This window comes from Podarcis tiliguerta (genome assembly GCF_965153285.1).
Source record: "Podarcis tiliguerta genome assembly, chromosome: 13".
In the NCBI taxonomy this organism is placed as follows: Eukaryota; Metazoa; Chordata; class Lepidosauria; order Squamata; family Lacertidae; genus Podarcis; species Podarcis tiliguerta.
The window spans coordinates 27,199,747-27,458,862 of NC_139546.1; the positions used below are offsets into that span (position 1 = coordinate 27,199,747).

A 259,116-nucleotide genomic window follows, 5' to 3' on the forward strand; every position below is an offset into this window, starting at 1 on the left:
GTAGGCCTAAAGCCTGTTCTGAGAAAGATGGGCTAGACAATTTGAAATGAAATCCAGGCAAGTAGCTCTCTGGACTATGGCCCAAGTCACTTTAAAGGCTCATCCACTCTTAGAAATAATCACTGAATGTACATTATCTGAATGTTACAGCCTACTAGGGCCTTCAGTTTCCTTCTTTGCCTGAAACATTCCTACAGTTATTTTAACAGTTACTCACTGCAGAGGTGGAGAACCTGTGGCCCACCAGATGATATTGGACTCTCATTAGCCTCAATTTCAAGGTCCACTGCCCCCTTATACTCTATAGCTGTGTTTCCCAAATTTGGGTATCTGTTTTGAACTACAATTCCTATCATCCCTAACCACTGGTCCTGCTAGCTAGGGATGGTGGGAGTTGTAGTCCAAAAACAGCCAGAGACACAAGTTTTGGAAATGCTGCTCTACACTACTTTCATTAACAGCAAATGGCTCTTTCATTCTTCATGCCTCTTTCAGTGTGACCAGATGCCAGAGTTCTCCCTTTATGATAACTGGAAACCAAAGTGTGCCGTGAATGGGTGTGTGAAAGAAAATGGAACTGGGAGAGAACAGATACCTAGGATGGCAGCCATTTTGAGATCAGCTGTGGAAATAATGACAGTCTTAAAAGAGAGGTTTGTTCACCGCTTGGCTCCTGTGGCATCAATTTTATTATCATATTGGATTCAAAGCAACGTTTACATAAATTAAATGCCACAGCTTCTCCAAACTGTGGACTCAGGCAAAAGAAGCAGCTAGGACATGGGTAGGCAAACAGGCTGGGGGCTGGATCTGGCCCAATCACCTAAATCCGGCCCACGGACGGTCCAGGAATCAGCGTGTTTTTACATGAGTAGAATGTGTGCTTTTATTTAAAATGCATCTCTGGGTTATTTGTGGGGCAGAGGTGTAGGAAGGGGGGCGGAGGGGGTGGACCGCCCCGAGTGCCACTCTGGGAGGGGTGACAAGATGGCCCATGCCTCCCCCCCAGCTGTAGAGCAACCGAGGGTGTGCGCAGTCCATATGGGCACTGCTTGCACAGCGTCCGTACAGGAGGGTCCCTCTGCCACTGGTGGGGCATAGGAATTCATTTTTCCCCCTTCAAAATATAGTCAGCCCCCCACAAGGTCTGAGGAACAGTGCACTGGCCCCCTGCTGAAAAAGTTTGCTGACCCCTGAGCTAGGAGAACTATAGCTTCCAGAGCAATGACACTGAGGAGCAGGGGCTATTGCTGATGCAGGAAAATTGGGAGCAGAGCAGTGGAGAATCTTGGTGTCTCAACTTTCATTGGCATGCTGTTCGACACCAAAATACAGCCCCCCCAACTGTTGACCATTGGACTTCATGGTTACGGCACCTGCTGCAGCACCCCAGAAGCTCCACACCCAGTGCCACCAAACAAGTCATGCTCTCCTAGAGCCACCTTTGAGCAGAGCCACTTTTAAAACATACGAAGAGTCTTGTTGCATGAGACCAAAGTCCACCCCTCTGTTTCCCAAAGTGACCAACCAGATGCCTACAGGAGAATTACAAGCAGGGAATGAGGGCAATAGCCCCCTCCCCATGTTGTTCCCTATCATCGCCACATCTTGTGGAAGCAAATTTCAAAGTTTTAATTATGTGGTGTGTGAAGATGTGTTCCCTTGTGCCTGTCCTGATTCTTCCACTGTACAGCATAAACTTATATACCTCTTTTATGGTCCGTCCCCCTTATTTGCCTTCTTTTCCAGACTAGTTAGCTCCAAACATTGTAAGGTCTTGTAGGAACGTTTGCTCGAACCGCCTGCCTCCTATTATGTTGGTTGCTTTCTCATTCCTTGCTTGACCTGGTGGTCAGGGATGATAGTTGATGCAGCCCAATAGCATACCCTCCATCATTTATCCGATGAAAATAGGGACATCACATTCTATTATTACTACTACTACTACTATCCTGCCCATTTGACTGGGTTCCCCGGCCACTTCCAACATATGTAAAAGCATAATAAAGCATGAAACATTTTTTTAAAACTTCCCTATACAAGGCTGCCTTCAGATGTCTTCTAAAGGTTGTATTGTTACTTATCTCCTTGGCTTGGGGGTTGCATAACTCCCATACCCTCCAACATTTATCTGATGAAAATAGGGACGTCCTAAGGGAAAGCGGGACATTCTGGGATCAAATCAGAAACCGGGGCGGTTTCTGTAAATCCAGGACTGTCCCTGGAAGACAGGGACACTTGAAGGGTCTGCAATAGTAGCAGCGCATTTTAACACCATAGAGCTGCATTTCACACGTTGGAGACTAGGCTAAATGCATGCTGCTGCTCCATACTGAAAGTTTAACAATGCCTAGCATGCAAGCTTGAGGCCTAGGTGTAAACTACTATCAGTGCCAGAATTCAGCCCTGGAACAAGTAGGGTTATAATCAAAAGGGTGTGTCTAAGAATGAGTACAATACCTTCTCTCTCCCCTCCCCCCGGCCCCTTTTGAATAGTCACACATTACAGTTTAAATTCAAGCATTTTGGTATTATTACATTTATTTATATTCCTCCTCTTTCCCTGGCAAGGACTAAAAAATGGCATACAACTAAAACAGAAACAGGAGTCTATTTTCCTTGTATACTCAACCCCTTCCCACTAGTCTTAGAATCTGAGCACTTGGGAGATGGTGGGCAAATCCTATTTGGGCCTGTTTTACTCAACTAGTTTTGAACAGCTACTGTTGGGTAGTGATGGTGGTGGTTTCAAATTAAGCAAGGAACGGAAGAGCAGACAACTGTGACTGAGGTTGATAGGAGCCAGAGTGTCCAACAACTTGCGGAAGGCCACAGGTTCCCCTCCGCTGTGAGGATTTCAGCAAGATAAATGCATATGATGTGGCTTGAATATTAAATGATGACTCTAAATGCTAGGTAGGGGTAGTAACCTCACTCCATGGACTACTGCCTGAGTACATAAGCCCTATGCCAATGTGAAGGCTCTTAGCCACATGCTGGCTGCATTTACAGTAGCCTGTGTTGCACTGATTTGAAACAGGCTGTTGTTTATTAAGTTAGTGATAAGCTGCAGGCAGGGGGACAATGATAACATATTGTAGGGAAATGGAAATTGTAGGGAAATGGAAAAGCCCCTTGGGTGGGGGCAACTAAAATCAGGGAATCTGCTGGGGGGAGGGGCACTTTATCCTTTCCCTACCTGATTCTTTGCCAGTTCCAAAACCCCTCCTCCAGCAGCTCTGTCTGTTAAAAGCTTTTAATGCACTGGCAAAGCTATCGAGGGATATTAGAGCAGAGAAACAGTCATTGCCTTCACACACCAAACCACTACATCCACTACCTTACCGAAGATCATTTCCGTTTTCCTCATCTAAAACCAGCAAGCTATCATTACATGCACTTGCACACAGCAAGTAGTTTGGGCATCGTTGCTCATTGTTATGCATTTTATGTTGCACTAGTGTCAAGCTACATGCACACACATATATTTAGCTTCGAGAGATCCAGAGGAAGTGGTCTGAGGAATTCCAGCTCTAGCAATATATGAACATTTATTTAAAGGCATCTCCAAAGGCAATTTACTAGGTAAACAACTTCTAAATAATCCTGTTTAGGATTGGTTCACATAGAGTAGCTGCAATTAGAAAGGAAGCCTTTTGTGTGCCAAAGTTGTGAACATGTTGGAATGTTGGAAGGAGGAAGATTGACACATTCCATGATGCTCCGTTTAGAATGATGCTCTTTAGAAGAAAACTAAACTGGGGCTGCCTAGCAACCATTGCCAGGCAGAACAACCTCCCTGCTTTCAGAGCATCATTGCCACCAGTATATCTGTGGGAGAGGAGACCCAAACTGGAAATAAGCAGGAGTTTGAAGGTCAGAAGAAGGAAGGAAATCTTTATATTGGAAAAAGGTGTGTTTTGGTGACACCAATGAGGAGGAGTGGTGGCTGGATAGAGCTGAAGGGTAATCTAAACCAACAGCGGGGTGTAACTGTGAGAGTATATGGTCACCAGGACTGTCAGGCACCAAAGTTTAGCCTTATTGGTTGGCACTGGGCAAATCTTTGTACATATTAGCCTTTATAAGACTCTGTTGGGTTATGAAAGATTACCCATTGGGCACTGCTTTTACTGGCTAAAATTAGCCATAAAAGCTCCAAACAGCCCACTTCATTGTTGGTTTGGAACGGAGGCTTAGTTTATCATGTTCCTGTACTACATGAAGACTTCCCTTCCAGACCTTGACAAAGGCCCCACACCAAAACGTGGGGCCACCACACTTGACCAGCTATGAATATTCTGCCAGTAAGAAGATGCAAAGCAGCAGACAGGTAGGAGGAGGACTTGACTGTTCCATAACTGGAGCAAGGCCCTCTTAAACTGCCATCTTCACAACTGTATGGTTCTGCCCTGTACACAATGCAAAGGACTAAATATCCTACTGTAATTCTTGATTTTTATTTCTATGCCTATGTTGTTCTGGTAATTTTTCAGAGAAGCAACACATGACAATCACCCCTTTAAAATAAAACAAGAAAAGTTGGTTTCTGATTGTTAGAAAAACGTTTTGTACCCTAAGTAATTTTCAAAAGCCGCATATTATTTTTTCTGTGACAGCACACAAAATCTGTGGGCTTGGAGAAAGCAGTCTAACCTGTCAATATTAGCACACTTAAATTTTCTACAGTTACAAATTCTTCAAGATGACGAAAACCAAGTTCTACAGAACCTGATTTCCGACATGTTATTATCAGGACTGTTATAGTCCACCCACCCAAAGAGAGAAATGACACTCTATAAAGACATTATGGACTGGCATTTTTCAATGTGGAGCTTGGATTTCAGAAGCTTGACCCTTAAACTGGCACCCATCCAAATGCGTGTGCTGTTGGGGAGATGGAGCTAGAGGTTGGAGCTGTGTGGGCACTCAATTTGGGGTGGGGAGAGAAAGAATAGGAGACATGCCAAGACACAAGCTTGTAAAGAGAAATCCCTCTCATCCTGCCATTGCTTGCTATGGGGCACTATCCCCCCCCATCTTTTCCTACTTTAGGGATTCCAGAGTTGAAAGTCTGAAAATAATGTCCGAGCCCCGCAGTGGTGAGTGACTCCCTCTCTGCGCAAACAGCTCTCTGACCTGCTCAGAGGTGCTTTGAAACAATATTGATAATGCTTATGATGTGTCCCTGCGTTGATTTAGCCCAGGCACTGAAGGCGAGTGGCCAGAGCGCTGCGTCCCTTCGGCCAGTCCGTGGCACCCGAGCGACAAGGTAGCCGCCGCCAGCAGCAAACAGCAGCAGCACCAGCTCCTCGCGCACAACCTTGAATGACGAGAGATAGAGAGAGGGAGGGAGAGGCGGGCGAGAGGGGGAAGCAGGAGGAGCAGGAGGCCGCGCCGATTGGCCTCTCCGCGCCGCTCCGAGCTCCCGCATTGGGCGCTTTGGCTCACCCGCCTCCCTCTCCCCTGTCCTCCGGCAGGTCCCGCCCCCTTGCCGGAGCCAACAAGCTAGGTTGCGCGCCTATTGCAAAAGGTGCCTCTCCGCCTCCCCCCCCCCCCACAACCCGCCTTTCCCTTCCCTTATTGCTGCTGCCGCCGCCGCCGCCGCCGCCAATGTTGGTGCTGCCGCCGCCGCCGCTGCCGCTGCGGAGAAGGAGGTGGACGTGCTAGGCCGGAGCGCCCTGCCCACTGCCGCCGTCCCTGTGTCCCCTTCCTCCTGCCGGGGGCCTTGCGCTGAGCTGGGGCCCGGCGGGGAGGGGGCATGGCTGCTTCGCCTGGGGCCCGGCAGGCCGCCTGGGGGGCAGGCACGGGCAATCGGGGAAGGGGGACCCGGTGGTGAGGGGACTCCTCCTCCTCCTCTTCCTGCCTGCCTGCCTGTGCGTGGGGTAAGTCCATGGGGTGGGGTGGGATGCTGCTTGTCTCCAGCCCCTCTCCTTGCAAATCCCTCTGTGTGTGCCTATGTGGGGGTGCTGTGGGAGGAGTTAGGGGTGCGCAGAGAGGAAAGGGTGGGGTGGAGGAAGGAGGGGGGTGTTGGAGAGGTTGGGGAGGGTAAACAAGTGTGGGGCGCTGGGAGCAAAAGGAAGGGGTTCGGGGTTTTATTTTTATTTTTTTGGAGGGGGATTAAGGTGCGCCTTGTTAGTTTGCATGGCTTTAAACGGAAATTAAGATGACTCCATGGAGGAGCAGTTGTTAAACAGGATGGCTCAACAGAGTCTTTATTTCTTCTCGTCCCCAAATGTTCACATTCAGTGTATCTCTGTCAGGGAGCAAAACAATAGCGAGGGCTGTTGCATCCATGCCTTTCCCAGAAGCATCTGGCTGGATGCAGGGTGCTGGGCTGGACAGACCTTTGACCTGATCCAGCGGGACACTTTTTCTCTCTCTTCCCCTCCGCATGCTCTCTCAGAAAGGATTAGGGAAATTCCTGATAGATGAGATCTGCTGAGAGCCAGTGTGGGGCAGTGGTTGGGCTGTTAGACCAGTGAGACCCAGGTTCGAATCTACCCCTCAGCCGTGAAACTTGCCGCCGGGTGACCTTGGGCCTGCCACCCTCCCTTAACACAGTTGTTGTGCAGATAAAAGGGGAGAAAGAGAAGCATGTGTGCTGCCCTAAGCTCCTTGAAAGATGTAGGAGGCATAAGTTATAAATTGTAATAATCCAGCTAACTATACTTTGACCCATACCTCCATGTCCATTGGCAACGTATCCCTGGATACCAGATGCTGGGGGGCATCCGATGGGCGAGGGCTGCTGCCCTCATGCCCTGCTTGTAAGCTTCATGGATATCTGCCCAGCTGCTGCTGGATTTCAGGTACCAGTGCTCTGGTATGGCAGTCGTTCAGCAAGCAGAGAAGAGGAGGATGTTAAAGTGAGTCTGGGTTTTTCTGGGGGAGGAAAGCGAGTCAGCTATGGGATGTGGCTGGCAAGTCGACTTGTGGGATGCAGTGCTTAAAGTGGGTTTGAGGGGCTAGCAAGTGAAATAAGCAGTTAAGTTATGTTGCAGAGGGGAGAAAGGTGTGGTGGTATTCAGGGTGGGGCAGGGGAAGAGAAAGATTGGGAAAGCAGCTATAATTCTTAAGGAAGGGATTAGAAAGTAAATAAGTGGGGCGGGAGAGGAAGTTAATGAGAATGCAGCAATTAAATAGGGTGTGGGGGATATTGAGTTTGAAACAGTGGGGTTGACAACATTGGGGTTGAAGGAAGGAGACTGGGCAGAGAAGTGATATGCTTTGGCAGGGGTCAGGCCCAGGTCCTTTTTGGGGTGTGTGGGTGTGCTGAAGATAGGATTAAAAGTTTAAGATGAACTGGCCATGATAGGAGGAGACTCCCGGGGGAAACGTAGTAGCAGGAGTAAAGATGTGAGTTCATGGTAGAATCATAGAGTTGGAAGGGACCCCATGGATCACCTAGCCCAATCCCCTGCATTGCAGGAACTGCAGCTAAAGAGTTCCTGACCAATGGCCATTCAACCTCTGCTTTAAAATCTGCATTGAAGGAGAGCCCGGCACTTTCCAAGGTAGTCTGTGCTGCTGCCTTACTGGTAGGTAAAAAGAGGCAGGAAAAGAGGGGTATGCTTTGGTTCCTGTGTGATGTAAAGGCAGTGAGAGACCTAGAATGTGGGCTTGATCTAAAGCACTGTTTCCCAAACTTGTGTATCTGGCTGTTTTTGGACTACAACTCCCATCATCCCTAGCTAGCAGGGCCAGTGGCCAGGGATGATGGGAATTGTAGTCCACAAAAACAGAGTTGGGAAACTCTGGTCTAAAATGACAGCTCTTATAGTTTGGACAAGCTGGCCCACAAAATACCGTTGTCTTGACTGTCTTCAGAAACTCTTTCAGATGGGCTGAGTCTTCACCAGGTGCATGTAAAAATGTGTGTGTGTGTGTGTTGGAACGTGCCCACCCCACCACTAACTCAGTTGTTTTGCCAGGTATGATTTCAAGCAGATCTCACTCCCAGAACCTGTTTCCAGAATATGGGAAGTAATAAGCACAAAAGGGTGCCTCTGAGCAGACCTAGAGTGCATTACTTTGACTGGGTGTTTTTTAAGTACACATTTAGCTTATTACTATTATTTTATAATATATATATAGCAAAGGGCAAATAATATACCAAAGAAAATAACAGAAAGCACTCATATTGTACACAACACAAATTCCAGCAGGAAGAAAGAAACTATATTGCCCTTGCTGTGTTGAGTAATTGTAGCCTGCCCACCTCATGTGTCGGGGATTAGGATATCCAGGTGAGAGAGAATTTTGTTCTGCGGTGGGGATTTGTGCCTGAGCCCTTCACTACCACCAAAATGCTTCTGGGTCTGTGTCATGCTCCCAAATTATACCCTGCTTAAGGGAGTGGGAAAGAACGGCAGTTTCCTAATGAAACAGTCACTTTGTTTAATCACGTTGTGTAGACACAACTTTTCAGGATCAGAATTGGTCATGGGTTCTGTGGTTTAGACCAACCTATTTCCGACCGTGGCCCACTTGCGACCTTGTTTCATTCCTGTGCCCCTCCTCATGGGTGTAGCCGGGGGGCAGGGAGGCAGCAACCCCCTCCAAATAAGTAAAAATCAATACAAATATGAGGTTCTGCCCCCCCCAAAAGTCCTGGCTACACCCATGGCCCCCAGCCTACTGGTAGAAAGGTAGCTGTTTAAATGTTTTGTTTGTAAATAGAACAGGTTTTGTTTATAATTTTTTATAAGTTATACAAAATACAATTATACGTAAAATGATAGCAACATAATAAAATATTGTTGAAGCAGAAAAACAGAATCAAGGAACAGGAAGGGACCCCAAGAGTCATCTTTCTAGTGCACCCCCCTGCAATGTGGGAAACTCAGCTGAAGCATCCATGACAGATGGCCATCCAACCTCTGCTTAGAAACCTTCAAAGGAGGAGAGTCTGGAACCGCCATCTTCCATGTATTATAAAAAGTAAACAACAGTTATTTTACACATAATGGGAAAGCTACTGAGGTCAGTCCTCACTGTCCTGGTGCAAAGAGATCCTGTCTTCCGGAGGAGTCCTGGCTGCCTAGATAAAACACTACAGCGCCCCCCCCTTTACCAGGGAGTAAGACCCACTGAACTCAGTGCGACTTTCTTCTGAGTAGACACTTAGGTATTTACTTGATGCAAGTCAGCAGCACCAGGCGGCCCTGCTCAGCTAGGCGCTGGGGTGGATTTCACCCTGTGGTTTGCAGAGCTGGGCCAACACTGCCGATGGGCCCTGCGCCTCATAGCAACATCCGAAGACTCTGACCTGCTAGGCGCTGGAGTGGATTGCACCTTGCAACTTGCAGAGTCGGGCCCAGGCTGCCACCGGGCCCAAAACTGGTGGCAGCAACAAGCAGCTCCTGCTCGGCCAGCCTTACCCATTGCCACCACACCACCGCACTTGCCTGTTCTGGAGGCTCTGGATTGTGAGCCCTTCTGGTCAAAACGGGAGCCTCAGCAATCGCCCTCTCCTGCCGGAAACAAACCAGGATTGCTGCAAGAAAATGCACATGGCAAATAGGAATATTAGGCCCTGGTGGGCCGCCTCCTTACCCCCTTTTGATTGGCCAAGCAGATAGCCAGCCAATCAGGATTTTTTTAAAATAAAAAAAGGATCCCCCCCCCTTTTCACTTCTCTTTGTGGCCCCCTAACCTTGTGCTGTGGTCCCCAATTTACACGTTTTCCACCCATGGCCCCCATGGAATATTCTGAGCCCCCTCCAGGGGGCCACATGTCCCCCGATTAGGAAACACTGACTTAGAGAAACTTTTCCCAGTCTTGGTTCCCCAGGTGCTGGACTACAACTCCCATCATCCCTGACCGTTGGTCCTGTTGTCTAGGGATGATGGGAGTTGTAGTCCAACAACATCTGAGGACCCAAGTTCGGGAAGGGCTGCTCTCAAGGGTTTAAGTTAAGGGAGGCATAAATAGGACTCTTCTGACAGTGAATTCCAAATTGGGAGTATGCGGTGCACTGGGGTTGATGTGGTGGCATGCGTGCAGAGTGAAGCAAAATGGTGGGGGAAGGGTATCAAGGTGAGAGGAGAAACAGCTTTGCAGAATGGGTGGGAGTGCTGGGTCAGGGAGCAGAGGAAGACCTGTGTGATGGGGCTTGAGAATTGGCTGAGAGGCCTGGTGGAGGAGAAAGTTATGTGAGGTTCAGGGGAAGCTGTACGAAATAGGCGAGCCAGCCTCACAGCTAAGGTTTGGAGTGGGCTATGGTATGTCAGGGACGCGGGTGGCATTGTGGGTTAAACCACAGAGCCTATGGCTTGCCAATCAGAAGGTTGGTGGTTCGAATCCCTGCAACGGGGTGAGCTCCCGTTGCTCGGTCCTTGCTCCCGCCCACCTAGCAGTTTGAAAGCACATCAAAGTACAAGTAGATAAATAGGTACCGCTCTGGCGGGAAGGTAAACGGCGTTTCCGTGCGCTGCTCTGGTTCGCCAGAAGCGGCTTAGTCATGCTGACCACATGACCCGGAAGCTGCACGCTGGCTCCCTCAGCCAATAAAGCGAGATGAGCGCTGCAACCCCAGAGTCGGTCACGACTGGACCTAATGGTCAGGGGTCCCTTTACCTTTACCTTATGGTATGTCAAGACATGTATAAAATTGATAGCCAATGAAAACTGATAAAAACCCCTATTAATTGCTTCCTTCCTTCCTTGCAAGCCCTCAAAGGTTATGGGCTGAGGTTGAGGGGCTGAAGTGGTCGGTGAGAACTGTTCTTCTAGGTCTCCAATTCCTTATATTGCTGTGCTTCCTGCTGATGGTTCCCCTAAAAAAAAGTCCCTTTCCTGTTGGGACCAACTCCCCCTTTGGCTTCTGGTCTAGACAGGGTGGGGGGTATCCTTCTGATTCCAGATGGCTGGCTGCAGGGAGGCACTGGAGGAAAGGAGGCTCCCATAGTGTCTGGATTTTGTTTGCCCATTGTTAGGCTAATGAAGCCTGTGTCTGGTGTCGAAGTAGCCCTTCTCCCAACAATAGGGGGCTAGGAAGAGCCCCAAGTTATTGGCAGGCCCTGCAAGCTGGTCCATTCTTTGTCAGCTAGCTTCCCCCACCCTCACTGTATTACGCCACACCTTCCATATCTGGCTTTCCCTTCGGTGGCGGATGGCAGTCTCTGGTCCTTGCTTCAATAGGGAATATGGCAAGAGAGGAAGACGAGTGAGATGTGATTTAAAGAGCGGGACTATGGTACCAGTCTACTTGCCTCTTTAGGTATCCCAGCTGAAGATGGCCACTTGAGAAGAGGTTACTTCTACACCCCTAGTTAGATTTGGTATTTGAAAGGGGATATAGGTTTGCATGCATTTTACATGTGCATGCAGCAATTTGTCTGTCTGTCTGTCTGTCTGTCTTATATCCTGCCATTACTCCCAAAGAGCTCAGAGCAGCAAACACGTCATGTGTGCGTGCGTGTGTAAACATTCTCTCTAGCACTGATTTCAGGGTTGCCACTATCTTCTGCCGATCAAATGCCTCGGTAAATTGGAATGTTTTAAAATTCCTTCTGAGAGTCTGGTTTCCTTTTTAGTTATGACTGCAGCATTGATAAAAAGATTGCAAACTTTCAGATGTCAAGACCCCTAAAAAAAGGAAAAGGAGAAGTGCCAGACTCAGAAAAGAGTAAAATTACACACACACATTTTTCAGTTCTTGATTTTGTTCATGTTGGTGTCAAATTTCTAGGTGCCTGGCACAGCTAGGAGATTCATTCTCATTCTCTCTCTCTCAACACACCTATAAATACTATATAACAAAATATCAGCCTGAGTACAAGGATAGAACAAATTGAAAAGCCCCCCCCCCCCTTTGGACCAGATAGTCTTTAAAATATAGGAAATAAACTTTTGAGCTGCACAGATTCCTTCTTCAGGTTTGGATATTTCAGAGCAGCTTTTTTTGTCTGTGTCACTAATACATAGATTCTCTTCCCCCACCTCCGAAATGAGCCAGCAGTGTGGCGGCTCCATCTTCCAAGCACTCTTCCCTTTCCATGGTTGCCTCCCTGTATTCATTTTACCGACACAGGCTGTGGCTTTCCTTGTGGGCCTGGACATTCTCGGCAGGAGAGGGTGAGTCAGCAGGAACTTCTGGATCCTGGAAATGGCCGTGGGTCCAACACACAGGGAGAATTGCTGTGATTTGGACGGACTGTTGCTCTCATTGATGGGGACTTTTGCCTGCATCCTCTTAATGAACCCTTTCGAAGACCGGTCCCTTCTCCTGTCTTGTCTTTTGTAGAAGGAGGAGGGGCTTGGTGATGGATCAGGGAGGTGACTGGGAAGGCAGTGGCCCAGGAATGGAGTCTTGACTATTTTCAGATTTCTGTTTTTCCCTCCTTCTTGGTCCTCCCTGCATTGGGTAGACAGCATTGCTTTAATCTGTCAGTTTTCTCCTTTGCATGCATTTGTCTTGTATGTCACAATCTCTTAACGGTACCAGCCTTTTTTGATACAAAGAACACAGGCAGCTTGGGGATGGTGTCAGCCAGTTTGCTTTCTGCTTTGTGTAGGACCCCTGTCCATTGGAGGCGCTGGGAGATGTGCTTTCTTTTCTCCCTCATATGCTCTTCTCTTCTCTCCCCCTCCTTTGCATTGCGAGATCAGTTCATAGCTGCAGCTAGGGATGCAGTGTTGAGGGGATTGTGGAGGCTGCAACTTAGTGAAGCTTTCGTGGGCAAGATTTGGTGAGTGGGATTTACTCCCACTTAAGACAACTGTTTTTGGAGGCAGAGATTAGACAGTCTAGCTCAAACCAGGACCAGGGGAATAAGTGTCCCTCTATTGTTTGGTGGCAAAGCCGTCTGCTCATGACTCACTACAGGCTGGTGGTGCAAGCTGACTTGGGGATAATCCTGGGTTGAGGTAGCAGGTGCTGTGTGCTAAACCATTAAGTTGGATTTTGTGTCCTTAGGAATCATGCTGATTTGCATAACTTTATTTTCTCATTCTTGCCACTTGGCATAACTTATTCTGGCTTTGCTAGTCATGGAGGGTGCAAAGACCCCGAAACCCCATCCCCAAGCACTGAATCTTACTAATCGTGCTCTTTGCTGCTGAGATTTCAGCAGGCATTGTTGCTATCAAGACACATAACCACAAGGGCTAGAAGCCTCTCTAGCGATAGGTTGCTTGTTAAAATAAAATAAAATTTAAAATGTGAAACTGATATTCTCGGCCATATTCAGAACTATATTCTGTGTTCTCTGCCTTGTCTCTGCTCCTCCAGAATCACAGCCCTGCTCTCTTTAATCTGTTTCAACTCAGTCTTTGGATTTATTGCCAGGTTTTGTGCATGTCCCAGTTCTGTGGTAGGAGAAGCAATTGTGGAATTTGATGCTCGCTATGTGCAGCATCTTGAAAATCTCAGCTTTTCATGTCATCTTAAAAAAAACCAAAAAACACCAAACCCTCTAGCATTTATGACGGTAGATGCAAGCTTGAAAGTGTGTGTTCAGTGCCTGGTGAAGAAGCCAGAGAAGCGACTGAGGAGCAGATTCAGTTCTAGATGGGTAACGCTATGCGGTACATCAAAAACAACCGGGTGTCATGGACTGGCTAGAAAGAGAGGAGTGGTGGGAGGCACCATTTGGGGAACCCCAAAGGGATGAAAGTTCAGAACCAGGGGATTGGTGGTGGGGCGACGGGAGGGAGGTGGTGGTCAGAGGGAGAAGACTGTGGGGAGGAGGTGTCGGAAACTAAAGAGGTAACAGGGTTTAGTGAGCAGGAAGAGTCTTATAGCAGAAAGAAGTCCAGAATCAGAAGCAGCAGAGGAGGGAGGCCAAGAAGCAGAGATGAGTCAGGCTGGTGAAGAAACCAGAGTGTGTTCCCCTCCTGCTGCAAGAAGCTCCCCTCCTCACTCGTCTCCCAGAACCAGGGGAGGTGTGAAGCAGGAGAAGCAAAGACAGGCATACCGGCGTAGTCTCAGATTGCTTGGGAAGGACCTGGGAAAGGAGGAGACATACGCAGCTGTGGGAAGGTGGGGACCTTCAGTCTCCACAGCTGACTCATAGGGGCAAGACCTACCGAGAAACGTCGCTGTGCTCATTAGTTCTTGTACTCCTGAGCAGACTCTGCTTCTTCTAATAAAGAGTTAACTTCATGTGTTGTGTTGCTGGCTCGGTCCTGACATCAGGCCTTGTAGTAGCTTAAATAAAGGTAAAGGTACCCCTGACCAGTCACGGACGACTCTGGGGTTGTGCGCTCATCTCGCTCTATAGGCCGAGGGAGCTGGCGTTTGTCTGGAGACAGCTTCCGGGTCATGTGGCCAGCATGACTAAACCGCTTCTGGCGAACCAGAGCAGCGCACGGAGACGCCGTTACCTAACCCAATATACAGTGGTACCTTGGTTTAAGAACAGCTTAGTTTATGAACAACTTGGATTAAGAATGCTGCAAACCAGAACTAGGTGTTTTGGTTTGTGAACTTTGCCTTAGAAGCAGAACATGTTCCGCTTTCTGTTGAGTGTGTTCCATTTGTAAATTGAGTCCCCCGCTGCTATGGGAAAGCACGCCTTGGTTTCAGAATGCTTTGGTTTAAGAACGGACTTCAGAATGGATTAACAAGGTAGCTTCAGGCAAGCCACTCTCTCTCTCAGCCCCAGTCCCTAATCTGCAGTGTGCGGGTGGTAAGTGTTGACTTGCCTTGCAGAGCTCTTGTATGGGTTGCAAGAAGATTAGATGCTTGAAGAGTTTGGGCATTATATGACCACTTAAATGCTCTTATTGGAAAGGAGAGGGGAATGCAGCAAAAGAGCCAGGGATTGGAAGCAGTCCAGTCACAATGCAGAAGGTTATTGTGGCACAGGGAGCTGGATATGGTGAGTGCTGCTGGCTGCCAGGGAAAGGGGGGAGAGAGAATGGTACACACATAACAAATTGAGTCACACCATGGTGTGGCTGGAGGTTGTGTGGTGGCATGTGGTTATGATATACCCAGTGTCCCTCCTGGAACCATGGGAGGAGCTGCAGCAGCCTTGCAGGTAAGGAGGTTGCGAGGCAAAGGGGGACAAGGGCATCAGGCAGACACTGCAAAGGGGGGAAGAAACTTTACAAACCAGGTCAGAAAGCTATGACCATCTCTATTATTTAGATTTGTTCCTTGCCTCTTCGAACAAACCGGCTTAACAGTGGCTCTGTTTTGTTCCTATTTCTAGAGTCAGGCTGTTGTTAAACAGTTCTACATGATATAGGTGGGGTTTTTAAGCTCCCAGATGGAAAATGGGAAAAGAGTTCCTTTTATAATATGCATATACTATAATATATGCTTATAATATGCTTATATAATATACTTGCTAGCAAATTATTGCTTGGCAGGGGGTTGGACTCGATGGCCCGTGTGGTCTCTTCCAACTCTATGATTCTATGATTCTATGAATCTGCTTACCGAGGCTGCAATGTTTAGTTGGTGGTTGCATTAGATTAATCAATTAAACTTTTTTGACAATTTCAGAGGTGCCCTCAACCAGGCAGTAGATGATGATGATGGTGGTGGTGGTGGTGGTGGTGGTGGTGATGATGATGATGATAATAATAATAATAATAATAATAATGTGGCTTACATAAACTACAGAAGGCAGGTGCCATCTTCAAAGAAGCATTCTCCATTCTCTTTCAAACAAAAGGGAATACACTGAGAATGGTGTCTGCTGCACCAGCTAAAAGCATTGTTTCTTTTTAATATATAGGTGCTTCTAAATTAATATATACCGTATTTTTCGCTCTATAACACGCACCAGACCATAACACGCACGTAGTTTTTAGAGGAGGAAAACAAGAAAAAAAAATATTCTAAACGAAACAGTGGATGTATTATTTTTGTGGTTCATGCTGTGGCCACAGACTTGTGACAGTGGGGTTTTTAAGCTCCCAGAGCTTAAACCCCACAGATCTGACAATGAGTTTGGAGTAGCCCAATGCAAAAATCCTGAGGATCCATGTGGATCCATGCTTTGTAACCACGTTTTTGCACCACTGCGACCCCAGGCAACAGTGGGTGCGTGATTTTTTTGGTGCAAGATGTAGCCATGGACATGCTATGTGATCTGATGGTGAATTTGGGGTGACCCAGTGCAAAAATCCTGAGGATCCATGTGGATCCGTGCTTTGTAACCTCGTTTTAAGTGGGGAGGGAAGGAAAAGCACTCAAGGGACAAGGAGCATGCATGGGGTGTGTGGAGAAGGATGCTGCTAATAATGCTATTCAGCGAGCTGAGTGGGGAGGAGAGAGGGACAGAGAGCCTGCTTGCTTTTAAGGAGCCAACCAGACAGGAGCCGCTTACCTCTCCTCTCCCGCTTTGCTCCTTTAAAGCAAGCAGGCTCTCTGTCCCTCTCTCCTCCCCACTCAGCGGCTCTTCTCCCGCTTTGCTGTTTCAAAGCGAGCCACAGAGGAGGGAAGGAAGGGGAACCATGGATCCTCTGCTCACGAGTGCAGCAGATCCCCCCCGCCACCCGTAGGCATTCGCTCCATTACACACACAGACATATCCCCTTACTTTCTAGGAGGAAAAAAGTGAGTGTTATGGTGCAAAAAATACGGTAGTTGTTTAGAATTCACATCACTGTCCTCTTTTCCAACCCACAAGCGCATCCTCCGGCTTGAATGGAGATTGCAGCCTGACCACTGAATCCTGTCTTGTCTTCGCAGGAGGATCCCTTCCCATTTCAGCCTGGCCTCTGCTATGTTGCGTTCTCCGCATCTTCTCCAATAGCTTTTGCAAATGAAAATGGAGGAAATGACTTTGTCGGGCCTGGATAACAGCAAGTTGGAGGTAAGTTGCCTCCCTTGAGGCTGAAAGGCTTCTTACAAGGATTTGAAGGGAGCAGTGCCATCAAAGGCAGGCAGAAATTGATGGGTTCGTGAAAAGCCTGAGGTGGAGGACCTGTTCTCCTAGGTACAGAAGTTCATGCCAGTGTGGTGTAGTGGTTAAGAGCGGTAGACTTGTAATCTGGTGAACTGGGTTCGCTTCCCCGCTCTTCCACATGCAGCTGCTGGGTGCCCTTGGGCTAGTCACACTTCTCTGAAGTCTCTCAGCCCCACTCACCTCACAGAGTGTTTGTTGTGGGGGAGGAAGGGAAAGGAGATTGTTAGCCGCTTTGAGACTCCTTCGGGTAGTGATAAAGCGGGATATCAAATCCAAATCCAAACTCTTCATGCAAGCCAGGACTTTAGCCCCAGAGCCTTTCCATCATGAGAGTTGCTGGAAGGATATTAGAAATTGGGATTCCTCCTCCCCTTTTAATAAAGAGACTTCATCCTTTGTATTGATTGTGTGTTGGAAGCACAACCTATTCTGACATCTATTAGGAATATTGATTCATTTTACACGGTCACAGCCTTGCTGCCATTTCTTTTGACTTTGGTGTCCCGGGAATTTAGAATGAGGCTGCACTCACTCTTGTTTCTGTGGGTTACCTCTGAGTAGACTTAACTAGGATTGTATTGCAGTGTAGGCAATTCTGGGTGACCTTTTACGACTGGTTCAAATGACTTGTGTGTTCTGGGGTGTCGAAGTGCAAGCCACTTGCATTTCCTGTCCAACACCTTCCCCTCCGCTTTAAAAAACAGCCATGAAGAACGATTGAAGTCTTCCAGGCAGTGTTTGGATTGTAGGTGCTTCTTGCCTTCTTGAGAACAGAGTTGGGGAGTGAGGGGGGACATGGCTAGTGGAAATCCTCTTAGCAGGATGCAGCAATGTACATTAATTTGGCTTGATAGCTTGGTTGGTAGAGCCTGAAACTCTTAATCCCAGAGTCGTGGGTTTGAGCCCCACACTGGGTGAAAGATCCCTGCATTTCAGGGGGTTGGGCTAGATGACCCTTGTGGCCCCTTCCAACTCTACAATTCCAGAGTGTTTTCTGGGGGCTGAACTCTGGACTGGGATCAGATTCTGAGGCTTAAACCATGGGCAATGGATGCTGCTCCTAGTTCAACCTTGCTCTTGTTCTCTATGGCTCTCACTGGTCTTGGTCTTGGTCTTCTTGCTTCCTAGGCTGTGGCTCATGATATCTATACAGACTTGATTGAGGATGCCTGCCTGGGCTTGTGCTTTGAGGTCCACCGGGCTGTCAAATGTGGCTATTTCTTTTTGGATGACACAGATCCTGAGAGCATGAAGGACTTTGGTAAGTATGTGTTGCAGCCAATCATTCCTCCACCCCCACCCCTTGCCCCTTACCAGAAATCCAGCATAGATTTTTAAAGGGTGCTTCTTTGTTTGGATGCCTTGAGTCTAATCCATGGGTAGGCAAACTAAGGCCCAAGGGCCGGATCTGGCCCAATCGCCTTCTCAATCCGGCCCATGGATTTTTACATGAGTACAATGTGTGCTTTTATTTAAAATGCATCTCTGGGTTATATGTGGGGCATAGGAATTCATTCATTCCCCCCCCCCCCCATATAGTCCGCCCCCCCCAAGGTCTGAGGGACAGTGGACCGGCCCCCTGTGAAAAAGTTTGCTGACCCCTGACTCTAATCCAATTCCATGATTAAATTTCTGCTCATGCATATATTTGATACCATCACAGCTGCCAAAGGTTCATTTTCCATTTTTTAAAGTTACTTCTTTCTCTCTCTCCCCCGCCTTCTAAAGTGAGTGATTTAAGAAGCCACTCATAATGGTGGGCTGCAGAATTTTATGCTTGGGGAAAGGGAGGGTGGTTTAATCCAGACCACAGCGTGGCACATACAAAGAGCAGGGGAACTGCAGAACGGTGCCTGCAGAACGAATTGCTACAGAGGCAATACGTTCCGTGCTGCAAGGAACTTGCATGAAGGGAGCTTGGTGGCAGGATGAGCTTAAAGTCGCCTGGGAAATCTTTTGCTCGAGACTGCAGGATTTAAGAAGAGGGGATCAAAGTGGTTAGGTGAATTAGTGGGGTTCCCCAGCTGGTGCCCCCCCCCACTCCTTTGGATTCAGCTAGTCCCTCCCACTTGAGAAACCATCTCCCATTTCTTCCCTACTCCCAGAAATTGTAGATCAGCCGGGACTGGATATCTTTGGCCAGGTCTACAACCAGTGGAAGAACAAGGAATGTGTTTGCCCAAACTGCAGCCGAAGCATTGCCGCCTCCCGCTTCGCCCCACACTTGGAGAAGTGCCTTGGCATGGGCCGGAACAGCAGCCGCATTGCCAATAGGAGGTGAGGTCTAAGAATCGAAGCCTTGCCGGAAAACCAAACCTCTCAAAATGGTGTTTTGGGTGGCAAAGGTTGTGAGAAGGCCGAGGGTAGGATTTCTGGAAGAAGGAACAAATGCCAAAAATGGGTGAACTTTTGGCTTCTGGTTCATACCAGGTTGTGCATCTCCTGCGCTTAAAACAATGTTTTGATGTCTTTGCCGTGCTGAACTTAAATTCTGCACCGCTAAGCAGCTTACGTGGCATGGCTGGAAAATACAGCCCAGATCAACGCTAGCAAATGCCTGGTCTGGTCTGGAGTCGTAGCTAAGAGCGGGTTCGAATCTTGCCTCTGCCCCTGACCTTCCCAAGTCCAAATGGCCTTGGTAAAGCTGCTGTTTTCTGTCCTGACCCTTCTTTTCTTCTTCTCCCCATCCCCGGTCTTCCATATGGGGATCATTACACAGAATTCAGAGGGATATTGAAAGGGAGTACTGAGGGGTTTTGTGTGAATTGCTATAAACACTCAAAAAGTGTTATAATTGCAATGGCATATTTAAGAACCTGCCGCTGGTGACAAATCAGAAGAAAGTGTGTCTTTGGCCTTCCTTGACTCTGCTTGCTCCATTACACTGTAATTAAAATTCCCTTTTTCGGCAAGAACCCCCTTGCCATGTTGGCATGGGTGTGGGAGCAGTTTCTGGGGCCACGTGCTCAGTTCATGTAGATATTTGCCAGCCTTGCTTGGGGGCTTCACCTCTTTGTGGGATCTGGGAATGTGTCATGGACTACAGCCTTGTGCCTGCGCTTTGCAGAGGAAGACAGTGGTGGGAACACAGGCATTCCTGTTAGTTAACGAGTTGGCCTTCAGACGTGGCCATGTAACTTTCAGGGGAAGTTAATCACCATTAAGTGTCATCTTTGCCATTCAAAACTGCTGCTCAGACTTTTCCTCCTCCCACCGCAAAGCTGTCTAGCTCACTTTCTTTTTTCCTCTTCCTGTTCCTTTTGCTATAGGATAGCAAGCAGTAACAACATGAACAAATCCGAGAGTGACCAAGAAGACAACGACGATATAAATGATAATGACTGGTCATACGGATCCGAGAAGAAAGGTAAGACAAGGAAGGGGTTTGGCGGCATATTATTTATTCTGTTTATAAATAGCATATTCTGTACTGTTTAATGGCTTACAACAATAAAACCTCAAAGGAAAGGGTGTTCAAATAATATGGATAAACCAAGCCGTAACTAGACGAAAACGGGAATGATTTACAGATGGAACAAAAGAAATTCCTTTAGGTGGGCAGCTAAGGCTTTAGAGGAGGGACCGGTCTAACAGATGCAGATGTTGCTGAACCACTACTCCTGCTATCCATGACAATGGACCATGTTAGGGCTGATGGGAGTTGAAGTCTAGCAACATCTGGATGGCCACAGGTTCCCCATAGGCATCTCTGGCCTGTGGGAGCATGTAGCCCAGTTCAAAAGTTGTCCATTTGCATCAGGTGTTTGGCTTTATAAAGAAAGCAGAGAATGGGGGAAATAGCCTGGAAACACTAGACAGAACTGGGTTTGTTCTTTTTTTTTCCAGATTGGTAGGCCAAGGCTTTATCATGTTGAGGAACATCATCATTTGACTTAGAATATCATTGTGCAGCATTCTGTCTACAGTGTTTCCCAAACTTGAGGTCTCCAGCTGCTTTTGGACTACAACGCACATCATCTCTAGCTAGCAGGACTGGTGGTCAGTTATGACGGGAATTATATTCCAGAAACAGATGGAGACCCAAGTTTGGGAAACGCTGGAAGGTTTTGCGGAAAGCATTTGTCAGAACTGGCCCTTGAGCTAACAGAGACTGTGCTTTGTTCTTGGGGTGTTTTGTTAAAATAGTCTTGTCTCTTTTCCTTCCTAGCAAAAAAGAGAAAATCAGATAAGGTAAGACCATCCTTATGCATACTGGCGCAGTTAAATGAGATGTACCTTTTCTAACTTTTTTTTTTGCAAAGAGTGGTCAGTACAGGAGAAAACTTGAAAGACACACATCCCTTATGCATATGAACAGACCTGCTGGTTTCCCTCAACTTTCTCGATCTTAATCTATATATTGCTTGCCGAATCTTGGGAGGGTTGGGGGAGGCTGTTGATGGAGAGGGCTGCATCCTTTGGAATGGCCTGGTGGTAGATTTTACTCACACTTGTTCTGATTGGCAGCTTCTCAGGAGGATCCCCTCCAGCAGCTTGTTGAGTGATTCTGGTCCCCAACTCTGTTGCACAAAGATCCTGTAAATATACTTCTGTGTACCTGGATGCTTCTTTTTAATTTTTTACTGCTAGACAGCGCACCTGCTCTGTTGGTTATGGCAAGGAGTGCTCGGCTTTTGGGGCTTGATAACTTTGGCCATTTGACCACTGCCTTCCTCTGATGTAACTTTTCTTTTCCTTTTTTTAAAAAAATAAATTTTATTAGGGTTTATAGAGAAAAATACATAATTTAATATCAAACATATTTCCCCCTCTTTTTTTTTTTTTTGTCCAAAGCAAGCCTTTAAATACAGTATAAACATAAAGAGAAGGGGGGGGGGGGAGAGAGAAAGAATAAAGAAATAGAAATGGAAAAGAGGTTAAAAGAGAGAGAGAGAGAGAAATAAAATTAGGAAGGTAAGGGACTTCTGATTTTTCATCTCGGCTATATATAAACAAAATTCACTTCACCCACTCCAATATAATACCCAGCAAAGCCACTTTCCATAAACAAATATTATCTTCAATCATCTAATCCAAATGTCATTATTTCTTGTTCTTTTTCACTCCAAAAGCCTACGGGAGTTTTCCAATCTTTTAACAAATGTTAGCAACGACTTTTCCCTGATTAAACATGTCTGTTTTACCATCTCCACTAAGTCCGTTAGTTTTAACAGCCATTCTTCTGTTGCTGGTAACAATGGGTCCTTCCATCTTTCTACATATAAAAGTCTCGGAGCCGTAATCGTATATTGAAGCAAAGTTCCATAGTCCCCTCTGATGACATTTTTCAAAGTTAGCAGTAAGGTTTTTTTTTATTTAAAAAATGACCCTTTGCTGCTCTTCCTCTTTTGTTTCAGAATCCCAACTCGCCCCGACGATCCAAGTCCCTGAAACATAAAAATGGTGAGTGCATTATGTGTGTTGGTTCTCTTCGCTCATTCCCTCCTTACACACCATAGCAGCATTTCCTGGGCTCCTTAAGCATACTTCTCTGTGTTAATTAAAATCTGGCATCCAAGTAGATTGGGGTTGACAGGGAAAGGCGTAGTACGGATAGCCTTTAAATTGGTCTGACGGGTAGGGAGAGCTTTTTTAAAACACACACACACACAAAATTTGGAAGCTTTAAATGGGGCCTAATGGCTATCTGGGATGATGATTGTGTGTGTAGCAGTTCTTTAGACCAGATGCAGATGGAGCCAATGGAAAGAGGGTGTTGCAAAAAATACTTGGGAACAGGCGTTATGCAGGACAGCTCTGAAACCACAATGCAGAATGGGGAACATGCTCGGAGATGCATGATAGCTCAGTTGGTAGAACATGAGACTCCTAATCTTAGAGTCGTGAGTTTGAGCCTCACATTGGGTGAAATATTCCTGTGTTGCAGGGAGTTGGACTGGGTGACCTTTGCAGTCCCTTCCAACTGTATGATCCTATGACACTCAGCCTATCCCTCAACTCAACTTGCCCCTGCATTCCTTCCTAATAAGCCCTCAGTGCTGCCGGGAGAGTGAAATGGGGAGGGGGGAACTTTATGGCCTTCAAGATGTCACTGTACTCTGACACCCACCAGCCACAGCTCGCATGGCCAATGGTCAGTTATGTTGAGAATTGTAGACCAGCAACACCTGGCAGTTGATAGTTTCTGCACCCTTGGAACAAAGTGAGCTTTTTACCTGCGCTGGATGCATATTAGGTTGTGCTTGTGTGTGTGTGTGTTACTATACAAAGATAAAATATACCAGGCATGTCCAACCAGTCAACAGCTTTGCTGAAGTCTCCCCCAAAAAAGCTCAACAAGTTTGGTCAATCCAATGGGTTGTTTTTTTATAGTGCGAGTAGATTGCAGTCTCTTGAGAGTTGGACGTGCCTGAAATATACAAATGAAATTCATGGTTTTGCAACTCAAGTTCTTGTTTTGTGCATTTCCTAAGGTGCATTTCACTATTAATATGCATCCTCTTTTCTTATTTTTCTTTCCCCCCTTCCCTAGGGGAACTGAGTGGTAACTCGGACCCATTTAAGGTGAGTTTAGCTTGTCTCTGTAGCTCTCAACTTCTTGTGTCCTGCTTCAGAGGACTTCAGGAAGACCATAGAGCTGTTCTGCGTAGCTGTCCACTGGGGTCTGAGTGGACTTTCAAGGGCCGCAGTATGGGAGCCACTGTGAATAGAGAATGCCCTTGGAGAATTGGGCCCCAAAAGCAATCGCTCTTATTTGTGTAACCTCTAAAGTGCCTTGGCCTGTGTGTATTCTGTTCCAATAGTATAACAACTCTGCTGGAATCAACTATGAAACGCTGGGCCCTGAGGAGCTCCGTACTTTGCTCACTACGGTGAGTACCAGAGTTTCCTTCTGCCTCTTGCTCTCGTGCACCATCAGCTGCAAGGGTTGCCTGTTAACTATGACTTCTTTGCAATTGGTCGTTGACTGCAATAAAATGACCTGCTTACTATGGCTTCCTACCAGAACCTCTTTTGTGAGCATCCAAGTCAGTGATAGCCGGAGGGCTCGTAACATCTCTTAGCTAAGTCCCACGGTGTGTTCGGTGGATAGATTAGCTATTTGCAACAAAATACTACCTTTAATATTTATTTAGCCCCAGCTCACTTGTTTGTTGGGGTGCACGGAACAGGGAACAGCAGAGGAGGTGGCGACACAGGCAAGGCTCTGTGGGGTTAGGTTTTGAAGCACAAGGTCAGCCTGGATAGCTCAGTTGGTTTAGAGCACAGGGCTGATAAGCAGGTTGCAGGTTCAGGCCCTGTATGGGACAGTGCATATTCCTGCATTGCAGGGGGTTGAACTAGATGATCCTCAGGGTCCCTTCCAACTCTTAAAAGTCTGTGAAGGTTGCCGGAAAGGCCTTGACTAGCAACGTGGAGATGACAGTGGCTGACGCAGGTGTGAAAGAAAGCTGTGTGCGCAGGAATATATATTGATGCACTCTGTGAGCTGCTGCCTGGGGGCCTTGGTGTGGGTCCTCTCAGGTTTCCTTGTTTTTACCCCATGGAATGGTATCGAGCTTGCCAGGGATCATGGCTTTACTCTCTTACCTTTCCCCCTACTCTGAGTGGGAATGTTCCTCCACGTCTGTCTTCTCCAACTCCCAAGTAGGGTTGTTCATAGCTTCCTTAAGACCCGGCTCTGCCCCTTCCATACCTCACAGGGCCGCCTCATGAGAGTTCCCTTGCTTCCAGGTAGGCCATATTGGCTCACCCGTCTCCACATTCCCAATAACTTTCCATCCTCCCTCAGCCCCGCTTGGAGCCACTGTCACTTTTGTCTTTATCCCGGCAATCCTCATGGCATTTCTGAGATCTCTACTTTCATTTAGGGTGCTGCTCCTCAATCTCTGGTGGCAAAAATTGTTCTTACAACCCCCTCCCCCCGTATACTTTTCAGAATGTGTAAAAGTAAGAATCACCTTCCATCAGAGCTCCCTTCCCACCCCCCAATACATATGCGTGAGACACTGTTTTGAGGGCCACCTTGATTTGGAAAGGCCAGAGTGACAACATAAGCAGAGATGAAACAGGTGGCCTCCTCTGAGAGGTGGGCACGTTTGGTTTGCAGGGAAGAGCTAATAAAATCCCTATTCCCCAGTTCTATTATACCACACAGTTAGAGCATTAGTGATATCATGCTTGGCTGAAAGGGGCCAGCCCACTTCTGTCATACTTGGTGGACTTTGATTTGTTCGCTGCTGCATGCTTTTCATTTGTTGACGCCGTATATTTCCTTCTCCGTAGCAATGTGGGGTGATATCTGAGCACACCAAGAAGATGTGTACACGGTGAGAGCAGCCCTTCCTTCTACTTTCTTGAGCCCCATAACCTCTTTCCGTTCCTCTGCCGGTGCAACCGTTCCCAGGTCACAAGGAGAGTGGGAGGTATTCACGACTGCCTGCTTGGGGTGGCTGGGTGGAAGTCCAGGTTAACTGCGATGGATCTGAAAGAACACCCACACCATGATCCGTTCGCTGCCGTTGACTCAGAATTTACGCTCGGGGCCAAAACATGTCCTGAAAGCCGGGGGGGGGGGTGTATTTCACGTTGGATTAGCTGCCTGCACAGGCCGAAGGTGGAAGTGGGAACCTTCCCGACTCTTCAATCTACCCTTGCAACTTGCTGCTTCTGGTTTGCCTGTCCCAACGCACTGCCTGCTGGTCATTTATCAGTAGCTTAAAAGGCAACTAGCTCTTAATGAGTTTGCGGAAGTTTCTTTGCCAGCTTGCTTGGAAGAGACTGGGATTGGCCGCTGAGACCATATAACACCGGTCCTGAAAGACCTACATTGGCTCCCAGTACATTTCTGAGCACAATTTGAAGTGTTGCTGCTGACCTTTAAAGCCCTTAACGGCCTCGGGCCAGTATACCTGAAGGAGCGTCTCCACCCACATCGTTCAACCTGGACACTGAGTTCCAGCTCTGAGGGCCTTATGGTGGTTCCCTCACTGCGAGAAGTGAGGTTACAGGGAACCAGACAGAGGGCCTTCTCGGGAGTGGCGTCTGCCCTGTGGAAGGCCCTCCCATCAGATGTCAAGGAAATAAACAATTATCTGAATTTTAGAAGACATCTGAAGGCAGCCCTGTTTAGGGAAGTTTTAATGTTTGATGTTTTATCGCTTTATTATTTTTAATAATAATATTCTGTTGGGTGCCACCCACAGTGGCTAGGGAAACCCAGCCAGATGGGTGGGGCATAAATAATAAAATTATTATGATTATTATTATTAGTCACCACACATGGCCCAGCAAACAGTTGCTTACAAACCTGCCTTAGTCGTTGTCATAGGACAGAGTCAGACCACTGGGAGCTGTGCAGGAACTGCTGAAAATCTCACTGTATGATTCCTGTAACCAGCAAATTAAGCCCAGTGTTACCACCACCACCCAGTTTCCCCAGAATTATGACTGGCTATGGAAGGATGTTGGCATTGGGCTTGACTGCCTGTCGGGGTGATGGATAACTTCCTCCCCAGATGGCAATGGGTGCCATGTGTTCAGTTGCCAAGTGCCCACTGTAGCGCTTGCTGGTCTGCCGTTTATGCTCCCAGTTGGTGGTTAATTGGGCTCAATGGTATCCATTTAAGCCCAGTGCTGGTGTGCTGCTTCTGATACCTTAACCCTGGTGAAGAGACTGGGAGTTGTCCACCAGTTTGTGTTTCCAACCTCCTTCTACCATGAAAGTTTTGCCTTCGCTTCTCTTGTCAGCCTGAACACTAATGGGTTGGCAAATGTTGGAGTAAGACATAGTTGTATACTACGGCTAAAACCTTATCGGAGAAGAGAGGAAAATCTGAATATCATACAGGAGTGTACAGATCCACAGACCTATGCAGTTGACAGGCAGTTGACATGGTCCGCATGTGTAGCTTTCTGTGCTCAGTGTAGAGTATCCAGGATTGTGTGCACCCCATGCTTTTTATATTTAAAAAGTCCATTCAAATTCTGTGATAAAAATTGGGCAGCTTGTATAAATTATGAAATTAAGCTCTGTGGCTTTTTCTTTATTTTTTAAATTTTTTTATTTTTGCATAACACTGGTGGGAAACCTATTATCCTCCAGACACTGGACTCCAGCTCCCATCAGCCCCAATCAACATGACCAGTGGTCAGGGTTTATAGAAGAAAAAACATCTGAGAGGCCACAGATTCTCCACTTCCGTCACACAGCCATGGAGAGGTTGTGGAAGCCCCATGTCTTTATGAGTAGAAATCCTGGTCAGCATCCTCACTCTGGCTTCTGAGGCTTCAACTGAGATTGCCCCACACTTGCAAGCCTCTTGTTTTGCAGCCGTGAGAGCTACCAACTTGCTTTTAATGAAATACAGCTGAGGTCCAGAAAGTCACTGAAATCAGTGCCCACTTCCCAAATTTGAAATGTTCAAAATACACAGTTCTGGGTTTATTACTGGACCAAGGGGCCTATCTTTTTTTAAGGGATGCTCCTGGTTGTGTGTTTCAGCACCCAAATGAGCCCTTCATATGGCTGGCTTAGTTACTCCATTTCCGGAATAGTGCAAACATTCTTTACGGCAGTCCAAAGACCCACAGAAACAGTTTTGGAAGCGAAATACCGCAGGAACAAAGGGAAAAGATTCCAAGGCAGTCACTGTGCTTTATCCATTTCTGGAATGAATAGCAATCCGTTTAGGAACAGGAAAACCTGTGTTTCTCAGCTTGTGCCTCATCCCTGACTTTCCCCCTTTTCCTGCAGGTCTTTGCGCTGCCCCCAACACACGGATGAACAGCGGAGGTCAGTCAGAGTCTACCTCCTGGGACCCTCTGCGTAAGTGTGATGGGATGGAGGCAGGGCAGGTGTGGTATAGGGAACCCCCCCCCTCCCAAAAAAGTGTCATGTGATTAACACTTAAGTTCAACTGGAAGGACTCTGGAGAAGGACTGTGCTTGCTTTTTAAAGAAAAGCTGAATTCTTCAATGGACATAAATTGAGCATCTTTCTGTAGCTGATTAGCATAATTCTGCATAGGTGGTCAAGGAGAGGCGGCAGGACTGGGAGAAACCTTCCTTGGCTATCCTGCTCTCTTTCGGTCGTAGTTTTGCAGCTGCGAAGCTTGCAGGTGTTTTTTGTCTCCTTTCTTAGTAAACCCACACTCAGTGCAGCGTTTTGTGTTCCTTTGAAACCGCAGAATTCATTTTGTCATGCCTGGAATTTGCTGCCTGGATGGAAGCTAACCTGATCCAGCAGCAGCTCTCGCAAACATGTCTCCTCCTTCATTGGCTACTGTGCTTCAATACGCAGCATGCATTGAGAGCACCCAAATTCTGCATACATTACTCACCTGAATGACCCTTGCATGCATGCATGCTCTCTCTCTCTCTCTCTCTCTCTCTCTCTCTCTCTCTCTCTCTCTCTCTTCCTCTCTGGCGTAACTTCCCTTCTGTTTGCACATGAGTGGAAAGCCAAGAAGTTGCCCTGAAGCCTTACCATCAGCAAGTCATCCTCAGCCTCTAGCCACTCAAGCTTCTGTGATTCCACCCCACGCTGCCCACACATATTACAACTTGCTTTCTCAGTCAGCTAGACAATTTTGTTTTAATGCACTGCACAACATTAGATCACATCCCCGTTACTCTGTATCAGTTAATAACTAGGGACCCTCCAGTCCACGATCATTATTGCAAATTTAAAAATTTCCATTTTACCTGTAAAAGTTGGACCTGATGGGGACGAGCCCTGTGTCAGTCCTAATCTTGGTATGACAACTTTGTTAAGAGTCTTGAAGTGTAAATCAGAAGATTTTGGTCTAGTTCAAGGATTGGGAACCTTTAGGGTCCTCTAGATATCACTAGATTCCTACCTCCTATCAGTCTCAGTGAGCGTGGACTGTGGTCAGGGACAGTGAAAATGGTGGTCCAACAACATCTGGAGGTCCACAGCTTCCCCATGCCTGGTCTAGTCTGTTTCCAGGTGTGACCAGTCAGGTGACCCTGGGGACAAAAAAATTCACTCCCATAGTACCTGGTATTCAGAAAATATACTGCTCTTACACATGGAGGTTCCATTTGGCTATAAGGGTTAAAAGCCATCTATAAGATCCATTAGCCATGAACTCATTCTAATCCTTAAAAAAAAAAGGAAAGCCATCTAAGATAGCTATCTCCTTGAAGTCACACCCATAATGATGCAGTACTTCTGTCTGCAGCCAATAATTAGGGGGCCTGGAATGCTAACGTTGGGAGTTATCTCATCTGCAAAGTGAACGTTTTGCAAAGGTTTTGCAGAATCCTTTCTCTGGAGAAGGCAGTCAGATTGGATGTGAAGGCAAGGAGGAGGAGTGGAGTGTTTTGCTTTGTGACGCTGCCTTGTTTCCTTTTTACTCTCCACGTGGCTTTAAAACCTCAGCTGAGAAGCTGCAGCAGCAGCAGCTGCTGGAGGGCGAGTCACCTTGCTCCTTCAACCCTTCTCATACATCTGCCCCTTTTCCTAGCTCACTTCCCGAGGCAGAAGGAAGTGTGGAGAACGACAGTTTTGACGTGGCGGAAAGTCAAGCCCTCATGAATAGACTGCAGTGGGACGGATCTTCAGATATCTCGCCTTCTGACTCGGCTTCATCGAAAGCAAGTAAGAATCGGACGGGGTGCCCAGTTAGAGCACGGCATAAGTTGGTGATGGACTGGGCTGCCATTAGTGCTGGGATGGCATGTTCTTTGTGCCTTTTCTAAAACAATCTTCCCCAAGAACCTTTTACAGTGGTATATCGGGTTACGAACTTAATTCGTTCCGGAGGTCCGTTCTTAACCTGAAACCGTTCTTAACCTGAGACGTGCTTTCACAAATGGGGCCTCCCGTGCTGCCACATGATTTTTGTTCTCATCCTGGGGCAAAGTTCTTAACCCAAGGTACTTCTTCCGGGTTAGCGGAGTCTGTAACCTGAAGCATATGTAACCTGAAACGTATGTAACCCGAGGTACCACTGTACAAAGTGTTGTCAACAGAGGAAAGTGTCTATGAAACATACCAGAGGCTTAACGGGCACTTGCCTTCTTCTCCACCTCAGGTACAAACAACTCAGAGTCCCGGAAAACCAAAAAGAAGAAACCGCACATGAGCCTGGTAGGAGGTGCTCCAGGAATGAGCTCCAGCAAGAAGAAACTGAAGCCGAAGCAGCTTGCACCTCCCACCCCCAGCCTTTACGACGACATCAATTGAATAATGCTGGGACGAGGATAAAGAAAACAGGGAGGTGGGGAGATGCCCCGGAACCCCGTCCGACCAAGTTCGCGGGAAAGGAGCAGGACTGTCTCCTCTCAGGCACACCTTTTTATGAACTGTGAAGAGAGTTGGCTGCATGTCTCCCTTTTCCTCCCAAGCCTCCAGCACACATTGCACAGCCCTTTGTGTCCACTGGATGTGAGAACGAAAGGACCGGACTGCTTTTGGTGCAGTGGGCACCCACCTCTTCCGGGGAAAAGCGGGGGGGGGGGGGGTGTTTTGAGGCGGGGCCTTGAAGATGAGTGACTCCGTCAGCCAGGGAGTCGCTGTTCTCTTTCCTCCCCCACCCCACCCCCGTCCCCGTTTCAACACGTCTATTTATTGTGATGTTAGTGGATGTTCAATCATGACTATATATACGGTGGCATTGTATCACTTCGCAACCCTGGAGACTGACTGGGCGGGGTGGGGTGGGGTCGGCCTGCAGCCTTTTGGGCCTGGTTTGCAAGAGAATTAAAGGGTCTCTGGGGGGAAATGGAGAATGTCTGTTGCGCTTCAGTGCCTGCCCTCCCTTCTCGAGAGCCTCTGCTCCAAAACGGAGCCTCCTTTCCATCGTGCGAAGGGGGCACCAGATCATGAACCTGCCTCTGAGCTGCTGCGGCGGCGCTCCGTTGTTCAAAAGGCTGTCTCCGTGGCTGCTGTATCCCTCTTGCTCCCCCCAAGCAGGAATAATGCTCTTGCCGCAGAGAGCAGTCCTCAGACATCTGCACAACCTGAGCAAACTGGGATGGAGGCCGAAGAGAGGTTTGGTCTTGTGTTGCTGCTGTCACTACTGCCAAACGGTGTCTGCTTCCCTGCCAAATGGCATTTCCAAGACTGTGTATGAAGCAACATGATGAATGGCTTTGATGATGTGGGCAGTCTCTCCCGGCGATGCATGTCAGGAAGCTGGCGCAGCTGTTTGCTTCCTAACTCTTCCTATACTGGGCACAAACCTACGTTTTGCCCAACCCTGGTGAGCCAATACCATAAGATTTGCAATGCTTTAGACATACTCCGTATGCAGGTATGAATCTCCGTACAGCCCTAAAAATTGGCTGTAAATTTAGAATAGTTGGTTGTTGCTTTTTTTAATTAAAAAAAAAATGGCTCTGCTGTTTAACATCCCCCAGAAGATGTTAATGAAGGTCAAGCACAGGAGGGGCAGCGCTGCCTTCCCTACTGTGGCCTGTGTGGGTCTGTAAATCTAAACAAAACCTTGCTGGAGTATTAGAGCCAATCTAAGTGTGCCTGGGTGGGGCAGTAGAAGAGATGGGAGGGAGGTTGAATACTCTTAAGTGAGTACTTCCACCGCTCTCTCCCCATCTACATAAACCTCCCTTCCACCTCAATCCTGGCCTGAATTCTATTCCTTCTGTAAGCAGGTGCAGTTTTTAAAACGCCAGAAATCATGGTGGTCCTAGATGGAAACTTGAAATTGCAAAGTTGATTCTGGAAGGTGGAGTGTTGCTGGTTTTCATTGTGTCTCTGTGCTTCTCTCTTTTCCGGAATTTTGACAAGACTTAGAAAAGGGCATGTGCTGCCCAATAAGTTTTGTGCAAGCCCGGTCCTTCCACCCCCAGCTTCTGAACATGCTTAAAGGGAATTTCTCGTGTATTCTTCTTCCCTTTCCTCTATTCCAGAGAATGCAAATATGTGTGTGTTGGGGGGGGGGGGGAGAGACTAAGATTTTCCTCCCATAACTCTGTTCTGTTGCAGCTACGCACATGCCTGCTTCAGCACAGCGATGTCTGCTGCTGATGCTGGTTTTTCAGGACTGAGCCTTTCGAACCTTTTCCTCCATTCTCACAGCAGCTGAAAAAGCCAGTTGGGTTGCAGATGAAAGTCCGCCTTTGCCACGGCTAAAATTCATGGGCTCAGTTCTGTAAGGAGAGGCTTCTCTGAGTAATCACTTACTACAGTCCCGAAACAGAAAACTTTTCAGATGTTCAGCTGTTTGGAGGGTCTCCGAAGAGCCTTATGTCTTCTTGCTTCCTCCTTAGTTTCTCACACTTTTCCTGCCTGTGAGGGCCCAAATTGTGGCAGCTGTGTTTCCCTACATTGCAGCATGAATGCTGAATCTGCAGTCACTGAACAGGAGTGTGTGACTGATGATGTTCAGCATGTCTGGAAGTAGAGGTAGCCTACTCAGCAAGTTAACGCCATTTTTAGTTTTCTCTCTCTTTCCCCACCCCTTGCTCCTCTTCACTTTGCTTCCCTAGGCAAAAGGTACAAGGTATGCAAGGACTATTCAAAGGATGAGGCAAGTTTTTGCCCCACATGGAGCAAGAACTCCATGTTATTTAAAGGTAAATAACATGACTTGGAGCTCTACCAGCTGAATTGTACAGTTCTTTTGTCTTGAAGGGATGGATCCTGCACCACAACCAACCTTTTTTTTTATTTTAAAGGTCACCTGTTTTCTTCTATGGCAGTCTGCACTCCCCCATCATTAGAAACCAATGCTTCATGTTGTGCTTTAGCAAATGTTTTTGAAAACATGACTTGACAGCCTGTGCTATGCAGGCAGTGATCAGCCTTGCACCCGCTTCTGACTTAATTAGTTGAACCGAATCATATCTTTCCAGGGAGAAATAGGAAGGAAGAAGAAGAGGTAGACTTTTATTCAAACCAGGATCAGTTACCTTCTCTATGCCTGGCAACCAGTTGCTACCCCATTAAAATTATGTACCTGTAAAACTGAAGCGGCGCAAAAGTGGCCAGATTGAGGGAAAGGGAAGACCCCTGCTCAGCCTCCATGGTTGCAACTGAACCCTTTGGGATCATGTTGCAGATAACCTAGGAAGTGTAGCATCTGGGGAATTTTGAACGTTAACTGAGGGAGGGGTAGGGTGGGGGAAGACCTAGGTCTTTTTATATGTGGCTCTGTATCTGCACTTGCACCCTTTAATTTTTTTAAGGTAGGCCTGTTTCACTTGAAGAAGAAAAAAAACAAACCCGTGTATTCTATCATGAGTGGACTGTTGAGAGGTTTTTAATTTGTTGATGATGATGTACAAACTGCACCTATGTGATATCTTTGAACATGTGCAGAAATCATTGGAGTAAGTACTGTACTGTGGTCTCTGAATTATTTTTTAAAACTTGTTTTGTGTATGTAATCTCAGCTTGTACAGGTAGGTAGCTAGATTTTTTTTAAAAAAAACAACCCTGTCAAATCTGTATTTTTTTTCTGCCCATCCATGGATTGCGGAATGCCTGTGTAAATAAACTGCAACTCTGCTTGGTATTTGAGCCACAGGCTGTTCTTTGTTGTTTAGTCAATTAGTCTTGTCCGACTCTTCGTGACCCCATGGACCAGAGCACACCAGTCTTCCACTGCCTCCTGGAGTTTCGGCAAATTCATGTTGGTTGCTTCGAGAACACTGTCCAACCATCTCGTCCTCTGTTGTGCCCTTCTGCTTGTGCCCTCAATCTTACCCAACATCAGTTTTTTCCAGAGAGTCTTCTCTTCTAATGAGGTGGCCAAAGTATTTGAGCCTCAGCTTCAGGATCTGTCCTTCCACTGAGCACTCACGGTTGATTTCAGAATGGATAGGTTTGATCTTTTTGCAGTCCATGGCTGTCCTTAGTTCTGTTAAATTGTTGCTTTCAATGCCTACTCAATCCTCATCTTGAGAGTAGTGTTGAATCAGATCTTCTGTTGAAACCAGAGGGCTTTTTGCATTTACAAAAATGCAATTTTGGACAGCACCTGAAAGACTTGAGTGTGAGTGTGTGAGTCTAAAATAATCTAATTGTCAAAAGGCAGGCATAAGCACATTGTGAACTCTCAAGAAGCTACAGAGCAACAGCTTTGCAGGGTTGGGGAAGAGATGAGTGCGCCTCAAAGCTCCTGCTCCCTCTCAAAAGCTAGAGTAAATCGCAGGAGCAAGCATGTATGTGCTAACTCAGAGTGCTGTCCAACTCCCAGAATGTTTAGCTTTTCTTGAAACAAAATTTGGAGTCTACATAGAGCACACAATCTTGCTGTAAGGCTAGTAGTTCTGGTTGGGTGTTGCAAGATTACTCCCATTATCTCTGAGTGCTGGCCATGCTAGCTGGGACTGATAGGAAGCAAGCAGGTAGAGAACCACAAGTTAGGCACCCCTGTTTTAGACTGTAGATCAGGGATGTCCATCCAACAGGTCGATCACAATCTATCGATCAATTGTGGGGCGTCCCTGGTCGATCCTGGTCCCCCAAAAACAAAACAACTTTGCTGAAGCCTCTCCCCCCCCCAAAAAAAAGCTCAACAACTTTGGTCAAGCCAATGGGTAGATCACTGCCATTTTTTTATAGTGGGAGTAGATAGCAGTCTTTTGGGAGTTGGACATGCCTGGTGTAGATCATGTAGCAAAGCTGTTCTGAATTTGGTGGTGTGAAAAGCCTATATATGAAGAGTACAGTGGTACCTCGCAAGACGAATGCCTCGGAAGACGAAAAACTCGCAAGACGAAAGAGTTTTTCGTTTTCTGAGTTGCTTCGCAAGATGGATTTCCCTATGGGCTTGCTTCACAAGACGAAACGTCTTGCGCCTTTTTTTTTTAAACCGCCAATGCATTCCTATGGGAAACAGTCAATACACAGTGGTGCTTCGCAAGACGAAAAAATTCACAAGATGAAAAAACTCGCAGAACGAATTAATTTCATCTTGCGAGACACCACTGTATATAAAATTTGGGTATGAAAACTTCCCAGCTCCAGCAAAAGCCCTTTTAAGCAAGTAAATAACTGGGCATACATATGTAGAACACCAAAGACTGGGGGGGGGGGGGGCAGGGGGAAGAGTCCAACCTCCCCCAATTTACAAAAAGCTTCCCTGCCTAGTCATTTAGAGGCAATGCTTAATTGTCACAGGTAGTTACTCAGATGCCTGTTTTTATTTTCCTTCCTTATTTTCCTTCATCTTAAAGCAGATTTGAACAAACTCCACAGAAGAAAACACAACGACATAAAATCTGCATGGATTTTTATAATACATTTCACACAGTGGATGTCAAGCGCAGGTTTAACTTAAAAGAATGATTTCTGACAACTTTTAATAAATGCCTTGATTTTAAAAGCTAGATCAGTGGTACAAATACTAGAGATTGATTCTGAGGAGTGGGAAATTACTTGGCACTGATAATTACCATCGGAAATATCTGAAGTTGGTTATTCAGTTCCAACTGTTAGGTTAGCAACCATGAGGCCTGAAATTTAATTAGCTCCCCCAACTCCCTCCACTTAAGAGACAAGTTGTGGGATTTAAAATACTTTAGCAAGCTCAAAGAGAAGTCGCCTACAACCTAGCGGAGAGGGGTGTAATGATTACATTTACCAGTCCTGGTCTTTTATGTCTTCGATGTCAAATCATCACCTCTGACACAGAAGACAAGGGAAATTCAGCTTGCTTGTCTTCTATTTGAAGCCCTCTCTGCCAATGACAGTGAATTCCAAGGAGATACATGTGGTTTCAATACTTGTAATTCAACCTGGTTAACCCCCAAGTGCTGCCAATATTCTTCCTGTAGACAGTTAAGAGGCAAACCATGCAAGCGTCTTGGTTACTAATGGCATTCTGGATCATAATCCTTGCAGAGTGTGCACATGCAAATGGCCCTCTTTGGAGAGGGCTCTTCTTTTCTACAGCACAGGGGTAGTGTGAGCATCTCGACGGAGTCCGTACAGTAAGAAGTGGGCAGGTGTCTTCAGAACATAGTTCAAGGTGCATGTATCTTGGCAAGGTGGGAGGGGAGAAGGCAGGTGTCTCACTAGTTCACAGTGCGTCACTGTGTAACTACCATGTAATTAGTGGCGGTGAAATGGAGAGAAGCATGAGCCCAAAGATCATTCCATTCATGCTTTCCAAAGCAGTAGCAGCAGCAAACTAAACAGGCAAATGCTTAGGTGGAGAGCCCCTTTCCTCTATTGCGGGGCTCAGAAGTCTTAAGAGCATAAGGGACAGGAACTGTACTTCAGTACAAATGGGTTCTCTACGATAATCATCACCAAGTTCCAAGTCCTAGTAGCTGTGGAGGAGAATGTGGCAGCCAAATCTCTCTTTGAGGCCTGGAAGCCGGACGACAGCAAGGCAATGCTTCTGACAGCTGAAAGGATTCTATCCTGAGAGTAGGGGGAGATCAGAGCAAACACCTGTGGCCCTGCTCTCTTCTATACTTGTATCGTTCCCCTCTTCTAGAATCACTCTTCAAAGATACCCAAATGCTGTAGCGATAGAAAATGTAGAAATTAAGTACAATTTTTCAACTCAAAGGTTTTGTGGAGCTCTAACCTCCATCAGCGGGGAATTCTGGATAAGAGCTTCATATGTCCCTCACAGGGTATGAATGAGTGGAAGTATGAAACAGAGAGCACTCAAGATTTGGCAGCTAAGGCCACTCCCTCCTTCCCCATGGCTGCTCATCGTCCATACATCCCGAAAACAAGGAAACTAAAAAAGACAGTCGCCCCAACCAAGGAAATGGTGGCCGGGGCTGTGAATAACTGCCGGTAGTTGATACGGAAATACCAGATGACCGCCAGCATCACCACAAAAATGGGAATCATCAGGTTGCCCATGCTCAAAGTGATACCGCCAGCTTCCGATGGTGCAACCACTGGGTCAGGCATGGCGGAGGTAGCAGTCTGAGAAAGATGACAGTGGATTACGCAATTGTCCAGGATATTGAGAGAGCGAAGAGTCCGTGCCTGGTCCTGGAGAAGCTGGCCCTGGTATATAAACTTCATCTGATTCTCCCGGCCTGGGAAGTACTTGCTTTGGAGAGAAAAACAAGGAAATGAACATCTAGGTCAAAGAGAGAGGGAGGGAGGGAATACTGATGGGACTGCTTTTAAATGGGTGTTCTGGCAGAGACTGAGGAGAGTTGTAGTACAAAATACCTGCAGGGCATCCCAACCACTTTGTAGGCTAATAAACTACACGCAACTCTTGCCATTGTCCTACCCACCCACCCACCTGCAAAGCTTTCTTTGAAGCTTTCCCACTCTTTGGAAACATTTTTTGTTCATCTCCCACCCCCACCTTCAAATGCGTAGTGCTGTTTTTTAAAGGTCAGGTGAAAGATTCAGCTCAGCAGACTGCTGTGCAACATGCTTCATGCCATTCAAAGTGAATAGGGTTCATCTGCTAGCGCTGCTCACAGCTGCATATAATGCATTGGTTCCTTATAATCAGTATGCCAGAACCACCCTCCACTAGTCTCCTTTGGACAGAACTTCTTTATGTGCAAAACTAAAACTTATTTCACAATACTGAATAAAGTATACAAAAAAATGTCAGCCATAAGTATCCAAGACAGCATTTACCTGCATGATCCTCTACATTATTCTTTCTCATTGTATTGTGTCATCCATATTACAGTAGAATCATAGAACTGTAGAGATGGAAGGGACCCTAAGGGTCATCTAGTCCAACCCCCTGCAGTGCAGGAATATGAACTAAAGCATTCACGACAGATGGCGATATGATCTCTGTTTAAAACCCCGCCATGAAGGAAAATCCACAACCTCCCGAGGGAGTCCGTTCCACTGTCGGAGAGCTCTTACGTCAGAAAACTATTCCTGATGTTTAGTTGGAATCTTCTTTCTTGTAACTTGAGCTAAAGGTATTTTTATGCACATTTTAATGATCAGTGACTAAAGATTTTGAGATGTTGCATCCTGTTTATCAAACCTTTTCTTATCAATGGTTTGAACACATGTATAGATGATGTACTTGTGCAAGTATTTATTTTGGCTTTCAGTTGTTTAGTATTGTTGACAACATATGAGACAAACCATTTTACTTACTTGCTTCAACTGCAAATAAACCAGGTTGCATGTTACTCACTGTTAATATGTGGACACAACACTTTGGACGTGCATATTTGATTCATATTCAACACCACTCACCTCTTGAGGATGCCAATGGTGTCTTCTGGCTTCACAATGGCCACCTCCTCTGTGTCATTGAGGAATTTGAGGCGCACCTTGATAAATCCTGGGTTTGGTTCACTCTCCTCCATGACAGGCACAGCTTGTGGAACTCTCTGGTTCTCTTGGGAATCAGCAGCAATAGAAAAGGTCCTTTGGGACAGGCCCTGAATGTCCAACAGACGGTCTAAGGTCGCATCTGAGCTACTGCTGCTGTCTCCTTGCTCAACTGCGGGACCTGCATCAGAAGCAGGGCCCTCTTCTGCCTTCTCTTCAGCCCCTTCTGCAGCACCTTGGGGCTCCGACTGTTCTGACACCGAGTTCCCCACGTAGCGTTCGATGGGGCTCAAGTGGATCACTGCTGAATCTCCAGTAGCCACAACCGTTCCCAGAAGATGGCTGCCACCATCCGCCACATATGTGGATAGCCAGGCCAGGACCAAGGCCATGATAAGGACCACGACGCCAGCCACAACAGTGACTTCATCCCCCACACCTTCAATGATGGTCACTTCAAGGGGCTCCATCTCTTAGCTTTAGAGAACGGGGGAGCAACAAGGATAGCAGTTCTGGCCTTGACAGCAGAGGGAAATTCAGATGGCATCTGATTAGGATTTCAGTCCCATGTCTCACTGCAGTTTTTAATTAAGGAGAAAGAGAGAGAGTGGTTTTTACCCCTGGTTTTACCCACTGTTTTCAGTTTTCCTGTTTCTCTGAATGTTACATAAAGTAGGCATCAAAGTCAGAGAGGCACAATTCATAGTTCTCAACCTAGTCCTGTGAGATTTAGCCCCTACCTCAGGCATGACCTCAAGGAGCCTTGGGCAAGTTGCAATCTCAGCCTCAGTTCTCCAGTGGTAAAATGGGAATGAAAGGGTGTTGCAAGGATAAACAAGACAATGTACAAAATGCTTTACAATCTGTACAAAGATGGATTGACGATATATACTTAGTGAGAAAGAGGATCTAGAAAACAGAGCAGTTAACATTTCATGCTGGTGCACACTATCTTTCCAACAAATCATCAGATTTCTGAAGACCTATGTTTCTTTGTATTCCAACAAATCTTTTTTTAATTTACCAGCTTTGTACATGTTATCAGGAGTAAGATATCAAGCAGCCAAAATTTATATGACTTAAGGGCATATTTATAGGGACTAGGTTTATTTCTTACTTACTTACTAAGTGGGATTTAGATCTAATATTTGTAATAGAAGCCAAAACTTGTAGGCTGAAGCCTTCGTTATCCTACTAGATTGTAACCTAAGACCTTCACATCCTCTTGCCTGCTAGCCTCCCTGTCCAATATTAAAAAATAAAACTGCCTCCAGGTTAAGAGAAGTTTCCATTTGCAGAACCAGTTTGTGACGCAGAACTATGTCTTCATGGAAGCGCCTGGGGAAGATTAGTTCACAGAAGTACATTACATTGCTCTGTGCGGGTTGTACTGGTTTTCAATAGATTTTCAGCCCAATTCAAGGCAGTACTTTTGATCTATAATGTCTTAAAATGTCAATACAGTGAAGAAAGCAGATTACTTGGGGAAAAGAGACAGCTATGACTGAGTATGCTTTCCTCAGTCTCGGTTTTGTTACTGACCTTATAATAGCAACCCAATGCACAGAAACTAAGCAAGTGAAGCAATTCCCACTACTTATCTCCATGCCAGAAAAAAATATATTTAATTTCCTCTTGTCCAGTTGATGTTAAAAGGGGCGGGAGGTGGGGAGTGGCAGAGATATACTCCCCTCTATCTCATTAGGATTTTTAAGATTGATCCAGACCACCCCCTTATCCAATGATGGGAAAAATACATGTGACAGGCAAGAATTAGCCTCCTGCCATTGACTTTGATGGCCTGATGGGGAAGTAGCCACAGTAAACAAAAAACTGGGGCACATTAAGTTTCCACTGATAAGGGAGGGAGCAAGGAACCAACGACTTGGCATGACATAAGCACTCCATATAGTCCTCCTATTTGCACGATATAGCACAGGTGATTTCCATGTCCTCCTTGGCCCCCAAGGAAGTGTATGCTAGCTGAGAGCTTTTATGTTTTGCCCAAGTGCCTCAACCTGCCTTTTGCTGGGTTCCTGCTTCTCCCTTCTACGAAGCCTTCAAGGAGCCTGTCCTCAGCTCCTGTCTTTTAGCCTTGCTCTGATCTTCCCCATCACCTTTGATCCAGTCCCAAGTTTCAGCAAGATTCGTCTCCCGGGTATTAACTTCTATGGGCATTGCCCCTGCCCGATGCCCCCCCCCCCCAAGGTTTCCTTCTCCATTCCGTTCTGCCTCTTAGGCTTCTCCATGAGCTTTGCTTCCCAAAGTTAAAAACAAAACAAACAGCCCACTAGGCGGGGGGGGGGGGTGCTTGGGGGGAGGGACGTGAAGCCTCGCCAGTGCAAAGGGAAGCAGCTTCGGGGCCGCGCGAGGTGACAGAAAGGAGGCAGGGCGAGGAGGAAGCGGGGCCAAAAAGCAGCGTGAAAACGAAAAGAAAAGGTCCCGGGGCAGAGGAAACGCTGCCCGAAAGAGGGGCGGAAAGTTCCGACATTTCCGCGGGCAGGAAAGCGCAGGCAAGGGCGGAGAGGCGCCGAGGGGAAGGCGGTCCGGCCGAAAGGGCAGCAGCAGCAGCAGAGCGGGGAGCGGGCAGCGCTCGCAACCGGGAGGCGCCGAGGGACTTCCCGGGGGGGAGAAGCGGAAGGACCCGCTTCACAGGGGTCTCGGCCCCGGAGCGTCAAGCTGGGGGCCCGCCGGGAACCTGTCACTCACCTGCCCGAGAGCCCTTTCTTCCCCAGAGGAAACGGTTACGTCACTAACGCCCGCTGCTCACGTCACTTCGAGGCGCGCGGGGTTGCCAGGATGGAAGGCCGCGGTTGCTATAGCAGCGGCTGTGGAAGGGAATGGGTGACGTGTATATTTCGCGTCCAAGGGGTACATTTATCGTTTTATATACTGTACTATCTAGCTATGAGATGTTGTTTTTCGCCAAAAGCGTGAGAGGGGATGCCTTTCGTTTTCCAGTGAACAGAACAAACAGCACCATATAATTTGATATATATGCGCATGTCCGCGTAGTTTTTATCCTGCCCACCCCCACATCTTTCCACCCAAGGGGGGAAATCGGAGAAATCGGGGTTTTTAACTGCAATGTTAAGAGATCGCACTGCAAGGCTGTTTCAGGTCACTCTTTGCTGGGCGCAGTCCACCAGCTTCCCTGCCCAGCCTCCACGCGTAAGAGGATAATAGAGGAACTTTATTAGTAGGGGGAGGTTTCCGAAATGTTATCAGAACATTAAAATTTGTCCCCCCCCCAACACGAGAGCAGCTGTTAGGGCCCATTAGACACTTGTAACACTGTCCGCTTCTTCTGGCACACCCTGGTCCCATTCCACATAAAAACTCACAAATCGTGAAAGAAAAGTTTCTGTATTAACTCTGAAGTTAGGTTTCCTACATTTCTGAAATTACGCAGTGAGGTTATACTCTTCTGACAGTAGAAAGAAATAAGGTATATTTATTTAACTTACAGTAATTATTTCTAAATGTGTATATATACATATATATATATAAGCATATGCAAATTCTCCTTTTGATGGTAGGCCACCCTGTTCATGGGAGTCTGTTGCTGCAACTCCAGGCATTTTTAGATGATGGCCGTTGTCGGGGGGGGGGGGGGGCTTGCATTTCAGTCTGGTTTTTGGCCTCAGTTTGGTACTGAAACATCTTGGTTGCCCTGATGGAAACAGAGATAGAGAGACAAGGGGGGGGAGTTCAGCTCTGTTAACTCTCCTAAAACTTTTGACAGTCTTTGATATTATCAGTCCTACTATCCTAGTGGTTCCCAGTTGGGGATCCTTGGACCTCAAGGGGTGCACGTACCACACACACACACACACACACACACACACACCGGTTTGTGGCACCATTTGCATAATAAAAACCACCATAGATATATCAAATTTTTCAAAAGTAGGGGGTCCATGGCTTGGCTAAGTCTGCAGTACTTAGCTAATTTGGAACTCCCGTCCTGGAATGAATATTAGGGCATAGTGGCAGGGGGCATGCACACTAGAACATGTTGCAACAGTTCCCTTTCTAGGTTGATGGCCACTTCTATTGTTGACGGCAACAATCCTCCAGGAGTTATGCTATGGCGTTCCACATGGCTCCATTTCGAACCTCTCACTGCTTAACATCTGCATTAAGCCACTGAGCAAAGTTATATTGGTATCCAGAGCAAGGTATCCTCCATCTGCTGCAGAAGCAATATATCTCCTTTTCATTGTATTCATTAAAAGACTTTGCCCAAGGAAGGGCACATGCATCTCACGGTTGCGTGCCTTCTCGTGAGCTTTTCCAGCAGGGTATTATGTGGCACTGTCTTTTGAAATAGGCTCTTCTCTTATTTTTATTCTGTTTTTGATTGTATTGTCATTCAGTATTTTTTATTGTTTAAAAGTTTGCTTTGATAGCTGCCTTTAATATATTTTAATACAAAATAGTTGATTAAAAGAGGCAGGTTATATAAATAGATAGGCAGGTTAATAACAATGATGACTACGACAAGGTGTTGCGGGCAGGAGCTGGAACATTGCAGCAAGAGATTTTGTTACACTGCTAGATACAAAGGGGCATCTTTGACTAACATTTTGATAAGAGAAAACAGATAAAAGCAGACACAAGCTAAATAAAGGAAATAATCAGTTTAATACTAATCAGTATTAGTGCAGTCAAAGATTATATGGTGAAAGGGCCTAACAGTACATCGTGGGGCAATTGTCAGCCATTTTCAGACCTAAACATAAATATAAATGTGTTAAAATATAATTAAAATAATTTAGATTTAAAGTGTCAGGTGCCCAAGTGCTCATGCAGACCCCAGGTTCTAGGGTGATCCTTGACCACTTCAAGATGAGAGAGCAGGTGGCTGCTGAATATACCAATCCCAGACAATTTTACATTTCACCACAACCTTATTAATCGTGCTTAACGAGCAGCCTCTTAAATTTGGAGAAATGGCCACTTGGAAAAATAAGTAGGTCATTCTGAATTTTTGACTTCTATCTTCTTGAGGCCAGTGTATAAATTCCTCATCACTGGAGATAGCCCTCCAGTGGGAGATGCAGGTAGTCTTGCAGAGAAGATGGCAGTTTCAACTGAGCAATGCCCTGATGGCATTGCGGCCCCAACTGCTTCCGCACAGCACAACGGGCCAGATGTTGCAGAGGGCGAGGCTGATTCACCAGGTAGATGGCTGAATCGTAGAACACCTGATGCTCCTGTCAAAATGCAAAGAAAAGTAAAATGAGGCATTGAACACACACACCACAGCAGCAGGCTGGTCCATGGAGGTGAATTGGGTACTGCCCCACCAACTGCAGTCTGCCCTCAGGCACTTCCCACCAGCCTGCCTTTTTGCTTACAACCAGCCTAGGGAAGTGGTCCTGGCAGTCAACTCCCTCCTCCTTAGTCTCGGTGTTGTCACTATAGAAGTCAGCAGCGAGGAGGAAAGGCGCAAACCTAGAATTAGTTGGCTCTGCCTGTTGTTAGCCCTGGGTCCACTCTGTGTTGGCCTCTCTGCCTTCTGAGTCTTAAGACACATCAGCCTCCACTGACCACCACGAACATAATCCTCTCATTCTTCTCCCTGAGCCTTGGCTGAGGCCAATAGGAACTGCAATAACTGGAGGGCCACAGGTTCTCTGTCTCTGTAGTAGCAGAAGCAACCAGGCAGGCATGCCATACAAAATCATATTATCCTATAGGGCATACAGGGTGAGCTCCTGTTGCTCTGTCCCAGCTCCTGCCTACCTAGCAGTTCGAAAGCACGCCAGTGCAAGTGGATAAATAGATTTTGCAGGACCAAACAGCAAGCCTTGTGATTGCATAAGTGTGTGTATATGTGTTTGTTTTTGTGTTGCATTACATTCGATTGGAGGAATTTACCTGCCACACTTCAAGAGGCACAGAATCCACCCAAGAATCACAGGGTGGGATCCGGTCATAGGAATTTAGAACAACTTCCATAGCCTGAGGTGACAAGGCACAAAATTTTAGCATCTGAAGGCAAAATTACCAAGGAGAGAGAGAGAGAGAGAGAGAGAGAGAGAGAGAGGGAGAGAGAGAGAGAGAGAGAGAAAGAACACATGTGTGAGCGTACTGGAAAGAAAAGAAGAAGTAGATTCCGTTATTTATTTAGAAATATATATATAAACTGCTTAATGGAAAAACTTGCTTTAAGCAAGGTACATAAAATAATATAATTATCAATCCCGCACAGATAAAATCAGAGCAATCTCCTATGCTACATCCCTTGGAAGTCTTCAGCCAGAACTCCTGTATTATCACAGTGCCTAAAAATAATTTTAATTCAGTATTAAGAAAGAAAAAGAAAAGGAAACAGAAAGATTCCAGTTAGGACTTCTGAGTATTTCCAGGGAATTTCCCTTGGCAAAGGAAGGCAGAAGAGAGATACATTCTAGCTCTTATAAACTTGAAAGGATGAAATCCAAAAGACCAAGAGGGTGCATATATCAGAGACCAAGATTTCAAGGGCTCAGTAAAATAATTAAGCACAGTATATGTAATCCTGGGTATCTTGTAGTACACATTTTTAAAAGAAATGTTTAGAATACATATGGCTGTGGGAAACTGTTTAGGAACATGCTGGCAAAACCTGGTGGAAATCTCAGGAAAAAAGACAAGTGGGGGTTGCAGAGCATGACTTCCAATAACCAGGAAGTGGGACATCAGACTCCTGCACAACCCCTGGTTCCACTCCTACTCCCAGGGACCCCTTCTTCCATCTCCAGGCCCCACCAAGCCTTGATTCTCTCATATCATCCCTTTCCTTCTATTTACAGACATGACTTACGGAGCTGTAGTCCAGAACATCTGGAGGGCACCAGGTTGGCCAAGGCTGCCACAGGCAAATGTTCTCCTCCCCACCGCCTAAGGACCAATCCAAACCATGTTGCTGCCTAACCAAGGACTAAATACTCCTACTCACTTTGTTTCCCACATACTGAATGGTAGGTGAATTTACTACTGCGCTGACAATAGGAGAGAGGATCCTCCATCATACAAGAGGACAACAAGGTAACTTAAGGGGCGCAAGGCAGACCACACCCTACAAACAACTCTGCCGTCCAGCACCTCTTTGCTATCCCAAAGCTGCTTAATGTTGTGGCCAGCCTTGCCTTCTCCTATTGGGTTGAATGTACAAAAAGGTTCCCCAATACCAAGGTCAGCCAGCAGCTTATAGAGGTGGCGACCCTTACCTTGGGATTGATAGAAGCAGCACCATGGTCGAGCAAGGTGGCTATAAGCCTCTCAGGTTGCCCCTCCAGGTAATCTTCCACTGCTTGCAGGGCACAATCCACAGGTGTGTAGCCGGCACAGTTTCTAACGTTGACCTGTGCCCCGTGCTGCAGCAGAAGCTCCACAATGCGGATGTGGCAGTTGCTGCAGGCGTTGTGCAGGGGCGTGTGGTTCTTCCGGCCAGCTATCCGGACGTCGGCCCCACCTTCCAGCAGCCGCTTCACCACCCGGTAGTAGCGGCCAGCCTCCTCAGGCCTGTCTGCACTGGCGCAGGCTGTGTTGAGGGCTGTCTCTCCCTCTCGGTTCCTGTGGGCAACCTTTGCTCCATAGCAGAGGTAGAGCTTCGCGTGGTCGTCCAGGCCGTGCTTTGCAGCCACGTGCAATGGAGAAGCACGGTGGTCTCTTGTATTTTGGTTGACCAGAGCTCCGTACTCCAGGAGCAGCTGGGCACACCTGGAAAGCACAAGGAGTAGCTGTGGGGAATTTGGCAACCATCACACGATCCAACCCATGGTGGGTGCAGGAAGCTTGCACAATATTTATCTGGGGAAGCAGCAGTGAACACAGTCTTCTGCCACTCTGTTGTTGTTGTTTTTGTTTTAAAAGAATCAGGACCCATATAGGACATGAGCCTGCAACTGGAAGTGAAGGGGCTAGAGAGACCCTTTTGGCCTAAGTGTGTCCATAACAATGGCTTCTCCCCCCCAGTTAGATATGCTTGCAAACGATATGGCCTACTTAGCATGACCCATTTAGCTGCCCACAAGGTGCTTTTAGAAGCAAAAGTCAAGTTGTCCACTTGCAACAGACCTTGTGGTTGGGAAATTCCTGGTAGTGTCTGGGAGAGTGACAGGACTCTGGGAATCGAACTCCAAGACCAACAGGAAGACTGAAGGCAAGGTATTCTGTTGAAGCACATGATCACGCGTCCTTCACGTTTAACAATGTACCAGGACTTTATAAATATGTGTTGTGGACTTTTCAGAGTTGTGGAGAGTTGGGTATTAACCTAATCTGTGCCTTCTGCCATGGCTTTCCACCCTGGTGTGTTCATTGGCTACATTCACCCCGGCTCAACTGGACACTTCTCATTAACAGAAGAATCCAGCTTTCTCAGGAAGCGTGGCTGGAGAAGGGTGCCAGTGATTGGGGTTCCACTGCCCTGCAAAGATGCTCTCCACCCCCATGACTAGTAGGACCAGAAAACAGTAGGGATCAGAGTAAACAAAGGCAATTATGCAAAACAAGATGAAACTCGGTGGTTCTTGCTTCAGAATCTGAATTGCCCATGGATTGTAATATTTAACAACATGCTTTGCATAATCTATTGAGGTAGTACAATCTACCGTACATTTAATTTCGCATGGGAGAAAGGCACTTTTGCAATTGAATTAAGGAGCCCCCTGCCAAGTCCACCAGGAAGGCTAATTGTTAGTTTCATAGAGGCTAATCGTTAGTCCTATTTGGCTAATTACTTTGCCGCTATTCTGCTGTCGCCTTATTGCTGCAACACTTCAACCCACAAACACACACCCCTTCCCAATTTCCCAGACATACGGCAAAGACTCCTGAGTGGTGCAGAGATGCAGAGGAGCCAGTCCGTCCTCCGAAAGAAGGTTGGGGTTTGCGCTGTAGCTCAGGAGCAGGCGGGTGCACTCTGCGCGGTGGTTGGCACAGCTTTCATGAATGGCGGCTTTCCCACCAACGACAGCATCAACCTCAGCCCCTTGCAAGAGCAGGTGCTTCACACAATCCTGGTAGCCTCTGGCCGCTGTGATGCACAATGGAGAAGTGTGCTTCTTCTGGGGGGTCAGCACCCACAGCCCTGCAGAAGATTATTGGGCAGGAGGATCAAAAACTGAGAAGCGGCAGGTTAATACTGCCATTTAAATGCATTTGCAATAGGTTCAGGGCAAACAAACAGAAAATCCTTCCCACAGCGCATAATTAGGCTGCCACAAAATCTGACAATAGAACTATCAGCCATGATAGCCAATGAGCGAAACAAATACCTTAATAAATATTTAGAAGCACAGAATTCTATGATTCTCTGGTGATGGGAGCAAACAGCACAGTACGACTTTCTCCATCGTTCTCCCCTGGGGAGCTTTCCCAAAGCAATAGCCTCATGGTAGACCAGCTCTTGAATTTAAGCACCAGCCTGGGTAACCGTTAGTGATCAGAAATTCCATGCAAGCGAGTGAGCATGAAATAATACTGCTGTTTGCCCTGAAACTACTTAAATCTGGGCAATGTGTTGCAGGTTGTGGATTAACGTGGGCCTCTGAGGAAGTCTGAGGAAGTTCAAGGCTATTGCTCTTAAAAGTGTCGCAACTTGTTGACGGCAGAGAGAAAATAGCAAACATTTTCTGCCAAAGTTCCTACTGGTTCCATGTCAAAATACCTATGTTGCAATAAAAGCAATGTGACAGAAGGCTCCGCTTACAAAGAATACCACTTTTCATAAGGGGATTCCAAACTAACCACTTTTACTGAAGTGGCCACATTTTTGTGATTACAACAAAATTTCTGGCTATTCACTTTTCCTGTTTTTTTTTAATTAGTGGGCATTTAAAGGGCAGTGAAACTGTTTTCAGGACAGTGAGTGCATGCAGATTATTCGTTTTATATACCTCTATCATGTCCTTTTTCATCTCCCCACGCCCTTCTAAGCTAAAAAGAAATCCTAATAACAGACCCTGCAATGCTGAATCTTTCCCCAGTGGGACCAAAATTCCTGTGCTCCAACTTGTCGTCCTGCCAGAACCCAAGCCTTGAAAAGTCTCCCACCCCCACAGAACTGAGTCAAAATCTAAAAGGCCAGTCACCAATCCAAGTGACAACCCCTATGGACAACCCCTTCTTACCCATTTCGGCAGACCACACCAGCTCCTCACTGAGGGTCTCCACAATCAAGTTGGCAGTAGATTCATCCTTAAAAATGCTCCGGACTCTTGGAAGGTCTCCTGTGTACAGGGCATTGTGAACAGCAGGATCCCGACAATACTGTGGGCGTCGGGCAAGTTTGGGGAGTGCAGAGAGGCTCCCAAAACTAGGCTGGTACCTCTGACTCACAGACTGGCGAGACGCAGCCCTCCGCCGGTCTTCCCATTCCAGCATTTCTCGCTGCAGACGCAGGGAGCGAAGGGTGGAAGAAGTGAACGTGAAAGTTTCCTTCGACATTCTTCCACACGAGAAGAAAAGGCAGCCAAAGTTTCTCCACGCAGGCCTAATTCATCTACCCCCAACCTGTAAGCTGCTCCCAGATTCAATTTTAAAAGGTATGGTTACGATGCGGTGTCACCAATGGGCAAATCTGTTTATTGGACAAACACCCAAGCTTTGCTGTGTCTATAAATAGAAAGGAATAGTCATCATGACAGCAAAAATACTCTCAGTCTCTCTGCAGTGTCAATTTTCCTTTCTGGATCTCCGTGCAATTAACTTGTTGGTGGATCCGTAGAAGAAAGCTGAGAAGAGTACAGTGATAAAGGAACAAAATGAGAATGGCAATCACCAAGTTTTAAGTATTTAAGCCTTCCTCCCTAGCCCCCCCAAGTTATCTTGTAAGCAAAGTCTGCTGTCTGAAAAATAAATATTAATATGGGAGGGGAAAATTCAGAGCACACTGGAAAGGGGGATTCTACCCTCTGTGGTCTAAACCTCTGAGCCTAGGGCTTGCCGATCAGAAGGTTGGCGGTTTGAATCCTTGCGATGGGGTGAGTTCCTGTTCCTTGGTCCCAGCTCCTGCCAACCTAGCAGTCTGAAAGCATGTCAAAAGTGCAAGTAGATAAATAGGTACCGCTTCGGTGGGAAGGTAAACGGCACTTCCGTGCGCTGCTGTGGTTTTGCCAGAAGCGGCTTAGTCATGCTGGCCACATGACCCAGAAAAACAGTCTGCGGACAAACACCGGCTCCCTCGTCCAGTAAAGCGAGATGAGTGCCGCAACCCCAGAGTTGTTTGCGACTGGACTTAACTGTCAGGGGTCCTTTACCTTTTTACAGCTGTTTAAAGTGGTATGATACTGCTTTAAATGTGTAGTGTAGTTGCTGCCAAAGACATGACGAGTCCGCTATCCAAGGATTTGTTTTACAAATTGCCACCTGCCTTCTGCTTATACCATGGGAAAGTAATGTTGCCACTTCACTGAATTTCATTGCCCATCCATTACGGCTCTCTTCCTTGTTGCTTCCTTTAGCTGTGCAATCCAGCTTTTATTGTTTAAAACTCCCACCTCTAACCATTGGCTATGCTAGCTGATGCTGGTTAGAATCTGGAGGGCCACAAGCTCACTATCCTGATTTTGGGTCTGTCTGCTTGCCAATACAGAGGCAGTCTTTGATAATTTGGTGCCCCCAAACAGATCTTCTGAATTATGGATCTTCTCAATTTTGCACCCCCTTCGGCTCGGCACTGTGTGTGGGAATTGCCCTCACCGCCCTAAATCCAGCACCGGCCTATTTGGAACCTCTACCACCAACCTATGAAGATTCTCATGTGTATAACGGGCAGCTGAGCATATGGCATTTGAATGCTAGAACTCGCCCCATAACACTGTTCTAACGATTTGCAAACCTTATCCCAATTTGAGTTGGCTGGGTACCAACATGAGCACAAAGAGGACAATGTCCTGTCCCCAGGAAACTTGCCAAGAGTCGGAGATGGTTGCTGCCTGCTTTCTTTCTGGCATTTGCTAAAGATGTTCCTGTTTGCCAAAGCCTTCGATGTAGCAGTTAGAAAGCACTTTGCTGTATTCTTTTACGTTTATTATTCATGGCACCATTTTTATCTTTTGTACACCACTTTTGATATTCACAATCATTAGCAGTATCTTAAGTGTTTTAAATAAAAATAAATAGGGTGACATTCGGTCAGCTTTTCTTGAAGCTTGTGCGCAAACAGTAGTTAGTGTACATTTTTTCTTCTTCCATTGTATCATTTCCTGATCTGTACTTGTTATTTTATGCACAGAGGTTTTCCTCTTTTTATTTGTGATTAACTGAAATATCTGTTTGAAAAAAGACTCCAGGGGCTGTGTTTTTCCCCTCCAACCAATCTGACAGTGAGTTGTTCTCTGCATGCCACGGTATTATAGTTCTATAAGCGTAGTTAAAAACCTAATCTTGCAGGGGATGACGGCAGCAATGACACACATTTCTTATTATACACTAATGAGACCATCTCTGAAAAGTTCTTGTGGACAACCAGTTCCAACACACCAGTTTTTGTCATTTGAATAAATTTATGAAATTTGGTCACATACATTGACGCAACTGGTCAAACTACCACAACATTGACTGCAGCACTTTATGGGAAGAAAAAGGCATTCCATTTTTGCTGTTTCTGGTTCTTTATTGCCAGCATTCTGTTTTGCTCTAAATTTCCCAAGGAGACAAACAAGAAAAGCTGGGTTTATCCAGCTTCAATATCTCAGACCCACATTATCCATGTAGTATATGGAGGTGATTGTATGTATCCAGGAAGCTCTATATGAACAGGGGATGCTCCTCACTTCAATATGTAGAAAAGTGCAATCAGGCAATGGGTATACGACGTCAACTCTGAAAATTGAGAGGTAGCGGGGATGGGAGGCTTGTGGTCCTCCAGTCCAAGAGCTTCCATCCATTAGCCAATCAATGACCATTTGCCAAGGGGGCTGGGGCTGATGGGAAGTGGAGTCCAACAACTGGAGGATCACAGACTCCCCATCCCTGCTTGTGTGAAGTAACCAGTGCGCATATAAGTGCCTCAGTACTAGGAATTGCTGCTACGACATCCAGAGTTCAAATTGGCATGAGCTACCTGGCAGAGAAGGTTACTTGCCTTTCTGGAGCCAGATCTCTAAGTTAATATGTATAAAACATATTATGCACACACTCCCTTTAAAACCCACAATCAAAATGTCAATCGCAAAGGAATAAAAGGTAAGGATTAAAGAAAAAGATACAACACGCAAACATCTTTTTTGCAAGGTTCTATTGGCAAAAGTCAACTTCACACATTTTGCTGACTGCTTCCATCCACATAAGATTATTTACAAGATTATTTGCATGTTGCCTCTGACATGGTTTGTGACAGAGTACCGAAGCAGGCATCAGGAGAGATAGTGTTTCAAATCGGAAGGGAACGACAGCTGCTTAACGTGCTAAACGACCGTTCTGGCTGGTTTAAACATCCAGGCAAAGCGCCGTGCAGGCAGAAGTAGGTCTGGAATAAGGTGTGATGCTGGGTGTGCACTGCCAGATACCTTGTTGCTTGGAAGGCTGTGCCTTTGAACAAATGGCAGGCTGCAGTAAAATTAGTAGCAGGAGCTTAATGTCCAATGCTATTCCTGCTGGGGCTCCCGTTTCTGTCCAATTCCATCAGATTTGTTATCTGTCTTATGAAGGAGCTTCTTTCCTCCAATCGCAACCAATGTTGATAAAGATGCTGAAGGCAAAAATCTCAAAGATATGTGCAAGGGAGTCAGACTCACTGGGCAAAAAAAATCTCTGCAGGGCTCAGGACAATAGCCATGGTTCTATGACAGCAGGTCCCCTTACTTGAGCATCAGTGAGCAGTCATAGATTGCTTTGGGCATCAAAGTTGGAGAAAAAGTCATCGGGTAGTTCTCCAAGAAGCTGGTCCAGGTCATCTGCATAAGAAGCATGAAAAGTTATTCAGGCTGCAGAACAGGAACTAAATCACCCCAGCACCCCATGCATGGGTTCCTATTTGCACATGAGATTCTCCAAAGATCAGGGGCTGCCCCATTCTCTTCAGCCCATGGGAAAGCTGTGCCCCTGGGAATAAAGGGAGAGGAAAGAAAATATTGCAGACTCATTTAGACTCAGTGAGCAAGGCTCTGGTCAGGGCTTAGTCCAGTCTATGCTTCAGACACATAGTGCAAACACAACATTTCACAACCAGTGAAGAATTCATATTCTGATAATCTCTGCACCATCCCCACTTTTTTGGGGTGGGGTGGGGCTCAATTATTGTCGTTATATATATAAAGCAAACAGTACCAGGGTGGGTAGAATTATCACTGGTTCAGATGAAATGGCCCCATCTATGCAGTATCTCTGCCAACCTGCATTCTAAGCAAATATAGCCCAGTAGCACCATTGTTTTAGCCGAGGCCCAACATGCTTATGTTCCTACTCAGCTGTGAATATCCTAGGAAGCGCCTCTTTCCACGGCCAAACATTTTCTACTTTGCATCTGTGTTTCATACATTTGACCTGCTTCTATGTTTCAGGTTTTCCAAAGTATTTGGAGTTTTCTGGGAAGGAACCGGGGTGAGTGGGCAGGAATGCAGGTAGACAGCAGTAGTCATGAGGAAGGGCAAAGGAGCAGCACAGAGGCATGCAGTTTCACCCCTTGGCAGCACAAAAAACTCTGGTCAATCTCTCTCTGCTTTCTAAGCTGTGGCCAGATGCTGTTTATCAAAGTTCTCCCCGGGCAAGGAGGGCTAGCTTGCCCGTTTTTCAAAAGGTATTTTCAGTCCCCGGGATGCCAAGTACCTTATTCTATCCTTGAACAACATATCCGCTTTTGCTGCACACTCTCAAATCAGCGGGTGGGATGCAGTGCTCTATGTGTGGCCACTGAATGGTCACACACAGGGCTCTGCATGCCATCTGCTGATCCAAAAGTCATTAAGTGCTTGGGGAGCAGCGGGGAGGTTGGCAACATGTAGTCCTGTAAGCTGCATCTGGCTCAGTAGGACTTTTCTGTAGTCCATCTTGCTGGTTATCTTTCCTGATCATTGGCCATGCTGGCTAGAACTGAAGGGAACCCAACAACAAATGGAGAGCCACAGGTTCTCCATCCCTGACGCAGTCCACACTTCCTATTTTCCTCGTTCTGGAGGAGGCAGCGGGGAAAGAGAGACAGAAAGGCATTATCAGTCCATTGCTACTTAAGAGTTCTATTTACCCAAATCAGTTGTTTCAGCCTTTGGGGATGGAAGGTGCAAAACTGATTTGCCTGCTCCAGAGACCCCTGGAATTGATGTCAATGATGACCCTTTATCTAATGCCGATACGCGCTGATAGCGGTCCTCATCCATCTCATGTCCTCCTTTGTTCCTGTTGTCTGTTGTAGTCATGGCAACGGGGGCGTTGGTGGGAGGATCCTGCTGGAATTCCGGCGCAGCCTGCACTTGCAAGGTTCCAAGAGGCCACAGAGAATGTTTGAGTTTAGCATCCTTCATACTTTTATCACCAAGCATCCCAGTAATTAAGAACAAGTGCTTCCATACACTTTTTTTTAAAAGTATCCAGAGTACACACAGCCACTCCTATATCCTAGCAATTGTGCGAAGGAGAGCCTGCTCCTTACCTGTGTTGGCTCCGTCTGCATTCCTCCCTCAATCTCTTGGCATAACTGAGGGGTCTTCTCATTGCTGAATCCCGGAGGATATATCTTCACCAAATTACTGGGTGTCACATTGAGGTAGTGGTTGCGATAGGATGGGGAGAACACACCCACCTGTGAAACCCAACGTAGGTATCAATACTGCCTATGGTACACGGCACAATTGACTATACTTTAAAAAATAAAAATAAATACAACAATAGAGGGGCAGATGTTTCATCGCTGGGAAGGGGTAGTTCACAACCAAAGAATGAAATATACAACCCAACTTCTAAAAACAAGGAGGGAGATAATACTATTTAATTGGTGTCCTGGACCAGCTCATCTGAATACAAGAGGTTTGAATAAAAGCGACGCATACAATCTCCAGAAGTAAGATGGACTAAGTGAGTCTCTAGAGCAAAGAATTCTAAGACACCTTTCTACATATTCTCATGGACCTCATTTAGAGCACCCAGATAATAGCAAAGAAAGCTCTCTGGGAGTAGAAGGAGGAACATTCCACCATCCAATGGACAATCTGTGGTAGATGGTTCCTGACTTGTCAGTTCTGCTTTCAACTGACATTGGTTGCATCTATTTGACACAAAGCTAGAAGGGGTAACTTGTTTTTGTTAACTTGTGTTAATCTGGAGGTGATAACTGCACCAGCAGGGGCACAAACAAGCAGAACTATCGCTCAAAAATGTCTCTGGATCCCCTGTAGCAGAAGGTCTTAAATACCAGCTATTCGTTATAATTTTTTTGCATGGAAATGAAAGCTCACCCAGCCCTTGATTTCTTGTTTTCTAGTACCTGCTTTAGCAGAAGCACTGAACCAGCCTTAAATTCACTTTGTTTCTCCTCCAGCAACAGGCGATGTATTGTGCCTTGCATTTCTCCTGCATGACAGAAGGCCAAACCAATCAGGTACAGGAGCACTAAATATACAGTGAAGTCAAAGAGGAAACACACAAGTGTCACACACCAATAGCTCTCACTGCCCTTTATACAGGAACACAGAGATGGGAGGGAGAGCCCAGCGAAGGAAGGGTCCCAAGCACTCAACACCAGCCACATAATTTGCCAGTGACCTGGAGCAAAGAACAATTGGTCCCAGGCAAATGCACATATCAGCCCCACCTAGGCTTAGGACTTCTAAGGACAACTTCAGTGTTGCTTGTTTATTCCTTGTGATGGTCAAATGAAAACATATCCTAGGAAGTCAAGAATGTGGTTGTGTAGGGAGTGGCAACTAAAACAAACTATACAGGAGAGGCTTGCAGTGAATGTTTATGCATGAGAGTTAAGAAGCAAACCATCCCAAATGGCCTACTTTATTTTTTTAATGCCCTGTTAGTATTACCTGGTAGCATAGAGCACCAAGGTTTCAAACTATGCCCACAAAAAATTGGTGCCAAAATGTCAGTCTGGAACCTCCATGTGCATTTGTGGGACTAGCTCAACTGAGAACTTGCCTCAATATTTGCTGGACTGCTTGTCCCCTGGCTGATGTTGGATTTAAATCGGGTGAGGAACCTTTGTCCCTCCAGATGTTGCTCAACTACATCTCCCATCAGCCCCAGCCGGCATGGCCAATGGTTAGGGATGATGGGAGTGGGAGTTCAGCAACATCTGGAGAGCCCGAGGGTACCACTGGGAGTCAAAGCTGAAAAATGAACAAAAAGACTACTGCCAATATAAATTGTAATTGGAAATGCCAAGGATTAAATTGTGTTTGTATTTTTTTGTTTCGTTTGTGTTTTTGTTTGGTGCAAGTTGCTTTTTACCCAGTCTTCTTTTTTTGTTATTGTCCATGCAAATATGTTTTACATACGTATTTCCAATAGCAAAGGGAAAAAAGCTTAATTAATATTTGAGCAGTCCATTGAAAACGAACTCCCTCCAGCCATTGCCTTTCTTCTTGCTTCACTTCTGGCTTGAGAAGCCAGCCTGTCTAGGCAATTCTCCCTCCCAATACCTATTCACAAATTTTGTTTAGGCACCTAAAACATTTTACTTAAGAATTTGAAACATTTGTCCAATTCTTTGCTGGCTCCAAAGAAGGGTTTTTTTGGGGGGAAAACCCCATGTCACAACTATCCAGTCCCTTTCCCTCAATCTAATGAAAAGACAGCACTCTCCCTCTCCATCCTTCACCATCAACACAAGGGGTCAGCAAAACACACAGATTTGCTCAGGGCTATATACAAGCTCCATTGTTAGGCTAGTGGAAGCCCGTGCAACAATTCCCAGTAGCACAATGTGCCTAAAGGACTGCACCATATTTAGTCAGAGTCAATTCAAACACCCAGAAATGAGTCAGACGGTGGCCATTAACAAACAAGGTTTGCCCAGACACCACAGGCAAAGCAGAAACGCCCCACCGATAATGCATGCAGAAGAAGTAAGTCACGACACTGAACTCTTTTCATCCTTACCAGTAGGGTCTTTGAGCACGGCGCCCGCGTCAACGTTGGTCTGCATTACCGACTTAATCATCACGGCCATGTTAGGAACCTTGTTCTTTGGGAGCTGCTTCAGGGCTGCCTGCATGAAAGAGAATGAGCAAGGGAAACGCACTATTTGTGGGAAGTCAGGGTGGCAAATCTGAGACAGGATTGTATTCACTTTTGAGATTTGAGAAAAGGTGCCTGATCGCCAGAGCAGCAAAGGGTATGGAAGAGGCCTTCTAATATATCTTTCTTCCTGCCCTTTGTTGTACGGGGACACACAGCGAAAGGACAGCTGGCCAAAGAGGCCTCGTAGCTCGCTTCCTGATGGCTCAAGGTTGGAGGAGAGGACGACAGCTGAACGTCAAGCAACCACCCACACCTCATTTATCACTTGATGCGCAGCAGGAAGAGAGACAGGAGGGAGAGGCATGTGGGAGTTGCCTAGCAACCCACCATGTTTACCTTCTTACCAGACTAGGCCTGCTCCGGGGGTCTAGTGCGTGTCGGGGGTGTGTGCATGGCAAGCAGTGTATGTCCCGGGGCGTGTGCAGTGAACGTCCTGGGGGTTGCCACAATGGCACCCCCCCCGATGGCACCCGGGGCGGATTGCCCCACCCCACCCCACCTTCGTTCACCAGTGCATGCAAACCTGGTGCAAGAGGTCCTACCAGAGGTGTGGACAGTTATTCCCAGCTGTGTGGAGCAGATGTTGGCCTTCCCTGAGCTGAATTTAGAGTGAATACTAGTCACCAACACTTCCAAGGTGTTATGGAGGAACTTCTGTATGTATGTTCTTTTGAAAATATGTTTATATGTATACTGTACCCTTGCAGATGGATAACAGTATATATCCCATCCAGATTACTGATAAGGTTATCCATGGCTCCAGTAATATTGCAATACAGCCTTGCTTCCAGGCCCAACCATTTTATCATCTTTGGCGTTTGCACTTCAAGAGGAGATTCTTCTTCAAGTGAAGTGGAAGTTTCCCACCTGCAAAACCAAACTCAGCCTTTACCTTACGAAGCACCATAACAACGCTGTATGTCCTAAGGAAGCAGGACGGATCTCTCTCGTCCAATCCCAGCTCCGTTTTCATGGCAGCCCAAGGGCCTCTTCCAAATTCGTCTTCTATTGGCTGCTGGGAAGGAGGCATCTCCTAGAGTCGAACACACAATTCCAGGTTAAAGCTTACTTTTCACCTTACCTTTGGGGAAAGCACTTAGTCATTTGGAGACAACATTATCCATGGGAGCTGTTTTGCTCTACTGGGTGCAGGTCATATTGCTTATGCTCCTTCCTCTGCTCACTCCAGAATCTCCTCCTCGCCACCTCACCCTCTCTCACACACATTAAAACATATAAAAGAATAGTTAGAAGAAACATCTCTATTGAAGCAGAACGAGAAAGGGTCTCCACGACCTGACGTATGAAAAACTTGCCGTAGTCCAAGACATGCAAGGGCTGGTTTGGGTTACTCAGTACATGCCCAGAGGCATCTTTTGAAACTACCTGAACCCTTCCCTGACAGGGCTTGTTAAATGTTGTTTCCAGGACTGCTCTGGCTCATGAGGTGAGGTTCTGCAATTCATCATCCTTAATATTGACCTTATCAGTACAATGAGAATAACCAAGTGACGCTTGGAAGTACTAGACTAAAGATTTCAAGATTTTCCATGGATGAGTTAGGTTTTTTTTTGAAATACAAAGAAGGGATGGAAACTTGCAGTTTTCTCCTGTAAAGGTCATTCTTCACAGCTGCTTCAGAGTTGGGTTTTAAAAAAATTAATAGCCAGTAATTTTTACTAATTTACTAATTTTTACTAACCAATTTTTACTAGAACTACAGTGTTTGGAGGGGTGAGGTTTAACTATTCCCTTCCTGCGCTTGAGCCTGATTAAAGTTACCCGCCCCCAGCTTGGCTAGCAATGCCCTGTGGCACCAATGGGAACGACCATCACCATTAATACAGTAGTTACACGGTAAGGAACTCTTTATTGGCATCAGGACTGCGAAAGGCAGGGGCTAAATCTCCCATTCCCATGAAGTTTGGTTCCAATGAAATTCATATCCCATTAAATGAAAAGACACCCAACAGGGTTTGTAATCGTGCGCTTAGCATCACAGCTGGGTTCTCAGAGGCAATGCAGAATTTCCAGTCCCCATCTGCAGCATGACTTCTTCTATTAAGAAAGGGAAGAGTAGAACAATGAATTACCTCCGTCCGCAGCTTTGCTAGAGCCCCATGAGTTGGTGTCTGTGGAGTTGTAATGAGAATCTCTTCTAAGTTTTTTCCATCAGGCTTTTTTAGGGAACAAGGAAAGGAAGAAAATCTAATGAACACAAATTCTTGCCAGAGTTATGGACTCACCTTAAAGTAAGATATCAAAAGGTAGGTAGATCCCTCCCTCCCACCCAGCTGCATTTAAAAAAAATGAAAGCTGAGATTCTCAGGGTGCTGAATGTGGTAGTCTGGGCCCAATTCTGTACTCCCAAGGCAGTTACACAACCCTACCTAAACACTTTAAAGCCCTAAACGGCCTCGGCCCAGTATACCTGAAGGAGCGTCTCCACCCCCATCGTTCTACCCGGACACTGAGGTCCAGCACCGAGGGCCTTCTGGCGGCTCCCTCACTGCGAGAAGTGAGGTTACGTGGAACCAGGCAGAGGGCTTTCTCGATAGTGGTGCCCACCCTGTGGAACGCCCTCCCATCAGATGTCAAGGAAATAAACAACTATCTGACTTTTAGGAGACACCTGAAGGCAGTCCTGTTTAGGGAAGTTTTTAATGTTTGATATTGTATTATGTTTTTAATATTCTGTTGGGAGCTGCCCATAGTGGCTGGGGAAACCCAGCCAGATGGGCTGGGTATAAATAATAAATTATTATTTATTATTATTACTTATACTGTAGAAACCATTGGCACAGACTAAAATTATTAGCTTGACTTCCTGTCCTCCCTGAGTCAAAGCTATGTCCCAAATCAGGAGAGAATGTACAAGTTTTCTTTCTATATTCAATTTCCCTTCAGTCCCAGTCAGAGGTCACTTTTTAGTGATTTTTGGATGCGGAATATTTCAGCAAAAATATTTAACTGAGGTTTCAATTTAATATTTTATCCTTTTTCTATATTATTAATTTCATTAGCATTGTTTTTCTAAGCCACCACAGAGCATTTGTATCAGCAAAGCAGAGCAAAAAAAGTTATTTCACCTGCAGGCACCCCAAGAAGCATTCAGTGAATCCATATAGGGAGATAATTAGTAATCCCCATCAGTAGGATAACCATATAGCAGCCATTTTGGAGCAGAGAAAACTTAGGGAGGATGGCAGCTTTTATGCCCCTTTTGTGACATAGCAACTGTGGATGGAGTGGAGGAAAAAAGGTAATAATATTTCACAACACACATATACCGTATTTTTCTGTGTATAACATTCCCCGTGTGTAACATGCCCCCTATTTTGGGGGACTCAAATTTATGAAAATGGGGGAAGATGACCCCTGTGTATAAGACGACCCCTGTTTTTAAACATTAAGGTAAAGGGACCCCTAGCCGTTAGGTCCAGCCGCGGACGACTCTGGGGTTGCGACGCTCAAATTGCTTTACTGGCCGAGGGAGCCGGCATACAGCTTCTGGGTCATGTGGCCAGCATGACTAAGCCTCTTCTGGTGAACCAGAGCAGCACACAGAAACGCCGTTTACCTTCCTGCCAGAGCGGTACCTATTTATCTACTTGCACTTTGACATGCTTTCGAACTGCTAGGTTGGCAGGAACAGGGACCGAGCAACAGGAGCTCACCCCATCACAGGGATTCGAAAAGCCGACCTTCTGATCGGCAAGCCCTAGGCTCTGTGGTTTAAACACTATTTTAGAGTAAAAAACCTAGTCTTATACATGGAAAAGTACGGTACTTCCAAAGCATCCTCACTCCTTTGTACATACAGCAGGGGTGGCTAACCTGTGACTCTCCAGATGCTGCTGAACTGCACCACCCCTCAGCCTCAGGCAACATGGCCAATGGTTAGAGCCAAAGGTAGCTGTAGTTACTAGCTGGACAGCCATACACTCCCCATCCCCAACATAAAGATTGCCCTATTATCATGCTGGTCCTCTTACTTGATGTGGCAGAATGCCAGCAGGTCCCGGGAAGCGCCGCGTCTTAGCCCGCAAAGGAACTTGGGTAACTGGCTCTGGCATCTTGTTGGCTGCTGTGACCAAACGGACAAGGTGATTGGTGACCACAGGTGACTGGAGGTTTCCGGGAACTTTAGGGTTGGCAGGTGAAGTCTCCATAGAGGTTGCTGGGGGACCATATGCAGAAAGCAGCTGAGCACCAGAAGTGGCCGTTCTGGACACAGAGCAGCTCTGATTGGGCATCCATGGCTTGTGCGGCCTTGTTGGGGTACTTGCTGACTGAAAAGTAGAGCAGGGTCTAACCAGAGGCAAGCATGGGCTGTTGGATGTGGCAGCGGGTTTTTGCAGAGATGCCTGGAAAGGCCTGAGCACCTGGCAGCTGGAGTTTGAAAGGGCACATGTGTTGCTACTTAACCCTAGGCGAGACTGAGACAAGGAAGCGTCCACGGCAGGAGGCCTCAAAGGCAACTTTGGAGAAGTCTCTGCCGGCTGGAGATGGCTGATGACCTCTACCACAGGTTGTTTCCAAGTCTTTTCCAACTTTGAGGTCTCTGACCCAAAAGAGTCAGTCAATGCCAATGAATCAACCACTCGTGGTTTCTTCGCTGTTGCTACACTATTATCTCGCATTTGCTCCCAGGACATACAGTTGGACCTGAAGGACCCCGGATACGACTGTGTATCAGACTCTTCCAGATCCATGCATGCAGCCAATACAAGCTCGTTGTCAATTTCCTCATTGCAGGGGGCACCCCCAGTGGGGAGCTTAGCTGGAGGCTGCTTCACAAACCTGAACCTTGTGTTTGAAGTGCCGCTCGATTTACATTCAGTTGCAGTGGGTGCCAGGTCCTTCTGAACTGTGAAGCTGGTCGCCAGAGGAGTCTTCTGGTTGCTTTTGACATTACCTTCTCCAAACCTTAGCCTGGAGCAGTTTTGCACCTGCAAGACTGGGGACATGGTCACCCTTGGCCCCTCAGAGACCGCAATGGTGGTGCTGGGGGCTCTCAACCCAGTTGAGAGGGGTCTAAGACATCTTGAGCTATCTGTAGGTGGATCCAGGGCTTGCTTCTCCACATCATTCACAGCTGACAGAAAATCCTACCAAGAACAGAGAAACAGAATGCTTGTCATGAGGTGCCATCCCTCAGCTTTGTACTACATGAACATTGTGAGCCTGAGAGCCCATGAGGGCTTAAGGGCATCTTTTGTTTGCCATTTGGCCAACAGAGTTCTTCCATCCAAAGTCACATGTCCATCTGAAGTCGTCCAAAGTACACTTCAGCCAATAAGTAGAAACCTTTGCCCTCTCCACCACACCCAGATTCACAAATATTCTCTTACCTCATCTTCAAAGTCTGCCTCCACAGCAAATAGCTTCTGTAGACCACAGGCCTGTTGGGTGAGGGGGAGAAATAATAACTTTAAAAAATTATTCTATACTACCTGAACTTATACTACCTGAATTATTCTAGCTACATGCAGTTTTTGTTCCAGCACAAGTCTGAGTGGGGTTTGTTGTTGTTTTGGTACACCACTTTAAGTGTCTCTTTCGGCTGAAAAAAGGAGAATCCAAGCATTCTAAACAAATAAATACATAACAGGCTTGCCCTTTTTTTAAACCTGACCACCTTCCACCCACAAGGAAGAGTTTTGAGATATTCAAAAGACTGCCTGATAACTTTTAACGTTTTTTATTACTATATCTTGCATTGTGTTAAAAACAATGTTTCCCGGGGTTTGAGGGGAGTGTAATAGCCTCGTCAGTCTGCTGCAGCAAACACAAGAGAGTCCTGTGGCACTTTACAGGCCAACCCCCTTATTATGGGCTACAACGTCATGGGCTACAGTCCTGCTGCATGGGCTGTGGCTATGTGTTTCTAAGGCGTTTGTCCTCCCTCTGGACTGCCCTCCTCCCCAGTCCCTCCTGTCCCTCTATTACCATCGTGGAGGCAGAAGAACCAAGACTCCAGGGTTAATACGGTGTGAAGAAACAAGGACGACGCAGGGATGCAGCGAGAGAGGGAAGTCCAGCATCCAGGCCCGCACCTCCGCTCACCGAGCTCTGCATTCGAACTGGCCGCCTCAAAGATGACGAGCCGCCCAGCCCCCGCCCTTCTTCATTGCACCTGCGCAATAGCTCGTTCTCTTCCTGCCCACAAAAGGGCAATCGCTTCGTTTCCTTGACTACGCAAGCGTCTAGGGCTTTCGCCCACTCAGCCCCCGCCCGGTCGCCATAATGCGGCGCTCTTCTACTACGTAAGCGGGGGCTGAGTGGGCGAAAGCTCTAGGCGGTTGCGTAGCCAAGGAAACGAAGAGTTTGCCCTTTTGTGGGCAGGGAGACAACGTAAGCGTAGTAGAGCGCCTGTTCTCGTTTTAGGCAAGGAGGGGATCGTCAACGTTTTTTGGCCGCTTGTTAAAATAACCTCGTTTGTCTTTAGCGCGCAGGCGCCAAGCTTCCGCGGCTCGTGTCCGTTCTCTGTCAGAGGGGGAAAGCGTGTTTCTCCCCACACGGACGTAAATAAGACCGTTGGGAAGAGGTCGAGCTCGTTTCTAAAAGTTACCTTTAGTGTTAAGCAGTTTGGACTCTATGTCGTCAGATTACGCTTTAACGTGGGCCAAGGTGTATTTTAAATATCAAAATGCAGCTCTGGAGCACGTGAAGCACTGTGCCTCGGAGCATATCAAAAGTTTTTTTTCTTTCACTGAGTAGCACGTACTTCTTTGGCGATCACTCGTAGCCAGTAAGATTGTCTTCCATGAACACGGTTTTAACAGTGAGTCCGTAAGTGACTGTGGAGGCCAATGCTGGATCCACACACCCTTCCACAGTGGGAATATAGGTTTCCGGACGGGGTTGATCACGGTGAGGGTTTGCCAAGTGTGCCTTCCTCTTAGCGCGTTTCTCCTTTTCATCCTGAGTTCGAGCGTCTTCAAAGCCCATGACACCTTTGGTAAAGGCTGTTCTCCATTTGGAGCGCTTGCAGGCCAGTGTTTCCCAGTTGTCGGTGTTTATACTACATTTTTTTAGATTTGCCTCGAAGAGAGTATTTGAACCTCTCTTGTTGACCACCAAAATTACGCTTGCCATTTTAAAGTTCGGAATAGAATAGTTGCTTTGGAAGATGGTAATCAGGCATCCCCTCTTTTCTTCCCAACCCTATACAGTGGTACCTCAGTTTACGAACTTAATCCATTCCAGAAGTCCGTTCTTAAACCAAGGTGCGCTTTTCCTAGCAAGGCCTTCCGCCACTGGTGCCCTTCCACCGTTCAGATTCCGTTCTTAGACCGAGGTAAAGTTCTCAAACCAATACACTATTTCCGGTTTTGCGGAGTTTGTAAACCAAATTGTTCTTAAACCGGACTGTTCTTAAATCGAGGTACTGTGCTGCATATAACACCAATGTCTCACAACAAATGTAACTGAAGAACCTGAAGAAAGAGACAATGCATGTGCTTTTGAAAACGAGGGGAAATTATTATTTTTTTAAAGAAGAAAAGGAGTGTGTGGCAGCCCCCAGTATTTAAAGAGCCCCCACCCCTATTACATCATTAGAACCAGAACATAAACCTATGAACCTATAAAAAGAGCAGGAAAAAAAAATCAATGTTTGGTCCAGATCCTAGGTACTGCACCCTCACTAAAGGAGACTGTATGGATGATTCACTAAATGATTGTAGGATGACGTGTGTACCTGAGCTTATGGTCTCAGATTCTCTTTATCTTATATGCTGCTTTATTACAAAAATGACAACTAGACTACTGATCCTAAACTGAATAGTTAGTTGCCCAACCAGCTCCTCCAGAACCCACTGCTCTCAACTCACTCTCAACTGCCTCACATTCAAACTCCCTTTCAAATCCTCATCCAGTCATCACTCACCACCAGAATTCCACACTCTCCCTTTCCCTCTCCTTCCCTCCTTAACATTCCCATAATAATTCTGATATAATTACCTTAATAACCCTATTACATTCAATATTTTATACAAGCGGGGCTCCCTATAACCATACTGTTAGAAGCATTTGCGCTTCCCATTCCTGGTTCCTAGGAAATGGGGGTGAGCAAACTGCAGGTTCTCCATCCATGTTCTAAAAACCAGAGGTCTTCCCCCAAATGATCCTGGGAATTGCAGTTTTGTAGGTCTGTGAGAGGGAAGTCACAATGGCACAAATCATTTCAGTGGAAGTCATATGCTTTAAAGGCACATTGGGTGCTCTTGAAAACATAGCATCATAGAATTGTAGAGCTGGAAAGGACCCGAGGGTCATCTAGTCCAACCCCCTGCAATGCAGGAATCTCAACTAGATGATCCATGGCCGATGGCCATCCAAGCGCTGCTTAAAAACCTCCAAGGAAGGAGAGTCACTGCTTCAGGCCCTAAGGGCCTCTGGAGCAGGAGAAAGCAAGCTTGCTCTGTCCTCCATGTGACAGCCCTTTAGACTTTAGTTATTGAAAGGGCTTCATGGTGTGGATCTCATCCCAGTGTTATGAGAGTGTAAGCAACACATTTCCCTCTCTCCTTTCTCCACTCCATGCAGAACTGCAATGGTAACCAGAAGGCTAGAGTTTGGAGCCCAGCCAGGACTGGCTGTGGGCAGGATCCTTGCATTGCCAGGGGTTGGGCTAGATGACCCTTGGGATCCCTTCCAACCCTGCCATGCTATGATTCTATCAAGCAACTAAAGGAACAAAAAGATGCTTCTGAAACATTTGGAAATCATAGGAACACTCTCCCCACCAGTGGCTTCTATCTTTCTTAGGAAATAGGCAGGCCAGAACAAGGAGGGAAAGGCTCAGAGTTCAGGTAGGTGCAAATGCCAATTGAATGCCCTATACTATAGGAATGCTTCCTTCCCATGTCCCCCACCCTCATGCGCCAGACTGCTGCTAGCATGGCTGGGAGCCAGGCGCCTGCTGATTGCTCCGTTTTCTTTGCAGGGAGGGAGCTGTTCCCCAACATATACTTTGGTCTGGCCAAATCCCTGGAGAGACATGACGACCCTCAGGTATTGGGGCAGAGGGAAGGAAGGAGTCCCTGTGAAACACGTTTGGGGATTCTGTGGCTTCCAACAAGTGCTTTTCAGAAGCATTGCTCTCTCCAACAGGGGAGGCTGAGCCATAGCCATAACAGTTAGTTGCCTTTGATAGGCAATTGTCTCACCCTCTTTGAAAGCCATCCCATCCAAGATGCTCTTGTGGTGCATCTGATTCTCCTATGCTTCCTTGCTCCTGCAAGGAGATGACTATTGTGAGATCCTTTGGTTAGCATCTGTCTGGGCTGGAAAATATGAAAGAATCAGAGGACTGGTGAGCTTCCCTTGAAGCACAACTGATCAAAGGCAGGCAGATCTGTTAGCATCTTGATAAAGATGCTCAAAAGACAAAGGATCTTATAATACCCCATTAGTGTCTCAGAAAAAGCTCCCAAGCTGATGGAGAAGAGAGCAGTTAAGTGGTCAGTGGGGCTCCAGGTTGCCGCTTCTGGATCCCACCACAGCCCTTCCAAGTTGCCAAAGAAATCAATGTCACAACAGTTTTTCCCCTCGCACCTCCTCTCCATGATCCCTCGTGGGGCCTTCTCAGACATATGCTGTGTCTGAGCCAGCAGATCCCACCAAACCAAGTAATCAAGGACCCAGTCAGAAAAGGAGTGTGTGCAGTCATACCAGAAATAAGCAAAATACCGCATTTTTCTGTGTATAAGACTAGGGTTTTTAACCAAAAAATGATATTTAAAATTGGGGCTCGTCTTATACACAGGTAGTCCTGAGGGGTGTTTTCTTAATTTGGAGTCCCCAAAAATACATGGGGCATCTTATAGATGGGGACGTCTTATACACGGAAAAATACGGTAACTAAACAGGTACTAGAAGTCACCCCAGAACTGGCCCTACTGAACATCTTCCAAGATAACAATGCCCACTCACACTAGAAAGAGCTCATAACCCACTGACAGCATACAATTTGATATGACTAACTTAACCCAACAACCCCCCTCACCCACTCAGAAACAAATCCCACTGCAGCCAGCCAAAGATGATCAACCACACCCTAGGCCACCCCAACCTCTCTCACCACCAAAGAAACATAGCAAGTGAATAGAAAGAGAACTTCCCCAGGTGATGCTGACAGAAAAACCCCAAGCATACGCTAAATAAAAGAACTTAAGCTTTGCCACCCCAGTCCCTCTCTCCTGCTCTACTGCATCCATACAACATGACCAGTCCAACAAAGTTGATGTTGAAGAATCATTGCTTCGACAATGGTGATCTTTGCTTCTTCCAGTACACTTGGCATTAGTTTGCCTGTCTTCCCAAGGGATGTGTAAATTTTTTTGGAGACATCGTTGATGGAATCTTTCGTGGAGTTGGAGATGACGTTTATAAGTGGTTCCTGTTTCACAAGCGTACAATAAGGTTGGTAGTAGAGAAAAGTGAAGAAAAGAACCTCCACTTGAACTAAAGGATAGGCATATTGTGAGGTGGGGGTGGGCTTTGAACATCCAGGTTGGCTTTGAAGCTATTTTTGTAATGGAGCCTAATTTGAATAGTAGAGTGCTTGGTATCTGGTGGGCGGGGCTTGTGTGTTTTGCTGCAGAATCAGCCTTCAGTGTGTGTTCCGTTAAGAGTGTCAGTTAAGAGGGACCAACTGCCTCTTCTTGTTTCTTGCCTCAGACTTGCCCCATGTTGTTGTATTTAGTTTCTCTCATTGTGTTATTTTGTTACAGTTTTCTTTATTATCAAAGCTTAGTTCACATTTACATGAGCCACTAATTTTGCTCAAAGAAAAAGAAACTCTGCTGAAGAATGCTGGAATATCCTAAACTTGGGTGAGTGAGGGGATATTCCCAGTTTGCCAGGAGGATTGATTTTGTTAATCATCCGCCCCCCCCTCCACAACAATGTTAGCCCCTGCCCTTTTAGGACGGACGTGAGAGCTGACAATCATAGAAATCATTTGTAAAATCTATTAGTGTAGTCTGGCTGCGGTAGGGCAGCAGCATGCCCTGATCACTTTCTAAATAAAAGGTTGCAACAGAAAGTTAATGCATTTTTAAACTCATATAGCGCTTACTAACAGTTCGTCATCATTTTGGAAAATTGTGACAGGTGAGGTGCTGCAGGGTTCTGTCCTGGGCCCATTCAATGACTTGGATGAAGGAATTGAGAGGATGCTCATCAAATTTGCAGATGGCACCAAACTGGGAGGGGAATCTAATGCTGCAGAAGGCAGAATCAGGATTCACTAATGATGATATTAACAGATTGGAGAGCTTGGTCATTTTTTAGAGTCCTGATCTCTGAGCACACATTTTTGGTCATTTTTCAGCTGCTAACCCCTGGTCACTTTTTTTTTTTTGTTATTTTTCAGAGTTCTGACCCATGGGTCACATTTTTGGTCATTTTTGGAGACCTGATCTGGTTATGCTTTCAGTCATTTTTTGGCATCCTGACCCACATACCACATTTTTGCTCAAATACCGTAATATCTTAGCAGCAAATCTGCTAATTTTAGCAGCAAACCAGCACTCTGAAGCAGGACACTTGTGATAGTGTTTAGGGATAGGAGAAGACATTTCCCCAAATCCCATCTGGCTCAAACCTTACTCCAATGTGCTCAAGAGCATTGGCAGAGGTCATCATACCAGCCAACCAAAGCACCTGTAGTACTTACCTCTTTGGTTCAGGGATCTGTCCCCTCCTACCTTCCTCTCTCCCTATATTTTGCTCTCCACTGCCACATTGGAACCATCAATTCAACATTTCCTAACTTAAATGCTTTCAAAAACTTATTTGCTAGACATTCTGATCCAGTTTCTTTCAATACTCCTTTTCTGAAAGGAAATTTTAAAAATTGAATAGATCCTGGCAGGGCCATCTTAAGTATATCTGGCACCGTGGTGCAAAGATCCCTCTGCCCCGTTTCCCAGAGTTGCCGACCTTTTTATAGCGCTGCCGGCAGCTTTGCGGGGTTGGAGGAGACGGGCAGCGGCTGGAGGGCGGCTCCTCTGGCGGGGAAGAGGCGGAGGCTCTGGGCATGGTGCTGCTTTAGCGAGGCAGGCGAAGGCAGCGAGCTGATGCCAGGAGGTGCCGCGTCCAGCCTCCAGCTCTTCCTTGGCGCCCTCCAGAACTTGGCGCCTTGGCGCCCTGCGCCACTTGCCTCTATGGGCAAGACGCCCCTGGATCCTAGATCTCTACGAAAAAGGTCAGCTTGATCTTCAATGTAAACCCATGAGTTCCTTCTCCAGACATTGAAATAAATTACTCATCAATATTTTTTTAATCTCACAATTTGTGTAGATTCTGGAAGTTCAGAGTTTGTTGGAGCTGACAATGCAGTGTTTTTCATTTTTTAATCAATTGCTCAACTAAAGATACACAGATACCTCAAGGCCAATTGAAAGAGGCCATTAGAAGAGGGGTTACGGAAGATAATAAGTTTCTATACAACTGCACTGTAAGATCCAAATAATAATTTCTGAAGAATGCATGACACATATGCCCAGCTTCAATGCACACTACAATCCTGATCTGAACTAGGGAATATCACTCCTTTTATATGCAATGGGAGGATTTTTAAAAAAAGACATTTTCTTGATTGTTAAAGCCAGATCAATTTTGTTTTGCTTAAATAAATTCCATTTTACTTTTGAATTACCTGATTGACCTATGATCAACCCATCCATGCTCCTCCTTTGCCTATAAGCTCTTAGAAGCCTTCCCATAAATATATGGGTCCTGTTCTGTTTTTCAGTAGGAGGTTTTAATAAGATATTCCTCTGGTGTCTATTTAAATGCTGGAGTAGAGTAGTGACACTTCAACAATGTATTATTGTGGGAGAGGCGCTATGCAGCCCAGGAAGGCACTAGAGTGTAGAGCTGTGGATTAAAGAATAACTCTGAATATTTAGCTTGCCATAGCGGTATTCTTTGCATACTCCACCTCGTGGTAGGTACCACTAAATAGCCACTTGATATTCTGGCATATTTATGCCATGGAAATAAAGGAATGGAAAATGTCCATGCCTGCTATTGTGACAAATGAGCTTGGGGTGGGCTAAATCAAATGAAAAACCAAAACTGGAGCTCCATACAGCGGTGAACACTGAAGTTTCACTCAACTAACATTTTTAATCCATTATATTTAATTCTGAATAATATATCACACAACTGTCCTAATTTGTTTGTTGAGAGAAAGGAAATAAAATGATCCATGTTTATTTGTAAGACATGTTCATTTGTCCACCACATCAACAGTATTAACATCTCACTGGAGGAAAGCATGATGGCAGAAATTGCAGGTCTTGGAATATGTTAGAATTTCCTCTTTATTAACTGCTCCTTACTGTTCAAATAGGGCCTCAGCACAATAATGTAGCATTTGGGAGCAAAGATGGAACCCAGCAGGCCAGAACTAGAGGCCAAGATGGAGAAGATCTCCACAGCCACCATGTATTTTCCTTTGGTACTCAAGTAAACTGGAACAAAGGATATCCAGACACTACAAAACACTAACATGCTGAAGGTTATAAATTTGGTCTCATTAAAGCTGTCTGGCAGTTTCCTAGCTAAAAATGCCACAACAAAGCTGACCACAGCCAGGAAGCCCATGTAACCAAGGACACAGTAAAACATGGCGACGGACCCTTCATTACATTCCAGTATCATTTCTCCCACCATGGAGTGCATGTCAAGATGGGGGAATGAGGGAGAGGTTATCAGCCATACAGTGCAAATACCTGCTTGGATAAGAGAACAAGAAAACACAATGGCGCCTGCCAGTCTTTTCCCCACCCATTTCCTCATTATGGATCCTGGTTTAGTGGCCATGAAGGCCAGAACCACGGTGATGGTTTTGGCTAGCACACAAGAAACGGTCACTGTGAAGATGACAGCAAAAGCAACTTGTCGGAGAAGGCAGATCACTCTTTCTGGTGGGCTGAGGAAGAGCAAAGGGCAGAGAAAGCAGAGCAGGAGGGAAGTGAGGAGAGCGTAGGTGAGATCCCGATTGTTGGCTCTGACGATTGGCGTGTCCTGGTTTTTAATAAAGACGGCTAGAACCAACACTGTGAGCAGAGAGAGAGAAAGAGCCAAAGAAGCCAAGCTCATCCCTAGATGCTCTTTTATAGACAGGAAGATTATTGCCTTTGGAATGCATTGTGACTGGCCTTTGTCTGGATATCGATCTTCACTACATCTGTCGCAATTGTCCATGTCTGGAAAAAGAAGAGATGCAGGTTCTGGGTGTGCCAGACAGAAACTGTCTATGACATCCTAACATTAAACTGGAGTATCAAAAGGTTTCCTAGACAGAACAAATACACCATGACCTTTGGACCAGAAATCAGCATAATTTGCTGGGTTGTCTGCCTGTGTTATGCTAACTTCCCAGGGGCCATCATCTGTTGTATAGATTTCTGCAGAGACCATGATGTTTGACGATTTAAGAACATTTATAGTGAAGTGGCTCCTTCAGACATATATTCAATCTCCCATGCATTAAGCATAAAGTGGTAGATACATTTAGGGCAGAGTTCTATCAACTGCTTGATTGCAAGCTTCTCTTCTATTACCCCACCCTCTCCCATATCAGGCTATCCAGATGTTTAGGTCCCCATCAGAGACCCTCCTCCTTATGTCTCCTCTGAAAGAGGTTTGGAAGGTGGCATCAGGGGAAAGGGGCTTTTCAATGGTATCCCTCATTTATGGAATGCTCTCCCCAGAGAGATTCACTTGGGGCCAACTTTGACATGACTTCGGTGCTAAGCAAAAACATTTTTGTTTCCCCAGGCATTTGAATGTTGATGTCATTGTTCTTGGGATTGAGTTGAAGGTGTAGATTATTTTGTAGTGATGAAGTCACGGTTGTGGGAGAAGACACTTGTAGGTTGGGTATGCTTTATGTGCTCACCAGTTTGCCTTATTGTTTGTTAACTATGGAATTTGTATGCTTTTATATTTCCTATGCGCTATTTTAAATTGTTAATTCACCCAAGAAATCTTCTTAAAAGGTGATTCATACATTGAATAATTAAGAATAGTAAGTCCCATCCAAATGCACTGGATGCATTCATGTGTAAGTTATCTTACAGACCCATCCTCAGTTATCTCCTGCTGCATAACACACCAGAAAATGAGGGCGAAATTTCAATTTATGAAAAAGTTTAGATGAACTGTAGAAATACTGCCAAAAGAGACCAACACCATTCAAAGTCAGTGGTAACCTCTGATTGATCATCGATAGGAGTCCCATGCAGATCACATCACTAGGGTGGGGAAAGATGGCTTCTAACTTAGAATCAGAAGGAATATCATAAAAAGATACTAGTTGGGTTTCTGAGTGTTGCTGCAATATGAAAATTTATACAATTATTACCATTGAAAGCCTCAAGCTTCCGAGCTTCAGCTATTATAGAAAGAACAATGGCATCAATGATTGGTTCATTTTTTGCTGAAACCATCTCCTTATGTATGTTACAATGTGCACTATCTTTGAAGTATTTCTTGTCTCTTACCCTTCTGGGATGAAATCTTGCCTTGAGGGCATGGAGAACAATCATAGCAGCAGAATTTCTCCCCCTCCTTCTTTTTCTTGCTGGAGCCAGGAGGGCAATTTGGGTTACATGTAGAAAGGGGTGGAACCTGTCCATTTGAATAAACACACGAATAGTTTATCACCGAGAATAAAATAATAGATGTAAACTCAAGGTGTGTTGGGTGGGGTTTTTTTTGAGAAACTTGTTTCAGGTTTTTTGGGTGATTGAGGTTTGATTGACTGATTGATTTCAAGCAGTTAAATGGTTGGAATACATTGGCTACATTCCTATCAAATACTGTATGGATATAAAGTACGGTAGCTTGTACATGATGAGGTTTTAGACAGGATTAAGGGTTGCTGATGGTCTCCATTGCCAATGGGACAAAACACAGATTTTTAGTAATGCAGCGGCAAAATTGTGTACTTTTTCATAAAAATACTAATTTTACATCATTTGTAGCCTAATGCATACTAATCACTTTATGATATAGAGGCATGTGATGTTGCATGTTGCATGCACAGCCAGTTGAACACATAGTGGCTTATAACAGTGTTATGCTTTTTTAATATAAGCATTAAATTTACAGATTTATAGACTAATACATAGGGATAATTTTCATATATGGAAACATGGTGTTCTAGGCTTCCATAATTACGGGTTCAGGATTTGAGTTATGCAAGAAGTGCACCAAGACTGCTATCCATTTGCTCTGTTTTATCAGTGGTGCAATAATATTCAATTTCCCTATAGAGCCTGGAAATCGCAGTTGTGCCTCACCTGCTTAAAGCTTCTGTGCCACACCATTTTTTCATCATCAACTGAAAATTCCTTGCCTGTGGGAGCCTCCAAATCTATTTTTCCAAACTTGACTCTCAGGAAGGAGTGATTTGGAAAAATGACAAAATTGGTAATATCGAATCCGTTCTTTAATTCCAGACTCTCACCAAAAGACACTGTTTCTCCCACGCTGTTGTTAAATGAGACACTCCTAAGAAAGGGGTGGAGCTGAGTAGAAAGAGGAACAGAAGGACAGGAACAATTGATTAAAACTCGAACACCTCTCAGATCTTTTCCACACACAATTATTTCCAGGGGAGGGAACTTGTTAGATTGAAGCTTTTGTTGGCAGTTGAAAGATGAATGAGAAAATAAACAAGTGCTAGTCTCCAAACCCAAGCATCTCTGGGTAGGGATGCAAGTGACTTTTTCCTGGAACGCAGGAAAGTCACAGTAAGTGTGAACAATACTGAATTTGATGTTCTTAAAGATCCTATTTAGTATAGGGTAGCTTCCTATAAAGGCACTGTTCTATATGCCCCTGAGTTGTCATTCCTCTGCTTATATCAATAGAGCTGAGTCTCAAGAAAGATATTACCTGCCAAGGCAGCAGATTTGGAAGCACCCACCTCCCTTTGTCTTCCATAGTTCTGCGTTTGTACCTGGTTCGGAAAATGGCATGTAAAGCATGTGCTACAACATACACTGCATTGTAGATGCTGTAGCTGTGGCCAGTCATGCTCGTCTCAAAGCCAGATGAAGGGAGACCTTCAAGCTTCTCCTTTCCAGTGCAGATTTTATTAACCTGCTTCTTTGTCTTAGAACTTGGAAGTGAACATCTGAATGCTCGTTCCCAGAACAACTTGAGAAAAATGTCTTCATTGGTCCCCAGAGGATTTAAGAGCTGAAGAAATGTTCTGAATCCTTGAACCTCTTTTGAATGAACCCTAAAGGAGATGGAACCGTGGAAGGCTTCCATACTTAAGGTCATTTGGTAGAAGAATTCTGTAAACTCCAGCTGAGCAGTCATTATCCACACCTTTCCTACTGGTCTATTTGCGCCATTTGCTATTTTACCTATGATGAGCATTGTTCGTAAACAAAGCATGGACTTGGTTTCTCCAAAGACAACAACAGCACTGGCTTTGCTCTCCGCAATAACTTTGTAGATTTGGAGCCACTTGAAACTTAAAGAAAATAAAATTCTCCAATATGTATTTTTTGGAGTTCTCTCTGAGAAAGCAAAGCAGATGCCTCTCTGGGAAAGCAGAAGTTGCATGGATTGCAAAAATCTCTCCCCGCTCTCTCCCTCTATAGCGATAAACCCAACCCACGTCCATCCAAAGTGCAGAAGCAACTGAGCAATGCCAGTGTATTGATGGGCTTCGTTTGGAACCATCCGGTAGAAGGGAGTAGACTGGACTTGATCACTGTCTTCTGGAGCAAAGGAGCCATAACTGAGCTAAAAAGAAATAAGGAAGCATATTATGTCAATGTAATAGAGGGAATTGCTACATGCATCTGCAGTGAAAGGGCAATTGCGATTGGGATTCACCTCTCCTGCTAGATCAAAGTGTCCAGGATGGAGCAAGTTGATTTGATGGCATCACTGCAAAATCAGTGCATCTCGAATGCAAAGATATTCCTGAGGGTGTCATCAGCCTCAGCCTTTGTAAGAGTGGAGTGTGGTCCTAGCATAGTGGATTTGTGGCTTGTGAAATATTTCATGTAACCAAGAATGTTTACTGGAGATTTGTTAAGAGTGCTAGAATTGTAGCTCTGTAACAGGTCTCCTAAGAATTCTCAGCATGCTTAACAAGCTACAGTTCTCAGGATTCTGAGTGTTAAGGTGGAATAATAGTGCTTTAACTGTATAGTGTAGATGTGATCTTTGTCTCTCAGAACCGGAAAACTTTTCTGGGTAGAAAAGGAAAATGCAAATGACTCATGAAGTTACCTGTATCTTACCTGTGGAGTCTTGTAAACACCCAGGATGGCTGCCATATGGAGAGAGGTTTCAAAGTCAAGTCCCCCAATGACAGCCAACAGACTTTTCTGAGTGTCGCACTTGTAGTTGGGAACAAATTTCTGCTGTGTGAATAGAAGCTCCAGAGTTGCCCGATAGGTCATCCTTTCAATGTAATAACTATCGTAGATGTGAAATCCCAAGGTGACATTTGGCAAGATCTCAGGATTCTCATTGATCTCCTTGACAGCAAATACCAGTGCCAGAATATGCTGGTAGTTCTTTGGCACAACCCTGCAATGAGAGTTACTTGATATTGAGTTACCAGGTATGCTAGGCATTGTGTGACATAGAGATGGGTGAATCTGTCTGTTTGGGTTTCTCTCCATTTCTCTCCCCCCCCCCCCCCAAATCTTAAATTCTGTTTTCAATCGCATATAGGATATATGTTCCTGATTCAAACCAATACTCAATTTTTGGCAGGCAAAGATATAAATATGGGTGGATCTGTCAGTTTTTATTTCTCTCTGTTTCTCATTTTTCCAATCTTAAGTTTACATTCTGATATCAGTTTGTGATTTTCAAAAAAAAAAAAAAAGGCACCAGCATTTTAGTGCAAATTTCTCCTAATATTTATATTTTTGTATGCAGTTCTGCCCAGTGTAAACATTTTTGCAAAGTGATGTCTGCAGATATAATACATTTTTAAATGTTATTTCACTAAAATATGCATTGTTATGTACACTTTACCCTAGTATGCATTACTTGACTGAGAACTGCACTGCAAAATTTGGAAAAGGCATAGCTGGGTTCTGGTTTGAATATTGTTCATCTTTAAATGAGAGCAGAATGGAATTTCCCCACCACCACCCTTAATTCTCTCACTCATGCACAGATATCCATCTCTCTCTGCTTCAAACTGCATTAAAGAGTATTTGTCTTCATTTCTGTGTAAACAGGGTTAAAAGGTAAAGGGACCCTTGACAATTAAGCCCAGTTGTGAACGACTCTGAGGTTGCGGTGCTCATCTCGCTTTAAAGGCTGAGGGAGCCGGTGTTTGTCCGCTTCCGTAGACAGTTTTTCAGGGTCATGTGGCCAGCATGACTAAGCCGCTTCTGGCGAAACCAGAGCAGCGCACGGAAACACCAGTAAACAGGGTTAGGATCTGGATATTAATGAGCATCAAATAAAGTCCTTACAATACATTAAGTAATTGCCGGAAGGTGTGGTATTTCTTGAAGTCTTCCCAGTTAAGAGAAGGAAAGAGATGAGAAGTAAGTCCACCAATGATCAGGTCACCTGGCTGATAATACTTGTGCGGAATATGGAATGGGTCACTGATGGTGCACGTACTGATCATTTCCCCATTACATATCATCCATGGAAGCAACAAGAGCACTAGCATCACAAAAAATATCATGCTCATCTTCCTTCTAGACAGAGAGCCTTGTATTCCATTTACAACATTGGTCTACGGATCAGTCACAAAGCAGGTTATCTTGAATGGCGCTACATGCTACCTAAGCAAGAGATTAATTCCTGGGAGCTTGGTTACAAAATCAAGAAAAGATCTGAGATTAGACTTACAGAATCTGGCTTTCCCCTCTTACTTGAAATGCCAGAGACAGTGGGGGTTGCGTTTGCATTTAGATATCTAGTAGTGGTCTCTGGAAATGCACTGGGGCCACATGAAAAACACATTCAGTCATCTTGAGATTGATAATTATAGGGGAGTTAATGATCGTTTATCCAACCCGAAGCAGCAGGTGTGTTGGAAGAAAGGGGGGGGGGTGTTACTTCTCATATCTTAACCATAATAAGTAGTTGTTGCTTCATTGTGGAACAGCTGATGTGCATGGAGAATATGCTGTAATGGGACAAACAAAAGGATAAACCCTGGGCCTTGGGACTGAGTCAGGGTGGAAGTATGTCTGCCTGATAGGGATAGGTGAATCTCTCCATTATGATTTCGCTCCATTTCTCATTTTTTTGTAATCTTAAATTCAGTTTTCAGGAGCATATAGGATATATGCTCCTAATTCCAATCAATTCTCATTCTTGGCCAAAACTTTTAAGGAACGCTTACAATTTGCCACAGGGGATAGAATAATTTCAGGATATCTTAATGCCATCTTCCATAAAACTTTAGAGAAACATACATCTCCCTTAGGTTCCTGTCTAGGAAAGAAGAACACAGATAGCTTTCCTGTAGGAATGTTTCTTTCACCCAACCCTGCAATGAGAGTTACTTGAACTGCACTGCAAAATTTTGAGAACTCCAGATTTCAATTGATGGCTGTTTTGGTTCACATATTGTTTTGCTGGTGAGAAGTTTCATCTTTAAATGAGAATTGAATCAAATTTCTCCCTATATGTTAGTATATGAATCATTAAATGAGCATTCAAATGTTTAGCACATGTGATGAAGGGGAAGCAGAAGTCTTAAAAAAATCTGTTCACTGATACAAAAAGATGGGAGTGTTACTTATGATAATGCAAGAATAAATTCCTTGTTTGGGAATTTATCATTACTAAAAACTCAATAGGTTGATGAAACCTTGAGGTGAGGACATATCTAATGTAAAATGTATGAGTGGGACACATTGGACCAAAATGAACAGAGATATTTTGAAGGAAGAGATTTATCAGACTGTTAACACGTTGAAATAACAAAATGTTTGGACTGGATAGCTTTGTAAGTTCTTTCTACAAAAAAAGAAAAGAAAAAGGGATCTGCTGGTTGGGTTAGTGGATTAAGGAACAAGTCTACAGTTCTGAAGTTAGCTTGCTGTAGCAGGGTTTTTCTATATTTGTCTGCCAGATGTTAGGTACCACTAAATGATATCCTGCCATTTTTGTGCCTTGCAGATGGATGAGGGGAAAATGCCAATGTCTGCTAATGTGACACATGAACTTGGGGTCGGATAAATCAAATGGAGAACCAAAACTGGAAGTCCAAATGCCCCTGCCAAAATATATTACTGGAGAACCCGAAGAGATTCACTCAGCTAACATTTTTTAATCCATTATCTTTTATTTTGGGCAATGTGTCACACAAATGTTCTCTGATTTGTTGATAGAACTGAAGAAAATGACAATTATGATCCATGCTAATTTGTAAGTTATGTCCATTTGCCCACCACCACATTACCACCTCATTACCACCTCAATAGAGAAGAACATTATGGCAGAAATTGCAGACTCTGCAATACTTTAGAATATTTATTTATTGATTGGATTTACAGTGGATCTCACACAATAATGTAGCATTTGCAAACAAACATGTAACCTAGTAAGCCAGTACTGGAAGCCACAGTGGAGAAGATCTCCACAGCCACTTGGTACTCAGGAACAAAGGATAGCCAAACACTTCAGAATATCACCAAAATGGTCATTTTTTGATTTTTTGATTTGGTGTCCTCACCCTCAGGTTATGTTTTCGTTCCTTTTTTGGAGTTCTGACCCATATGTCATCATTTTGCTAATCTTTCAAGTCTAAATCTGCTGGTCACATTTTTCTTCAACTTTCAAGTTCTGATGCACAAGTTACATTTTCACTCATTTTGGGGGGGAGTCCATCATGTTTTTTGTTCAAAATGCTACAATACATCTAAAAAGAGTGATAATGTTCAGGATAACAGCTGCCCTGGAACAGGAAACATGTGATGGTCTTTAAGGGTAGGAGAGGAAACTCATCCCACCTTTCCCATCTACCTCAAATCTTACCCCAACATGCTAGTGTTGCATGTATCTCCAAATCTTGCCGTATCTCCAGATTCGGAGATTTGTGTACAGCTATTAACCAAATGAAAAACAACACAGCCAGCAGACCTGATGGGATACCTGCCAAAGTCTTCAAAGTGGGCAGAATTGAGCTTAGCCAACAACTTCACAAGCTCATCAAAAAAATCTGGCAGAAGAGATCCCAGGAAATTTAGGGATGCCAAAATTATCAATCTTTTTTAAAAAAGCTGATAGAACGGATTGTGGAAATTATTGAGGCATCTCTTTCTTGGCCACAGCCAGCAAAATTATTGTAAGGATCTTAGCAAACCGTCTCCTAACTATATCTGAGGACACACTTCCTGGATCCCAAAATGGTTTTCAATGTTCTAGGGGGACAGTGGATATGAATAATAATAATAATAATAATAATAATAATAATAATAATAATATATTATTTGTACCCCGCCCATCTGGCTGGGTTTCCCCAGCCACTCTGGGCGGCTTCCATAGAAACCAAAAATACACTAAAATATCACAGATTAAAAACTTCCCTGCCTTAAGATGTCTTCTGAATGTCAGGTGGTTATTTATTGCTTTGACATCTGATGTGAGGGCGTTCCACAGGGCGGGAGCCACTACTGAGAAGGCCCTCTGCCTGGTTCCCTGTAGCTTTGCTTCTCGCAATGAGGGAACCGCCAGAAGGCCCTCGGCGCTGGACCTCAGTGTCCGGGCAGAACGATGGGGGTGAAGATGCTCCTTCAGGTATATATATCCTTCAGATATATATGAATTTCACTGCTTGACAGCTTCAAGAAAAATGCAGAGAGCAAAATCAACCCTTGTATATGGCGTTTATCTACCTGACTAAGGCCTTCGATACTGTAAATTGTACTGCCCTGTGGACCGTCCTTCTGAAAAACAGCTGCCCAGATAAATTTGTGAACATCCTTTGGCTCCTCCACGATAACATGTTGGAAACAATCACAGATAACAATGGCTCTCAAAGTCAACCATTCACAGTGGGATCAGACATTAAACAGGGATGTGTTATCACCCCAACTCTATTGATTATCTTCATCTCCAACTGGAGAACATCCTTTACCAAGGGTGTCATGGACTTTGAATAAGCACGAGCTCAGGGCAAAAAGGAGAAACAGCAAGAGTAAGGCATATTTGACAAACCCTCACTGTGATCAACTCCTGCCAGGAAACCTATGTCCCCGCTGTGGAAGGACTTGTGGATCCAGAATTGGCCTCCAGTCACATATGGACTCACTGTTAAGACTGTGTTCATGGAAGACAATCTTTCTTGCGAAGAGTGATTAAAGAAGGAGGAGGAGGAGGGCTCAGGATTGGCACTGTTTACCAGGCTGAAACTGCTTTATGACCATATAGCTGAAGATGGTATAGTGTGAGAAGGAGAGCATTCTAATTTCACAATTTTCACATCTAGGATAATTTAGATTGCCAGGATCAAGGAAACCACTTTTTTCTCTCCCTATATTTCCCTGTCCACTGCCACATTGCAACCGTCGGTGCAACATCCCATAACTTAAATGTTTTCAAAGACTTAATTGCTGGGATCAGACCTTCTGGTCTAGTTTCTTTCAATACTCCTCTTCCCTGGGAAGGAAGTGGAAGCTGATATTTTTAAAACTGAAGAAATCCTGCATTTCTACCAAAAAGGGCAGTTTGACCTTTAGTAGTAAACCCAAAAGTTCCTTCCATAGCAGCGAGGCACACTAATATAATTGTGGGGGCTGGGCACCCACAAAGTCAATGAGAAAACCCGGCAGGTGTCAGTGGCACTGCCTCTGAGAGAGAAGTTCAGCTCCATCCTCTGCAGCCAGCTAGCAAGGCATCCTTTCCCCGGGGTGTGTGGGTCGGTGTGTTGGATCCTGCCTTCAGAGAGGAGAAAGAGGGACCGCCATGCGGACGAACGATGTCACGCACACGCCTGTACATATCCGTGTGATGTCGCACATCCACGTTGCAGCGGCAGGCACCCTCAATCCTCAGGACAAGATGGCATCCTTGGTTTCTTCTCCATATACAGTCATAGCTCATGTTACGTTTGCTTCAGGTTGCAACCCGGAAGTACCGGAAAGGGTTACTTCTGGGTTTCGCCACTTGCACATGCGCAAAATGACATCACGTGCATGCGCAGAAGCGGCAGATCATGACCCGCGCACACGCAGTTGCGTTCTTTTCAGGTTGTGAACGGGCCTCCGGAACGGATCCCGTTCTCAACCAGAAGTACCACTATATTGAGATGGGTTACATGAGAATATTTTTATCTCACCACTGTTTAACTTCTGGAAGTTCAGAGTTTGTTGAAGCTGACAATGCAGTTTTTCATTTTTAATCACAGACTCAACACACCTCAAGTCTGATTGAAAGAGGCCCGTTAGAAGAGGCCATACTCAAGACAATGAGTTTGTACACCACTGAAACTATAATACCCCCACCATAAAGTCTGAAGAACGCATGGCATATTTGTTCAGTTCCATTAGAGTGGGGGAGAAATAAAAAAGCTAGAATATATCCAAAGACTACAAAATAACATGCTGAAGGTGATAAATTTGGCATCATTGAAGTTGTAAACATATTTTCCCCTAGCAAAAACTGCAGTAAAAAATCTGAACATGGCCAAGAAGCCCATGTAGCCATAACAATATTCTTGTCTGTGACCCTTTACATAAAGGGGGGGGGGGAAATGCAAGAGTAGGGATAGGGACCTTCTGGAGGTCAATGAATACTAAATAGGTAGGAGTCACAAAATAAAAAGAATAATTATTTTTCAAAGTTTTTATTTATACTTTTCAAGTTTATACATTTCACTAGTTTTACAATCAATTTAACATTTCAAAGTTTGACTTCCTTTCCCCTCTTTCTGCAGTTCCTTAAATTTATGTTTTAATGTCTTCTGCATATCCAAATTCATTTAATTTGCCCATTTAATTATCTACTTTAAATATATACTCTTATGAAACTGCAGGTTATTACAATAATCCTGCTAATGTTTTTATCTGTTTGCAATTTATCTGTAAATATTCAATAATTTCTACTCTTTTATAAAAAGTCTGTTATCTTGGTTTCTTATTCTCGCGTTAAGTTTCTCCATTTCTGCATATTCCATAGGTAGAGGGACTCATGCGAAATTGGTAGATAGGAACTTGCTATCTAACTTTAATAACTGTCACTTGAGTCTGCTTCTTTCTCCCTTCCCCTCTTTTTGTGTCATGCTTGTGAACTTTTGGGCAAAAGCTGCCTTGTCTAAGTGGACAGAACCGCTTAAAAAGCAAACCGGCCCACTGACAGTTGGCCCCCAGGCTCGCGCGCCTCCTGCCGGGGTGCTTTGGGGGGCTTGTGATTGGCCCACGGGGCGACGGTACCCGCTTTTTCATGCGCACGCAATCCGTTATGCTCTTTTTTTCTTTAAGAACCCGCATTTGATCTGAAGGGGGCGGCCTTTGATTGGCTGTAATGACTGAGGGTGGGGTTGGGAGGAGGGAGGCGGGAGGTTAGGTTGCGCCAGGCTGCCCGGAAGCAACACAAGCGCCTAGAAAGGCGAGAGGGTGATTGGTCAGGTGGGGGGTGATACGTAGGAGCTGCAATCTCGCTCCCTAGAGATAGGAAAAGGTGAGAAAAGCGCGCAGCCTGAACTTCCTGTAATGCACAAGACGCAACCCCTAGGTTTTCCTACCCTCGGGCAAAGACGCCTAGGAATGCAGACTAAAATGCTTTTCATGAAAGCGTTGTGATTTCTTGCGTTGGCTCTTTGCTCTACGGGGAAAGCGATCCTCGCATTCTGAACGCCTGAGCGAATGAAATTCGAGAGCGGAAATGGCCGGCGCCGAGGGGGCTGTCTTCACTTTTTCCTATCTCTAGGTCTTCGCTTGCTCGCGCACCTATTCTCGCGAGAAGGTGCTGAGATTCCCCCTGTCAGCTTCGAAGCCGCGACGGCGGTGCCCCGAGCAATGGGAGTGGGGAGGTGAGGAGAGAAACCAACAAAATAAAAATTAGTGACCCCCTCACCCGACTTCTCCGCCGCGAGCCCTTCCTCTGCGTCTCCGTTCTCGGCGGTGGGCAGAGGGGCATTTGGGCCGCTTTTCCTCCTTTCCCGGTGGGGGGGGGGGAGGAGGGAGAGAGAGAGAGAGATGGAGACCTGCTGTGGCCCCGCCTCTTTTGCTCTGCATATCCCCCCCAGTCATTTCAAACTCTGGAATGTCCCTTTCCTTGCGGGGGGGGGGCGGCGGGAGGCGCCTCATGACATTCCCTCCCCCATCCCTTTGGGATGGTCCTCAGTTCCTGCCACTCAAACGTTCTACCCATTTCATTCCAGATTAGCTAATCCGGAATAATGGGCGTAATTGGCAAAAAAAACCCCACAAACCTTTCCTTGCCCTCCGCCGGCCCCCAATTACTGATGCACGTTAGGACTTCCACGGTCGGGTGGGTGAAAGCGTGTGAATGTAAGGGCGTCGCCAGTCTGTTTTCAGCTGCCTGTGGGGTAGTATTAAAAGGGTCAGACTAGGACCTTGGGGTGTGTGTGGGGGGGGTTGTGTGGGGTGGGAATCCTGGCTTCATTCCCCCACTATTTGGCTCTGAAGCTGGTTAGGGTGACCTTGAACTAGCCACCCACCTCACTGTGTTGTTGTGAGGGTTGAAGTGAGTGGCGAAAGTGGAAGAGCACCGGAGGCATGAACCCCCAGGGGGATGGATGGGATACAGGTTTTAAAAATAAATAACCCCTTAGGAGATCAGCAGCTGAATGGCTGTGAGATGTAGGAAACCATCTGTCTAGGCCTCTCTCTGTTTCACTTAAGAGTAGTGTTTTCTCGTTCCTATCTCGTACCGCTATATTTTCTCAGCACCAGCTTTTGCTCTCCGTTTTCCTATTTGTATCCTTGTCTGAATTCCGGTGCTGTTGGGCACCATCTTGCCTCTAGTGCAACCTAAGTGATATCTGCAACATCCAAATGTGAGCCAACTTGGCTGTGAGGGAAGAAAATTCAGCCCTAGCATCATAAAATGAAATGCCGTGCAAATGAAAATAATGCCTAAGCTAAAAGGTGGAGGGTTAAGATCTCTGAGAGCTTACCGGTATACTTCAGCTACCATGTTACATTGGATCTATTTAGGTCAGCATTCTGATGCAGCATTGGCCAAGTAGATCCTCTGGAATGCCCCACCCTTCCCAGCAGTGGATGAAGGCAACTCTCATTCCCTCTTGCTTTGTGTCAATATCTGGTAACTGGAAACCTTCAGTTTCAAAAGTCGAAGGGTATGGCCACATATACAATGGGTGGATAATCTAAAACTAACAGCGGGAAGCAAACAACAGAAAATGCTGAAGAGAACTTGGAAGAGGTGTACATCCAAAGATGGATGTAAGAGGCTGTGGAAGAGTAATTTCCACTTATAGCTGTTGATGGTCTTCTCCGTGAACATGTTCAATGCTTTTTTCTTTTTTAAGTACTAAGTTATCACATCTGGGTATTGAATTCACTGCATTAATCTGCTGTGTGCAGAAGTACGTTCCTTTCCCTGTCCTTGGCCTACTGCCAAATCAGTTTTATTGGGTAACCCTGTTCTAGTATCCTTTTCCCATCAGCACTCATAATTTTATATTGTTTTGTGCAATAGAGTTTTCTCTTTGCTTCAGATTCCCAGTTTGGTTTTTGAGCATTTTGGTTTGATGCTTTGATTGTCTCCCCCCACAACCCCAAACCTTGACAAGAGATTCAGTAATCTCTGACGAGAGCTTCAGTAATCTCCCAAAGGATACATGGCTTTGCACAGCCTTATGTCAATTCCTGAAGATGGTTGCTCTGCTTTTAGAGCTGTCCAAACCCTAAGTGTATTTACTTAAATGGTTTCTGGGATATTGCTTTATAAGGATGTTATGTGCTGCCTTGCTGTTTCTGCTGTTCTACAATGAGAGATACAGAGGCCCAGAAAATATGAAGGGGCTTCCCCCCCCCCCGTTATTTCTGATACCTTGAAAAATAATTGAAACAGATGCAAACAGAGAGTAGGTGCTCATCAAGTATAACAAAAGGAAGAGCCTGCATGACTTGAGAGTCAGCTTGTGTGTATTCCATGCCAGACTGAAAAACTTACTGTGTTCCTGTGCAAGGGATCCTGCTTCTTCAGAATCTTAGATGTCTTGTGAAGGTGGGCTTTAAGCTTTGTCTGCAATGCTGGTGAAATCTCATAAACCAGGTGGATTTCCAGTAGTTATATTGTGGGGTGGGACTTCCCTTCCCTATATAGCTCCTTGTCTTGTTTGTTTGTTCAGTCGTTTAGTCGTGTTCGACTCTTCTTGACCCCATGGACCACAGCACGCCAGGGACGCCTTGTCTTAACCTCTGCCTAAAAAACAAAAACTAGCAGATTATGCAAATAAATTGTGCTGATTAGAATAATTTATACGGTTTATAGAATTCAGATGCTTTTGGCAACAAATTATGATAACTTGTTGCAGAACTTTGGGACTTTCTTAGCACACTTAGTCAGCTCTTGGGGCTTCTGAATACCCAGCATGCCCCTTCCTCTTAAAATACAAATATAATAGCTTCTATAGCTTACCCTGAGTCTTCAGGATAGTGTGGGTTTTAAAGTTCCTCTCTTTTCTTATAGATGCCCCGCCACTGTTCTGCCACTGGCTGCTGCACCCGTGACACTCCTGAGACACGCAACCGAGGCATTTCCTTCCATCGGTGAGAGTTGATGCTTTTCTGGGCCCACCCAATCTCCCTTTCAAAATGCTGTCCATTTTGAATTGAGGGCTGGGTGGTACTAGTCTGCAGGAATATCACGTTGGGAATATTAGTATTTCTTCTTATATTTCTGTCCCACTCTTCCTTGAGGAGCTCATGGCAGAAAATAAAGTGTGTGTGTGTGTGGCCATTGATCCAAAGTTAGAACTGTCACAAGGCAGAGGAAAGCCTAAGAAAACCTACCAGATTCCTGCTGTCACTCCTTTGACTAGTTGAAGATCTTTCCATTACAGTGGTACCTTGGTTCTCAAACTTAATCCGTTCCGGAAGTCTGTTCCAAAAGCAAAGTGTGCTTTCCCATAGAAAGTAATGCAAAACAGATTAATCTGTTCCATACTTTTAAAAACAACCCCTAAAACAGCAATTTAACATGACTTTTACTATCTAACAAGACCATGGATCCATAAAATGAAAGCAATAATCAATGTACTATACTATAAAATAAATAAGACAGTATTGTAGATGATAAAAATTAAAATTAGGTTTTTTTCTTACCTGCACTGATGACAGTCATTGCTTGGATGGCGGGCTTTTATCCACTTCCGCAGTCACACAGTCAATCAATCAGGAGCTGAACTGGGTTCCATACAGTAACAAAAACAAATTAACTGAAAAAGCCTAAAAAACAAAAATGCAAAATACATAGCAAAAACAAAAGCACCAAACTTTATCCATTCCGGAAGTCTGTTTGATTTCCGAAATGTTCGAAAACCAAGGCGCAACTTCTGATTGGTGCAGGTGCCCCAGAAACAATAGCCGACAGCCACACCAGACATTCAGCTTCCAAAAAATATTCAAAAATCGGAACACTTACTTCAGGGTTTTCGGCGTTTGAGTACCAAGGTGTTTGAGAACCAAGGTACCACTGTATTTCCCTGTTATCATTTCTGGAGTTCACAGTACCTTTTTACGGTACCTTAAGCAGATTTCACACAAACAGAAGCTGTAATATGCATACTTCTTTTTTAAAGTAACAATCCTGTCCTGCCCTCTCCCTCACCAAAAAAGGCGTTCAAGATAGGGGTTTGTTGGCATGAAATGTGAACGGGAAGGGCAAGTTGCAGGGTGGCTTCACAAAAAACTATGGAATATTTTACCTAGCTACACTTACTTTCCTTTTGCACTGCAGTGATACTGTTGGCTGAACAGCCTTAATCTCTGGAAATAGTAATGTAGATATCCTTGTAGTGTCTCCTAGCATTAAAGGGCTAGAATGATGCTGTAGTTCTTTTTCCAGCCTGGGAAAGAGTCTTATGTTAGCCAAGGATCTGGAGTCCCAAGGGATCAGTCAGACTCAGTTTGACACTAAGCTACTCACCCAGAGCAATTGTTATTCTATGCAATCAAATCATACTCTTGCTCAATGATGCACTAAGTCCACATGACAGGGAAGTTCCTGGGATGACATTTTCAGACAAATGTCCTTGTGCCTGGGAAGAAGGCCTCCATTGTTTTGCTGCACTCTGCTACTCATCCTTGCCTGACTCATCTCCTGTGTGTGCTCCTAGACTTCCAAAGGACAACCCCCGGCGAGCGATGTGGTTGGAGAATTGTCGGAGGAAGGACATGAGCGGCCAGGGTCTGTGGGACCCTGCTTCCAAGTATGTTTACTTTTGCTCCAAGCACTTTGAGAAGAGTTGCTTCGAACTGGTGGGCACCAGGTAGGTCACTGGAATATGAAAGGGCATGAACAGTTAAGCAGAATTAAAACAGGTGGATACGGTTACAATTGGACAATGTCTTAGATTATACATTTGCCATTGGCAAAGGTGCTGCTTGCAGAGGGGGTGGAGAAGGGAGCTAGAAATGACTTAAAGGCCAGCGGGGTGGGGGGAACAATTGTTGAAGGCCAGAAAGCTGTCATGGAAGACCCGCTCTGTGGTTTATTCAGGGGTGACCAGCTTTCAATTTAAATACTTTTTTGGGGGGTGAGGGCAGAATCCAATGTGTGCAGATGCCGAAAAGATAAACCTAGACATACCCAAGTCACCAAGACCTGTTAGATCAGTTTGATAAAGTAATGAAGGTGTGTGAGGATCTTAAGTAGTATGTATTGAGACGAGCCTCTTCCTGAGTCCTTAAGTATCACTGAGAGCAAATAGTAGTAGGCAATAATGGTCTGACTCATTATAAAGCAATTTTATATCTTCTTAGGAGAATAAGCAAGTGGGAGTGCTGTATTGTGGAAGTCACGCTGGATTATCTCCATTGAGATTTGTGGGGAGAAATCCAAATTTAAGCAGCATGTGTTACAAAGTTCATTCTGTTTATTTGGGACTCTGCACATGCAGTTGCACGTGCAGAGATCTAGAGGGAAAACATTGCAATGCAGAAATATAACTGGCTAACTGCAGGTGCAGCTAGTCCCTCCCAGAACCCAGCAGCTCCCCAAAAAGAGATGCCTTGCTGCAAGGTCTATAGTTCAGATGACCTTCCAGAGAAGGATGCTTGCCTGTCTGAAGCCAGAGATGGCTTATGAGTGTTGATGCTCCTTTTTGCAGTGGCTACCATCGGCTCAAAGAGGGTGCTGTTCCCACAATATTTGAACTTCACGCCAAACTGCGCCAAAAATCAAAGCTAGGCAACTCAAAACTTGCGAAACGTCAGCAGAAGCAGAGGTGAGTACTGCCCTTCTGGCTTCTCTTGCCATGCTCTGCGGAAGGTCTTCCCTCCCTTCCTGTACCATCCTATGAATGTTAATTATGTTTAGTGGGCCTTGCTTCTTCGGAAGTGTGCACACAGAATTGCTGCCTTACTGCAGGGGTAGGGAAGCTGCCGCCCTCCAGTTGAAGTTGAACCACAGTTATTGCTCCATGCTGGCATGCTTGGGTTATTTCGGGAAGCGTCTGGAAGAAGGCCATGTCCAATTTTGTCCTCCTCTGCTTGTCACTACACCTGTGATAAAAGTGTGGCAGATCTTCCCCACTCGGTTCCTGTCTGACCAGGGTTCTCTTCCTTGCCTACAGCTGCAGCCCTTGCCTGGAGGGGGAGTCGAGTCCTTTGTGCATGGACATCTCCTGCTTCCCTGCACAAGAGCTGCCAAGCCCTGGGGCTGCTCCCACCAGCGGCGAGCCTCGAAGCCAGCCTGACCTCCCGGGGCCAGCGTCAGAGAGCCTGGCCACCCTGTCAGACATTCCCCTGGAACAGTCACCCGCTGCTACTGGCCAGGAAGAAGCTTCTCCTTCTCCCGCCCTCCCGGAGCCAGTGGGGGATTCATCCCACCCCGTTTCCCTCTCTCTCTACATGTTGCGCCTGCCTCCCCCAGCTGGGGCTTACATCCAGAACGAGCACAGCTACCAGGTAGGCAGTGCCTTGCTGTGGAAGCGGCGAGCGGAGGCGGCCCTCGATGCTCTGGGGAAGGCGCAGCGGCAGCTCCAGGCCTGCCGGCGCCGAGAACAGCGACTCCGCCTTCGGATCTGCGAGCTTCAGCGCGAGCGGCGGCCGCACAGCGCTGAGGCACATCGACGGCTCAAGGAGCACCTGCAGGTCTTTGAACTGCAGCTCCTCAATGACCTTGAGTAACTTTGGGGCGGGCCAAAACTGACCTTTCCCTGTTTGGTGCACTCTCAGCTTCAGGCTGTGTGGTGGTCCCTGCGGCTAAGCTATGCGCCAGAACTCTGGGTCTTCCAGTCTAGCTGGCCGGTTGGCACTTGCCGCCTTCCCTATCACCATTCGCATATAATCTGTACCTGTAAATAAATACTGTTTTGTATGATGGATGCTTCCTACTCGTCTGAAAGACACCTTTTACATACAGCAGCTTTGCAACAGCTGTCAACCTGCGGCCTTCAGCATGGTGTTGCCTGAGGCCTAGGAAGGATCATACAGTTTCTAGCAGGTTTTGGCTCAGCCTTGCTCACAAGGAGATTGAATTAGGGGGTGTATGGGATAAAGGTTGCCCTGTTTTCTGATGGATTATAGGTTTACAAGGATCTTAAGATCCTGTGGGCCAAGGCATCCTCATCCCACTGAGGCTCATCCATAAAATATACATGGCGGAGTGATGTGCATCAGCAGGAGAAGAGCAAACTCGCCATGCTGGAGACGGCACTATCTTTTGAGGAACAGTTCAGTAAAACCACTCAGATGGTTTTAAGTAAGCGAGCCAAAAGCTTAAGTGAAGTCTGGGCTGCTAGACTTGCTGCGAAGCAAAACCTGTCCGCCTATCAGCTGAGTTAGGCCTGGTGTATGTAAGAAAAGGACAGAAGCACTAAGACAGGAGCAATAAATACCATTTGTTGGGCGTTTCTCATGTGCACTCATAAACACAACCATCTGTGCTCTTCAAATAGCCTTTTGCAAAAATGTTTTATTCATATTCATGGGTGAATATGAGTCTTATTACTGATAATTGAAACCTGCTCTCGGAGCCTTTTTCAGCTCAAAGAGTGGAGTGAAAACAGTTTAAAAATGCACATTGGTGGCATGCAGAAGGCTGCTTACCTGTAAGACTCTCTTGTTAGACTGCGGCAACTGTCTTCAGCTGGAACCAAAATGATTTCTATAGTTTGCAATGGTTGCAGGTTATTTCACTTTGTGCTGGCACCCATCAAGGACTCAGCTGCCTGAACAGAACCACTTACATGCCTATCATGACTATCACAACCCGTAAAGGTGCGTGGAACAAGGATGTGGCTCCTCAGAAATATTCCTGGCCTCTCTCCTGAATGTTCAGCTGTTTTTTTAAATAAAAAAAACTAAGTCTCTAGTCCTTTTTCCTGGAAAGCACCCAGACAGACTTTTGTCCAGTTGCTCTCTAAAAATAAAATTGCTGTTGCCTTCTGTTGTTTTCTGGCTAATGAATGAAAAGGCACCAGAATAACTGATGAGCTCTAAGCCCTTATTTAATTTTTTTGTACTTTTTATTTGTATTTAACACTATGAAACAAAATAAATATACTGGGCTACTCCAACTGATATTCTGGTTGTCCTGAATAAAATGTCCGGCTACAGAATAGCTGCAATGATCTACCATAAAATGTGGAGAACTCAGCCAGTGGAAGAGAATTACATGCCCATTTCTTCCAGGTTTTGGGGTCCCACAGAGATGCCTTGTCTGAGAACCTCCAAAATCCTGTTGCTGGGTTTATTTTTTAAACCAGGGATGGGGAACCTGTGCCACTCCAGCTATTTTCAACATAGCCAGTGGTCAAACACCCTTCCATGCGCAGTTCATGAAGCAGAAAGAGTTTCAAACTTTAAACACTTCCTGAAGACCCATCTCTTTAAGCTGGCATTCCCAGGCTCATCAGATTCACCATGTTCTATTATTTATTGATATTTAACTGAATGCTTTATTGATAGCTTTTCTGTTTTTACTCATGTATTACTTTGTGTTTTTGGTTTTAAATGTTGTACATACATTTTTATTTTTCTTACCTTACTATGCTTTATGTAAACCACTTAGGTATATTACATATTAAGTGGCATATAAATCTTATTGATGATGATAGTAGCAGCCACATGTTCCCTATTCCTGCTTTAAACAGTGCTATATAAAGCTGTTACATAGCCTAATTCTAGAGTAAAGCACAAGACACAGTTCTAAAGAGACATGGGATAAAATATGAATGGGAAATATACAGGAATCCTTCCTTTCTGTATTCTGTATTCTTTCTGTATTTCTGTATTCAATACTACGCACCTTGAGAAAATGAAGATGTCCTGGTGCCGAAATGCCATCAAGAGACAATGAGTGAAGTGAACCTGCTCCTCATCCCTTCAACCTCAACTGCACCTTAGCAATAAGATGCAGGGATAACCTGACTAATCACCATAGGCAACATGACCAGTCACCAGAGACTGGCTTTGTGACCTCATCTATCCATTGTGACCTCATATTCATAGGCTGTGGCTGTGACTGCCTGGGAAATCCCACCCCCAGTTTACTTATAACTGCAGAAAAGACTTGTATCTGTTAGCTCCCAGCTCTACAGTACTTTGGGTTACCTGCTAAACTTACGTTTTAGCAAACTGGCATGCGCTGTGTCGTGGTCCTATAACAGAAGCGCATGTCTACAGCAGGCACCAAAGCTAAACAAGCTACAATCATCAGAGCGAAACACGTAATTCGTATGGATGCCAGTGGCAGAATTAAACCCAATCTTAAATACCACTAAAATCAATGGAAATTTAAAGTGGTCAACTTTAGCTGACTCATACCCATTAAGTCTAAAAAGCTGAGCTCACTGTTAGTGTGTAGACCTATGGGCCAAGCTACACATGACAAGATGTCACTTGAAGATATATAAATCTCCCGCTCCCCCCCCTTTTTTAAAACTGGCTGCTGGATAGTCTAGTTGAGCTTGTGGTGCACTGGGAAGTGGGATTTAACTTGCCCCCCCCCCCCCCAGTACTATAGCCCTGTTGAAAATCACCTCCCCCCCCCCCAAAAGCTATTGCATTGGGATGGGAGCTTCCCTCCCTTTCCAAAAGGCAGTTGGCATTTTTGTTGAGACCACGGAATGAGAGGAAAAGGCTACCCCCTCCATCCCTCCCCACCTCCTTGTGCTGCTATACTGAACAAGAAACTCGATGCCTATAGTGAACAGGAATGGGACCACACGAGGGCAGCATAAGCACAGGAAAGGAGCCTGTAACTGGAGAAGGACGAGGGTGGGATTTCTTTAATGGAGGAGAACTGGGATTCCCAGCATGCAACAATTGGATAGCTTTATCTTTCAAATCCCAAGCTATTGAGAAGAGTGGCGGAAAATGTCAGACCAAAGGGGAGGTGCACCAAAGAAACAGGTATGGACCCCTAAAGCTTTTGCCAGGATCCCTGCTCTATTCAGAAGTTAATTAAATTTCTAACACACTTTACCAGGGCGCTAAGAAAATAACAAGCCCCGGCTCCCAGTATTCAGATACCTTCCTGTCTCATTTCTTTGGCAGAGTGGATCATAGACTTACCAAACTGAACATCAGCAAAGCAGAATAACATGAAGAAAATGAATGTGCATATGTGTGTGTGTGGGGTGTGTGTGTTAGATTTCAAAAAAATATATAAGACCCCCGCTCCTATTACTTTTAACAGTAGTTTAATCGGCTGGCATTAACAGCTGACAAACCCCCAGGCCATGAAAAGCTTCCCTTATTGATCTCTGCAGATGGAGCTCCTGTTAAAGTTACTCAAGGATTATTTCCTCTTAAGCAGCTGGCTATCTAATGTATGCTTGTTTTCCTATAGAGCCAGAGCAGATCGTTTTTTGAGAAAGGTTTCTAACCTTTTTTTAGCTATAAACTTTGAAGGAAGCAACAGTGTTCAAAGTCTCCGCGGCACAAGCAAGCTATGACGACACTTTCAACTTTGGGAGGGGGGGCAGAATTGAGTTTTACCTTCCCTGGAACTTTCACTTTCATTTGCTGTGCCATGCCAAAGAGGACAACCGCAGCGAGGAAGGATCGGTGAGTTTTCCCCCAAAGTCTGAACCTTCCCTCAAATTAAATGTTGAGCCTGGGCTGTTGACTTGAAATGGGCCTTCCTTCTTGTTCTGTACATACCGGTACATGTCTCTTTTGTCCTCTTGTCGTCGCTGATCAACAGGTTTGGCTGGGTTTACAGAATAATAAACAAACCTGAGCCAGGGCTGCGGAAGCAGGGTGATATACTGTTTATAATATGCAATATATATACCTGTGTCAGGTGGAAGTGGGATGGGCACCCACAGCACAACTTCTGCACTAGAAAATAAATTTGTTGTGCTTACCTGGGAGAAAAAACCCCATTGAATTCAATATAATTTACTCCTGAATACGGACAGACATAGTTCCTGCAAAGTTCTTTTCTTGCTTTTGCTGTAATTATCACAGCTTCCCCTCTAACTTTTTGTCAAACAGACTTTGGAACTTGACCTGAATGTACCCAATATGCACACATAATGGAGTACTCTGTGGTATATTTGATGCTCACAGAGCATGAAAAGGCAGAACATCACTTCTACAGAGCTCTGCGGAGATAGAGCATATTTGTTTTGTAACAAAAGGAAAACTGAGCAGAATGGGGCCAATCTATTTTTATTATGTGACTTCTACCTATTTAGCATTCATTTTGGGGTGAGGTGGGGCTCACCTTTATTTAGAGGCAGGTAGGTGATTTTTGCAACCACTGGTTCCCCTTGACATTATGTTTTTTCCCCAGAAACTTGTCCCTCTTACCGTATTGTTGGATGAACATTTTAGGAATGTGATATTGTTTGTTGTTTTATTCTTTTTAGTGGCTTTTAATTGGTTTTCCCTGTTTGCATTTTGTCATTAAGTTGCTTATACTGTATACTATAATACTACTACTACTACTACTAATAATAATAATAATAAATGGGTTGAGGAGACTCCTTTTATGAAACTGAAATCGTTCTGTAAAATTATTGTGCATCCTTCAGCTCACAGCTCATGACACTTTGCAGAAACTGGTCAGCCCCGTCTTTGCTTCTTCAGTCCAATCAGAAGAGAATTGACTCACCTTCCTTCTCCTAGAGACCATTTTTCCTCCTTCCGTAAACCGTTGACTGGGAGGGGCCAAGATGTCCAACAGTGTCTGCTGCAAATTGGTGGACTACTTGGATGAGCTCACAGAGGAGGAATTCAAGAGGTTTAAGATGCACCTTGAAGACTACCCCCTGGAGCAAGGCTACAAGCCGATCCGGCACTGTAAGACTGAGAAGGCCGACCTCACTGAAATAGCACGGCTCATGGTCAGGGCCTACGAGGAGGCGAAAGCATTGCAGATGACAGTCAACATCCTCGACCGAATAAATAGAAAGGATCTGTCGGCAAAAGTCAAACAAGAGATGCCAGCGTGTAAGTAAACAAAGGAGCCCCACCATTCCAGGCTTCGTACGTCTCTTGTCCAATTTGCTGTGAATTCTGCGCTTCATCCGTGTATTAAACATGCTTGAGAAATGCCCATAGGCTTTGCCCACGGAATCCTGGGAACTGCAGTTCAACCATCACAGAGCTACGAACTATGGCTCCCATAATTCTTTGGGCGGAATCCGTGTTTAAATGTATGGTGTGGTTGTGAGCACCAAACGGCCTTCACTCGTCTGCTGTGTGCCTGGGTAGGCAACAATGGATGGCCATCTGTCATGGATGCTTTAGCTGAGATTCCTGCATTGCAGGAGGGTTGGACTAGATGACCAGGCGGGTCCCTCCCAACTCTACGAATCTGTGATTCTAAGATGAAAACCCGTCTCTCCAATGCAGCAGTAAAGGGCCAGCAACGGTCCTTGAAGGGCCTCATACTTGCCGTGGAGCCCTTGTCCTCCACGCCTGGTGAGCTCACCACTGTCCCTGATACCTCAAACTCATGCTTTGTTCCCTTGCCTCCCTGGCAGCAGAGATTCTCCCTTCCTTGCCCATGGCGACATCACTGGGACTGCCACTACCTCAGTGCAGCTGACTAGGGCTTAGTGAGTAGCAGTGGCTGCCTGGCCCAACCTCCTGTGTTTAAAAAGGCGGCCACATGCTATTTCCTGCTCCATATTGTATGATGGAGCCTCGCAGTTGCAGGAAGCTGTACAGTGGTGCCTCGGGTTACAGACGCCGCTAACCCAGAAATAGTACCTCGGGTTAAGAACTTTGCTTCAGAATGAGAATAGAAATCGTGCGGTGGCAGCAGGAGGCCCCATTACCTAAAGTGGTGCCTCAGGTTAAGAACAGTTTCAGGTTAAGAACGGACCTCCAGAACAAATTAAGTTCTTAACCCGAGGTACCACTGTACTAGCCTTGTGAAAAAGTCCAAGCACATATGGAGGCTTAGCCAATGGGCAGCTACATACCACCATATTTGTTATGTGCTTTTGGGGGGCTGTGGGCCCTGGCAGATCCAAGACTATGCCAGGTGTGACACTGGGCCTCCAGCAGTTTCTTATTGTGATATTTCTATGTGACTGCGGCCCTCCGATGATGGGTGCAACTCTGCCCACAGAACAGCCTCAGGCTTTACACTGCACATTTCTATTCCATGAGCCCTATGTCAATGATGCAAAGTCTGGAGGAGGCCTGACTATTGCAAAACTATGCAGACCCTGATCCTATTTGCATCAGTTTATTGATGGGACTTCCGCAAAGGGACACTGTTCTTGTGCATGCAGTGTAAGAGGAGCAAAAAGGGGATGGGAAATCTTCTTTCTTTTATTTACTTATTTTTAACAAGAGCGTCCTTTTTTTAAAACAACAACAGTTTTTCTGCAGCCTACGAAAACAGCGGCCTCGACCAGGGAAGAAAAAAGAAAACGGGAAGAAAGGTTGCTGTCCAGTATTACTGACAAGTTTTGCGGGACTCAAAAGAAAGGTTAGTTTATGGGAACAAATAGAAGAAGACGCCTTCTGGAATGGTAATTTTGAAGATAATGTGCAATTTTAAGTTATACTTACCATATTATAATTATCAAGGCCTTTTTCTTCTTCTTACCAGCAATGATATAGTTATGAATATGAGTTTGTAATTATCATAATTGCATCATAAAAATATACCTGTAATATTTCTAGGAAGGCTTTCCTGGGTTCAACCTGAAACTATGCCCAAATCTACAAAGTTGTTTTTTGTTTTGTTTTTGGAACTTATCCTAGGAAGGAAAATAGTACATGTTTTTTTTCTGGTTAGCAAAGGTACCATTAAATAACATTCACTGTTCCTAAAATGTTCTCCACCTTGAGATGTCTGTGCTCTGGAAACTGTTACCACTAAAGCAGGAGAACAGGTAAGGGGAACAGTTGGCCCTCCGGGTATTGCTGAACTACAACTCCCATCAGCCTCAGGAAGCACAGCCAATGACCAGGGATGATGGTAGTTGTAGTTCAGCAACATCTGGAAGGCCAAAGGTTCTCAACCCCTAGAGTAGAAAGTCATTTCTTCAGCTGGTAAGGTTGTTTGCAAACTAATCTCCGTCTCTGTTTTTAGTGGAAGTCACACTGGATCCCAAGACAGCCTTCCCTACCCTCATCCTTTCTGAAGATCGGAAAAGTGTGTACCTGGGCAGGCAGGCCCAGGTTCTTCCTGACAACCCTGAGCGCTTCAATTTTTCGCCATGTGTCCTCGGAGCAGAAGGCATCACCTCTGGGACTATGGAATGGGTGGTAGAGGTGGGCAAGGCCAAAGCATGGGCCATCGGGGCAGTCCGGGAATCCATAGGGAGAAAATGGTACCAATGCATCAGAGTTACTGAGGGGTTTTGGGCACTGCAGCTGATTGAGGGAGAATACATGGCCTCTACCTCTCCTTCCACTGTCCTTCCACTGTGGAAATCCCCGCGACGGATCAAGATACTCCTGGAGTACGATTTTGAAATCCTCTCCTTTTATGACGCCGACTCCATGGAACTTATCTATACTTTCAACTATCCTTTCTCTGAGAGGATGTTTCCCTTTTTCCAGGTCTGGGATACTGAGATCCCCCTGAAAATCTCATAAGGGCACATTTTTAAGATGACTTAGGCTGCAATCCTGCACTATGGCTGTGTACACATTCCTGTTTGCTCCGCAACCAGTGTGCTTTCATCACTGGCTTGGTAGCAGTGTGTACACAACATTAGTTACAATCCATATGTGGTTTCTTAGGAAATAATCACAATTTGATGCGTTTCCCGCCAAACCTGCCTGGATTCAAATTGAGGAATCAGGACAACCTAGTAATGTGTACACAGCCTTAGATGTGGCAAGAAACAGTGAATCCACCAACCAATTATGAAATTGAGCCAGTAATTTAAGGAGAGATGAGTTGGTGAAATGGCCCCTCAGCTGGTTCCTGGTACCGACCAAAGAGGAATGGCTATGTAAATTATGTGAATATTTGGAACTGGCCAAATTGACGGATGTAGTAAGACTAAAGCCAATGAATACAGTCAAGAAAGAATGGAAGTGCTTGAATGATTATTTAGAAAGACAAGGTTCTAATGTAAAAATTTGGCTGTGTCTAGAATGACCTCATGAATGGAAAAGGGGAAACATACTTATATACATATCTATATATTAAGATGAAAATAATACTGAAATACAGATAAAATATGAAATGTGAAAGGAAGTGTTGTGAGAGTGATGGAAGTCTTATTACTATTATTATTTTGTAAAATAATGTTTATTGTATTGAAATATTATACTTTTTTATTTTTTTACTGTCTACCTTTCTTTGCTCCCCACTTTTCTTCATTTTTCTTTCTTTCTCTTTATATTATTCTTTATGTATGGCTTGGTATTGATGTCTTTACTTTGCAATAAAAAGTCTTATCAAAATCAAGAAAAGAAAAGAAATGGCCCCTCACACAAATTTATTTCTTTGGCGTGTTTACTTGAGATTAAGTCCTATGGAGCTTGGTGGGTCTCCTAAGTTTTTGATGAATATGCTTACATTGTTCATTCCTCCACCCCAAAGAATGGCATGGGTTGCCTTTTAAGCCTCTGCATCTGCTGTCAAATTATAATAAAAAAAACATTGAGGGGGTTTGTAAGACATTCCACTATGAAAAGAGAAGAAATCCAAATGTGTAAAATGTTCTTTTTGTTGTTTTTATGCTTCAGGTTTAAAAATAGGGTTATGTGGAACAGCACACTGTGATTTTATATTTTCCACAAGTCTGATTAAATCTGCCTTTTCTTTGGAGGGATATTTAACATTGCATCTCTCGAAGAAAAGGACAGTGCTTAGAGGCACAGTCTGCTCGCTCAGTAAAGGTTTGTGGTTTTCTGTACATATTCATTTGCAGCCCACTACAACGGTGGCCCCCGGTGAGTGGCAAAGGAGGCAGCCATTTTGAGTTTCTCAAAATTCGAAAAACCACCTCAGAAAGCGGCTTTGTGTGAAAAACAAATGGCAGCTGATGCGATTCTCTTCCTCTCAAAATAACGTCACCTCAGCTAACAACAAAGAAGCTATATTTTGGTGTCAGGATGGGTGACATGACTGAGAAGTGGTCCTTGTCAGTGTTGGTGCAGCACAACTACTTGGGAGTAAGTCCCATTCAACTTGGTGAGATTTGCCTCTGACAATTTGCTGTATTTCTCTCATATATTCTCCACCCCAGTGCATTATACTTGCAAAAGAGGGTAACTTATGGGTATATTTGCTCCACCACTCGTTAGCACACACTGGAGATTCCAATGCACCTTTGCACTTCCAATATCGGCTTGTGGTTTCAGTACTCTCAAATGCAAACTTCAGCAACACCTCATCTCTCATGGGAGAAAAAGCAGCTGCTTTGCTCCTAACGATATGTGTGAATGGACTGAGTCCACTGAGAGGACTGAAGTGGCACACAACAGTTATTTTGGATTGGTTAATATCCAAAATATTCTATAGGTATCAAGCTTCTAGTTCAGCATAAGGCTACCATCTCTTCTTGACTTTAATATATATAAATGGCCACTTTTGAGAGGGCGGGCAGGGGGAATTAGAAAACATTTTGGCAACACAGCAGAGGACTTGGAGTAAGCAGAATCTTGCCTCAGTAGGAGAAGTGGCCTATGTCCAGGTAGGTAGGTTGTCAAGGTAACAATGGAATGCCTCCTTTGTGACATTCCTTGTTGATGATTTAAAAGTATGGAATCGAGAGGTGTCCAATGAAGGAGTTAGGATAGGTAGCAAGAGCCTGTGAGAGAGAGGGCAAAGAGGAGATATAGATAAGATACCTTGGGGGCGTATTTATTGTTTGCATTCCCCTTTAGCTTACCTAGTACATAAGATGTTACACGCAAGCAGCACCAACCTCAACATGTTTCCCCTGCAAATTTGGATTAACCTGATAATCTGCTAAATGGGGCAAAATCAAACTCCAAACCACTCCTCTTGGGGTTGCAGGTGAATTGTTTTGAGGTGGCAGGATCACTCAACACTTTCAGTGACTCTCCTTTTCATGCCCATTACTTCCTCAATGCTTTTGTTTCTTTTTTGGCAATGTTAAATGTTCATCTTGTATCAAAACAATGTTTCCTCCTAGAGTCAGTTTCTATACAAGTCCATTGTGTGGAATAATTAAGTGATTAAGCAAATTGCATGTCTCCGTCTGCTCTGCCACCTTACTGGACGTATACAAATTCACAAATGGATCAATGCCTTTCAGAAACGATATTTTCCCCTCTTGCTCTAGCCAGGGCTCCTTTGACTTCCTTGTTCCTTAGGCTGTAGATTATAGGGTTGAGCATCGGAGTAACGACTGCATAGAAGAAAGCCAGCATCTTGTCCTGGTTGGGTGAAGTGTTGGATCTGGGGCTCATGTAAGCAAAGATTGCTGTGCCATAGCAGAGGGCAACTACGGTGAGGTGAGAGGTACATGTGGAGAAGGCTCTCTGACGACCTCCTGAAGACTGGATACGTAGGATAGCACAGATTATATAGATGTAGGAAAGTGTGACCACAATACAGGGGATCACCAGCACAATGGACCCTGTCACCAGAAACAGAATCTCATTGATGGAAGTGTCTGAACATGCAATCTTGATAACAGCCAGGACTTCACAGGCAAAGTGATTGATGATGTTGGAGCTGCAGAAGTGAAGGCGCACAGTGAACACTGTATGCAGGAGAGCGTTGAGAAATCCAGCTGTCCAGGATGCTAGCACCAACTGTGTACACACTGTCCTGCTCATGATGACCTTGTAATGTAACGGATGACAGACAGCCACATATCGGTCATAAGCCATGGCTGCCAAGAGGATAAATTCAATGCTTCCGAAGGCGAATGAGAGATAGAGCTGAGCCATGCACCTGTTGTAGGAGATGGTCTTGTAGCTGGTCAGGAAATGGATCAACAACTGAGGCACCACACTTGTTGTGTAGCAGATGTCCAGGAAGGACAGATAGCTCAGGAAGAAGTACATGGGTGTGCTGAGCCGTGGGTCTATGTGGATGGCCACGATGATGAGTGTGTTACCTGTCAGGGTGATGAGGTACATGAAAAGGACCACTGCAAAGAGGTAAAGGTTGGTGTCTTGATCTTTGGAAAATCCCAGAAACACAAACTCCAGGGCAGTTGTTTGATTGTATTGCTCCATCACACACACAATGCTTGAGCTAAGAGAATGAAATCAGGATTGAAATGGGAAGTTTTGGAACAGGGATGGTTTTACACCTAACATACGGAACTTGTCACCCTCCAGATGTTGTGGGACTCCTGTCCCCATCAGCCACAGCCAGCAAGGTCAATGGTCACGGATGGTGGGAGTTGTAATCCAATAACATCTAGAACAGGGGTCAGCAACGTTTTCCAGCCATGGGCTGGTCCACCGTCCCTCAGACCACATCGGGGGCCGGACTATATTTTGGAAGAAAAAAGAAGAACGAATTCCTATGCCCCACAAATAACCCAGAAATGTATTTTAAATAAAAGCACACATTCTACTCATGTAAAAAAACCAGGCAGGCCCCACAAATAAGCCAGAGATGCATTTTAAATAAAAGGACACATTCTACTCATGTAAAAACACACTGATTCCCAGACCATCCGCGGACCAGATTGAGAAGGGGATTGGGCCACACCCGGCCCACGGGCCTTAGGTTCTGATCTAGAAGTTTCGGGTTCCTGATCTAGAAGTTTCGGGTTCCCCATCCCTGCTTAATACCTTGCAACTCTCAATGAATACAGGCATGATGTATTAAGTACAGTAGGGACAGGTTGGGGGGGGACGACCCTCCTTTTCAGGATAAATGTAACTTCCCATCTCATGTGAAAAACTGATTCTGCAAGATTCTTGGCCTGAACTGGACAGAGAACAACTGTGAAGGGCATCCACTGGCTTAATGTTGTGATTTTGTGTGTGTATCAGACAGGAGACAGCATTAAGCTTGGTAATACAAATCTGTGCAGGTCCCATTGTGAAGCTGGGGTTGCTTCTTTTTGGAAGGGTCGCTTTTGGACAGGTCAAGAAAATAAGAGAAAATAAAAGAAGGGAAGTTACCAAAGACTTTTTTCCTTCTATGATAGAGGATTGCAATATGATAGATGTTTGGAAACTGAGACATCCATTAGATAAGCAAGTTACATATTTTTCAGAACCAAATCAACTGGCTTCAAGAAGTGACTATGTGTGGCTATCCAGTGAACTAACACCTAGAGTTACAAAAATAGAAATACAACCAAAGATACTTTTGGATCACAATGCAATTAAGTGTGAAATAAAATAATTAGAGGAAAAGACTTTTCGATGGAGATTAAATGAAAATTTGTTAGAAGATGAAAAAATAAATGAGAAGGCTCAGATGATGCTAACAGAGTATTTTGTAAATAACTGTAATAAAGAAACCCAAATGAATGTTGTTTGGGACGCTAGTAAAGCTGTTATGCGAGGTTTCTTTATACAACAAAACAGCATCAGAAAAATTTTTAGAGAGAAAGGGAAAAAGAAGATTTTAAATCAGATTATAGAAAATGAAAAAAGCTAATAAAAAACCGGAAAGATGGAAAAATTAATCAGAACATTAAGATGTTACAAAGCCAATTTGCAATGATAATTAATCAAGAAGTGGAATGGGTTATAAAAAGAATGAGACCGAAGAATTTTGAATATGCCAATAAATCAGGTAAATGGTTGGCATGGCAAATTAAAAAAAGAACAGCTCAAAGCACAATAAATAAAATAATATTGGATGGAAAAGAAGTAGAAAATCCGAAAGAAATCAGAAAAGGATTTGTTAATTTTTATAAACAATTGTATTAAAAAAAAAACTGGAAAAGAAGATAGAGGAATTCTTGAAACAGAAAGGAGTGCAACAAATTCCGACAGAAAAGAAAGAATGGTTAAATGGAATAATAGAGGAAGAAGAAATTAAAGATGCAATAAAGCAACTAAAAAGTGGAAAAGCACCAGGACCGGATGGATTCATAGCATAATATTATAAAGAATGAAAGCACACCCTACTTGTACCAATGAAAGAAGTGATGAATAATATATTAGATAAAGGAGAAATACCAGAAACATGGAAAGAAGCATATATTACATTAATACCAAAACCAGACTTTGATTTATTACAAGTGAAGAATTATAGGCCAATTTCGCTGTTAAATAATGATTACAAATTATTTGCAAGTATATTAGCAAATAGGCTGAAAAAAGTAATGAATGAGATAATACATAAAGATCAAGCAGGTTTTCTTCCTGGTCATCAGATGAAAGATAATATAAGGAATATTGTGAACATACTTGAATATCTGACAGCAAGGAATCATAAACAAGCGATGTTAATGTTTGCAGATGTGGAAAAGGCCTTTGATAATATATCTTGGGAATTTATGATAAAGAACTTGGAATTAATGGACACTGGACAATCATTTATGAAAGGTATAAAAGTGATATACTCTGATCAAAAAGCAAAACTGATAGTAAATAATATAATAACTGAAAATATTGAAATTATGAAAGGTACACAACAAGGGTGTCCGTTTTCACCACTACTATTCATATCAGTACTGGAAGTCTTCCTAAGGGCAATAAGAGAAAATGAGAAAATAAAAGGAATTTCAGTTGGCTGGAAAGATCATAAAGTAAAAGCCTTTGCAGATGACTTGGTACTAACTATAGAAGAACCATTAAACAATGCCAAAGAGGTTACTAAAGAAATAGAACAATTTGGACAACTAGCAGGTTTTAAATTAAACAAAAGAAAGACTAAAACATTAGTTAAAAATACGAAACAAGACTTGGTGGATATGTTGCAGCAGCAGATTGGTATAGAAGCAGTTAAAAAAGTTAAGTATTTAGGAATTTGATTAACCACAAAGAATATACGTAGATTTATTTCAAAATAATTATACACAGGTGTGGAATGGAATTAAGAGAGACCTGGAAGTATGGGGAAGGATGAAATTGTCATTTTGGGGAAGGATTTCGGCTATAAAAATAAATGTGCTACCAAAGATATTATTTTTATTTCAATCAATTCCAATTTCAATCAATTCCAATTAAAGGGACAGCAATCTTTAAACAATGGCAAAAAGCAATTTCAAGATATGTCTGGCAGGGGAAGAAACCGAGAATACAATATAAATTGTTAACAGATGCTAAAGAAAGAGGGGGCTTCGCCCTGCCAGACTTGAAGTTGTATTAGGAAGCAGCTTGCCTCTCTTGGTTAAAGGAATGGATGTTGCTAAAAAAAACAGACTTGTTGGATTTGGAATGTTATGACAATCGATTTGGCTGGCATGCATATTTATGGTGTAACAAAACAAAAATCCATAAAGGATTTGGTAATCATATATTTTGAAGATCTTTATATGAAGTATAGGACAGGTATAAAAAATTATTAGAACGTAAAACACCATGGTGGTTATCTTCATTGGAAGCAATGAGTGTGAAAAAGATAAATATGAGTAAAAATTCGGTTACCTATGAGAAATTGTTGGTGGGGAAAGGAAGTAAATGGAAAATGAAACCTTATGAGGAGGTTAAAGAGTATGTAAATGATTGGTTGCACTATCACCAAGTCAATGAAATGTATAAACAGGATTTAAAGGAAAATGGATTTGATGATAAGAAAACAAAATTTGAAATAGAAATATTAAACAATGAATGTAAAATAATGTCTAAAATGTATAAAATACTGCTGAAATGGCACCTGAAAGACGAGGAAGTGAAATTGGTGATGATACACTGGGCAAAAGATTTTGGATACAACATACAGCTTAAAGAATGGGAGAGGTTGTGGAAAGAAAGAATAAAATTTACAGCTTATAATGCCTTGAAAGAAAATATGATGAAAATGATGTATAGATGGTATATTACACCTGTGAAATTAGCCAAGATGTATTGGATAAATAATAAATGTTGGAAATGCAAAGAAAAAGAAGGAACATTTTATCATGTGTGGTGGGAATGTAAGAAAGTAAAAAAACCTCTGGGAAATGATATATAATGAGATGGAAAGGATGTTGAAATATACATTTTTTTAAAAACTAGAAGCATTTTTACTTGGCACTATAGGTGAGGATATTAATAGACAGGATGTAAAATTGTTCTTATATGCAACAACAGCGGCAAGAGTATTGTTGGCTCAGAAATGGAAGCAAGAAGAAATACTGACGAAAGAAGAATGGCAGACAAAATTAAAGGACTACGCAGAATTGGATAAAATGACAGGAAGGATTCGAAACCTGCAGGACCGGAGATTTACAGAAGATTGGAAGAAATATACAAACTATTTGAAGAGCAACTGTAATCAACAAATTACGCTAGTAGGATTAGAAGAAGTTTTGTAAGGAGAAATATATGAAATATTGCAAAGAAGAGAAAGAAGAGAGACATTAGTTATGAGATTTAAATGTAATAGTGAATGTAAGAAATGTATATTATGAGAAAAGACTGGGAAATTTTCAGATGTGATTGATGGAAGTCAAAAAAATTGTATAAGATTTAATAATTGTTGAAAATGATATGTTAAAAAACTAATAAAAAATAGTTTTTAAAAAGAGAGCTGTCAGAGGACTGCCATCAAGCGAGGGGAGGGAGGCAGGAATGTATAGGCAGCCTCCCCCTTTGCTGAACAGCAGCACCTCCTCAGAGATTGGTGAAGGTGAAGCCTCAGGAGAAACGGATGAAGGGGAGGGGGGCGAAGCAAAGGCTCACACAGGCTCAGGTGAGCCCCAGCACCGCTCCCAGGCAAACAGAAAGGGAGATTGAAGTGCGGCTTCTGTTGCATAGTTTTCGCCAAGGAATTAAACGTAAGGAAAAGAGGGGCGGGGGGGTTGCCTGGGCTTTGGTGCTGGAGGGGAAACCGGAAGAAACCACTCTCGGAATCTGCTAGCGATTGAAGCAGACATGGATTTTGGACTTCTGCACTGTACCTAGTTTTTGTACCCAATAAAACCTGCAAAAGGCAGGTCAGGGTCCTGGCTGTTTACTTCGGGAGCAACCATACTCATTCCTGACAAGAGCAAATAATTATAAACAGGCCATTTGTTAGCACCTAAAGTTGATTGTTAACAACTGATCTTGAAATTTCTAGGAGTAAATTAAAATAAACCAATATCCTCAAGTAGTAGAGGCAAAGCTGTGAAATTCTTCACAAGCATTGCAAAAACTGACTTGGGAGTTATAACTATGCAACGGCAATTCACAAAGTTTCACAAAAATGCAATTGGCTGGATCTAGATTTAGCCATATTTAACTCCCATTGAAATCAAGATGTTTGCTTTATTTTAAAAGATTTATATACATGCCTTCATCAGAATTTCCAGGGCAGTTTTAAAAAATAAGACAGTGTTATTTTTCTTTATAAAACAGGAATTATATACTGCTTAATTATTTTTAAAAAAACCCTAAGCAGTTTACAAAGAAAATGACAATGATTTATAAATCAAATGTTTAAAACAAGGCAACCTAAACATTTTTCAAAATATAAGTTGTTATGTACTGAGTTGAATAGGATCGAAACTGCAGCAGTCTGATTGGTCCTAGAACAATAGGATCCAAATCACAGCAGTCTGATTGGTCCTAGAACAATGCAGCAGTCTGATTGGTTGGCAGGAACCACCCAATCATGCTCCAGATATAAGTGAATCCACAACCTGATTGGCTTACAGTAGAATTCCAGAATTAGCCAATCATGTGCAGCCCATTGTGTAAATAATGTATATAAGCAGATACTTTGAGGGGACTTCATTCATTCCTCCTCACCACTATGAGCTGAATAAAGAGCATGAAATCACTTTGCGACTCTGAGTATATTTCACTGGCGACGAAGGTGGGATCCCGCTGAGCTGACTGCCACACACCGCACCGCAGCACCGCCACCTGCCGCACCGCTGCCTCGCACTGTGTATCTAGGCTTCAGCTCCGGGACACAAGGAACTCAGAATGGCAACCAACAGCAGCTTCTCGCCGTTCAACCCAGCATCTGGAGACTGGGAAGCGTACGCCTCTCGTTTCACCTTCCTCCTAGAAGCCAAAGGGGTCACCGATGAAGAAGACGCCAAGAAGAGGGCAATATTCTTCAGCGTCTGTGGAGAGGAGACGTTTGAAATCGCCCGGGCTCTCCTTGCGCCTGAAGACGTCGCTACAGTTCCATACAAAACAATAATGGAACAGCTGAAGGGGCACTTTTCGCCACAGCCCTCAGTGGTGGCTCGTCGAAATGCCTTCTACGCAAAGCGGCAAGCCCCTGGGGAAACCATAACTGGGTTTGTGACCTCTCTCCGCCAAGCCGCCCGGTTCTGCAACTTCTCAGAGCTGGAGAACATGCTTCGTGACCGCCTCGTCGGTGGCCTGAGGGATGAGAAGCTGCAACGACGCCTCTACGCTAAGAAGAACCTAACGTTCCAGGTCGCTCTGGAGGAGGCCCTGGCAACGGAAGCTGCTGAGAAGTCGACGCAAGAGGCACGGCCGAGCCAGCCGTCCCAACCGAGGGTCCACCACGAAGACCTCACCGACGACTCAGGATCCAACAGGGAGGAGGTGCACCGAGTACAGCAGCGCACTCAAGCAGCCCACATACCACAGCTGCCTCGACGAGAAGGAGGGAACTGCGCAAGCTGTGGAGAAAGTCACGAGAGGAGGACCTGCCGTTTCCGCAACGCAGAGTGCAGGCAGTGCAGAAAATTGGGACACATCGCCCGGGTGTGTCGGGCTCGGCCCACCCGACGCCAGGCATCAGATGACCAATCCAAGAGCCCCAGGTCCCGGGGCCCAACGCACCAAGGCAACTCAACGGAGCTCACGGACTTCCAGGTATACCAGTTGCCCCACCCCAACGTAGAGAAAATTTATGTAGAGGTACAGATAGAGGGGGCCCCATGCCGCATGGAGCTTGACACGGGTTCAAATCTATCCATAATCTCGGCAAGGACCTTAAGGAAACTGTGTCCTACTGGGGGTCCCAAACTCAGGCCGGCCCCATTCACCCTCCGGGACTTCCAGAAACGTAAGGTCCCCACAATGGGGGTGGGGACCTTCAGGGTGCAATACCGAGGGCGGACGCGGCAACTGGACTTGCTTGTGGTCAAGGGCCCCTACATTAGCTTACTGGGATTGGCATGGTTTGGACCACTGGGGCTAGCCGTCACCGGGGTGAACAACACGAGCTTACAAGTGGACGTGGACGCCATATGCAAGGAATTTCCGGGGGTTTTTGATGGGAAATTGGGACAGTATACGGGCCCCCCCATTGCTCTACAGCTTGACCCTGCAGTACGACCAGTCAGGCTCAAGGCCCGCCGGGTCCCGTTCGCCCTGAAACCCCGTATAGACGAGGAATTGGACCGGCTCGTGGAGCAAGGAGTGCTGGAGCCGGTGCCTAATGCCCCCTGGGAAACCCCAATCGTCACACCCGTCAAGCCTAATGGTTCGGTCCGCATCTGCGCAGACTACAAATGTACCATAAACAAGGCCCTCACGGCCCATGCATACCCAGTGCCAGTGGTCAGCCATGTCCTTGCCACCCTGGCTGGGTCGAAAATTTTTGGCAAGCTGGACTTGGCCCAAGCATATCAACAGCTGCCAGTAGATGAGGCCACAGCAGAGGCACAGACGATTGTGACGCACAGAGGAGCGTTCAGGGTAAAGCGGCTGCAATTCGGTGTCAGTGTGGCACCAGGCATATTCCAGAACCTAATGGACTCTCTCCTTAAAGGAATTCCTGGCGTCACCCCCTTCTTCGATGATGTGTTGATTGCCGGGCCCACACCAGAGGAGTTTGAGGACCGTCTCCGCACCGTTCTGCACCGTTTCCAGACGGCGGGTCTCAAGGTGAAGCAGGAAAAATGTCTACTAGGAGTGCCTCAGGTGGACTTTCTGGGATTTATGGTGGACGCAGAAGGGGTCCACCCGACTGGGGACAAGGTACGGGCCATTTGTGATGCCCCAGCGCCCAAGAACAAGACTGAACTTCAGGCCTTCTTGGGACTATTGAACTTTTACCATTCCTTCCTTCCCCACAAAGCGGCAGTAGCAGAGCCCCTACACAGACTTCTGGACAAGCGGGCCCCTTGGGTGTGGGGCCAGCGCCAGGAGGCTGCATTCCAGGCAGTCAAGGACTTGCTTGTCTCAAACTCGGTCTTGGCACACTTCGACGAGAGGCTGCCGGTGGTGCTAGCATGCGACGCCTCACCCTATGGCATTGGCGCTGTCCTGGGACACCAACTCCCGGATGGAAGAGAGGTACCAGTAGCATACTTTTCCCAGACACTCAGCGCAACCGAACGGAACTACTCACAAATAGACAAGGAGGGGCTGGCAATTGTGAAGGGAGTAAAAAAATTCCATGATTTCTTGTACGGGCGGCCCTTCACCGTGGTGACTGACCACAAGCCGTTGCTTGGCTTGTTTGCCCCCGAAAAGCAGACCCCCCAAGTGCTGTCTCCTCGCGTCCTCAGGTGGTCAATTTTCCTTGCCAGCTACCAGTATGCACTGATTCACCGACCTGGGAAGGCGATGGGCCATGCGGACGCCCTCAGCAGGCTACCACTACCGGAAACAGGCCCCGACCCAGCACCTGCACAAGAGGTTATGAGCCTGGAGCTGCTTCCCGACCGCCCCATTCAGGCACAAGAAGTTGCACACCATTCCATGAAAGACAGGGTCATCTCCCGGGTCCTGGACTGGGTGTGGAGGGGATGGCCCAGCAACAGCCCTGGGCCAGAATTCGCTGGCTACACAACCCGCAAACATGAACTGTCGGCCCACAAGGGGTGCCTGTTATGGGGAAGCAGGGTCGTTGTTCCCCAGCCCCTCCGCAAAAGGGTCCTCACAGCCCTACACGAGACACACCCAGGGGTAGTAAGAATGAAGGCCCTGGCCAGGAGTTATGTGTGGTGGCCGGGGATTGACGGAGAGATAGAGGCCTGGGTCAAACACTGCCAGGCCTGCCAAGAATCCCGCCCAGATCCCCCAAGGGCCCCAGTCCAGTCCTGGGAGTCCGCCCGAGCACCATGGTCACGCCTGCATGTGGACTTCGCTGGCCCCTTTCAGGGGAAAACATTCTTCATAGTGGTGGACTCCTACACCAAATGGCTGGAAGTCGCACTGGTACCGTCCACTTCTACATCCGCAGCCATCCGGATACTACGCAGGCTGTTTGCAACCCACGGGCTCCCTGACACTCTCGTCTCAGACAACGGGACTGCATTCACGTCAGGAGAATTCCAAACCTTCACAGCGCAGAACGCCATCCGCCACATCCGTTCGGCGCCATTCCACCCTGCCACCAATGGCCAAGCAGAACGCATGGTGCGGACCACCAAGGACACCCTTCGCCGCATGACGCAAGGGGATTGGGAGTACCGCCTTGCCACATTCCTCCTAGCACAGCACAGCACCCCCAGCTCAACGACTGGCCGGAGCCCCGCTGAACTACTAATGGGTCGGCGCCTTGCAATCAGATTGGACCGCCTTCACCCCGATAGAGCTCAGGATGAGGTAGTGGTGGGGGAAGGCAGGAACCCCCGGACCTTCGAGGCCCAGGACCCAGTGTACGCAAAGAATTTTGGGGCAGGCCCAGCATGGGTACCCGCCACAGTCACCAGGGTCACTGGCCCCGTGTCATACGAGGTGCTAACGGATGGGGGGCAATGCTGGCGCCGCCACTGCGACCAGATACGGCGACGATTCCCAGGAGAAAACCAGGAGGAGGAAAGGTCAGAGGAGTCCCAAGGGAACAGAGCGGCAGTGAGGCCCATAGAGCAGGAGGGGCCAGCAGGAGAGGCAGAATCAGTAAATACAGAGAGGACCCGCGAGGCCGAAAGGACACCGGAACCAGAACCACGACTGAGTGAGCCGGTTGCGCCAGACCAAACAGGCCCATCACAGCCAGCATCCTTGGAACACGAGCCAGAACTTGAACCCCGGACCAGGGAACACCACAGGCCGCAACGCACACGTAGGCCGCCGGCGTACCTCGAGGACTATGAATGTGACCTCCCGGGCAGGACTGGAACTTAGAGGGGAGGGGTGTTATGTACTGAGTTGAATAGGATCGAAACTGCAGCAGTCTGATTGGTCCTAGAACAATAGGATCCAAATCACAGCAGTCTGATTGGTCCTAGAACAATGCAGCAGTCTGATTGGTTGGCAGGAACCACCCAATCATGCTCCAGATATAAGTGAATCCACAACCTGATTGGCTTACAGTAGAATTCCAGAATTAGCCAATCATGTGCAGCCCATTGTGTAAATAATGTATATAAGCAGATACTTTGAGGGGACTTCATTCATTCCTCCTCACCACTATGAGCTGAATAAAGAGCATGAAATCACTTTGCGACTCTGAGTATATTTCACAAGTAAAACCAGCAGTTATAAAAAAAATACATATTAAAATAAAATGACTGTGGGCCTTGGCAGGTGCCCAACAAAGCGTCCTGCTCTCAGAATTAGCTCTCAAAATTAGGAGCATTTGCACCATGAGAGACTCTTCTATTTGTCCTTCCAAGCTAAAAACATAAAGAGAAAAAATAATTCTTAAAACCCCCCTGCAAAACTGATGTTTTCTAAATTGGATCCCATCTCTTCCATGCATCTTACCTCCACTGCTGTGTAATCTTCCTGCAAAAAATAAGAAAATGTATAGTCATGGGAAACGTTTAAGAACTTTGGATAAAAGTTACTTAAGTTCAGGTTGTCATGTTCGAGCTATATTGGGCCCTTCCTATTCCCCACTGAGCAATTATCTACGAAGCATCTTGGGTTTTAAAAGTTAGAAACCACAGCAGCCTTAGCCCCTGAAGACATTGTGCTACCTTGTGGGATCTTACTTATTCATTCCTTTATTTGGTTTATCTTTTAAACTTTTACATAAACTGTTAAATATCCTTTTACATACACAGTTTATGATGCATATGTAAACATTTCATTGGGTTGGATCCAGATTATGTTACTCCTGTGTTATGGAACATTCCCATACATGTCTACTCAGTAGTTAGCCCCACTGAATTCAAGTTAGTCCTAGGAAATAACTAATCCAGATTAACTAATAACTGAATAATTCAAAATTAATTACACCTGAAAGTACCTTATAATTTCCTGGCGAACTGAACAAGAATTAAATTCCTTTAGCAGTGGAAGTTTGGGCAATTTTTAATTCAATGCAATGTAAGTTTAATTTGTTAAAACTTAAGAAAATTTCATCGGATTTAGCTCTGTGTTTGATTGTGACCATTGTATTTACCATTTAATACGGCCTTGGCCCTGTATACCTGAAGGAGCGTCTCCAGCCCCATCGTTCAGTTCACTGATGTCCAGCTCCAATGGCATTCTGGTGGTTCCTTCACTGTGAGAAATGAGGTTAGAGGGAGGGCCTTCTCGGTAGTGGTGCCTGCCCTGTGGAACACCCTCCCATCAGATGTCAAGGAAATAAACAACTCTCTGACTTTTAGAAGACATCTGAAGGCAGCCCTGTATCAGGAAAATTTTAATGTCTGATGCTTTACAATTCTTTATATATGCTGTAAGCTGCCTAGAGAAACCCAGCCAGATGGGTGGGGTATTATTATTATTATTATTATTATTATTATTACTATTATCTCTCTGAAAAGTGATTATTTTTAAGCTTAAAGATCATAATTGTTCGGGGAAACAAATAAAACCATTGTTCACATTACGCTGCATGTATGTGTGTGTGTATTGATGCTTTCTTGATATTCTTAAGTATATTTTGTACTTTAGCAGAACAGCTTGCAAAATTCTGAAGCCTGAAAAAAAACCTGCCAAGGACCACATGGATGAATTGTGAATTGAACTGGAGCAGGATTAGTTCCTTTTTGGAGGGGGTGAACTTGAACTGGAATGAATTCCTTTTTTGGAGGGGAGAATGGGAACGGGAAAACATTCATTTTAGAAATTAACTTTCCAAGCACTGGTTCAAAGTATGACTCAATCAGGATTCTTCAGCATGTGGGTCTTTTGGGGGGGAGCAGTTGGGGTTGTTTTTCCCTATGTCCATGCAGAGGTGGAGCTAGCTGCTCCGGCACCTGGAGTGACACATGTGCTGTGCACCCGGGGCGGGGCAAGAGTCCCGGGGGGTGCTGCAGTGGCGAGCATCCCAGGAGGGTGGCGGGGTGGCGTTGTCATCCCCCCTCAGGGATGACACCCGGGGCGGACCGCACTCACCACACACCCCTTCCTCCACCAGTGTGTCCGTGTGTCGTTTTTGCATTGCTACTTCAGCGCCAAAGGGAAATACATGGTGACTGTGGAGATCTTCTCCACCTTAGTCTCCAACATTGCCATTACTGGGCTTCGTTTTTCTTCCCAAATGCTATATTATCGTTATGAGACTGGATGTAAACACCAGGCAGCTACTGAGAGGTAAAGAATGCTTCTGAGCACAATTCAAAGTGTTGATGTTGACCTTTAAAGCCCTAAACGGCCTTGGCCCAGTATACCTGAAGGAGCGTCTCCACCTCCATCATTCAGCCCAGACACTGAGGTCCACCTCTGAGGGCCTTCTGGTGGTTCCCTCACTGCAAGAAGCAAAGCTACAGGGAACCAGGCAGAGGGCCTTCTCAGAAGTGGCGCCCTCCCTGTGGAATGCCCTCCCATCAGATGTCAAGGAAATAAACAACTCTCTGACTTTTAGAAGACATCTGAAGGCAGCCCTGTTCAGGGAAGTTTTTAATGTGTAACATTTTAATGTATTTTTAATCTTTGTTGGAAGCCGTCCAGAGTGGCTGGGGAAACCCAGCCAGATGGGCGGGGTACAATTATTATTATTATTATTATTATTCACAAAATAATTGCAAGGTATTGTTTAAAATTTAGTTTTGTTTGTATTGTTACAAGTTAAGGTCATTCACAATGTTGCTTGTCCACTGCAACATTAGCTAAGTCCTCTCTTCCAAAAAAAAATATCTCGCTCTTAGGCCACCTCCATAGCTTTAATGTCAAGATTGTGTCATGAATTCTGCTCATATTGATCCAGAGCAGAACTCCAATGTATAGTTAGCAGAGTAAAAAAGACATAGCACTTTGCAGGATTCCCCCAAAATAGACCACAGGCAATTAATATTCCATCCAGCAGAGTTTTACTACTGCTACTGAAGGTAAATGCACCTAATGGTCACAACTCCATACATTCAGGATTGGCACTGTTGATAAGAAATCCAGTTGCAGCAGACTTAACCTAAACTTACAACAACTTATAATAAGACTAAAACCTTAACACTAAGCATACTATGTACAGAACACCACACCAGAAGGAAAGAGAAAGATAGAAAGCGAAACTCAGGCTCTTTCTGGCCTTTTATTATAGTCAGCATGGCCATGAGTGGAAGAGATAATAGAATCCGTTTAAGCCAGCTGTTCAGCTTCTCTGAAGGAAGAACCCAAACATCAGGAACCTTCTGCTTGTTTCTAGGCAGAATAGAAACTTACGTGTCAGCTAGAAACTTCCAGCTTGCACCAGTTTGTATCACACAGGGAAGCTTCCAGAACCCTCCTGAATCAATTAGAATAGGAAAGATCTTTACACATTAAATCAATACTTTCTTCTCCAAAAGATACACACTGACAGGTTGAAGATGCTTTTAAGACTTTGCATAAAATGGCTTCTAGAGCACATCTTTCAAATCTAGTTAGATCTCTTACGGAAAAATTAACTAGAAAAAGCACTTGTTGAAATTGTGCCTTCTGGTACCTACTGCATTAATAAAGCAACATCCAATTGTTTAGCACAGTTGTACATCATATTAGTTTTCAAAGTATGCCAAAATACAATAACGCTTTGTGTTCGTTTATGGCTTTAGCATTTTAATCCTCTGTTTATTGGTGATGGCATGTATTCATTTTGATTCTTGAGTCTGGATTCTAACTTCTCTTGGTTAAAACAATAAACCAACTTATTCCTTTAGTGAAATAATAGTTGTATTTATACCATGTTGAAATGTGTTAAGTATGAAAAGCAGTTGTGATTGTGAGTTTATGTACCACTGGAAACATAATAGCAACCTGAAGCAACTGCTTGAGAAACAAAATGAATTAAAAAATAATAATAAAATAAAAAATGCACAGTGATTGAGGAAGACAATAATTATAGTTTTCTATAACTTGGGGTTGTCTTAAGCTAAGTTCTCCTCAGAGTAGACTGATTGAAAATAATGTACCTAGATTAATGATCGGCATTCATTTCAATAGGTCTATTCTGAAAATGATTAATATTGGTCACAACCTATGGTACCCAATGGGCATGATCAGAACCTTAACAAAAATGACATAATGGCTGAGAAGGTCTTTCCCAGAATGCCACTAGAACTTGTGTCATTCTGGGGCACTGGAGATAGTGGTGGGAAGCCACATACCCTACCCCAAGATAAAGCAGAACTTGATTTGATTCTGAATGAATAAAAATGGATGAAAATCCCTACTGTTATACTTTTTAAGAGGATGACTCCAATATTAGGTTTCCAATATAGCTGAAAATATACCCCTTCTCGGCTGCTCTGTGTCCTCCTCTTCATTTCTCAGTGTATTTTCTTTAAATAGTTTTTCAGTATTACAACAAACATACAAGTTTAATTAAAGAAGAAAGAAAGAAAACAAACCTACAATTTGATTCTATTTCCTCTCTTTGGCTCCTTACATTTTAACTTTACTGCTACATATCCAAATTAATTCCTTATTTATTTGTTTTTCTCCTAAAATTCTATTTCATTTATATCTTAACTGCTCAATTTATGCTAAGCCTGCTATTGTTTTAAGTTGTTCACAATAATTTTTCAAATAGTCCACAAATTTTCCCATTCTTTACTGAATATATTTTTTCTTCCTTGTGCCTTATGTGAGTTTAGCCATCCCTGCATAGTCCATCAATTTCATCTGCCAATCCTCCTTGGTTAGGACTGTTTCGTATTTCCATCTTTGTGCATAAATAAGGCATTTGCAAACTCGGTCCTGCAGATGTTTTTGGCCTACAACTTCCATGATCCCTAGTTAGCAGGACCAGTGGTCAAGGATGATGGGAATTGTAGTCCCAAAACATCTGGAGGGCCGTGTTTGCTTGTGCCTGGCATAAATTGTCTGGGCAGCTGTTGTTGCATACATAAACAGTTTTTTTTCCTGATCTTTGGGGACATTTGTCACTGAGGAGAAAGAAAAAACTTTTTAATTGCTAATGTGCAAGTGCTCCCTAATGAACTACAGTACAGAGTGGATTATCTCCCTGTGGATAAGATGGCAATCCTGGAAAGTGACCAAGTTAGAGAATGTTGTTATCTAAACCTTCAATGAATCAGGAGTTTTTCGTGAGTTGTGAAAACTACTGCAAACATGTCCTGTTCCTGGCTGCAGTTTCTCTCTACCCTCACCCTAGATGGAGACAATGCATTTTTTAAATTTCATTGATCTATGGGATAGTTGTGGACTTATTTAAAATGTCTAAACTATGGCACACAGTATCCTATTCTCTAATATTTGTAGGTAATTTGCATGTCTTTCATTTTTCACAAGTGAGGGAAAATTTGTGAACGGGTGCCAAAAACTCTGGAAGATTAAGGCATTGCTATGGTGAGTTGCTGTCTTTCCTTTTCCTTCTAGGCATGTTAAATGAGAATTTAGGACAGAACCAGTTATAACTTTGTCTCCTGTAATAATATTATAAATGTCTTGATAGATCAGACTAGCGGTCCATCTCGTCCGATACGCTTTGTTTCAAACAATGGTCGCCCATCATGGACCTGCTCCCTGATGCCACCATGAAACTGATGGCATTTCCCTTGCCTTGTAATTTGTCCTCAGCATGTGCTATACAGAGTCATACCTCCTCTGCATGTTGATGTTTCATTTTTATCTATCCTGGCTTATAGTTGGGGATACTTTGATCCACGGGGGGGGGGGGGGAGGGTTCTAATGTAATTCCCTTTTATTTTATTTTTTTATCTATAGTTTTTATTAGATTTTTCTAATTTACATTTCAAAATATTTATTTAAACAACCTTAAATCAATGACTTCCCTTCTTCTCTTTATGTGGTTCATTTTGCATACTGTACATCCCTGCATATTTTAAATGAACTAAACCATTCAGCAATCCATTGTTACACCATCAAAACTTGTTTACACTGTTGAATTTATCTTAATGCTACCAGCGTTTTTAAATGTACACAATTTTCACCCATATAATCAGGAAACAGTTTCAGTCTTCTTTCAAGGAATATTCTTCTTGTTCTCTTATTTTCTAATTCCCTTTAAAGTAGTCTAACGGTCATTGTGTCAACTTGTGTCAATAAAATTAAACACGTTAATTATGTTTTTCATGGTGGTGAGGTGTTAGAGGACTTCCTTTTCTTTGTTGTAAATATACTGAGTTCAATCTGAATTCAAGTTGCAATCCTAATTCTATCTGATCAGACAGAAGTAAATTGCTGGAGTAGTGCAGTCTGACTAAGTTGCATTTTCCAGACTTCTGCTCGCATTATGATTAATATAAGTTCCGTGGATTTCAGTGCTAGTTTCAGTGGTATGTATGTATGGGCTGATGATACTGAGAGCTACCCACAGTGGGCTACATAAAAAAAACACAATAAGTGTATGTACTCGTGTGTGTGTGTGTGTTTTTGTGTATATATATATATATATATATGCAGGTTTTGGTGTCCTCGGGTGTCTTCCCGTGTAAAAGTTGGGGTGTCTAGGCGACGTTTCGACGAGGTCTCACTCGTCATCTTCAGGCTGGTGCTTTCGGCTTCTTGTTACTGGAACAGAGCAGGATCTCAGTGTTTGAGTTCCTATAAATACTGTTGAGGAGGTGTGGTGTATAGCCTCCAATGTTCTGGGCAGAGAGGATGTTCTGCCCAGAACATTGGAGGCTATACACCACACCTCCTCAACAGTATTTATAGGAACTCAAACACTGAGATCCTGCTCTGTTCCAGTAACAAGAAGCCGAAAGCACCAGCCTGAAGATGACGAGTGAGACCTCGTCGAAACGTCGCCTAGACACCCCAACTTTTACACGGGAAGACACCCGAGGACACCAAAACCTGCATTCCTGTACCCGTGAAAATCTACGAAAGCATATATATATATATATATATATATGTGTGTGTGTGTGTGTGTAATGGGTCTACTATAAGCATGACTAAATCTGGTTGTTTTGTTGAGTGGGAGGTGGTGGGTTTTTTTGATGCTGCCTCTCATTTTGTGTCTCCTACACAATCACTCATTGCATAGCTTCTGCCTTCTCAATCTCTTAATGAAATTTGATGGCTTCCAAGACTCATTCCCCACTCCCTGACTTCTTCAACTCCCACTCCTGGCAGTTTTTAGTTTGCTTCTAATATTGTGGGGTTTTTCTGATTCTTATTTTCCTCATTATTGCTTAGCAGTCTTGAGGCTTCAGCAATAATACAAGATGTAAGCCTCTATATAAATTAACGCAAAACTATTGGGTCAGGTGAGGCTATTTACTTCCAATCTGTTTTCCTGTTTCAGTTCAAGGTAAGCCCTTAGAGGGAGATAACATGGGCAGAAGAGAGAATGAGACTACCACGACCGAATTCATCCTGCTGGGCCTCTCTAGTAACCCTCAGATCAAGATCGCCCTCTTTGGCCTCTTTCTCCTCATCTACCTCATCACTGTGGTGGGCAACGGTCTCCTCCTGCTGCTTGCTGTGGTGGACCCCCGCCTGCACACCCCCATGTACTTCTTCCTTGGCAACCTGTCTTTCCTTGACATCTGCTATACTACCAGCAGCATCCCCCAGATGTTGGCTCATTGCCTGTCAGCCAAGACCACCATTTCCCATTCTGGCTGTTACGCCCAAATGTACATCTCCCTCTTCTTGGGGATGACAGAATGCCTCCTGCTGGCGATGATGTCCTACGACCGCTGGGTGGCTGTTTGCAACCCCCTGCGCTATAATATCATCATGAGCAATAAGGTTTGCATTGCTATGGCAACCATTTCATGGGGCAGCTCCTTCCTCCTGATCCTGGTACCTTCTGTCACCTCACAGCCCTCTCTATGTGGGCATAATGTTATCAACCACTTTTCGTGTGAGGTCCAGGCTATGCTCAAGCTGGCCTGCTCAGACACTAGTGGAAACCAGGTGACAATGTTTGCCACCAGTATCCTTACTCTGCTTCTTCCCTTTGGCTTCATCTTGGTCACCTACGCCCGTATTATCACCACCGTGTTGAAAATGCAATCCACAGAGAACAGGACCAAGGCCTTCTCAACCTGTAGTTCACATCTCATGGTGGTCACCATATTCTATGGAACAGCCATGTCAATGTACTTACAGCCTCAGACCAAGACATCCTCAGATCTAGACAAATACATTGCCATATTCTATGGCACCATCACACCCATGTTGAATCCACTGATCTATAGCTTAAGGAACAAGGATGTGAAACAAGCTTTCCGGAAAGTGACAGGGAGGAAGAGAGACCTCTGATACCTATCAGCCCCCTCCCTTTAATATCAGAAATGCTGGCCTTTTCTTTTGATGTATATTTTTGTATAGGCACACATTGGTACTGGTCCCCGCAAGTGTCTTTTCAACTAATACTTTTGTGTCTAGAAAAACCTATAATTTGTCACCTAAAGTCTTGCAAAATAGGAAAGCGAGGTTTATGGATAGTGAAATAATGAAACACAAACATTTCTGATGTCGAGCACTGACTTTTGAGCTTGGGAATTCAGCTATTGTGGAATTCTGAAATTTTGACCTGGAGAAATGTAGTAACAGCATGAAGAACCTGAGCAAACAAATTCTAGAAGGGAACCTGTTTTAGTCTGCTACAACAAAAACATCAAAGACTCCTGTGGCACTTTAGCTAATTTCTTCTTAGGTTTCCATATATTCCTTCATTTTCAGATGTCTGATGATATGGGCTAAAGTCCATTAAAGATTATGCCACAGGTTTGCACTTCCTTGGCCCATGTCCACGCACTTTCCATTTTTTGTCCCTCCACATTCCCCAGGAAAACCCAGTCTCTACTGCTGAACTGGAATAAACAGCAATTCGGGTTTTCCACAAATTGCCACTTGCTCCAATTCAGTGTCAAAGAGCGGGTTTTCAGGGGGAAAGTGGTGGGGCAAAAATAAATACCGTATTTTTTGCTCTATATGACTCACTTTTTCCCTCCTAAAAATTAAGGGGAAATGTGTGTTGGTCTTATGGAGCAAATGCAGGCTGCACAGGCTATCCCAGAAGGTAGAACAGCAATAGGTTTCGCTGCTTTCACTGTGCAGTGATCCCTCTTGTTGTTCTGGCTTCTGAGATTCAGAATATTTTTTTTCTTGTTTTCCTCCTCCAAAAACTAGGTGCGTCTTATGGTCTGGTGCGTCTTATAGAGAGAAAAATACGGTAAATGCTTCGACATGGACTGGAAAGCCCAAATCTGTGCCTAGAAATGCAGCACAAAGGCAAGTGTTATGGAAACAGAATTGTCTCAATTCAGCAGCTCCCTCAGAATCACAGAATTGTAGAGTTGGAAGGGACTCTGAGGATCATCTAGTCCAACCCCCTACAACGCAGGAATAGGCAGCGCTCCCATAGGGGGATCAAACCTGCAACTTTGGCGTCATCAGCACCATGATCTAACCAACTCAGCTGTGCAACTTCCACAAGCAGAAGGTCCAGAATAGAGCTATGGGTGAGCCGGAGTTCATGTCCCACCCAACTTTGCATGCAATGCCATTTCCTGATGTTGAAATGAAGATGGCATCCCTGGCTTATGTGCTGCCCTGCGCAACCTAAAGATCTGGAACTGGGAAGCAAGATTTTGAAATCCTGGCATGAAATCAAAACAAAACATGTTTTGAAATGTGTGGAACCAGTTGTGCACAGTGAAGTTTATTTGGTTTTCAATATCTTAAATAAAAATGTTGCACGTCTCTGCAAATGTGTCAGTCTCTCCTTTTCCCTCTGAGCTCTTTTTGCCATGTGAGCAGAGAGAACCAATATGTAAACCAGGCACAGGCAAACTTGGCCCTCCAGATGTTTTTGACCTACAACTCCCATAATCCCTAGCTAGCAGGACCAGTGGTCAGGCATGATGGGAATTGTAGTCCCAAAACATCTGGAGGGCCGGGTTTGCCTGTGCTTGGCATAAATCATCTGGGCAGCTGTTGTTGCATACACAAACAATTTTTTCCTGATCTTTGGGTACATTTGTCACTGAGGAGAAAGAAAAAACTTTTTAATTGCTAATGTGCAAATGCTCCCTAATGAACTACAGTACAGAGTGGATTATCTCCCTGTGGATAAGATGACAATCCTGGAAAATGACCAAGTTAGAGAATGTTGTTATCTAAACCTTCAATGAATCTGGGGTTTTTCGTGAGTTGTGAAAACTACAACAAACATGTCCTGTTCCTGGCTGCAGCTTCTCTCTCCTCCCAGCCTAGATGGAGACAATGCATCTTTTTAATTTCATTGATTTGTGGGATAGTTGTGGACTTATTTAAAATGCCCAAACTATGGCACACACTATCCTATTCTCTAATATTTATAGGTAATTTGCATGTCTTTCATTTTTCACAATTGAGGGAAAATTTGTGAGCGGGTGCCAAAAGCTCTGGAAGATTAAGGCATTGCTATGGTGAGTTGCTGTCTTTCCTTTTCCTTCTAAGGATGTTAAATGAGAATTTAGGACAAGATCAGTTATTACTTTGTCTCCTGTAATAATATAATAAATGTCTTGATAGATCAGACTAGCGGTCCATCTCGTCCGATACTCTTTGTTTTAAACAATGGTCGCCCATCATGGACCTGCTCCCTGATGCCACCATGAAACTGATGGCATTTCCCTTGCCTTGTAATTTGTCCTCAGCATGTGCTATACAGAGTCATACCTTCTCTGCATGTTGATGTTTCATTTTTATCTATCCTGGCTTATAGTAGGGGATACTTTGATCCACTGTGGGATTTATTTTTCTAATTCCCTTTTATTTTATTTATTTTTTGTATAGTTTTTATTAGATTTTTCATTTCAAAATATTCATTTAGACAACCTCAAATCATTGACTTCCCTTCTTCTCTTTCTGTGGTTCATTTTGCATAGCATACATCCCTGCATATTTTAAATGAACTAAACCATTCAGTAATCCATTGTTACACCATCAAAATTGGTTTACGCTGTTGAATTTATCTTAATGCTACCAGCGTTTTTAAATGTACCCAATTTTCACCCATATAATCAGGAAACAGTTTCCAGTCTTCTTTCAATGAATATTCTGCTTGTTCTCTTATTTTCTAACTCCCTTTAAAGTTGTCTAATGGCTATTGTGTCGCCTTGTGACAATAAAATTATACACATTAATTATGTTTTTCGTGGTGGTGGGATGTTAGAGGACTTCCTTTCCTTTGTTGTAAATATATTGAGTTCAATCTGAATTCAAGGTGTAATCCTAATTCTATCTGATCAGACAGAAGTAAATCGCTGGAGAAGTGCAGTCTGACTAAGTTGCATTTTCCAGACTTCTGCTCGCATTATGACTTCTGCTCACATAATTATGACTTCTGCTCATATTATTATAAGTTCCATGGATTTCAGTGCTAGTTTCAGAGGTATGTATGCATGGGCTGATGATACTGTGAGCTGCCCTCAGCGGACTACATTAAAAAACAACAACAGTAAATGTATGGGATGTGTGTGTGTGTGGTTGTGTATAAAATGGGTCTACTATAAGCATGACTAAATCTGGATTGTTTTGTTGAGTGGGTGGTGGTGGGGTTTTTTGATGCCGCCTCTCATTTTGTGTCTCCTACACAATTACTCATTGTATCCCTTCTGCCCTTCTCAAGCTTTTAATGAAATTTGATGGCTTCCAAGACCCATTCCCCACTCCCTAATTTCTTCAACTCCCGCTCCTTGCAGTTTTTCGTTTCCCAGACCTAATGGTCAGGGGTCCTTTTACCTTACTATAAGCATGACTAAATCTGGATTGTTTTGTTGAGTGGGTGGTGGTGGGTTTTTTTGATGCTGCCTCACACTTTTGTGTCTCCTACACAATTACTCATCCCATCCCTTCTGCCCTTCTCAAGCTTTTAATGAAATTTGATGGCTTCCAAGACCCATTCCCCACTCCCTGACTTCTTCAACTCCCCCACCTTACAGTTTTTAGTTTGCTTCTAATATTGTGAGGGGTTTTCCTTATTCTTATTCTTATTTTCCTCATTATTGCTTAGCAGCCTTGAGGCTTCAGCAATAATACAAGATGTAAACCTCTATATAAATCAATGCAACACTTTTGGGTTAGGTGAGGCTATTTACTTCCAATCTGTTTTCCTGTTTCTGTCCCAGGTAAGCCCTTAGAGGAAATAACATGGGCAGAAGACAGAATGAGACTACCACGACCGAATTCATCCTGCTGGGCCTCTCTAGTAACCCTCAGATGAAGATCGCACTCTTTGGCCTCTTTCTCCTCATCTACCTCATCACTGTGGTGGGCAACGGTCTCCTCCTGCTGCTTGCTGTGGTGGACCCCCGCCTGCACACTCCCATGTACTTCTTCCTTGGCAACCTGTCTTTCCTTGACATCTGCTATACTACCAGCACCATCCCCCAGATGTTGGCTCATTTCCTGTCAGCCAAGACCACCATTTCCCATTCTGGCTGTTACGCCCAAATGTACATCTCCCTCTTCTTGGGAATGACAGAATGCTTCCTGCTGGCGATGATGTCCTACGACCGCTGGGTGGCTGTTTGCAACCCCCTGCGCTATAATATCATAATGAGCAATACTGTTTGCATTGCTATGGCAACCATTTCATGGGGTAGCTCCTTCCTGCTGATCCTGGTACCTTCTCTCACCTCACAGGCCTCTCTATGTGGGCATAATGTTATCAACCACATCACATGTGAGGTCCAGGCTATGCTCAAGTTGGCCTGCTCAAATACTAGTGGAAACCAGGTGTCAATGTTTGCCACCAGTATCCTTACTCTGCTTCTTCCCTTTGGCTTCATCTTGGTCACCTACGCCCGTATTATCACCACCGTGTTGAAAATGAAATCCACAGAGAACAGGGCCAAGGCCTTCTCAACCTGTAGTTCACATCTCATGGTGGTCACCATATTCTATGGAACAGCCATGTCAATGTACTTACAGCCTCAAACCAAGACATCCTCAGAGCTAGACAAATACGTTTCCTTATTCTATGGCACCGTCACACCCATGTTGAATCCACTGATCTATAGCTTAAGGAACAAGGATGTGAAACAAGCTTTCCGGAAAGTGACAGGGAGGAAGAGAGACCTCTGATACCTATCAGCCCCCTCCCTTTAATATCAGAAATGCTGGCCTTTTCTTTTGATGTATATTTTTGTATAGGCGCACATTTGTACTGGTCCCCGCAAGTGTCTTTTCAACTAATACTTTTGTGTCTAGAAAAACCTATAATTTGTCACCTAAAGTCTTGCAAAATAGGAAAGTGAGGTTTATGGATAGTGAAATAATGAAACACAAATATTTCTGAGGTCGAGCACTGACTTTTGAGCTTGGGAATTCAGCTGTTATGGAATTCTGAATGTTTGCCCTTGAGAAATGTAGTCACAGCATGAAGGACCTGAGCAAACAAATTCCAGAAGGGAACCTGTTTTAGTCTGCCACAACAAAAACATCAAAGACTCCTGTGGCAGTTTAGCTAATTTCTTCTTAGGTTTCCATATATTCCTTCATTTTCAGATGTCCGATGATATGGGCTAAAGTCCATTAAAGATTATGCCACAGGTCTGCACTTCCCTGGCCCGTGTCCACACACTTTCCATTTTTTGTCCCTACACATCCCCCAGGAAAACCCAGCCTCTACTGCTGAATTGGAACAAACAGCAATTCAGGTTTTCCACAAATTGTCATTTGCTCCAGTTCAGTGGCAAAGAGTGGGTTTTCATGGGGAAAGTGGTGGGGCAAAAATAAATACATGCTTGGACATGGACTGCAAAGCCCAATTCTGTGCCTGGAAATACAGCACAAAGGTAAGTGTTATGGAAACACAATTGTCTCAATTCAGCAGCTCCCTCAGAATCACAGAATTGTAGAAGTCGAAGGGACTCTGAGGACCATCTAGTCCAACCCCCTACAACACAGGAATAGGCAGCGCTTCCATAGGGGGATCAAGCCTGCAACCTTGGCGTCATCAGCACCACGATCTAACCAACTCAGCTGTGCAACCTCCACAAGCAGAAGGTCCAGAATAGAGCTATGGGTGAGCCGGAGCACATGTCCCACCCAACTTTGCATGCAATGCCATTTCCTGATGTTGAAATGAAGATGGCATCCCTGGCTTATGTGCTGCCCTGTGTAACCTAAAGATCTGGGACTGGGAAGCAAGATTTTGAAATCCTGGCATGAAATCAAAACATGCTTTGAAATGTGTGGAACCATTTGTGCACAGTCATGTTTATTTGGTTTTCAATATCTTAAATAAAAATGTTGCACGTCTCTGCAAATGTGTCAGTCTCTCCTTTTCCCTCTGAGCTCTTTTTGCCATGTGAACAGAGAGAACCAAAATGTATACCAGGCACAGGCAAACCTGGCCCTCCAGATGTTTTTGACCTACAACTCCCATGATCCCTAGCTAGCAGGACCAGTGGTCAGGCATGATGGGAATTGTAGTCCCAAAACATCTGGAGGGCCGAGTTTGCCTGTCCTTGGCATAAATCATCTGGGCAGCTGTTGTTGCAGACATAAACAGTTTTTTCCTGATCTTTGGGTACATTTGTCCCTGAGGAGAAAGAAAAAACTTTTTAATTGCTAATGTGCAAGTGCTCCCTATGAACTACAGTACAGAGTGGATTATCTCCCTGTGGATAAGATGACAATCCTGGAAAGTGACCAAGTTAGAGAATGTTGTTATCTAAACCTTCAATGAATCAGGAGTTTTTCGTCAGTTGTGAAAACTACCGCAAACATGTCCTGTTCCTGGCTGCAGTTTCTCTCTCCCCCCAGCCTAGATGGAGGCAATGCATCTTTTTAATTTCATTGATTTGTGGGATAGTTGTGGACTTATTTAAAATGCCCAAACTATGGCACACACTATCCTATTCTCTAATATTTGTAGGTAATTTGCATGTCTTTCATTTTTCACAATTGAGGGAAAATCTGTGAACGGGTGCCAAAAGCTCTGGAAGATTAAGGCATTGCTATGGTGAGTTGCTGTCTTTCCTTTTCCTTCTAAGGATGTTAAATGAGAATTTAGGACAAGATCAGTTATTACTTTGTCTCCTGTAATAATATAATAAATGTCTTGATAGATCAGACTAGTGGTCCATCTCGTCCGATACTCTTTGTTTCAAACAATGGTCGCCCATCATGGACCTGCTCCCTGATGCCGCCATGAAACTGATGGCATTTCCCTTGCCTTGTAATTTGTCCTCAGCATGTGGTATACAGAGTCATACCTTCTCTGCATGTTTTTGTTCATTTTTATCTATCCTGGCTTAAAGTTGGGGATACTTTGATCCACTGTGGGATTTATTTTTCTAATTCCCCTTTATTTTATTTATTTTTTGTATAGTTTTTATTAGATTTTTCATTTCAAAATATTCATTTAGACAACCTTAAATCAATGACTTCCCTTCTTCTCTTTTTGTGGTTCATTTTGCATACTGTACATCCCTGCATATTTTAAATGAACTATACCATTCAGTAATCCATTGTTACACCATCAAAATTGGTTTACACTGTTGAATTTATCTTAATGCTACCACGTTTTTAAATGTACACAATTATCACCCATATAATCAGTTTACAGTTTCCAGTCTTCTTTCAATGAATATTCTGCTTGTTGTCTTATTTTCTAACTCCCTTTAAAGTTGTCTAATGGCCATTGTGTCGCCTTGTGACAATAAAATTAGGTATACATGTTAATTATGTTTTTCATGGTGGTGGGATGTTAGAGGACTTCCTTTCCCTTGATGTAAATATATTGAGTTCAATCTGAATTCAAGTTGTAATACTAATTCTATCTGATCAGACAGAAGTAAATCGCTGGAGAAGTGCAGTCTGACTAAGTTGCATTTTCCAGACTTCTGCTGACATTATGATTAATATACGTTCCATGGATTTTGGTGCTAGTTTCAAAGGTATGTATCTATGGGCTGATGATACAATGAGCTACCCACAGTGGGCTACATTAAAAAACACAATAATTGTATATACTGTATGTATGTGTATGTATGTGTATATATATATATATATATATTTGCTTTCGTAGATTTTCACGGGTACAGGAATGCAGGTTTTGGTGTCCTCGGGTGTCTTCCCGTGTAAAAGTTGGGGTGTCTAGGCGACGTTTCGACGAGGTCTCACTCGTCATCTTCAGAAGATGACGAGTGAGACCTCGTCGAAACGTCGCCTAGACACCCCAACTTTTACACGGGAAGACACCCGAGGACACCAAAACCTGCATATATATATATATATATATATGTCTACTATAAGCATAGGGACACGGGTGGCGCTGTGGGTTAAACCACAGAGCCTAGGATTTGTTGATCAGAACATCGGCGGTTCGAATCCCCGTAAGGGGGTGAGTCCCCGTTGCTCGGTCCCTGCTCCTGCCAACCTAGCAGTTTGAACGCACGTCAAAGAGCAAGTAGATAAATAGGTACCGCTCCGGCGGAAAGGTAAACGGCGTTTGGCATTTCCGTACGCTGCTCTGGTTCTCCAGAAGCGGCTTAGTCATGCAGGCCACATGACCTGGAAGCTGTACGCCGGCTCCCTTGGCCAATAAAGTGAGATGAGCACCGCAACCCCAGAGTCTGTCACGACTGGACCTAATGGTCAGGGATCCTTTTACCTTACTATAAGCATGACTAAATCTGGATTGTTTTGTTGAGTGGGTGGTGGTGGGTTTTTTTGATGCTGCCTCACACTTTTGTGTCTCCTACACAATTACTCATTGCATCCCTTCTGCCCTTCTCAAGCGTTTAATGAAATTTGATGGCTTCATAGACTCATTCCCCTCTTCCCACTCCCTAACCTCTTCAACTCCCACTCCTTGCAGTTTTAGTTTGCTTCTAATATTATGGGGGGTTTTCCTTATTCTTATTCTTAGTTTCCTCATTATTGCTTAGCAGCCTTGAGGCTTCAGCAATAATACAAGATGTAAGCCTCAATATAAATGAATGCAACACTCTTGGGTCAGGTGAGGCTATTTACTTCAATCTCTTTTCCTGTTTCAGTTCCAGCTAAGCCCTTAGAGGGAGATAACATGGGCAGAAGAGAGAATGAGACTACCACGACCGAATTCATCCTGCTGGGCCTCTCTAGTAACCCTCAGACGAAGATCGCCCTCTTTGGCCTCTTTCTCCTCATCTACCTCATCACTGTGGTGGGCAACGGTCTCCTCCTGCTGCTTGCTGTGGTGGACCCCCGCCTGCACACCCCCATGTACTTCTTCCTTGGCAACCTGTCTTTCCTTGACATCTGCTATACTACCAGCACCATCCCCCAGATGTTGGCTCATTGCCTGTCAGCCAAGACCACCATTTCCCATTCTGGCTGTTACGCCCAAATGTACATCTCCCTCTTCTTGGGGATGACAGAATGCCTCCTGCTGGCGATGATGTCCTACGACCGCTGGGTGGCTGTTTGCAACCCCCTGCGCTATAATATCATCATGAGCAATAAGGTTTGCATTGCTATGGCAACCATTTCATGGGGCAGCTCCTTCCTGCTGGTCCTGGTACCTTCTCTCACCTCACAGGCCTCTCTATGTGGGCATAATGTTATCAACCACTTTCTGTGTGAGGTCCAGGCTATGCTCAAATTGGCCTGCTCAGATACTAGTGGAAACCAGGTGTCAATGTTTGCCACCAGCATCCTTACTCTGCTTCTTCCCTTTGGCTTCATCTTGGTCACCTATGCCCGTATTATCACCACCGTGTTGAAAATGCAATCCACAGAGAACAGGGCCAAGGCCTTCTCAACTTGTAGTTCACATCTCATGGTGGTCACCATATTCTATGGAACAGCCATGTCAATGTACTTACAGCCTCAGACCAAAACATCCTCAGATCTAGACAAATACATTGCCATATTCTATGTCACCATCACACCCATGTTGAATCCACTGATCTATAGCTTAAGGAATAAGGATGTGAAACAAGCTTTCAGGAAAGTGACAGGGAGGAAGAGAGGCCTCTGATACCTACCAGCCCCCTCCCTTTAATATCAGAAATGCTGGCCTTTTCTTTTTTCTTTTTTCCTGTTTTATTAAATTTGCTTAGGTAGCCTTTTCTTTTGATGTATATTTTTGTATAGGTGCACATTTGTACTGGTCCACGCAAGTGTCTTTTCAACTAATACTTTTGTGTCTAGAAAAACCTATAATTTGTCACCTAAAGTCTTGCAAAATAAGGGAGCGAGGTTTATGGATAGTGAAATAACAAAACACAAATATTTCTGATGTCGAGCGCTGACTTTTGAGCTTGGGAATTCAGCTGTTGTGGAATTTTGAATGTTTGCCCTGGAGAAATGTAGTAACAGCATGAAGGACCTGAGCAAACAAATTCCAGAAGATAACCTGTTTTAGTCTGCCACAACAAAAACATCAAAGACTGATGGGCTAAATGATATGGGCTAAAGTCCATTAAAGATTATGCCACAGGTCTGCACTTCCCTGGCCCGTGTCCACACACTTTCCATTTTTTGTCCCTCCACATTCCCCAGGAAAACCCAGCCTCTACTGCTGAATTGGAACAAACAGCAATTCAGGTTTTCCACAAATTGCCATTTGCTCCAATTCAGTGGCAAAGAGTGGGTTTTCATGGGGAAAGTGGTGGGGCAAAAATAAATACATGCTTGGACATGGACAGGAAAGCCCAAATCTGTGCTTGAAAATGTAGCACAAATGCAAGTGTTATGGAAACGGAATTGTCTCAATTCAGCAGCTCCCTCAGAATCACAGAATTGTAGAAGTCGAAGGGACTCTGATGACCATCTAGTGCAACCCCCTACAATACACGAATAGGCAGCGCTCCTATAGCAGGATCAAACCAACAACCTTGGCGTCATCAGCACCACGATCTAACCAACTGAGCTGTGCAACCTCCACAAGCAGAAGGTCCAGAATAGAGCTATGGGTGACATGTCCCACCCAACTTTGCATGCAATGCCATTTCCTGATGTTGAAATGAAGATGGCATCCCTGGCTTATGTGCCACCCTGTGTAACCTAAAGATCTGGAACTGGGAAGCAAGATTTTGAAATCCTGGCATGAAATCAAAACATGTTTTGAAATGTGTGGAACCATTTGTGCACACAAATTTGGTTTTCAATATCTTAAATAAAAATGTTGCACGTCTCTGCAAATGTGTCAGTCTCTCCTTTTCCCTCTGAGCTCTTTTTGCCATGTGAGCAGAGAGAACCAAAATGTAAACCAGGCATAGGCAAACTCAGCCCTCAAGATGTTTTTGACCTACAACTCCCATGATCCCTAGCTAGCAGGACCAGTGGTCAGGCATGATGGGAATTGTAGTCCCAAAACATCTGGAGGGCCGGGTTTGCCTGTGCTTGGCATAAATCATCTGGGCAACTGTTGTTGCATACATAAACAGTTTTTTCCTGATCTTTGGGTACATTTGTCACTGAGGAGAAAGAAAAAACTTTTTAATTGCTAATGTGCAAGTGCTCCCTAATGAACTACAGTACAGAGTGGATTATCTCCCTGTGGATGAGATGACAATCCTGGAAAGTGACCAAGTTAGAGAATGTTGTTATCTAAACCTTCAATGAATCTGGGGTTTTTCGTGAGTTGTGAAAACTACTGCAAACATGTCCTGTTCCTGGCTGCAGCTTCTCTCTCCTCCCAGCCTAGATGGAGGCAATGCATTTTTTAAATTTCATTGATCTATGGGATAGTTGTGGACTTATTTAAAATGCCTAAACTATGGCACACAGTATCCTATTCTCTAATATTTGTAGGTAATTTGCATGTCTTTCATTTTTCACAAGTGAGGGAAAATTTGTGGACGGGTGCCAAAAACTCTGGAAGATTAAGGCATTGCTATGGTGAGTTACTATCTTTCCTTTTCCTTCTAAGGAAGTTAAATGAGAATTTAGGACAGAACCAGTTATAACTTTGTCTCCTGTAATAATATAAAACATGTCTTGATAGATCAGGCCAATGGTCCATCTCGTCTGATACTCTTTGTTTCAAACAATGGTCGCCTGTCATGGACCTGCTCCCTGATACGACCTGGTGCCACTGGGAAGTTCAAACACATGCCATGAAACTGATGGCATTTCCCTTGCCTTGTAATTTGTCCTCAGCATCTGGTATACAGAGTCATACCTCCTCTGCATGTTGATGTTTTATTTTTATCTATCCTGGCTTACAGTTGGGGATACTTTGATCCACTGTGGGATTTTTTTTTCTAATTCCCTTTTATTTTATTTTATCATGTATAGTTTTTATTAGATTTTTCTAATTTACATTTCAAAATATTTATTTAAACAACCTTAAATCAATGACTTCCCTTCTTCTCTTTTTGTGGTTCATTTTGCATACTGTACATCCCTGCATATTTTAAATGAACTAAACCATTCAGTAATCCATTATTACACCATCAAAACTTGTTTACACTGTTGAATTTATCTTAATGCTACCAGCGTTTTTAAATGTACACAATTTTCACCCATATAATCAGGAAACAGTTTCCAGTCTTCTTTCAATGAATATTCTTCTTGTTCTCTTATTTTCTAACTCCCTTTAAAGTTGTCTAATGGCCATTGTGTCGCCTTGTGACAATAAAATTATACATGTTAATTATTTTACACTGGCCAGACTAAATACGTTACCGTCAGCTGTTCTTGAAGGTAGATATCAAAAAATTCCATTTGAGAACCGGCTCTGCCCCTGTGGAGCTGGCTATGTAGAGACGGCGTCACACGTTCTCTTGTCTTGCTCCCTATATAAAGATCTCAGGGACGAGACCATCACGCCGCTCCTATCTGCCATCCCCGGCCACTCTTGCGAAGCCAAATTGTGCTCACTTCTAGCCGACCAGAACAGCTCGACAACAGAGAAGGTTGCCAAATTTATCGAGAGAGCAATGAGACTGAGAGCTGGTATCTGAATGATATCAGTGTGGTCACCCGGATTCCTCGTCTGGGTTTTTATGATTATTATCATTATGTTTTATTATTATTATTTTATTACTTGCCAAGTTTTAAGTACTGAGATTATTAATTTACCTAGGGTTTTAATAGGTCACAAGATTTTAACTATATTTGTAATGTACTTCTGTTGGTGTTTGTCTTTTGATGCTATGGCCTGTTGGCTATGCAAATAAAGTTTTATTCATTCATTCATTCATACATGTTAATTATGTTTTTCGTGGTGGTGGGGTGTTAGAGGACTTCCTTTCCTTTGTTGTAAATATATTGAATTCAGTCTGAATTCAAGTTGCAATCCTAATGCTATCTGATCTGACAGAAGTAAATCGCTGGAGAAGTGCAGTCTGACTAAGTTGCATTTTCCAGACTTCTGCTGACATTATGATTAATATAAGTTCCATGGATTTTGGTGCTAGTTTCAGAGGTATGTATGTATGGGCTGATGATACAATGAGCTACCCACAGTGGGCTACATTAAAAAACACAATAATTGTATGTACTGTGTGTGTGTGAAAAGGATCTAGGAGTCTTGGTTGACCACAAACTTAACATGAGCCAACAGTGTGACGCGGCAGCTAAAAAAGCCAATGCAATTCTGGGCTGCATCAATAGGAGTATAGCATCTAGATCAAGGGAAGTTATAGTGCCACTGTATTCTGCTCTGGTCAGACCTCACCTGGAGTACTGTGTCCAGTTCTGGGCACCACAGTTCAAGAAGGACACTGACAAACTAGAACGTGTACAGAGGAGGGCAACCAAAATGGTCAAAGGCCTGGAAACAATGCCTTATGAGGATCGGCTAAGGGAGCTGGGCATGTTTAGCCTGGAGAAGAGGAGGTTAAGGGGTGATATGATAGCCATGTTCAAATATATAAAAGGATGTCACATAGAGGAGGGAGAAAGGTTGTTTTCTGCTGCTCCAGAGAAGCGGACACGGAGCAATGGATACAAACTACAAGAAAGAAGATTCCACCTAAACATTAGGAAGAACTTCCTGACAGTAAGAGCTGTTCGACAGTGGAATTTGCTGCCAAGGAGTGTGGTGGAGTCTCCTTCTTTGGAGGTCTTTAAGCAGAGGCTTGACAACCATATGTCAGGAGTGCTCTGATGGTGTTTCCTGCTTGGCAGGGGGTTGGACTCGATGACCCTTGTGGTCTCTTCCAACTCTATGATTCTATGATTCTATGATTCTATGTGTGTGTGTGTTTGTGTGTGTGTTGGGTGTACTACAAGCATGACTAAATCTGGATTGTTTTGTTGAGTGGAGGAGGAGGAGGAGGAGTTTGGATTTGATATCCCACTTTATCACTACCCAAAGGAGTCTCAAAGTGACTAATATTCTCCTTTCCCTTCCTCCCCCACAACAAACACTCTGTGAGGTGCGTGGGGCTGAGAGACTTCAGAGAAGTGTGACTAGCCCAAGGTCACCCAGTAGCTGCATGTGGAGGAGCGGAGACGTGAACCGGGTCCCCAGATTACGAATCTACCACTCTTAACCACTACACCACACTGGCTCTTGAGTGGGTGGTGGTGGGTTTTTTTGATGCTGCCTCTCACTTTTGTGTCTCCTACGCAATTACTCATTGCATCCCTTCTGCCCTTCTCAAGCCTTTAATGAAATTTGATGGCTTCCAAGACTCATTCCCCTCTTCCCACTCCCTAACTTCTTCAGCTCCCGCTCCTTGCAGTTTTTAGTTTCCTTCTAATATTGTTGGGGTTTTCCTGATTCTTATTTTCCTCATTATTGCTTAGCAGCCTTGGGGCTTCAGCAATAATGCAAGATGTAAGCCTCAATATAAATTAATGCAACACTCTTGGGTCAGGTGAGGCTATTTACTTCCAATCTGTTTTCCTGTTTCCGTCCCAGGTAAGCCCTTAGAGGAAATAACATGGGCAGAAGAGAGAATGAGACTACCACGACCGAATTCATCCTGCTGGGCCTCTCTAGTAACCCTCAGACGAAGATTGCCCTCTTTGTCCTCTTTCTCCTCATCTACCTCATCACTGTGGTGGGCAACGGTCTCCTCCTGCTGCTTGCTGTGGTGGACCCCCGCCTGCACACCCCCATGTACTTCTTCCTTGGCAACCTGTCTTTCCTTGACATCTGCTATACTACCAGCACCATCCCCCAGATGTTGGCTCATTGCCTGTCAGCCAAGACCACCATTTCCCATTCTGGCTGTTACGCCCAAATGTACATCTCCCTCTTCTTGGGGACGACAGAATGCCTCCTGCTGGCGATGATGTCCTACGACCGCTGGGTGGCTGTTTGCAACCCCCTGCGCTATAATATCATCATGAGCAATAAGGTTTGCATTGCTATGGCAACCATTTCATGGGGCAGCTCCTTCCTCCTGATCCTGGTACCTTCTGTCACCTCACAGCCCTCTCTATGTGGGCATAATGTTATCAACCACTTTCTGTGTGAGGTCCAGGCTATGCTCAAGTTGGCCTGCTCAGACACTAGTGGAAACCAGGTGTCAATGTTTGCCAGCAGCATCCTTACTCTGCTTCTTCCCTTCGGCTTCATCTTGGTCACCTATGCCCGTATTATCACCACGGTATTGAAAATGCAATCCACAGAGAACAGGACCAAGGCCTTCTCAACCTGTAGTTCACATCTCATGGTGGTCACCATATTCTATGGAACAGCCATGTCAATGTACTTACAGCCTCAAACCAAGACATCCTCAGATCTAGACAAATACATTGCCATATTCTATGGCACCATCACACCCATGTTGAATCCACTGATCTATAGCTTAAGGAATAAGGATGTGAAACAAGCTTTCAGGAAAGTGACAGGGAGGAAGAGAGGCCTCTGATACCTACCAACCCCCTCCCTTTAATATCAGAAATGCTGGCCTTTTTTTTCTGTTTTATTAAATTTGCTTAGGTGGCCTTTTCTTTTGATGTATATTTTTGTATAGGTGCACATTTGTACTGGTCCACGCAAGTGTCTTTTCAACTAATACTTTTGTGTCTAGAAAAACCTATAATTTTTCACCTAAAGTCTTGCAAAATAAGGGAGCGAGGTTTATGGATAGTGAAATAATGAAACACAAACATTTCTGATGTCGAGCGCTGACTTTTGAGCTTGGGAATTCAGCTGTTGTGGAATTTTGAATGTTTTTCCCTGGAGAAATGTAGTCACAGCATGAAGGACCTGAGCAAACAAATTCCAGAAGGGAACCTGTTTTAGTCAGCCACAGCAAAAACATCAAAGACTCCTGTGGCACTTTAAAGACTAGCTTATTTCTTCTTAGGTTTCCTTATATTCCTTCATTTTCAGATATCTGATGATATGGCCTAAAGTCCATTAAAGATTATGCCACAGGTCTGCACTTCCTTGGCCCGTATCCACACACTTTCCATTTTTTGTCCCTCCACATTCCCCAGGAAAACCCAGTCTCTACTGCTGAATTGGAACAAACAGCAATTTGGGTTTTCCACGAATTGCCACTTGCTCCAATTCAGTGGCAGAGAGTGGGTTTTCATGGGGAAAGTGGTGGGGCAAAAATAAATACATGCTTGGACATGGACTGGAAAGCCCAAATCTGTGCTTCGAAATGCAGCACAAAGGCAAGTGTTATGGAAACACAATTGTCTCAATTCAGCAGCTCCCTCAGAATCACAGAATTGTAGAAGTCGAAGGGACTCTGAGGACCATCTAGTCCAACCCCCTACAATGCACGAATAGGCAGTGGTCCCATAGGGGGATCAAACCTGCAACCTTGGTATCATCCGCACCACTATCTAACCAACTGAGCTGTGCAACCTCCACAAGCAGAAGGTCCAGAATAGAGCTATGGGTGACATGTCCCACCCAACTTTGCATGCAATGCCATTTCCTGATGTTGAAATGAAGATGGCATCCCTGGCTTATGTGCTGCCCTGTGTAACCTAAAGATCTGGAACTGGGAAGTAAGATTTTGAAATCCTGGCATGAAATCAAAACATTTTTTGAAATGTGTGGAACCAGTTGTGCACAGTGAAGTTTATTTGGTTTTCAATATCTTAAATAAAAATGTTGCATGTCTCTGCAAATGTGCCAGTCTCTCCTTTTCCCTCTGAGCTCTTTTTGCCATGTGAGCAGAGAGAACCAAAATGTAAACCAGGCATAGGCAAACTTGGCCCGCCAGATGTTTTTGATCTACAACTCCCATAATCCCTAGCTAGCAGGACCAGTGGTCAGGGATGATGGGACCTGTAGTCCCAAAACATCTGGAGGGCCGAGTTTGCCTATGCCTGGTGTAAACTCTTCCTAGGAGAAAAGTCTACCCTCCCAGTAACCTTTTCCTTGGGAACTGGAAAGGGAAATATTACCATTTCCCTCTCTTGTGCACACATACGCATATAAAGGAAGAAAGACATTTGAGTTTAACAAGGGATTTCTCTGTGTAAGAATATTTGAAAGGTCCCACAGACTTTTATTCTAATGCTTCACTCACTTGCTGCACAATTCTGTGTTTTTAAACTCTGCTGCAGGCTCTCTCTTGCTGGAGCGTATGTTTAGCCCCGCACTTTAGATCTAGGGAGCAAGCCAATTCTCCCACATGGAAGGTTTATATCTATTTTTCTCCCCACAAAACGGGAGTCAGGTTGTCTGATATGGCCTGCTCAAAGCAGCTTATGCCCAGATGCCGATCAGATTCACATCTGTTTATCTTCCACAATGTTGCGGAATAGTCTGATGCTTTCAAGCCATTCATTGGGTAACACCAGTGGCAATGATTTTCAAAGTGGATCTGATGCAGGAACAGTGAACTGTGATGGACTTTTGGAGTACTGAAGTTGTGCCTCCACCTATGCTCATCCTGTCTATCTGTAAATAAATGCAAATATTACAAAATGGCAATAAGCCTCCTTTCAAAGGAAACCAAACTCAAGTAAGTGCTATTGCACATGAAGAAATGTAACAGTACAGTCTGTATCCTGTGCAGTCTGCTTTATTGTGTTTTTAATATTTTGGGGGGAGCTGCCCAGAGTGGCTGGGGCAACCTAGTCAGATGGCCGGCATATAAATATTATTATTATTATTATTCACTGTAAGAATAGGCTGTACTGGGCTGATCTTGAAGTCTTCTGGGTCCAATCAAGGAACATAATGCTCAAGGGGGACAGAACTTCTTATAGCAAGTAAACAATTCTCTAAGAGTACCAATTCCTTTGAGTTATTCAATCCCAAGGGCATTGAGATATGTTTGTTTTCAGATCTGCAGCAAATACACTGGGATATTTTTTTAAATGCTTTGTGTATTCAAAGAACTAAGATATACATGGGCTTATTCATGGGGTGTGATTACAAGAAATGGGCGTTTACTGGAGATAATACAAAAGAGACCCTTCTGTACTGGTAAATATATTTATGGTCCTTAATGCAACTTATTTCCCGGCTCCCTGTCCATCTGTTGGTCTACCTAGCTATTCATCTCTTGTTCTCACTCTCTGGCTTTGCATCTTCATTTTGTTGTCACTGCTTAGGATGGAGCTCAGTCTAACCACATCCCAAGGGCACCATGTTGGCTACCTCTGTAATGCAACATACTTTTGTGTTTTGAGGTGAGACTCTAGAATGTTTTGTGGGTTGTTAGGATGATCTAGGGCTGGGAGAAACTCTGACCAGGAATCCTTGAGTGCTGCTGTCTGTGTGACAATAGTGAGCTCTGTGGCCCACTGGCCAGTCTCAGTAGAAGGCAGATTCATATGTTCCTATGTACCTGTCAGAGTAAATACTTTACTAACATGGGCCATTGACCTCACTCAACTTAAAGCAGCTTCAAGCAAGCCTGAGTCTATAAATCTGAAGGCAATTGAAGCCAGGCAAGTCAATGGGGCAAAGATCACATAGAATTGTTTTAACTAAATTGGTTTGCAGACTCAAAAACCATTGCAACCTTGAATTCAGAGTAGCTGAAAATCACACAGGAAGATTCATCTGGAACAGTGATTGCCAGCATCTCTCTTGCTGTCAATTGCCTTGCTTCACTGGTCTTCCAACAAATTTAGTTTAGCATTGTCTTCTCTGATTTTGCTGTGATTGTAGCATCTATAAACACCAAGCAGAGGAAATGGATAGGGGAAAGGCTGGGAAATTTTTTATATTCCTCTTTGATCCCTTAGGCAACTTTACTGTTGCCCACCAAGAACGATAGCCCTCTTCCAAAACTCTGACATGAGTCCACTGACTAAACAGGGCACTGTGGAATGTATTGACTTCACAGCTTGTTCCTCAGCTTTCCTCCCATCTCTATCTTGGAAAAAAGAAAAGAAAACCCATGAACGTTGCTAGTACTCAAAATTCAAGTGCCTGCGATTGGGTGGGGAATGGAGCTCATTCCCATCCAGTTTGCAAGCATTTCCCCACCTGAAGCAGTGCTTACTCACTACAAGAAATGCTTTTATTTTTTAAAATGGCTGCTGATAAAACTGGGCTATCCCAGTTCCCCTCAGAAAAACCCTTTGAGGCAGCTTAGGCTGAAAGACTGCCTACGGTCATTGTTGCTAAACTTCATGGTCAAACAAATATTTGAGCCAAGGTCCCAGGTGTCCAATATGACACATCCTGCATCTAAGAGAGTTGTGTTATGTTAACCCTATCCCTGTTACATTATTACATAAATATCTGTATTTACAGGGGCAGAATCTACTTTCTCATAGCATTCTACACCCGAAACAGTCAACAACATCCAGATGTTTCTGGACTAGAACTCCTACCATTCCTGACCACTGCCCGTGTTGGCTGAGGCCGATGGGCGTTGTAGTCTAGAAACGTCAGGAGGGCACCACATTGGCTTTCCTAGCCCTGCACTGTGGGATTCATGCAGCTTTGTCAATAGAGCAGAAGTATGAAGTGAAGCAGAGACTGCAAAGCTAACAGAGAAAGCAAAGGATGAGAAATCTCTGCTGTGATGCACACTGGTGAGGCAGCAGCAGTTGAAGTGAGGTTTAGGAAGGAGAGAGAAGAGGAAGTCACTAACAAACCAGTAGAGATGGCAGAGCAGCTTGCCTCAACCAGGCTTGCCCCACATCTGCAGATGTCATGGGACTCCAACTCCCATCAGACCCAGCCAGCATGGCCGATGGTCATGGAAGATGGGAGCTATAATCCAGCAACATCTTCAGGGCATCTAGTGGACAAAGGCTGGGCTTGAATCACAAACTGCAAAAGAAGAAAAAGAGGGAAAGAAAGAAACAGATGCTGAAGGTGCAAGGGAGAGTCAGAGAGACAGAAATGAATAATCAGGTATCTTATAGATCAGGAAACAAATAGGAAGGAAAGGGCAGATTACATAGAATCAGAATTGTAGAGTCAGAAGGGACCACGTGGGTCATCTAGTCCAACTCCCTGCAATACAGGATTATTATTTTTTGCCCAAGGTGGGGCTCAATCCCAAGACGAAGAGATTAAGAGTCTCATGCTCTACCCCTTGAGCTATCCCAGCACTTGCTGTAACTCATGGTGTGCTTGGGAGATCACAGATGAAATAAATACAACCAAGTGAATGGGGCTTTGTGTGTGCTGGGAATAAGCATGATTTTCAGTTATGGGTGTGGTCCTTCCGTTTGGTCTTCTAAATCTCTCCCACATTTCAGGTACAGGAGGTGAGGCAGATGGGAAACCAAACCGCGACAACATCATTTGTGTTCCTGGGCTTCTCCAGCTTCCCGGAACCCCAAGCCCTGTTCTTCCTCCTGTTTCTGACCATGTATATCACCACCTTGCTGGGCAATGCTCTTATCCTGGTGACCGCAGGGCTAGATTCTGGTCTTCGTACGCCCATGTACTATTTCATCCAGCACCTGTCGTTCCTGGACATTTGCTATTCCTCCGTCACTCTGCCCCACATGCTCAAGAATCTGTTGACGGAGACAAAGACCATCTCTATCCTGGGCTGCCTGGCTCAGCTTTACTTCTTGGTGACTTTTGTAGGGGTTGAGTGCCTCCTCCTGGCCGTGATGGCGTATGACCGATACGTCGCCATCTGCCACCCACTTACGTACACCATCTTCATGAACAGGAAGCTGTGTACCCGGCTGGTGGCAGCCTCCTGGGCCTGCGGCTTCCTCAATTCAGTCCTGCACACGGCCATGACCGCTCTCCTGCCCTTCTGTGCCTCTCACAACCTGGACCATTTGTTCTGCGACGTCCCCCAGCTACTCAAGCTGTCTTGCGCGGACACATTCCCCAACCAAATCACCTTGCTGGCAGTCACCCTGCTGCTCGGCGTCAGTCCTTTCCTTTGCATTGTGGTTTCCTACGTCCACATCGTGGCGGCCATCTTGAGAATCCGTACCAACCGAGGCCGCCGCAAGGCATTCTCCACCTGCACTTCGCACCTCATGGTGGTCACTTTATTCTATGTCACCTGCATGTTCAATTATAACAGGCCCAGTGCCAGCCGTTCTGTATATTTTGACACCTTGGCAACTGTGCTCTACAACGTTGTGACGCCAATGCTCAACCCTATCATATATTGCCTGAGGAACAAAGAAGTCAAGGATGCCATGAGGCGTTTACTGCACCCCAAGACACCGTCCTCTTTCTAGCACCAGCTATTAGCCAAAATTCCTGATTTTGGAGACAACTATACAGTATATGCTTGCTGTAGACACACACACAGGGGCTCCAACTTCGGAACAAGCAAGTAGGTGGGCCACTGGCATGATCCAACAAGGATATTCTTGTGCGGTTATGGTTCAGGGGACTCCTGTCTACCAGCCTTCAGGTTCAGTCGTCTCTTGCGTCACCAACATTACCTACCCTCCAACATTTCTCCAAGAAAAATAGGAGAACGTTGATGAAAATAGGAACGTCTTATCAGTGTCAGTTGGGAACTCAGGCTTCCTTCCTAGCTGATGACTCTGTAGTCTCCGACTTGCTGTCTTTGTCACTGCTGGACTCCAGGACTCCATGATGCCATATGCCAATGTGTGTATTATAATAATAATTTTATTATCTGTACCCTGCCCATCTGACTGGGTTGCCCCAGCCACTTTGGGTGGCGCCCAACACATATAAAAACATAATAAAACATTACACATTAAAAGGCTTCCTTATATAGGGCTGGGAATCAGTGCTTGCTTAGGATAAGGGTGGAATGCCATCCTAATTCTCTTCAGGAAGAGGTTCCTTTTCAGGTGGATGTAACACTTCAGACCTAACCTTGCCACACCCACACCAAAGTCATCCCACTTCCTCCCAAACCACCCTTTTGTTCTTTTACATTGAACAATGTCCTTAGTGACAAGTCAGATGTGAATAGAGCCCAACAAAAAGACTTAAGTAGTGTGTGGTTGGAGGACATTGGTGGAAGATTAATTGGCCTTGATAACTGGCTGCATGCAAGATGGGGCTTACATGTTACCTGCAGTTACTGATCCCTGGCAGCATCCCTGGGTGGCCTCAATGACCAGACACCTTTTTTGCAGAACCTTCTTGGTTATAGCTCCCTAGTAATGGAACTTCCTCCAAGGAGGCAGTGGTTTCCACATACAGTGGTACCTTGGTTTATTGACTTAATCCATTCCGGAAGTCCGTTCTTAAACCAAAGCGTTCTTAAACCAAGGCGTGCTTTCCCATAGCAGTGGGGGACTCAATTTACAAATGCAACACACTCAACATGTTCTGCTTCCAAGGCAAAGTTCACAAACCAAAACACCTACTTCCAGGTTTGCAGCATTCTTAATCCAAGTTGTTCATAAACTAAGCTGGTCTTAAATGAAGGTACCACTGTAATTAGGTTTTGGGTTGTCTCACCCCTCACATACCCAACTTTGGAATTCAAGAACCCGCCTTTTCCCCCTCAAGTCTTTAGATTGCTTGATTAAACGGAAAACAAATGCATGGCTAGCCAGTGTGTGGTACTTGGACCAGAGAAACCCGAGTTCCAATCCCCACACTACCATTACGCTCACAGAACTATCCTGAGCGAGTCATTCCAAGGACCATTAACACCTAAAGAGGGCTACATTCTGAGGAATCATTCGCCTTAAAAACTGTGATTTGGAGTGCGGAATTAAAGCAACTCCTGTCCTTCCTCCAGCTAGTTGTGTTTCAGTCACCATGGTGCCTGAGACGGCTTAATCAGAGCCCTACCCTAGAGCAGGAGGAAGGGGCAGTGTGTTTCAATACCTTCGTTAACTTGTCTGTTATTTTTTCACAAGGAAGCTGTTGTTGTTTGTTTGTACATTTGGGGCCAGATGTCTTGCTCTTGTGGGGAGGTAGTATTACGAGTTTTAGGGTGGGGGCGAAGCAGGTTGTATGTGCACTTAACATTCATCTTTATGGCAGCAACATGTTAATTCAACTTGTGCAAATGGTATGAACTGTAATGATTTTTTAAAAACAGAAAAATGCAAAATATGGAATTTTAGGAATGAAGGGAAGGGGATCTGGCTTCATTAACCTGAGCTTTACTCAACGAGTGTAGATGGCGTACACACAAATGAAACGCGTGAGTGTAACCAAGGCAATTATATTTACAAAATAAATGCAAAACACACTGAAATGCAAAGTCCAGATCTCAGCATTCAGTATTTCCTGCCAGGTAATGTGAGATCGCATTGCGCACCTCCTCGCCTCCCGACTCGCTGCTGGTTTCGTAGGAATGGCAGTCCTCGTTATATGCTGCCAACAGTACGTGCTCAGAGATGTCCACACCTTCGGGAACGGCGTGCCCCTTGGTCTCACAAATATTGTGCAGCACGACACACGCGGTGACCACCGCCAAAACGTTCTCCTCTGCCACTGGCAGCCTCGCCGTGAGGCAACGCCACCTTGCCTTGAGCCTGCCAAAGGCCTGCTGGACCACGCTGTGGCAGTGGTTGAAGGTCCTATTGTAGATGGTCTTCCTCTGGTCCAAGGGGCCTCCGTAGGGCTTCATGAGCCACTTCCGCATAGGGTAGGTGCTATGGGCGAGTATTAGAGGTGGGATCTCCACACCTTGCATGTTGATAGTTGGGTTCCCCGGGACAAAGGTGCCCTCGTCCATAGCCTGGCACAGTGCAGATTTGCGGAAGATCTGCACGTCGTCGTGTTTCTTCCCGCTCCATCCCACTTCGATGTTAGTAAAACGGCCAGTGTGGTCAGTTGTCCCTTGAAGAAGAATGGAACAGAAGTTCTTTGGCTTGTTGCACTCGTCTCCCGGACCCGTGGCAGCTATTATGGACAGATGCGTCAAGTCCATCGCGCCAACGCAGTGAGGGAATCCCATCTTTCTGAAACCATCCATGATCTGTAAGCGGCAACAAAGAAGTAGTAAATTCAAAAATGGTTGTTTTGTGGTTGTGCCAACAATTTCACCCCAAAAATGTCCACACAGCACACCCATCATGTCCAAAAAAAGTCACAGTAATATGGCATAGTAGCAAGCTGTGTAAGTATTTTTTTACTAATTTTGCATTGCAAGTGCAAAACAGAAAAACACTGTTCAGGAAACAGGTACATTCCATATAAACTACAATGCAAATATATGTGAGTTTCTGCCCCGTGTCCCCAAATTATTCCGTTCCACTGCAGCAATCCATGCAGTTTCAAACAATTCAGTCGTTTTGTATGGGAAATCTCTTCCACATAATATAAAGCATGGCAGGTCACCAATAGGATTTCAGCAAGTGGTATTCTGACACTGCGCAACTGTTATGTTTTTATGCTTATATTAGTTTTATTAATGTATATTGAAGTTTTATCTGTATAACTATATTATCTGTAAGCTGCCTTGAGTCCCAGTCTGAGGAAAAACTGGGGTGGTGGTGGTGATGATGATGATAGTAAGCTGCCTAGGGAAGATTTTATATCTGGGCAGGTGGGATGAAAATGTCAAAGAAAGCAAGCAACATTTTGCTACACTGACTACTACATAAGTGCCCACAGATACAATGGCAATTGCCCCATATAGTTATAGGTAAAAAGTTAGACAGATGGCAAGAATAATATCAATTAGCATATGTTCTTACACTGTCAATGTTATTCTTGCCATCTGTCCAACTTTTTACCTATAACTATAAACATACGTTTAAAGAAGATTGGAAAACGTTTATTGAATACAGTGGTGTCTCGCAAGACGAAAAGAATCCGTTCCGCGAGTCTCTTCGTCTTGCAGTTTTTTTTGTCTTGCGAAGCAAGCCCATTAGCGGCTTAGCGGATTAGTGCTATTAGCGGCTTAGCGGATCAGCTGCTAAGTGGCTTAGCGGCTTGGGGAAAAGGGGGGGGGGAGGAAAAAAACCCCGCAGGAACTCGCAAGACATTTTCGTCTTGCGAAGCAAGCCCATAGCAAATTCGTTTTGCGAAGCACCTCCAAAACGGAAAACCCTTTCGTCTAGCGGGTTTTCCATCTTGTGAGGCACCACTGTATATGGAAAATAATAGTGTATAGCTGAAAACGCTGGCAGAGTTAAGATAAATTCAACAGTAAGTTTTGATGGATGAAGTAGATAAGTTTTGATGGATGCAGTAATGGAATACCGATTGGTATAGTTTTTGTTAAAGTATGCAGGGATTTAAGATATGTAAAATGAAGCATGGAAAGAGAAAAAGGGAAGTCTTTGATATCTTAAGAATGTAAAATGAGTATTTGAAATTGTAAAACAGAAAAGTTATCTATTATCTATATCTATCTATCTATCTATCTATCTATCTGTCTGTCTGTCTGTCATCTATCTATCTGTCTATCAATGTGCAACTTAACACACTCACACACCCTCCAGACAATGCAGCAGTGTGGCACAGCGGTGTTAGTTTGAAGCTGTGCAACTGCAGCAACTTTTTAAAAAACACGTTTAAAAAAAACTTCACCTTCCAGTAGTCGCCCAAATAGATTGTCTTCTGGACGAGCAGGTGCTTGATGGCAAAGCACACCTCCAGAACGATCTCTCCCACCGTCGACCTCCCGACTCCAAACTGCGCGGCAACTTCACGGTAGCACTTCAGGTTAGAAAGCCACCACACGGCGATAGCGACCCGCTTCTCGACGGGGATGGCTTCCCGCATGATGGTTCTCTGCCTCTGGAGCTGGGGTCGGAGGACGTCCGCAATTTCGAAGAGGGTCCCTCGGCTCATCTGGAAGCTCTCGATCCACGTTTCGTCGTCCCGGGTCCCCAGCATGGAACGCTCCCACCAATGCTGCTTGGTGGGGCAGACCCACCAGCGCCGCAATTTCGGCCCGCTTTCCAACAAGGTGACGATAGGAACCATATGTCTGCAGCTCCTCCTCCTCTGAATGATGCGCCTAGTCCTCAAGATGTGGTTCTGAATCGCCCGCCCTATCAGCACTCTCCTCCTCTGCCGCCTTCTGATACTCATAAGATAGGCGTTGCATCGGCTGATGGCTGAGTGGAGCACAGCAACCAACACCTCAAGGTGTAACTTCAGCAGCTGGAGCAACACATGAGTTTCCATGCTGCACAAGGAGTGGAACGGTGTTGGAAGTCACAGAAGCAACGCTGAACGAAGGAGGTTTTTGAGCAGAGGTTGGGTGACCTTCTGTCATGGATGCTTCAGTTGAGATTCCTGCATTGCAGCGGGTTAGAATAGGGTTGGATCTACACAAAGGGAAAAAACCCCAGCTATAAATAAGTCAGAAATTAAATCATTACAGTGGTACCACGGGTTAAGAACTTAATACGTTCTAGAGGTCTGTTCTTAACCTGAAACTGTTCTTAACCTGAGGTACCACTTTAGCTAATGGGGCCTCCCACTGCCGCCGCAGCGCGATTTATGTTCTCATCCTGAAGCAAAGTTCTTAACCCGAGGTACTATTTCTGGGTTAGCGGAATCTGTAACCTGAAGCGTATGTAACCCGAGGTACCACTGTATAACAAACAAACAAAAAAACCCGTGCCCACTGGTGTGGACAGCATATGGTAAAATGTTAGCAAAAACACATTATAAAGGAGCATATTGGTCTGTCTTAATGCTAAGCCACGGTTTGTTTCACAAACCACAAGTTGTCTCATAGATGATCAAACATACCAGTTTGCTTCTCCACAGTTTAGTTTATTTTCCAGCTACTCTTGCCCCATCCCTTTGCTTCCTTAAAAAAAAAAAATGTTATTCCTTGTTTACGTTTTTGAATTACAACAAAAGCAAAAACAAAACAAGCATCAAGACATAATTAAAACAAGCCAAGATTTATAGGTCAACAAGCTGTGGCTTCAGATGGTGGTTTGATGGCAATAAAGAAACCATAGTTAAGCCATAGGACATGGTTCACATTTAATGCCACACCATCATGTAATAAACCACAGTCCCACAAATCAAGGTTTAGTGTTGTGTGTGAACCAGACTGATGCCTTCTACACACTGATGACAAGGAGAATGAGGCCTTGTGTAGCACTGTCTCCTCCAGATGTTGTTGGATTCCCATCACCCCTGACCACTGGGCATGCTGGCTGGGAGTGATGAGAACCGTAGCCTAGCAACATCAAGTTAGCTGCATTTGCGGAAGGGGTTTACAGTCTAACGGTTCCTGCGGACAATTGATTTCTTGAGCATCCCTCCTGATTTGCTTTACCCTGCGGCTAACTATTTACCGTGCTTTCCTTTGCATTTACTTATGGAGCACTTACACAACAAAGAGCATTCATCCCGATTTACTCCTAGTGTGTTTACACGCCTTCCCATTCATCATTTGCTCATCCCACACTTCTCAGTGCATTACACTGTCAGTTCCCTAACCGCAGATCCATTTTTATTCATTTTTAAGCGGGGTTTCTTGCACCAGGATGACAGCGTACCTAAATTTATGCAGGAATCCGTCCCGCGACACACAGAGAGTCTGGAGGCACCTAAATACAGGCACGGGCAAACAACAGGAAATGGGAGTCAGTGAGATGGTTTATAAGAAGCAGGAAGAGGAAGGTCATGTGATAATTTCCGCTATGCCTACTTTTTGGCTCAGTCACAACATACAGTGGTACCTCAGGTTAGGTACTTAATTTGTTCCGCAGGTCCTTTCTTAACCTGAAACTGTTCTTATTCTAAAGCACCACTTTAGCTAATGGGGCCTCCAGCTACCGCCGGAGCACGATTTCGGTTCTCATCCTGAAGCAAAGTTCTTAACCCGAGACACTATTTCTGGGTTAGCGGGGTTTGTAACCTGAATCGTATGTAACCTGAAGCGTATGTCACCCGAGGTACCACTGTATAGGGAACAGGGGATAGAGCGATGATTCCAGAAGGAACAGGAAGCTTCCCCTTCCTATTTCTCCAGGAGTGTGTCAAGGCAGGCGGTGGGTAGGCTACAATCTCCCTCAGCGCTGGCAGGACCTTAGGTCATTTAAAGAGCTGCCAGGGGAAAGGTGAGGAATTGATCCTGTCCCCAGAGGGGGACACCTCAACCCCTGCTGTCTTGTGATCAAGAAGCAATACCAAGTTCCAGTACTGTGTTTGTGTGCATGGGCGTAGTCCGGGGTGGGGGTGGGTCAGCTGCTGCCCCCTAAATCAAGTAAATAAAAAAAAGTGCTTAACTGACCAATTGCATCACAGATAACTTGGTTCCAAACCCCCTTAAATAAATTCTGGCCACGCCCATTTTTTTTTGTTTTGTGTGTGTGTGTGTGTGTATATATATATATATATATATATGGAAATAAGGAAAATACAAAAACACAGGATTTTGGCTCTTTGGATCAGCGCTGCCCCGGCGGACCAGGCGCCCTTTTCTGCTGCTGCGCGGCAACTTTCTTCCCAGTTCAGTAGCAACCGCGGCTTGACCTTCCCAGTCTCCTCCATCCTAATAAATTGGAAGGGAGGCGGGAGACAGATCGAGATCAGGCCTCCCCCTCCCCTCCCCACACTCACTGTTAGGCTTGGAGGGAGGGAGGCAGCTGCCTGACCCCCCTCCCCCCATATGCATTGCTCTTCCGCCTGCGTCTGTCGTCGCTGTTGCTGATCCAACGAGGGAGCATTTGTTTGCACACACAAACGCTTGCAAAAGTTATTTCTTTTTTAATGCATTGGGTAAGGATCGCTTCAAGGATCCGGCACGCCCCCCCCCTCTTCTCTCATCCCCCAATATCGGGATCCATTTCTCTTTTGGACAGCAGGCACCCTTTTACCCCGCCCCAGCTCGAAAAACGGGATGGCGACAACCCAAATAAACAACCCCAGACAGACGCATCACAGCGGATCCCCCTCAAGGCCCCAGTGTGCCGCGGCGAAGGGCGGGTCTTCCGGAGGACCTTTGAAATTTGGGCTCTTCTCTAACCAAGGCTCGCCTTCGCCTAATCCCGCCGAAGGATTCGCGGGTTCCAGGAGATCCCCTCTTTCCTTACCTGCGTTCCGAGGGAAGTGCGCAAGCGCGATCCCTCCTCCTTCTCCCGAAAGGCGCCGCTTTGCGATCTGCGTGCTTTGCTCAATGAGGGCGTGGGGTGGGGATTTCTCCCCATGCTCCCTTGCTTAGAGTCGCTGCCGGGGTTCCTTTTTCTCTTTCGGTCACCCTCGTACCCTAATTGGATTGTGATCTTCTGAACCGCTTGCCGAGCTAATCTCATCAAGAGATGTAAACATGATCTAGGCCAGCGATTTGTTATTTTTTACTTTTGCAATGCAGATTTCTGGCTCTTCTGAACCAAGCCTCCTTCAAATGGGGAAGCAAAGTGAAAACCCACAGAAGGTCTTTAGCAGGGACAGGGCACCCTGGTACACCTAGGCGGGTAGCCTGCTAGTGTTTTCTTCACCTTGCTTCGCTATTTACTTGTCTGTTAGGTTGCTGCAGGTGAGCAGAAAACAACAGAAATATTTAGGAAAGTTAACTTTCAGTTCATTTCCCCCCATTTTTATTTTAATCGAGATTCCACACAAGTATGTACAAATAGACAGGTTCTGGAGCATCAAACAGCATTTCAGACAAGTTTTCTGTGGAATGTAATAAGATACCAAATCACTAAAACCCTGTTTTAATTACAGTGACTAACAAAGAGATATTAAATTATAAATATAAAATGTTTTTAATGATTGGCTTATATTTTATTTATTATTACAAATAATGTATTTGTTTTGTTAGTTGCTATGATAAATACCGCACTGAGAATCTCTGAAAATCATTTTAAAAGCACACACACGCAGACACAAAGAACAACACCTACCCTGCCATGACAGCCAGTTGTGGCCAAAGAACAAGCTTCCTCAAACTCAGCCCTCCAGATGTTTTGAGAGTACAATTCCCATCATCCCTGACCACTGGTCCTGCTAGCTAGGGATCATGGGAGTTGTATGCCAAAAACATCTGGAGGGCCGGGGTTGAGGAAGCCTGGCGAGGAAAAAGGCCCGTTGGAAGAAAAAAAAAGTGTGCCTACTGGTGACAGGAAAGCTGACTAGGGCCAGTCTAGTCTCCCTTGGAAGGTAGTTCCACAATCTAGGAACAGCCACCAAGAAGGCCCTCTCCTATCTTCACCAAAAGTAGCTGTGAGTGAGATGGGACTGAGAGATAGACTTCCTTAGAATATCTCAAAGCCAAGCAGAATCATAGAGTGAGAGATGGTCATTCAGACAGCCTGAACTCAAGCTGTATAGCTTTGTAGGTCATAACCAAAGCTTTGAATGGTGCCAGTGGGGTTTTTGAAACTAGGCGTTTCTGTTCTCCCTTATGGTACTCAATTGAGCATCAAGTCCTAGCAGGAAACAGGACTGGTTGAAGGCATGGCAATGTGGGATGAGTTCAAGGCAGCTGGATTAGATGTATGATAAGGACTAGTTGGCCCTATGGGGGGCGAGCAGTTTTCTCTTCCCGTTCAGAAGCTCCAAACAAGGGTCCCTGATTATCAACATCAGGATATATTTTTGGATTACAGCAATGCTAGGTGAAAAGGCCAGGGAAGTGTGGAGTCTTTTCTATGGGTATTCAAGAGAACCAGTCTAGTCATGGAATATTCATCCACAGTGCTTAGTAAGGAGAAATCCTAAGATCTGAAAATTATGAAAATTACGTAGTGTGCACCATACAGGTGCACCATTGCATTTCTTTTCTCTGAACTCTTCAGCACATTTACTCACAAATAAACTCTGTGGGAATTACTTCTCCCTGATGAGTGTGTTGTGTGAATTGCAGCCCAGAGGCTCCTGGGGTGTGTGAAAAAGAGTCAGCCTAACGTTTGGTCCTCCAGAGTTTTTGGATCCAATTTCTTGCAATCAAAAATCCTGGATTTTAGGAGATATTTATATTTATACTCGGTAGGGTAGGTTGATTTCATGGGGACACAGTTATGTTCTGAAGAACTGTAGTCTTAGTAATAATAAACAAGGGATGGCCACAGAGGTCTTGGGAATGAATTATATTTTCCCATTGTGGATGAGGGGATTGGTGCACCTAAAGGATTGTCTCACTTCTCTACACGCCGAACCAAAATCACTGCATTCTGCAGGAGAAGGCACCCTGTAGGTACTGTCTGAACATTCTGCACAATATCAGAATTGAGCCTTTGCCATTGGAGCATCTACTCCTTGGAACTCCCATTAAACACCAGAGAGGCACCATCACTGTTGTTTTCTCAGCACCTGCCAAAGATATTCTTCTTTCAACAACTCTTCAAAATTAAGTTGTTTGTTGATGTTGGTATCTGTACTGGATGTAATTGGTATGTTACTTATGTCCTGTTGCTGTTTTAAATTTTCAACTTACCTAATTATCTATCCACACAAACAATATTTTATATTTACATTATTTTGTGTATGTTATTATAACATTGTAGATCACTTTGGGGTGCCTCATGGGATGCAATTCATGGGTGAGACATTATTATTACTATTACTATTACTATTACTATTACTATTACTATTATTATTATTATTATTATTATTATTATTATATCTTCTAAAAGCATTGATGAAATAATTCATCTGGCCTCCAGTCTCTGCTTTTTAATCTTGAATGTTTGAGAACTGGCTGTGGTTTGTTAGAGGTGGAAAGAAAGACAAGCTGTATACACTCAGAGGCACTGTCATCACTCCCCAGATGCTATAGAGTCCTGGCATTGAAAGCAGAGTAAACACACAGCTCCCTTTGAAGAAAAGAGATGAACCCATTTGAGTCCCAGGTACCATGTGCAATTTCTACTTTCCTGTCTCTTGTGATTGGTGGGAGCTGGCCAGCTGCACCCCATTCTATTCTTGTGCACTACGTTTGCCTTCAGTGACTGTACCCATTACTTTCAGCAGGGAGGGAGCACAGCAGTGCACAGCCTTTATTAACCATCGCTTCTAATACTAGGACATGGGTTGCGCTATGGTCTAAACCACTGAGTTCCGTTGCGCCAGAAGCGGTTTAGTCATGCTGGCCACATGAACCGGAAAGCTGTCTGTTGACAAATGCTGGATCCCTCGGCCTGAAAGCGAGATGAGTGCCACAACCCCATAGTCGCCTTTGACTGGACTTAACAGTCCCGGGGTCCTTTACCTTTACCTTTTACCTTCTAATACTAGTGCTTCTCTTGTGGTTTCTAATGTCCCCTTTACTGTACACTGCACCCAATACAGTGGCTTTTTAATGGATAAACCACACGGTGATACCACAGCAGTTTACTCTTCACAGAGCTACACCTCCCAGCACCCTGAGCAAAGGGTCCTTTGAGGGAGGAAATGTGCTTTGAATGTGCCATAAAGGTGCAATGTGCATACGCTGCCTGGTGAGATCTATGGTATTTATATTAAAGCATAGTGATTATATCTGGATTTGCATCAATACCTGTAAACTAGCACATTTCATCCGGACCTGGTTTCTCTTTTATCTTTGGTGTCAGTGAAGGGGTGGGGTTTTTTCCCTTTGAAAATGCCTCTTATCAGTGTTGCATGGTCAAGTTGGGTTGATATAGAAGTGGCTTAAACGACGTAGGTTTAAATTCAAAATATTTATATTCTAATCTGCGCCAAGTAAAAGAAATGTTCCTCTTCCCCTCCCACCCCCAACCCACTGTTTTTTCCGAATCATATCTGAGAATGGAAGTCTGCGGTTTTATGTAATTGACACACAGATCCCCCCAAAAATTATGGAGTTTTTGTTAAAAAGATTCACCTGTACTATACTATTTGTGTGGTCATAATGATCCCTACAAACTTCGGGGAGTGGTATCTTTCAAGTTACAGGGAAATGCAGTGAAAGTCTGATGCATACATAGATTTTATTTCTTATTCTAGATTAGCCTACCTATGATGCAGGTCGAAGCTATCAATGGCACTTCAGTGTCTGAGTTTGAGCTTGATGGGTTCCTCAACTTGGGCGACTACGGCATACTCCTCTTTGCCATCTTCTTGGTGACCTACCTGCTCATCCTCAGTGCCAATGCTCTCATCTTAAGCCTCATCTCTGCCACTCCTCGCCTTCACGTCCCCATGTATTTCTTCATTGCTGTGCTGGCCACCTTGGAGGTGTTCTATACCACCGTTACCATGCCCAGGGTGCTGGTGGACGTTCTGAGAAGCAAGAAGTCCATTTCCTTGAGCAGCTGTCTTCTGCAAATCTATTTCTTCCACAGCTTGGGTATCTCAGAGGCCTGTTTGCTCGCAGTGATGGCTTACGACCGGTTCTTAGCCATCTGCGCCCCGTTGACTTATATGACCAAGATGACGCCCAAACTTTGTGTTCAGCTCGTGCTGGGATGCTGTGTGTGTGGTTTTGCGTGTCCTTTGCCGGAGATTGTTCTGACTTCCAGGTTGCCCTTCTGTGGGCCTAGTCATATAGATCATATATTCTGTGACTTTCCTCAGGTGATCAGTCTTGCTTGCACAGACATATCGACCAGCATTGTGTTGGATTTCTCCCTCCATGCCCTTGTCATCCTGGGCCCCATCTTCCTCATCCTCCTCTCATACATGAAGATACTGAAAGTCATTGTTAAGATCAATAGCTCGGAGGGGCGCCAGAAGGCTTTTTCCACGTGTGCCTCCCACCTCATTGTGGTCCTTACTTTTTTTGGAACTGTTAGCTTCATGTACATGCACTTGACATGGATGGGATCGGGACGTTATGACAAGATCGTTGCAGTCATCTACGCCTTTATTATCCCTCTCTTCAACCCCATCATTTATTCTCTGAGAAACAAAGAAATCAGGGATGTGATCAGAAAGATTTTTAGTTTCCCTGCTTTGGAATGCATCAGCAACATATGAGCTGGTTTATGAACTTCTTGGGACATCACGAAGTCATTCCACGATCAAAAGTCCTGCTCACCCACCGATTGTTGCTGTAATTACTGTTTTTGAAAAGAAAAGAAAAAAGATGAACGTCTAACAAAATATATTTCCACAGTTTCACTTGTAAGGAAAAGGGAGATAAATACAAATAAGAAAAAACAGAATTCAAACTTTCTTATCTCCCTTTGAAATTTTGCATGTAACATGTATGTAGTATCTAGATTTACATATGCATACATTTGCGAACGTCAGCATGTAATGTTGCACCTCAGAATGCGTGATCCACAATTTTGAAGCTCTTAATACTCCATTATATCAATTTAAATGTAGCACCGTTCCTACAAAGAAACATGGCATTCTATGACATTGTATGCATTACCAGCTTAAAATGCAGTCTGGATGCAAGCTTGCTGTGGGGTGTGGGTGTGTGGGATGCCTCAAAATGTATCATTTCTCAAGGGAAGCATATTAGAAGACAGTGTGCTGTTAGTTAGTACACTACACATAGTGTGTATACAAGCAGAAACAAATCTGAACACTAACAAAGTTGTGCTGCTGTGAACAGCTGGAGGGGACGGAGTTATGAATTGCAAGGGGGTATAGGACTTCACTGTGCTCTAAAGTGGTAATTTGAGCACACCTTAAATCTAGAAACTGACCACGACTGCAACCTCAAGCCTATATTTTACTTCTTTGTTTCTCCTCACTCCCCACTCCGTGACTTGCTTTGTATGATATCTTGCTTGACAAAGAGTTCTGCAGCACTCCAAAGCCTGCAACTCTTAAGTGGCATGTTGCTTGGTCCTAATAAAGGTATTGCCCGATTGAGGGTGTTAAAGGAAAAGGTGCTGTTTTGTTTTTTAATCCTATGCATTCAAGAGGATATGCATATATATGCATGCTCACACCCTGGAGTTAGCAGATAAGAAATAAACACTAGATCAGTGGCTCCCAAACCATTTTGGGCCACAGCCCCCTTGGTTCCATAAACTCATCCCCAGTGCCTTCTAATCTCTAAAAAGCATTATTCACAATAGCGATTTGCAGCACGGTAACAATTAATTTCACATTTGTTCAAAAACAATTAAAATATTTAGTTCAACTTATTAAACCAATTTGATGGGCTCAATCCAATGATACCAGCTTTTCAAAGTCTGATAGTCATTTACACCTCCAATGTCACCCCACTTGTCTCTTAGCACCCACTGTGTAATCCCATCACCACAATCCGGGGTGGTTAACTGCCCACTTTGGGAACCATGGCAAAGAGCTTTCCAAACCGTGTGTCAAACACACACCCTTCTCAAACACACATGCCCCTTTATTCACAGGCTCACAAAGACATGTAACAATGTACATGTGGAATGTAATAAAATGCGAAATCACTAAAACCCTGTATTTATTACAGTGACTAACAAAGGGGAGATATTAAATTATAAATATAAACTGTTTTTATTGATTGGGTTGTATTTATTTATTTATTTATTATTAAAAATAAGATTTTAATGTCTGTTTTGTTAGTTGGTATTATAGATACAGCACAGAGAATCTCTGAAAATCGTTTGAAAACACACACACACACACAGAGAGAGAGAGAGAGAACAACAACACCAATGCTGCCACAACAGCCAGTTAGTGGCCAAAGAAAAAGGCCTGTCAGAACAAAGAAGTTTCCTTGCTGGTGACAGGAAAGCTGATTAGGGCCAGTCTAGTCTCCCATGGAAGGTAGTTCCACAATCTGGGAACAGCCACCAAGAAGGCCCCCTCTTATCTTCACCAAAAGTACCTGTGAGTGAGATGGGACTGAGAGAAAGTCTCTCCCATATTGGTCTTTACAGCCACAGCTGGCGCTGTAACTCTCCAATGTAACTCTCTCAAAGCTGAGCAGAATCACAGAGAGAGAGATGGTCATTCAGACAGCCTGAACTCAATCTGTATAGGGCTTTGTAGGTCATAACCAAAGCTTTGGTGCCAGGAAACGGACCGGTAGCCAGTGGGGATTTGTGAAACAAGATCTTTCTGTTCTCCCTTATGGTACTCAATTGAGCATCAAGTCCTAGCAGGAAACAGGACTGGCTGAAAGGCATGGCAATGTGGGATGAGTTCAAGACTGTTGAATTGGCTGTATGATAAGGACTAGTTGGCCCTATGGGAGGGGAACAGTTTCCTCTTCCCTCTTGGAGGCTCCAAACAAGGGTCTCTGATTATCAACATCAGGATATATTTTTGGATTACAGCAATCCTAGGCGAAAAGGCCAGGGAAGTGTGGAATCTTTGCTATGGGTATTCAAAAGAAGTTAGTTATGGAATATCCATCCATAGTGCTTAGTAAGGGGGAAGATTGAAGTTCTGAAAATTATGAAAATTATGTAGTGTGTGTGTGTTTGCTTGTTACAGGAGGATTGCTTTTAACACCTAGACATAAGTTGATGCTGGATTGGAAGGGGTGGGGTAGGAAAAATTAGCTTACATTGCTCTTTTGGGAGATTTGTTTTGATTATTCATTTGTTTCCTCCTTTCTTTGCTTTTTAAAAAACATCCTTCAAGTAAGGTGTATGACAACTACCCAAATTGACTATATTTAAAGTTCCCTCATTACCGTATTTTTCGCCCCATAGGACGCACTTTCCCCCCTCCAAAAATGAAGGGGAAATGTGTGTGGGTCCTAGGGGGCGAATGCAGGCTTTCGCTGAAGCCTGGAGAGCGAGAGGGGTCAGTGCGCACCGACCCCTCTCGCTCTCCAGGCTTCGTGCAGATCTCCTTAAGCCGTGGGAGCCCTGCGCTGGGCTCCTGCGGCTTGTGGAGAGTTGCCTGCATGCCGAAGGCTGGGTGCGCTGAGCTCAGGGCGCCCAGACTTCGCGCAGCTCTCGGCAAGGCGCAGGAGCCCTGCGCTGGGCTCCCCCGGCTTGCGGAGAGTTGCCTGTTCTGGGGGGGGGGATAAATTTCCCCCCCTTTACTTCCCCCCCAAAAAACTAGGTGCGCCTTATGGGACGGTGCGTCCTATAGGGCGAAAAATACGGTAATTATAAGAGCAAACCTTTTTGGATGAGAGCCATTCCTTCCCTTTCAAGTGATTAGCAGCCCACTCCTAACTCGATTTTTCTGTTGGCATCTCAGGAGACAAGTGAATAGTGTGCCTTCTGGGATAAATTCAAACCATTGGAGAGTTACAGCGCCTGGTGTGGCTGTAGAGACCAATATGGGAGAGTCTACAGGTGCACCATGGCATTTCTTTTCTCTGAACTCTTCAGGGCATTTACTCACAAATAAACTCAATGGGATTTACTACTCCCTGATGAGTCTGTTGTGTGAATTTCACCCCAGAGTCTCCTGTGGTGTGTGAAAAAGAGTCAGCCTAATGTTTGATGCCTCCAGAGTTTCTGGATCCAATTTCTTGCAGTCAAAAATCCTCCAGGTATAGTTGGATTTTAGGAGATATTTATATTTATACTCAATAGAGTATGTTGATTTCCTGGGGAAATGGTTTTGTTCTGAAGAACTATAGTCTGAGTAACAGTAAACAAGGGATTCCCACAGGGGTCTTGGAAAGGTATAATATTTTCCCATTGTGGACGAGGGGATTGGTACACCTAAAGGATTGTCTCACTTCTGTACACGCCGAACCAAAATCACTGCATTCTGCAGGAGAAGGCACCCTGTAGGTACTGTCTGATCTTTCTGCACAATATCAGAATTGAGCCTTTGCCATTGGAGCATCTACTCCTTGGAACTCCCATTAAACACCAGAGAGGCACCATCACTGTTGTTTTCTTGGCACCAGGCAATGATGTTCTTCTTTCAACAAGTCTTCTAAATTAAGGTGTTTGTTGATGTTGGTATCTGTATTGGATGTAATTGGTATGTTACGTATGTCCTATTGCTGTTTTAAATATTCAACTTACCTTTATATCTATCTATCTATCCACACACACACACACACACACACACACAATTTTATATTTACATTATTTTATGCATGTTTTTGTAACATTGTAAATCACTTTGGGATGCCTCAAGGGATGCAATTCATGGGTGAGACATTTATTACTACTACTATTATTATTATTATTATTATTATTATTATTATTACTACTACTACTACTGTATTTTTTGCACCATAACACTCACTTTTTTCCTCCTAGAAAGTAAGGGGAAATGTCTGTGCATGTTATGGAGCCAATGCCTGCGGGTGGCGGGGGGGATTTGCTCCAGTCATGAGCAGAGGATCCATGGTTCCCCTTCCTTCCATCCTCCGTGGTTACAAAGCATGGATCCACATGGATCCTCAGGATTTTTGCATTGGACTACTCCAGACTCACTGTCAGATAACATGTCTGTGGCATGAACCACAAAAATCATATATCCACTATTTCGTTTAGAATATTTTTTTTCTTGTTTTCCTCCTCTAAAAACTACGTGCGTGTTATGGTCTGGTGCGTGTTATAGAGTGAAAAATACGGTATATCTTCTGAAAGCATTGAGGAAATAATTCATCAGGCCTCCAGTCTCTGCTTTTTAATCTTGAATGTTTGAGAACTGGCTGTGGTTTGTTAGAGGTGGAAAGAAAGACAAGCTGTATACACTCAGAGGCACTGTCACCACTCCCCAGATAGAGCCCTTACATTGAAAGCAGAGTAAACACACAGCTCCCTTTGAAGAAAAGAGATGAACCCATTTCAGTCCCAGGTACCATGTGCAATTTCTACTTTCCTGTCTCTTGCTAGCCAGCTGCACCCCATCCTATTCTTGTGCACTATGTTTGCCTTCAGTGACTGTGCCCATCACTTTCAGCAGAGAGTGACCACAGCAGTGCGCAGCCTTTATTAACCATCACTTCTAATACGAGGACATGGGTTGCGCTGTGGTCTAAACCACTGAGTTCCGTTGCTCCAGAAGCAGTTTAGTGATGCTGGCCACATGAACCGGAAAGCTGTCTGTTGATAAACGTCGGCTCCCTCGGCCTGAAAGTGAGTTGAGCTCTGCAACCCCATAGTTGCCTTTGGCTAGACTTAACCATCCAGGGGTCCTTTACCTTTTACCTTCTAATACTGGTGCTTCTCTTGTGGTTTCTAATGTCCCTTTTACTGTACACTGCACCCTGAGCAAAGGATCCTTTGAGGGAGGAAATGTGCTTTGAATGTGCTATAAAGGTACAATGTGCATACGCTGCCTGGTGAGATCTATGGTATTTATATTAAAGCATAGTAATTATATCTGGATTTGCATCAATACCTGTAAATTAGCACATTTCATCCAGACCTGGTTTCTCTTTTATCTTTGGTGTCAGTGAAGGGGTGGGGTTTTTTTCCCTTTGAAAATGCCTCTTATCAGTGTTGCATGGTCAAGTTGGGTTGATATAGAAGTAGCTTAAACTACGTAGGTTTAAATTCAAAATATTTATATTCTAATCTGCGCCAAGTAAAAGAAATGTTCCTTTCCCCCTCCCACCCCCAACCCACTGTTTTTTCCAATCATATCTGAGAATGGAAGTATGTGGTTTTATGTAATTGACACACAGATCCCCCAAAATTTCTGGAGCTTTTGTTAAAAAGATTGACCTGTACTATACTATTTGTGTGGTCATAATGATCCTAGCAAGCTTTGGGGAGCGGTATCTTTTAAGTTACAGTGGTACCTGTGGATGCGAACGGGGTCCGTTCTGAAGCCCTGTTCACATCCTGAAGCAAACGCAACCCATGTCTGCGCGTGCACGGTTTGTGATTAGCTGCTTTCGCACATGCGCATGACATCATTTTGAGCGTGTGCGCATGTGCGAGTGACAAAAACTGGAAGTAACACATTCCGTTACTGCTGGGTTGCCATGGAGCATAACCTGAAAACGCTCAACCTGAAACACATTTAACCCGAGGTATGACTGTACAGGGAAATGCAGTGAAAGTCTGATGCATACATGAACTCCATGACCTTCCATTTGCCAGCCTCCCGTCTTCATAGATTTTATTTCCTATTCTAGATTAGAATATGATGCAGGCCGAAGCTATCAATGGCACTTCAGTGTCTGAGTTTGAGCTTGATGGGTTCCTCAACTTGGGCAACTACGGCATACTCCTCTTTGCCATCTTCTTAGTGATCTACCTGCTCATCCTCAGTGCCAATGCTCTCATCTTCAGCCTCATCTCTGCCACTCCTCGCCTTCACGTCCCCATGTATTTCTTCATTGCTGTGCTGGCCACCTTGGAGGTGCTCTATACCACCGTTACCATGCCCAGGGTGCTGGTGAACCTTCTGAGAAGCAAGAAGTCCATTTCGTTCAGCAGCTGTCTTCTGCAAATCTATTTCTTCCACAGCTTTGGGACCTCGGAAGGCTGCTTGCTCGCAGTGATGGCTTACGATCGGTACTTAGCCATCTGCACCCCTTTAAACTATATGACCAAGATGACGCCCAAACTCACAGTATTGGAAGACAGAAGAATTACCCACTCTGGAAGAATGGCAGATGAAAGTCATCGACTACATGGAATCAGCAGAAATGACCGGCAGGATTAGAGACCAGGGAGAAGAGACGGTGAGGGAAGATTGGAGGAAATTTAAAGACTATTTACAGAAATACTGCAAGATAACGAACATTTGAAGATATCGGACTGAAGGTGACTGGTTTTTAGCAAGAAAGGTGAACAGAAAAAGATCTAAAATCTAGACTGAAGGAAATATAATTATGGGATATGGATTTAAGATGATGAGAAATTTAAATTATGATAGAGGGAAAGAATTTGCAGACAGAACATTTGATTTGGAATACAGAGTAGGGAGGTTGGGGGAAGTCGCAGAAACAAGTAAATGCAAGGTCATTATGAAGATAAAAAGGGTATTTTTTTTTAATTTTCTCTATTTTTATTGTTTATTACTGTTGTTTTTGTGTTTTATGTTTGTGTATTTTTTCTGTGTTATGTGTTGTTTATGTTGTTCTTTATTGTTTATGTAAAACTTAATAAATATTTATAAAAAAAAAAAAAAAAGATGACGCCCAAACTTTGCGTCCAGCTAGTGTTGGGATGCTGTGTGTGTGGTTTTGCGTGTCCTTTGCCGGAGATTGTTCTGACTTCCAGGTTGCCCTTCTGTGGGCCTAGTCATATAGATCATATATTCTGTGACTTTCCTCAGGTGATCAGTCTTGCTTGCACAGACATATCGACCAGCATCATGTTGGATTTCGCCCTCCACACCATCATTGTCCTGACCCTCGTCTCCCTCATCCTTCTTTCATACATTAAGATATTGAAAGTCATTGTTAAGATCAATAGCTCAGAGGGGCGCCAGAAGGCTTTTTCCACCTGTGCCTCCCACCTCATTGTGGTCCTTACTTTTTTTGGAACTGTTAGCTTCATGTACATGCGTTTGACATGGATGGGATCGGGGCGTTATGACAAGATCGTTGCAGTTATCTATGCCTTTCTTACCCCTCTCTTCAACCCCATCATCTATACTCTGAGAAACAAAGAAATTAGAGACGTGATCAGAAAGACTGTTGGGTTCCCATGTGCCAGCAACTTATGAGGTGGTCAACAACATTGGGAAGTCATTCCACGATCAAAAGTCCTGCTCACCCAGTGATTGCTGCTGCAATTATTATGATTGGGGGTGGGCGGGGGAGAGATGAATGTCTAACAAAATATATTTCCACAGTTTCACTTGTAAGGAAAAGAGAAATCGATTCAAATAAGCAGAAACAGAATTCAAACTTTCTTATCTCCCTTTGGAGTTTTGCATTTAATGTGTAAGTAATATCTAGATTTACATATGCATACATTTGCGATCATCAGCATGTAATGTTGCACCTCAGCATGCATGATCCATGATTGTGAAGCTCTTCATACTCCATTGTACCAATTTAAATGTAGCACCGTTCCTATAAAGAAACATGGCATTCTATGACAGTGTATGCATTACCAGTTTAAGATTCAGTCTGGATCCAAACTGGTTGCAGGTGTTGTGTATCAAAATGTAGTATTTCATAAGTGAAACATCAATACATTATTAGTCAGAAGACAGTGTGCTCTTAGTACACTACACATAGTACTAGGGTGTATACAAGCAGAAACAAATCTGACACTAATGAATTTGTGCTGATGTGAATACCTGGAAGGGAGGGAGTTGTGAAATGGGACTTCACTGTGCTCTAAAGTGGTAATTTGAGCATACCCTAAATCTAGAAACTGACCTCATCCCTGCAACATCAAGCCTATATTTTACGTATTTGTTTGTCCCCCCCTCCCCACCCCTTGACTTGCTTTGTATGATATCTTGCTTGACGAAGAGTTCTGCAGCACTCAAAAGCCTGCAACTCTTTAATGATACATTGCTTGGTCCTAATAAAGGTATTACCCAATTGAGGACTTTAAAGGAAAAAGTGCTGTTTTGTTTTTAAATCCCTTCTTCTTCTTCTTTGGCGATCACTCGTAGCCAAGTAAGATTGTCTTCCATAGTCACGGTTTTAACAGTGAGTCCGTAGGTGACTGTGGAGGCCAATTCTGGATCGACATGTCCTTCCACAGTGGGGACATTGGTTTCTGGGTAGGAGTTGATCACGGTGTGCCTTCCCCTTAGCACATTTCTCCCTTGCGTCCTGAGCTTGAGTGTCTTCAAAGCCCATGACACCTTTGGTAAAGGCTGTTCTCCAACTGGAGCACTCGCAGGCCAGTGTTTCCCAGTTGTCAGTGTTTATACTACTTTTTTTTTAGATTTGCCTTGAGACAGTCTTTAAACCTCTTTTGTTGACCACCAGCATTACGCTTTCCATTTTTAAGTTCGGTATAGAGAAGTTGCTTTGGAAGACGATCATCAGGCACCCACACAACATGACCAATCCAACGAAGTTGATGTTGGAGAATCATTGCTTCAACACTTTGCTTCTTCCAGTCGACTGATATTAGTTTGCCTGTCTTCCCAAGTGATGTGTAAAAATTTTCGGAAACACCGTTGATTGAATCTTTCGAGGAGTTGGATATGGCGTTTATAAGTGGTCCATGTTTCACAAGCATATATTAAGGTTGGCAGAACAATAGCTTTGTAAACAAGCATTTTGGTTTCCCTGCAAATGTCCCACTCCTCAAACACTCTGCACTTCAATCGGGAGAAAGCCGCACTCGCAGAGCTCAGGCGATACTGGATTTCGGTATCGATGTTGGCCCTTGTGGAAAGATACCATATTTTTTGCTCTATAAGACTCACTTTTTCCCTCCTAAAAAGTAAGGGGAAATGTGTGTGCGTCTTATGGAGTGAATGCAGGCTGTGCAGCTATCCCAGAAGCCAGAACAGCAAGAGGGATCACTGCTTTCGCTGCGCAGCAATCCCTCTTGCTGTTCTGGCTTCTGGGATTCAGAATTTTTTTTTTCTTGTTTTCCTCCTCCAAACACTAGGTGCGTCTTATGGTCTGGTGCGTCTTATAGAGCAAAAAATACGGTAACTGCCTAGGTAGGAGAAGCGATCAACATTTTACAATGTTACACCATGTTTTTTGGATGTTGAGTGATAGGCCAAGCTTTTCGTAAGCTTCTGCAAAGATGTTTAGGATGGTTTGAAGGTCATCCTCTGAGCTTGCGCACACTACGTTGTCATCAGCATACTGAAGCTCTATGATGGACGTTATGGTAACCTTACTCTTTGCTTTGAAGATTTCCGCAGGTATCCCATCAGGCCCATTGGTTTTGTTGTTTTTTCATTTGGTTAATAGCTGTACACAACTCTCTCAGATTTGGAGATAATGCAAGCTCTTCTTGAATTTGTTTTTGCGGAATTTGTGAGAGGACCTCAGCAGCTCCGGGGGAGTTGCGGTTAAGGAGATGTTGGTAATGTTCTTTCCAGCTCAGTGCAATAGCTTATTTATCTTTTAGAAGTGTGATACCGCCTGCTGAGCGTAGGTGGCATATGCCATGATTTATTGGCCCATAGTTTTTAAATCCCAATACACTCAAGAGCGTATACATATATATGCATGCTCACACCCTGGAGTTAGCAGATAAGAAATAAATATTAGATCGGTGGCTCCCAAACCTTTTTGGGCCATAGCCCCCTTGGTTCCATAAACTCATCCCCAGTGCCTTCTAATCTGTAAAAAGCATTATTTTGAATAGCAGTCTGCACCACCCACTAAGGAAGATAATAACACAATAAAATTCAAAAGGGTAACAATTAATTTCACATTTGTTCAAAAATAATTAAAATATTTCGTTCAACTGATTAAACCAATTTGATGGACTCAATCCAGTGATACCAGCTTTTCAAAGTCTGATAGTCATTTACACCTCCAATGTCACCCCACTTGTCTCTTAGCACCCACTGTGTAATCCCATCACCACAACCCGGGGTGGCTCACTGCCCACTTTGAGAACCATGGCACAGAGCTTTCCAAACTGTCTGTCGTGACACACACCCTTCTCAAACACACATGCCCCTTTATTCACAGGCTCACAAAGACATGTAATAACGTACATGTGGAATGTAATAAGATGCGAAATCATTAAAACCCTGTATTTATTACATTGACTAACAAATGAGAGATGTTAAATTATAAATATAAAATGTTTTTAATGATTGGCAATGCTAGGCAAAAAGGCCAGGGAAGTGTGGAATCTTTGCTGGGAGTATTCAAGAGAAGCAGTCTAGTTATGGAATATCCATCCACAATGCTTAGTAAGGTGGAAGCTTGAGGTTCTGAAAGTTATGAAGATTATGTAGAGTGTGTGTGTGTGTGTGTGTGTGTGTGTGTGTGTTAAAGGAGGATCGCTTTTAACACCCAGACTTAAGTGGATGCTGATCTATCAGAAGGGGTGCGGTAGGAAACATTAGCTTACATTGCTCTTTTGGGAGATTTGTTTTGATTATTCATTTGTATCCTCCTTTCTTTGCTTTTTAAAAAACATCCTTCAACCAAGGTGCATGACAACTACCTAAATTGACTATTTTTAAAGCTCCCTCATTAATTATAAGAGCAAACCTTTTCGGATGAGAGACATTCCTTTCCTTTCAAGTGATTAGCAGCCCACTCCTAACTGGATTTTTGTGTTGGCATCTCGGGAGACAAGTGAATAGTGTGCCTTCTGGGATAAATTCAAACCATTGGAGAGTTACAGCGCCAGCTGTGGCTGTAGAGACCAATATGGGAGAGTCTACAGGTGCACGATTGCATTTCTTTTCTCTGAACTCTTCAGCGCATTTATTCACAAATAAACTCAGTGGGAATTACTACTCCCTGATGGGTGTGTTGTGTGAATTGCAGCCCAGAGGCTCCTGGGGTGTGTGAAAAGAGTCAGCCTAATGTTTGGTGCCTCCAGAGTTTTTGGATCCAATTTCTTGCAGTCAAAAATCCTCAAGGTATAGTTGCATTTTAGGAGATATTTATATTTATTTATTTATATTTATACTCAATAGGGTATGTTGATTTCCTGGGGAAACGGGTTTGTTCTCAAGAGCTATAGTCTGAGGAATAATAAACAAGGGATGTCCACAGGGGTCTTGGATATTTTCCCATTGTGGACGAGGGGATTGATACACCTAAAAGATTGACTCACTTCTGTACACGTCGAACAAAAATCACTGCATTCTGCAGGAGAAGGCACCCTGTAGGTACTGTCTGAACATTCTGCACAATATCAGAATTGAGCCTTTGCCATTGGAGCATCTACTCCTTGGAACTCCCATTAGTCTGAGTAACAGTAAACAAGGGATTCCCACAGGGGTCTTGGAAAGGTATAATATTTTCCCATTGTGGACGAGGGGATTGGTACACCTAAAGGATTGTCTCACTTCTCTACACACCGAACCAAAATCACTGCATTCTGCAGAAGGCACACTGTAGGCACTGTCTGAACATTCTGCACAATATCAGAATTGAGCCTTTGCCATTGGAGCATCTACTCCTTGGAACTCCCATTAAACACCAGAGAGGCACCATCACTGTTGTTTTCTCGGCACCAGCCAAAGATGTTCTTCTTTCAACAAGTCTTCTAAATTAAGGTATTTGTCAATGTTGGTATCTGTATTGGATGTAATTGGTATGTTACGTATGTCCTGTTGCTGTTTTAAATTTTCAACTTACCTAATTATCTATCTATGCATCCACACACACAATATTTTATATTTACATTATTTTATGTATGTTTTTATTACATTGTAAATCACTTTGGGGTGCCTCATGGGATGCAATTCATGGGTGAGACATTATTATTATTATTATTATTATTATTATTATTATTACCACCATTATTATTATTATATCTTCTGAAAGTGTTGAGGAAATAATTCATCTGGCCTCCAGTCTCTTCTTCTTAATCTTGACTGTTTGAGAACTGGCTGTGGTTTGTTAGAGGTGGAAAGAAAGACAAGCTGTATACACTCAGAGGCACTGTCATCACTCCCCAGATAGAGTCCTTACATTGAAAGCAGAGTAAACACACAGCTCCCTTTGTAGAAAAGAGATGAACCCATTTCAGTCCCAAGTACCATGTGCAATTTCTACTTTCCTGTCTCTTGTGATTGGTGGGAGCTGGCCTGCTGCACCCCATTCTATTCTTGTGCACTATGTTTGCCTTCAGTGACTGTGCCCATCACTTTCAGCAGGGAGGGAGCACAGCAGTGCACAGCCTTTATTAACCATCGCTTCTAATACTAGGACACTGGTTGCGATGTGGTCTAAACCACTGAACCTCTTGGTTCAGTCCTGCTGGCCACATGACCCGGAAAGCACCAAGTAAAAGAAATGTTCCTTTTCCCCTCCCACCCCCAACCCACTGTTTTTTCCAATCATATCTGAGAATGGAAGTATGTGGTTTTATGTAATTGACACACAGATTCCCCCAAAAATTCTGGAGCTTTTGTTAAAAAGATTGAACTGTACTATACTATTTGTGTGTTCATAATAATCCTTGCAAACTTCAGGGAATGGTATCTTTCAAGTTACAGGGAAATGCTGTGAAAGTCTGAGGCAGACATGAACTCCATGACCTTCTATTCGCCAGCCTCTCATCTTCATAGATTTTATTTCCTATTCTAGATTAGCCTACCTATGATGCAGGTCGAAGCTATCAATGGTACTTCAGTGTCTGAGTTTGAGCTTGATGGGTTCCTCAACTTGGGCGACTACGGCATACTCCTCTTTGCCATCTTCTTGGTGACCTACCTGCTCATCCTCAGTGCCAATGCTCTTATCTTAACCCTCATCTCTGCCACTCCTCGTCTTCACGTCCCCATGTATTTCTTCATTGCTGTGTTGGCCACCTTGGAGGTGCTCTATACTACCATTACCATGCCCAGGGTGCTGGTGGACCTTCTGAGGAGCAAGAAGTCCATTTCCTTCAGGAGCTGCCTTCTGCAAATCTATTTCTTCCACAGTGTGGGTATCTCAGAGGCCTGCTTGCTCGCAGTGATGGCTTACGACCGGTACTTAGCCATCTGTGCCCCGTTAAACTATATGACCAAGATGACGCCTCAACTTTGCGTCCAGCTAGTGTTGGGATGCTGTGCGTGTGGTTTTGCATGTCCTTTGCCGGAGATTGTTCTGACTTCCAAGTTGCCCTTCTGTGGGCCTAGTCATATAGATCATATATTCTGTGACTTCCCCCAGGTTATCAGTCTTGCTTGCACAGACATATCGACCAGCATCATGTTGGATTTTGCCCTGCACACCATCGCCATCCTGGCCCTCATCTTCCTCATCCTCCTCTCATACATAAAGATACTGAAAGTCATTGTTAAGATCAATAGCTCGGAGGGGCGTCAGAAGGCTTTTTCCACCTGTGCCTCCCACCTCATTGTGGTCTTTACTTTTTTTGGAACGACTGGCTTCATGTACATGCACTTGACATGGATGGGATCGGGACGTTATGACAAGATCGTTGCAGTCATCTACGCCTTTTTTATCCCTCTCTTCAACCCCATCATCTATTCTCTGAGAAACAAAGAAATCAGAGACGTGATCAGAAAGACTGTTGGGTTTCCATGTGCCAGCAACATATGAGCTGGTTTCTGACCTTCTTGGGACATTAGGAAGTCATTCCACGATCAAAAGTCCTGCTCACCCAGCGATTGTTGCTGTAATTACGGTTTTTGAAAAGAAAAGAAAAAAGATGAACGTCTAACAAAATTTATTTCCACAGTTTCACTTGTAAGGAAAGGAGAAATCAATTCAAATAAGAAGAAACAGAATTCAAACTTTCTTATCTCCCTTTGGAGTTTTGCATTTAATGTGTATGTAATATCTAGATTTACATATGCATACATTTGCGATCATCAGCATGTAATGTTGCACCTCAGCATGCATGATCCATGATTGTGAAGCTCTTAATACTCCATTGTACCAATTTAAATGTAGCACCGTTCCTACACAGAAACATGGCATTCTATGACAGTATATGCATTAGTAACTTAAACAGCAGTCTGGTTGTGGGGGGGGGGGGGTGCCTCAATGCAGCATTTCTTAAGGGAAGCATCAATATGCTATTAGTCAGAAGACAGTGTGCTGTTAGTACACTACACATAGTGTGTATACAAGAAGGGAGTTGTGAAATGGGACTTCACTGTGCTCTAAAGTGGTAATTTGTGCACACCTTAAATCTAGAAACTGACCTAGTGACTGTTGGGATACTGCCAGGGAGACAAAGTCCATCATGACTCCACGTCATCTCCGGACATCCATCGATCTCCCGTAGACACGCAATATCAGCAATTAGCGACACAAGCTCCAGAAATAGCTTGCCACATTCCAGAGCTGATGCACGCTCTATCAGCAGATAATGCACAGCGAAAGATGCACTCAGGAGAGCATTATTTACAAGTTTATTCAGCGTTGATCAGAACAAAGAAGACATGACTGCTTGCTTCAGTGTCTCAGACACACAGAGAGAAACGAAAGCAAAGACACAACATAAACTTCCTGTGAACAGGAAATACGCAGACTCTGTGACTCACAAAGCCTGCTCCCTTTTAAGGTGGCACGGAAATATCGTAACATCGACTGCAAAATCAAGCCTATATTTTACTTCTTTGTTTCTCCTCACTCCTCACCCCATGACTTGCTTTGTATGATATCTTGCTTGACAAAGAGTTCTGCAGCACTCAAAAGCCTGCAACTCTTTAGTGGCATGTTGCTTGGCCCTAATAAAGGTATTGCCTGATTGAGGACGTTAAAGGAAAAGGTGCTGTTTTGTTTTTAAATCCTATGCACTCAAGAGCATATGCATATATATGCATGCTCACACCCTGGAGTTAGCAGATAAGAAATAAACACTAGATCAGTGGCTCCCAAACCATTTTGGGCCACAGCCCCCTTGGTTCCATAAACTCATCCCCAGTGCCTTCTAATCTATAAGAAGCATTATTCAGAATAGCAGTCTGCACCACCCACTAAGGAAGATAATAACACAATAAAATTCAAAACGGTAACAATTAATTTCAGTGGTAAAGATGAATGTATTGCCAAAGATGTTGTTCTTATTTCAAGCCATACCAATTATTGATAATGTTAAGTGTTTTAAAGAATGGCAGAAAGCATTGTTTCAATTTATCTGGCGGGGGGGGGGGGAAACCCAGAATTAAATATAATTTACTAACAGATACTAAAGAAAGAGGGGGATTCTCCCTGCCAGACCTGAAGATATATTTTGAAGCTGCAGATTTCTGCTGGATAAAGGAATGGATTCAATTAGACAATGTTGATGTGCTGGGTCTGGAGGGATTTGACAATGTATTTGGTTGGCATGCATATCTACAGTACAACAAGATAAAGGCCCACAAAGGTTTTAAAAATCATGTAATTAAAAAATCTCTGTATAATGTTTGGATAAGATATAAAGATCTCTTAGAAAGGAAATGTGGCTTTCACCAATGGAAGCTAAGGCCCAGAAAAAACTAAATATGAAAACTAAATGGTTGAAATATGCTGATTTATTGTTGGAAGATAATGAAGGATTTAAATTGAGACCATTTGACCAAATTAAAGGTAAACTGGATGGTTGGTTACAATATTACCAGATCAATGAGTTGTATATGTTTGATAAGAAAAATGGTTTTGCAACGGAAAAAAACAAATTGGAAATGGTGTTGTTAGATACGGATGTTAAAAATCTATCTAAAATGTATAATTTGCTGTTGGATTGGCATACAAAGGATGAACAAGTCAAATCTGTCATGATAGATTGGGCAAGAGACGTGGGATACAATATAATGTTGGAAGATTGTGAAAGGTTGTGGAAGAAAGGGGTTAAGTTCACGGCATGTACGGTACTAAAAGAAAATATTATGAAAATGATTTATAGGTGGTACTTAAACCTGGTAAAACTAGAAAAGATTTATCATACCTGTTACCATATGTGGTGGACGTGTCCTAAGGTTAAGGATTTCTGGGAAAAGATTTATAATGAGTTTTAAAAAATGTTGAAATATACGTTTGTAAAGAAACCAGAAGCCTTTTTACTTGGAATAATAGGATTGGAATTGCCCAAAAAAGATGTTAGGACATTTTTGTATGCCACTACAACGGCAAGACTGCTATTAGCAAAAAATTGGAAATCTCAAGAAAAACCAGCGGTAGAAGAACGGCAGATGAAGATGTTGGAGTTTCTGGAGCTGGCTGACCTGACTGGAAGAATTCGTGAACAGAAAGAGGAGGAATAACAAGAAGACTGGATGAAAGTTAAAGACTATAATATTGTAATATACGATAATTGAGAAGGTTCTTGAAAGTACTAAACAGGCCTAGGATAACAATAAGAATGTGGTATAGTAATATGGATTTAAGATAATAAGAAAAGAGTTGAATATAGTCAATTGAAGAAACTAATTATCTAGAAAGATGTTTGGGAGAACTGCTACAAGGTGATATAATGAAATTCAGTTGGGGGGATTTGAGGAAGTCACTTAACAATGGAAATTAAAATGGAAATAAGAAAGAATATGTGTTTTTCCCCCCTTTTTTCCTTTTTTTAGTATTGTAATGTGTTATGTTTTGTGTGTTTTATATGTTATATTTGTCATAAATGTGGAAAGCTAATAAATTTTTTGGAGAATTTTCCCCCCACATTTGTTCAAAATCCAGTAGTCATTTACACCTCCAGTGGCAATAGATTATCCCCTCTTTCCTAGGCAGAAGTAGCTCAACACTATAGTTGTTCCTAGGTTGCCACTAGGGCAGTTAAAGAGACAATTGCTCCTTTTCACAGCTTCAGCTTCCTCTCTGCAATGGTGCTGAAGATCTGTGGAGTCAAGGGCATGTAACATTCTTCAGAGTCATCGAGGAAGAAGAGGGGTTCACTGATGACAGCAGGGTCAAATCCTTCCTTTACCAACTGGCTTTTGACCTGCTTGAAAGTGCCCGTGATCTCCAGGGTGTCCTGCATGGGAAAGAGCAGTGCAGTGAGCAGAGAACAACCAACGACACCCCACTCCAAGACATTCCTAGAGCAGGCCAAGGGAGTCAGTGTTTTGAGCAGTGGCAGACAGACGTACAAGAACAGGCTCTGAGCTCTGCATGGGGAGCTGGCATCCTAAGCATCTCATTAGAGATAAAGAGAGTGGATTTCACTCTGTTCATTTACACCCGGTTGCTGAAGGCCAAACAACATGGATCTATGACTCAGGGCTCACCCAGACTTCCTTTTGTGCTGTCTGTCTTTGAATGTTGTTGTTGTTTTTATCCTGGCACTTTCCCTGGGAAAGCTTGGAGGAAATGACAGACCTGTACTTGGAAAGTGTAGCACAAAAGAAAGTCTGGATGAGACTATGTCTTCTGACTTGGCCTGCCCTGGGTCAGTGCTTGTCTATAGGCAGGGAATGCATTTTCAGCTGGAGGGTCTCATTCTCTTGGCTGTTTGTGTGTGCGTGCGCGTGCATGCAGAGTTGGCCATGGGTGAGGTCATTCTACACCCTTTCACACTCACACATTCATGCAACACACACACAACCTTTCCCCTCCCCTTGCTGCTCCTCTGATTAGGAAACAGCCGAAAAGTCAGGAAAGGACACTATAGAGGAATCCGTGCCCCACACTCTCTCAAGCACACATGCCCATTCATGCACAGGCTCACAAAGACATATTGTACCCAGCCAGCCTCCTCTCCGCATGGTCTTGCCCCCTGGTGCTTCATTGATTGAGAAACAGCTGAGCAAGAAGGTGATGGATGGCTGATGAAGTGTGAGAGGCAGGGAAGGGAAGAATTCCCAGGGTAGGAGGCTGACCTATGGGGTTTCTCAAGGCAGCAAGCACAGGGAGGAAAGTGACAAGAAGGGATCGTACCTGGATGCGAACGAAGCGAGGTCTGGCATAGGCTGGCAGGAAATCCTTGGCGTGCGCATACAGCTTCTGCCCATCAAAGGAGTGCCCCTTCTTAAGGCAGATTGCAGCCATCCCAGTCTTTCCTTCATGGCCTGGAACAAACCAGAAGGGACCGGTTGGCGGTGTGTGTGGAAAGCCATGTCACATGTAAAGGAATGCACCTAGAACAGCTGTGGACTGGCTAGCTAAAAACACTCCTGTTCACACAGGCTTACCCTGCCATATGAATGATCCAGCTTCTTGTTCTTCTGATCTTTTACTTTTTCCAAAAAATTTTTGGATTTTCCACATTGACCACTTTGGTTTTTGAGCTAGCCGTGGAGGAAAGCAAGGACCTTTCCTTCACAATCAGCACAGAAATGCAGCACTGCCTCCAGATTGTCACATCCCCACACGGTACACTGAAAACACACTTCGGTAGAGCATGAGACTCTTCATCTCAGGGTCATGGGTCGAGCCCCACGTTGGGCAAAAGCTTCCTGCGTTGCAGGGGGTTGGACTAGATGACTCTCGTGTTCCCTTCCAACTCTACAATTTGTTGATTCTATGATTCCTCCCCCTCCCAAGAATCCCGGGAACTACAATTCCTGGAACCCCTAACAGACTGCATTTCCCAGGATTCCTTGAGGAAGCCATGTTCCTTAAGTGTGCGTTAAATGTTTTGTTTGTTTCGTTTCTATCCCACCTTTCCTCTAAGAAGCTGAAGGTGGTGAACAAGCTTCACCTCCTCCCCATTTTATCCTCACAACAACCCTTTGAGGTAAGTGAGGCTGAGAGTGAGAGACTGGCCCAAGGTCACTTCACTGAGCTTCATGTCTGAGTGGGGATTTGAACCCTGGTCTCCCAGCTCCTAGTCCAGCATTCTAGCCACTACACCACACGGACTCTTTAAACATAGGCTTCTTTAAATGTATGTTGTAAAGCATATGTAACCTGAAGTGTATGTAACCCAAGGTACCACTGTATTGCAAGAGTGATTCAGTTGCAGTCTGGGGATATCTGCCTACCAGCCTTTCACAAATCGGTTCACAGAATCCAAATGACCCAAGAGCTGCAGCCGTTCATGAGAGACTGAACCTTGCTGCTGGTGAGCGGATAATCTTGCCATATATTTGGACGCTAAATGTGGCAGCAGAAAGACGGGTTTTGATCCAATGGAATTTCAGACCCACCTGGCACTGGTACCCCATAGACATTGACTTGCTGGATGAATCTCAGTGGTGCCAGGGTGTTCTCCACTTCCGTGGTGGCCACGTTTTCCCCTTTCCATCTGCATGGACAAAACAGGTTATTCCCGGATGGGTTTGGTAAAAGTGAACATCCCTCCTTTCTTTCATAATCGGGAATTTTGTCATTGGCGCAAGCGAGGAGGCCAGTTTGTGGTTCCTCGGTGTTTTCGAACGCTGCATCCTTGCCTGCTTATCTAAGTTGTGCTGTGTTGGTTTGATTTAGCGGTTGTTTTGGGGGCCCTCCAAACACCCTTTTAATTGTATACATACTTTGTGCTCATGACGGTATCTGGGCAGTTATACATGCTCCCTCTTTCAATACTGTTTGTGCCTTCAAAAGTTTCAGGGAGGACACAAGGCTTTGTTCCCAACTGTTAAAGCTCCCGTAACTTCCTGCTTCTAATCCAGTAACCTTTAATGCCACAAATGCTTGGCAGAGTGCAGTTTTTGCTGGATCCCTTCCAGGTGATGCATTAACGTCGGGGAAGCATCACAGAACAACTCATAAAGCAAAATGATGTGCGGATGGTCCAGTATAAATCCACCACTAATGTGCTATTATTACACCAATGGCATTGTGCAGAACATATCCACGAAGAAACACTGGTCTAGAGGGGCCCTTACTGTATTATCGCCTTGTAACGCACCCTGGGATCTTCCTTATTTAAGTGCATCTTCCTTTCCTGCTATTTATTTAGAATAGCCTGGGCGACTAACAACAGTATCAAAACAACCAACCCTAAAATACAATGAACAAGCATCTAAAAAAAACAATAAACGATCAGTAGAAAGAGCAAAAGTATGTAGATCCAGTCATATTCATTGAAGCAGTGACTAACCACTGATGAAGGATGGGCTAGATATTTTGTTATCAATAATGAGATAAAATTACTTATCAGTTTTTGGATACTGGTTTCATTCATTCAGAGCTCTTCACTTACAATATCTTGTTGCGATCCTTACGGTGACAATAGGGAGCCTGTGGCCTTCCAGATCTGGCTGGACCTCAAGTCCCATCAACCTCAACCAGCATGGCCAGTGGTCAGGGAAGATGGGAACTGTAGTACAGCAATCCCTGCAGGATTACAGGTTTCCCATCCCCACCTTGCAACAACAAGATAAGTGAGCCTTATTATACCCAAATTACACCTGGGGACGACAGTGGTGAGATTTGAACTAGATGCTTCATGACACTCTGAGCCACTGCCCTACACAAGCTCTTAGGTGTTTGCCAGCATTTGTGAATGCTACCTATGCTAATGAAACACTGGTGCTGACTGCCTGTTCTACATTTGTCAGAATATCAGCTGCAGAAGCTGTGTGGCGGGACTCACCGGAAAGTATCTCCTACCCGGTCCTTGAAATATAGAAAGCCTTCTTGGTCTTCCATCAGAAGGTCGCCGCTATTGAAGTAGCAGTCTCCTTTGGTGAAAACATCCCGGAGAATCTTCTTCTCCGACTTCTGTCGGTCTCCTGCGTAGCCATAGAATGGGGCAAGCCCAGTGATTTTGGCCACAAACAAGCCTGTCTCACCTGGGGAAAGAAAAGGAAATGAAGCTGAACCAACTAATATTCATCCTCCAACAAAGAACTACGGGCAAGACGACTGCCTCTGGGTGCTTCCGGTGGGAGTCAGCCAACACTACTGGGGACCAGCCTTCCTACCGTTCTCCTTGCTGCCACTGACATCTGCCACTGCTGGCATCTCTAGCAGCTGTCAGAATGCGCAGCAAGGGAGCACATGCGAGTGACTCTGCTTTAGGACACTGTTTCCTCAGGCATTCGTCCCTAAATTGGGTGAAGCACATCACCACACCTGATTGCTGCAGAATATGCTGATTTGACAGGATGCTGGTCTCAGTTGGGCCACCCTGTGGAATCCCTGAGCAGTAGATTCAAGACAGGCCAGAAACTCATTATGTTACAAAAAATTACTTTCCAAAATGTGAATATTAGGGGAAATCCCACACAATCATATGTGCAATAGAAGAAACAAATTTTTGTACGGCTTTTAAAAAATAAAATAAAATTTAAAAAATAAAATAAAATTTAGGATTCAATCACATGCCAACAAATTCAGTCTGTGGAATTATAGGAGGTCTTGTGCAACAAACCTGCTTTCCAAAAATATTGAACTTTTTGCACAAAGGAAAGGAATGGGGGAAATGGACTAGAAAGTGAAGATTTAAGCTGGCTTTGATGCAATGTCATCTAACATCCCTGCAAATAAATAAGGATGAATTAAATAACCAATGGCATCTAATCTCTCTGCAAACAAATAAGGATGAATTAAATAACCAATGGCATCTAATCTCCCTGCAAACAAAACTGGATGAACACTCATTAAACAGGAAGCAACCTAAGACTGGAGAAATGAGAAACTGAAGTTGAAACTGACAGATGCATCCATCCCTTCTGGTGCCCCTGAAGGGATGGATGAAGACTCTTCACATTTAACACAAAGCAGGAGTGGCTCACACTTCCTCTTTCAATGATGATTCTTCTGTTCTATGTGTGAAGAAGGGACTCTGCCATCTTTCTTGCTATGTCCACAGTCTAGAGGCCATGTACAGTACCTTCTTGTGAGTTAGGACTCTGACAATACAAAGCCCAGTTCCTGTCTGAATGCCAACTTTATTGGCTTACCTGGGGTCACTGGGATGCAATGTCCGTTCTTGTCTCTCACAGGCTCATCCTTGTCAACGTCATATTTGATGATTTCGTACTTTGCCATTTTCTGGGGTGGAACAAGCAGGAAATGGAAACATTTCCCCACAAGGCTGAAATTCAAGGCTACACATGGACTGGAATATATTTTATGAATGACCCAAGGGAACAGGGAGCTTATAGCTAATAATAATAATAATAATAATAATAATAATAATAATAATAATAATATTTAATATTTTGCAGCTGAGCAGAGATTTTAGTCTGGTCTCCTTGATCTAAACTAGGTATTGAGAACCTTTGGTCCTCCAGGTGTTGCTGAATGAACTGCAGCCATCACCCCTGGCCATTGACCATGCTTGCCAGGGCTGATGGGAGTTATACTTCATCAACATCTGGAGAGCCAAAGGTCCCTCAACATTGCTGCTGTACCTCACTGGTTAGAGTTCCCCTGGTAGCAGCTGAAGCTCAGGGGCAGAGAACCCCTTTCTTGCCTGCATTGCCTCATTCGAGTTTAATGATGTGCTGTTGTTGGGGTGCAAAGCCCAAAGTGGACGGGCCCAAATCCAGATATACACATGCCCAAATGCCTCACCAGACATGCTTCCTTGCGGAGTTCTGAGAAAAGGGTTTCCCTTTCTCAGCACACAGTAAGGAAATGCAGCAAGGTGCCACTGGAAGAAGGGAGCTGCTTCTTTGTCTGTTGGCAGTGTGGCTTGGCAGCCATGCCCCTCTTTGCCACTGATTCGTTGAGTGGCATAATGGACGAGATCAGGCTTGAACCTCAGCAGGAACAGCTGGGCAGTGGGCAACTCGCACTGCGGAGGCTGCACTATGCCAGCAAACTATCTTTCCAAGTCTTACATTTTTGCTTGGGGGGTGTCGACAAAATTCTTGGTACCTTTCCCTGTACTTTCCCCTGCTGTGGGCTTTTATCTTGCTTCACCTTCGTGTTGCATTCTGTCTACTGCTTTCTAGCTGTCTGAGAGGAGAGGTGGTCAGTCCTGACATGCCCTGTGAATAGAGTGCAGCAGGAATAACAAGTTCCGGATTGTGTGCAGCAAGACGTGGGCCACATCCACTCCATATATTTCAAGAGAGGGATGTGGGTGGCACTGTGGCCTAAGCCACTGAGCCTCTTGGGCTTGCGATTGGAAAGTTGGCAGTTTGAATCTGCACGACGGGGTAAGCTCCCATTGCTCTGTCACAGCTTCTGCCAACCTAGCAGTTTGAAAGCATAGCAGTACGAGTAGATAAATAGGTACCACTGTGGTGGGAGGGTAAACTGCATTTCCCTGTGCACTGGCACTCATCTGTGTGCCAGTAGTGGTTTAGTCGTGCTGACCACATGACCTGGAAAGCTGTCTGCAGCCGAAACAGCGTCTCCCTCAGTCTGGAAAGCGAGGTGAGTGCTGCACCCCATAGTTGCCTTTGATTGGACTTAACCATCCAGGGGTCCTTTACCTTTACCTTTTACCTTATATATTTCAAGCATTATTATACCACTTGAACACACATGGCTTACTTCCAAAGAATCCTGGGAGAAACTCTAGCTTATTAAGGGTGCTGAGAGTTGTTAGGAGATTCCTATTTCATACGCCTCAACTGCCTTGATTAAATCAGGACATCCTGGTTTTGGTCTCCATGCTCTCAGAATGGTGCCCAAACATGTGTGAAATTGCGATTTCATGTAAGATCGTAGAGCCCCAAAACACACAGGGAGGGGGCATCATTTGAGCTCTGCTTCGGGCAGCAAAGGGCTGGACAAACAGCGGTGATGAACATAGGCCTACTCTGAAGAAGCGACTTCATGGCTTCATCTGCAATGCACAAATTTGGACTGTACCAAACCCAGGTGAAGGGTTCTTTCCCCACTGAAACCAATCTAGATAAAAATGTGTATCTAAACAGGGTTTCAGGTACCGGTAGCTATGGGTTTGCTGAGATATTCTAGTTTAGTTCTCATTACCTTGTAGAAGAAGTGGGACCTTCCCACAGCTCCGACTTTTCCTGTGGTGTTAAAAAACCCGACGTTCCCCTCTGTCGCTCCATAGATCTCATAGATTTGGACGGGTCCAAATCGGTGGAGGAACTCCTTCCAGACGTCCGCACGCATGCCGTTGCCTATTGCCATTCGCACACAGTGGTCTCGGTCGCTGTCTGTCTGCAAAGCAGCATGTCAGAGGGGTTGCTGCTGAACTAAATAAACTTTGCTAATATTTATTATTATTATACATTTCTATGCCACCTTTATCTTCCAAGGATCTCAAGGTGATGGACATGGTTCTCTTCCTCCCCATTTAATCTTCACAACAACCCCGTGAGGTAGAGATCGTGACTGGCTCAAGGTCACCCAGTAAACTTCATGGCTGAGTGAGGATTCAAACCCTCGTCTCCCAGGTCATAGTCCAACACTCTAACAATGATGCCACACTGACCAGTGCCGGCTTCCTGTCCTCCTGATAACAAACATGTCAGGTTAATGAAATGTGCTCTGTGAATGGCTTCCTAGGAAGGCTCTTTGGAAACTTCACCTGGTTCAGACTGCAGCTGAGGGGCTGTTATTTAAACAGTATGCCATAAGAATAGCCTTGAATCAGGGCAGTGGCCCACCTGGTACAACACCTAAACGGCCTCGGTCCAGTATATCTGAAGGAGCGTCTCCACCCCCATCATTCTATCCGAACACTGAGTTCCAGCGCCGAGGGCCTTCTGGCGGTTCCCTCAATGTGAGAAGCCAAGTTACAGGGAACCAGGCAGAGGGCCTTCTCGGTAGTGGCACCTGCCCTGTGGAACGCCCTCCCACTAGATGTCAAAGTGAACAACAACTACTAGACTTTTAGAAGACATCTGAAGGCATCCCTGTTTAGGGAAGCTTTTAATGTTTGATGCCTTACTGTATTTTAATATTTTGTTGGAAGCCACCCAGAGTGGCTGGGGAGGCCCAGCCAGATGGACGGGGTATAAATAATAAATTTTTATTATGATTATTATCTTGATCTGTTAGATACCTGTGGGAACCCAACAAGCAGCGAGAGAACCCAACAGCAGAATTTGCCTACCCAAGTTGGCGGCCTTCACTGGCTCTTGCAGGAACAAATCTCACAATTTACATGCTGTGCCACAGATAGAAGGCAACCAATGTCACCAAAGGTTTCCAAACCATGAGATCTACCCACCCGGGAAGAATGGCAGATGAAGCTGATGGACTACATGGAACTGGCGGAAATGACTGGCAGAATCCGAGACCAGGGAGAAGAGTCGATGGAAGAAGATTGGGGAAAATTTAAAGTATATTTACAGAAATATTGCAAAATTAATGAATGTTAGAAGAATACTGGAATGAAGTGATATGGTTTTAGCAGAAATGTTAACAAGAATTATGCAAAAACTGATTGTTAATGGGGTAAAGTGGAAAATTTAAAATTAGATCGGGTTAAGATAAATTATAGGGAAAAAATTGAGAAAGAGGGAAAGGATTTGCTGAATTAGCTAATTTGAACTAGAATACCAAAAAGGGGGGTGTGAGGAAGTTGAGGAAACAAGCAAATGAAAGATAAAGATATGAAATCTGGATGTGTTTTTAAATGTTTTTTCTTGTTGTTTTGTTGTACTGTTTTTTTTTTTGTTTTTTTCTATTTTTGAGGTATTGTTTGTTAACTCTTTATTGCTTGTTTTTTTTTCTATATCTTTTTTTTTCTGTAACTATAAAACTTCTAATAAATATTATTTTAAAAAAACAACAACAAAGGTTTCCAAACCATGGTTTCCAATTCTGGTTCTCAGGTAGCTGCCAGGGCCCATGGGCCTTCTTTTAAAAACCAAGCAAAAGAAACTGACAGGGCCATAAACTACCCTGGAAATTGATGCAGCTTCTGGAACATTTGAGGGGGTTTTTGTTTTTTTGTTTGTTTGTTTGTTTTTTGGAGATGGGGTGGCATTCACCAGGGGCATTGCTGCCTAGAAAAGGAGGATTATATTTTTAAGTTAAATAATAATAAAATGAGTGCCTGCAACTGTGTACCTGCTTCACCAGCTGTTCCTAGGCAATAAAATGAATTTTAAAAAAACAATGAGAAAAGAAGATGGCTGCTCTCCAGGTGGTCATTTGCAAGCTCCCTGGGCTGTGTGGGGCTCTTGACTTTGACCTCTAGGTGCAGCCCCCATCTATATTTTTGGATTCAGCTGTGAATCCAAATGGACAATCCATCTGAATTCTTGGCAACATTTTTGCCCCAACAACAAAACTGGCCTCTCTCGCCAACGGTTACCTTTTTCACATTACACAGGTAGCGCATCATTTCTCCCACATACAGGATCAGGGAAACACGATATCGTCTGCAGTCATTCCAGAACTCAGAAACGGAGAACTTAGGTTTCAAGACACACGTAGACCCTTGTGGGAATAAAGAGAGAGAGTGGCTTAGGTGTGGCCTTGTTGTGAGCACTGGTATAGGCAGATGCAGTTCTAAGTGCCATGCATTATATTATTGCAATGTAAGTCATATGTTGGGCTGCCTCTGGAAAGTGTCTGGAAACTTCAGCTGGGGCAAAACGCAGCAGCTAAGGGATTTGCTCTAAATGTGCAGTGAATCCTCACAGATACAAAAGCCTCCTTGCTTCTTGAGCCAGACAGCAGCTGAAACAGGGCTGGAGGATTTCGTTAAGGAGGCTGGGAACTGTAGCTCTGTCAGGGGTAAACTACAGTTCTCATGGTTCTTTGGTGCAGGGGAGCAGTGCGCTTTAAAATCATGTTATGTACACAGCCTGAATATGTTTGACTTTCACACGTAGGTTTCCTGGTCCGCTTCTTCCCATGGGTGGATGAAAGAATGTTCAGAATTAAATGGCGGCAGGTGTTTTCAATGTATAAAGTGCAAATATGTGGTGAGGAAGGATCCTATGTGGAGAGAGGTTGTGTGGTGTAGTGGTTAGAGCATCAGACTAGGACCCGGGAGACCAGGGCTCTGGTCCCCACTCGCCCTGAAGATCACTGGGCGATCTTGGGCCGGTCTCTCAGTCTAACTTGAGAGTACATCTGCACTCATGGATGTGTGTATGTCTATGCACTTGTCAACCCATCTCTGCCTATCACCCTCTTGCAGAGGAGGCGTGTGAGTGGACATTCCATACATACCAGCTTCCAGGCATCCTCCAACCCCAACTAAGAGTGCAACTGAGTGGTACAGCGGGAGCGGGATGTAGACGATGTCCTTGGGGAGGGCCCCAAGGTGGCTTGCTAGGTTGGATGCTATCAGCATCTTTCTCTGGGAAAGGATAGCAGCTTTCGGTAGCCCTTGAGGAAAAAGAGAAGGGCTCATTTAACAACCACAAATGACTCCGTCCAGTGGGAAAGCGTAACATGCTGGGATCCCAATACATTCCTTCCCATGATGACAGATTCTAGGAGCCACAGCAGAGAGCTGAGTGCAAGATGGGGACCAAAGGTGGGACAAACTACCCCAGAAGGAGCAAACAGATTCCCCATCAAAGGCACTAAGGTAAAGGTAAAGGGACCCCTGACCATTAGGTCCAGTCGTGGCCGACTCTGGGGTTGCGGTGCTCATTTCGCTTTATTGGCCGAGGGAGCTTCCGGGTCATGTGGCCAGCATGACTAAGCCGCTTTTGTCCAACCAGAGCAGCACATGGAAACGCCGTTTACCTTCCCGCCGGAGCAGTACCTATTTATCTACTTGCACTTTGACGTGCTTTCAAACTGCTAGGTTGGCAGGAGCTGAGACCGAGCAACAGGAGCTCACCCCATTGCGGGGATTCAAACTGCCGACCTTCTGATCAGCAAGTCCTAGGCTGTGTGGTTTAACCCACAGCGCCACCCGCGTCCCTTATCAAAGGCACTACCCCTCCCTTAATGACCCCATACACAAGTAGGGCAGGTAGAAGGAAGATGGGATTTCCAGACATAATTGCCCCCCTCACCCACCACTGTGACCTTTTCCCTCTTCACCTGTAGTCCCAGAGGTGAAAATATACAGGGATGTAGATTCAGCAGTTATGTTGGCTCTGAAGGAAACGGGCACAGGCTCGGCTGAGCTGGATTGGATCTGCCCCAGCAAAGCTTTCACGCCCTCGGTTGGGGAGTCTTCGCTCAGGAAGAAAACTTGGACTCCTTCATTCTTTAGAGTGGGAAGGACATCCTCAATGGCATCCTTGAAATCTTCAAGAGAGCATGAAAAGAGGTGAGGTTTTTTATTGACGCTTACTTCCTAACCTTAGGCACGGATATCTTCAAATACAGGCAACTCCCCATTTATGCATGTTCAATATGCATGCAACCGTATATACACACATTGCGTCAAACCCGGACGTGACCCAAAAGGTCACCAAAAGAGGCGGAATGGGGTGTTTGCAGGCTTTCCCAGTTGTGTTTTCAATGGCGTTCTTCTGCATTTATCCTGATTTTCTTGTGAGGTGTTTTAACATTTTCCCCTTAACCATTCCCTAATTCATTCCACACTTTCCAATGTTTTTCTCCATCGCTTCCCAAGCTGCAAAAAGAATGAATCTCTTTAAAAGTTGATTTGTTGCGCTTTGCAAACAGCGCCCTTTAACCCACTTTAACTGTGCAAACTTAAAAGTTCCAGTATGTTCTTGAATCCCTCCCCCCAAATATTGATGGACTGGAGGTGCCCTTTGTCTTCTTGGCTAGGTCTCCTTTCCTAAATGTCAATGACTTCTGTAACCGTTCAGCGGAAAACTGTATTGAAAGGCAGGGGCACGCTAGTTTCTCACAAAAGAAATGAGAATAGTGCCTGTATAGTGCCTGGCCTCATATCTCAGGTTCTACAAATGCTCAAAACTTACTTTTTATTGTTAAATGAAAGCATGGACTCTTGGGACTAAGGTTCATCCACAGGATAACTGCTTCTCCTTGCCTCTTACCCCTTCCCGACATCCTTGACAGCTTCCATAATCTCTTATCAGTGGCCATGCATCAGTATAGCCATGTACCGGTACCTAATTGGAGCTGAGAAGCCACTGTGGATTCCTAGTCACCTGGGCAGTCAGTGAACTGGCACAAAACATGGAGCTCTGCAAACATCAGCTGAAGGTTTATCCACTCTTACCTTTCCTCCACTCTTTCCAGCCAAGGCCTGTGCTTTGAAGCTCTGTGTCCAGGTGCCTCCCCACCCCATTTATTTATTCATTTTGCTCCAGAGCTTTTCCTGTGAAAGCCTGCTCTTTAGTGTTCAATGGGTGCAAATGTCAACCCACAGAAAACCCTGATTGATGCTTGTTCTGATTCAGCTTTAACGAATGGGTTTTTGCAAGGAAGACTTGGTGTGGGTGGGAGTGTGTGGATCAGCCCCAAGGTAGCAAGCCTTTTTTTTTTTTTCAGAGTTTGCAAAATCGAGCAATGAGACCATGCATTTTGTCTGGGACTGCAGCATCAAAAGTGAGAGCGGGGAAGAAAGAGAGGATAAAAGGGGCTTATACACTTTAGGTACCTTTTGCCCCACTCTTTACAGGCTCTGTGTTTGAGCTGTCGCCCCCCCCCCCAAGATTTTCCTGCAAAAACCTGCTCCACTTTAAAGCTGAATTCAGATTTCCCCTGGATTGACGTTGGCTCAGATTGAGCACTGAAGAGCAAGTTTTCACAGAGAAAACCCTGGAGCGAAAAGAAGGGCACCCAGACATGAAGCTTTAAATCACCAACCATGCCTGGAAAGAAACGAAGTAAGGTAAGTGTGGACAAGCCCTTAGTCGCAATCTCTTCCGGATCCAGCCCAAGAAATGTTCCTACAAGAAGAAGAGCTGCAAATAGTGCTCCCCACCAAAAACTGGCCAAGTTTTCGGGGCGCCTGAGGCAACATATTCTACACAAACCCCTTTCCCTGGAAGCAGAAATACGATTTAAACAAATTTAACTATTCACTCATGACACTCAAAAGCAGCTGTCTGGGGCTGCTGCCAGGATTCCTTGCCCAGAGGGGAGCAGTGGTCAAACTGGCCTAACTGTGCAGTCCAGAGATGCTTTCATTTCCCCCCTGAGGTGCAGCTATTTCCCACTAGCCAACAGTCACCATCACCTGGAGTTGTCAGTAGCACTTTGGCCTTGCAGGAGCTGAGGGCATGCAAGAGAGACTTGGCTCGGATGTTAGAGTTGATACACGCCATGACACTGCCAATCTTCTCCAGTCCCATCCAGACCCAGATATAGGCAGGGACGTTCTTGAGGAAAACAGCCACCGTTTCCCCTTCTTTCAGCCCCACGTGGTCCTGGAGCACTCTGGCCAGCTGACTGCTGCGCCTGTCGATATCTCGGTAGGAATAGGTTTCATCTCCAAAGAGGACCAGGGGCTTCTCTGGGTGCTTCTGGACTTTGGCCAAGAAGAAGTCCAGTAAGGCCATGGGAGGTTTGCGGCTGAAACACCTGTGGCATTTGTATCCTAATTGAGCGATGCGAAAGAAGGCGACCACGTCCTGCCAAAAATAGGGGCTGTAAAATTTCACCAGGTGGTAGACAAGGATCAAGATCCCTGACACAACCGTGCACACATCAAGCATGGCTGGGCTCTGGCTTCAAAAGACCCAAGCTCCTGGAAGCTGCAGGCATCCACTGCCTCTTGCAGGCTCCGTCTGAGAGCTGCTGAATGGAAGGCAGAAAAGCAACGAGGAACATTAAATGAGATGGAATTTAGACTCTTCCCTCCCACCAGTTCCCACAAGCTGATAGGAGGGAACATTTGACTCTCAGTCTGCAGATGGTTAATTTGCATGGACTGAGTTGTCTTTGGCTCACAGCACAGGGTTGGTGGCACACACAACTCCTCTGACTTACGGTTAGTGATTATATTTCCTCTCGGATGAAGGCAGGGCTTTATTTCAGCCGGAACTCACCGGATCTCAGTTCCAGCACCTCTCAGGTGGGCTCCATTGCCATCGTAAGAGGACGAGGGAGACTTCCAACACCTCTTTTTCTATAAAAATAGCACTAGATGAGGACATTGGTGCTGTCAACGTGTGCAGTTATGGTAAAACACTCTTCTGTTTGGGTACGGCAGAGGAGCCTTCTTCTCACAATTGAGCAGGCCCAACACAATGTCCCAATGTCAAGCACACGTCACGTGATGTCCTGATGATGTTCAAGGGGCCAGGGAGTGAAGCCAAGCACCCTCTGAAGATTGAGGGGCCTGGGCCCCTCCCAAAAATATTGGGGGGGGGGCGCCAAAACTGCTTCGTCCCCTAGGAGTTGCAGCGCCTCGTGTATGGTATGCTTACAAGAGCTCAGTGTTCCAAAATGTGGGTTGATGGAGAGAAAATCAAATGGACTCTCCACAGACATTTACGTGTTTATTTCATTTTTTGTCCCACCCATGGTACCCGTGAAGGTCAGTAAGTTAGCAAAGATGGCTGCCTCTTGTTTTATACTCCAATAAGCTTGGGAAGCAGGCTGCACTCACAAGGAGCAGCTGAGGGGCTGGGAACCTCTGGTGTTGTCAGGGACTGGGCAGAGGAAGAATAGTGGAGACCGCCTCCCCAGCCTGACCCTTCCAGAGAAGAAGTTCAGAGTTAAAACAGGGGGTTGAGGGAGGTAGCAGCTCAGAGGCAGATGAGGGGGGAAGCTGGGAAATCATAGGACAGCCAGAACAACACCCAGCTGAAACGTCATCAGAAGGCGTTCCAGACCCTCCATCTCTCAGAATCCGGTGAGCTTTAAAAGTAGGAGAGCAAAGAGCTCAAAGACAGAGGGCACGTAGCAGCACCCGTAGAGAAGACAATGAGAATGACGAGTGAGGAAGTGGGAGAGACGGGGGGAGGGCAGAGATTCACTCAGGACAATGCCATTATCCAAGAGGCTGGGCTCTATAGCCTCTCTCTGCTGTAAAGATTGAAATAAAAAAAGAACAGTAAGAAACTTTCCCTTGTCTTTGTACTTTCCTGGGCAACCAGCTAGGAGCCGCTGACAGCATCCTGACATATGTGCAGGCCAAATGCTGCCCTCTGTAAACATTGCATATATGTACATCTGGTACATCTGATTATAGGGATGCGGGTGGCGCTGTGGGTTAAACCACAGAGCCTAGGGCTTGTTGATCAGAAGGTCGGCGGTTCGAATCCCCACAATGGGGTGAGCTCCCGTTGCTCGGTCCCTGCTCCTGCCAACCTAGCAGTTCGAAAGCACGTCAAAGTGCAAGTAGATAAACAGGTACCGCTCCAGCGGGAAGGTAAACGGTGTTTCTGTGCGCTGCTCTGGTTCTCCAGAAGCGGCTTAGTCATGCTGGCCACATAACCTGGAAGCTGTATGCCGGCTCCCTCGGCCAATAAAGTGAGATGAGTGCCGCAACCCGAGTCTGCCACAACTGGACCCAATGATCAGGGGTCCCTTTACCTTTACATCTGGTTATGGCTAGGTCAACGGCTGTAGTGCAGTGGCAGAGCCTTACATACCGAAGGCCTCAGGTTTAATCCCCAGAATCTCCAGATATAGGGCTGTGAGAGACCCCTGCCCGAAACCCTGGACAGCTCCTGCAGTCAGTGTATGGTAGGCAATACTGAGCTAGATGGACCAGTTGTCTGATTTGGTATAAAGCAGCTTCTGATATGCTCCTTGCAAGCTCCAGCTCAGTGCAGCAGCCCCAGCTACAGCTCCTGTCACATGTACACCCCCTGAAAAAAAACCATCCAGTCCCCCTTTCAGTATATTCCTTCATCCCCCTGCCCTATCTTCCTAAAGCCCTCCAGCCTACGTTTTTACACCCATCCTATATCTATCTTGCTCTATCTACCGATGACTGGGTGTGGCTGAAATCCTCTGTGCACTGACTCAGAAGAATGCTCTGAGATGACAGTGGCCTTTCCCAGCATCTCTGGAAAACCATCACTTTTGGACCACATTCCAAGACCATGCAATGTCTGGAACCCTACTGAAATGAAGCACCGATCCTAGTTCTTTTGTTGTTCCAGATGCGCAACGATCTGGTCGTATCATTAATATTATTTATTAAATCCATTCGAAGTTCACAAGGTGGTTCACAACATAAAAATACAAAAGGAGAACACAAACTAATGAGAAGACAACGTGATGTTTCCTCCATGAGGTTCCAGCCTAGAAGCATGAAGACCACACTGTGCTTTCTGTGGCTGGTTCACCTGAATTTAAGTGTCAGCATTTAAATGTGTTGCCATCAATTGTGGCCAATTCCAGACTGTAGCTATTTTGTGGGTGGGATTCCATCCTATACCAGCAAAGTGAGGTTGTGCAATTAAAGCAGATTTGATTATCTTGTGCAGCAAGCCTGCTTCAAACAAACAAACACAAATCCCGAACTTTTGGTAAGGGAAGTGACAGGGAAATGCACTGGAAACTGCAGCATAGCAATTGTTTGATGCAATGTCTGCACAAACTTTGCGAAAACAAATAGGGTGGGATGAATGCTCCACAAACATATTGCCTGGAAGATCTCTGCAAATGGACCACATTTGTACATGTGTGCACAGCTACATGCAAATGTGTGATAACACGCAAAAAACATTCCAGTGGGTAGGGAGCAGAGGACCCCGGTGACAGCCTCATGTATGTAGTTTGCAATATATACATTGCAGAGCAAATGTGTTGTGTGAACACCGAAGGACAAAGTCTACAGGGAAAAAGAAAAACCAGGCACTCCTTTAAAAAACAAAACAAAAGGTCCTCCAAACTAACTTGTGCAGGATTCTCAAGAATTCATGGAGATGCATGCATGCCCTTCCCAAACAAAAGCCAAAGTGTTCAGTGCTCTAGTTGTTCCTGGGTTTCCTGTGCTACTAAGGACAGCTAAAGAGGCGTTCACAGCTTCAGTTTCTTCTCTGCAATGGCACTGAAGATCTGCTGAGTCATTGGCACGTAACTTTTTTCCAAGTCATCTAGGAAGAAGAGGGGGTCCCTGATGGTGACAGGGTCAAATCCTTCCTTCACCAGTTGACTTTTGAGCTGCTTAAAAGTCCCTGTGGTCTCCAGCATGTCCTGTGTGAAAAAGGGCACTGGGGTGAGTACAGAAGCATGAATGACACCCCACCTGTAATCATCTCAGGCAGGCAAGCAAGCCCTGATAAGAAGTAATGACTCTCCGGCAGTTTTATGTTACGTTTATTTATAAAAAACACATCCAGAGCACGGCTTCTCGCCTGCTCGCATTGACAATAGTTGGTCAGTCTGAATCTCCGCCCCTTTCACAGCAGGAAGGACGTTAAATTCCAGCCCTTCCCCTCTTACCCATCCGTTGTCCTCTGACCTTATCCATTCTCCCAGAACGGGGACTGAGAGGCTGGCCTTCCCCCTTCCACTCGACACACTCTCAGTCCTCTGCTTATCTGCTGATTGCCTAGCAACACTCTGGCTGCCTCCTAACTCTCCCGCTTCTTGAGAGCTAACAGGTAACAGGGTTTAGTGAGCAGGAAGAGGTGGCGGCAGAGAGAAGTCCGGAATCAGAGGCAGAAGCAGAAGCAGGAGAGGAGGGAGACCAAGAAGCAGAGATGGGACAGGCTGGTGAAGAAGCACAGGTGTCTCCCCCTCCTGCTGCGACCCGTTCCTTTCCTCACTAGTATCTCAGAACCAGGAGAGGCAAGAAGTGGGAGGAGCAGAGACAGGCATGCAGGCGCAGTCTCATATTGCTTGCTGGAAGAGGAGGTGACATAGACAGCTGTGGGAAGGCAGGGACCTTCATTCTCCGCCACTGCCTCATGGAGGCAAGACCTACTGAAGAAGAGTTGGTGTGCTTATTAGGCCTAGCACTCCTGCGCAGATCCTATTTTTTGTACCAAAGTGTTAACTTCACATACTCCATGTGATTTACTGAAGGCTCACTCCTGACAGCTAACAACATTAATAATACAGACTAAAGAGTGATGCAACAGAGCAGCGCCTTACCCGGATGCGAATGAAGCGAGGTATAGCATAGTTTGGCAAGCAGTCCTTGGCATGGGCATACACCTCCTTCCCATCAAAGGGCAGCCCATCCTTCAGGCATATGGATGCCATCCCGATCTTTCCTTCGTGTCCTGGAACAAACCAAAAAGAGGAATGTTTTAAGGGTGGAGCCACACATTGCACACAAACGAGGATAAAAGACAACCCCAATGGGGGCTTCTTCTAGGGGGGCTTCCAGATGTGGCAGCATCCCCATCACAGCTGTTCTGTCTTAAACTGGACGCGGAAGCAGAGCTCTGCTTCCAGAAAACTAACACTCTGTATCCAAGTGTGCAGCCTTCATTTCCTCTGCCCCAAATGTTGGAGGGGGACAGTTTTCACTGGGACCGTTATTTGTGTGAGAAAGGGTGAAATACTACTTCTCCCTGCCCCCACTGCACTTCACACACGCACACACAATTATTTTTGTGTGCGGAGGGAGAAAAAGAAAGGATCCAAAGGCAGTGTTAAAGAAGAGGGCTAAAGTAGGGGCAGGGGGCCCTGTGAATCTCCATATGTTGTTGGGCTGCTGCTCCTGTCATCCCTGATCACTGGCCATGCTGACTGGGGCTGATGGGTTAGAGTCCAATAGAATCTGGAGGGCTGCAGGTTCGCCATCTCAGGATTAAAGCAGTAGAATTAATTCCTAGAGAGGAAATAGACAATAGAGAAGGAAATGGTTCTACTGCCATGCCTAGCCCTGACCTGGTAAATGTAGAGTCCTCAGAGGGTGAACTTCAAGGACTTTGAGGAGTACGCAGGGTCTCTTAGAACTAGCACTGAGGATCCCCTTGAGGGATCTCCTCAGGGAAGGCCTGCTGAAAAACCCTTGGTGGTATCAAAGGAAGAGTAGGCGCCGCCACCACCACCCCAGTCCTCAAGAACACCAGCATTGAAAGATCTGGGTCTGAGGGAACATTTTTGGTGGACTTGTAAAAGAGTAAAAGTGTATTGGGAAATGATCCATAACAAACTGAAAAATATGTTTAAAAGTACTCCCCCCCCCAAAAAAAAACACAACAACTCCAGAGTCATTTCTGTTGGGGATAATTCAGACTGAAATTCCCAGGTGTCAAAAAAGGTTATTTATGTAGGCCACTACTGCGGCCCATGTTTTGTTAGCCCAAAAATGGAAAATGAGCAAAGTCCCAACTAAAGAAGAGTGGCAACTTAAGTTGACAGAATATGTGCAGCTTGCAGACATACAGAAGAAGAGAACAAGAAGAACATACATTTAGAGAAGACTGGAAAACTTTTACTGAATATATGGGAAATAACTGTGTACAGCTGAAAACGCTGGCAGCATTAAGATAAATTCAACAGTGTAAATAAGTTATGATGCATGTATTAATGGAATACTGAATGGTATAGTTTCTGTAAAATATGCAGGAATTTATGATATGTAAAATGAACCATGGAAAGAGAAGAAGGGAAGTCATTGGTATGTCAAGGATGTATAAATGAGTATTTTAAATCGTAAAACAGAAAATTTGTGTGTGTGTGTGTGTGCGTGCGTGTGAAAGATCCAGGTCTGTGGCTGAAGAGCAATGACGTAGCATGTGTGTGACATAAAAATTCGGCACCCCTTCACCTCTCCACTTCTGTTGTTTGTCGTTGTTGTGGTGCCCCCTACGGGCACCCTCTAGATTCAGTGCCCAGTCTCGCTCCCCTAAATGCACCTCTGCTACAGACTCAGAGTCAACACACAGCTCATGAGTAAAGAGTCTCCCGAGCCTTTCAGTTGCTGAAAAAGCCACTTCTGCCCTTTGGAGGTTGCGGACTTCACAGCCCCACCACGCACGCGGTGGGTGGAGGCCAGCCCCCGCGCGATTGGGGGGATTGCCAGCCGCGTCACCCCCTGGTAGGCCAATCGGCTGGTTCAGGGGCCATGGCATGCCCTATAAAGGCAGGATGCGGCCAGGGATCTCCCTCTTTGCCGCTCATCCGCTGTTTGGTTTTCCTACCCTCCCACTCTATAAGGTTTTGTTCTTTGACCTTGCTATGGACCTTGGTTGGTCGCCATTGAGGGGCCTGGTAGGAATTTTTCCACTTGGCAAATTGGCACCAGCCACTTAGTTTTCGCCTACCTCGTAACAATTGTCATAACTTTCCAGGTATTGGTGGTTAGGCATTGGAATATTTCTGTAGATGGAAGAGGGGAGGTAATGCAATCACCTGCCCTGCATATTGAAGGGTAGTCCGGTCAAGGATTCCGGGGGGCGTGGCCCTGTCCGAAGCCTGGGGAGGTGAGGGCCCAAAGCATGCCCCCTATCGGTGACCCCAGGAGAGTTAATAGTTGATGTGCATCAGCAGGACTCCTTCTATTGGTGGTTAACCCTTCCCAGACTTCAAGCGGATGGGCTGAAGTTGGATATAGTCGGTTAGGACCAATGCCCAAGCCAATACCGCTCATCACCTGTAACCAATAAAGCTGTGGCCTTTTTAGCCCATTAACCTTAATAATTGTGTCGTGTGTCCTTATTTCCACTTGGGGGGCGGGAACTCGCCACGCAACAGCACAGGTCTCCGGCTCCTGATTCTAGTTCCTGCACCTTGCCTGAACTCCCTGCGCTATTAGCCTTGGATTGTTGCCTGATGTTGCTTCTGGTTTCTACCTTGGACCTTGGCTTACTCTCCATGCTTGACCTTGCTTTGTTTGCACTGTGCTCCATCTGCAACCCTGTCCCTGCTGGGGAGTGCTTTGCTATTTGCTATCTTCTAGGACTGGGCACCCACTGGAGAGTGGCATAAGCCAGGAAATGGCTACAACAATCTATACAAGCCATAACCCGCTAGAACAGCAGCATTACAGGCCATCTACACCTGGGGAAAATTGCACAGCTATTCTATGGAATTTTCTTATTTGTTTTTAAGTCAGATTTTCTGAGATTTGAAAGAAAAATGGAAGCTGGACAGGGAACAAACAAGAGGATGTTGTTGCAGGAAACTGCAATATAAAACTTATCACATTAAAAAAAGTGCTTGTGTCCTGGTGTTTCACTTGTCACAACTAACTGCTCTAGACGTGCAACAGTTGCAGACATTTGCCCTGCACCCTGATGTGCAAATGGACTCTCCTTCAGCAGTAAATAATAAAACACGTTAATGTCGCTTTGGGGAAATTGTATTCTGTGAAAATTTTTCCTTGACCTACTCCTAGACTATACGGAGAACCCAGTATGGCTCATTCTTTTTCTTGCCAAGTGAGTTTTCTCTTTCAGATTGTTTTTCTCCTTCTTCACATATTCCCACCCTCCCTTATGCATATAGATTTCGTAGTTGTGAAATTATTACTATCATCTCCTTCTGCTATTTCAGAAGCTAGCTTAGACACCTGCTTTCCAGGCTGCTTTTCTTTTATTGCATTTATAGGGAGGCTGGAAGTTATGGTTTTATCGTATGCTTGGGATTCATGTTCGGTTTTATGATGAATTTTTCATTGTACTTTATGTGGCTGATCTTTACATACACCGCTTAGAAATGATTTTTTAAAAAAGCGCAATATACATGCCATGAAATAATTAATTAAATAGGCTTCTAAATAGCCACTGGCCTGGGCTTGCCGGTGGGACATTAAAAATTGCTTGTTGGCAACCAAGTAGAGAACATGTTGTAAATAGCAAAGAAGTTGGTTCTGGTCTTTCTGGCTTTTAGCTATGTCACAAATAACCACATTCTCTACATTAGAGGGAAAATGATCAGTCCATCTTGCACCCTGGGAGGTGAATGGATTTTTGCTCCCGCAAACATTTTCATTGTCCACAGTACAACTCAGAATAGATAAAAGGGTTACATCTGAATATGTCTGCCTGTAGCACAAGGCAGTGTGTGGACTAGAGAGAAAGATTAACCTCACTGGCATCTTGATCTCAAATATTTGTGCTAGCATATCTGCCAGTGGCGCAATGTCATGGTTTGTGACTTTGCTCTGTGGGAGCCCTTCTAAGTAGTGGAGTAGGAAACCTGGAAATAGTGCCAACGTATTTCACATCTGGCAACCAATGCACCCCTTTGGTTTCAGAAAGTACAGGGGTAGATGAATCTAAAAAGCCCGGGACACAAATTTCCACAGCCCTCTAGTGGCTATGGTGGCTCATTTACCAGAAGTGAGGTATTTCGTGTTAACTCTGGAAGAGTAGACTCAATTCTGACCAGACTAAGCCTTCTGATCTATATTTTGCCCTAGGAGGCTTAGTTTGGTCAGAATTGAGTCTGCGCTTCCAGAGTTAACACAAAATGCATTACTTTTGGCAAATGAGCCATCATAGCCCCTAGAGGGCCGTGAAAATTCGTGTCGCGGGCTTTGTAGATTTCTCTACCCATGTGCTATCTGAAGCCAAAGGGGCCCATTAGTTGCCAGATGTGTGTTTTTTCCAGCTCTCCTTCCCACTGTAGCTAGCAAAACATATCTTAGCTAGCAAAACACATTTCACACATGTCACCAGACACATGCCTTCCAGCTTCTCTTGCACTCTTTGCGCCACTGATGGTATTAATGTGGGACTAATAGAAAGGGAGAAGGGCCATTAGGAAAAGGAAGAAGAAGTGGTATAATTTGTGGCCAGGGCAGGTTTTTTGTTTGTGTTACAAGCTGATGCAATCCATCGATGTGAAAGTGTTGCATATTACATTCACTGTCTTGTATCTCTTCAGTGGAGAAGCAGCATATAAAAATAAAGCAGCATTTCAAAATAAACACTGTTGACCTAACGGATCTAACTGTGATTCATGCATTGCAGAGGTTTGGACTAGATGACCGCTGGGGTCCTTTCCAACTCTGTGATTCTAAATCTCTGTTCAGCACGTTCTGCAGATCCATCATAAGGAGAGTGAACAAAGTGTGGCTATTCCACAATGAATGCCCAGTGTGGAAGCATTGTGGGTGAAGGACATTTTTTCAGTGGAGGGGGAGCAGAGGCGAGCTGCCGGCCATACCTTCCGAGGCAGATGGGAGCTGGAGTCCAGTGACATTTGGGGCAGCATAGGTTCCCCACCTCTGGTTTAGACACCTTGTGCTCTATAGACCGTGGGACTCACAGGCACTTCAAACCATGACTGGAAATGGTGCCAGTGTCCAAAAATGGCGGGTACAATGGACTATCCTCAATACCTCTTCCCTTAGCCTGCTGCTGTGGAGCCGATCTCCTGATGCCACAGATGCTAACTCTGGCTGCCCAAAGTTGCATTTAAGAATGGCACTTCAGGACCCACCTGGCACCGGCACACCATAGACACTGGCTTCCTGAACCGACTCCAGCGTTGCCAAGGTTGTCTCAACCTCCGTGGTGGCCACATTCTCCCCTTTCCAGCTGCAGAGAGAGGGGAACAGTTACCATTAGGGGAGAAGAGCATGTCTATTATGTTAAGAGCAACTACCACAGCATTTCTTTCCCGCTCTTGAGTGTTCAAAGTGCTTTGTGTATAATATTGTGCCATAATCTTTAAATCTGTGGAGGGTGGCAGGAAGGTGGGGGCAGAGTTGGCGCACTCCTGTGTGCTCACCTCACCCCTCAATGTCTGTCCATTTAAGCCCCATAATAAAACAGTGGAATAAACCAAGGCAGGCACACATCCCTGCTTCTTCCTACACCTTCTGCTAGCTCAGAGTCAGCAAGAGAGCAAGCAGCAACAGCGAGAAGGAGGAAGAATAGGACCAGGTAGTGGGGTAGGAGAGCTGGGGTGGGGTGGGGAATTCACATCCAGCAACCAATGTGCCCCTTTGGTTTCAGATATGACATGGGCAGATGAGTCAAAAATCCAGGACCCAAATTTCCACAGCCCTCTCGTGGCTGCGGCGGCTCATTTACCAGAACTGATGTATTTAATGTTCACTCTGGACGTTTATACTTCATTTGGACCAAACTAAATCTACTGGTGTGTATTTTGCTAATGCTAAATACATTACTTCTGGTAACCAAGCCACCATAGTTACTAGAGGGCTGTGAAAATTTGTGTCCCAGGCATTTTAGATTTGTCTACCCATGTACTATCTGAAACCAAAGGAGTGCATTGGTTGCCGGATGTGAAATATATTGGCATTATTTTCAGCTCTCCTACCCCACTAAGGAGGCTCCCAGGATCAACAGTGGGGCTTTCACATGAGGTGTGGCTCTCAGCAACAATCTGACAGTGTTCATTGCAGATCAGAACCAGAAACCTCCTGACACATTGCTTGTTTTCCTGCCTCCTTTCGACATCACAGTATGAATGATCTCTGTACAGAATAAGGACATGTACAGTACATGTGTTTCTGTCATCTTTCTTCCTGAGGTGTTTGCTAAGGGCTCGTCCACACTTCCACTTGAAAGCACAGGGCTCAGCAGTTTTCCACGTGTCATGCTTTCTGGGCATGGGTTTGAGTGATTTTGCCTTTGCCCTGTCATTTTCCCCGGAAAACCTACTCTTTAGTGATAAATCGGAAGAAACAGCAATCGTGGAAAATCCAGTTGCATTTGGTGCTAAAGATCGAGTTTCCATAAGGAGTGGAAGGGGGCAGAAGTGGGGCAAACGGAGGCAAGGACAAACCCTGAGAATCAAATTGTGGGTCTTTTTGCACCAACAGCCAGATCTCCTGTTGTTTCCCCCTCAACCATTTGCTTTGAGAGCTGCTGGGTATATTGCAAAGCAAAGGGGCAGTGAGACGGCAGCCAAGCAGAAATTTGCATCTATGAATATAAATGAGCAAATGCAAATCTCATGCAGGCTTCTGTCAGGGGCCTGTCCCCGAGACATTTCAGAACTCCCCCTGCTTCTAAATATACCTTGCATAGATTTGCACTGTGTTATATGCTATACCTGCCATAATGCCAACAACAGATACACTGTATTTTTCCGTGTATAAGACTAGGTTTTTTTAACCAAAAAATTAGGTTTAAAATTGGGGCTCATCTCATACATGGGTAATGCTGAGGGGTTTTTTCTTAATTTGGAGTCCCTCCCCCAAAAGGAGGCATCTTATACATGGGGGTGTCTTATATACGGAAAAATACGGTATATATCATCTGAAACTGCAACCTCACACTCCACGAGACCAAGGCAGCAGATCCCACCCCACCTGGAGAGGTGGGACTCACCGGAAAGTGTCTCCTACCCGGTCCTGAAAATACAGAAAGCCATCATGGTCTTGCATCAGGAGGTCACCACTGTTGAAGTAGCAGTCTCCTTTGGTAAAAACATCCCGGAGAATCTTCTTCTCTGACTTCAGTTGGTCTCCTGCGTAGCCAGAGAACGGGGTATGGCTAGTGATCTTGGCCACCAGTAAACCCGTCTCACCTTGGAAGGGAAGGAAGGAGAACCTTGGTAATTCTGCCCTATTTCCCCATGCCCCATAACAAATCAACACAGTGGTGAAATTGACTGGACCAGACTACTCTAAACAATTACACTCATAAAGGACAATGTTTTTAGAGTACAGGAGCTGAATGGAAAAGGTAGCTTTGCATGCCTTCCCCTTGAAGTTTACCCCTCACAGAGCTACCATTCCCAGCATCCCCCAACTAACTACAATACCCAGAGTTCTTTTAGGGAAAGAATGCATTTCGAATGTTCTTTAAAAGTATAGTGCGTACACAAAAGTGCTTTTACCCCTTTGGAACATTACTGGTCTTAAAATAAACTGGATAGTTCCTTAAAAAGAACAAAACTCTTTAAATCTTCATTTGTTTCTGAGTTGGTTCAGAATATTATTATTAATTTATATATAATTTATACCCCACCCATCTAGCTGGTTTTCCCCAGCCACTCTGGGCAGCTCCCAACAGAATATTAAAAACACGATAAAACATCAAACATTAAAAACTTCCCTAAACAGGGCTGCCTTCAGATTTCTTCTAAAAGTCAGATAGTTGTTTATTTCCTTGACATCTGATGGGAGGGCATTCCACAGGGCAGGTGCCACTACCAAGAAGGCTCTCTGCCTGGTTCCCTGTAACCTTACTTCTCGCAGCGAGGGAACCACCAGAAGACCCTTGAAGAAGGACCTCAGTGTCCAGGCTGAGCGCTAAGGGTGGAGACACTCCTTCAGGTATACTGGGCCGAAGCCGTTTAGGGCATTAAAAGTCAGCACCAACACTTTGAATTGCGTTCGGAAACGTCCTGGGAGCCAATGTAGGTCTTTCAGGACCGGTGTTATATGGCCTCAGCAGCCACTCCCTGTCACCAGTGTAGCTGCTGCATTCTGGATTAATTGTACTTTCTGGATCACTTTCAAAAGTATCCCCATGTATTTTATATTTAATCATTTATAATTCACCTTGAGTTCTCTTGGGAAAAAGACATTCCAGAAATTCTATAGACAATCTTAAAAAAAAATAAAAATCTTCCTGTAATGCGCCTAAGAGTTTTGTGGATTGGGCAATTCATATGTAAAATTAGTGCTTGTATGTGATGCTGGACCCAAACACACACGCATGCTGAAGTGAGAAACCAAAATTCTGAAGTCAAGAGTGCTGAGAGATGTTAGGAGACCCCATACAGAGCTACAGTTCTCAACACCCTTGCAAAACCACAGTTCCCACGATTCTTTGGGGGCAAGCCATGGCTTTTAAAGTGGCATAAGAGTGCTTTAAACCTATGGTGTGGATGTAAATGTACGCTTGTTTTATTACCTGTGGCCACTGGGAGGCAATATCCTTTCTCGTCCCTCACCGGCTCATCCTGGTCAACGTTATATTGAACCAGTTCGAATTTTGCCAGTTTCTGAAGTGGAACAGATAGAAAGGGAAACATGAGATGATAAGGCATAAATTCAAGGCAAGCATGTTATAACACCAGGATCATAAAGCATTTTATGAAACCATAGAACTACAGGAAGGGACCCAAAGGGTAATTGAGTCCAACGCCCTGGAACCACAGCTAGGATCATTGACCTCAAGCAAAGATAACCAGTGGCCAACAGGCCAGAGTCAGGTCCTTGGCACCTGGACTGTGGCTTCTCTTCCTTGGCACCGCTGCTCTCCTCAGCACTGCCCTGGAAAGCGAGGGTTGCACAGATCTGGACAGAGCCACCTCAAGCTCCTTCAACCAGCAACACCAACTTCCCCCAAAGAGTGTGGTAGGAGAGCTTAGTTTGTGTCCTGCGCTTTTTAGACTCGTCTACCCATGAACTTTCTGAAACCAAAAGGGCATATTGGTTGCCAGATGTGAAACACCGTACTTTTCCATGTATACAACGACCTTTTCTTCTGTAAAATAAGGTGTAAAAACGGGGTGCGTCTTATAAACGGTTAGTGCATAGGGGGGATGAGTGATTGGTTGCAGCCACGAGCTGCAGCTTGTCAGTGGCAATTGGATGTTCGAATGCCGGCTGCTGTTTGTGAACGGGCAGATGCTTGCAGGCTTCTGCGATGCGAGCAATTTTCTGGGTTAGTGATTTACTGCATTCCCCACCCCCCAAAAAAGCTCCGCAACTCTGGACCATCTCCCCCATTTTCTTAATTTTGAGCCCCCCAAAATAGTGTCTTATACACAGGGCATGTTATACACAGAAAAATATGGTATGTTGGCATTATTCTCTGAAACCAAGAGGCCAGAGGGAGAGTAACTGGTTCTGCTAAACTGGGCAAAGGTGCGCTCAACATCTCTGGCCGGTGTTGGGTAAAGCTGCGTTTTCTGTCCTTCTCTGAAAAACATCCCTCAAGATGCCACCTGGGAAAGCTCTTGGAACTTTCTACAAGCCTACGTCACTTTAGCTATCATGGCTCCCCCCCCCAGGAATTCTGGGAATTGTAGTTTGGTGAGAGTGCTGGGGATTATTTGTTAAGAGGAACCTAGTCACATGCCACCACTCATAGAACTACAGTTCCCAGAGTTCCTCTTGGGAGGGGTGATTATTAAACTAAGTCACCTTATGCACATTTATTTGCTTTTCAATCGAGGTAATAAATCACTAAGGTCTTCAATTGAAAATAGTTCAAAGTTCAGGACTGAACGGATTAACTTTACACAGTTATGTAACGCTTGTGGGTGTCGGCAGATTTTTTATTCCGTTGCCCTGTACTTTGGAACCTGCTCTTTGATGTTAGTTTATCTAAGCAGGTGCTCCAGCAAAATGTTGCAACATGAAGTTTAGGATTCCAGCCAGCCATGCCCTTTTTCAGGGCATTTCATTCCATTCCATCTCCCTGCTGGTTTACGATTCTCCCCACTCCACTCTCAAAAACAACCTGTCATAATTCTCGGCCCGAAGTGAATGCAGAGCCCTCATTAGACTCTTTCCCCCAAAAAAATGTTTCTCTCTTTTTTCGTACTTCTACAAACCTTGGAGTTCCTGGGTACCTGCTGATACATCTTCCTTGTTTGTGTGAGTACTGCCACTTTGGCTTCAGAAGGAACCACACTTAGAAAATTGAGTTTACTATTACTACAGCCGTACTTTGGAAGTTGAACAGAATCCGTTCCGGAATGGAAACCAAGGCGCGACTTGCGATTGGCTGCAGGAAGCTCCAATCAGAAGCTGTGGAAGCCCCATCCTTCCAGAAATAGTTCGCAAACCAGAACAGTCACTTCTGGGTTTGCGTTGTTTGGGAGCCAAAATGTTCGAGAACTAAACTGTTTGAAAACCAAGGCACGACTGTGTAGACAAGTAGGATCCGCAACAAAATGTTGCAGCACGGGTTGCTCCCTGTTCAGGATTCCAGTCACTGCGCTCCATTTCCTCAAGATAGTGACATCTTCCCTCTTCTATGTGGGGGGTGACATTTTAGCAACATAACCAATGGCACTGGCAGCCTGAACATCAGCAATAGAGGGAATTATGATGGCAGCATTTACAAGACATGATATAATGTAATAGAGAAAAGAGTTCGCTAACTTTGCGGTTGTCTTGCATTATCTCCCCCCACCCTTGATCCATCCATATTGAATTGGCTGGCGTTTTCCTGTTGCTATATTCATATACAGTGGTACCTCTGGTTGCGAACGGGGTCCGTTCCAGAGGCCCATTCGCAACATTAATAGAACGCAATCCGCAGCGGTGCATCTGCACACATGCAGGTTGCGATTCACCACTTCTGTGCATGCACGTGACATCATTTTGCGCGTCTGCACATGCACGAGTGGCGAAACCTGGAAGTAACCCTTTCTGGTACTCCCAAGTCGCTGCAGGACGCAACCTGAAGAAACATGTCATGAAGCAAACATAACATGAAGTATGACTGTATTAATTGGAAATATTTTCTGGCATACTTTGAAACACTTTATTGTGAAATGTGCTTGATCAAAAAAAAAAAAAATGCATTTAGAAGTCCCAGGTGCCAAAACATGATTTAGCAACATCATGATGCAGGGCCAGGTTCGGCTCAATGGTTATTTCCTCTCTCTCTCTCTCTCTCTCTCTCTCTCTCTCTCTCTCTCTCTCATAGGACTCCTGTGACTTAAGCCCTTCATCTCAAACAGACATGGCATGGGGTGACATTTTTCCCATCCCTGTATCAGATGTGCCAGGAACAGCTTCACCTCCAAGGCTTCTTGTTTACTGCACAACTCTTCAAAGGACAAAAGCCCTCATCTCGGAATATCTCGTGGGACTCTTACCTTTGCACAAGAGGCTGCATTCCAGCCAGGCAAAGGTCAAAGGTTTCTAGAAGCAGCCCCCACCCCCCATTTAAAAAATACCCATATCTCTCCATCCTCCATCCATGAAAAGAGCAGGCATTATCATAGTACAGTAAGGACACTCCAGTCGGGTAAAACCACATGAGGAGGCTGAAGCCCTTGAACCAGAATAACAATAAAGGAAAGGAACAGAAGAAAGTCTCTCATCCCCAGCCAAAAGGTGATTAAGACTAAGAAGGCACCAAAGGTGCCAGGATCCAAGCAAACAGTAAAGGTAAGATAATGGTGAAGGACCCCTGGACAGTTAAGACCAGTCAAAGGTGACTATGGGGTTGCGGCACTCATCTTGCTTTCAGGCTGAGGGAGCCGGTGTTTGTCCACAGACAGCTTTCCGGGTCATGTAGCCAGCAGGACTAAACCGCTTCTGGCACAATGGAACAGCGTGATGGAAACCAGAGCGCATGGAAATGCCATTTACCTTCCCGTCACAACAGTACCTATTTATTCACTTGCACTGGCATGCTTTTGAACTGTTAAGTAGGCAGGAGCTGGGACAGAGCAACGGGAGCTCACTCTGTTGCAGGGATTCAAACCACCAACCTTCCAAGTGGCAAACCCAAGAGGCTCAGTGGTTTAGACCATAGCAGCACCCACATCTAGCAAACAGTACGGACAGTGCTTCTCCCCCCCCCCCCCGAAAAATATTTGCCGGTACTCAGCATGAAATTGTTACATAGGTGCCACACTTTTCAACAAAAACCCCCCTGAAAAAAGCATTAAGTAGAGTTAACCTCAGAGCCGTCTTTCCCATACGGCTTAGTGGTTTGTTGTGCCAGGGCGCTGGCCTCTCAGGGGCACCCCAGCGAGTGGGGGAGCTGCGCGGCTTTGTGGCAGTCTCTCCTTTCCCTGCACGCCCACCAGCTGCACCCCATCAAACATATGGCTGGCGGGCGTGCAGCTTGCCTCCCAAGCCTCCTTGGGAGGAGAGTGATCCTAAGCCTCCGCAGAAACAGCCAGGGGAGGGAGCGAGGGAACCTGGAAGGTGACAGGGAGGTGGGGGGAGAAGGACAAGGGACGCGCCAAAATGCGTCGCCCCCGCCTGCTGGTGGAGGGGGTGTTCCTGGAGAAGAAGCGGCCCCTTTCTTGCAGTGCGAGGTGGCAAAGGCAGCCAGGGAAGCAGACCAGAATAGACGCAATGGGATCTCTCGACTTCTATTCTTTTTTTTAAACTTTGAAGCAGCCGCAGGGGAAGTGTAGAATCATAGAAGTCCGACTTCGATCACAGAATTGTAGAATTGAAAGGTGTCCCAAGGGCTGTCTAGTCCAACCCACTGCAATGCTAGGGGATTCTATCAGCAGTGTTTATATACCCAGGGAGTATATAGCAGGACAATGGGTGATGTAAAAAGACAGAGATCTTCCTTACTATCAAGCTGGCCACCCGCCAGTACATCCCTCCAAAGGGAGCTATGCTCACCCACAAGATGGCCCAAGGGGAACAGAGTTATGGTATCCTCAGTGTGGTCTCCCACAGCAACCAGTAGGCCAGCACAAAGGAGCCCTCCGCCAAGATGTGCCGCCCTCCCCACCTCAAGGCCTTATCATGAAATGGGCCGACTCACTCATTGCCGAGCCAGCCCGGATCAGTACCAATACAGGCATCAAGGTCCTAGGCAGAAGGACCCCATGACTGCGGCTGTATAGCCTAAAGATGGACTCCTGTCAATATCTCACCTTGCAGCTCTTACCACTGACCTTGCCTACCCCAGGGGAGAGATGTCGTTTGAGCCTGCCCAGTTTGCGCCCAGGACACATTCGTGAACATAACTGGGAGCTTGCAAAAAGCAGTACAGTGACTTTTGGTTACCACCAGTGTAAAGCAGCGTTTATGGGGGAATTTCTTTCTTTTTAAGCCCGTGAGTGTGGATTTAATTCCTGCTCCTTCCTCTTTGTAGCCCCAGGCACCTGTTTTCTGTTTCCTTTTCCAGAGCAGAGATAAGCGCATGGTGTCAGCTCCCTAAGTTGATAACTCTGGGGAACCTTTCCTAAAAAAAAAGATCAACAACTCTGGACAACCTAGGTGGATAAAAGGTTGCCAACTCTGATTTGCCGCACTTATGGGGAGAAGACTATAGCTGCTCTCACGGTGCCTTGGGAACATGGAAAGACTCCTCCACTCATGACTTTCTTGCTTGTATTCCGCAACCTGCCCTGAGGAAAGAGGTTCTTCTTCGCATAGATTGAGGGACATTGTGTGCCAGCCATACCTAGGCAGCTGCCAAATTATCCCGCTCCATATCATTGTGCTGCACAAGTCAGCCACGCCAAAGGCACATAGCGTCTCAACCATTACATATCCGTCAGCTTTATTTTCATGAAAGACGCCTGTGGCTGTCACAAATTACTATTGTTGAGAATTGGCAAGTGGGGTGGGTGGGTGGGGCAGGCTGTATGCCTGTGTCCCTTCTAATTCCTGGATCTATCAAGGATTCAACTGCTGGGATAGCCAGGCAAGTTTCCTGGTAATGGCAACCTAAATATGGGCCATTAAGGTAACAAAGGAAGTGGCTCTGTGCCAGAGAGAAAATAGGTGGATTGCTCTCCCTCAACTAGTTGTTAGTTAGAAAGACAAAAAGCCCAAGTTGAGGTGTGTGTGAACTAGAAGCAGCTGGGCAGCTGTGAGACAGAGCCATGCTTGATTTCTGCTGGAATCCAAACCTGTAGCCATTGGAGAAGCAAGACCTTGCTGTGAGCCTCTCCATCGTAGGCGCAGGTTGTGTATATGTGTAAATAAACTATATATCCTAAAGACTTTTCTGGAGTACAAGAAGATGGGTCCCTCTCTACAGGGGATAACCATTTCAAATTTGACACAGGGGAGTTAAGGGAGGGAGGAGAAGGAGATGGAGGCCGGATAATCAGGAAGAACACACACTTGTTTTCTCTACATTTGCTTAGATTTAGTTTCAGTAGGAAAGAGGGAATAAGGCAGGTGTGGCCAAACTGGGGGGCCTCCACAGCTGTCATTACCAATGGCCAGGAACAGGGCCAAGCGATATATCAATATATTGTCCAAAACTGGTTTGAAGTCCATATTGTGATATTGGCTTTGTAATTTTTGACCTGACAATATATTATTATTATTTATTGAAGTTATATACCACCCTATACCCGGGGGTGTCAGGGCGGTTCACAGAATAAAATCAAGTTATAAAACAAGAAAATACCTAATAAAAATAAAAACAGCAACCCAATAACCCCCCCCCCAAAAAAAACCCCACAAATTGTGTGTGTGTGTGTGCTATGCAAAAATCATAATGTGGGCAAAACAGTGAAGCCAGCCAATGCCTCTCCTGATTCCTACAGCCCCTATTAACTCTGTTAACTCAACTCTCCCCCACCTCATGCAGGAGGCAGCGAATCACAAGAGCAGGTGCCAGCAAAAATCACGATGAAGGCAAAACCGTGAAGCAAATGCCTCTGCATAGTTCCATCCTTATTTCAGACATTGTGATATATCGGTATATCGCTACTTGTTTAGCTGCTGATATACAACAATGTTGAAAACCAGCTATCGCTCGGCCCTAGTCAGGAATCCAGTCCAATATCTGGAGAATACCACTTTGGTTATTCCTAGAATGAAGTATAGTGCCAAAGTCTACACAGAAAAGGTGGCTATTGAAGAGAGAACTGAAGGCAGCTTTAAGAGACCAGAAGATGAGGTGTGCAATTAGAGTGGAGTGTTTGGGGATGTTTAACTGGGACCTTGGAATTCTATAAGACATTCTTTGTCTAGCTCCTTCCCTTTGATCTTACCGCCTTGGATGACCCTATTGCGAGTACGAGATTCCCGATGGCTTCACTCACATTGGAATGTGCAAACCCACTCACCACCACAAGGTGATGATCCAGCGAGTGAGACAAAGAATGACCCAAGAAGACCTCAACGGCAGAACAGGCAGATGATAACAAGCGGTATGTTAGCAACGGCTGTGAAGGCAGATGAAGGCTGCAGCAGATAGGATCTACCGGTTCATCGTGACTACTCATGCCATCGGAACAGAGCCCTACTGCAAAGACTGTGCGTTGATCAGTGTGCACTGATCTACACACATAAAACAAATTCATGCACAGGCGTCTTCCAAAAATCCAACCCAACACTGTGGAAGGACGTGTGGGTCCAGAATTGGCCTCCACAGTCACTTATGGGCTCACTGTTAAAACTGTGTTTATGGAAGACAATCCTACTCAGCTACAAGCGATCGCCAAAGAAGAAGAAGATAAGACATTATTTATTTAGACATTCGTGATCAACACACCCTGGAAACTCCTGCTTAGCCCTCATTACCTTGTGGAGGAAGTTTGTCTTTCCCATGGCTCCAACCTTCCCGATGTAGTTAATAAATCCAACATTCCCCTCTGTGGCACCATAGAATTCGTGGATTTGGATAGGTTTGAATCGACGCAGGAACTCCTTCCAGACTTCCACACGCATGCCGTTGCCTATTGCCAGTCGCACGCAGTGGTCTCGGTCACGGTCTGTCTACAAAGAAACACATTGAGGTGATCACTGTGGTTATAAGCTGTATGGATAGCCATTTCACTGGCAATGAGTAGGAATTGCTCCAAGTGGTTACACTAACGAACTTTCACAAAAAGAACGCCTTGTCATGCCCTGTAAGCTTCTGACTAGATTGCTGCAACGTGGGGCTGCCTAGCAAGACGGTTCAGAAACTTCAGCCAGATCTGAAGATACAACAGAGAGGCTGCAACTTGTAGAGAATAGGACAAAGGGCTCACCCACACTTTCGACTGAGCCATAGTTTGATCATATTGTGTACTGGTTAATTGCCCAGGGTGAGAGAGCTTTTCTCACTGATCCGAGGTGGTGCCTTGTGAAAATCCGATCCTACCCACTGAATTTCATTAGATGTGCAGAAAATCTGAAGAGAGGTTTTGCTTAACCGAGCTTCAATTCAACAGATAAGATTCAGTATTTTTTTTTGCAAAGCACGGCTGCAGAACAACCAATAAATCTCTCCATCCAACCTGGAGAAATTAATTGGTGCACAATATGATCAAAATATGGGTCAAGCAAAAGTGGATGAGTCCAAGCTGTATCTTGCGGGTACCTAAAGAGCTTCCCTATCCCACTCTAGTCTATCCTATCTTATTCAGATTATTTGATTTACATCACACACCCTCGTCACACATGATTTTGGGGCAACACAAGACACAGTAAAACAAAGGTGGAATCTAGACACATATAAAAAATGCTGTGAAAATGTTTTTTAAAAAAAGTTTTCAAAAATATATTGAATTTGACATAAGCTCACCATCGCCATCTAGTGTCATAAAGTGAACTTAAAGTGAACTTAAAATGAGCTTAAATGTTATATTTGCAGCTGTATAACAGAGTCCAAAAGCAACATACTTTAAATTACAATCACCCATTATTATTATTATTATTATTATTATTATTATTATTATTAGAATTTATATACCGCCCTATTCCCGGAGGTCCATGAAACCTTTTGGTCTCAATAGCCTTGTAATTCAATGCACAAATATCACACCAACTGACACTTTCTGCAGGGTTTTTGGCTCACCAAAAACTAAGCAAGGCAACTGACTGACACATTCAAACCGAGAAGCATTGAACTCCCTGCTTCCTGCAGCATCAGGTGTACGGCAGGTGGGCATGCACCCACCTGCTGTAAGGGATTCAGTACTGAGCAGGAGAACCCATTTCGCTTCTTGGCAACATTCTCGCTCCCTCCCAACCTCTCTCTCATTTACCTTTGGTGCATTACAGAGGTAGCGCATCATTTCTCCAACATATTGGATCACAGTGACGCCGTATCGCCTGCAGTCATGCCAGAAATGGGTAACAGAAAACTTAGACCTCAAGGCAATTGTGCACCCTGTTTGGAGAGGGGGAGAAAGAAAGAAAGAAAGAAAGAAAGAAAGAAAGAAAGAAAGAAAGAAAGAAAGAAAGTGATTCTGCTTTCATTACTGTTTGGACCTGCAAAAGTTTTATAAGACAGTTGTGCTGCTTTGGTTCCAGTGTATGCGCTTCTCTTGTAACTTCCTGCTGAAGTCCTTCAACTTTTCATACCACAAATATTTGGGGCAGTGGAGAGGTTGTCCCAGTTTGCTGCCCTAGACAGCAATAATATGGCAGCATTGGGGAAATGTCACAAAGCAACCAAAAAAGCAGAATAAATCCACTAGTGCACTAATATCACATAGAGAACATGATGCGGAATGCATCTGCAATAAAACAGTGCCCTGCATTCACATTCCCCCGTTTTAGCACTCCGCTCAGACATTTCTGACAATGTGGTTCAGAGGCTAACAGTACAAGATTCAGTGCTGCCCCCCAAACTTCGTTTTGTTTCAAAATATATTTGTTTCAAGAAAATAGGAGTGGTGGGAGAAGAGCTCAGGCTTTGCAACCAATAGCATAACTCTGCACCCAGCACACACGTCATGACTAAATTCAATTCTCACGTTTCAGATTTCCATACACCCGGAATTTCCCGGACATAGCCGGAATACTGCAGTCTGGGCAAAAATGTCCAGGAAAATCCATACGTATGGCAACCCATGCCTGCAGTGTCGTTTGGGGTGATTTTCCTAAAAATTCATTTCATTTTTTTCCTCCCCAAAAAGTTGAACAATTTTTGTGTCCAGATCTTCACTTTTTGAAACATGGCAACCCTAGCAACCCGTATTTGTGCTACGTTGTCTATTTCTACAAGCACAGGAACTGGATCAGGCCAGTGACCCATCTAGTCCAGCATCCTGTTCTCACAGAGGCCAACCAAATGTCTCAAGGGGGAACCCACAAAAGGAGCTGCACACAACAGGACTCTCCCTTCATACAGGAGGACAATCCTGAAGCCATTTTGACTCTCCCAAATTGACCTCAAATATTTCTCTGCAAGGAGGAAGGAAATGGGAAAAGCTTTCTAACTGTCTTTGGACTGTAGGAGCTTACACCTCTCTGTAAATACAGTCTGGCAAGTATCTGTTAAGCTGAGCACACTGTCAATAGGAGTAAGAGATTCAGGAACTAAGTATTTACCATCTCAAAGGAATAGCCAGGCTACCCAGAAAAGGCAATCAGATAAGACATTATCAGGCATCCTGACAGACAGGAGAGAAGCAACACATTCTAATTTCTGCTGGGTTCCACCTCTTTCTGTGATGAATGTATGATGTTTTGGGGGGTGGTCTTTAGCTACAGGGTAGGCAATTTCAAATGTCTGTATAAGAGCTTGCACACCAATGTTCTGGGTTCCTCTCCTCCCTCCCTCCGTGGGGGAGTGGGGGACCCTGTTGCAACAGATCAGGCTTCCTAGCTGCTTTGCTTCTCAATATTCTCTGGTTGGCTTCTGTTATTTTCTCCTACCGATAGAGAACCTAAAGACTCTGTATGGGCTCTTCAATACCCCATAAGGAAAAAAGGAGCAGTTTTTTCTTATAACAGTAGCCATCCAAGTTGGCTCTTGTGAGAGCGAATTCCAAAGTTTAACTATGCACTGAGCGATTAAGTGCTTTCTTTTATCTGCCCTGAATCTTCCAACATTCAGCTTCATTGTGTGTCAGCATTATGAGAGAGGGATAAAAACTTTTCTTTATCCCCTTTCTGCATGCCAAGCAGAGAGGTCCATCCCTCCTGCAGCAGCCCACTACATTTCTATGCTGAATGAGAAAGGGCGGGGGGTGCCCATCTGTTACTTGCCTGCATAGAAATTATCACCAATTAGTAACAGGCAAGTGCCTATATGTGCAATGATGGATTTTGCAGAATCATAGGACTGTAGAGTTGGAAGGGATCCTGAGGATCATATGATCCGTATTCATAGACTGAGGATCTGAGTGCAGATTCTGACCTCCCCCCACAAAAAAACCTTATGCACCCATTCATGCCAGCTCACTGAAAAACATTCTGTACATACCAACCTCCAGGCACCCTCCTGTCCCAAGAAGAAGGGCAGCTGAGTGGTACATCGGCAGCGGGATGTAGATGATATCCTTAGGCGTGACCCCGCACATGCGAAACATATGGGACACTTTGAGCAGCTTCGACTGGGTGATGATAGCCGCTTTCGGCAGCCCTTGAGGCAGGCAGAAATTAAAAAGAAGGAAGATGATCCGAAATGACTCCATCAAGCGAGAAACAAGAATTTGCAGGGGTCATATTTCTTTCTGTCCCTGTCCCCCCAATATAACGCTATCCACATTCTCAACCACAAAATAGCAAAGGGCAGTCACAGAAAAGGAATTCTTTTTCTACCAGCTGTTAGATCCGCCTATAGCCTACTTTGTTGTCTTGTCTTGACTATCAATAGGACTTGGACAGCCCCACCCTTTGACAGAGTCTATTTTATTCCATGTACAGTGCCGGATTTAGGGTGGTGCAGGCACTTCCCACACAGAGGGCGCCAAGCCGGGGGGGGGAGGGGCACACAAAATTGAGAGGATCCATAATTGAGAAGATCCATTTGGGGGTGTCAATTTTGGGCTTGCACAGGGCACCATATTATGAAAGATTATCAAAGTCCACTGCTGCCGGACTTTGGACCTGATGTGCACTGGCTGAAGAGGAGGGCGTGGGGGAGCGCACCACCCCCGGCAGTGCGATCCCGGTGGTGTGCCCTCGTGGCTGGATCCCCCCCCCCACGCTGGGCGCCACGCCCCTACAGGCGGCACACCCCCCCAGGATGCGCACCCAGTGGCGTAGCGTGGGTTGTCAGCACCCGGGGCAAGGCAAGCCGGGGCCATTTGCGCCCCCTAACCCGTGGATTTGCGCCCCCTAACCCTAACCCCCAGATGTTGCGCCCGGTGCGGCCAGCCCCCCTGCACCCCCCACGCTACGCCACTGTGCGCACCATGGCCCTGAGACGTGTGCCAGCCATGCTCTCTGCTCCCTGGTGCTGGAGCATGAAGCTCCGCCACTGCTGATGTGACCTGATGAGATCTTGCGCCGTCTCAATCCTGAGTCAACATAAATTTGGTCCGGGACCTGAGACTGGTCGGAGTGGTTCCACGGGAATAAAGCACAACATCCCTGATTGTGTACACTGTCTATTGCAATTCCGCCTTTAAGTTATAGCAGAAGTGTCGTGACTGGGGGAGTGTCAGGAGCCCTTCTTCTGCAAATGCCCCTAGTCACAGTCTTCCCCGCTGTTGTGAAATGGATTGCATATGCTAAGTCTTTCTAAATTTGCATTGACACAGATAAATGAGCTATGGGAATTTTCTGCAGCTCTGTGTGCTCTTTTGCCCTCTTTATAGATGTTGTGCCATTGGCCAGCCTACTGGTGACGGTCTCACAGCCAAAACGGCCTGACACTTGCATGGCAATGGAGACTGTGTGGACTGAATCAGAGATACCATATTGGCCCAAATATAAGCCACACCCGAATATAAGCCACACCCGAATATAAGCCACACCCGAATATAAGCCACACCTTTAAAATTCAAGGGGGGGAGGGGAAAAAGACAATACCCGAATACAAGCTACTCCCTTAAAATTCTGCAGGCAGTCACACCCGTTCTGTTTTACTGTATGTCTGTTTAAGCAGTGATACCATAAAAGCCCATTTTTGTAAGGTCGCAAATTTAAGGTGCGCTTGAACTTTTCACGGTCTGAATTTGGAAAAATAAGTGCAGCTTATATTCGGGCCAATACGGTATATCTAAAGTTGTTTTACACATGCCCGGCAGTGGCTCTCTGAGGTCTCAGGCAGGGATCTACACTGAGATCCACTTTGGGCTGGATCAAAGTGATGTGCATCCCCTTGATGGTTGAGCTATGGCCCCTCCTGAATGGGCAAACCCCATCCGTCCTCAAAAGTGCCCAGGAGGAGGGCAGATGGGAAACAAGATATTTCCAGGCACGCAAGCCCAGTTTCCCCTCCCCTTGCTCCCTCGCCCACCTCTTTGACGTTCTCCTCCTCACCTGTGGTCCCAGAGGTGTAAATATACAGGGATGATGACTGAGGGGTCACTTTGGCTCTGAAGGAAATGGGCACAGGCTCGGCTGAGCTGGATTGGATCTGCCCCAGCAAAGCTTCCACGCCCTGGGTTGGGGAGTCTTCGCTCAGGAAGAAAACCCGGACTCCTTCTTTCTTTAGAGTAGGAAGGACATCCTCAATGGCGGCCTTGAAATCTTCAAGAGAGCATGAAAAGAGGTGAGATTGGCCCTTGATTGGCCCTTGATTCTAGAAATCCTGCTAGACAGTAAGGCAGCCTGACCAGATTCTGCAATAAAGAATGGTTTTGTTTGCTTATGAATAACCAGAATTGCAGTTGTATACCAGACAGTAGCATTTGGGACAGGAGTGTGCATTAGTTTTGGAACCCATTTGGTTTAATTTTCATTTGTTGCTATGAGTGATGAAAGGATACTTCAGTATTTTTCAGCAACAAAAAGTACCCATTTGTTCTTGCTCAGATTTAAATGCTTTCATGGGATGGGCCGATTTTTATTCTCCAGTAGCAGCCTTAGAGGAGATGATGGTGATGCTGCTGCTAATTCTTATTTGCAGAATGAACTGGACCACCTTTCGCGATGTTTTGGACTACGACTCCCATCGTTCTTGGCCGTTCTGGCTGGGTTTAATGGAAGTCCAAGGCTGGGTACACATTACTGCTTACTCCAGCTCCAACACACAATCCCACCACTGGTGTTTGAAGCCCAGAGCACATGACATTGGCTACAATCCATTGGTTTCCTGTAGCTTCTTGAGAAATACCCCTGTTTGAGGCAGTTTCCCTCAAACTAACTTCCATCCGATTTGAAATTGGAAGGTGTGGCTAAGCTGAGGTGTGTACAGGCAGCTATTGAGCATGTGCAGATGCACTGGAGTTCAGGTAATGAGCCTCAGGTGATAACACCCTCACCCCCTTCTCTGGTGTGTGAACAGCAACTTACAAAAGCTACATGAAAATGCACCAGTAGTGGCGGTGGAATGATTTTCCTGCATTTCAAACCACTAATGTGTACATAGCCCAAGGATTCTAGAGGGCACCAGGTTGGGGAAAGGCTGTCTTGGACACTATGTTGCCAGAGGGAACTCAAATTTTTAAACTGGTGGTCCCAGCTGGAATTGTCTTGTGGGGGTCAGCTTTTAATTCTTTTATTACAGGGATGCCCTGGAACAATGCAACCATTTTGAGAGAGACAGAGCAACAGCTGTCACAGGAGCAGCCACCGAAATACCTCTGCCAGCGGAACCGCAGCAACAAAAATCTGCTTAGTCAGGGAAGGATTCAATGAACACAAATACAATAATGAAACCAGTGCACAGCTAACAAATGGATTTCCCTGTTCCTAGGCACTAAAAGTGTGTTTCTTTTTAAAAAGTGGAATTCATTGGGATGAGCGGCAGAGTATTTTCAGTTGTGTACACATTATATCTGTAAAGCACATTCAAAGCACCTGCCCCCAAAGAATTCTCCTAACTGTAGTTCACCTTGCACAGAGTTACAATTTCCATCAACCCTTAACCAACTACAGTGCCCTGAATTCTTTGAAGGGGGAGATGTGTGTCAAATGTGCTTTAAAGGTATAGTATTTATGCAGCCTGAATCCACCTAAATTTCCAGGTATCTGCTAGAATCCCCCTGACAAAATATTGACAGTCTGGAGGCACCCTTAAAAAATCATGTTTGTTTGTTTGTGTGTGTTTTTTAAAGGATGCTGTACAAATATATAATTTGCTAACACCTGAGGGAGCGGCAAGGCAAACGTAATATCAGATAGGGAGGAACGAGGCAAAGTGGAAGAGTAATTCAACTTTCACCTTCAAAAGGCTGTACATGTGTCATTTGAGAAGTGAAAGCAAGGGGAAAACAGTGCTTAGGGCACAGCAGAAAAACCTGCACCCACTCCTGTTGAAAATATGTATTGTTTATTTCTTAAATTTGCATCCTGCCTTTCCATCAAACAGATGTGCAAGGCTGTGCCTGTTTTCAGGTCCGCCTATGATTGTGTAACCTTTGGTGTAGTTTTTGGCACGTACAAATTCAGAATATTTGAGGTTACCGCATGGTCACCGGTCAAACTGGTTTCGCAGATGTTCCTAGGAAAATGGGGAACTACCCCACAGAACTGTGGCTGCAACTGCTAATATAAATGTCTGCCTTTTATTGGATAATGCCTAGGATACTCAAAACAGATTCTCCACCATCGCTCCCCCTCCCAGCTGTTTTCAAAACAGAAAGATTAAGTGCATGAAAAGATGGGAGGAAGGGGTGCTTATTCATATATCTCTGCACAACTGTGAATTTTGCCCGTAAAAAGAAAAAGACCGATGAATGAAATAGCCTAGACCAGCTTATATTGCATTATGGTATAGTTAATTTCCATCTATGGGAGCAGCTGCATTTAGGAACTAGGGCTCTTTTGCACAAATCCAAAGATGTGAGTTCATAAGAATATAAGAAGAGTCCTTGTTCTAGCTCCTGCTGAGAGCACAATGACAGAGACTCCTTCCTGAGAGGAAGGAAGGGCTCTTTATTGACGCCAAGAAGAATAACAAGCTCAGCAACAGGGAATGAGTCAGAGCGGTTGCTATGCTCAGGCTAGATGAAAACAAAAGCGAGGCTAGCCAGGCTGGTAGCAAGATCCAAGAGTCCAAGATCAGGGCTTGGAGTTCAGAAAAGCTGTCCCAACAGATTGGGATGCTACCTGCCAAACCTTTAAAGACAAGGCCAAGCAAACATAGCTGTGAGAGTCTCATGCCTGGTGAGACTGATTCAGGGAGGATGCATCAGCTCCCAGTGGTGGAAGCACTTCCAGGGCCTGAGCAAACAGGCTGAACCCTCCCATTCGGATCCTGGTTCCTCCACCCCAGCAGTGGGCTGGCACCTTCCATGGATTCCATTGCTGTGTTCTGCTCCCTGGGAGGGAAGAGAAAAGATGGGGTCCTGCATGTGCAGCTAGGGCAGCCACCTCCAAGAGGTGGTGTCTTGGTTTAAGAACAGCTTGGTTTATGAACAACTTGGACTAAGAACGCTGCAAACCTGGAAGTAGGTGTTTTGGTTTGTGAACTTTGCCTTGGATTAAGAACATGTTCCACTTCCTGTTGAGTGTGTTCCGCTTGTAAATTGAGTCCCCCACTGCTATGGAAAAGCACGCCTTGATTTAAGAATGCTTTGGTTTAAGAATGGACTTCCGGAATGGATTTAGTTTGTAAACCAAGGTACCACTGTACCATCCTCTGTTCCCAGGTCTCAGCCTCACCTAGGGTTGCCATATTCCCAAAAGTGAAAATCAGGACAAAGCTGTTGAGCTTTTTTGTTTGTTTGATGTCTCCTCCCAAAAATTAACTTTTGGGGCTTTTGGGGGAAAATCCAGACGTATGGCAGCCGTAACCCCACCTCCATGTCTCCCTCCTATTCCCCTTCCTGGACTGTCTCAGCCTTCCTGTCTAGTGACAGTAATGTAGAGCCAATTGACGTTTCCAATCCAAGGTCTCTCTGTTGGGCACACCTCCAGGAAGGTCATAAATGTAGAAGCACACTTAAGCGTTTCTGGTACAGATCTTGCTGGAAGCGAAATAGGGAGGAGGTTTCTGATTAGATCAGGATGTGTGATAAGCAGCTCTGTGAATAAGCTTGCAAATAAAGTTTAATTGAGCTGATAACCAAATCCCTGTGCTTGCTGGACTGTTGGCTGCTAACGATCATTAAATTCTGAGCCTGTTAATGCCTCAGAACTCATGGCATTTTATTTTTATTTTATTTGCTGCTTTCATATCCCACCTTTACTCCAAAGAGTTCCAGGTGGTGTACGGGTTTCTTCCCCTTTCCTCATTTAATCCCCCAAGCAACCCTGTAAGGTAAGTCAGGCTGAGAGGCAGTGACTGGCTCAAGGTCGCTCAGTGAGCTTCATGGTGGAGTGGGGACTTGAACTCTGGTTTCCCAGGCCCTAGTCTGGCACTCTAACCACTACACCATGCTGGCTGTCCTATTGGGTCAGGCCAATAGCCAATTTGGCCCAGGGTCCTGCTGTCTCGGTGACCAGCTAAGGCTCAAGAAGAAGGACTTGAACATAATGGCAGTCTCCTCACTTGTGATTCCTAGCAGAGGCTCTGACAGTAAGAAGGAGAACATAGGCATCATGACTAGGAGTCCCTGAAAACAGAAGGAACCAGCTACCCCTTCCTGCCCCCATGCACTCTCCCTGCCTCCCCTGACCTTGTTATCAAGCTATTGATGTTGAGTCAGGATTAGTGTGCTGGTCTAAAGGGGGAGAGTCTCTTCCTCTCTGCTTCAGAGAAACAATTGTTTGTACACAAGAGTGTTTACTTTGGCTCTGGTGCCATGGATTAAAATCTCACCTGGTCCAGATTCATTGACCTGGGGAGAGTCAGACACTCTTGACATCCAGGCATCATTTGTAAGATACCATCTTATTCCGGAAAAAAAGGTGTGATACCCTATCATTTGGACTTTCTTCTTGTTACATATTAGGCAGGCAGGTCTTTGTTGTCTTACCGGCGCCAAATGAAGACCTTCCTCTTTCTAGAAGCCTTCCAAATTATCCCAGCCTGCATCCGTATTGGATCGATTTAAATTGTGGGTTCCCTCTCCCCCCTGAAATGGTTCTTTAACATTTGTACTGTTTTTTAGATATGGAATGTTTTATTTTTTAACTTTCATTTTTTATTTGTTGCATAATGGCATATTTTATTATAACCCGCTTTGGCCCTTTGTGGGGAAAGGCAGGTGAGAAATCAAATCAATCCATAAAAACACTGACACAGCTTGCCTAGTTGTTGTTGCAAAGGGGCAATTCAGGTGGGAATGGCAAAGCACCCTCAATTTTGCCTGGCCAGTTACACTGATGTCATCACAGAAACCACTGCAGTTGATAATGTAATATTACTCCCGCTGGATATCCATTCGTTCTCTCTTCCCTCCTTTCCTTTCCCTCAAACATCAGCAGCTATTGCTGTTATTTTCTTCTTGGAACACTGCTTCACTAAACTAACCCGTTTTTGGGAGGTCACACTGAAGGCAGTCCAACGAGGAAAACACACACCCTGCGTGGTGAAGACTCAGAGATGCTTTGCTTTCTTTTAGGGCTAAAGCAACTGAAATAATGACTACTTACTCAAGGAATGCTTTCTCCAGCTCTTTTCCCTTTGTACTCTGCCTAATTTCTCTCATACACCCATGCTCAAAGAAAGATTGTTACTTCTACTAGCTGAGAAAAATTGATTTCTTTTCAACTTAAGAGATTTATTATCCCATACCCTCCAACATTTTTCCGATGAAAATAGGGACATCCTATTCCATATCCTCCAACATTCCTCCGATGAAAATAGGAACGTCATAAGAGAAAGCGGGATATTCCAGGATCAAATCAGAAACCAGGATGGCTTCTGTAAATCCAGCACTGTCCCTGGAAAATAGGGACACTTGGACGTTCTGTTATCCATGTGCCAAAATGCCAAACAACAGTGCTTCAAGGAGGAAGAAAATGGCTTTTAAAGTAAAGCTTTTCCTTTAAAAAAAAAAGGTAATGGAAGCCATGCCACAGTCAGGGAAAGGTAAAACTATTAGCCAATAGCAACTGAAAGTTTGCATCAAGAGCAATGCCTCACTTGAACAGGCTAAGATTCTGCATTCTCCAAACTACAGTGAAGTAACTAAATCCCAACCTTGATCTGGGGAGGGGAAGGTGTCCAGAGCTGGCCGCTGGCTAATAAGACAGTGGATTCATCAACAAAGGGTGTGATCTCAAAGTAAGCCATACTCAGAGTAGATCCACTTAAACGAATGGCCACCTAAACAAATATGCCATTTTCCCAATCAAGCTTTGCATTTGTGTTAGGTACAACCCAGAATCCCCCTTCTCTTTTCCCTTGGAGAAGCCGAACTCTGAGGGATGCCTGCATTTAGAACTCTGCTGGGCATTAACTCTGCTGATCAGACTTGCTAAAGCACCTGAGTGGAGATCAGTAGTCAAAGTTCAAGCGCTTGTCCACAATGTGGATTTGCGCCAGCCTGTCTCCTCATTATCTGATTGACATCACTGTCTCAGATCTCCCCTCCTTCAAATGTAGTTGTTGTGTTCTTCCCTTGGAAAGTCTGAAACTGCTCAGGTGCAGAGGAGCTCAGACAACACAGAGATTGTGCTATTTTGTCAGGGATGGAAAAAGACATATCAAACCTCTTTTAAAACGGGGGGGGGGGACAGTTCAAGAGAATTCCCCAATATTCTTTCCATTGTGACTATATGGCCTGACAAGTGCAGCACAAACAGGCTTTCAGTTGCCCCCTTGGGTGTAAATGCACAAGGGGTACCTTTACCTTTACCTTTACCTTTACCTTCACCTTTTTAACTCACCTGGAGTTGTCAGTAGCACTTTGGCCTTGCAGGAGCTGAGGGCATGCAAGAGAGACTTGGCTCGGATGTTATAGTTGATACACGCCATGACACTGCCAATCTTCTCCAGTCCCATCCAGACCCAGAGATAGGCAGGGACGTTCTTAAGGAAAACAGCCACCGTTTCCCCTTCTTTCAGCCCCACGTGGTCCCGGAGCACTCTGGCCAGCTGACTGCTGCGCCTGTCGATATCTCGGTAGGAATAGGTTTCATCTTCAAAGAGGACCAGGGGCTTCTCTGGGTGCTTCTGGACTTTGGCCAAGAAGAAGTCCAGTAAGGTGATGGGAGGTTTGCGGCTGAGACACCTGTGGCATTTGTATCCTGTTCGAAGGACGCTGAAGAAGAAAACCAAGTCCAGCCAAAGATAGGGGAAGAAAACATTCCCCAGGAGGAGCAGAAGAATCAGGAGCCCTATCGCAATTGTGTAGAAGTCCAGCATGGCTGGGATCTCACCTCAAAAGACCCAGGGCCCTGCAAGCCGCAGGCACACACTAGTTCCTACAGCCTTCGTCTGAGCCGTGCTGAATGGAAGGCAAAAGCGTATTGAGCAACAAGTGAAAGAGACGAGGTTTCCAACCCTCCCCTCCCATCTGTCCCTGCAGGCTGATTCGAGAAAGCGCTTGGCTCTCAGACAGAAAACTTTAACCTGCGCAAGATAGTTCTTGAGAGCCCCCACCCTTTGCCGCCTCCCTCCCCTATCTGCAAGACTGGCATTCGCTTGCACCTGGAGGCAGGTCCCAAGCACAGTTCTGAGTCTTCCACGCGAGTTGACCCCAGTCCATTCTGAGAGAGGCAAAGTTCACATTTCAAAAGCGCTGGAGGAAATTGGCAATTGCCTGAGCTGCTTGCTTTTTTTTTTTTTTTTTTTAAATGAAAAGGCCTTGCAGAATAGATTATTTCCGCTGTCCCCAAAAGCAGCCTTGCTGAGGAGAAAAGGAACAGAAGGAAGCTCTTTGGAAGCTTGGCAGCTCCGTGCCTAGAGGAGTTCAGATCCACCAGGGCATGAGCAAGTTGTGTGTCCATCTCTCTGCATTTCTGTGCAGATGAACAAACCTGATGTTACAACTCGAAGTGCAACAGAGCCATTGCACTTCTCATTTCTGCCGTTTTGCTGAGATGTTCAAAAATCTTCACTGGGCTAAACAGAGTCTGTGGGTCCTTCCACATGCTCCTGTTTTTGAGAATTCATTGTCGCAGTCCTCTCCAACCTCTGCCACCAGAAGCAGTCCCTGCAGTGGCAACTCCTAGGGACCGAGGGGTCTTTGGACCCCCACCCCAATAAAATATTTGAGCCCCTCCCAAGTTGATGGACATTGCTATTGTAGCAGGAAACCCCCCCCCCCATCATTCAGTTTGTACAGACTTCACACACACTCACACTCACACACTACATACGCTACACTTCTGTTATAAATTCATAGAAAATCAACCATACATCAGATTTGCACTGTTCCACTTTTATTTTACTCCATGAAGGAAGGACTACAAAATGGGGAAGGTTTGATACAGGCCACCATAATCCCTTGAGCATAGGAGCACATCCACAGGAGCCCTGCCCAGTTGCTATGCCAACCCTGATGGTCCTAGACAGAAGGCCATCAACTACACTACAGACTGCATACACGAGTGGATTCAACACGGACTATAACAAAAGAACAGTGATTGGATTTCCCCTCAGGGGGCAGGAAACTGCGACTACCTTTGTCTTCAGAAAATGACTTATGGGAGGGGGGAAAGAGGGGAACCAGCCAGGTGACAGGACACTCAGGTTACCACCACAACTCCTCCCTCAACCCCTCCTTTCTGTAATGTATGCATGATGTTTCTGGGGATGGGCTTGACCTAGAGGAGGGGAATTTCAAAAGTTTTTATAAGGTCTTGCACACCATTTTTCTGTGTCTTTCCTCTCTCCTGCGAGTGAGGGGAACACCCTGCTGCAACAGTACAATAAAGGCCAAGCCTACAGGCTGCTGATTTGCTCCAATTTACTCTGGTTGGTGTCTTTACTTTTTGTCCAAGGGAGCCCTTGGATTTTTCCGGTAACACCATTCAAATGGTATGTGTGCACCATAACACCATGTGTGCACCATGTGAGTGATTATGTGGGCGGGGTTTGCCTCCCCCCCCCAATATTTATTCAAGTTGGCACCCCTGGCTGAGGCAGGGAGAGACCAGGGGCAGTGCAACCGCCAAACCAAGAAGGCACACTCCTACCGCCACCAGCAGTGGCAGCGCCAGCAGCCATGTGCCTCCTGGGCTCTGTCCACCCTTCGTGTGGGCTCAGTGCACCCCCCCCAGCTGCCCAGTCCTCCGGGAGGGGGAACAACACTTGCCCCGCCCTGGAAGCCAACAGCCCATGCTACACCACTGCCTTGGGCAAAAAACAACCACAAAACTTTTAAGAGGGGGAAAAACCTATAAAGGGGCTGAACTTTCACTCCGAAGTAAATCAATGTGGTCATCAGAGGTAGGGGGAGAGAAATAGGTGGAAGGGAGGAATGGGAAGCACATGAGCGATTTTCTGGAGAAGCAGCAGTCTGCATTACAACACACTGATGCATGTCCCACTTACACAGATTTTTATCCTCAGGAGATGCTGTATATTTGACTGGTCCACTGATTCTACACTCTGACTACTGTTATAAAGGGAGCTGCAACAAAAAAGAATTGAGATTTGCTGTAGGCTTGTTTTCTGGAAGGGGTGGGGTTTTTTGTTTGTTTGCAATTTAACTTTCAACATATTCAAAAGTGGGCCCCTAAATCTCAGTGTGAACCTTGTCCCCCTCTTCAAAATATTTACACACACACACACAAAGTGAATACAGTGGTACCTCAGGTTAAGATCTTAATTCGTTCTGGAGGTCTGTTCTTAACCTGAGGTACCACTTTTGCTAACGGGGCCTCCCACTGCCACCACGCCGCTGGCACACAATTTCTGTCCTCATCCTGAAGCAAAGTTCTTAACCTGGGGTACTATTTCTGCATTAGCGGAGTCTATAACCTGAAGCGTCTGTAACCCGAGGTACCACTGTACCAAAATGGCACCCTTGATACCAAACTGTTGGTCACCTGGACCTGCAGTCCAATCTTTGCTGCTCTCTCATAAACTGTGTGAGTGACCTTACAGAGGTCTCCATCTGAAAGACATCCCTGTTTGAAAGGCATGACAGATGCTTGCTGCTAGGGGAGCTTCCAGGTGACCTGCTTACTGCTTACCTGCATTCATCCCGATTTGTTTGTGGGGAGGTTAGCTGAAGTTGCTTCCAAATAAGTGTGATCACTTATTGACCAGTGTATCTTCGACCACTTTCCTTGTCACAAAAGTCCTATCTCTGAGGGAAGTTTGGTTTGTTGAGCAAGCACTTCCAATGAACTGCAGTTGTGCAACCTGAATTTCCTGATATGAAGTGGGGGGGTTTTCTGGGGGCGACACAGGGGGACGCATACCCCTAAAAATTTTGTGAATCTAAGTTTGGCCTCATTGAGGAGCAGTATTTCAATTTGAGTAGGAAAATCTGGGATGGGGTGGCCAAACAAGCCATGATTAAAGATGGGTGCTGCTGGGCTCACACATAACACCAAGCCATAGTTAAAACAAACCAGAGTTCGTAATCCAGTAACAAACTAGGGCTTCAGATCATGGTTTATTGACATTAGCTGTTGGCCTGTGGGTGAGGCTCACACACAACACTAAGGGTGTATTCAAACATGGGAATATTGCACTAGTTTCTTTGATTATAACGCCAGTGCTTCTGTCCTGTTCTCTAACATTCCTTTCACACTGCAGTACCTGCTGCATTATGGAACTGTGGCTTTCTGACAGATATGCCAGCATATTGCACTAAGTTTCATTCACACACAACACAACAATGAATATAATTGGACAAATGTCGCTACTCCCCTACCTTTTCCACGCATGACTTACCCATGAGAATGGCAGGAAACAGCTGTATTTAGGTGTGTGTGCTTTATATAGTGTGTACACAACCCAAACCTGGCAAGGATCCCCACAATGAAAACACTTGTCAGAACGATTTTCCCCAAGCAAAAACGGTTATTATGGCCCCAAACCACCCTTAGAATTGGGATGATCAGCCAGGAGACTGAAGAAACCTTGCTTCAAGGCTGATTGGCTTGATTCAGTAGTAAATATATAAAACTTGTCTTCTCTTGTACATTTTTATTAATTGCATGGGGATGTTTATCCTAATCCTATAGAGCAAAGAACATGCTTTAGGGTTTAACCACTTTTGAGCGTTTTGGGGCAGGCAGGGGGAACACTGGCCAAAAGCCAGGAGGATAACAGAAGCCCAAGGAAAAGATACAGCATGTTTGGGAGAACTAGCCAAGCCTGCAACGCTGATCTTTACCACCCACAAACGCAACCCCATTAAGATCTTAATGTTCCATTTCACTCTGAGATTTTGCTTGAGGTTTTCTTCATGCCTCTAGATTCTTAGCCTGTTGCGCTGTAGAAACGAAGAGCCTTCACTCAGGAATGTAGGTCAGGCGTGCTATACAAGACAAAGAGTCTTGTGTGTTTGATTCCCCTGGCGGTCCATACTGAATGGGATGGGGCCAGGCACAAAGGCAGTTCTATCATTTACCTTGGGAAGACAAGAATGATTTGCGCGCTGGCTCCGGGCAGCTTGGGAACAGAGCCCAGTCATATCAGGGGAAGGGTGCTCACATTCAGTTTTGAGGCCAGAGGCAATCCAAGATTACAAGTTACAAGGATTAAATTATTGTTTCAGTAGAAGCAGCCAGTAAAAATAAAGGCATTCCCTTGGTGGCAGAAGTGAAGGCTCTAGGAAGGGTTAAGCTAGCTGGTTTATTTGCCATTGCAGAGAGTATGAAAGCATTATCTATCATTTGCCCGATAATAAATGTTGGAAATGTAAAGAAACTGAAGGCACATTCTTTCACCTTTGGTGGACGTGCCCAAGGATTAAGACCTTCTGGGAAATGATTTATAATGAAATGAAAAAGGTGTTTAAATACACCTTCCCAAAGAAACCAGAGGCCTTTCTCCTGGGTATGGTCGGCCAACAGGTGCGAAAGAAGGATAGAACCTTTTTTCATGTATGCCACAACAGCAGCAAGAATACTCATCGCACAGCATTGGAAGACACAAGAGCTACCCACTCTGGAAGAATGGCAGATGAAAGTAATGGACTATATGGGATTGGCTGAAATGACCGGCAGAATCAGAGACCAGGGAGAAGAGACGGTGGAAGAAGATTGGAAGAAATTTAAAGATTATCTACAGAAATATTATAAGATCAATGAATGTTAGAATGACATCAGATTGAACGTAAAAGGTTATTAGTAAAAAGTTGTAAAATTAAAAGATTTAATATTTTAAGATACTAAGGAGATTAAGGTATATTAAGATACCAAAATTAAGACAAAGATCAATTAAGACAGAGGGAAGGGATTTGCTGATCAAATATATGATTTGGAATACAGTGAAGGGAGGTGTGGGGAAGTCGGAGAAACAAGTAAATGCAAGAAATATTATGAATATGGAATTGTTTTTATTATTGCTTTTTCTTTTTGAAGTTTTTTGTTGTTCTGTGTTTTTGTAATTTTGTATTTTTCTGTTGTTGTTTTTTTGTCTTATTTTCTGCGTAAAAACTTAATAAAACATTAAAAAAGAGAGTATGAAAGCATTATACTCACACACCGACACACACACACAAACACATTTTCTGTTTTACACTTTAGAATATTCATTTAAACAACCTTAAAATGACTTCCCTTCTTCTCTTTCCATGGTTCATTTTGCATATCATAAACCCCTGCATATTTTACATAAGCTAAACCATTCAGTATTCCATTAATACACCCATCAAAACTTGCTTACACGGTTGAATTTATCTTAATGCTGCCAACATTTTCAAGTGTGCACAATTCCTCCCCCCAATATATTCAATAAACATTTTCCAATCTTCTTGATGTTCTTCTTGTTCTCTTATTCTATATGTTAGGTCTGCAAGCTGCGCATATTCCATCAGTTTAAGTTGCCATTCTTTAGTTGGGACCTCACTCATTTTCCAAAGCCATCCCTTATTATAGGAGCCTCCACCTTACCCCAAAACATGCTTGGATTTTTTCTGCAGTGCTTGTTCCAAAGAACAGCAAGGCTGGGTATTTGTCAGGATTCCACAACCAGCAGAGGGCCCACCACCCCAACTCATTTTATATAAAGAATCCAAGAAAGGTGATGGTTATTTAATTGACAGAGTGCCATCAGAGTACCAGAGGACAGGATTCTTTCCTCTTCCAGATTGGGAGGCCGCCTGAGGGTGTAGTGCCGGAGTCCCCACTCCCCACCAAAAAATGCTGGAGCCAGCACCGTTTGGGTTTTCTTCTTTCTCACACCAGCATCTGCAGAGTGTGTAAGCCAGGCGTCTTCTTTCTATGAGTTTGGCAGCAATGAGGGCGGAAGTAGGCTAGAAAAGGAACTAGTGCTAATGCCCAATTAGTGCCTCAGACAGCTTTTGTTTGCTGGAGGCCTGAGAATGAACAGGGCATGGAAGCAGCTATTGCAGGAGAGCAGCGGGGGTAGGAATGGGCAAGGCTCATAGCAGAAAAACATAGGTTCAAAGCAGGACATAGCCTGCAATTATCACACCACTGGGGCTGCCCTTATTACGTCACACATCAAAGGGTGGAGAGATTTAGTACTGGGTAAAATAGGACAAAATGCAACCAGGAGATGTCAAAGGCGAAGTCAAAAGGCCACTTAAAATTGTGTCACATGTTGCACCCACTTCTCTTGTTTCCTGTAAAAAGGAAGAGGTCTTATTCAGTTCAATAACCACCTATCTCCATACCAGATGACTTAAAAATTCCAGAAAGCAAGCAAGGTCTCTCACTTCTGTCCCCTGAATGATGAAAACAAGTAGCATTAATATTAGTCTAATCCATATCTTAAGGGACATGGGTGGCATTGTGGGTTAAACCACAGAGCCTAGGACTTGCCGATCAGAAGATTGGTGGTTCAAATCCCCGCAAAGGGGTGAGCTCCCGTTGCCAGTCCCTGCTCCTGCCAACCTAGCAGTTCAAAAGCACGTCAAAGTGCAAGTAGATAAATAGGTACCGCTCCGGCGGGAAGGTAAACAGCGTTTCCGTGCGCTGCTCTGGTTCACCAGAAGCGGGTTAGTCATGCTGGCCACATGACCCGGAAGCTGTACGCCGGCTTCCTCAGCCAATAAAGTGAGATGAGCGCCACAACCCCAGAGTCAGTCACGACTGAACCTAATGGTCAGGGGTCCCTTTACCTTTACTTTAATCCATATCTTATTTGTAATGTGTGATTTATACTGTATGGTTTATACTGTATGGTTTATACTCATTGAAATTAATGGAGATGACTAATTAGGTCCATCAATTTTAAGGGACCTACTCTAAGTAGAACTTAGTTGAAGCCAGCCCACTGTTCTTTTCTTCCTCTTTCCCATTATAATTATAAATGCCCTTAAAAATGAGCCGAATTTTAGGACAACAATGATTGAACCACCACAGCTACAAACCAACCAACCAACCAGGATGTCCTGCTCCTTTGTAATGTAAATTTTACATCGTGTAAAATTGTTAAGAGGTGGTGGGTAGTTTTTTAGACGTAACTGCATGCAAGTTAAATAAGCTGAAAGCTTCTACCTGCAATTGAGTGCTGGGTTGGGGCTGCCTGGGAGGTCTAAGTCGTCCATTTAAGTATCCTGGCTTTGCTGCAACCTGGGGAGTGTTTTGTACGTAGTATATTTGGCTGGAAAATAATCCAAACCACTCGACTACATTACAAGGTTGTTGTAAATGTGTCTTGGCCTTAACCCGACTAAGAACTTGCAATACTGACATTGGGCTAGATTGCCATCAGGCACGAGCTCCTCTCTCCTAACTTCAGCTTTCCCAACATGGGGAGGCTTGAAATTTGCATCTGGTGGGTTAATTTCTAAAATTGTTAGAAAACGCCTCCAAATGCATGCATTCCACACATTTAAGTATCCAGGGTTAAAAAGAGCAGAAGCGTTTCTCTTGACTGCTACCTTGCTAGTGCCCAATCGGAGCTAAAAATCTTGCTTGGAAGGGATACGCTAACGCTGCTCCGGAAGACATAGTCTTCGAGGAGAACCCGGAAATCGTTCAAAAGACAATGATGCCCCTCTATTTTTATCCCCCTTATTTGCTACGGATTTGACCGGCGAACACATAGACTTTTAAAAAGGAAAAGAGTGATACTTCCCCTGCTTAACACCAGGACTTCCGGAATACTTTTTGACTCCCTTTTTACTCTTTGCTAGCGGGGTGGAAACGGCATCGATCTGCCCGCAAGGAAAACAAGTCAGAATCCGAGACCTCACGCTATTTCCAGCTCACTGCGGGGGGGGGGGGGAGAGATGTGGCAGACAGTGACTTTACGACAACTCTGCAGTGTAGTCTCGTTAACACGAGATTGTGTGTATGCTGTGTGCGCCTATAGGAAAATCGCCCTGCACCGCAGAATTTGGCAGGTTGCGAGGGAGGAAGGGGGAAATTGGGGGGGGGGGCGTTTTACGACGGCCCTGTAACTAATGCACCGCTAATAGCGGAGATGGGGCTTCAGCCGAGAGGAAATGCCGCCTTATTTAGGGATAAAGTAAGGCGGTGCAGGCCAGATGATGCACCACCAGGACTAAGCCCCATCAGCCCCAAGTAAGGCGGCCAGGGGTTGCCAGCTGCTGGGACCCACGGGAGCGGAGAGAGAGTGCCCCTGGGCGCGGATCCTACTCACTAGTTCCCCCCAGGTCGGCCGCGGTGAGAAGGGGCCGCCGGCCTGACCCAGCCGGGCTCTCCTTCTGTTCTTAATGGTCAGCAGTGGCCTGAGCTGCCGGCCCTCCAGCCTGGCCAGGGATCCCCGCGCCGCTTTCGCAGGACCGCAGGCCCACTGCGCGCTATCCCGAGTTTCAGGGGATTGGCAATGGGTAGGGCATGGCAGTGCGGAAAGTACGGGCAGAGAGATCGCCACGCCGCTTTCCGTTCTCTTCCTTTCTGCGTCTACGTTGGGCTCCCGCCAGGCGGAGCACCGCCGCTCCCCGTGCGCACCCCCCGAATGTGTGCAGCCAAGCCGAGGTACTCCAAACCGTAGGATTGCAGAACGTAACACTAATGTCTCACAACAAATGAAACTTGATCTGTAGAAACCGCAACCTGAAAAATGAGACGTTGCACACACTTTTGTAAACCAAGAAATCTTTAATGAAAATATATTTAAAATCAAATCGTAGGATTGCAGAGTTGGAAGGAACCCCCGACGGCCATCTAGGCCAACTCCCTGCAATGCAAGAATATGCAGGTGGATTGAACCTTGCCGTTATCAGCCACTGAGTTCAATCTGCTTTCTTGCAGGAGCGCTGTGCTTTTCCCCGCCTCCTCCCGCATCACAGCGCGCGTGTGCCTCTAGATTTTCTCTCTCTATGGGCGGCGCGGAAGCGGTGGGAGGAAAGGGACGTGCGCGGAAGGAGGCCGCGGGAAGGGAAGCCAGGAAGCAGCGGAGGCGGCACGGCAAGTCCTAGCGGGAGACCGAGGCGGCAGGTGAGAGGGGCCCCGCCCCCAGCCCGGGCGCAAGCCACGCCCACCCGGCCTTTGCCCCACCCCTCCCTCCCTCAGTTCCTAAGTATCCTGTGCATCGTTCGGCTCCCAGGTAGCGGACGGGAGCCCGGACTGCTGGGTCTGATCCGAATAGGAGAGCCCGGATTCTAGAGCAGGAGGAGAGGCGGGACTCAGGGCGCACGAGGAAGGCGAGGGCGCCTCTGAGCATGGACAGAGCGCATTTCGCCACCGATTAACCTTTGCACACCTGGAGGGAGGCGGGGCTTCTGCATGTGCTGCGTTCTGGCCGGATTTGAAGCCCAGCAGCTCCCGATTTCTTTCCCCGGGTGGGTGGGGAGAGTTCATTGCTGCTGGTGGAGCTATCAAAGGTGTCAAAGCTCCTGGGCTCAGAGGTGTTTTGTTGCCCTGGGAAATGATTCCCGGTGAAAGGAGGGTGGAGGCGCCCAGCTGCAGCTTCCAGAGAATAGCATTTTCTTCCTGTCGAATCAGGACCTTTTAACTGGGTCCCAGACCCCCTGGATCCATTCCCCTGCCTATCATAGGGAGCTGCTGGTGGCCGGATGCACAACACTAGTTGTATCTCTCTTTCTGTATAGGATCAAGTGGTTTATTTTCCTGTTTCTCAAAATAGAAAAAAAATAGTAGAGGTGCAGTCATTTTAATTTTTTCCCATGGATTCTCCTCCATTAGAGAAATTTGGAAGGCAATTTGGCTGTCTTGTTATGTTAGCCACTCTCCCACTCTGCAGCGCCTGAAACCAGCTGTACCTTCTATTACGATTTCTGCTCTGCCTTTTTGGTGAAACTCTGCTTTAAAACCCTGGCACATCTCGCTTTTGCGAAATAGCTCTGCGCACGAATCCGTAACATTCTTGCTACCTGCTATTTCAAAACAAACTGCATTGTGTATTGACACTGACTTACTTGATCAAACTATCAAATCCACCACTTGTTTGGATGGCTTGCTCCACTAGTCCCAGGTGTGTTGCTGATTGGGGTGCATTTCCCTGAGCTCCTTAGAGGGCAGCCTGGCTTATACACACACCGTGTCCAAGCGTGTGCTGTTGCTGTTTTGCCCCAAGCTTTCCACATTCTCTGTGGCAGCCCTTAAGTTGTGGGATTCCCTTCCTACAGAGGTGCGTCTGGCTTCTTTGGTGTACAGCTGTCACCAAATACCAAAGGCACACCTCTGGCCTTCAACGCCAGGGCCCACCCTTCTGAATTTAATACGTTTACAGTGTTTTTTAATAATTTTTAAATTTGGTTTTACAAGTTCATTCACAGAAATAATGTTATTACAAATATTAGAATTCTTCTGAATCCCAAAACTTCCCTCCCCCCCCCCCCGTGGGTTCTTAAATAACGTTTTAACTGCATATTACAAGTCCATCTAATTTACCATCCTCCATTATATCCAAAGTCTGTGTATCATTGCAGGGGTTATTTAAAGCCTGCCAAAGTTTTCAAGTGTTTACAGTGGTCTTTCTGATTTTCCCGGTTAATCTTGCCATCTCTGCGTCATCCAATAATTTCTCTGTCAGTCCATCCTAGTAGGTATCTTGTCGTCTTTCCAGCTCTAGGCAAGCACCATCCTTGCAGCTGTCGTAGTAATAATAATAATAATAATAATAATAATAATAATAATTTATTATTTATACCCCGCCCATCTGGCTGGGCTTCCCCAGCCACTCTGGGCGGCATCCAAAAGAATATTAAAATACTGTGATACATCAAACATTAAAAGCTTCCCTAAACAGGGCTGCCTTCAGATGTATTCTAAAAGTCTGGTAGTTGTTGTTCTCTTTGACATCTGGTGGGAGGGTGGAGGGTGCCACTACCGAGAAGGCCCTCTGCCTGGTTCCCTGTAACTTGGCTTCTCGCAGTGAGGGAACCGCCAGAAGGCCCTCGGTGCTGGATCTCACAGTGTCCGAGTAGAACGATGGGGGTGGAGACGCTCCTTCAGGTATACTGGACTGATGCCGTTTAGGGCTTTAAAGGTCAGCACCAACACTTTGAATTGTGCTCGGAAACGTACTGGGAGCCAATGTAGGTCTTTCAAGACCGGTGTTATATGGTTTCGGCGGCCGCTCCCAGTCACCAGTCTGGCTGCTGCGTTCTGGATTAGTTGTAGTTTCTGGGTTACCTTCAAAGGTAACCCCACGTAGAGCGCATTGCAGTAGTCCAAGCGGGAGATGACCAGAGCATGCACCACTCTGGCGAGGCAGTCCGCAGGCAGATAGGGTCTCAGCCTGCTTACCAGATGGAGCTGGTACACAGCTGCCCTGGACACGGATTTAACCTGTGCCTCCATGGACAGCTGTGAGTCCAAAATGACTCCCAGGCTGCGCACCTGGTCCTTCAGGGGAACAGTTAACCCATTCAGGACCACGGAATCCTCCACACTTGCCGGCCTCCTGTCCCCCAGAAACAGTACTTCTGTCTTATCAGGATTCAATCTCAATCTGTTAGCCGCCATCCACCCTCCAACCGCCTCCAGACACTCACACAGGACCGTCACTGCCTTCACTGGTTCTGATTTGAAAGAGAGGTAGAGCTGGGTATCATCCGCATACTGATGAACACCCAGCCCAAACCCCCTGATGATCTCTCCCAGAGGCTGCATGTAGATGTTGAAAAGCATGGGGGAGAGGACAGAACCCTGAGGCACCCCACAAGTGAGAGCCCAGGGGTCTGAACACTCATCCCCCACCACCATTTTCTGAACACGGCCCAGGAGGAAGGAGCGGAACCACTGTATGACAGTGCCCCCAGCTCCCAGCCCCTCAAGACGGTCCAGAAGGATGTTATGGTTGATGGTATCAAACGCTGCTGAGAGATCCAGCAGACCTAGGAAACAGCTCTCACCTTTGTCCCTAGCCCGCCGGAGATCATCAACCAGTGCAACCAAGGCAGTTTCAGTCCCGTGCTGAGGCCTGAATCCCAACTGGAAGGGATCCAAATGGTCCGCTTCTTCCAGGCGTGCCTGGAGTTGTTCAGCAACCACTCGCTCAATCACCTTGCCCAAGAATGGAAGATTTGAGACTGGGCGATAGTTGGCCATCGTGGCCGCATCTAAAGATGTTTTTTTAAGAAGCGGTTTAATAACCGCCTCTTTCAACGGGTCTGGGAAGGCTCTCTCACGGAGGGAAGCATTCACCACCCCACGAAGCCCATCGCCCAGCTCTTCCCGGCTAGCTTTTATAAGCCAGGATGGGCAAGGATCAAGGAGACAGGTGGTTGGTTTCACTCGTCCAAGCAGCCTGTCCACATCCTCAGAGGTAACAGATTGGAATTGATCCCACGCAATTTGACTAGACAGGACTCTAGCATTCTCCCGCCCCAGCCCTGCTCCCACGGTGGCATCTACCTCTTCCCGAATCTGAGCGACTTTATCTGCAAAAAACTTTGCAAAATCATTGCAGGAGATCATGTGGCCCGTACTGGGCCCCGATGTAGCAGGTGGTTAAGCTAAATTGCGGACCACCTGAAAAAGTCTCCTGCTGCTGTTTTCTGCAGATGCAATAGAGGCGGTGAAGAAAGTCTTCTTCGCCGTTGCTACCGCCACTTGGTAGGCTCGGCATTGAGCTCTAACCTGTGTTTGGTCAGCTTCAGAATGGGTCATCTGCCAGCGGCGCTCTAGCCGTCTCAACGATTGTTTCACTGCCCTCAGATCCGTGGAAAACCATGGGGCTGTCCGGGCTCCATGCCATCGGAGAGGGCGCTTCGGAGCCAAACAGTCAATAGCCCTGGTTAACTCCACATTCCAGCGGGCCACCAGGGAATCAGCTGAAAGGCCATCAACATGGGATAAAGCATCCCCTACCACTCTGTGGAAACCATTTGGATCCATTAAGTGGTGAGGGCGGACCATCCGAATCGGTCCCACCTCCCTGCAGAGGGGAAGGGTCGCGGAGAAGTCAAGTTGCACCAGGAAGTGGTCTGACCATGGCACTTCTTTCGTTTCGCTTTTACTTAGTGTCAGATCACCAACATCCATAGAGGTAAACACCAGGTCCAAGGCATGTCCGTGGCTATGGGTTGGGCCAAACTTATTCAGGGACAGCCCCATGGAGGCCATGCTTTCCACGAAGTCCCAAGCGGCCCCTTGTAAGGTCGTGTCGGCATGGATATTAAAATCCCCTAGGACAACCAAACTAGGTGTCTCAAGGGAACATCCGCGACAACCTGAAGCAGCTCGGGCAGGGAATCCTTGGTGCAGCGGGCAGGTCGGTACACCAAAAGGAATCCTGTACTGCCCCTATTGCCCAACTTCCAGAACATGCACTCAGAGAACTGGGTCTTCCCAATAGGACGCCTGGTGCAAACTAATGACTTCCTAGTGTACATAAACAGCCTTTTCAGTTTTTTCCAGTATCTCTGCACCTACAATTCCTAACAGAAAGGCTTCTGGTTTTTTAACAAAGGTTATTTTAAACATTTTTTTCAATTCATTGTATATCATTTCTCAGAATTCCTTTATCACTTTGCAGTTCCACCACATAGGATAAAAGGTGCCTTCCTTTTCCTTACACTTCCAACAATCATTTGAACTATACATTTTTGCTAATTTACTTGGGGTTAAATACCAGCGAGCATGTACACTGGGGTTTTTTTTTTAATTCTGGGGGAGGGCAGGTAATAACAACAATTCATAATAATGTTGTGTTTCAGGCTTTGTACGAGAAGAGTCTGCCGTTTGACTGTCCTGCGTGGGATGCACACTGCTTCTCGGAAGGATCTCGATCTCCGGCTGCCCCGGTGAGGGACGCGGGACAGCATGGCTGAAGCCGTCCATTACATCCACCTCCAGAACTTCAGCAAGTCCCTTCTGGAGACGCTGAATGGGCAGCGCCTGGGAGGGCATTTCTGTGACGTGACCGTGCACATCCAGGAGGCCACGCTGCGTGCTCACCGCTGTGTCTTGGCCGCCGGCAGCCCCTTCTTCCACGACAAGCTGCTGTTGGGCTACTCGGAGATCGAGGTCCCGCCCGTCGTCCCCAGCCAGGTGGTCCGCCAGCTGGTGGAGTTCATGTACAGCGGCTCCTTGGTGGTGGCCCAATCAGAAGCGCTGCAGATCCTCACGGCCGCCTCCATCCTGCAGATCAAGACGGTCATTGACGAATGCACCCAGATCATCTCTCAAAGCCGCAGCCCCAAGCCTCCCACTGCCCCGCCTCCAGTGCCCCTCTCCCTTCCCAGGGTCCTCCCGGCAAAGCCCCAAGAACAGCCGCCCAAAGAGGCCCTTGGCAGCGTCTCGCGGCCCGGGGACCTCGACGCTTCCCACCTGGAGCCCCCCAAACTGCTCTGCGCTTCGGAGGTGCGCTACAAGCTGCGCGACCTCCTCTCCTCCTCCCAGCACAGGGAGGCGAGGGCGGCCGCCTGCGAGGGGGGCATAAGCGATGGGGAGGCGGGGGGCCCGTACCTCCACCCTGCCGAGGCCACGCCCAGCTGCCACAGCCGCAAGCAGCGCCAGCCGGTGAGGCTTCAGCTGTCCGAGACAATGCCTGTCATCATCAAGGACGAGGAGGAGGGGGTTGGTGGGGAAGGCCGGGAGGGGGTGGTGGTGGAAGAAAGGGAGGCCAAGCTTAGCTGCTTCCCTGAGTGTGGCGGGAGTGGAAGTTTCCCTGCCAGCTTCAGCGACGAGGCGGAAGCAAAGGATTCTGGGAGTGCTGGCGGGGCCGGCAGGAAGGAGAGCCTCCACTTGGATTACGCCACTGCCGAGGGCCAGGATTTCTTTGGGAACCAGGATGTCTTTTCGGAGTCCTTCATCCCATCCTGGCAGGGGGAGGAAAGCGGCGAAGAGGCGGCAGCTTCCGCCGCGCGGGACAGGGAGAAGTTCCACTCGGACTGCAGCTTGGAGGCTTCCAACCTGAGGAGCTTGGCGGGAGACTTCAAACAGGACTTGGGTGGGCCCTCGGGTGCCGCCACAGCCTTTCCGCCCCGCAGCAATAGCGGCAGTGGGGGCTTGACTTTCGTCTCCTCTCTGGGCATCCAACGGGAGCTCAAGGCGGAGGTCAGCAGCGCCAGCACGGCCACCAGCACCACCAGCATCTTCCAGTTCCACATGCCCCAGCCGGCTGCGGTGGCCCAGGGCTTTTATAGCATCCAGGCGCAGCCGCCGCCGCAGCAGCAGCAAGACGCCGGTGCCAGCAACATGGTGCAGCTCAGCCCTGGTGCCATGGTCACAGGCCCCCTGCATGGCGCTGGAGAGCAGCAGAGCCAACAGCCCGGCCCCTCACGCTGCTCGGAGCCCTCCTACCAGTGTAGCCACTGCCAGAAAACCTTCAGTTCCCGCAAAAACTACACCAAGCACATGTTCATCCATTCTGGTAATGGGCACCATGAGGCGGAGCTTCCTGGGAGGGTGTTGCTGGGGGTACGGTGGGGGTGAGGAACCCTTTTTCATCTAGAGGGGAGTATTCCCTTCCCGGAGAAACCTTCCAGGGGTTGGTTGGGCCAGAGGCCACTGTGGGCGGAGCCATGAATGCAAATTGCACTTTGTACAGTAGGCTAGCTTGTACACACACCTGGACCTCCACCCAGGGCAAGCCAGAGGCAATAGGGTTCAAGGACACATGCCAACCCCGAGGTTGCAGAAATACAATATTCAGGGAAACAGCCTTAAAGAAGGAGGCAGCCCCTTCCTGCCCAAAAGCTCAGGAGAGTAGGTTCAGTGACTACAGAACGCTAACTTTTGGGAGTCTGGGATAAGTAGAAAATGGGAGGGTGTGTCACTGGAATCCTGAACAGCAGCCACTCATGCTGCAACATTTTGTTGCAGTCCTGGCTTACAAGAACTACGTACCCAAGAGAGATAAATACAGACCTACACTTAGATGCCAGATATAAATTCACATCGAGGCTAGCTTACAATGTTTGGGCCATTTGATTCATAGATGATGATGATGATGATGATAAATTTCTTGTATCCTGCCCATCTGACTGGATTGTCCCAGCCACTTTGGGAGGATTCCAGCATAATATGTAAGATACACAACAGAACGTCACATATTAAAAACTTCCAGATACAGGCAGGGCCGGATTTAGGTTTGATGAGGCCCTAAACTACTGAAGGTACGGGGCCCTTCATATGTCCAGCTGTCCTTTGTCAACAACAAATTGTCGCTGTTTTTTGTGTTGAATATATGCTATATGGTAATGTATGGACCTAATAGTTATCTAAAGCCATTTGCCACTGTTGCTGTATGTAGGTATTATTATTATTATTATCTTATATTTTGGAAATGTACACCCACGGGTTTTTTCCTTTAAATTTTTTTGGGGCCCCCAAGAGAGTGGGGCCCTAAGCTATAGCTTATATGTAAATCCGGCACTGGGCTGCCTTAATATATCTTCTAAGTCAGATAGTTGTTCATTTCCTTGACATTTGACAGGAGGGCATTCCACAGGGCGGGTGCCACTGCCGAGAAGGCCATCTGCCTGGTTCCCTGTAACTTCACTTCTTGCAATGAGGGAACTGCCAAAGGCCCTCGAAGCTGGACCTCAGGGTCCTGGCTGAACGATGGTGGTGGAGACGCTCCTTCAGGTATACCAGGACCAAAGCCATTTAGGGCATCATCCCCTAAGGAGGGAAGTCCCCCCTCGGTCCAGCGCCACGGGGCAGTTTCTGGGTTCTAGCGTTGGGGGTTCTGTGTCCTCTCGGCTGACCCGCTGTGCTTTTCCCTCCCTGCGACAGGTGAGAAGCCCCACCAGTGCAGCATCTGCTGGCGCTCCTTCTCCCTGCGGGACTACCTGCTGAAGCACATGGTGACGCACACGGGGGTGCGGGCCTTCCAGTGTTCCATCTGCTGCAAGCGCTTCACCCAGAAGAGCTCGCTCAACGTCCACATGCGCACACACCGCCCAGAGCGCTTCCAGTGCTGCATCTGCAACAAGTACTTCTCCCACCGCACGCTGCTGGAGCGCCACATGACCACCCACACTGCCTGGAAGGGCGGGCAGACCGATGCCCCCGGTGCCATTGGGGTGGCCGCCGCCGCCGCCGACTGGAAAGAGAAGCCAAGCATCGCCACCGCCGCCTCCTCTGCCGCCGAGGGGACTATTGCCGTCACCGCCGCGGCGTGGAAAGCGGGGGAACCGTCTGCTGAGACGGCCATTGCCGTGTGGAAAGCGGGGGATCCAGTCCCTGGGGAAGGCAGTATGGGGGCCTGGAAAGGGGAAGCGGCTGGCGAAGGCCCGGCTGCAGCCTGGAAAGGGGACCCGACTTCAGAGGCAGCCATGCAGCCTCACACAGCCTAAGGCTTTTTCTCCCCAACCTCCGTTTATGAATTTTTCTTTTGTCCAGCAGTTGTCGTTGACTGTGGCTCCAGCATCTTGAGAACTAAAAAGGCTGACCCACATAGGGTACAGCTTTCTCCTACTGACAGGGGCAGCCATGTGCACGAGCCAGGCTGCGAATTCTCAAGGGGAGAGTCTCAGCGTCATTGTTGCATCATTAGGCCACAGCGTCGACCGCCTGTAAAGGTTGCTGGTGGCAGGAACATGGCTGAATTTGCACTGATGCTGTCCATGCCATTCCTGGCCCGTAGCTCAGTGGCAGACCCCATCCTTAGCATGAAAGGAAGGGCAGAGCTCCAATTGCTGGCAATTCCAGTCACAAGGAGCAGAACTGAGAAAGAGCTTTGCCAGTGAGTAGACCAGGGATGGGAAAACCTGTGGTCCTCCAGGTGTTGGAACTGACAGTCCCAGCCAGGACGTCCTTTGGTCAGGGATGATGGGAGGTAGGAGAATAGATTTTGCTATTATGGGCAGATTAGTTGCAATTAGGGATGGTGGAAGTTGGGAGTCCCACATCATTTGGAGTGCCACAGGTTCCCTGTCCCTGGAGTATATTGTACTGGGCTCGTTGGGCCGGAGATGTGATTTAGTGCAAGGCTGCTTAAGAAGAAGAAGAGTTTGGATTTTATATCCCACTTTATCACTACCCGAAGGAGTCTCAAAGCGTCTAACATTCTCCTTTCCCTTCCTCCCCCACAACAAACACTCTGTGAGGTGAGTGAGGCTGAGAGACTTCAGAGAAGTGTGACTAGCCCAAGGTCACCTAACAGCTGCATGTGGAGTAGCGGGGAATCGAACCCGGTTCACCAGATTACGAGTCCACCGCTCTTAACCACTACACCACGCTGGCTTAACAGCTCCATATTTAGCCCCAATAGCTAAATGCCTGTGGTCAAAGGCAGGAATACCAGCAAAAGGAGCCTTGCTTGTGAGCATCCCAGAGGCATTTGGCTGGTGACAGCAGAAAGGTAGATGCTAGATGGATCACTGGCTGATCCAACTTGGCTGTTCTTATAACAAGATCTGCCACAATAAATGGGAAACACATTTTTTTTTGTTTTTTGGTTATTCCATGCTTACAGCTTATACTGTTACTATATTGCATTTCCAAAGCAGTTGGGTTCTGGGGCTGTTTTATTTGTAATGGATCAACTTATCCAAGCTGTTTCTCTCCTTTATAGGAAATAAAGCAGTGTGTGTGTGTCTATTTCTCAAGGCGGTGGAACTTCTGATGAGATGGTTGAAGAGGGAGCCTAGCTCAGTGGCTGCAGATGATTCCTGGTTCAGCCCCTGGCATCTCTGTGGAGGCGGGAGGCGGGGAAACAGATAATAAGTGATGGATGGGAAAGTCCTATCTCTGTCTGAGACCCTGGATAGCCAGAGTAGACCACATTGGGCAGGGTGGACAAAGAGTCTGAGCTGGGATCAAGCAGTTTCCTATGTCCATGGAATCACAGCCTCATTCTCAGTGGAGGCTGGTCCATTGGGGCAAACAGGGCACTGCCCCACCAGCCTCAGCCAGCTCCCATGTGCCTGCCTTCTTACTTACAGGTGAAACTCAAAAAATTAGAATATTGTGGAAAAGTTCATTTATTTCAGTAATTCAACTTAAAAGGTGAAACTAATATATGAGATAGACTCATGACATGCAAAATGAGACATATCAAGCCTTTATTTGTTATAATTGTGATGTTTATGGCGTACAGCTGATGAAAACCCCAAATTAACAATCTCAGAAAATTAGAATATTAAATGAAATCAGCAAAACGAGGACTGCAAATAGAGCAATATTGGACCTCTGAGAAGTAGAAGCATGCACATGTACTCAGTAGTTGGTTTGGGCCCCTTTTGCATCAATTACTGCCTCAGTGCGGCGTGGCATGGATGCTATCAGCCTGTGGCACTGCTGAGGTGTTATGGAAGACCAGGAAGCTTCAATATCAGCCTTCACCTCTTCTGCATTGCTTGGTCTCATGTCTCTCATCTTTCTCTTAGCAATGCCCCATAGATTCTCTATGGGGTTCAGGTCAGGCGGGTTTGCTGGCTAATCAAGCACAGTAATCCCATGTCCATTTAACCAGGTTTTGGTACTTTTGGCAGTGTGGGCAGGTGCCAAAGTCCTGCTGGAAAATGAAATCAGCATCCCCATAAAGCTCGTCTGTGTAAGGAAGCATGAAGTGCTCCAAAATCTCTTGGTAGATGGCTGCATTGACCCTGGACTTAATGAAGCACAGTGGACCAACACCAGCTGATGACATGGCTCCCCAAATCAACACAGACTGTGGAAACTTCACATTGGACTTCAAGCATCTGACATTGTGTGCCTCCCCATTCTTCCTCCAGACTCTGGGTCCTTGGTTTCCAAATGAGATGCAAAAGCTGCTCTCATCAGAAAAGAGATTTGGGGAGCCATGTCATCAGCTGGTGTTGGTCCACTGTGCTTCATTAATTCCAGGGTCAACGTAGCTGGACAGTCAAAAATTGCTTGCTTTGTCCCAAGAGCATCGACTGCCCACTTTGCTGTTCTGGCTTTGCTGTTTCCAATCTTCATTTCTTGCATCAAGGAAATCGGTTACACAAGCCCTGTGTCCACGGGAGCAAACTACCAGGCCTCCAGCATCTGCTTAGTCCTCAACAATGCACAATGCCTTTTGATTTGAAAGCAGAACAGAGCGCAAGTCGGAGGAGATATTTTGGCAGTGAGCCCAAAGCCTTGATGTGCCAGCTGCCTCCACACTCTGGGGATGCACCTGTATAACTTCGCAAAAAGTACAAACTTTTAATAGCTCCCAACTTGGGCTAATTAACCAGCTGCCCTCCCAGGTAGGAGGGGGTGATGTAGAAAGCTCTCCCTCGGGGTTTATTTACATGCTTAGGCTGAGAAATGGTTGGAGACTCCTCTTTAATCGATCCCTAAGCAAGCTGCTACAATTAAAGCTCATTAACTACAGTTCTCCCCCAGGCCTGGTCCCCTGTGGTTATTACTGAGCAAAGAAGAAAAGGCCTCTGGGGTCTGTTAGCCAGCGAAATTATGTCATCCAGCCTTCCCCAAGGGATGGTTGAGGGCAAGACACAGAATATGCCTGGACACGGATACACTATGAAAAGCAAAGAGATCTGCAAAAGTATTGTGGAAGAAGGAATGGACAACAAATTGGAGGATAAACAAAATGGCTTCCATTTGTGCTCCAGGAAGTTTTCCACTGGTATTTGATCTTCTTATACTATAGATAGCATATTTTATATTGCTCTATGAACTGGTGAGAAAGGCACTCGCATGCATTCTTGAAATCCTTAAAATGCTTTAGTTAAGCCAGTCTTCTTATTACCCAAGCATCAGAGGTGGGGCAGATAGTGCTTTGTCATAAAGCCACTGAATGAATTTGTGGCTAGCTTGAGAGGACCCAGGAACATCCCAATTCATAACTCAGAAACGATGAGACACCTGCTCACAACTGTCATCATGGCACTGATGCTCTGTTCCCAATTGGTGGTCTACGGACCCCAGGGGGTCTGCAGCGCCAATCATAAATTCTATAAAACCTGCCTTAAAGGCTTGTTTTATGTAGGAATAGAGTAGGCCTGTGGCATGGATTCGAGAACTTAGGAATTTACCATCTCCAAAGACTGGCCCAGACTGACCAGGTAATGCAATCAGTGAGCATTATCAGCTGTCTTGTCAGGCAGGACACTCATTTGTTGTAATTTCTGCTGTAGACTGCCTCTTTGTACTATGCTTTGGGGTGGTCTTTGGCTAAGGGGCGGGGCAATTTCTAAAGACTTTAAAAGCTCTGGCACACCTCCTTGCAAGGGTAGGGGACTCTGTTGCAACAGGAAAATAAAGACCTCCTATGCTTTCACTAGGGACGCGGGTGGCACTATGTGTTAAACCACAGAGCCTAGGACTTGCCGATCAGAAGATCGGCGGTTCGAATTCCCGCAATGGGGTGAGCTCCCGTTGCTCGGTCCCTGCTCCTGCCAACCTAGCAGTTCGAAAGCACGTCAAAGTGCAAGTAGATAAATAGGTACTGCTCCAGCGGGAAGGTAAACGGCGTTTCCATGTGCTGCTCTGGTTGGACAAAAGCGGCTTAGTCATGCTGACCACATGACCCAGAAGCTATACGCCATAAAGCAAGATGAGCACCGCAACCCCAGAGTCGGCCATCACTGAACCTAATGGTCAGGGGTCCTTTACCTTTATGCTTTCACTAGATCCTGCCTCCACTCAATTTGCTCTGACCGCAAACAGACTTGTGGGGGGGCGGGGACAGGACACTGAATTCATTGATGGAGAGTTGGGCTGTAAAAGCCAACCCCAATTTTTTACTATAAACAGTGTGCAACCTCTGGATAGCGAGTGGATTAACTAACTTGCCATTCTTCCAGAAGAAGAATGCTGTGCAATATTAAAATGTAGCACACTCCTACACCTACAAAAATATGTGGGGTTTTTTTGTGGCTTTGCATTCCTGGGGTCACCACCATGACAAGAAGTTCATTCAGCCCTGGTTGCAATAGGTCTGGACTCTGGAAGAATGGGCTATGGTGAGACGGTGACCAACAAGCTATGGCTCCCCCTGGTGGGGGATGAAATGAACTTTTACAAAGTCTTCTTGATGGTGTTTCTAGACTGGAGCAGAGCTGGCAAAACCCTTCTAGGCTCGTGACGCCTTTTGCAAACCAGATAAACTATTACGGGCATCACACAAACCCAGCTACCAAGCCTAATCTCAGCAGGGGTAGGGAACCCTGGGGAAAACCTCTGCAGGCACATATGCATGCTGGTGACCCCTACATTGAAGGCAGGAATTTCCCTTAAATTACCTCTGTCTGTCCCTGATTAGAGAATAAAGGTAAAGGGACCCTTGACCATTAGGTCAAGTCGTGGACAACTCTGGGGTTGTGGCGCTCATCTCACTTTACTGGCCAAGGGAGCCGGCATACAGCTTCTGGGTCATGTAGCCAGCATGACTAAGCCCCTACTGGCAAACCAGAGCAGCGCACGAAAATGCTGTTTACCTTCCCGCCAGAGCGGTACCTATTTATCTACTTGTGCTGTGATGCGCTTTCGAACAGCTAGGTTGGCAGGAGCAGGGACTGAGCAACGGGAGCTCACCCCGTTGCGGGGATTTGAACCGCCAACCTTCTGATCAGCAAGCCCTAGGCTCTGTGGTTTAGACCACAGACCACCTGCATCCAGATTAAAAGAATAGGTTGTACCTAAACTGGTAATGAACTGAGCATAGCCCATAGTCTTAAGAGGAAAAGAAATACAACACAAGCACTGGAGAGCACCATCACACATTGGACGAGCTATAGGTTAATAGGGCTATCCCTTGCCAAGTGAGGATTGGCTTTACTGGGACCCAGTATCAGGAATTACTGGCTACTGGGACAAAATACCTCCTGAGATATGTGCAAACCCTGTACCCACCTACAAGCAACGTCTGGCCTCTGTAATTGCCACCAAGGGTTTTGCCACCAAGTACTAAGTCATCTTTTGCAAAGGGATCAAATACTTATTTCACTCATTATAATGCACATCAATCTCTGACTTTTGTCTTCTGGGTTTCTGGGGGTTTTCCTGCTGTTATTCTGTCTCTCACAGCTATAGTAAACCTACCATTAAAATTATGGACTGGTCATTTCTTTCTCAGAGGGTAAACAGGCAAATTTAGCAGGGGATCAAATACTTCCCCCCACCTCACTGTATGGTCCTGACATGTGTCTCCCAAAAGGTTGCCTAACCCTGTCCTAAATGGTGCCACAAAACTTACCTTACATTACCGCCTCCTAACTTCTGGTACTTGGGGGGGGGAGGGGCAATGACTGGCAGTGACAGAATACAAAGTTGCCCCTTAACACATCAGGACCACATGGGCAGCAATGGAAAATGTAGAAGGATGCCGGAAAGAGGGAAAGATAAAGGCCATGCCAAATGGCTGTGGTTTGATAAAGGTGGCATGTAGATCAGCTCAAGGGCTGGCCTTTATATGCCACACCGTTCACCTGTTCAGTGGCCCCGTGGCCTCCGTTGAGTTACCTGAGCCACATCTCCACTGTAGGGCCTTTGCAGAGCCACTGCTTCCTTCAGCCTCTGGCCGGAATCCTCTCCCACTAAAGCCAAGAGTTGCAAGTGACACCACTCCCCTCTTTGACATCACACAATGAGGCTATTGTGATGTGGTGGCTTTGCCTGAAACACAGGGAAGGAGGGAGGAGGGCTGTGATTGTGAGGCAACCCTTAGCTTCCCCACTCAAAGCTCACCTTTGAAAATTCCCCCCTCTGCCTACATCCCAGGCCAAGCCTCTTCCTCCTATTATCTTTCTTCCCAAATATTATTTCAGCGCATACCCCAGATTTCGGGATGTGACTCCAAAAGCTATTTTCCATCTTGCCTATTGCCTGTACCTCATGGGTAGGCAAACTAAGGCCTGGGGGCCGGATCCAGCCCAATCGCCTTCTAAATCTGACCCGTGGACGGTCCAGGAATTGGCGTGTTTTTACATGAGTAGCATGTGTGTTTTTATTTAAAATGCATCTCTGGGTTATCTGTGGGACACAGGAATTCGTTCATATATATTTTTTTCAAAATATAGTCTGGCCCCCCCACAAGGTCTGAGGACCGGCCCCCTGCTGAAAAGGTTTGCTGACCCCTGCTGTAACTTGTGTCTCTTCTATCACAGAGTGGAACTCCCCAGTGGCGTGTGTATGTGTGGAGCAAGGCTACCACACGATGAAGTACTGGCCCACAGACTTGGATGGCTTTCAAAGTGGGTTAGAAAAAATCATGTTGGGAATTACCAATGGGAAGCTGGCTTATGTGAGAACAGGATGCTGCACTAGATGGGCCAGTGGCCCGATCCAACAGGTCTCTTCTTAGGTTGGTGGAAATGAGGACGCCTGAGATTGAATTGGACTGGGATTGCCTGATTTCATGTTCCTCCTTGGGGCTTCCCAAAGGCATCTGCTTGATCATTGTGAGTACCGTATTTTTCGCTCTATAAGACACACCAGACCATAAGACGCACCTAGTTTTTGGAGGAGGAAAACAAGAAAAAAAATATTCTGAATCTCAGAAGCCAGAACAGCAAGAGGGATCGCTGCGCAGTGAAAGCAGCAATCCCTCTTGCTGTTCTGGCTTCTGTGATAGCTGCGCAGCCTGCATTCGCTCCATAAGACGCACACACATTTCCCCTTATTTTTTAGGAGGGAAAAAGTGAGTCTTATAAAGCAAAAAATACGGTACTCAAAATGTGCTTATAAATCTCTGAAAGTCACAAACTGTTTCGTAGAATTCTTCTTAAAGTTATGACCACTGCTCCATAGATATCGTTGTTATACAATTCCAGTCACCATATAGATGGGTTTATGGAGCATTTCTGTATCCTTCTGCTGTGCTGAAGAATTCTACGAAACAGTGGGTATATCCAGAATCACTGTTCACTACGTCTGTGGACCACTTTGGCAGCGTTGGATGTCATAAAACAAAGCTTTACGGCTTGTTTTCATCAGATAAGAATCTGACCCATTGCTTCTTTCAGAGACTTGCAGAGTCTACAAAGACTTTCAGAGACTTATAACACTTATGTTTATTTCGTTCTGTTTTCAAGAGAATCCATCAAGAGTGCACATTTTGTGACTTTCAGAGATTTGTAAGATTTCTGTTTATTTGGTTTTTCATATTGTTCAATGTTCCGTATGGATTATATAAAGAGTTTATATTGATATTGCATTGTTGTATTTGGTCATCGTGTTGCCTTGGATATTACTGATAATTGTTTGCAACACAGGGGTTGAATTGTTTGATCATTGTGAGAACAGGATGGTGGAATAGATGGGACTTTGGTTTGGCCTGATCCTGCTGGGCTCTTTTTATGTTCCTAAAACCCTGATGGTGAGAGTAATATAGACTTTAACACTTCATTTCAAATTCCCTCCCTGCTCCCCATCGTTTTCTCCCCAGCTTCTTTTCACAAGCAAGGTAAAGAGGCCTTCATTATATACAACCACATGGGATGTGCAGTAAGGCCGGCAGCAGAGCTTTCCAAACTTTTCATGTTGGTGACACACTTTTTAGACATGCATCATTTCGTGATACACTAATTCAGTTTTGCATCATTTCACGGCACAGTAATTTAGTTTACTAGCAAACCGGAGGTTAAACTAACCCCTTTCTAGCCCTGGGAGGAACATGGGGAGCATTCGTGCGACACACCTACACACTGCAGACGACACACTGATGTGTTTCAACACACAGTTTGGAAATCTCTGGCCTACAGGGAGCAGCTATCAGGATGTCAAAAACAATTTTCCGTCCCAAAGTAGCAACCTTGCACAATCCAAGCAGTGTTCCCTAGCACCTTCTATGACATCACAGAGGGTGACATCACACCTCTCCGCTCTGCTGTGGTGTCCCTTCTAAAACATTCCTATCTCACCTTTCCTGTAAGTCATCTACAAATGTATCAGCATAAAGTACTGTACTTTTCCGTGTATAAGACTAGGAGTTTTTTTAATTAAAAAATTATGTTCAAAATTGTGGGCCGTCTTATACATGGATACAATCTCTCCCCTTTTTGCTGCCCTGGGGAAAAAAAGTTTTTGTTCCCTTCCCAGGTCTTAATACAGGCTGACTGTAGCGCAACTGAATTATCAAGAGTCAACTGGGATGCTGTAATTCTTATTTTTAATATCCATCCCTTCTTTACGCCCCCCTTTTTACAACTGGGTCCTGGGTGGTTAGATGAGCTCAGATGGCTCCCAGTTTTGTCCCTTAGGACAGTGGTGTCCAAACTTTTTTCAAAGGGGGCCAGATTTGATGAAGTGAAGGGCCGTGAGGGCCAACCCAAGTCGTTGACCTTAGGATTTTACCCCAAAGTTATTGAGCTTTCTTTAGGATTGAAGATATTGAACTATTTTAAGGGTTGAAGTTGTTGAGGAAATAAACTGCCACGGGGGCCGGATTAAACCGACAGGTGGGCCGGATTAGGCCCCCAAAACGGACTTTGGGCATTCCTGCCTTAGGTGATGATCTCCTAATCGTTCTCCAAACGTACAGATGGCAGCTCCCCCCATCCACCCAAGGCAGTTAACCACATTTCTGTATATCTAAGCACCATGTTCAGCTGTCTAGCTTGCCTGTAGATGTGGAACAACCCTGCTCATAGCACCTGCTGCAGCATTTGCTACAAGGGGTCTGTGTTTCTTTTTCCCCGCTGCAGATTTCCTGGAGTGCAACAACTGCCTGCAGCGCCTCCTCCCAGCATAGTTGTCACAGTGTGCAACGTCGCAGCAGGGAGAATTATTTTTTGGTTATAGGTTGTTGTGTTATGTCCTGCACAACCTCAGATGCTCTCTTGATGAAGCTCAGAGGTGGGGAACTTGCGGCCCTCCAGGTGTTCATAGACTGCAACTCCCATCAGCCACTGCGGCATGGCCGATGGTCGGGGCCAGATTTAGGATTGATGAGACCCTAAGCTACTGAAGGTAATGGGGCCCTTTATAGGACCAGCTGTCCTTTGTCAACAGCAAATTGTCGCTTTTTTGTGTGTTGAATATGTGCTATATGGCAATTTATGAACCTAATAGGTATCTAAAGCCATTTGCACATGCAGAATGTAGGCACCCTATATCAAGAAATGAGCAAACTGGTTATATTTTAGGGAGCAGGCTAGCAGGCAGGGCCCATTACTTACATCATAGGAGCCTACACAACACAAAACACTGTTGCTGTATGTAGGTTTTATTTTATTTGTTTTTTATCTTATATTTTGGAAATGTACATCCAGGTTTTTTTCCTTTAGATATTTTGGGGGCCCCCAAGAGAGTGGGGCCCTAGGCTATAGCTTGTTTAGCTTATACGTAAATCTGGCATTGCCGATGGTTGCCAAGGAGTCCAGCATGGGCTTAGCCAGGGGGGCAGCTGCTTAACTAAAAGTAGAAACAATCAGAATATTCGAAGTTGGAATGCTCGCTGAGGTCACTTGGATGATGTTGTGGTGATAAGCGTGGCTCCCACGAACATCCCGCTTATAGCTGAAGAAACTCGGCAAAGACCAGCAAAAGGTACCATGGTTAAAAGAGCTGAACGTAGCAGACCTAGTAAAAGAGGTGCAAATCTTTTCCCTTGCCACAAAAAAAGGCTCTGCTCACCTCTCTTGCTCAGCTATGCACCACTTGTGCCATAGAGTGGTCATTCAGTTCCTTGCAGAGAGTAAAGATAATGGCCAACAATGACAGGGAAGCGACTCAATGGGCTATGCTTACAGAGTGTGCACAGAACAACTGATTTGGAAAAAAGGAGAAATTTGAGAAGTGCTGAAAAGTGCTTTTAATGCGGCAACCCAGTCAGATGCGCAGCATATAAATATTATTATTATTATTATTATTATTATTATTATGGCTTTCAGCAAATCCAAGGAAACTTGTTTTAGTTTGGATTTTTTAAAAAATAAGATGAGAAAAGGCATGTTCTTTGTAATTTTGCAAAATATACCGGTACTTGAAAGGTACTCCCTGATGTTATTCTTTTCTTTAACGTCGTCTTTTTCAAATGACCAAAGATTCTGACGGATTTTTCTGAGCACTTGGGGTCAAAAGAAAGTAATTTAAAACCATGGCTGTTAAGACACTTCATTCCGAATCTGCTAGACAGAGCAAGACAGAAGACGATGACAGGTGGGTGTCCTGACCCCCCCCGCCCCCCAATAACATAAACCCTGGCTATACCCATGGAGTCCAGCAACCATTGCAAGGCCACAAGTTTCCCATTCCTGTTCTAGATTCTCCGAAGCCTAGAAAGATCTGAGCTCCCATTGCAGCCCATGCAGCTAAGCAGGAAGGTGTGCTTGAGGTCATCTCCAGGCCACTGCTGGGATCCAGAGCTAAAGGCGAACGAGGAATATCCTTTAATGCTGCCACAGTGTTCCAGCACCGTATGTTCTAGTTGTGGTGGGCACGATGGTGGCGTCGGAGGAGCGCAGCGCCCTGGCTGCAAGGGAAAGGCTCCTCCTCTGTGCATGAGACAGATGCATGGAGACGCTGGTGGCGGGCCAGGTGGGAGCTGCGGCTGAAGCGTTTGTGGCACTGTGAGCAGGCGTAGGGGCGCTCGCCCGTGTGGGTGCGCTGGTGCTCCAGGAGCCGGGCGCTCTCGCAGAAACGCTTGCCGCACTGGGCGCAAGCGTAGGGCTTCTGGCCGGTGTGGAGGCGCCGGTGCTGCGCCAGGTTGGAGCTCCAGGAAAAGCACTTCCCGCAGCAGTCGCAGGAGTAGGGGCGCTCCCCAGTGTGCATGCGCCGGTGCTGCCGCAGGTTCGACAGCTGCGTGAAGGCCTTGGGGCAGTCCGCGCACCGGTATGGCTTCTCCCCCGAGTGCGTGCCCAGGTGGCGCATAAGGTGTGAGCTTTGGCCGAAGCCTTTCCCGCACTCAGTACACATGTAGGGTTTCTGGCCCTCGCTGGAGGAGATGGGGGCAGGTTTGGTGGGAAGTGCTAGGACAAAGTCTCCCACAGCCAGTCGCCCGCGACTTAGTTCCAGGCCAGGCCTCTGGGGCTCCATCTCTCCAGGGATGTCTTCTCTCAACAATGTGCTTTTGGCGACACAGGTTTCCTGCTCACGTCCCTTCCTGGCATCTTCTGGGACAACATCAGTGGATCTCAACTTCAAGAAAAAGTAACAAGACGTAAAATTAGATGCAGAGAAACATGGGGAGACTGGTTCACTTAAGTACATGAGAGCCCTGCTAGATCAGGCCCAAGGCCCATCTAGTCCACCTTCCTGTTCTCATAGGGGCCAACCAGATGTGTGTAGGGAGACCACATGCAGGAAATGAGAGCAACAGCACTCTCCACTCTTGCAGTGCCCAGCAAGTAGAATCCAGTGCCACACTGCCTCTTATCTCCCAATTTATTTTACTTTCCCCCCCTGAAATTGCTCCTCGGTGCACAATGGCAGCAATACAGTCATACCTCGGGTTACAGACACTTTGAGTTGTGTGATTTCGGGTTGTGCACCACGCCGAACCCGGAAGTACCGGAACGGGTTACTTCTGGGTTTCAGCACTTGCGCATGCGCAGAAGCGCCAAATCGCGACCTGCACGTGTGCAGATGCGCCACTGCAGGTTGCAAGCGCTGCAGGTTGTGAACGTGTTTCCTGCACGGATCACATTCGCAACCTGAGCATCCACTGTAATCTAATGCATTAATAAAAGCAAAATAAAAGCCATAAGAGCGCGAGTGCGCACCCCCCCCCCACCTTCAATAAAAACTAAAAGACAACTGCTAAACACCAAACACAGCTCCTTCAAAATGGCAGGGCAAGCAAGGAAGTCTTAACCTGATGTCCAAAAGACTGTAATATGCAAGTCGAGCCTCTAGGATGTTCCAAAACCAGGGAACTGTTTCAAAAAATGCCCCCTCCTTTGCACAAGCATAAAAACACTTCAAGTGATGATTTATGTTGTGGGTGGGGGTGGCCAGGACAGCCACTGGTCATCATCTCCTGGCTCTGTCTAGCAGATTCCGAACGAGATGTTTCAACAACCGTTGTTTCAAAGCACTTTCTTTTGACCCCAAGTGCTTCGCTAGATCTCAAAATCTTTCTACAATTTCTGCTTTTAGTTCAGTATTTTTATTTATTGAGTTGATGGGGGGGGCTGCTCCCCCCTGGCTATGCCCATGCCCCCTACCCCTGCCACATCCTCCCTGAGAGTGCCCAAGCAGCCCCTCGCCCCCAGCCATCTGCAGAAGGGGACGTCTTCCCTTTCCCCGTGTGTCATCAATCCCTCCCTTGGCACTCGCAGCGGGCACCGCTCTCCCCCAGCTTCGCACAGTCCCTTCTGACCTCGCTGCTCAAAGCTGGGTTTGAGCTGGCGCCTCCTCGTTGCAGCAGCAGGGGGAGGCAGGGGGCAGCCCAACCTGCATCTTGCTGGGGGGGGGGCGGCGGGGGGAAGGGGGGCATTGGGGATGACGGCGGCCAGGGAAGCGGAGAAAGGAATTGGACCATCTGCAGCCCAGGGCTCAACAGAGGCAGCCGCTCTGGTCACAGGCAGGGATGGCGCCTGCATTGCTCCATGGTTTTAACCCCTGGTTTTCTCCCTAAGTAAGTCTAGGCATGCTATTGGAATTTTTTTGAGGGGGGGAAGGATTTTGAAAGAGGTGCTGCGCTTTAAGCAGCTCAACGACAGCCAGACATTCAACAGGTGTTGTGTGCCTTTCCTGCCCTCCCCCCTTTCCCTCCTGCTCCCAATCAGAGAATTGTAGACTTGGAAGGAACCCCAGGGATCATCTAGTCCAACCCCCGGCAATGCAGGAATTTCAGCTAAAGCATCCATGACAGATGGTCATCCAACCTTTGCTTAAAAGCCTACAAGGAAGGAAAGTCTACTACCACCTCCAGAGGGAGAGACTGTTCCACTGTTGAACAGCTTACTGTCAGAAAGTTTTTTTCGTATGTTTAGTCAGAATCTCCTTCCTTGTAACTTGAAGTCGTTGGTTCGAGTCCTACCCTTCAGAGGAGAAGAAAATGAGCTTATTCACTCTTCCATGTGACAGCCCTTGAGATATTTAAAGATGGATGTCCTATCTCCTCTTTTCCAGGCTAAACATACCCATTCATCATAAGGCTTGGTTTGCATATTGGTTTCCCATATTAATGAAGTATGAGAGCTGTGTTGAATATATGTCAGACAGGCAGGAACACTACTAGTGCATAAAAACAAAGGCACTATTTATTTATTTATTTATTTAGTAAATAAACACAGCATCCGTGTACGCACCATACATTTAAAGCACACCACCCTCAAAGAATCACAGAATGGTAAGGTTGGAAGGGACAGCAAACGTCATTTAGTCCAACCCCCTGCAATGCAGGAATCTTTTTGCCCAACATGGTACTCGAACCCACAACCCTGAGATCAAGTCTCATGCTCTGCAGACTGAGCTATCCTGGAAGCTGTACCATAGGTGTTTTTTATTATTATTTAAGGACGATGGGACCGAGAACTCTGAGAAGTGCAAGCTGGATTTAGAAGAGGCAGGGGAACCAGAGACCAAATTGCAAACGTGCGCTGGATTATGGAGAAAGCTAGAGAGTTCCAGAAAGACATCTACTTCTGCTTCATTGACTATGCAAAAGCCTTTGACTGTGTCGATCACAGCAAACTATGGCAAGTTCTTAAAGAAATGGGAGTGCCGGATCACCTCATCTGTCTCCTGAGAAATCTCTATGTGGGACAAGAAGCTACAGTTAGAACTGGATATGGAACAACTGATTGGTTCAAAATTGGGAAAGGACTACGACAAGGCTGTATTTTGTCTCCCTGCTTATTTAACTTATATGCAGAATTCATCATGCGAAAGGCTGGGCTGGATGAATCCCTAGCCGGAATTAAGATTGCTGGAAGAAATATCAACAACCTCAGATATGCAGATGACACAACCTTGATGGCAGAAAGTGAGGAGGAATTTAAAAACCTTTTATTGAGGGTGAAAGAGGAGAGCGCAAAATATGGTCTGAAGCTCAACATCAAAAAAACGAATATCATGGCCACTGGTCCCATCACCTCCTGGCAAATAGAAGGGGAGGAAATGGAGGCAGTGAGAGATTTTACTTTCTTGGGCTCCATGATCACTGCAGATGGTGACAGCAGCCACGAAATTAAGAGACGCCTGCTTCTTGGGAGGAAAGCAATGGCAAACCTAGGCAGCATTTTAAAAAGTAGAGACATCACCTTGCCAACAAAGGTCCGTATAGTAAAAGCTATGGTTTTCCCAGTAGTGATGTATGGAAGTGAGAGCTGGACCATAAAGAAGGCTGATCGCTGAAGAATTGACGCTTTTGAATTATGGTGCTGGAGGAGACTCTTGAGAGTCCCATGGACTGCAAGAAGATCAAACGCATCCATTCTTAAGGAAATCAGCCCTGAGTGCTCACTGGAAGGACAGATCGTGAAGCTGAGGCTCCAATACTTTGGCCACCTCATGAGAAGAGAAGACTCCCTGGAAAAGACCCTGATGTTGGGAAAGATGGAGGGCACAAGGAGAAGGGGACAACAGAGGACGAGATGGTTAGACAGTGTTCTCGAAGCTACAAACATGAATCTGACCAAACTGCGGGTGGCAGTGGAAGACAGGAGTGCCTGGCGTGCTCTGGTCCATGGGGTCACGAAGAGTCGGACACGACTGAATGACTAAACAACAAGGGCGATGGGAATTGTAGCTTCTGTAGAGGGGGTAAACCATGGTTTTCATTACTTTTTTCCTCTGGGCAGGATGTGTTTTTAATGGGCTTGAAATGTATGACTTCTATGCAGCCACACACACACAACAGATAGCTCTGTTGGAGGGTATGAGAACAGAATTATATCACAAACCATTCATCTGTCAGAGGAATGCAAATATATTTGCAAGGATTCCATTTTTAAAAGACAAGCTTTTTTAAAAAAAGAACATCTCTTTCCTTTCTTCTAATTTAGATTGGTTAGTTCATGGGTAGGCAAATTAAGTCCCGGGGGCCAGATCCGGCCCAATAACCTTCTAAAGCTGGCCTGTGGACGGTCCGGGAATCAGCGTTTTTACATGAGTAATACGTGTCCTTTTATTTAAAATGCATCTCTGAGTTATTTGTGGGGCATAGGAATTTGTTATCCCCCCCAAAAAAAATCTAGTCCGGTCCCCCACAAGGTCTGAGGGACAGTGGACTGACCGGCTCCCTCCTGAAAATGTTTGTTGGCCCCTGAAAATAGTCTCTTCCCCACCCCAAGTGGTGGAGCTTCAGATTCTACCTGTGTGACTCATCCTGGGTTACCCACCCAAAACTCTCCCCGCCTGGGGATAGGTTTCTCCAGGATCAACATTACCCTTGCTGCTTAAGCAAACCTGGAGCTCCAGCTGCTTTTCCTACACGGAGTGTTTAATGGAGAGAGAAGGGGCAACTAACTTGCAGTCCAATGCTATATATGCCCACTGAGCAGTAGGCCCAAGTTCAGTAAGACTTCTTCTTAGCCGAGTATAGAATTGCAGCCTTAGGAAAGTAGTTTATTTAAGGAAGTTACTTACTAATTATAAGTGGGTAAAATATCTGAGCTTAAAATAACTGTTCTTATTCAGTTTGTGCATTTCTAAATGCTAACAAGTCATAGGCCCTAAACAACACACAGGCATTTATTATATGGCTATAGAGTGAAAGAAATTGCTGGTCGTTATGAGGAAATCACAGGTTTTCCATTAATCTCCTGGGAGCCTTCTTCCTGGTAAGTGAGGAAGATTGGCTTCTCCCATGTCCACAGTCCTGGATTCAAATTGTCAGCCCACATTATTCTCCAACCTGCCGCTGCTTATAAACTGCAACTATTTCCCCTGCAACTTGTATCATGCAAACTGCAGTTCTGAAACCACCTCTGGTATTGCGTTCTGCTAACAACCTAGAGCCAAGATAGTACCTAGCCTTAGCTTTGCTGATGGCTTTCTTAATGGTCATCACCCTTCCCTTTGCCCTCTTATAATGGCCCATCCCTTCAATTTCTTGAACACCGAAAAACTGGTTTGGCCTGTATTTTGATGCTGCTAAATTCTACTGTCTGGCACCCAAGAATTACAATGAAAGGAAATCTCACTGTCACACATAAACCTGCCCGTCTCCATTAGCAGAAGCAGGAAGTGGCTGTTAACTTTTGAAACAAAGGAGCTAATGAGAAGTACCAATCTTTTGAGTGGCATGAATTACAAGATATTCCCTGTGGAAAGATGGGAGTATGAAGAATAACTGTACAAAGCCCTAGCCCCTTTTCTTTTTTTAAAAAAAGAGAGCCTCCACGAATAAGTTTGCCTTCCTTTTATCTTTTCTTTTTTTTAAAAAAAGAGAGCCTCTACGAAGAAGTTTGCCTTCCATTTATCTTGAACATGTTTATTACAGTCAGTGGGCTCGTCCACGTTTCCTATAAAGCCTGGGCCTGAGTGGTTTTCTGCTTGCCCCATGCTTTCTAGGAATGAGTCCAAGTGCTTTTGTCCTCTCCCCACCACGTTCCCCGGAACCAATGGCAATATGCAGAAAACCCAACTGCTGCTTGTTCCGATTCAGAGCTAAACTGCGGGTTTTCCCTGGGGGTAGAGGAAGTGTGGCTGGACCCTGTGTTAAGTAAAGCAAGACCTTCACCAGCTGATGGGTTAAAAATAACCACACAAAACACTCCTGCAAAATTCTCCGAACTTTTAATATGCCTTGAATGAAGCCATGGAGATTACAGGGTGAGATGTTAGTGAGAGATTTGTGGGTGAAGAAATATAAACGACTGTTGATAATAAGGGGAAGCTACAGATGGAAAGGAAGAGCACCTAAAACGGCTAAAATTCCTGTTAATTGAAGTGTTTTGACTATCTAACAACATCCAGACAATTAGAAATGAAACAAAAACGGGTGTTCTCCTTAGTGCTGTCGCTCTGCTTGCCCCAATCCAGGGACAGAGGCACCATATGCTGACCCCCACAGAATGAAGGGAGATGATCTGAGCTTTCCAGATCTAGGCCAGAGATTGTGTACGAACTGAAGAGGAGCTCTGCTAGATCCACCCAAAGTCCTATCATAGTCCAGCATCCTGATCTCAGTGCCCAGCCAGATACCTATGAGAAACCAAGTGCAACAGCCTTGCGATTTTCTGCAAGTGGTGTTCAGAGGCCTAATACCTCCAACAGCGTCCCTTTAAAAGCTAAGGAGAGTTGGATCAAACCAAAGACCGATCTAGTCAGGAGTCTTCTTTCAAGCAGCGCTGGCCAGATGCTTCAGGAAAGACCACAAGCACAAAGGCAAGAGCATCTCCCCGCTGTCATCTCCCAGAGACTGGTACTCATGAGGCATGCATGCTGCTTTGGAACATGGATGTTCAAGGCATTCACTGATAGGCTGTTCCTCCATGTATTTGTCCAATCCCCCTTGAGAGCCCGTGGCAACTGGCATCATGCAACAATGAATTCTGTATGTTAAATGTGAAAGTTATTATTTAAGTCCTGTGTTTCTTCTGCTTTGCATCTTCTACCAATCAGTTTCACCAGATGACCTCAGTCACCGGTCCTAATACTGCCAAAAAAGAAATAAAAACCTATCTGCCCACTTTATTTACACCATGCATAATCTTGTAAATATCTACCAGGCTCACTCTCTTAGTCTGCTGTAGCATCTTTCCTGTTCCGAAATCTCCCCATATGAGAGCAGCAACTTGCAAGTGATCTCAGAGCCCTCAAACTTCCTATTTCCTTCAGGACGTTCTTGGTGAATCACTGAGATCTCCTGGGGTTTCTGGGCAAATTTCCTTCTCTCTTCCCTCCTCCTTCAATACTTCATCCTGTAAATAGTCTACTTTCCTGGCTCACCACCAAATTGTGATCCAGAGTTTCTTCGCTGTTCCTGCTGAATCTCCCACATGGACGTGATACAGTGGTACCTCGGGTTAAGTACTTAATTTGTTCCGGAGGTCCGTTCTTAACTTGAAACTGTTCTTAACCTGAAGCACCACTTTAGCTAATGGGGCCTTCCGCTGCTGCTGTGCCGCCGCTGCATGATTTCTGTTCTCATCCTGAAGCAAAGTTCTTAACCTGAAGTACTATTTATGGGTTAGCGGAGTCTGTAACCTGAAGGGTATGTAACCTGAAGCGTATGTAACCCGAGGTACCACTGTACTTCCTTTTCTATCTATCTCTGTTGCTTCCAAATTGATGCTGCTCCTGTGGCTGCTCCCCCAACCTTTGACCCTAGATGTTGCTGAACTCCATCTCCCATCAGTCCTAGCAACAATGACCAATAGCCAGGGATGATGGGAATTGTAGTATGGAGGGCTGAACGTTCCCTGCACCTACTTTATATAGAATGCCAAGGAGGAACAGCACATCCCACACAGCTGTGAGGCTCCGTGGAGACAAGGTTCAGTTGCAGCCAGCCTTCACCAGCCATCTTTCTTTCCTGACAGAGCTACATGTGCGATTCCATTCTGTGTATCTGCTAAGGACCCCCTCTGTCTACCCCACTGTTCTCTCCCACTTTCTGCTGGAGTAAAAATAGCATTGCAGATGCTGAATTGGCTGCAGAAGTTGAAAGAGACTCTGGCAAAGGGACCAAAGGAGTGATGGGATGGGAGGTGATGGTTCTGGCAGTGGTGCAGTCTGGTCATTTTAGCCTTTGGGCTTAATGGTCTCTTGGGAACTCCTCTCTTTAGATATTATAAGGGTAACCAAATGTTCTTCAGATGTTCCTGGACTCCAACCCCCATCAGCCTCAGCCAGCACAGTCAATGGCCAGGGATGATGGGAGTTGCTGTCCAACATCTGGAGGCCACCACATGGGCTGCCCCATGTGTATTACTTCACTGACTCAAAACTGTGGGAAGAACATCAGAAGTGCCATGCTAGGTCAGACCAAAGGCCTTAATCCCCCACTGTGTTTTCACATAGGAAGCCCATAAGCAAGAAATGAGCACAGCAGCACTCTCCTCATTTGAGATTCCCAAAAGCTGGTATGCAGAGGCAGACTGCAATCCTGGAGGTAGTACACAGCCATCATGGTCAAGAAACCACTGTCTGCCCTCTCCTCCATTAATTTGTTTAATCCCCTTTTAAACCACCAAGTGGGCAGCCATCTATAGTTCTTCTAGCAAGCCAGCTCTTCTGCTCTATCTGCTGAGTAAAGCTAAGGACTCCTGCCCCGCTAACACCACTGGCTTCAGGACTTTTAAAAGGACAGAGCAGGGCTCTGTACACACTGTATATTTAAAGCACCTGACCTATCCACCCAAAATCGTGGGAACTGCAGTTTAAGGGTCCTGGAAATTGTAGTTCTGTGAGGGCTAAAGTACAGTTTCCAGGATTCTTCGGCGGAAGCCCTGTGCTTCAAACATATTATGTGTACACAGCATGGATCTCTACGTTGCAACCAGGCAGCCTTGCTGTGCTGGGATATTCTGTTCTTATTCTCATTACTGTCTTTTTAAAACACACAAACACACACAGGAAATGTGTGCTCTGGTTCTAGCTCTGGACCGCAGGGAAGACACACCTTTCATCAACACCCCATTTGTGACTGATTATGCTCTATGCCGCTCCCCAGCCAAAGCCCCCTAAGAAAGCTCACAATTGTACAACATATAAAACCACCACCAATCACTGTATATAAACCATTGAAAACAACAAGCTAGAAAGGAGCAACTAAGCAAAAGAAAACGTTTACAAAAATGGCAGAGCGTTGCTGTGGAGAAGTCTACCCAACTCCCTTAACCTCCTCCTTTCCTTTTAAATTGTTACTGGAACATTTTCACACTTGAGGACCGCTCAGGGGGAGAAAACCGATCTAAGTTGGCATTGGCGATGTCACGGGAAATATCCGGTTAGTGTCTGTGACAGTTGACACAAATTGCATTTCAGACAGCCCTCCAAACTGCTAGCTTGGGAAAGAAAGCCACGTTCCCCGTACGTAACACTGTGTTGTGGTTTGAAAGAAATATCACTCAAAGCAGAAGTGCTTTTTGGAAGGAGCATGTTGGGATCTCATGAATGGCCCTAACTCGACTGTGGCGGGAGGGTGGCACCCCTGAAGTACCTTTCGCATTAACAGTGCCCCCCAGCCCCCCACAAGTCTCCAACGAAGCTCATAAAATGTGGGGTGCCAACCAACTCTCCCCTCCTCCTATCTGTCTGCAGCCACAGTCTCTTCACTGAGCAAAGCGTCGGGCAAGAAAGGCTGGTGGTTTGCGACCCAAAGCTTGGTTCCCTCTTCAAGGCGGGCACTTGTAAGGTCTCACGAGGACCATGTGGGTTTTCTGGTGTGTGCTGAGGCCGGACCTTTGCCGGAAACTCTTCCCACATTCCGTGCAGTGATAGGGTTTCTCCCCTGTGTGGATTCTCTGGTGGATGGTGAGGTGGGAGCTGACGCTGAAGGTCTTCCCGCACTCGTCGCATTTGTAAGGCCGCTCCCCGGTGTGGATCCGCTGGTGAAGGATGAGGGTGGAGCTCTGGCTGAACCTCTTCCCGCACGCTTGGCATTCGTACGGCTTCTCCCCCGTGTGGACCCTCTGGTGCTTGGTCAGGTGAGAGCTCACAGAGAAGCACTTCCCGCAATCCACGCATTTGTAAGGCTTCTCTCCGGTGTGGATGCGGCGGTGGAGGACGAGGGTGGAGCTCTGGCTGAACCTCTTCCCGCATTCGTTGCACTCGTAAGGCTTCTCGCCCGTGTGGATCCTCCGGTGGATGGTGAGGTGGGAGCTCACGCCGAAGCTTTTCCCGCAATCGGAGCACGGGTAGAACTTATCGGCAGGGTGGGGGGCTCTCTGGGGCTGGGCGACACTGTGCCGAGTTTGGGCAAGGCTCTCCCCACACTGGACACACAGGCTTGGGCCGGGCCCCATATAGACCCGGGGTGGGAGACTGGGGTTGCCTTTCGGCAATGGAGGAGGAAGAGGCGGCTTGGCCCATCCTTTCCCCGGATCCTCGCTTTGCTGCCCAGCCTGGTTCTGGCCTGGGTAAAGTGAACCTTCAGGGCGTCCTGGAACCTGCTTCTGTGTCGGCGCAGCCTCTGCACCTCCAGGCTGGGGATTTGGGTTCATGGTTCCTCCATCTATCAAAGGAAAGAGAGGGAAGCAAGCATGGGAATATTTCCACCCCCTTTTTGCTTTGTTTCAACGTTTTATATCTGAATGGTTACCTTACCTTGTTGGTTTGATCATTTGCTGTTTTAAGTGGTGTTACCAACTTGAGATATTTGGACGGATGCATGGGAGGCAGGGGGTGGGTCAGGAGTCAAAATAACTAGATAAAACCCATTTGCTGGTGCCGCAGCTTAAAAGCATCGTTTCTATACAATAGGTGAATTAGACCAACCCAGACCCAAGAGGTAGTGCTGGCTGACACTAATATTAGCTTCTAATTCCTGACATTCCATAGCTAACCAGCAGAATTCTATGGGAATTCCACCAGAGTTATTGGGTTTGGCCTCCACAACTATCAAACGCTCCAAATATTTCTGTGATGTGGGACTGCTGACTATACAGGGACAGGAAATTTTCTCATAACTTTCTATCTTCTCTCCATCTACCACAAGATGGAGTAATCCTAATCTTCTGAGGCTTTTCTGTGAGCTTACTAAAGAAGTGTCCTGACATATTTTTCATTGGAGAGAGTTTTGCTGGCTTAGCAACACACAGCCTTCTAGATTTCAAAGAAACTCTCCTGGCCTGATCAAGAGTTCCCTGTAATTCAAAAGGCTGCATATTCTTAAACCAGCAGAAGTCAATGTCGCCATACGTTTTTGGACCTCTGGGATCTCAGGTTTGCAATAGCCATCTTTACTACTTAAAGCTGATTTTATTTGAATTAATTTTTAATATAAAAAAGAAGCAAAAAAGAAATAAATAAAAAGAAAAGTCCTTACCTAGTGAGAGTAGAGTCCCATAATTGTCCTGCACAATGTCCCTGTAGACAGGTCTCTGGCATGGGTCCAGAAGGGCCCACTGAATCTCAGCAAAATACATCAGTCACTTCTGCAGAAGGCTGTGGCCTCTGAAAAAATAAGTTTCCCCTGCTCAGAATCCATCACCAACCCTGCGGCTTTGGGCCTGTAACGTGGCCTTTGCTGGACAGCATTAGCCCCCCTGATCTCAAAGCTACAAGATTCCTGCGGCCCTCCTCTCTCTCTCTCTCTCTCTCTCTCTCTCTCTCTCTCTCTCTCTCTCTCTCTCTCCCCTGCAATATCAATCCTGCGGCGCCTCCCGTCTCCCTGGCAAGGCTGGTGCACTTTTAACAACTTTGGGCGACGTGCAGAAATTCAACAGGTGAAGAAGACTTTCCTGGGCCGATTTCTGCACCGCGTGCACAGTTCTTAAGAGGCAGACGAGTCCTGCCAGGAAGGCGACGGCGGCGGGTGGAGGAGGACGAGGAGGAGGCAAGCTTTCCTACTTCCTCTACCAACCCAGCCCAAGGTCTACGTCATTCTCACGCCTTGAAAGCTCTCTTCTTGTTTATATACGCGTAGGGAAGATCCGGGTGTGTGCCCCCCCCACCTTGTTTGGGGGTGGGGGAGCGGTTCGTTCGGAGAGCAGAGGCGCTGATGGAACGGCGGTGCGTTGGCTCCCCGCTGTTTCTGATAGGCTCCCCCTTCCCTCCCCGCCCCCCCCTTTTTAATGAGGAAGTTGCCTGGCTACGTTGCTGGACTTTTGGCTGTCTGCCCAAACCCCAGTCGGCGGGAGTTACCTGGAAGTCTCTGGCTTCAGGATCGGGTCCCTGAGAAGCTGCAGAGTTCGCGATCTCTCCTTTAAATGATAATATTAAAAAGGGTGGGGGGGGGGGAGAGAGAAAAGAAAGAAGTGGGGGCGGGGGAGAGAAAAGCAACCGAGGCTGATAAAGGTCCCTCTCTCCCTTGAGGATGCGGCTGGAGAACGAGGAGATTTCTTAAAACTGGAGGCTCCCGCAGCCCCGTCGGGGTGGCGCCGGGTCTGGGGTTGCTGCTGCCGCTGCTACGCAAGCAGGAGGAGGAGGAGAAGCAGCAACAACAAGGCTCTCCGGCGCTGACCTGGGAAGTTCAGCCCCCAAAATCGTCAGCGGGAGCAGCAGCAGCAGCGAGAGAGAAAATGAGAACAGTCGCCTCTTTCTCTGCCTCTCCTTTTTTTGACAATGGCCAGAGCCCTCTAGCGGCATCGCTTCTGTTTTGCAACGCGGAGCAGCCGCCCCAAACAAGAGGCCGGCGCGGAGCCCCCCTTGCCAAGCGCCGCGGCGGGGGCCTAGGACCGAAGCGGAGCCCGGACCGGGGCGCTGGGCGAAGCCGAGGCGGCTTTCCAAGGGCTGAGCGGGATGCAGTGGGAGGGAGGGCTGATTCCAGCGGGACCCTCCAGGTTCACGGAAGGGACATGTCACCGAGTACCAAATATCTGTGCCTGGACAACGGCGAGCGAGCTTCCTGGCCCCCCGGATGCACGTGCCTCTGGGGAGCAGGATGCTGCACTAGTTAGACGGGCCTCTGGTCTAACTGGCAGTGCATACATTTAATAAATAAAATAAGTAATAAATAATCCAGGCTAAAACATCATTAGGCCAGAGGGGCATTGTGCACCCAAGACTGGCATGGCATCAGAAGAAGAGAATCCCACTAGCATCTTCTTCAGGGCAGTACCCCCCTGATAATAATAAAAATAAGGTATTCCATATTTAACTTCACTCCTATACAGTGGTACCTCTGGTTAAGAACTTAATTTGTTCTGGAGGTCCGTTCTTAACCTGAAGCACCACTTTAGCTAATGGGGCCTCACGCTGCCGCCACACGATTTCTGTTCTCATCCTGAGGTAAAGTTCTTAACCCGAGGTACTGTTTCTGGGTTAGTGGAGTCTGCAACCTGAAGTGTCTGCAACCCGAGGTACCACTGTATATCCCTGCCCTGTAGCTGTGCTACCCAGACAGGCACCCTGCAGGTGCATTTAATACTTTTTTAAAAAATTATTTATTAAATTTATGTACCACCCTTTATCCAAAGATCACAGAGTGATTCGCAGCATTATTATTTTTTTAAATGAGAACACAAAAAATATAGCATAGCAACAAACCAGAACCTCCGTCTAGTTTAAAAGACAAGGTATTTTTAATTAGCCAAAGGCCTGGGAAAAGAGGAATATTTTTGCCTAGTGCCTAAAGATATGTAATGAAGGTGCCAGGCGAGCCTCATGTTGCCACCCTCTGGACCTCTTGTGGAGGAGGGCCTTAGAGGATGATCTCAGGGTCTGGGTAGGTTCATATGGAGAGAGGCAGTCCTTGGGGTATTGCGATCCTGGGCTGTTTTTAAGGCTTTATACATAGGTCAAAACCAACACTTTGAATCTGGCCTGGAAATTGATTGGCAGTCAGTGCAGTTGGGCCAGGATTGGCATCATATGTTCAAAGCATCTTGTCCCAGAGAGCAACCTAGCCTCTAAATTCTACACCAGCTAAGGCTTCTGAATCGTCTTCAGAGGCAGCCCTGTGTATAAGGCATTGCAGTAATCTTAATACTAAGGTCCAGGACATTCACTGCTACACCTGCAGATGTAAAGGAGCAGTAGAAAATAATGCTGACAATGTACTCCCAAGGGTCCAGATGTCCCTACTCAATGGTTTCATGTAGATGGTCAACAGCATGGAGGATAAAATTAAAACCTGAGGATACCCACACTGAAGGCTCCATGGAGCCCAAACGCACACCCCAAGCATCACCATCTGGAAATGATCATCCAAGTAGGACCTGAACCACGGAAAAGCAGAGCCTGCCACCCCTAACTTGGACATCTGCTCCAGAAGGATACGATGCTTGATATCAGAAGCTGCTGAGAGGTTGAGGAGAATTAAAAGGGACACATTTCCCCTGTCTCTCTCCCAACAGAGGTCATCAATACAGGGTGACCAAGGCAGTGTCTGTGTCCAAATCAGGCCTAAACTCTGATAGAAATGGATCTAGAAAATCAGTTTCTTCAAAGAGTGGGTAGATCTGGTCTAGCACTTAATTTCAAAGTGTTGGTTTTGTCCTAGAAATGTAGCTCAGGACCTGTGTTTGCTCTCACCAAGGAACTTTGCCTGGCGCCATCATTATATATTTTCAGGTGCCAGGCCAAAACCTTCCTTTTTAATCAGGCCTCTGGCTTTTAACTAGGTGGGATGTTTTAATGGATACACCCCCTCACTTTAATGTATGCATGTATGTATTTTTTTTTGTAAGTCATTTTGAGCTTTGAATTGCCATGGCAACTAATAAATGTATTTTGTTACATTATGCGTTTTCATTTTGTATTTTTATGCTGTAAACTGCCCTGTGGCCTTTGAATGAAAGATGGTATATAAATTTAATAATAATAATAATAATAATAATAATAATAATAATAATAGACTAGGCTTTCAGTGATGCAGCTCCAGCCTTTGGGAGTTACCAGCTGAAATTAGACAAGTGTCTACTACCCTAGTATCTTGATGTTTAGGCAGCTTTTTGTTAAGTGAAATTACTATGCAATTAAAATTATAAAATTAAC

General features: G+C 45.5%; 20 protein-coding genes and 3 long non-coding RNA genes across 37 annotated transcripts; 14 read left to right on the forward strand and 9 right to left on the reverse strand.

Moving 5' to 3' along the window:
* Positions 1-3,794: 3,794 nt before the first annotated feature.
* ATXN7L3 (ataxin 7 like 3) lies at positions 3,795-33,338 on the forward strand. 5 transcript variants are annotated; one of them, XM_083409070.1, is made up of 13 exons: positions 3,795-3,913; positions 16,656-16,779; positions 18,001-18,133; positions 18,978-19,149; positions 20,142-20,239; positions 21,041-21,063; positions 22,230-22,275; positions 23,366-23,397; positions 23,637-23,705; positions 25,120-25,163; positions 27,590-27,661; positions 29,325-29,458; positions 29,895-33,338. In XM_083409070.1, exons 2-13 carry the CDS (start codon positions 16,729-16,731, stop codon positions 30,044-30,046), a joined length of 1,026 nt encoding a protein of 341 aa, XP_083265196.1. In that variant the 5' UTR covers positions 3,795-3,913; positions 16,656-16,728; the 3' UTR covers positions 30,047-33,338. The 5 variants fall into 5 exon arrangements, with proteins under 5 accessions (XP_083265196.1, XP_083265197.1, XP_083265198.1 ...); XM_083409071.1 differs by lacking the exon at positions 3,795-3,913 and adding an exon at positions 4,241-4,333; XM_083409072.1 differs by lacking the exon at positions 3,795-3,913 and adding an exon at positions 5,496-5,885.
* Positions 33,339-35,043: 1,705 nt separating this feature from the next.
* TMUB2 (transmembrane and ubiquitin like domain containing 2) lies at positions 35,044-40,888 on the reverse strand. Of its 2 annotated transcripts, none has more exons than XM_083411036.1 (3): positions 40,772-40,888; positions 37,985-38,637; positions 35,044-36,848 (listed from the first exon to the last, which is right to left on the reverse strand). In XM_083411036.1, the coding sequence occupies exons 2-3, from the start codon at positions 38,530-38,532 to the stop codon at positions 36,494-36,496; spliced, it is 903 nt and encodes a 300-aa protein (XP_083267162.1). In that variant the 5' UTR covers positions 38,533-38,637; positions 40,772-40,888; the 3' UTR covers positions 35,044-36,493. The 2 variants fall into 2 exon arrangements, with proteins under 2 accessions (XP_083267162.1, XP_083267163.1); XM_083411037.1 differs by having other exon boundaries at positions 40,085-40,790.
* A 1,802-nt stretch (positions 40,889-42,690) lies between these two features.
* ASB16 (ankyrin repeat and SOCS box containing 16) lies at positions 42,691-48,666 on the reverse strand. Of its 3 annotated transcripts, none has more exons than XM_083411024.1 (5): positions 48,190-48,646; positions 46,880-47,147; positions 45,283-45,775; positions 43,949-44,062; positions 42,691-43,281 (listed from the first exon to the last, which is right to left on the reverse strand). In XM_083411024.1, the coding sequence occupies exons 1-5, from the start codon at positions 48,503-48,505 to the stop codon at positions 43,096-43,098; spliced, it is 1,377 nt and encodes a 458-aa protein (XP_083267150.1). In that variant the 5' UTR covers positions 48,506-48,646; the 3' UTR covers positions 42,691-43,095. The 3 variants fall into 3 exon arrangements, with proteins under 3 accessions (XP_083267150.1, XP_083267151.1, XP_083267152.1); XM_083411025.1 differs by having other exon boundaries at positions 43,949-44,032; positions 48,190-48,635; XM_083411026.1 differs by lacking the exon at positions 43,949-44,062 and having other exon boundaries at positions 48,190-48,666.
* A 1,988-nt stretch (positions 48,667-50,654) lies between these two features.
* Positions 50,655-62,471, reverse strand: HROB (homologous recombination factor with OB-fold). 2 transcript variants are annotated; one of them, XM_083410981.1, is made up of 10 exons: positions 62,315-62,471; positions 61,600-61,650; positions 60,241-61,356; positions 58,339-58,422; positions 57,138-57,278; positions 56,105-56,213; positions 54,480-54,565; positions 53,649-53,798; positions 53,244-53,463; positions 50,655-51,957 (listed from the first exon to the last, which is right to left on the reverse strand). In XM_083410981.1, the coding sequence occupies exons 1-10, from the start codon at positions 62,324-62,326 to the stop codon at positions 51,884-51,886; spliced, it is 2,043 nt and encodes a 680-aa protein (XP_083267107.1). In that variant the 5' UTR covers positions 62,327-62,471; the 3' UTR covers positions 50,655-51,883. The 2 variants fall into 2 exon arrangements, with proteins under 2 accessions (XP_083267107.1, XP_083267108.1); XM_083410982.1 differs by having other exon boundaries at positions 62,198-62,448.
* Positions 62,472-67,015: 4,544 nt separating this feature from the next.
* On the forward strand, positions 67,016-77,942 carry LOC310663310. The gene is made up of 2 exons (XR_014504477.1): positions 67,016-67,089; positions 77,411-77,942. It is a non-coding gene; the product is annotated as an uncharacterized lncRNA (long non-coding RNA).
* LOC310663292 (vomeronasal type-2 receptor 26-like) lies at positions 67,084-86,555 on the reverse strand. 2 transcript variants are annotated; one of them, XM_083410951.1, is made up of 10 exons: positions 86,372-86,555; positions 86,165-86,291; positions 85,237-85,671; positions 84,630-84,660; positions 82,307-84,550; positions 74,545-74,836; positions 73,175-74,038; positions 72,577-72,804; positions 71,776-71,902; positions 67,084-70,476 (listed from the first exon to the last, which is right to left on the reverse strand). In XM_083410951.1, exons 5-10 carry the CDS (start codon positions 82,537-82,539, stop codon positions 69,575-69,577), a joined length of 2,646 nt encoding a protein of 881 aa, XP_083267077.1. In that variant the 5' UTR covers positions 82,540-84,550; positions 84,630-84,660; positions 85,237-85,671; positions 86,165-86,291; positions 86,372-86,555; the 3' UTR covers positions 67,084-69,574. The 2 variants fall into 2 exon arrangements, with proteins under 2 accessions (XP_083267077.1, XP_083267078.1); XM_083410952.1 differs by lacking the exons at positions 73,175-74,038; positions 85,237-85,671; positions 86,165-86,291; positions 86,372-86,555 and having other exon boundaries at positions 84,630-84,906.
* THAP7 (THAP domain containing 7) lies at positions 81,978-88,768 on the forward strand. The gene is made up of 5 exons (XM_083411035.1): positions 81,978-82,262; positions 84,914-84,993; positions 86,562-86,714; positions 87,555-87,671; positions 88,020-88,768. The coding sequence occupies exons 2-5, from the start codon at positions 84,914-84,916 to the stop codon at positions 88,573-88,575; spliced, it is 906 nt and encodes a 301-aa protein (XP_083267161.1). The 5' UTR covers positions 81,978-82,262; the 3' UTR covers positions 88,576-88,768.
* A 2,154-nt stretch (positions 88,769-90,922) lies between these two features.
* On the forward strand, positions 90,923-97,302 carry LOC310663306 (butyrophilin subfamily 1 member A1-like). 3 transcript variants are annotated; one of them, XM_083411040.1, is made up of 5 exons: positions 90,923-91,803; positions 92,243-92,460; positions 93,529-93,852; positions 95,237-95,347; positions 95,957-97,302. In XM_083411040.1, exons 3-5 carry the CDS (start codon positions 93,576-93,578, stop codon positions 96,463-96,465), a joined length of 897 nt encoding a protein of 298 aa, XP_083267166.1. In that variant the 5' UTR covers positions 90,923-91,803; positions 92,243-92,460; positions 93,529-93,575; the 3' UTR covers positions 96,466-97,302. The 3 variants fall into 3 exon arrangements, with proteins under 3 accessions (XP_083267166.1, XP_083267164.1, XP_083267165.1); XM_083411038.1 differs by having other exon boundaries at positions 90,924-91,803; positions 93,435-93,852; XM_083411039.1 differs by having other exon boundaries at positions 90,924-91,803; positions 92,305-92,460; positions 93,435-93,852.
* Positions 97,303-98,642: 1,340 nt separating this feature from the next.
* On the reverse strand, positions 98,643-100,469 carry LOC310663312 (olfactory receptor-like protein OLF3). The gene has a single exon (XM_083411042.1). The coding sequence runs from the start codon at positions 100,036-100,038 to the stop codon at positions 99,094-99,096; it is 945 nt and encodes a 314-aa protein (XP_083267168.1). The 5' UTR covers positions 100,039-100,469; the 3' UTR covers positions 98,643-99,093.
* A 14,947-nt stretch (positions 100,470-115,416) lies between these two features.
* LOC310661382 (olfactory receptor 13H1-like) lies at positions 115,417-119,006 on the forward strand. The gene is made up of 2 exons (XM_083407246.1): positions 115,417-115,464; positions 117,389-119,006. The coding sequence occupies exon 2, from the start codon at positions 117,418-117,420 to the stop codon at positions 118,351-118,353; it is 936 nt and encodes a 311-aa protein (XP_083263372.1). The 5' UTR covers positions 115,417-115,464; positions 117,389-117,417; the 3' UTR covers positions 118,354-119,006.
* A 3,226-nt stretch (positions 119,007-122,232) lies between these two features.
* LOC310663404 (olfactory receptor 13H1-like) lies at positions 122,233-123,168 on the forward strand (the record flags this gene model as incomplete). The annotated part of the gene is made up of 1 exon (XM_083411223.1): positions 122,233-123,168. One exon carries the CDS (start codon positions 122,233-122,235, stop codon positions 123,166-123,168), a length of 936 nt encoding a protein of 311 aa, XP_083267349.1.
* Positions 123,169-127,096: 3,928 nt separating this feature from the next.
* LOC310663399 (olfactory receptor 13H1-like) lies at positions 127,097-128,446 on the forward strand. Its single transcript, XM_083411218.1, has one exon. The coding sequence runs from the start codon at positions 127,121-127,123 to the stop codon at positions 128,054-128,056; it is 936 nt and encodes a 311-aa protein (XP_083267344.1). The 5' UTR covers positions 127,097-127,120; the 3' UTR covers positions 128,057-128,446.
* A 4,471-nt stretch (positions 128,447-132,917) lies between these two features.
* Positions 132,918-134,058, forward strand: LOC310663400 (olfactory receptor 13H1-like; the record flags this gene model as incomplete). The annotated part of the gene is made up of 1 exon (XM_083411219.1): positions 132,918-134,058. The coding sequence occupies one exon, from the start codon at positions 132,918-132,920 to the stop codon at positions 133,851-133,853; it is 936 nt and encodes a 311-aa protein (XP_083267345.1). The 3' UTR covers positions 133,854-134,058.
* A 4,584-nt stretch (positions 134,059-138,642) lies between these two features.
* LOC310662665 (olfactory receptor 5V1-like) lies at positions 138,643-139,578 on the forward strand (the record flags this gene model as incomplete). The annotated part of the gene is made up of 1 exon (XM_083409609.1): positions 138,643-139,578. One exon carries the CDS (start codon positions 138,643-138,645, stop codon positions 139,576-139,578), a length of 936 nt encoding a protein of 311 aa, XP_083265735.1.
* A 1,912-nt stretch (positions 139,579-141,490) lies between these two features.
* On the reverse strand, positions 141,491-147,367 carry LOC310663341 (uncharacterized protein). Its single transcript, XM_083411140.1, has 3 exons — positions 147,304-147,367; positions 143,825-144,570; positions 141,491-142,265 (listed from the first exon to the last, which is right to left on the reverse strand). The coding sequence occupies exons 2-3, from the start codon at positions 144,425-144,427 to the stop codon at positions 141,555-141,557; spliced, it is 1,314 nt and encodes a 437-aa protein (XP_083267266.1). The 5' UTR covers positions 144,428-144,570; positions 147,304-147,367; the 3' UTR covers positions 141,491-141,554.
* Positions 147,368-151,141: 3,774 nt separating this feature from the next.
* Positions 151,142-152,131, forward strand: LOC310662666 (olfactory receptor 6N2-like; the record flags this gene model as incomplete). The annotated part of the gene is made up of 1 exon (XM_083409610.1): positions 151,142-152,131. The coding sequence occupies exon 1, from the start codon at positions 151,172-151,174 to the stop codon at positions 152,129-152,131; it is 960 nt and encodes a 319-aa protein (XP_083265736.1). The 5' UTR covers positions 151,142-151,171.
* A 3,243-nt stretch (positions 152,132-155,374) lies between these two features.
* LOC310663348 (olfactory receptor 6N2-like) lies at positions 155,375-166,564 on the forward strand. Of its 3 annotated transcripts, none has more exons than XM_083411151.1 (2): positions 155,375-155,570; positions 165,165-166,564. In XM_083411151.1, exons 1-2 carry the CDS (start codon positions 155,514-155,516, stop codon positions 166,125-166,127), a joined length of 1,020 nt encoding a protein of 339 aa, XP_083267277.1. In that variant the 5' UTR covers positions 155,375-155,513; the 3' UTR covers positions 166,128-166,564. The 3 variants fall into 3 exon arrangements, with proteins under 3 accessions (XP_083267277.1, XP_083267278.1, XP_083267276.1); XM_083411152.1 differs by lacking the exon at positions 155,375-155,570 and adding an exon at positions 162,880-163,287; XM_083411150.1 differs by lacking the exon at positions 155,375-155,570 and adding an exon at positions 163,315-163,486.
* Positions 158,067-159,670, forward strand: LOC310662486 (olfactory receptor 6N2-like; the record flags this gene model as incomplete). The annotated part of the gene is made up of 2 exons (XM_083409419.1): positions 158,067-158,551; positions 159,134-159,670. Exons 1-2 carry the CDS (start codon positions 158,138-158,140, stop codon positions 159,668-159,670), a joined length of 951 nt encoding a protein of 316 aa, XP_083265545.1. The 5' UTR covers positions 158,067-158,137.
* On the reverse strand, positions 166,240-215,753 carry LOC310662668 (uncharacterized protein). Its single transcript, XM_083409613.1, has 21 exons — positions 215,170-215,753; positions 208,768-208,977; positions 206,762-206,920; positions 204,594-204,718; positions 203,143-203,337; positions 195,848-195,938; positions 194,315-194,513; positions 192,453-192,550; positions 187,203-187,333; positions 186,124-186,299; positions 182,383-182,873; positions 180,300-180,509; positions 179,472-179,630; positions 178,606-178,730; positions 176,304-176,498; positions 174,314-174,404; positions 173,002-173,200; positions 171,611-171,708; positions 170,400-170,530; positions 167,125-169,497; positions 166,240-166,742 (listed from the first exon to the last, which is right to left on the reverse strand). The coding sequence occupies exons 1-20, from the start codon at positions 215,645-215,647 to the stop codon at positions 169,321-169,323; spliced, it is 3,738 nt and encodes a 1,245-aa protein (XP_083265739.1). The 5' UTR covers positions 215,648-215,753; the 3' UTR covers positions 166,240-166,742; positions 167,125-169,320.
* An 8,914-nt stretch (positions 215,754-224,667) lies between these two features.
* ZBTB45 (zinc finger and BTB domain containing 45) lies at positions 224,668-234,302 on the forward strand. The gene is made up of 3 exons (XM_083411085.1): positions 224,668-224,784; positions 229,473-231,130; positions 232,498-234,302. The coding sequence occupies exons 2-3, from the start codon at positions 229,579-229,581 to the stop codon at positions 233,058-233,060; spliced, it is 2,115 nt and encodes a 704-aa protein (XP_083267211.1). The 5' UTR covers positions 224,668-224,784; positions 229,473-229,578; the 3' UTR covers positions 233,061-234,302.
* Positions 234,303-236,199: 1,897 nt separating this feature from the next.
* Positions 236,200-242,658, forward strand: LOC310663460. Its single transcript, XR_014504500.1, has 2 exons — positions 236,200-236,305; positions 242,325-242,658. It is a non-coding gene; the product is annotated as an uncharacterized lncRNA (long non-coding RNA).
* A 987-nt stretch (positions 242,659-243,645) lies between these two features.
* On the reverse strand, positions 243,646-246,217 carry LOC310663451. The gene is made up of 2 exons (XR_014504492.1): positions 245,942-246,217; positions 243,646-244,758 (listed from the first exon to the last, which is right to left on the reverse strand). It is a non-coding gene; the product is annotated as an uncharacterized lncRNA (long non-coding RNA).
* A 4,074-nt stretch (positions 246,218-250,291) lies between these two features.
* LOC310663384 (uncharacterized protein) lies at positions 250,292-256,790 on the reverse strand. 2 transcript variants are annotated; one of them, XM_083411197.1, is made up of 3 exons: positions 256,324-256,790; positions 255,506-255,633; positions 250,292-254,692 (listed from the first exon to the last, which is right to left on the reverse strand). In XM_083411197.1, exons 2-3 carry the CDS (start codon positions 255,603-255,605, stop codon positions 253,854-253,856), a joined length of 939 nt encoding a protein of 312 aa, XP_083267323.1. In that variant the 5' UTR covers positions 255,606-255,633; positions 256,324-256,790; the 3' UTR covers positions 250,292-253,853. The 2 variants fall into 2 exon arrangements, with proteins under 2 accessions (XP_083267323.1, XP_083267324.1); XM_083411198.1 differs by lacking the exon at positions 256,324-256,790 and adding an exon at positions 256,070-256,233.
* Positions 256,791-259,116: the final 2,326 nt, after the last annotated feature.

What these genes read in the sequence shown, in the direction of transcription:
- ASB16 (XM_083411024.1), bottom strand. Translation starts at nt 48,505, where the DNA reads ATGTCGAAGGAAACTTTCACGTTCACTTCTTCCACCCTTCGCTCCCTG. An exon ending in GGTGTGGTCTGCCGAAATGG is followed by an intron (nt 47,148 to 48,189) that starts GTAAGAAGGGGT and finishes AATCTTCTGCAG; the next exon opens with GGCTGTGGGTGCTGACCCCC. An exon ending in ACCACTCAGGAGTCTTTGCC is followed by an intron (nt 45,776 to 46,879) that starts GTATGTCTGGGA and finishes TGTGCTTTCCAG; the next exon opens with GTGTGCCCAGCTGCTCCTGG.
- LOC310663399 (XM_083411218.1), top strand. Translation starts at nt 127,121, where the DNA reads ATGGGCAGAAGAGAGAATGAGACTACCACGACCGAATTCATCCTGCTG.
- LOC310663292 (XM_083410951.1), bottom strand. Translation starts at nt 82,539, where the DNA reads ATGAGGCGCCTCCCGCCGCCCCCCCCCCGCAAGGAAAGGGACATTCCA. An exon ending in CAAATCTGCTGCCTTGGCAG is followed by an intron (nt 72,805 to 73,174) that starts GTAATATCTTTC and finishes CTTTCTACTCAG; the next exon opens with CTCCACCCCTTTCTTAGGAG. An exon ending in CAAGATTTCATCCCAGAAGG is followed by an intron (nt 70,477 to 71,775) that starts GTAAGAGACAAG and finishes TTCTTTTTCCAG; the next exon opens with ACATGGACAATTGCGACAGA.
- LOC310663384 (XM_083411197.1), bottom strand. Translation starts at nt 255,605, where the DNA reads ATGTATTTTGCTGAGATTCAGTGGGCCCTTCTGGACCCATGCCAGAGA. An exon ending in TGGGACTCTACTCTCACTAG is followed by an intron (nt 254,693 to 255,505) that starts GTAAGGACTTTT and finishes TTCCTTTGATAG; the next exon opens with ATGGAGGAACCATGAACCCA.
- ATXN7L3 (XM_083409070.1), top strand. Translation starts at nt 16,729, where the DNA reads ATGAAAATGGAGGAAATGACTTTGTCGGGCCTGGATAACAGCAAGTTG. An exon ending in TCCGTACTTTGCTCACTACG is followed by an intron (nt 23,706 to 25,119) that starts GTGAGTACCAGA and finishes CCTTCTCCGTAG; the next exon opens with CAATGTGGGGTGATATCTGA. An exon ending in CTCGGCTTCATCGAAAGCAA is followed by an intron (nt 29,459 to 29,894) that starts GTAAGAATCGGA and finishes TCTCCACCTCAG; the next exon opens with GTACAAACAACTCAGAGTCC.
- LOC310663312 (XM_083411042.1), bottom strand. Translation starts at nt 100,038, where the DNA reads ATGGAGCAATACAATCAAACAACTGCCCTGGAGTTTGTGTTTCTGGGA.
- ZBTB45 (XM_083411085.1), top strand. Translation starts at nt 229,579, where the DNA reads ATGGCTGAAGCCGTCCATTACATCCACCTCCAGAACTTCAGCAAGTCC. An exon ending in GCACATGTTCATCCATTCTG is followed by an intron (nt 231,131 to 232,497) that starts GTAATGGGCACC and finishes TCCCTGCGACAG; the next exon opens with GTGAGAAGCCCCACCAGTGC.
- LOC310663306 (XM_083411040.1), top strand. Translation starts at nt 93,576, where the DNA reads ATGTCCAACAGTGTCTGCTGCAAATTGGTGGACTACTTGGATGAGCTC. An exon ending in CAAACAAGAGATGCCAGCGT is followed by an intron (nt 93,853 to 95,236) that starts GTAAGTAAACAA and finishes AAACAACAACAG; the next exon opens with TTTTTCTGCAGCCTACGAAA. An exon ending in TTGCGGGACTCAAAAGAAAG is followed by an intron (nt 95,348 to 95,956) that starts GTTAGTTTATGG and finishes CTCTGTTTTTAG; the next exon opens with TGGAAGTCACACTGGATCCC.
- THAP7 (XM_083411035.1), top strand. Translation starts at nt 84,914, where the DNA reads ATGCCCCGCCACTGTTCTGCCACTGGCTGCTGCACCCGTGACACTCCT. An exon ending in CGAGGCATTTCCTTCCATCG is followed by an intron (nt 84,994 to 86,561) that starts GTGAGAGTTGAT and finishes GTGTGCTCCTAG; the next exon opens with ACTTCCAAAGGACAACCCCC. An exon ending in AAACGTCAGCAGAAGCAGAG is followed by an intron (nt 87,672 to 88,019) that starts GTGAGTACTGCC and finishes CCTTGCCTACAG; the next exon opens with CTGCAGCCCTTGCCTGGAGG.
- TMUB2 (XM_083411036.1), bottom strand. Translation starts at nt 38,532, where the DNA reads ATGGAGCCCCTTGAAGTGACCATCATTGAAGGTGTGGGGGATGAAGTC. An exon ending in ACCATTGGCATCCTCAAGAG is followed by an intron (nt 36,849 to 37,984) that starts GTGAGTGGTGTT and finishes TTCTCTCCAAAG; the next exon opens with CAAGTACTTCCCAGGCCGGG.
- LOC310661382 (XM_083407246.1), top strand. Translation starts at nt 117,418, where the DNA reads ATGGGCAGAAGAGAGAATGAGACTACCACGACCGAATTCATCCTGCTG.
- LOC310663341 (XM_083411140.1), bottom strand. Translation starts at nt 144,427, where the DNA reads ATGGAAACTCATGTGTTGCTCCAGCTGCTGAAGTTACACCTTGAGGTG. An exon ending in ATTTGGGCGACTACTGGAAG is followed by an intron (nt 142,266 to 143,824) that starts GTGAAGTTTTTT and finishes TGCCGCTTACAG; the next exon opens with ATCATGGATGGTTTCAGAAA.
- HROB (XM_083410981.1), bottom strand. An exon ending in AGGCAGACTTTGAAGATGAG is followed by an intron (nt 61,357 to 61,599) that starts GTAAGAGAATAT and finishes TGTTCTTGGTAG; the next exon opens with GATTTTCTGTCAGCTGTGAA. An exon ending in CAGTGCTTCTGCTAAAGCAG is followed by an intron (nt 53,799 to 54,479) that starts GTACTAGAAAAC and finishes TGGGTTTCACAG; the next exon opens with GTGGGTGTGTTCTCCCCATC.
- LOC310663348 (XM_083411151.1), top strand. Translation starts at nt 155,514, where the DNA reads ATGTTTGATGCCTCCAGAGTTTCTGGATCCAATTTCTTGCAGTCAAAA. An exon ending in TGCAGTCAAAAATCCTCCAG is followed by an intron (nt 155,571 to 165,164) that starts GTATAGTTGGAT and finishes TTCCTATTCTAG; the next exon opens with ATTAGCCTACCTATGATGCA.
- LOC310662668 (XM_083409613.1), bottom strand. Translation starts at nt 215,647, where the DNA reads ATGCTGGACTTCTACACAATTGCGATAGGGCTCCTGATTCTTCTGCTC. An exon ending in CTCGCTTCATTCGCATCCGG is followed by an intron (nt 186,300 to 187,202) that starts GTAAGGCGCTGC and finishes TTTTTCACACAG; the next exon opens with GACATGCTGGAGACCACAGG. An exon ending in ACCTGTGTAATGTGAAAAAG is followed by an intron (nt 176,499 to 178,605) that starts GTAACCGTTGGC and finishes GCTGCTTTGCAG; the next exon opens with ACAGACAGCGACCGAGACCA.